The 240,000-nt window shown below is 41.8% G+C and overlaps 2 protein-coding genes and 1 long non-coding RNA gene across 4 annotated transcripts in view; 1 reads left to right on the top strand and 2 right to left on the bottom strand.

Moving 5' to 3' along the window:
• LOC138702114 (cathepsin L-like peptidase) overlaps nt 1–53,175 on the top strand; it is a 161,625-nt gene extending 108,450 nt beyond the window's left edge. The window contains exon 10 of the mRNA XM_069829703.1: nt 50,193–53,175. The gene's annotated coding sequence lies outside the window, so the exon portion shown is untranslated. The remainder of the gene's footprint in view (nt 1–50,192) is intronic.
• Nucleotides 53,176–66,274: 13,099 nt separating this feature from the next.
• LOC138702115 (uncharacterized) lies at nt 66,275–182,232 on the bottom strand. Its single transcript, XR_011332788.1, has 6 exons — nt 181,632–182,232; nt 180,965–181,155; nt 178,433–178,554; nt 174,593–174,655; nt 170,136–170,269; nt 66,275–67,461 (listed from the first exon to the last, which is right to left on the bottom strand). It is a non-coding gene; the product is annotated as an uncharacterized lncRNA (long non-coding RNA).
• Nucleotides 182,233–196,170: 13,938 nt separating this feature from the next.
• The window catches only part of LOC138702116 (titin homolog), a 539,259-nt gene continuing 495,429 nt past the window's right edge, over nt 196,171–240,000 (bottom strand). For both annotated transcript variants that reach the window (XM_069829704.1, XM_069829705.1), the window contains exons 6-7: nt 237,843–238,007; nt 196,171–201,606 (exon numbers count right to left, since the gene is read on the bottom strand). In XM_069829704.1, coding sequence (XP_069685805.1) covers nt 199,183–201,606; nt 237,843–238,007 — 2,589 coding nt within the window. In that variant the 3' untranslated portion in view covers nt 196,171–199,182. The remainder of the gene's footprint in view (nt 201,607–237,842; nt 238,008–240,000) is intronic.

The following is a 240,000-nucleotide window of genomic DNA, read 5'->3' on the forward strand; positions in this document are numbered from 1 at the left end:
CCGTTCCTCGGTATGGCCATTATTTCCGGAATTAGAGACTCAAATATTTTAGGTACCCAAAAATTGGGGCTAGAAAAAAGTGCGCCGGATTTGCTGGATTTTTGCGGTGATTACTAGGGATGATGTGGGGATGCTACAGTTAAAAGGGCGGGCCTCTGAGTCGCTTCGTTCTCCTTGTGTAGAAAAAAGTCTGTTTTGGAAGGTCAAAATGACCATTTTTTGAAATTTTGCCGGCCTCTCCCGTCCACACGCGCGGGCATAGAGAGTTGTCCTTTATACTGAAGATAGAATTCGAGGAGCTGTATTCAACGCACTCATCGTCATTTTTGTAACTACACGTGCAGCGGAGTTATGGCGGCTAGAATGTCGGCGGAATAGTGGTTTAAACCCTTCCCCTTTTTTTTCTCGAAAATCGGAAAGTGTTCGCGATTGCCATTTTGATGCTATCGTGTAAGAATTAGGTCAGTGGGGAATACAGGCCGCATCCCGTTCCTCGGTATGGCCATTATTTCCGGAATTAGAGACTCAAATATTTTAGGTACCCAAAAATTGGGGCTAGAAAAAAGTGCGCCGGATTTGCTGGATTTTTGCGGTGATTACTAGGGATGATGTGGGGATGCTACAGTTAAAAGGGCGGGCCTCTGAGTCGCTTCGTTCTCCTTGTGTAGAAAAAAGTCTGTTTTTGGAAGGTCAAAATGACCATTTTTTGAAATTTTGCCGGCCTCTCCCGTCCACACGCGCGGGCATAGAGAGTTGTCCTTTATACTGAAGATAGAATTCGAGGAGCTGTATTCAACGCACTCATCGTCATTTTTGTAACTACACGTGCAGCGGAGTTATGGCGGCTAGAATGTCGGCGGAATAGTGGTTTAAACCCTTCCCCTTTTTTTCTCGAAAATCGGAAAGTGTTCGCGATTGCCATTTTGATGCTATCGTGTAAGAATTAGGTCAAGTGGGGAATACAGGGCCGCATCCCGTTCCTCGGTATGGCCATTATTTCCGGAATTAGAGACTCAAATATTTTAGGTACCCAAAAATTGGGGCTAGAAAAAAGTGCGCCGGATTTGCTGGATTTTTGCGGTGATTACTAGGGATGATGTGGGGATGCTACAGTTAAAAGGGCGGGCCTCTGAGTCGCTTCGTTCTCCTTGTGTAGAAAAAAGTCTGTTTTGGAAGGTCAAAATGACCATTTTTGAAATTTTGCCGGCCTCTCCCGTCCACACGCGCGGGCATAGAGAGTTGTCCTTTATACTGAAGATAGAATTCGAGGAGCTGTATTCAACGCACTCATCGTCATTTTTGTAACTACACGTGCAGCGGAGTTATGGCGGCTAGAATGTCGGCGGAATAGTGGTTTAAACCCTTCCCCCTTTTTTTCTCGAAAATCGGAAAGTGTTCGCGATTGCCATTTTGATGCTATCGTGTAAGAATTAGGTCAGTGGGGAATACAGGGCCGCATCCCGTTCCTCGGTATGGCCATTATTTCCGGAATTAGAGACTCAAATATTTTAGGTACCCAAAAATTGGGGCTAGAAAAAAGTGCGCCGGATTTGCTGGATTTTTGCGGTGATTACTAGGGATGATGTGGGGATGCTACAGTTAAAAGGGCGGGCCTCTGAGTCGCTTCGTTCTCCTTGTGTAGAAAAAAGTCTGTTTTGGAAGGTCAAAATGACCATTTTTTGAAATTTTGCCGGCCTCTCCCGTCCACACGCGCGGGCATAGAGAGTTGTCCTTTATACTGAAGATAGAATTCGAGGAGCTGTATTCAACGCACTCATCGTCATTTTTGTAACTACACGTGCAGCGGAGTTATGGCGGCTAGAATGTCGGCGGAATAGTGGTTTAAACCCTTCCCCTTTTTTTCTCGAAAATCGGAAAGTGTTCGCGATTGCCATTTTGATGCTATCGTGTAAGAATTAGGTCAGTGGGGAATACAGGGCCGCATCCCGTTCCTCGGTATGGCCATTATTTCCGGAATTAGAGACTCAAATATTTTAGGTACCCAAAAATTGGGGCTAGAAAAAAGTGCGCCGGATTTGCTGGATTTTTGCGGTGATTACTAGGGATGATGTGGGGATGCTACAGTTAAAAGGGCGGGCCTCTGAGTCGCTTCGTTCTCCTTGTGTAGAAAAAAGTCTGTTTTGGAAGGTCAAAATGACCATTTTTTGAAATTTTGCCGGCCTCTCCCGTCCACACGCGCGGGCATAGAGAGTTGTCCTTTATACTGAAGATAGAATTCGAGGAGCTGTATTCAACGCACTCATCGTCATTTTTGTAACTACACGTGCAGCGGAGTTATGGCGGCTAGAATGTCGGCGGAATAGTGGTTTAAACCCTTCCCCTTTTTTTCTCGAAAATCGGAAAGTGTTCGCGATTGCCATTTTGATGCTATCGTGTAAGAATTAGGTCAGTGGGGAATACAGGGCCGCATCCCGTTCTTCGGTATGGCCATTATTTCCGGAATTAGAGACTCAAATATTTTAGGTACCCAAAAATTGGGGCTAGAAAAAAGTGCGCCGGATTTGCTGGATTTTTGCGGTGATTACTAGGGATGATGTGGGGATGCTACAGTTAAAAGGGCGGGCCTCTGAGTCGCTTCGTTCTCCTTGTGTAGAAAAAAGTCTGTTTTGGAAGGTCAAAATGACCATTTTTTGAAATTTTGCCGGCCTCTCCCGTCCACACGCGCGGGCATAGAGAGTTGTCCTTTATACTGAAGATAGAATTCGAGGAGCTGTATTCAACGCACTCATCGTCATTTTTGTAACTACACGTGCAGCGGAGTTATGGCGGCTAGAATGTCGGCGGAATAGTGGTTTAAACCCTTCCCCTTTTTTTCTCGAAAATCGGAAAGTGTTCGCGATTGCCATTTTGATGCTATCGTGTAAGAATTAGGTCAGTGGGGAATACAGGGCCGCATCCCGTTCCTCGGTATGGCCATTATTTCCGGAATTAGAGACTCAAATATTTTAGGTACCCAAAAATTGGGGGCTAGAAAAAAGTGCGCCGGATTTGCTGGATTTTTGCGGTGATTACTAGGGATGATGTGGGGATGCTACAGTTAAAAGGGCGGCCTCTGAGTCGCTTCGTTCTCCTTGTGTAGAAAAAAGTCTGTTTTGGAAGGTCAAAATGACCATTTTTTGAAATTTTGCCGGCCTCTCCCGTCCACACGCGCGGGCATAGAGAGTTGTCCTTTATACTGAAGATAGAATTCGAGGAGCTGTATTCAACGCACTCATCGTCATTTTTGTAACTACACGTGCAGCGGAGTTATGGCGGCTAGAATGTCGGCGGAATAGTGGTTTAAACCCTTCCCCTTTTTTTCTCGAAAATCGGAAAGTGTTCGCGATTGCCATTTTGATGCTATCGTGTAAGAATTAGGTCAGTGGGGAATACAGGGCCGCATCCCGTTCCTCGGTATGGCCATTATTTCCGGAATTAGAGACTCAAATATTTTAGGTACCCAAAAATTGGGGCTAGAAAAAAGTGCGCCGGATTTGCTGGATTTTTGCGGTGATTACTAGGGATGATGTGGGGATGCTACAGTTAAAAGGGCGGGCCTCTGAGTCGCTTCGTTCTCCTTGTGTAGAAAAAAGTCTGTTTTGGAAGGTCAAAATGACCATTTTTTTGAAATTTTGCCGGCCTCTCCCGTCCACACGCGCGGGCATAGAGAGTTGTCCTTTATACTGAAGATAGAATTCGAGGAGCTGTATTCAACGCACTCATCGTCATTTTTGTAACTACACGTGCAGCGGAGTTATGGCGGCTAGAATGTCGGCGGAATAGTGGTTTAAACCCTTCCCCTTTTTTTCTCGAAAATCGGAAAGTGTTCGCGATTGCCATTTTGATGCTATCGTGTAAGAATTAGGTCAGTGGGGAATACAGGGCCGCATCCCGTTCCTCGGTATGGCCATTATTTCCGGAATTAGAGACTCAAATATTTTAGGGTACCCAAAAATTGGGGCTAGAAAAAAGTGCGCCGGATTTGCTGGATTTTTGCGGTGATTACTAGGGATGATGTGGGGATGCTACAGTTAAAAGGGCGGGCCTCTGAGTCGCTTCGTTCTCCTTGTGTAGAAAAAAGTCTGTTTTGGAAGGTCAAAATGACCATTTTTTGAAATTTTGCCGGCCTCTCCCGTCCACACGCGCGGGCATAGAGAGTTGTCCTTTATACTGAAGATAGAATTCGAGGAGCTGTATTCAACGCACTCATCGTCATTTTTGTAACTACACGTGCAGCGGAGTTATGGCGGCTAGAATGTCGGCGGAATAGTGGTTTAAACCCTTCCCCTTTTTTTCTCGAAAATCGGAAAGTGTTCGCGATTGCCATTTTGATGCTATCGTGTAAGAATTAGGTCAGTGGGGAATACAGGGCCGCATCCCGTTCCTCGGTATGGCCATTATTTCCGGAATTAGAGACTCAAATATTTTAGGTACCCAAAAATTGGGGCTAGAAAAAAGTGCGCCGGATTTGCTGGATTTTTGCGGTGATTACTAGGGATGATGTGGGGATGCTACAGTTAAAAGGGCGGGCCTCTGAGTCGCTTCGTTCTCCTTGTGTAGAAAAAAGTCTGTTTTGGAAGGTCAAAATGACCATTTTTTGAAATTTTGCCGGCCTCTCCCGTCCACACGCGCGGGCATAGAGAGTTGTCCTTTATACTGAAGATAGAATTCGAGGAGCTGTATTCAACGCACTCATCGTCATTTTTGTAACTACACGTGCAGCGGAGTTATGGCGGCTAGAATGTCGGCGGAATAGTGGTTTAAACCCTTCCCCTTTTTTTCTCGAAAATCGGAAAGTGTTCGCGATTGCCATTTTGATGCTATCGTGTAAGAATTAGGTCAGTGGGGAATACAGGGCCGCATCCCGTTCCTCGGTATGGCCATTATTTCCGGAATTAGAGACTCAAATATTTTAGGTACCCAAAAATTGGGGCTAGAAAAAAGTGCGCCGGATTTGCTGGATTTTTGCGGTGATTACTAGGGATGATGTGGGGATGCTACAGTTAAAAGGGCGGGCCTCTGAGTCGCTTCGTTCTCCTTGTGTAGAAAAAAGTCTGTTTTGGAAGGTCAAAATGACCATTTTTTGAAATTTTGCCGGCCTCTCCCGTCCACACGCGCGGGCATAGAGAGTTGTCCTTTATACTGAAGATAGAATTCGAGGAGCTGTATTCAACGCACTCATCGTCATTTTTGTAACTACACGTGCAGCGGAGTTATGGCGGCTAGAATGTCGGCGGAATAGTGGTTTAAACCCTTCCCCTTTTTTTCTCGAAAATCGGAAAGTGTTCGCGATTGCCATTTTGATGCTATCGTGTAAGAATTAGGTCAGTGGGGAATACAGGGCCGCATCCCGTTCCTCGGTATGGCCATTATTTCCGGAATTAGAGACTCAAATATTTTAGGTACCCAAAAATTGGGGCTAGAAAAAAGTGCGCCGGATTTGCTGGATTTTTGCGGTGATTACTAGGGATGATGTGGGGATGCTACAGTTAAAAGGGCGGGCCTCTGAGTCGCTTCGTTCTCCTTGTGTAGAAAAAAGTCTGTTTTGGAAGGTCAAAATGACCATTTTTTGAAATTTTGCCGGCCTCTCCCGTCCACACGCGCGGGCATAGAGAGTTGTCCTTTATACTGAAGATAGAATTCGAGGAGCTGTATTCAACGCACTCATCGTCATTTTTGTAACTACACGTGCAGCGGAGTTATGGCGGCTAGAATGTCGGCGGAATAGTGGTTTAAACCCTTCCCCTTTTTTTTCTCGAAAATCGGAAAGTGTTCGCGATTGCCATTTTGATGCTATCGTGTAAGAATTAGGTCAGTGGGGAATACAGGGCCGCATCCCGTTCCTCGGTATGGCCATTATTTCCGGAATTAGAGACTCAAATATTTTAGGTACCCAAAAATTGGGGCTAGAAAAAAGTGCGCCGGATTTGCTGGATTTTTGCGGTGATTACTAGGGATGATGTGGGGATGCTACAGTTAAAAGGGCGGGCCTCTGAGTCGCTTCGTTCTCCTTGTGTAGAAAAAAGTCTGTTTTGGAAGGTCAAAATGACCATTTTTTGAAATTTTGCCGGCCTCTCCCGTCCACTACGCGCGGGCATAGAGAGTTGTCCTTTATACTGAAGATAGAATTCGAGGAGCTGTATTCAACGCACTCATCGTCATTTTTGTAACTACACGTGCAGCGGAGTTATGGCGGCTAGAATGTCGGCGGAATAGTGGTTTAAACCCTTCCCCTTTTTTTCTCGAAAATCGGAAAGTGTTCGCGATTGCCATTTTGATGCTATCGTGTAAGAATTAGGTCAGTGGGGAATACAGGGCCGCATCCCGTTCCTCGGTATGGCCATTATTTCCGGAATTAGAGACTCAAATATTTTAGGTACCCAAAAATTGGGGCTAGAAAAAAGTGCGCCCGGATTTGCTGGATTTTTGCGGTGATTACTAGGGATGATGTGGGGATGCTACAGTTAAAAGGGCGGCCTCTGAGTCGCTTCGTTCTCCTTGTGTAGAAAAAAGTCTGTTTTGGAAGGTCAAAATGACCATTTTTTGAAATTTTGCCGGCCTCTCCCGTCCACACGCGCGGGCATAGAGAGTTGTCCTTTATACTGAAGATAGAATTCGAGGAGCTGTATTCAACGCACTCATCGTCATTTTTGTAACTACACGTGCAGCGGAGTTATGGCGGCTAGAATGTCGGCGGAATAGTGGTTTAAACCCTTCCCCTTTTTTTCTCGAAAATCGGAAAGTGTTCGCGATTGCCATTTTGATGCTATCGTGTAAGAATTAGGTCAGTGGGGAATACAGGGCCGCATCCCGTTCCTCGGTATGGCCATTATTTCCGGAATTAGAGACTCAAATATTTTAGGTACCCAAAAATTGGGGCTAGAAAAAAGTGCGCCGGATTTGCTGGATTTTTGCGGTGATTACTAGGGATGATGTGGGGATGCTACAGTTAAAAGGGCGGGCCTCTGAGTCGCTTCGTTCTCCTTGTGTAGAAAAAAGTCTGTTTTGGAAGGTCAAAATGACCATTTTTTGAAATTTTGCCGGCCTCTCCCGTCCACACGCGCGGGCATAGAGAGTTGTCCTTTATACTGAAGATAGAATTCGAGGAGCTGTATTCAACGCACTCATCGTCATTTTTGTAACTACACGTGCAGCGGAGTTATGGCGGCTAGAATGTCGGCGGAATAGTGGTTTAAACCCTTCCCCTTTTTTTCTCGAAAATCGGAAAGTGTCGCGATTGCCATTTTGATGCTATCGTGTAAGAATTAGGTCAGTGGGGAATACAGGGCCGCATCCCGTTCCTCGGTATGGCCATTATTTCCGGAATTAGAGACTCAAATATTTTAGGTACCCAAAAATTGGGGCTAGAAAAAAGTGCGCCGGATTTGCTGGATTTTTGCGGTGATTACTAGGGATGATGTGGGGATGCTACAGTTAAAAGGGGCGGCCTCTGAGTCGCTTCGTTCTCCTTGTGTAGAAAAAAGTCTGTTTTGGAAGGTCAAAATGACCATTTTTTGAAATTTTGCCGGCCTCTCCCGTCCACACGCGCGGGCATAGAGAGTTGTCCTTTATACTGAAGATAGAATTCGAGGAGCTGTATTCAACGCACTCATCGTCATTTTTGTAACTACACGTGCAGCGGAGTTATGGCGGCTAGAATGTCGGCGGAATAGTGGTTTAAACCCTTCCCCTTTTTTTCTCGAAAATCGGAAAGTGTTCGCGATTGCCATTTTGATGCTATCGTGTAAGAATTAGGTCAGTGGGGAATACAGGGCCGCATCCCGTTCTCGGTATGGCCATTATTTCCGGAATTAGAGACTCAAATATTTTAGGTACCCAAAAATTGGGGCTAGAAAAAAGTGCGCCGGATTTGCTGGATTTTTGCGGTGATTACTAGGGATGATGTGGGGATGCTACAGTTAAAAGGGCGGGCCTCTGAGTCGCTTCGTTCTCCTTGTGTAGAAAAAAGTCTGTTTTGGAAGGTCAAAATGACCATTTTTTGAAATTTTGCCGGCCTCTCCCGTCCACACGCGCGGGCATAGAGAGTTGTCCTTTATACTGAAGATAGAATTCGAGGAGCTGTATTCAACGCACTCATCGTCATTTTTGTAACTACACGTGCAGCGGAGTTATGGCGGCTAGAATGTCGGCGGAATAGTGGTTTAAACCCTTCCCCTTTTTTTCTCGAAAATCGGAAAGTGTTCGCGATTGCCATTTTGATGCTATCGTGTAAGAATTAGGTCAGTGGGGAATACAGGGCCGCATCCCGTTCTTCGGTATGGCCATTATTTCCGGAATTAGAGACTCAAATATTTTAGGTACCCAAAAATTGGGGCTAGAAAAAAGTGCGCCGGATTTGCTGATTTTTGCGGTGATTACTAGGGATGATGTGGGGATGCTACAGTTAAAAGGGCGGGCCTCTGAGTCGCTTCGTTCTCCTTGTGTAGAAAAAAGTCTGTTTTGGAAGGTCAAAATGACCATTTTTTGAAATTTTGCCGGCCTCTCCCGTCCACACGCGCGGGCATAGAGAGTTGTCCTTTATACTGAAGATAGAATTCGAGGAGCTGTATTCAACGCACTCATCGTCATTTTTGTAACTACACGTGCAGCGGAGTTATGGCGGCTAGAATGTCGGCGGAATAGTGGTTTAAACACCTTCCCCTTTTTTCTCGAAAATCGGAAAGTGTTCGCGATTGCCATTTTGATGCTATCGTGTAAGAATTAGGTCAGTGGGGAATACAGGGCCGCATCCCGTTCCTCGGTATGGCCATTATTTCCGGAATTAGAGACTCAAATATTTTAGGTACCCAAAAATTGGGGCTAGAAAAAAGTGCGCCGGATTTGCTGGATTTTTGCGGTGATTACTAGGGATGATGTGGGGATGCTACAGTTAAAAGGGCGGGCCTCTGAGTCGCTTCGTTCTCCTTGTGTAGAAAAAAGTCTGTTTTGGAAGGTCAAAATGACCATTTTTTGAAATTTTGCCGGCCTCTCCCGTCCACACGCGCGGGCATAGAGAGTTGTCCTTTATACTGAAGATAGAATTCGAGGAGCTGTATTCAACGCACTCATCGTCATTTTTGTAACTACACGTGCAGCGGAGTTATGGCGGCTAGAATGTCGGCGGAATAGTGGTTTAAACCCTTCCCCTTTTTTTCTCGAAAATCGGAAAGTGTTCGCGATTGCCATTTTGATGCTATCGTGTAAGAATTAGGTCAGTGGGGAATACAGGGCCGCATCCCGTTCCTCGGTATGGCCATTATTTCCGGAATTAGAGACTCAAATATTTTAGGTACCCAAAAATTGGGGCTAGAAAAAAGTGCGCCGGATTTGCTGGATTTTTGCGGTGATTACTAGGGATGATGTGGGGATGCTACAGTTAAAAGGGCGGGCCTCTGAGTCGCTTCGTTCTCCTTGTGTAGAAAAAAGTCTGTTTTGGAAGGTCAAAATGACCATTTTTTGAAATTTTGCCGGCCTCTCCCGTCCACACGCGCGGGCATAGAGAGTTGTCCTTTATACTGAAGATAGAATTCGAGGAGCTGTATTCAACGCACTCATCGTCATTTTTGTAACTACACGTGCAGCGGAGTTATGGCGGCTAGAATGTCGGCGGAATAGTGGTTTAAACCCTTCCCCTTTTTTTCTCGAAAATCGGAAAGTGTTCGCGATTGCCATTTTGATGCTATCGTGTAAGAATTAGGTCAGTGGGGAATACAGGGCCGCATCCCGTTCCTCGGTATGGCCATTATTTCCGGAATTAGAGACTCAAATATTTTAGGTACCCAAAAATTGGGGCTAGAAAAAAGTGCGCCGGATTTGCTGGATTTTTGCGGTGATTACTAGGGATGATGTGGGGATGCTACAGTTAAAAGGGCGGGCCTCTGAGTCGCTTCGTTCTCCTTGTGTAGAAAAAAGTCTGTTTTGGAAGGTCAAAATGACCATTTTTTGAAATTTTGCCGGCCTCTCCCGTCCACACGCGCGGGCATAGAGAGTTGTCCTTTATACTGAAGATAGAATTCGAGGAGCTGTATTCAACGCACTCATCGTCATTTTTGTAACTACACGTGCAGCGGAGTTATGGCGGCTAGAATGTCGGCGGAATAGTGGTTTAAACCCTTCCCCTTTTTTTCTCGAAAATCGGAAAGTGTTCGCGATTGCCATTTTGATGCTATCGTGTAAGAATTAGGTCAGTGGGGAATACAGGGCCGCATCCCGTTCCTCGGTATGGCCATTATTTCCGGAATTAGAGACTCAAATATTTTAGGTACCCAAAAATTGGGGCTAGAAAAAAGTGCGCCGGATTTGCTGGATTTTTGCGGTGATTACTAGGGATGATGTGGGGATGCTACAGTTAAAAGGGCGGGCCTCTGAGTCGCTTCGTTCTCCTTGTGTAGAAAAAAGTCTGTTTTGGAAGGTCAAAATGACCATTTTTTGAAATTTTGCCGGCCTCTCCCGTCCACACGCGCGGGCATAGAGAGTTGTCCTTTATACTGAAGATAGAATTCGAGGAGCTGTATTCAACGCACTCATCGTCATTTTTGTAACTACACGTGCAGCGGAGTTATGGCGGCTAGAATGTCGGCGGAATAGTGGTTTAAACCCTTCCCCTTTTTTTCTCGAAAATCGGAAAGTGTTCGCGATTGCCATTTTGATGCTATCGTGTAAGAATTAGGTCAGTGGGGAATACAGGGCCGCATCCCGTTCCTCGGTATGGCCATTATTTCCGGAATTAGAGACTCAAATATTTTAGGTACCCAAAAATTGGGGCTAGAAAAAAGTGCGCCGGATTTGCTGGATTTTTGCGGTGATTACTAGGGATGATGTGGGGATGCTACAGTTAAAAGGGCGGGCCTCTGAGTCGCTTCGTTCTCCTTGTGTAGAAAAAAGTCTGTTTTGGAAGGTCAAAATGACCATTTTTTGAAATTTTGCCGGCCTCTCCCGTCCACACGCGCGGGCATAGAGAGTTGTCCTTTATACTGAAGATAGAATTCGAGGAGCTGTATTCAACGCACTCATCGTCATTTTTGTAACTACACGTGCAGCGGAGTTATGGCGGCTAGAATGTCGGCGGAATAGTGGTTTAAACCCTTCCCCTTTTTTTCTCGAAAATCGGAAAGTGTTCGCGATTGCCATTTTGATGCTATCGTGTAAGAATTAGGTCAGTGGGGAATACAGGGCCGCATCCCGTTCCTCGGTATGGCCATTATTTCCGGAATTAGAGACTCAAATATTTTAGGTACCCAAAAATTGGGGCTAGAAAAAAGTGCGCCGGATTTGCTGGATTTTTGCGGTGATTACTAGGGATGATGTGGGGATGCTACAGTTAAAAGGGCGGGCCTCTGAGTCGCTTCGTTCTCCTTGTGTAGAAAAAAGTCTGTTTTGGAAGGTCAAAATGACCATTTTTTGAAATTTTGCCGGCCTCTCCCGTCCACACGCGCGGGCATAGAGAGTTGTCCTTTATACTGAAGATAGAATTCGAGGAGCTGTATTCAACGCACTCATCGTCATTTTTGTAACTACACGTGCAGCGGAGTTATGGCGGCTAGAATGTCGGCGGAATAGTGGTTTAAACCCTTCCCCTTTTTTTCTCGAAAATCGGAAAGTGTTCGCGATTGCCATTTTGATGCTATCGTGTAAGAATTAGGTCAGTGGGGAATACAGGGCCGCATCCCGTTCCTCGGTATGGCCATTATTTCCGGAATTAGAGACTCAAATATTTTAGGTACCCAAAAATTGGGGCTAGAAAAAAGTGCGCCGGATTTGCTGGATTTTTGCGGTGATTACTAGGGATGATGTGGGGATGCTACAGTTAAAAGGGCGGGCCTCTGAGTCGCTTCGTTCTCCTTGTGTAGAAAAAAGTCTGTTTTGGAAGGTCAAAATGACCATTTTTTGAAATTTTGCCGGCCTCTCCCGTCCACACGCGCGGGCATAGAGAGTTGTCCTTTATACTGAAGATAGAATTCGAGGAGCTGTATTCAACGCACTCATCGTCATTTTTGTAACTACACGTGCAGCGGAGTTATGGCGGCTAGAATGTCGGCGGAATAGTGGTTTAAACCCTTCCCCTTTTTTTCTCGAAAATCGGAAAGTGTTCGCGATTGCCATTTTGATGCTATCGTGTAAGAATTAGGTCAGTGGGGAATACAGGGCCGCATCCCGTTCCTCGGTATGGCCATTATTTCCGGAATTAGAGACTCAAATATTTTAGGTACCCAAAAATTGGGGCTAGAAAAAAGTGCGCCGGATTTGCTGGATTTTTGCGGTGATTACTAGGGATGATGTGGGGATGCTACAGTTAAAAGGGCGGGCCTCTGAGTCGCTTCGTTCTCCTTGTGTAGAAAAAAGTCTGTTTTGGAAGGTCAAAATGACCATTTTTTGAAATTTTGCCGGCCTCTCCCGTCCACACGCGCGGGCATAGAGAGTTGTCCTTTATACTGAAGATAGAATTCGAGGAGCTGTATTCAACGCACTCATCGTCATTTTTGTAACTACACGTGCAGCGGAGTTATGGCGGCTAGAATGTCGGCGGAATAGTGGTTTAAACCCTTCCCCTTTTTTTCTCGAAAATCGGAAAGTGTTCGCGATTGCCATTTTGATGCTATCGTGTAAGAATTAGGTCAGTGGGGAATACAGGGCCGCATCCCGTTCTTCGGTATGGCCATTATTTCCGGAATTAGAGACTCAAATATTTTAGGTACCCAAAAATTGGGGCTAGAAAAAAGTGCGCCGGATTTGCTGGATTTTTGCGGTGATTACTAGGGATGATGTGGGGATGCTACAGTTAAAAGGGCGGGCCTCTGAGTCGCTTCGTTCTCCTTGTGTAGAAAAAAGTCTGTTTTGGAAGGTCAAAATGACCATTTTTTGAAATTTTGCCGGCCTCTCCCGTCCACACGCGCGGGCATAGAGAGTTGTCCTTTATACTGAAGATAGAATTCGAGGAGCTGTATTCAACGCACTCATCGTCATTTTTGTAACTACACGTGCAGCGGAGTTATGGCGGCTAGAATGTCGGCGGAATAGTGGTTTAAACCCTTCCCCTTTTTTTCTCGAAAATCGGAAAGTGTTCGCGATTGCCATTTTGATGCTATCGTGTAAGAATTAGGTCAGTGGGGAATACAGGGCCGCATCCCGTTCCTCGGTATGGCCATTATTTCCGGAATTAGAGACTCAAATATTTTAGGTACCCAAAAATTGGGGCTAGAAAAAAGTGCGCCGGATTTGCTGGATTTTTGCGGTGATTACTAGGGATGATGTGGGGATGCTACAGTTAAAAGGGCGGGCCTCTGAGTCGCTTCGTTCTCCTTGTGTAGAAAAAAGTCTGTTTTGGAAGGTCAAAATGACCATTTTTTGAAATTTTGCCGGCCTCTCCCGTCCACACGCGCGGGCATAGAGAGTTGTCCTTTATACTGAAGATAGAATTCGAGGAGCTGTATTCAACGCACTCATCGTCATTTTTGTAACTACACGTGCAGCGGAGTTATGGCGGCTAGAATGTCGGCGGAATAGTGGTTTAAACCCTTCCCCTTTTTTTCTCGAAAATCGGAAAGTGTTCGCGATTGCCATTTTGATGCTATCGTGTAAGAATTAGGTCAGTGGGGAATACAGGGCCGCATCCCGTTCCTCGGTATGGCCATTATTTCCGGAATTAGAGACTCAAATATTTTAGGTACCCAAAAATTGGGGCTAGAAAAAAGTGCGCCGGATTTGTTGGATTTTTGCGGTGATTACTAGGGATGATGTGGGGATGCTACAGTTAAAAGGGCGGGCCTCTGAGTCGCTTCGTTCTCCTTGTGTAGAAAAAAGTCTGTTTTGGAAGGTCAAAATGACCATTTTTTGAAATTTTGCCGGCCTCTCCCGTCCACACGCGCGGGCATAGAGAGTTGTCCTTTATACTGAAGATAGAATTCGAGGAGCTGTATTCAACGCACTCATCGTCATTTTTGTAACTACACGTGCAGCGGAGTTATGGCGGCTAGAATGTCGGCGGAATAGTGGTTTTTTCTTTTCCCTTTTTTTCTCGAAAATCGGAAAGTGTTCGCGATTGCCATTTTGATGCTATCGTGTAAGAATTAGGTCAGTGGGGAATACAGGGCCGCATCCCGTTCTTCGGTATGGCCATTATTTCCGGAATTAGAGACTCAAATATTTTAGGTACCCAAAAATTGGGGCTAGAAAAAAGTGCGCCGGATTTGCTGGATTTTTGCGGTGATTACTAGGGATGATGTGGGGATGCTACAGTTAAAAGGGCGGGCCTCTGAGTAGCTTCGTTCTCCTTGTGTAGAAAAAAGTCTGTTTTGGAAGGTCAAAATGACCATTTTTTGAAATTTTGCCGGCCTCTCCCGTCCACACGCGCGGGCATAGAGAGTTGTCCTTTATACTGAAGATAGAATTCGAGGAGCTGTATTCAACGCACTCATCGTCATTTTTGTAACTACACGTGCAGCGGAGTTATGGCGGCTAGAATGTCGGCGGAATAGTGGTTTAAACCCTTCCCCTTTTTTTCTCGAAAATCGGAAAGTGTTCGCGATTGCCATTTTGATGCTATCGTGTAAGAATTAGGTCAGTGGGGAATACAGGGCCGCATCCCGTTCCTCGGTATGGCCATTATTTCCGGAATTAGAGACTCAAATATTTTAGGTACCCAAAAATTGGGGCTAGAAAAAAGTGCGCCGGATTTGCTGGATTTTTGCGGTGATTACTAGGGATGATGTGGGGATGCTACAGTTAAAAGGGCGGGCCTCTGAGTCGCTTCGTTCTCCTTGTGTAGAAAAAAGTCTGTTTTGGAAGGTCAAAATGACCATTTTTTGAAATTTTGCCGGCCTCTCCCGTCCACACGCGCGGGCATAGAGAGTTGTCCTTTATACTGAAGATAGAATTCGAGGAGCTGTATTCAACGCACTCATCGTCATTTTTGTAACTACACGTGCAGCGGAGTTATGGCGGCTAGAATGTCGGCGGAATAGTGGTTTAAACCCTTCCCCTTTTTTTCTCGAAAATCGGAAAGTGTTCGCGATTGCCATTTTGATGCTATCGTGTAAGAATTAGGTCAGTGGGGAATACAGGGCCGCATCCCGCTCCTCGGTATGGCCATTATTTCCGGAATTAGAGACTCAAATATTTTAGGTACCCAAAAATTGGGGCTAGAAAAAAGTGCGCCGGATTTGCTGGATTTTTGCGGTGATTACTAGGGATGATGTGGGGATGCTACAGTTAAAAGGGCGGGCCTCTGAGTCGCTTCGTTCTCCTTGTGTAGAAAAAAGTCTGTTTTGGAAGGTCAAAATGACCATTTTTTGAAATTTTGCCGGCCTCTCCCGTCCACACGCGCGGGCATAGAGAGTTGTCCTTTATACTGAAGATAGAATTCGAGGAGCTGTATTCAACGCACTCATCGTCATTTTTGTAACTACACGTGCAGCGGAGTTATGGCGGCTAGAATGTCGGCGGAATAGTGGTTTAAACCCTTCCCCTTTTTTTCTCGAAAATCGGAAAGTGTTCGCGATTGCCATTTTGATGCTATCGTGTAAGAATTAGGTCAGTGGGGAATACAGGGCCGCATCCCGTTCCTCGGTATGGCCATTATTTCCGGAATTAGAGACTCAAATATTTTAGGTACCCAAAAATTGGGGCTAGAAAAAAGTGCGCCGGATTTGCTGGATTTTTGCGGTGATTACTAGGGATGATGTGGGGATGCTACAGTTAAAAGGGCGGGCCTCTGAGTCGCTTCGTTCTCCTTGTGTAGAAAAAAGTCTGTTTTGGAAGGTCAAAATGACCATTTTTTGAAATTTTGCCGGCCTCTCCCGTCCACACGCGCGGGCATAGAGAGTTGTCCTTTATACTGAAGATAGAATTCGAGGAGCTGTATTCAACGCACTCATCGTCATTTTTGTAACTACACGTGCAGCGGAGTTATGGCGGCTAGAATGTCGGCGGAATAGTGGTTTAAACCCTTCCCCTTTTTTTCTCGAAAATCGGAAAGTGTTCGCGATTGCCATTTTGATGCTATCGTGTAAGAATTAGGTCAGTGGGGAATACAGGGCCGCATCCCGTTCCTCGGTATGGCCATTATTTCCGGAATTAGAGACTCAAATATTTTAGGTACCCAAAAATTGGGGCTAGAAAAAAGTGCGCCGGATTTGCTGGATTTTTGCGGTGATTACTAGGGATGATGTGGGGATGCTACAGTTAAAAGGGCGGGCCTCTGAGTCGCTTCGTTCTCCTTGTGTAGAAAAAAGTCTGTTTTGGAAGGTCAAAATGACCATTTTTTGAAATTTTGCCGGCCTCTCCCGTCCACACGCGCGGGCATAGAGAGTTGTCCTTTATACTGAAGATAGAATTCGAGGAGCTGTATTCAACGCACTCATCGTCATTTTTGTAACTACACGTGCAGCGGAGTTATGGCGGCTAGAATGTCGGCGGAATAGTGGTTTAAACCCTTCCCCTTTTTTTCTCGAAAATCGGAAAGTGTTCGCGATTGCCATTTTGATGCTATCGTGTAAGAATTAGGTCAGTGGGGAATACAGGGCCGCATCCCGTTCCTCGGTATGGCCATTATTTCCGGAATTAGAGACTCAAATATTTTAGGTACCCAAAAATTGGGGCTAGAAAAAAGTGCGCCGGATTTGCTGGATTTTTGCGGTGATTACTAGGGATGATGTGGGGATGCTACAGTTAAAAGGGCGGGCCTCTGAGTCGCTTCGTTCTCCTTGTGTAGAAAAAAGTCTGTTTTGGAAGGTCAAAATGACCATTTTTTGAAATTTTGCCGGCCTCTCCCGTCCACACGCGCGGGCATAGAGAGTTGTCCTTTATACTGAAGATAGAATTCGAGGAGCTGTATTCAACGCACTCATCGTCATTTTTGTAACTACACGTGCAGCGGAGTTATGGCGGCTAGAATGTCGGCGGAATAGTGGTTTAAACCCTTCCCCTTTTTTTCTCGAAAATCGGAAAGTGTTCGCGATTGCCATTTTGATGCTATCGTGTAAGAATTAGGTCAGTGGGGAATACAGGGCCGCATCCCGTTCCTCGGTATGGCCATTATTTCCGGAATTAGAGACTCAAATATTTTAGGTACCCAAAAATTGGGGCTAGAAAAAAGTGCGCCGGATTTGCTGGATTTTTGCGGTGATTACTAGGGATGATGTGGGGATGCTACAGTTAAAAGGGCGGGCCTCTGAGTCGCTTCGTTCTCCTTGTGTAGAAAAAAGTCTGTTTTGGAAGGTCAAAATGACCATTTTTTGAAATTTTGCCGGCCTCTCCCGTCCACACGCGCGGGCATAGAGAGTTGTCCTTTATACTGAAGATAGAATTCGAGGAGCTGTATTCAACGCACTCATCGTCATTTTTGTAACTACACGTGCAGCGGAGTTATGGCGGCTAGAATGTCGGCGGAATAGTGGTTTAAACCCTTCCCCTTTTTTTCTCGAAAATCGGAAAGTGTTCGCGATTGCCATTTTGATGCTATCGTGTAAGAATTAGGTCAGTGGGGAATACAGGGCCGCATCCCGTTCTTCGGTATGGCCATTATTTCCGGAATTAGAGACTCAAATATTTTAGGTACCCAAAAATTGGGGCTAGAAAAAAGTGCGCCGGATTTGCTGGATTTTTGCGGTGATTACTAGGGATGATGTGGGGATGCTACAGTTAAAAGGGCGGGCCTCTGAGTCGCTTCGTTCTCCTTGTGTAGAAAAAAGTCTGTTTTGGAAGGTCAAAATGACCATTTTTTGAAATTTTGCCGGCCTCTCCCGTCCACACGCGCGGGCATAGAGAGTTGTCCTTTATACTGAAGATAGAATTCGAGGAGCTGTATTCAACGCACTCATCGTCATTTTTGTAACTACACGTGCAGCGGAGTTATGGCGGCTAGAATGTCGGCGGAATAGTGGTTTAAACCCTTCCCCTTTTTTTCTCGAAAATCGGAAAGTGTTCGCGATTGCCATTTTGATGCTATCGTGTAAGAATTAGGTCAGTGGGGAATACAGGGCCGCATCCCGTTCCTCGGTATGGCCATTATTTCCGGAATTAGAGACTCAAATATTTTAGGTACCCAAAAATTGGGGCTAGAAAAAAGTGCGCCGGATTTGCTGGATTTTTGCGGTGATTACTAGGGATGATGTGGGGATGCTACAGTTAAAAGGGCGGGCCTCTGAGTCGCTTCGTTCTCCTTGTGTAGAAAAAAGTCTGTTTTGGAAGGTCAAAATGACCATTTTTTGAAATTTTGCCGGCCTCTCCCGTCCACACGCGCGGGCATAGAGAGTTGTCCTTTATACTGAAGATAGAATTCGAGGAGCTGTATTCAACGCACTCATCGTCATTTTTGTAACTACACGTGCAGCGGAGTTATGGCGGCTAGAATGTCGGCGGAATAGTGGTTTAAACCCTTCCCCTTTTTTTCTCGAAAATCGGAAAGTGTTCGCGATTGCCATTTTGATGCTATCGTGTAAGAATTAGGTCAGTGGGGAATACAGGGCCGCATCCCGTTCCTCGGTATGGCCATTATTTCCGGAATTAGAGACTCAAATATTTTAGGTACCCAAAAATTGGGGCTAGAAAAAAGTGCGCCGGATTTGCTGGATTTTTGCGGTGATTACTAGGGATGATGTGGGGATGCTACAGTTAAAAGGGCGGGCCTCTGAGTCGCTTCGTTCTCCTTGTGTAGAAAAAAGTCTGTTTTGGAAGGTCAAAATGACCATTTTTTGAAATTTTGACGGCCTCTCCCGTCCACACGCGCGGGCATAGAGAGTTGTCCTTTATACTGAAGATAGAATTCGAGGAGCTGTATTCAACGCACTCATCGTCATTTTTGTAACTACACGTGCAGCGGAGTTATGGCGGCTAGAATGTCGGCGGAATAGTGGTTTAAACCCTTCCCCTTTTTTTCTCGAAAATCGGAAAGTGTTCGCGATTGCCATTTTGATGCTATCGTGTAAGAATTAGGTCAGTGGGGAATACAGGGCCGCATCCCGTTCCTCGGTATGGCCATTATTTCCGGAATTAGAGACTCAAATATTTTAGGTACCCAAAAATTGGGGCTAGAAAAAAGTGCGCCGGATTTGCTGGATTTTTGCGGTGATTACTAGGGATGATGTGGGGATGCTACAGTTAAAAGGGCGGGCCTCTGAGTCGCTTCGTTCTCCTTGTGTAGAAAAAAGTCTGTTTTGGAAGGTCAAAATGACCATTTTTTGAAATTTTGCCGGCCTCTCCCGTCCACACGCGCGGGCATAGAGAGTTGTCCTTTATACTGAAGATAGAATTCGAGGAGCTGTATTCAACGCACTCATCGTCATTTTTGTAACTACACGTGCAGCGGAGTTATGGCGGCTAGAATGTCGGCGGAATAGTGGTTTAAACCCTTCCCCTTTTTTTCTCGAAAATCGGAAAGTGTTCGCGATTGCCATTTTGATGCTATCGTGTAAGAATTAGGTCAGTGGGGAATACAGGGCCGCATCCCGTTCCTCGGTATGGCCATTATTTCCGGAATTAGAGACTCAAATATTTTAGGTACCCAAAAATTGGGGCTAGAAAAAAGTGCGCCGGATTTGCTGGATTTTTGCGGTGATTACTAGGGATGATGTGGGGATGCTACAGTTAAAAGGGCGGGCCTCTGAGTCGCTTCGTTCTCCTTGTGTAGAAAAAAGTCTGTTTTGGAAGGTCAAAATGACCATTTTTTGAAATTTTGCCGGCCTCTCCCGTCCACACGCGCGGGCATAGAGAGTTGTCCTTTATACTGAAGATAGAATTCGAGGAGCTGTATTCTACGCACTCATCGTCATTTTTGTAACTACACGTGCAGCGGAGTTATGGCGGCTAGAATGTCGGCGGAATAGTGGTTTAAACCCTTCCCCTTTTTTTCTCGAAAATCGGAAAGTGTTCGCGATTGCCATTTTGATGCTATCGTGTAAGAATTAGGTCAGTGGGGAATACAGGGCCGCATCCCGTTCCTCGGTATGGCCATTATTTCCGGAATTAGAGACTCAAATATTTTAGGTACCCAAAAATTGGGGCTAGAAAAAAGTGCGCCGGATTTGCTGGATTTTTGCGGTGATTACTAGGGATGATGTGGGGATGCTACAGTTAAAAGGGCGGGCCTCTGAGTCGCTTCGTTCTCCTTGTGTAGAAAAAAGTCTGTTTTGGAAGGTCAAAATGACCATTTTTTGAAATTTTGCCGGCCTCTCCCGTCCACACGCGCGGGCATAGAGAGTTGTCCTTTATACTGAAGATAGAATTCGAGGAGCTGTATTCAACGCACTCATCGTCATTTTTGTAACTACACGTGCAGCGGAGTTATGGCGGCTAGAATGTCGGCGGAATAGTGGTTTAAACCCTTCCCCTTTTTTTCTCGAAAATCGGAAAGTGTTCGCGATTGCCATTTTGATGCTATCGTGTAAGAATTAGGTCAGTGGGGAATACAGGGCCGCATCCCGTTCCTCGGTATGGCCATTATTTCCGGAATTAGAGACTCAAATATTTTAGGTACCCAAAAATTGGGGCTAGAAAAAAGTGCGCCGGATTTGCTGGATTTTTGCGGTGATTACTAGGGATGATGTGGGGATGCTACAGTTAAAAGGGCGGGCCTCTGAGTCGCTTCGTTCTCCTTGTGTAGAAAAAAGTCTGTTTTGGAAGGTCAAAATGACCATTTTTTGAAATTTTGCCGGCCTCTCCCGTCCACACGCGCGGGCATAGAGAGTTGTCCTTTATACTGAAGATAGAATTCGAGGAGCTGTATTCAACGCACTCATCGTCATTTTTGTAACTACACGTGCAGCGGAGTTATGGCGGCTAGAATGTCGGCGGAATAGTGGTTTAAACCCTTCCCCTTTTTTTCTCGAAAATCGGAAAGTGTTCGCGATTGCCATTTTGATGCTATCGTGTAAGAATTAGGTCAGTGGGGAATACAGGGCCGCATCCCGTTCCTCGGTATGGCCATTATTTCCGGAATTAGAGACTCAAATATTTTAGGTACCCAAAAATTGGGGCTAGAAAAAAGTGCGCCGGATTTGCTGGATTTTTGCGGTGATTACTAGGGATGATGTGGGGATGCTACAGTTAAAAGGGCGGGCCTCTGAGTCGCTTCGTTCTCCTTGTGTAGAAAAAAGTCTGTTTTGGAAGGTCAAAATGACCATTTTTTGAAATTTTGCCGGCCTCTCCCGTCCACACGCGCGGGCATAGAGAGTTGTCCTTTATACTGAAGATAGAATTCGAGGAGCTGTATTCAACGCACTCATCGTCATTTTTGTAACTACACGTGCAGCGGAGTTATGGCGGCTAGAATGTCGGCGGAATAGTGGTTTAAACCCTTCCCCTTTTTTTCTCGAAAATCGGAAAGTGTTCGCGATTGCCATTTTGATGCTATCGTGTAAGAATTAGGTCAGTGGGGAATACAGGGCCGCATCCCGTTCTTCGGTATGGCCATTATTTCCGGAATTAGAGACTCAAATATTTTAGGTACCCAAAAATTGGGGCTAGAAAAAAGTGCGCCGGATTTGCTGGATTTTTGCGGTGATTACTAGGGATGATGTGGGGATGCTACAGTTAAAAGGGCGGGCCTCTGAGTCGCTTCGTTCTCCTTGTGTAGAAAAAAGTCTGTTTTGGAAGGTCAAAATGACCATTTTTTGAAATTTTGCCGGCCTCTCCCGTCCACACGCGCGGGCATAGAGAGTTGTCCTTTATACTGAAGATAGAATTCGAGGAGCTGTATTCAACGCACTCATCGTCATTTTTGTAACTACACGTGCAGCGGAGTTATGGCGGCTAGAATGTCGGCGGAATAGTGGTTTAAACCCTTCCCCTTTTTTTCTCGAAAATCGGAAAGTGTTCGCGATTGCCATTTTGATGCTATCGTGTAAGAATTAGGTCAGTGGGGAATACAGGGCCGCATCCCGTTCCTCGGTATGGCCATTATTTCCGGAATTAGAGACTCAAATATTTTAGGTACCCAAAAATTGGGGCTAGAAAAAAGTGCGCCGGATTTGCTGGATTTTTGCGGTGATTACTAGGGATGATGTGGGGATGCTACAGTTAAAAGGGCGGGCCTCTGAGTCGCTTCGTTCTCCTTGTGTAGAAAAAAGTCTGTTTTGGAAGGTCAAAATGACCATTTTTTGAAATTTTGCCGGCCTCTCCCGTCCACACGCGCGGGCATAGAGAGTTGTCCTTTATACTGAAGATAGAATTCGAGGAGCTGTATTCAACGCACTCATCGTCATTTTTGTAACTACACGTGCAGCGGAGTTATGGCGGCTAGAATGTCGGCGGAATAGTGGTTTAAACCCTTCCCCTTTTTTTCTCGAAAATCGGAAAGTGTTCGCGATTGCCATTTTGATGCTATCGTGTAAGAATTAGGTCAGTGGGGAATACAGGGCCGCATCCCGTTCTTCGGTATGGCCATTATTTCCGGAATTAGAGACTCAAATATTTTAGGTACCCAAAAATTGGGGCTAGAAAAAAGTGCGCCGGATTTGCTGGATTTTTGCGGTGATTACTAGGGATGATGTGGGGATGCTACAGTTAAAAGGGCGGGCCTCTGAGTCGCTTCGTTCTCCTTGTGTAGAAAAAAGTCTGTTTTGGAAGGTCAAAATGACCATTTTTTGAAATTTTGCCGGCCTCTCCCGTCCACACGCGCGGGCATAGAGAGTTGTCCTTTATACTGAAGATAGAATTCGAGGAGCTGTATTCAACGCACTCATCGTCATTTTTGTAACTACACGTGCAGCGGAGTTATGGCGGCTAGAATGTCGGCGGAATAGTGGTTTAAACCCTTCCCCTTTTTTTCTCGAAAATCGGAAAGTGTTCGCGATTGCCATTTTGATGCTATCGTGTAAGAATTAGGTCAGTGGGGAATACAGGGCCGCATCCCGTTCTTCGGTATGGCCATTATTTCCGGAATTAGAGACTCAAATATTTTAGGTACCCAAAAATTGGGGCTAGAAAAAAGTGCGCCGGATTTGCTGGATTTTTGCGGTGATTACTAGGGATGATGTGGGGATGCTACAGTTAAAAGGGCGGGCCTCTGAGTCGCTTCGTTCTCCTAGTGTAGAAAAAAGTCTGTTTTGGAAGGTCAAAATGACCATTTTTTGAAATTTTGCCGGCCTCTCCCGTCCACACGCGCGGGCATAGAGAGTTGTCCTTTATACTGAAGATAGAATTCGAGGAGCTGTATTCAACGCACTCATCGTCATTTTTGTAACTACACGTGCAGCGGAGTTATGGCGGCTAGAATGTCGGCGGAATAGTGGTTTAAACCCTTCCCCTTTTTTTCTCGAAAATCGGAAAGTGTTCGCGATTGCCATTTTGATGCTATCGTGTAAGAATTAGGTCAGTGGGGAATACAGGGCCGCATCCCGTTCTTCGGTATGGCCATTATTTCCGGAATTAGAGACTCAAATATTTTAGGTACCCAAAAATTGGGGCTAGAAAAAAGTGCGCCGGATTTGCTGGATTTTTGCGGTGATTACTAGGGATGATGTGGGGATGCTACAGTTAAAAGGGCGGGCCTCTGAGTCGCTTCGTTTTCCTTGTGTAGAAAAAAGTCTGTTTTGGAAGGTCAAAATGACCATTTTTTGAAATTTTGCCGGCCTCTCCCGTCCACACGCGCGGGCATAGAGAGTTGTCCTTTATACTGAAGATAGAATTCGAGGAGCTGTATTCAACGCACTCATCGTCATTTTTGTAACTACACGTGCAGCGGAGTTATGGCGGCTAGAATGTCGGCGGAATAGTGGTTTTTTCTTTTTCTTTTTTTTCTCGAAAATCGGAAAGTGTTCGCGATTGCCATTTTGATGCTATCGTGTAAGAATTAGGTCAGTGGGGAATACAGGGCCGCATCCCGTTCTTCGGTATGGCCATTATTTCCGGAATTAGAGACTCAAATATTTTAGGTACCCAAAAATTGGGGCTAGAAAAAAGTGCGCCGGATTTGCTGGATTTTTGCGGTGATTACTAGGGATGATGTGGGGATGCTACAGTTAAAAGGGCGGGCCTCTGAGTCGCTTCGTTCTCCTTGTGTAGAAAAAAGTCTGTTTTGGAAGGTCAAAATGACCATTTTTTGAAATTTTGCCGGCCTCTCCCGTCCACACGCGCGGGCATAGAGAGTTGTCCTTTATACTGAAGATAGAATTCGAGGAGCTGTATTCAACGCACTCATCGTCATTTTTGTAACTACACGTGCAGCGGAGTTATGGCGGCTAGAATGTCGGCGGAATAGTGGTTTAAACCCTTCCCCTTTTTTTCTCGAAAATCGGAAAGTGTTCGCGATTGCCATTTTGATGCTATCGTGTAAGAATTAGGTCAGTGGGGAATACAGGGCCGCATCCCGTTCCTCGGTATGGCCATTATTTCCGGAATTAGAGACTCAAATATTTTAGGTACCCAAAAATTGGGGCTAGAAAAAAGTGCGCCGGATTTGCTGGATTTTTGCGGTGATTACTAGGGATGATGTGGGGATGCTACAGTTAAAAGGGCGGGCCTCTGAGTCGCTTCGTTCTCCTTGTGTAGAAAAAAGTCTGTTTTGGAAGGTCAAAATGACCATTTTTTTAAATTTTGCCGGCCTCTCCCGTCCACACGCGCGGGCATAGAGAGTTGTCCTTTATACTGAAGATAGAATTCGAGGAGCTGTATTCAACGCACTCATCGTCATTTTTGTAACTACACGTGCAGCGGAGTTATGGCGGCTAGAATGTCGGCGGAATAGTGGTTTAAACCCTTCCCCTTTTTTTCTCGAAAATCGGAAAGTGTTCGCGATTGCCATTTTGATGCTATCGTGTAAGAATTAGGTCAGTGGGGAATACAGGGCCGCATCCCGTTCCTCGGTATGGCCATTATTTCCGGAATTAGAGACTCAAATATTTTAGGTACCCAAAAATTGGGGCTAGAAAAAAGTGCGCCGGATTTGCTGGATTTTTGCGGTGATTACTAGGGATGATGTGGGGATGCTACAGTTAAAAGGGCGGGCCTCTGAGTCGCTTCGTTCTCCTTGTGTAGAAAAAAGTCTGTTTTGGAAGGTCAAAATGACCATTTTTTGAAATTTTGCCGGCCTCTCCCGTCCACACGCGCGGGCATAGAGAGTTGTCCTTTATACTGAAGATAGAATTCGAGGAGCTGTATTCAACGCACTCATCGTCATTTTTGTAACTACACGTGCAGCGGAGTTATGGCGGCTAGAATGTCGGCGGAATAGTGGTTTAAACCCTTCCCCTTTTTTTCTCGAAAATCGGAAAGTGTTCGCGATTGCCATTTTGATGCTATCGTGTAAGAATTAGGTCAGTGGGGAATACAGGGCCGCATCCCGTTCTTCGGTATGGCCATTATTTCCGGAATTAGAGACTCAAATATTTTAGGTACCCAAAAATTGGGGCTAGAAAAAAGTGCGCCGGATTTGTTGGATTTTTGCGGTGATTACTAGGGATGATGTGGGGATGCTACAGTTAAAAGGGCGGGCCTCTGAGTCGCTTCGTTCTCCTTGTGTAGAAAAAAGTCTGTTTTGGAAGGTCAAAATGACCATTTTTTGAAATTTTGCCGGCCTCTCCCGTCCACACGCGCGGGCATAGAGAGTTGTCCTTTATACTGAAGATAGAATTCGAGGAGCTGTATTCAACGCACTCATCGTCATTTTTGTAACTACACGTGCAGCGGAGTTATGGCGGCTAGAATGTCGGCGGAATAGTGGTTTTTTCTTTTTCTTTTTTTTCTCGAAAATCGGAAAGTGTTCGCGATTGCCATTTTGATGCTATCGTGTAAGAATTAGGTCAGTGGGGAATACAGGGCCGCATCCCGTTCTTCGGTATGGCCATTATTTCCGGAATTAGAGACTCAAATATTTTAGGTACCCAAAAATTGGGGCTAGAAAAAAGTGCGCCGGATTTGCTGGATTTTTGCGGTGATTACTAGGGATGATGTGGGGATGCTACAGTTAAAAGGGCGGGCCTCTGAGTAGCTTCGTTCTCCTTGTGTAGAAAAAAGTCTGTTTTGGAAGGTCAAAATGACCATTTTTTGAAATTTTGCCGGCCTCTCCCGTCCACACGCGCGGGCATAGAGAGTTGTCCTTTATACTGAAGATAGAATTCGAGGAGCTGTATTCAACGCACTCATCGTCATTTTTGTAACTACACGTGCAGCGGAGTTATGGCGGCTAGAATGTCGGCGGAATAGTGGTTTTTTCTTTTTCTTTTTTTTCTCGAAAATCGGAAAGTGTTCGCGATTGCCATTTTGATGCTATCGTGTAAGAATTAGGTCAGTGGGGAATACAGGGCCGCATCCCGTTCCTCGGTATGGCCATTATTTCCGGAATTAGAGACTCAAATATTTTAGGTACCCAAAAATTGGGGCTAGAAAAAAGTGCGCCGGATTTGCTGGATTTTTGCGGTGATTACTAGGGATGATGTGGGGATGCTACAGTTAAAAGGGCGGGCCTCTGAGTCGCTTCGTTCTCCTTGTGTAGAAAAAAGTCTGTTTTGGAAGGTCAAAATGACCATTTTTTGAAATCTTGCCGGCCTCTCCCGTCCACACGCGCGGGCATAGAGAGTTGTCCTTTATACTGAAGATAGAATTCGAGGAGCTGTATTCAACGCACTCATCGTCATTTTTGTAACTACACGTGCAGCGGAGTTATGGCGGCTAGAATGTCGGCGGAATAGTGGTTTAAACCCTTCCCCTTTTTTTCTCGAAAATCGGAAAGTGTTCGCGATTGCCATTTTGATGCTATCGTGTAAGAATTAGGTCAGTGGGGAATACAGGGCCGCATCCCGTTCCTCGGTATGGCCATTATTTCCGGAATTAGAGACTCAAATATTTTAGGTACCCAAAAATTGGGGCTAGAAAAAAGTGCGCCGGATTTGCTGGATTTTTGCGGTGATTACTAGGGATGATGTGGGGATGCTACAGTTAAAAGGGCGGGCCTCTGAGTCGCTTCGTTCTCCTTGTGTAGAAAAAAGTCTGTTTTGGAAGGTCAAAATGACCATTTTTTGAAATTTTGCCGGCCTCTCCCGTCCACACGCGCGGGCATAGAGAGTTGTCCTTTATACTGAAGATAGAATTCGAGGAGCTGTATTCAACGCACTCATCGTCATTTTTGTAACTACACGTGCAGCGGAGTTATGGCGGCTAGAATGTCGGCGGAATAGTGGTTTAAACCCTTCCCCTTTTTTTCTCGAAAATCGGAAAGTGTTCGCGATTGCCATTTTGATGCTATCGTGTAAGAATTAGGTCAGTGGGGAATACAGGGCCGCATCCCGTTCTTCGGTATGGCCATTATTTCCGGAATTAGAGACTCAAATATTTTAGGTACCCAAAAATTGGGGCTAGAAAAAAGTGCGCCGGATTTGCTGGATTTTTGCGGTGATTACTAGGGATGATGTGGGGATGCTACAGTTAAAAGGGCGGGCCTCTGAGTCGCTTCGTTCTCCTTGTGTAGAAAAAAGTCTGTTTTGGAAGGTCAAAATGACCATTTTTTGAAATTTTGCCGGCCTCTCCCGTCCACACGCGCGGGCATAGAGAGTTGTCCTTTATACTGAAGATAGAATTCGAGGAGCTGTATTCAACGCACTCATCGTCATTTTTGTAACTACACGTGCAGCGGAGTTATGGCGGCTAGAATGTCGGCGGAATAGTGGTTTAAACCCTTCCCCTTTTTTTCTCGAAAATCGGAAAGTGTTCGCGATTGCCATTTTGATGCTATCGTGTAAGAATTAGGTCAGTGGGGAATACAGGGCCGCATCCCGTTCCTCGGTATGGCCATTATTTCCGGAATTAGAGACTCAAATATTTTAGGTACCCAAAAATTGGGGCTAGAAAAAAGTGCGCCGGATTTGCTGGATTTTTGCGGTGATTACTAGGGATGATGTGGGGATGCTACAGTTAAAAGGGCGGGCCTCTGAGTCGCTTCGTTCTCCTTGTGTAGAAAAAAGTCTGTTTTGGAAGGTCAAAATGACCATTTTTTGAAATTTTGCCGGCCTCTCCCGTCCACACGCGCGGGCATAGAGAGTTGTCCTTTATACTGAAGATAGAATTCGAGGAGCTGTATTCAACGCACTCATCGTCATTTTTGTAACTACACGTGCAGCGGAGTTATGGCGGCTAGAATGTCGGCGGAATAGTGGTTTAAACCCTTCCCCTTTTTTTCTCGAAAATCGGAAAGTGTTCGCGATTGCCATTTTGATGCTATCGTGTAAGAATTAGGTCAGTGGGGAATACAGGGCCGCATCCCGTTCTTCGGTATGGCCATTATTTCCGGAATTAGAGACTCAAATATTTTAGGTACCCAAAAATTGGGGCTAGAAAAAAGTGCGCCGGATTTGCTGGATTTTTGCGGTGATTACTAGGGATGATGTGGGGATGCTACAGTTAAAAGGGCGGGCCTCTGAGTCGCTTCGTTCTCCTTGTGTAGAAAAAAGTCTGTTTTGGAAGGTCAAAATGACCATTTTTTGAAATTTTGCCGGCCTCTCCCGTCCACACGCGCGGGCATAGAGAGTTGTCCTTTATACTGAAGATAGAATTCGAGGAGCTGTATTCAACGCACTCATCGTCATTTTTGTAACTACACGTGCAGCGGAGTTATGGCGGCTAGAATGTCGGCGGAATAGTGGTTTTTTCTTTTTCTTTTTTTTCTCGAAAATCGGAAAGTGTTCGCGATTGCCATTTTGATGCTATCGTGTAAGAATTAGGTCAGTGGGGAATACAGGGCCGCATCCCGTTCTTCGGTATGGCCATTATTTCCGGAATTAGAGACTCAAATATTTTAGGTACCCAAAAATTGGGGCTAGAAAAAAGTGCGCCGGATTTGCTGGATTTTTGCGGTGATTACTAGGGATGATGTGGGGATGCTACAGTTAAAAGGGCGGGCCTCTGAGTAGCTTCGTTCTCCTTGTGTAGAAAAAAGTCTGTTTTGGAAGGTCAAAATGACCATTTTTTGAAATTTTGCCGGCCTCTCCCGTCCACACGCGCGGGCATAGAGAGTTGTCCTTTATACTGAAGATAGAATTCGAGGAGCTGTATTCAACGCACTCATCGTCATTTTTGTAACTACACGTGCAGCGGAGTTATGGCGGCTAGAATGTCGGCGGAATAGTGGTTTAAACCCTTCCCCTTTTTTTCTCGAAAATCGGAAAGTGTTCGCGATTGCCATTTTGATGCTATCGTGTAAGAATTAGGTCAGTGGGGAATACAGGGCCGCATCCCGTTCCTCGGTATGGCCATTATTTCCGGAATTAGAGACTCAAATATTTTAGGTACCCAAAAATTGGGGCTAGAAAAAAGTGCGCCGGATTTGCTGGATTTTTGCGGTGATTACTAGGGATGATGTGGGGATGCTACAGTTAAAAGGGCGGGCCTCTGAGTCGCTTCGTTCTCCTTGTGTAGAAAAAAGTCTGTTTTGGAAGGTCAAAATGACCATTTTTTGAAATTTTGCCGGCCTCTCCCGTCCACACGCGCGGGCATAGAGAGTTGTCCTTTATACTGAAGATAGAATTCGAGGAGCTGTATTCAACGCACTCATCGTCATTTTTGTAACTACACGTGCAGCGGAGTTATGGCGGCTAGAATGTCGGCGGAATAGTGGTTTAAACCCTTCCCCTTTTTTTCTCGAAAATCGGAAAGTGTTCGCGATTGCCATTTTGATGCTATCGTGTAAGAATTAGGTCAGTGGGGAATACAGGGCCGCATCCCGCTCCTCGGTATGGCCATTATTTCCGGAATTAGAGACTCAAATATTTTAGGTACCCAAAAATTGGGGCTAGAAAAAAGTGCGCCGGATTTGCTGGATTTTTGCGGTGATTACTAGGGATGATGTGGGGATGCTACAGTTAAAAGGGCGGGCCTCTGAGTCGCTTCGTTCTCCTTGTGTAGAAAAAAGTCTGTTTTGGAAGGTCAAAATGACCATTTTTTGAAATTTTGCCGGCCTCTCCCGTCCACACGCGCGGGCATAGAGAGTTGTCCTTTATACTGAAGATAGAATTCGAGGAGCTGTATTCAACGCACTCATCGTCATTTTTGTAACTACACGTGCAGCGGAGTTATGGCGGCTAGAATGTCGGCGGAATAGTGGTTTAAACCCTTCCCCTTTTTTTCTCGAAAATCGGAAAGTGTTCGCGATTGCCATTTTGATGCTATCGTGTAAGAATTAGGTCAGTGGGGAATACAGGGCCGCATCCCGTTCCTCGGTATGGCCATTATTTCCGGAATTAGAGACTCAAATATTTTAGGTACCCAAAAATTGGGGCTAGAAAAAAGTGCGCCGGATTTGCTGGATTTTTGCGGTGATTACTAGGGATGATGTGGGGATGCTACAGTTAAAAGGGCGGGCCTCTGAGTCGCTTCGTTCTCCTTGTGTAGAAAAAAGTCTGTTTTGGAAGGTCAAAATGACCATTTTTTGAAATTTTGCCGGCCTCTCCCGTCCACACGCGCGGGCATAGAGAGTTGTCCTTTATACTGAAGATAGAATTCGAGGAGCTGTATTCAACGCACTCATCGTCATTTTTGTAACTACACGTGCAGCGGAGTTATGGCGGCTAGAATGTCGGCGGAATAGTGGTTTAAACCCTTCCCCTTTTTTTCTCGAAAATCGGAAAGTGTTCGCGATTGCCATTTTGATGCTATCGTGTAAGAATTAGGTCAGTGGGGAATACAGGGCCGCATCCCGTTCCTCGGTATGGCCATTATTTCCGGAATTAGAGACTCAAATATTTTAGGTACCCAAAAATTGGGGCTAGAAAAAAGTGCGCCGGATTTGCTGGATTTTTGCGGTGATTACTAGGGATGATGTGGGGATGCTACAGTTAAAAGGGCGGGCCTCTGAGTCGCTTCGTTCTCCTTGTGTAGAAAAAAGTCTGTTTTGGAAGGTCAAAATGACCATTTTTTGAAATTTTGCCGGCCTCTCCCGTCCACACGCGCGGGCATAGAGAGTTGTCCTTTATACTGAAGATAGAATTCGAGGAGCTGTATTCAACGCACTCATCGTCATTTTTGTAACTACACGTGCAGCGGAGTTATGGCGGCTAGAATGTCGGCGGAATAGTGGTTTAAACCCTTCCCCTTTTTTTCTCGAAAATCGGAAAGTGTTCGCGATTGCCATTTTGATGCTATCGTGTAAGAATTAGGTCAGTGGGGAATACAGGGCCGCATCCCGTTCCTCGGTATGGCCATTATTTCCGGAATTAGAGACTCAAATATTTTAGGTACCCAAAAATTGGGGCTAGAAAAAAGTGCGCCGGATTTGCTGGATTTTTGCGGTGATTACTAGGGATGATGTGGGGATGCTACAGTTAAAAGGGCGGGCCTCTGAGTCGCTTCGTTCTCCTTGTGTAGAAAAAAGTCTGTTTTGGAAGGTCAAAATGACCATTTTTTGAAATTTTGCCGGCCTCTCCCGTCCACACGCGCGGGCATAGAGAGTTGTCCTTTATACTGAAGATAGAATTCGAGGAGCTGTATTCAACGCACTCATCGTCATTTTTGTAACTACACGTGCAGCGGAGTTATGGCGGCTAGAATGTCGGCGGAATAGTGGTTTAAACCCTTCCCCTTTTTTTCTCGAAAATCGGAAAGTGTTCGCGATTGCCATTTTGATGCTATCGTGTAAGAATTAGGTCAGTGGGGAATACAGATCCGCATCCCGCTCCTCGGTATGGCCATTATTTCCGGAATTAGAGACTCAAATATTTTAGGTACCCAAAAATTGGGGCTAGAAAAAAGTGCGCCGGATTTGCTGGATTTTTGCGGTGATTACTAGGGATGATGTGGGGATGCTACAGTTAAAAGGGCGGGCCTCTGAGTCGCTTCGTTCTCCTTGTGTAGAAAAAAGTCTGTTTTGGAAGGTCAAAATGACCATTTTTTGAAATTTTGCCGGCCTCTCCCGTCCACACGCGCGGGCATAGAGAGTTGTCCTTTATACTGAAGATAGAATTCGAGGAGCTGTATTCAACGCACTCATCGTCATTTTTGTAACTACACGTGCAGCGGAGTTATGGCGGCTAGAATGTCGGCGGAATAGTGGTTTAAACCCTTCCCCTTTTTTTCTCGAAAATCGGAAAGTGTTCGCGATTGCCATTTTGATGCTATCGTGTAAGAATTAGGTCAGTGGGGAATACAGGGCCGCATCCCGTTCCTCGGTATGGCCATTATTTCCGGAATTAGAGACTCAAATATTTTAGGTACCCAAAAATTGGGGCTAGAAAAAAGTGCGCCGGATTTGCTGGATTTTTGCGGTGATTACTAGGGATGATGTGGGGATGCTACAGTTAAAAGGGCGGGCCTCTGAGTCGCTTCGTTCTCCTTGTGTAGAAAAAAGTCTGTTTTGGAAGGTCAAAATGACCATTTTTTGAAATTTTGCCGGCCTCTCCCGTCCACACGCGCGGGCATAGAGAGTTGTCCTTTATACTGAAGATAGAATTCGAGGAGCTGTATTCAACGCACTCATCGTCATTTTTGTAACTACACGTGCAGCGGAGTTATGGCGGCTAGAATGTCGGCGGAATTTTCTCGAAAATCGGAAAGTGTTCGCGATTGCCATTTTGATGCTATCGTGTAAGAATTAGGTCAGTGGGGAATACAGGGCCGCATCCCGTTCCTCGGTATGGCCATTATTTCCGGAATTAGAGACTCAAATATTTTAGGTACCCAAAAATTGGGGCTAGAAAAAAGTGCGCCGGATTTGCTGGATTTTTGCGGTGATTACTAGGGATGATGTGGGGATGCTACAGTTAAAAGGGCGGGCCTCTGAGTCGCTTCGTTCTCCTTGTGTAGAAAAAAGTCTGTTTTGGAAGGTCAAAATGACCATTTTTTGAAATTTTGCCGGCCTCTCCCGTCCACACGCGCGGGCATAGAGAGTTGTCCTTTATACTGAAGATAGAATTCGAGGAGCTGTATTCAACGCACTCATCGTCATTTTTGTAACTACACGTGCAGCGGAGTTATGGCGGCTAGAATGTCGGCGGAATAGTGGTTTAAACCCTTCCCCTTTTTTTCTCGAAAATCGGAAAGTGTTCGCGATTGCCATTTTGATGCTATCGTGTAAGAATTAGGTCAGTGGGGAATACAGGGCCGCATCCCGTTCTTCGGTATGGCCATTATTTCCGGAATTAGAGACTCAAATATTTTAGGTACCCAAAAATTGGGGCTAGAAAAAAGTGCGCCGGATTTGCTGGATTTTTGCGGTGATTACTAGGGATGATGTGGGGATGCTACAGTTAAAAGGGCGGGCCTCTGAGTCGCTTCGTTCTCCTTGTGTAGAAAAAAGTCTGTTTTGGAAGGTCAAAATGACCATTTTTTGAAATTTTGCCGGCCTCTCCCGTCCACACGCGCGGGCATAGAGAGTTGTCCTTTATACTGAAGATAGAATTCGAGGAGCTGTATTCAACGCACTCATCGTCATTTTTGTAACTACACGTGCAGCGGAGTTATGGCGGCTAGAATGTCGGCGGAATAGTGGTTTAAACCCTTCCCCTTTTTTTCTCGAAAATCGGAAAGTGTTCGCGATTGCCATTTTGATGCTATCGTGTAAGAATTAGGTCAGTGGGGAATACAGGGCCGCATCCCGTTCCTCGGTATGGCCATTATTTCCGGAATTAGAGACTCAAATATTTTAGGTACCCAAAAATTGGGGCTAGAAAAAAGTGCGCCGGATTTGCTGGATTTTTGCGGTGATTACTAGGGATGATGTGGGGATGCTACAGTTAAAAGGGCGGGCCTCTGAGTCGCTTCGTTCTCCTTGTGTAGAAAAAAGTCTGTTTTGGAAGGTCAAAATGACCATTTTTTGAAATTTTGCCGGCCTCTCCCGTCCACACGCGCGGGCATAGAGAGTTGTCCTTTATACTGAAGATAGAATTCGAGGAGCTGTATTCAACGCACTCATCGTCATTTTTGTAACTACACGTGCAGCGGAGTTATGGCGGCTAGAATGTCGGCGGAATAGTGGTTTAAACCCTTCCCCTTTTTTTCTCGAAAATCGGAAAGTGTTCGCGATTGCCATTTTGATGCTATCGTGTAAGAATTAGGTCAGTGGGGAAAACAGGGCCGCATCCCGTTCTTCGGTATGGCCATTATTTCCGGAATTAGAGACTCAAATATTTTAGGTACCCAAAAATTGGGGCTAGAAAAAAGTGCGCCGGATTTGTTGGATTTTTGCGGTGATTACTAGGGATGATGTGGGGATGCTACAGTTAAAAGGGCGGGCCTCTGAGTCGCTTCGTTCTCCTTGTGTAGAAAAAAGTCTGTTTTGGAAGGTCAAAATGACCATTTTTTGAAATTTTGCCGGCCTCTCCCGTCCACACGCGCGGGCATAGAGAGTTGTCCTTTATACTGAAGATAGAATTCGAGGAGCTGTATTCAACGCACTCATCGTAATTTTTGTAACTACACGTGCAGCGGAGTTATGGCGGCTAGAATGTCGGCGGAATAGTGGTTTAAACCCTTCCCCTTTTTTTCTCGAAAATCAGAAAGTGTTCGCGATTGCCATTTTGATGCTATCGTGTAAGAATTAGGTCAGTGGGGAATACAGGGCCGCATCCCGTTCCTCGGTATGGCCATTATTTCCGGAATTAGAGACTCAAATATTTTAGGTACCCAAAAATTGGGGCTAGAAAAAAGTGCGCCGGATTTGCTGGATTTTTGCGGTGATTACTAGGGATGATGTGGGGATGCTACAGTTAAAAGGGCGGGCCTCTGAGTCGCTTCGTTCTCCTTGTGTAGAAAAAAGTCTGTTTTGGAAGGTCAAAATGACCATTTTTTGAAATTTTGCCGGCCTCTCCCGTCCACACGCGCGGGCATAGAGAGTTGTCCTTTATACTGAAGATAGAATTCGAGGAGCTGTATTCAACGCACTCATCGTCATTTTTGTAACTACACGTGCAGCGGAGTTATGGCGGCTAGAATGTCGGCGGAATAGTGGTTTAAACCCTTCCCCTTTTTTTCTCGAAAATCGGAAAGTGTTCGCGATTGCCATTTTGATGCTATCGTGTAAGAATTAGGTCAGTGGGGAATACAGGGCCGCATCCCGCTCCTCGGTATGGCCATTATTTCCGGAATTAGAGACTCAAATATTTTAGGTACCCAAAAATTGGGGCTAGAAAAAAGTGCGCCGGATTTGCTGGATTTTTGCGGTGATTACTAGGGATGATGTGGGGATGCTACAGTTAAAAGGGCGGGCCTCTGAGTCGCTTCGTTCTCCTTGTGTAGAAAAAAGTCTGTTTTGGAAGGTCAAAATGACCATTTTTTGAAATTTTGCCGGCCTCTCCCGTCCACACGCGCGGGCATAGAGAGTTGTCCTTTATACTGAAGATAGAATTCGAGGAGCTGTATTCAACGCACTCATCGTCATTTTTGTAACTACACGTGCAGCGGAGTTATGGCGGCTAGAATGTCGGCGGAATAGTGGTTTAAACCCTTCCCCTTTTTTTCTCGAAAATCGGAAAGTGTTCGCGATTGCCATTTTGATGCTATCGTGTAAGAATTAGGTCAGTGGGGAATACAGGGCCGCATCCCGTTCCTCGGTATGGCCATTATTTCCGGAATTAGAGACTCAAATATTTTAGGTACCCAAAAATTGGGGCTAGAAAAAAGTGCGCCGGATTTGCTGGATTTTTGCGGTGATTACTAGGGATGATGTGGGGATGCTACAGTTAAAAGGGCGGGCCTCTGAGTCGCTTCGTTCTCCTTGTGTAGAAAAAAGTCTGTTTTGGAAGGTCAAAATGACCATTTTTTGAAATTTTGCCGGCCTCTCCCGTCCACACGCGCGGGCATAGAGAGTTGTCCTTTATACTGAAGATAGAATTCGAGGAGCTGTATTCAACGCACTCATCGTCATTTTTGTAACTACACGTGCAGCGGAGTTATGGCGGCTAGAATGTCGGCGGAATAGTGGTTTAAACCCTTCCCCTTTTTTTCTCGAAAATCAGAAAGTGTTCGCGATTGCCATTTTGATGCTATCGTGTAAGAATTAGGTCAGTGGGGAATACAGGGCCGCATCCCGTTCCTCGGTATGGCCATTATTTCCGGAATTAGAGACTCAAATATTTTAGGTACCCAAAAATTGGGGCTAGAAAAAAGTGCGCCGGATTTGCTGGATTTTTGCGGTGATTACTAGGGATGATGTGGGGATGCTACAGTTAAAAGGGCGGGCCTCTGAGTCGCTTCGTTCTCCTTGTGTAGAAAAAAGTCTGTTTTGGAAGGTCAAAATGACCATTTTTTGAAATTTTGCCGGCCTCTCCCGTCCACACGCGCGGGCATAGAGAGTTGTCCTTTATACTGAAGATAGAATTCGAGGAGCTGTATTCAACGCACTCATCGTCATTTTTGTAACTACACGTGCAGCGGAGTTATGGCGGCTAGAATGTCGGCGGAATAGTGGTTTAAACCCTTCCCCTTTTTTTCTCGAAAATCGGAAAGTGTTCGCGATTGCCATTTTGATGCTATCGTGTAAGAATTAGGTCAGTGGGGAATACAGGGCCGCATCCCGTTCCTCGGTATGGCCATTATTTCCGGAATTAGAGACTCAAATATTTTAGGTACCCAAAAATTGGGGCTAGAAAAAAGTGCGCCGGATTTGCTGGATTTTTGCGGTGATTACTAGGGATGATGTGGGGATGCTACAGTTAAAAGGGCGGGCCTCTGAGTCGCTTCGTTCTCCTTGTGTAGAAAAAAGTCTGTTTTGGAAGGTCAAAATGACCATTTTTTGAAATTTTGCCGGCCTCTCCCGTCCACACGCGCGGGCATAGAGAGTTGTCCTTTATACTGAAGATAGAATTCGAGGAGCTGTATTCAACGCACTCATCGTCATTTTTGTAACTACACGTGCAGCGGAGTTATGGCGGCTAGAATGTCGGCGGAATAGTGGTTTAAACCCTTCCCCTTTTTTTCTCGAAAATCGGAAAGTGTTCGCGATTGCCATTTTGATGCTATCGTGTAAGAATTAGGTCAGTGGGGAATACAGGGCCGCATCCCGCTCCTCGGTATGGCCATTATTTCCGGAATTAGAGACTCAAATATTTTAGGTACCCAAAAATTGGGGCTAGAAAAAAGTGCGCCGGATTTGCTGGATTTTTGCGGTGATTACTAGGGATGATGTGGGGATGCTACAGTTAAAAGGGCGGGCCTCTGAGTCGCTTCGTTCTCCTTGTGTAGAAAAAAGTCTGTTTTGGAAGGTCAAAATGACCATTTTTTGAAATTTTGCCGGCCTCTCCCGTCCACACGCGCGGGCATAGAGAGTTGTCCTTTATACTGAAGATAGAATTCGAGGAGCTGTATTCAACGCACTCATCGTCATTTTTGTAACTACACGTGCAGCGGAGTTATGGCGGCTAGAATGTCGGCGGAATAGTGGTTTAAACCCTTCCCCTTTTTTTCTCGAAAATCGGAAAGTGTTCGCGATTGCCATTTTGATGCTATCGTGTAAGAATTAGGTCAGTGGGGAATACAGGGCCGCATCCCGTTCCTCGGTATGGCCATTATTTCCGGAATTAGAGACTCAAATATTTTAGGTACCCAAAAATTGGGGCTAGAAAAAAGTGCGCCGGATTTGCTGGATTTTTGCGGTGATTACTAGGGATGATGTGGGGATGCTACAGTTAAAAGGGCGGGCCTCTGAGTCGCTTCGTTCTCCTTGTGTAGAAAAAAGTCTGTTTTGGAAGGTCAAAATGACCATTTTTTGAAATTTTGCCGGCCTCTCCCGTCCACACGCGCGGGCATAGAGAGTTGTCCTTTATACTGAAGATAGAATTCGAGGAGCTGTATTCAACGCACTCATCGTAATTTTTGTAACTACACGTGCAGCGGAGTTATGGCGGCTAGAATGTCGGCGGAATAGTGGTTTAAACCCTTCCCCTTTTTTTCTCGAAAATCAGAAAGTGTTCGCGATTGCCATTTTGATGCTATCGTGTAAGAATTAGGTCAGTGGGGAATACAGGGCCGCATCCCGTTCCTCGGTATGGCCATTATTTCCGGAATTAGAGACTCAAATATTTTAGGTACCCAAAAATTGGGGCTAGAAAAAAGTGCGCCGGATTTGCTGGATTTTTGCGGTGATTACTAGGGATGATGTGGGGATGCTACAGTTAAAAGGGCGGGCCTCTGAGTCGCTTCGTTCTCCTTGTGTAGAAAAAAGTCTGTTTTGGAAGGTCAAAATGACCATTTTTTGAAATTTTGCCGGCCTCTCCCGTCCACACGCGCGGGCATAGAGAGTTGTCCTTTATACTGAAGATAGAATTCGAGGAGCTGTATTCAACGCACTCATCGTCATTTTTGTAACTACACGTGCAGCGGAGTTATGGCGGCTAGAATGTCGGCGGAATAGTGGTTTAAACCCTTCCCCTTTTTTTCTCGAAAATCGGAAAGTGTTCGCGATTGCCATTTTGATGCTATCGTGTAAGAATTAGGTCAGTGGGGAATACAGGGCCGCATCCCGCTCCTCGGTATGGCCATTATTTCCGGAATTAGAGACTCAAATATTTTAGGTACCCAAAAATTGGGGCTAGAAAAAAGTGCGCCGGATTTGCTGGATTTTTGCGGTGATTACTAGGGATGATGTGGGGATGCTACAGTTAAAAGGGCGGGCCTCTGAGTCGCTTCGTTCTCCTTGTGTAGAAAAAAGTCTGTTTTGGAAGGTCAAAATGACCATTTTTTGAAATTTTGCCGGCCTCTCCCGTCCACACGCGCGGGCATAGAGAGTTGTCCTTTATACTGAAGATAGAATTCGAGGAGCTGTATTCAACGCACTCATCGTCATTTTTGTAACTACACGTGCAGCGGAGTTATGGCGGCTAGAATGTCGGCGGAATAGTGGTTTAAACCCTTCCCCTTTTTTTCTCGAAAATCGGAAAGTGTTCGCGATTGCCATTTTGATGCTATCGTGTAAGAATTAGGTCAGTGGGGAATACAGGGCCGCATCCCGTTCCTCGGTATGGCCATTATTTCCGGAATTAGAGACTCAAATATTTTAGGTACCCAAAAATTGGGGCTAGAAAAAAGTGCGCCGGATTTGCTGGATTTTTGCGGTGATTACTAGGGATGATGTGGGGATGCTACAGTTAAAAGGGCGGGCCTCTGAGTCGCTTCGTTCTCCTTGTGTAGAAAAAAGTCTGTTTTGGAAGGTCAAAATGACCATTTTTTGAAATTTTGCCGGCCTCTCCCGTCCACACGCGCGGGCATAGAGAGTTGTCCTTTATACTGAAGATAGAATTCGAGGAGCTGTATTCAACGCACTCATCGTCATTTTTGTAACTACACGTGCAGCGGAGTTATGGCGGCTAGAATGTCGGCGGAATAGTGGTTTAAACCCTTCCCCTTTTTTTCTCGAAAATCGGAAAGTGTTCGCGATTGCCATTTTGATGCTATCGTGTAAGAATTAGGTCAGTGGGGAATACAGGGCCGCATCCCGTTCCTCGGTATGGCCATTATTTCCGGAATTAGAGACTCAAATATTTTAGGTACCCAAAAATTGGGGCTAGGAAAAAGTGCGCCGGATTTGCTGGATTTTTGCGGTGATTACTAGGGATGATGTGGGGATGCTACAGTTAAAAGGGCGGGCCTCTGAGTCGCTTCGTTCTCCTTGTGTAGAAAAAAGTCTGTTTTGGAAGGTCAAAATGACCATTTTTTGAAATTTTGCCGGCCTCTCCCGTCCACACGCGCGGGCATAGAGAGTTGTCCTTTATACTGAAGATAGAATTCGAGGAGCTGTATTCAACGCACTCATCGTCATTTTTGTAACTACACGTGCAGCGGAGTTATGGCGGCTAGAATGTCGGCGGAATAGTGGTTTAAACCCTTCCCCTTTTTTTCTCGAAAATCGGAAAGTGTTCGCGATTGCCATTTTGATGCTATCGTGTAAGAATTAGGTCAGTGGGGAATACAGGGCCGCATCCCGTTCTTCGGTATGGCCATTATTTCCGGAATTAGAGACTCAAATATTTTAGGTACCCAAAAATTGGGGCTAGAAAAAAGTGCGCCGGATTTGCTGGATTTTTGCGGTGATTACTAGGGATGATGTGGGGATGCTACAGTTAAAAGGGCGGGCCTCTGAGTCGCTTCGTTCTCCTTGTGTAGAAAAAAGTCTGTTTTGGAAGGTCAAAATGACCATTTTTTGAAATTTTGCCGGCCTCTCCCGTCCACACGCGCGGGCATAGAGAGTTGTCCTTTATACTGAAGATAGAATTCGAGGAGCTGTATTCAACGCACTCATCGTCATTTTTGTAACTACACGTGCAGCGGAGTTATGGCGGCTAGAATGTCGGCGGAATAGTGGTTTAAACCCTTCCCCTTTTTTTCTCGAAAATCGGAAAGTGTTCGCGATTGCCATTTTGATGCTATCGTGTAAGAATTAGGTCAGTGGGGAATACAGGGCCGCATCCCGTTCCTCGGTATGGCCATTATTTCCGGAATTAGAGACTCAAATATTTTAGGTACCCAAAAATTGGGGCTAGAAAAAAGTGCGCCGGATTTGCTGGATTTTTGCGGTGATTACTAGGGATGATGTGGGGATGCTACAGTTAAAAGGGCGGGCCTCTGAGTCGCTTCGTTCTCCTTGTGTAGAAAAAAGTCTGTTTTGGAAGGTCAAAATGACCATTTTTTGAAATTTTGCCGGCCTCTCCCGTCCACACGCGCGGGCATAGAGAGTTGTCCTTTATACTGAAGATAGAATTCGAGGAGCTGTATTCAACGCACTCATCGTCATTTTTGTAACTACACGTGCAGCGGAGTTATGGCGGCTAGAATGTCGGCGGAATAGTGGTTTAAACCCTTCCCCTTTTTTTCTCGAAAATCGGAAAGTGTTCGCGATTGCCATTTTGATGCTATCGTGTAAGAATTAGGTCAGTGGGGAATACAGGGCCGCATCCCGTTCCTCGGTATGGCCATTATTTCCGGAATTAGAGACTCAAATATTTTAGGTACCCAAAAATTGGGGCTAGAAAAAAGTGCGCCGGATTTGCTGGATTTTTGCGGTGATTACTAGGGATGATGTGGGGATGCTACAGTTAAAAGGGCGGGCCTCTGAGTCGCTTCGTTCTCCTTGTGTAGAAAAAAGTCTGTTTTGGAAGGTCAAAATGACCATTTTTTGAAATTTTGCCGGCCTCTCCCGTCCACACGCGCGGGCATAGAGAGTTGTCCTTTATACTGAAGATAGAATTCGAGGAGCTGTATTCAACGCACTCATCGTCATTTTTGTAACTACACGTGCAGCGGAGTTATGGCGGCTAGAATGTCGGCGGAATAGTGGTTTAAACCCTTCCCCTTTTTTTCTCGAAAATCGGAAAGTGTTCGCGATTGCCATTTTGATGCTATCGTGTAAGAATTAGGTCAGTGGGGAATACAGGGCCGCATCCCGTTCCTCGGTATGGCCATTATTTCCGGAATTAGAGACTCAAATATTTTAGGTACCCAAAAATTGGGGCTAGAAAAAAGTGCGCCGGATTTGCTGGATTTTTGCGGTGATTACTAGGGATGATGTGGGGATGCTACAGTTAAAAGGGCGGGCCTCTGAGTCGCTTCGTTCTCCTTGTGTAGAAAAAAGTCTGTTTTGGAAGGTCAAAATGACCATTTTTTGAAATTTTGCCGGCCTCTCCCGTCCACACGCGCGGGCATAGAGAGTTGTCCTTTATACTGAAGATAGAATTCGAGGAGCTGTATTCAACGCACTCATCGTCATTTTTGTAACTACACGTGCAGCGGAGTTATGGCGGCTAGAATGTCGGCGGAATAGTGGTTTAAACCCTTCCCCTTTTTTTCTCGAAAATCGGAAAGTGTTCGCGATTGCCATTTTGATGCTATCGTGTAAGAATTAGGTCAGTGGGGAAAACAGGGCCGCATCCCGTTCTTCGGTATGGCCATTATTTCCGGAATTAGAGACTCAAATATTTTAGGTACCCAAAAATTGGGGCTAGAAAAAAGTGCGCCGGATTTGTTGGATTTTTGCGGTGATTACTAGGGATGATGTGGGGATGCTACAGTTAAAAGGGCGGGCCTCTGAGTCGCTTCGTTCTCCTTGTGTAGAAAAAAGTCTGTTTTGGAAGGTCAAAATGACCATTTTTTGAAATTTTGCCGGCCTCTCCCGTCCACACGCGCGGGCATAGAGAGTTGTCCTTTATACTGAAGATAGAATTCGAGGAGCTGTATTCAACGCACTCATCGTCATTTTTGTAACTACACGTGCAGCGGAGTTATGGCGGCTAGAATGTCGGCGGAATAGTGGTTTTTTCTTTTTCTTTTTTTTCTCGAAAATCGGAAAGTGTTCGCGATTGCCATTTTGATGCTATCGTGTAAGAATTAGGTCAGTGGGGAAAACAGGGCCGCATCCCGTTCTTCGGTATGGCCATTATTTCCGGAATTAGAGACTCAAATATTTTAGGTACCCAAAAATTGGGGCTAGAAAAAAGTGCGCCGGATTTGTTGGATTTTTGCGGTGATTACTAGGGATGATGTGGGGATGCTACAGTTAAAAGGGCGGGCCTCTGAGTCGCTTCGTTCTCCTTGTGTAGAAAAAAGTCTGTTTTGGAAGGTCAAAATGACCATTTTTTGAAATTTTGCCGGCCTCTCCCGTCCACACGCGCGGGCATAGAGAGTTGTCCTTTATACTGAAGATAGAATTCGAGGAGCTGTATTCAACGCACTCATCGTAATTTTTGTAACTACACGTGCAGCGGAGTTATGGCGGCTAGAATGTCGGCGGAATAGTGGTTTAAACCCTTCCCCTTTTTTTCTCGAAAATCAGAAAGTGTTCGCGATTGCCATTTTGATGCTATCGTGTAAGAATTAGGTCAGTGGGGAATACAGGGCCGCATCCCGTTCCTCGGTATGGCCATTATTTCCGGAATTAGAGACTCAAATATTTTAGGTACCCAAAAATTGGGGCTAGAAAAAAGTGCGCCGGATTTGCTGGATTTTTGCGGTGATTACTAGGGATGATGTGGGGATGCTACAGTTAAAAGGGCGGGCCTCTGAGTCGCTTCGTTCTCCTTGTGTAGAAAAAAGTCTGTTTTGGAAGGTCAAAATGACCATTTTTTGAAATTTTGCCGGCCTCTCCCGTCCACACGCGCGGGCATAGAGAGTTGTCCTTTATACTGAAGATAGAATTCGAGGAGCTGTATTCAACGCACTCATCGTCATTTTTGTAACTACACGTGCAGCGGAGTTATGGCGGCTAGAATGTCGGCGGAATAGTGGTTTAAACCCTTCCCCTTTTTTTCTCGAAAATCGGAAAGTGTTCGCGATTGCCATTTTGATGCTATCGTGTAAGAATTAGGTCAGTGGGGAATACAGGGCCGCATCCCGCTCCTCGGTATGGCCATTATTTCCGGAATTAGAGACTCAAATATTTTAGGTACCCAAAAATTGGGGCTAGAAAAAAGTGCGCCGGATTTGCTGGATTTTTGCGGTGATTACTAGGGATGATGTGGGGATGCTACAGTTAAAAGGGCGGGCCTCTGAGTCGCTTCGTTCTCCTTGTGTAGAAAAAAGTCTGTTTTGGAAGGTCAAAATGACCATTTTTTGAAATTTTGCCGGCCTCTCCCGTCCACACGCGCGGGCATAGAGAGTTGTCCTTTATACTGAAGATAGAATTCGAGGAGCTGTATTCAACGCACTCATCGTCATTTTTGTAACTACACGTGCAGCGGAGTTATGGCGGCTAGAATGTCGGCGGAATAGTGGTTTAAACCCTTCCCCTTTTTTTCTCGAAAATCGGAAAGTGTTCGCGATTGCCATTTTGATGCTATCGTGTAAGAATTAGGTCAGTGGGGAATACAGGGCCGCATCCCGTTCCTCGGTATGGCCATTATTTCCGGAATTAGAGACTCAAATATTTTAGGTACCCAAAAATTGGGGCTAGAAAAAAGTGCGCCGGATTTGCTGGATTTTTGCGGTGATTACTAGGGATGATGTGGGGATGCTACAGTTAAAAGGGCGGGCCTCTGAGTCGCTTCGTTCTCCTTGTGTAGAAAAAAGTCTGTTTTGGAAGGTCAAAATGACCATTTTTTGAAATTTTGCCGGCCTCTCCCGTCCACACGCGCGGGCATAGAGAGTTGTCCTTTATACTGAAGATAGAATTCGAGGAGCTGTATTCAACGCACTCATCGTCATTTTTGTAACTACACGTGCAGCGGAGTTATGGCGGCTAGAATGTCGGCGGAATAGTGGTTTAAACCCTTCCCCTTTTTTTCTCGAAAATCGGAAAGTGTTCGCGATTGCCATTTTGATGCTATCGTGTAAGAATTAGGTCAGTGGGGAAAACAGGGCCGCATCCCGTTCTTCGGTATGGCCATTATTTCCGGAATTAGAGACTCAAATATTTTAGGTACCCAAAAATTGGGGCTAGAAAAAAGTGCGCCGGATTTGTTGGATTTTTGCGGTGATTACTAGGGATGATGTGGGGATGCTACAGTTAAAAGGGCGGGCCTCTGAGTCGCTTCGTTCTCCTTGTGTAGAAAAAAGTCTGTTTTGGAAGGTCAAAATGACCATTTTTTGAAATTTTGCCGGCCTCTCCCGTCCACACGCGCGGGCATAGAGAGTTGTCCTTTATACTGAAGATAGAATTCGAGGAGCTGTATTCAACGCACTCATCGTCATTTTTGTAACTACACGTGCAGCGGAGTTATGGCGGCTAGAATGTCGGCGGAATAGTGGTTTTTTCTTTTTCTTTTTTTTCTCGAAAATCGGAAAGTGTTCGCGATTGCCATTTTGATGCTATCGTGTAAGAATTAGGTCAGTGGGGAATACAGGGCCGCATCCCGTTCTTCGGTATGGCCATTATTTCCGGAATTAGAGACTCAAATATTTTAGGTACCCAAAAATTGGGGCTAGAAAAAAGTGCGCCGGATTTGCTGGATTTTTGCGGTGATTACTAGGGATGATGTGGGGATGCTACAGTTAAAAGGGCGGGCCTCTGAGTAGCTTCGTTCTCCTTGTGTAGAAAAAAGTCTGTTTTGGAAGGTCAAAATGACCATTTTTTGAAATTTTGCCGGCCTCTCCCGTCCACACGCGCGGGCATAGAGAGTTGTCCTTTATACTGAAGATAGAATTCGAGGAGCTGTATTCAACGCACTCATCGTCATTTTTGTAACTACACGTGCAGCGGAGTTATGGCGGCTAGAATGTCGGCGGAATAGTGGTTTAAACCCTTCCCCTTTTTTTCTCGAAAATCGGAAAGTGTTCGCGATTGCCATTTTGATGCTATCGTGTAAGAATTAGGTCAGTGGGGAATACAGGGCCGCATCCCGTTCCTCGGTATGGCCATTATTTCCGGAATTAGAGACTCAAATATTTTAGGTACCCAAAAATTGGGGCTAGAAAAAAGTGCGCCGGATTTGCTGGATTTTTGCGGTGATTACTAGGGATGATGTGGGGATGCTACAGTTAAAAGGGCGGGCCTCTGAGTCGCTTCGTTCTCCTTGTGTAGAAAAAAGTCTGTTTTGGAAGGTCAAAATGACCATTTTTTGAAATTTTGCCGGCCTCTCCCGTCCACACGCGCGGGCATAGAGAGTTGTCCTTTATACTGAAGATAGAATTCGAGGAGCTGTATTCAACGCACTCATCGTCATTTTTGTAACTACACGTGCAGCGGAGTTATGGCGGCTAGAATGTCGGCGGAATAGTGGTTTAAACCCTTCCCCTTTTTTTCTCGAAAATCGGAAAGTGTTCGCGATTGCCATTTTGATGCTATCGTGTAAGAATTAGGTCAGTGGGGAATACAGGGCCGCATCCCGTTCTTCGGTATGGCCATTATTTCCGGAATTAGAGACTCAAATATTTTAGGTACCCAAAAATTGGGGCTAGAAAAAAGTGCGCCGGATTTGCTGGATTTTTGCGGTGATTACTAGGGATGATGTGGGGATGCTACAGTTAAAAGGGCGGGCCTCTGAGTCGCTTCGTTCTCCTTGTGTAGAAAAAAGTCTGTTTTGGAAGGTCAAAATGACCATTTTTTGAAATTTTGCCGGCCTCTCCCGTCCACACGCGCGGGCATAGAGAGTTGTCCTTTATACTGAAGATAGAATTCGAGGAGCTGTATTCAACGCACTCATCGTCATTTTTGTAACTACACGTGCAGCGGAGTTATGGCGGCTAGAATGTCGGCGGAATAGTGGTTTAAACCCTTCCCCTTTTTTTCTCGAAAATCGGAAAGTGTTCGCGATTGCCATTTTGATGCTATCGTGTAAGAATTAGGTCAGTGGGGAATACAGGGCCGCATCCCGTTCCTCGGTATGGCCATTATTTCCGGAATTAGAGACTCAAATATTTTAGGTACCCAAAAATTGGGGCTAGAAAAAAGTGCGCCGGATTTGCTGGATTTTTGCGGTGATTACTAGGGATGATGTGGGGATGCTACAGTTAAAAGGGCGGGCCTCTGAGTCGCTTCGTTCTCCTTGTGTAGAAAAAAGTCTGTTTTGGAAGGTCAAAATGACCATTTTTTGAAATTTTGCCGGCCTCTCCCGTCCACACGCGCGGGCATAGAGAGTTGTCCTTTATACTGAAGATAGAATTCGAGGAGCTGTATTCAACGCACTCATCGTCATTTTTGTAACTACACGTGCAGCGGAGTTATGGCGGCTAGAATGTCGGCGGAATAGTGGTTTAAACCCTTCCCCTTTTTTTCTCGAAAATCGGAAAGTGTTCGCGATTGCCATTTTGATGCTATCGTGTAAGAATTAGGTCAGTGGGGAAAACAGGGCCGCATCCCGTTCTTCGGTATGGCCATTATTTCCGGAATTAGAGACTCAAATATTTTAGGTACCCAAAAATTGGGGCTAGAAAAAAGTGCGCCGGATTTGTTGGATTTTTGCGGTGATTACTAGGGATGATGTGGGGATGCTACAGTTAAAAGGGCGGGCCTCTGAGTCGCTTCGTTCTCCTTGTGTAGAAAAAAGTCTGTTTTGGAAGGTCAAAATGACCATTTTTTGAAATTTTGCCGGCCTCTCCCGTCCACACGCGCGGGCATAGAGAGTTGTCCTTTATACTGAAGATAGAATTCGAGGAGCTGTATTCAACGCACTCATCGTAATTTTTGTAACTACACGTGCAGCGGAGTTATGGCGGCTAGAATGTCGGCGGAATAGTGGTTTAAACCCTTCCCCTTTTTTTCTCGAAAATCAGAAAGTGTTCGCGATTGCCATTTTGATGCTATCGTGTAAGAATTAGGTCAGTGGGGAATACAGGGCCGCATCCCGTTCCTCGGTATGGCCATTATTTCCGGAATTAGAGACTCAAATATTTTAGGTACCCAAAAATTGGGGCTAGAAAAAAGTGCGCCGGATTTGCTGGATTTTTGCGGTGATTACTAGGGATGATGTGGGGATGCTACAGTTAAAAGGGCGGGCCTCTGAGTCGCTTCGTTCTCCTTGTGTAGAAAAAAGTCTGTTTTGGAAGGTCAAAATGACCATTTTTTGAAATTTTGCCGGCCTCTCCCGTCCACACGCGCGGGCATAGAGAGTTGTCCTTTATACTGAAGATAGAATTCGAGGAGCTGTATTCAACGCACTCATCGTCATTTTTGTAACTACACGTGCAGCGGAGTTATGGCGGCTAGAATGTCGGCGGAATAGTGGTTTAAACCCTTCCCCTTTTTTTCTCGAAAATCGGAAAGTGTTCGCGATTGCCATTTTGATGCTATCGTGTAAGAATTAGGTCAGTGGGGAATACAGGGCCGCATCCCGCTCCTCGGTATGGCCATTATTTCCGGAATTAGAGACTCAAATATTTTAGGTACCCAAAAATTGGGGCTAGAAAAAAGTGCGCCGGATTTGCTGGATTTTTGCGGTGATTACTAGGGATGATGTGGGGATGCTACAGTTAAAAGGGCGGGCCTCTGAGTCGCTTCGTTCTCCTTGTGTAGAAAAAAGTCTGTTTTGGAAGGTCAAAATGACCATTTTTTGAAATTTTGCCGGCCTCTCCCGTCCACACGCGCGGGCATAGAGAGTTGTCCTTTATACTGAAGATAGAATTCGAGGAGCTGTATTCAACGCACTCATCGTCATTTTTGTAACTACACGTGCAGCGGAGTTATGGCGGCTAGAATGTCGGCGGAATAGTGGTTTAAACCCTTCCCCTTTTTTTCTCGAAAATCGGAAAGTGTTCGCGATTGCCATTTTGATGCTATCGTGTAAGAATTAGGTCAGTGGGGAATACAGGGCCGCATCCCGTTCCTCGGTATGGCCATTATTTCCGGAATTAGAGACTCAAATATTTTAGGTACCCAAAAATTGGGGCTAGAAAAAAGTGCGCCGGATTTGCTGGATTTTTGCGGTGATTACTAGGGATGATGTGGGGATGCTACAGTTAAAAGGGCGGGCCTCTGAGTCGCTTCGTTCTCCTTGTGTAGAAAAAAGTCTGTTTTGGAAGGTCAAAATGACCATTTTTTGAAATTTTGCCGGCCTCTCCCGTCCACACGCGCGGGCATAGAGAGTTGTCCTTTATACTGAAGATAGAATTCGAGGAGCTGTATTCAACGCACTCATCGTCATTTTTGTAACTACACGTGCAGCGGAGTTATGGCGGCTAGAATGTCGGCGGAATAGTGGTTTAAACCCTTCCCCTTTTTTTCTCGAAAATCGGAAAGTGTTCGCGATTGCCATTTTGATGCTATCGTGTAAGAATTAGGTCAGTGGGGAATACAGGGCCGCATCCCGTTCCTCGGTATGGCCATTATTTCCGGAATTAGAGACTCAAATATTTTAGGTACCCAAAAATTGGGGCTAGAAAAAAGTGCGCCGGATTTGCTGGATTTTTGCGGTGATTACTAGGGATGATGTGGGGATGCTACAGTTAAAAGGGCGGGCCTCTGAGTCGCTTCGTTCTCCTTGTGTAGAAAAAAGTCTGTTTTGGAAGGTCAAAATGACCATATTTTAGGTACCCAAAAATAGTGGTTTAAACTCTTCTCCCTCCGGAAATAATGGCCATATCGTCGAACGGGATGTATTATTTTATTCCCCCTTGACTTACTTCGGACACTATATCATGAAGATGGGAATCTTGAACACAAACTGATTATAGAGAAAAAATACCAAGGCTTTTAAACTTCTATTGCGCCTACATTCTCGTCGTCATATCTCCGTCGTATGTGTATTGACAACAAAGCTGGTAAATGAGGCAAATAGATCTCCACGAACTCTATATGTAGTATAAATGACTACTCTCTGTCCCCAGGCATATGGACGGTATCGGCCGATATATTAAAAAAGAATGGTCATTTTGACCTTCCAAAAGAGAATTTTCGATACACAAGTAGAACGAACGGTCTCAAAGACTCGCCCTTTTCACTGTAGCATGCCTATATGTTTGTTTACTAATATTCACGAATAAAATCGAGCACAACCGTTGCAGTTTTTGTAGGCCTGTGCTCTTCTTTGTGCGTTTTTTATCCTTTGCAGTGAGAGAATTCTTCTTGAGACTGATTGTTTTTTGGCAATTAGCGTTTTTTTGTCTCATCTGGAAGCTCCTTTCTTTTAGTCTTTAAAAGATATATAAATTTTAATCATTATCTAAATAGTTTCATATTTATGTGGACATTTATTGTGGTAATAAGCGAATTGTCTGTTTCTCCTATTTCACATTCTCTGACATTTATTATCCTTGCAACTTACAAAATGTAGATTTCAAATTGGGCAAAAGATTTCTTTGAGATATGAAGCTGAAGTTCAAAATTGTGGCTATGTTGCATAGTGAAGTTATTATTTTGAATTGAATGTAATTATTTAATTCCATGATTATAGTGATACTAGTGGCTTGTGCTGCAAATGCTGCAAACTAAGTCCATAAGTAATTCAAATTAAAAGTTCAGATTTTCAATGAAGAATACCAGACATTTTGGAAGTTATTTGCTTCCATAATAGTGAAACATAACTCCCTCTGAATGTATTTTATGCCAAATACTTTTCCTTGAACCTATCCATGTTCATTTCTAGAATTTCATTGCGAAAACGGAAGTAACAATGGCAGAACGATCAGCGAATTTTTCATGTGGGATTAATGCAGTTGCTATTTCAGGTCATTGCTGATTGTAGATGAAAGTAAAGAAAATGTAAGGTTTATCATGCTTTGAACAAAAGACATAGCTTCTTGGTATAGCTGCTGCATGTTTCGTGAACTACCCTGAAATGTAGAAGGCAGAATCACTTTTTCCCACTAAGAGATCTTGCTGAGGTACCCAAAAATTGCTTTTTCTTGTTTATGTGTTTCATGTCTTTGTTGCATTGTTGACTTCAAACATAGAGATATTGCAGCTATAACATCGCTTATGTTTGCAGGCTGATTCCTTGGGTAGATGGTAGTAGCTGCTGGATTGCCTCACAGTGATGTTTCGTTCTTGTCGCAGACTGGTGTCATCATATTTGCAGCACAGTCCTCGTGACATGATACAGCTGGACACGTTAAGAGTTGCAATGTGAGGAGAAGTCAAGGTTGAAAGAGTGAGTGGTTTAGTTAAATAATACAAGCTTATTTCATGAAATGTATTAAACACTTTAATTGCACTGCAAATACTTGTGTATATGTACGTATGTATGTATGTATGTATGTATGTATGTATGTATGTATGTATGTATGTATGTATGTATGTATGTTTGTATGTATATGTATAAAGGAATAGAGGAGAAATAATTCTTAACAATATGAGACATACTGTATACGGTATAAAAGCTAATTTCATTGTCAATGATTTTCAGTACGGTATCCAATATCTTACAAGTGTTAATAGGAAGCTCATAATATAAAATGTTTGTCGTCATTAGGTCTAGTATTTCGTAAAGAGAAGGTGTTGAAGGAACTGATGATGGAGATCCAATGTGTAATGAATAACCTTCAGTATAGCGACTATAACATTAGATGAGTGGTGTTATAATTTTATTAAGGGATGTAGAAGCAGGATATATTTATTTGGGAAGGGAATCATTACCAGACAAAATGAAGATTAGGATTTACGTTTACAAATGACACTCAGTTTTGGAAAACATAGTCGATTTATTTTCTTTGTTACAAAGTGCCAGGTCACACAATCCAAGCAAGGGTGCAGCTGCCATTGTGGAGGAATTTTCTTGAGGTCCCTGTTGTGTAAATGACATGAATTTAGAATCAGGTGTAATTTTAGGAGTGGACACGTGTTTACAAATTGAAACATGTTCGGCCATATAAAAGCTGTTTGTAGCACTGTGAGTATGTCTGCTCTTTTCAAGACCGTAGAGTTGGTGAAGTGAGAAAACAAAACACAGGCATATGGTGCTCGTTACATTGCACGGACACTTATGTGCACGACTAGCAAGAATATTGCAATGAACTAAAACTGACCAAAATGCAATATATGCATTCTACAGAGACATTATGGTGTGATGCGAGAAAATATTTGGTGGCCCGTGCTAACGTGGTTTCCTGTGAGTGCGTAACCTTTTCAGCTGCACTTCTATAATACATAACAGTACTACAACATATGTTCAATGGTTTGGATTCTCATGCTCACAGTCGTTGGAAATAGCCCCCCCCAGCCTTACACACACCTGACATCTTCTGATCAACAACACTCTGAAGTTCTAATCTTTCACAAGTCTCATCTAATTTCTATTGTTTAAAAATACTACGTTTTTGTTTGATTTTTGTTTGTTCACTGAGGCTGTTTCTCTCAGTGCGTTTTGAAATTGTTTGGGCAGAAGGGACAGATGTGTTTGGAAACTTTGTTCGGAGTTTACGTCTAGTTTTCGTGGTGGTCATTAAAATACATAATCGCTACACTTTAGGAATGAAGACTTTTGTAAATCGATTTGTGACTACAGTGAATGGCATATGGTGACTGAGGATCTACCCGCACCTCTAACAGCCTGTGCATTGTAGACTGTCAGTAACCCGCCATTTTCTCGCTTCATGTCATAATGTCTCTGTATAATATTTTTTGTATTGGCAAAGAAAGTTGATAGGTAATATGAAGGAAAGGAAATGTTGATTTAATGATTTATGAAATGTTTACTTCAAGTACACTATGCATAGTTACAGAGTTTAATTTGTTATGGTGTCCCGTTATGGAGCAATAGTTCATATTGTGATGAAATGCTTTAATTACAAAGGAAAGCTCTTAAGCCGTGTTTCCACTTTTACAACTGTGCAGGAACAACGAGAGGGAAACCAGCGTTGCCAGTTAGGTACACACAAGGCGAGAGGCAGGAATAAAATGTGTTCGCACAAATCTGGGGCAAGTATGGGGCAACTACCTGCTTCTTAGCAGCTGAGTTCAGGTGTTGGATAGGAGCTGCTGTGTTCATTGTGAATATTTGGATAGTTCCGGTGCAGTTCGATTAGTTTATGGAATATTTTTATAGGTTATCTGTGTGTGAGAGAATGATGAACTGGTCTAATGAGAAAAGTGTAGAGTTCATTGAAGAACACAGGAATTATTCTTGTCTTTACCGAGCCTCAGAACTGAATTACAATGACCGTCAGAAAAGGGGGGAGGGATGCCAATCAATTTTTAGCAGAAAAGTATGACTTGGGAAGTAGAAAAGCAGCAACAACAAAATTAAAATTTTAACATCCTATTTTCATAGGCCTGACGTAGGAGTGAAGAAAACAGAATTAATTACTTAATTTACTTATTTATCCACTTATTACTCGACCAACCTTTGAGGAGGCCGAGACGTAAATGGGAGGATAATATTAAAATGGATTTGAGGGAGGTGGGATATGATGACAGAGACTGGATTAATCTTGCAAAGGATAGGGACAATGGGAGGGCAGCAATGAACATCGGGTTCCTTAAAAGCCATTGGTAAGTAAGTATTACTCGACCAAGGCGAGTGCAGCCGCGGGCTTAATGTGAACTATCGTGTTGCAGTATTACGAACGCAGGACTCCACTGGCCTCGGTCGAGTAATATTTATTTATTAATTTATTTACTTCCGGTATTCATTTATTAATTCATTTTTATTGACTTATTAATTTATTGATTTATTCACTTATTTACTTATTCACCTATTTATTTATTCATTCATTCATTAATTTGCTTATAGATATTTATTTATATTGATAAAATAGTGACAAAATAGAGACTAACAAAATTAAAATAATGCCATAATTTGGTGAGCTTCCCATCTTCCCATCATGATTCTGACTTCATCCCTTCCTGTATGATATTTGCTCATCCAAAATGGATGTCTTTTTCTTCGCTTCCGTTGTGATTGATCAGCAACAATAAAAAAAAAACAACTGCAGTGGTAACTACATACATTGTCAAGTGTTGATATTGCTCTTCGGACTGGATCCAAAATCGCAAAAACATGTGCACAAGAGAAACTGGAGTTTTAAGAGGCAACTGTTGTTGGCTCCCATTATTCCTACGCAGTTGCAAAAGTGGAAACGTAGTTTTAGAATTATCTGTCAGGAATGTTATCAAGGTCACTGCAAACCATTGTTTTTAAAATTAGGAATATTTTATTTACCTTTAATTGTAAGGAAAGGCAAAGATAAATGTTTAATAAATAATACTTATCATAGTTATTATACCAGGATAAATGAAGACATAACAAATATATTTTATATGTGAAAAGAGTTGATATTGTATGTCACTTAAATTTTGTAACAGATTACCTCTTAATATGGGATGTTTGCCTGATAATGTGTTTAAAAGTAAAATTAAGTCTATTTTAACAAAGCAATATTTGTATAATGTTGATATTTTTTAATATACATTTGAATATAAATGTTTGACTATGCCTGTATACTTTGTGTTTTATGACAATAAAACAAAATGACATGAAGGAGAAATGCTTTGTGTGAACTCTTTGCTTGGAAGCGATCAGCACTTTGTACTTAACAAGTGAGCAAACATAACATGCATTTACGTCATTGAGTTCATACCTTAGATTCACTCTTGTCACAACCTATTCACTCCCGAGACACCCAATGAACTCGTGTCACTCCCCATTCACTCCTGAAACACCCGATTCACTCTTGTCACTCCCTATTCACTCCCGAAACATCCAATTCACTCTTTTTTATGAAAAATATATAAAAAAATATAAATCAAAATTGAAAAAAGGCAAAAATAATATATATATTAAATATTATATAATATATTATAAATATTATAATTCATCCATGACATCGCCGAGACCCAAAGTGGACTATGAAAATATTCCCGTCGTCGTCGTCTTTGTCTCGTCGTCATCGAATTCATCTCGTTGTCGATTTCGTCTAGTCGTTGCCGTCCACTTTGCCTCTTCGCCGACGTCGACATCGTCTCGTCGTAGTTGACATCGTCCCGTACTTGCCGTCGACTTCTCGTTGTCATTGTCGTGTGCCTCGTCGTCGTCGACTTCGTCCCGCCTAATTTCGTCTAGGTGGCATTATCGACTTCCTCTCTTCGTAGTTCAAAAGTCATCTAGGTCTCGTCCTCTTCCACTTCATCTCGTCATCGTCGCCTACTTCGTCTCGTCTTCGCCGTCGTCATGTACTTCCTTTTCGTCGTCGACTTCGGCCAGGTTCCCTGTCCAGGACGCCGAGATCTATGTACAGGCCTCCGCTTTCAGGATTCCAGGTTGCGGGAAAACTACTTTGCGTTCCGGGTCCAAGACTCGCAAACCAGGATAAAGAACAACCGGTTCCGGTTAGGGTTCTGGGACAATACAGTCTTCCGGGTCCAGGACGAGTTCCGGGTTCAGGACTCAAATTTACGGGTGGACACCCAAAATCCCGGTTCCGGTTCCCAAAGTACGGGTTCCAAACTCCGGGTTCCGGCTCCAGAACAAGGGGTCCCAAACTCCGGGTCCCGGTCCCAAACTCCGGGTTATGGGTCCCAAACTCTGGGTTACGGGTCCCAAAATCCGGCTTCCGTTCCCAAACCCCGGGTTCCAAACTCCGGACCCAAACAACGGACCACAAACTCCGGATTCCGGTTTCCAAACTCGTATCTATTCTATCCATAATTGGATTACGTATCTAATCCACACAGATTTGGATTACATATGTAATCCATATATAAATGGATTAAGTATGTAATCCATCCATAATTGTATAACACATGTAATCCATCCATAATTGGATTACATATGTAATCCACACACATTAGGATTACGTATGTAATCCATCTATACTTGGATTACACATGTATTCCATCCATAATTGGGTTACATATGTAATCCACACGTATGTAATCCATCTATACTTGGATTACACATGTATTCAATCCATAATTGGATTACATATGTAATCCACACATATAAGGATTACGTATGTAATCCATCTCTACTTGGATTACACATGTATTCCATCCATAATTGGATTACATATGTAATCCACACAGATTAGGATTACGTATGTAATCCATCTATACTTGGATTACACATGTATTCCATCCATAATTGGATTACATATGTAATCCACACAGATTGGGATTACGTATGTAATCCATCTCTACTTGGATTACACATGTATTCCATCCATAATTGGATTACATATGCAATCCACACAGATTAGGATTACGTATGTAATCCATATATACTTGGATTACACATGTATTCCATCCATAATTGGATTACATATGTAATCCACACAGATTAGGATTACGTATGTAATCCATCTATACTTAGATTACACATGTCATCCATACATAATTCTATTACATATGTAATTCATCCATAATTGGATTACATATGTAATCCACACAGATTAGGATTACGTATGTAATCCATCTCTACTTGGATTACACATGTATTCCATCCATAATTGGATTACATATGTAATCCACACAGATTAGGATTACGGATGTATCCATCTATCCTTGGATTACACATGTCATCCATTCATAATTGTATTACACATGTAATCCATCCATAATTGGATTACATATGTAATCCACACAGATTAGGATTACGTATGTAATCCATCCATACTTGGATCACATATGTAATCCACGTATTTGGATCACATATGTAATCCATACATAATTGGATTACGTATGTAATCCACGAAGATTTGGGGTTTCGGTTCCTAAACTCCGGGTATGGTTCTAAAACTCCGGGTTCCGTTCCCAAACTCCGGGCGGGATTCCAAAACTCCGGGTTCCGGGGTCCCAAACTCCGGGTTCCGGGTCCCATACTCCGGTAGCCATCCAAACTCCGGGTTCCTGTTCTCAAACTCCGGGAAGAGTTACAAAACTTCGGCTTCCGGTTCCCAAACTCCGGGTAGGGATTCCAAAACTCCGGGTTCCATGTCCCCAAACTCCGGCTCCCGGATTCCACACTCCGGGTTCCAGTTCCCAAACTCCGTGTTCATGTTCCCAAACTCCAGGTTCATGTTCCCAAATTCCGGGTTTCGGTTCCCAAACTCCGGGTTCCGGTCCCCCAAAAATTTCTGGGTTACAGTTCCCAAAACTCCGGGTTACAGTTCCCAAACTCTGGGCAGGGTTCCAAAACTCCGGGTTCCGTGTCCCAAGCTCGGGGTTCCAGTTCCCAAACTCTGGGTTCCGGTTCCCAAACCCAGTGCAGGGTTCCGGGAACAAACTCCGGAGTCTGGATCCCAAACTCCGGGTTCCAGGTCACAAACTCCGGGTTCCGGTTTCAAAACTCCGGGTCCCGAATTTAAAACTCCGGGTTCCGGTTCCCAAACTCGGGGCTCCAGTTCCCAAACTCCGGGTTCCGGTCCCAAAACTCCTGGTTCCGGTCCCCAAAACTCCGGGTTACAGTTCCCAAACTCTGGGCAGGGTTCCAAAACTCCGGGTTCCGTGTCCCAAACTCCGGGTTCCAGCTCCCAAACTCCGGGTACCGGTTCCCAAACCCCGTGCAGGGTTCCAAAAATCCGGGTTCCGAGGCCAAACTCCGGACTCTGGATCCCAAACTCCGGGTTCCGGATTTAAAACTCCGGGTTCCGGTTCCCAAACTCCGGGATCCAGTTCACAAACTCCTGTTTCTGGTTCCGAAACTCCGGGTTACGGATTTAAACTCCGGGTTCCGGATTTAAAACTCCGGGTTCCGGATTTAAAACTCCGGGTTCCAATTCCCAAACTCCGTGTTCCTGTTCCCAAACTCCGGGTTCCGGTTCCCAAACTCCGGGTTCCGGGTCCCAAACTCCGGGTTCCGGATTCCAAATTCCGGGTTCCTTATTCCAAATTCCGGGTTCCAGCACCCAAACTCCACATAGGAATCCAAACTCCGGGTACCCGTTCCCTAACCCCGGGTTCCGGATTCAAAACTCCGGGTTCTGGTTCCCAAACTCCGGGTGCTGGTTCTCAAACTCCGGGATCAGATTCAGAAACTCCGGGTTCCGAATTTAAAACTCCGGGTTCCTGTTCCCAAACTCCGGGCTCCGGTTCCAAACTCCGGCTCCAGTTCCCAAAATCCGGGTTCCAGTTCCCAAACTCCGGGTTCCGGATTCGAAACTCAGGGTTCCAGTTACCAAACTCCGGGTTCCGGTTCAGAAAATCCGGGTTCCGAATTCAAAACTCCGGGTTCCGGATTTAAAACTCCGGGTTCCGGATTTAAAATTCCGAGTTCAGTTCTCAAACTCCGGGTTCAGTTCTCAAACTCCGGGTTCCTGTTCCCAAAATCAGGGTTCCGGTTCACAAACTCCGGGTTCCGGATTCGAAACTCCGGGTTCCAGCTGCCAAACTCAGCATAGGGATACAAACTCCGCGTTCCGTGTCCCAAACTCCGGATTCCGGTGCCAAAACTCCGGGTTCCGGTCCCAAAAACTCCGAGTTACAGTTCCAGAACTCTGGGCAGGGTTCCAAAACTCCGGGTTCCGGGTCCCAAACTCGGGGTTCCGGTACCCAAACTCCGGGTTCCGGTACCCAAACCGCGTGCAGGGTTCCAAAAATCCGGGTTCCGAGGCCAAACTCCGGACTCTGGATCCCAAACTCCGGGTTCCAGTTCCCAAACTCCGGGTTCCGGATTTAAAACTCCGGGTTCCGGTTCCCAAACTCCGGGATCCAGTTCACAAACTCCGGTTTATGGTTCAGAAACTCCGAGTTACGGATTTAAACTCCGGGTTCCGGATTTAAACCTCCGGGTTCCGGATTTAAAACTCCGGGTTCCAGTTCCCAAACTCCGTGTTCCTGTTCCCAAACTCCGGGTTCCGGTTACCAAACTCCGGGTTTCGGGTCCCAAACTCCGGGTTCCGGGTCCCAAACTCCGGATTCCGGTTCCCAAACTTCGGGTTCCGGTCCCCAAACTCCGGGTTCCGGTCCCCAAAACTCCGGGTTACAGTTCCCAAACTCTGGGCAGGGTTCCAAAACTCCGGGTTCCGGGTCCCAAACTCCGGGTTCCGGTACCCAAACTCCGGGTACCGGTTCTCAAGCCCCGTGCAGGGTTCCAAAAATCCGGGTTCCGGGGCCAAACTCCAGACTCCGGGTTCCCGTTACCAAACTCCGGGTTCCCGTTACCAAACTCCGGGTTCCAGGTCCAAAAGTCCGGGTTCCGGGTCCAAATCTCCGGTTACGGTTTAAAAAATCCGGGTCCCTGGTCCCAAACTGCGGGTTCAGGTTAAAAAAACTCTGGTTTCCGGTACGCAAACTCCGGGATCCGGGTCCAAAACTCCGTGTAGGGTTCCAAAACTCCGGGTTCTGGGTCAGCAACTCCGGATGGGTTTTACAAATTCCGCATCCCGCTTACCAAACTCCGGTTCCCGTTTCCCAAACTCCGGTTCCCGCTTCCCAAACTCCTGTACCTGGTTTCAGACCACCGGGTCCAAAACTCCAGGTTCCGTTTCCCAATCTCCGGGTCCTGTTCCCAAAATCAGGGTTCCAATCACCGGGTTTCGGGTCCTAAACGTTGGGTTCGTAACCCAAAGTGCGGGTTCCTGTCATAAACTCAGGCTTGCGGGTCGTAAACAAATAAAATAAAAAAAAAACAAAAATCAAAACCATTTCCAAGAAGCAATTTTCAAAAAAATAATTTAAAACATTAATTAAAAGAATATTTTCAAAAAAAAGTTTTCAAAATTATTGTTCAAAAAATATAAAAAAATAGTCAAAAAAATTTTCAAAAAATTTTGAATAAAAAATTTCGAAGAGAAACTAAAAAAATTAAACAAAAATATAAAATAATTAAAAAAAAAGGATTTTGGAAAATTAAAAAAATGTATATCCCATCTTCAAGAAAATTTAAAAAACGAAATTTAAAAGAAAAAATGAAAACAATTTTAAAAAATTCGAAAATATATTTGAAAAAAAATTTGAGAATACATTTTCAAAGTTGAAATTATTTTTAAAATTTGTTTCAAATTTTTTTTGAAATTTTGTTTTTTTAAATGTTTTGAAAAAATTTTTTTTTGAAAATATTTTTTTGAAAATTTTAGTATTTAAGAGTTCTTGAAAATTTCGCGATTTTTCATAAATTATTTTTTCAAATAAATTTTACAAAAATAGTAAATAAAAAAATTGTCAACAATTTTCAAAAAATTTAAAAAAGTATGAAATTTTCAAAATATTTTATTTTAAAAATAAACTTGGAAAAATGATTTTAAAAAAATTTTATAACAATTTTAAAATAATTATTTAAAAATTTACAAAAAAATTTCGAAAACGAATTAAAAAAATGCTTTCAAAAATGTTAGCAAAAAAAAGAATTTTAATTTTCAAATTTTTTTCTGAAAAATTTTTTTTTAACTTTATTTTTTTTTCTAAAATTTTTAAACTTATTTTTTTAAATATTTTTTTTATTTTTTTTAATTTCTCTTCTTATTTTTTTTAAATTTTGTTATGAATTTTTTTTGAAAATATTTAATTTTTTTTTATTTTTATGATTTTGAAAAAGAATGTTTTCAAAAACAAAAAAGAAGAAAACAAATTTTCAAAAAAATTTTGAAAATTATAATTCTTATTTGAAAATATTTTTGAAAGTTTTATTGGCTAACAATTTTATTTTCCTTCTTTGCTTATCTTTATGTTATTAGTTTACATTAACGTTTTCGATACTTTTATTGTATCATCTTCAGATGTTAGGATTTTATGTCAACATGTGTGATGAAAAACCTAGCCTCGTGGTGTATTGTGGGTTGTTCAAATGCATAGAACTTATCATGATTTCCTATTTCTGAAAGTATCTTTATTCCAGTTTTTTCGAATTTTTCTTTATTTTTAAAAAATCTTTTTAAAATTGTCATTAAATTTTCTTTTAACTTTTTTTTTCAAAATTTATTTTTAAAATAAAATATATTGAAAATTCAATTATTTCTTTAAACAATGTTTCAAAAAAATTGTCAAATTTTCAAAAAAAAATCTTATTATTAAAATTTTCAAAAAAATTTTTGAAAATACATTTCAAATAAAATTTCAAAAAAATTTGAAAGAAATTTTAACAAGAATTTCAATTTTAAAATTTTTTCTTAATTTTTTTTTTTTTACTTTTTTAAATTTATTTTTGAATATTTTTAATTTTTTAAATTTTTTTCGTATTTATTTTCGAAACATTTATTTCGTGAAATTCATTTGAAATTGTTTTTTACTTTTCTTGAAAAAATATTTTTTTTCATATTTTCCAAAATTCTTTTTTTTTTATATTATTTTATGAATTTTTGTGTCATGTTTTTTTTCGTTTCGTTTCGAAATTCTTTTCATTTAAAATTTTTTGATAATTCGACAATCGTTTTATATTATTTTTGTAAACATTTTTTTGCGAATTTTTTTTAAACTTTTTAAAAAATATTTTATTAAAACTTGTTTTGAATTATTTTTTGAAAATTGCTTTTTTTTAATCTTTTTTGATTTTTTCAAATTTCTTTTGAATTTTTTTTTAGTTTAGGACCAGCAACCCTGAGTTTATGACAGGAACCTACCGAACGTTTGGGACCCGAAACCCGATGTTTGGTACCCTGATTTAGGGAACAGGACCCGGAGATTGGGAAACGGAACCTGGAGTTTTGGACCCAGAGTTTGGAAATAGGAACCCGGAGTTTTGGGACCGGAACCCGGAGTTTTGGGAACGGATCCCGGAGTTTGGGAACCGGAACCCGGAGTTTGGGAACAGTCACCCGGAGTTTGGGAACCGGAACCCGGAGTTTGGGGACATGAACCCGGAGTTTGGGCCGTAACCCGGAGTTTGGGAGCTGGAAACCGGAGTTTTGGGACCGGAACCCGGAGTTTTGGGACCGGAACCCGGAGTTTTGGGATCCGCAACCCGGAGTTTTGGGACCCTGAACCCGGAGTTTTGGGACCGGAAACCGGAGTTTTGGGACCCGGAACCCGGAGTTTTGGGACTCGGAACCCGGAATTTTGGGGACCGGAACCCGGAGTTTGGGAACAGGAACCCGGAGTTTCGGGACCCGGAACCCGGAGTTTCGGGACCCAGAACCCGGAGTTTGGGAACAGGAAGCCGGAGTTTAGGGGCTGCAACCCGGAGTTTGATGGCTGGAACCCGGAGTTTTGGGACCCGAAACCCGGAGTTTGGGAGACCGGAACCCGGAGTTTGGATCCATATACGGAGTTTGGAACTGTAGCCAGAGTTTGGAATCCGGAAACCGGAGTTTAGGGAGCGGAACCCGGAGTTTTGGGACCCGGAACTCGGAGTTTTGGTTCCCGGAACCCGGAGTTTTGGAATCCATACACGGAGTTTGGGAAACAGATACCTGTGTTTGCGAACAGGAACCCGGGGTTTTGGGAACTGGAACACGGAGTTTGGGGACCGGAACCAGGAGTTTTGACCTTGATCCCGGAAACTTGGAAACCCTACCCGGAATTTGGGAACCGGAACCCGGAGTTTGGGACCCAGAGCCCGAAGTTTGGGACCCGGGACCCGGAGTTTTGGAACCCTGCGCAGTTTGGTAACTGTAACCCGGAGTTTAGGAACAGGAACCCGGAGTTTGGGGACAGGAACCCGGAGTTTGGGAACTGGAAACCGGAGTTTGGAATCAGGAACCCGGAGTTTTGGGACCCGGAACTCGGAGTTTTGGGACCCGGAACCCGGAGTTTCGGTACCCAGAACACGGAGTTTCGGGATTCGCAACCCGGAGTTTGGGGGACCGGAAACGAGAGTTTGGTAACAGGAACCCGGAGTTTGGGGCCCGGAACCCGGAGTTTTGGGACCGGAACCCGGAGTTTGGGGACCGGAACCCGGAGTTTGGGAACAGGAACCCGGAGTTTGGGGATTTAACCCGGAACCCGGAGTTTTGGGACCCGGAACCCGGAGTTTTGGAGACCGGAACCCGGAGTTTGGATCCATATATGGAGTTTGGAACTGTAGACCGAGTTTGGAATCCGGAAACCGGAGTTTGGGAAGCGGAACCCGGAGTTTTGGGACAGGAACCCGGAGTTTTGGAACCCGGATTTTGGTACCCGGAACCCGGAGTTTTGGAATCCATACACGGAGTTTGGGAACCGGATACCTGTGTTTGCGGACAGGAACCCGGAGTTTGGGGACCAGAACCCGGAGTTTTGTGACCTGGGTCCATGAAACTTGGAAACCCTACCCGGAGTTTGGGAACCGGAACCCGGAGTTTGGGACCCAGAGCCCGAAGTTTGGGACCCGGAGTTTTGGAACCCTGCGCATGAACCCGGAGTTTGGATTCCTATCCGGAGTTTAGGAACTGGAACCCGAAGTTTTGTATCCGGAACCCGGAGTTTGGGAACAAGAACTCGGAATTTGGGGACCGGAACCCGGGGTTTGGATTTATATCCGGAGTTTGGGAACTGGAAACCGGAGTTTGGAATCCGGAACCCGGAGTTTGGGTACCGGAACTCGGAGTTTTGGTACCGGAACCCGGAGTTTGGGAACTGGAGCCTGGAATCCGGATCCCGGAGTTTGGGAAGCTGAACCCGGAGTTTTGGGACCCGAAACCCGGAGTTTTGTAATCCATACCCGGTGTTTGGGAACAGGAACCCGGAGTTTGGGAACTGGAACCCGGAGTTTGGAATCCGGAAGCGAGAGAGTTTGGGGACCGGAACCCGGAGTTTTGGGACCTGGAACCCGGAAACTTGGAAACCCTACCAGGAGTTTGTGAACCGGGACCCGAAATTTGGGGACCATTTGGTTCCGGAGTTTGGGACCCTGAACCCGGAGTTTTGGAACCCTGCCCGGAGTTTGAGAACATGAACCCGGAGTTTGGAACCCTACCGGAGTAAGAGACCCAGAACCCGGATTTTGGGACCGGAATCCGGAGCTTGGGATCCCGGAGTTTTGGAATTATTCCCGGAGTTTGGGAACTGGACCCCGGAGTTTGGAATCCTGCCAGGAGTTTGGAAACCGGAACCCGGGTTTTAGAACCATACCCTGAGTTTTGGGTACCCAAAACCCGGAGTTTAGGAACCGGAACCCAGAGTTTGGGATCTGAACCTGGAGTTTGCGAACCGGAATCCGGAGTTTGGGATCTGGAACCCGGAGTTTTGAAACGCTGCCCCGAGTTTGGGAACCGCAACCCGGAGTTTAGATCCCTACCCGGAGATTGGGATTACATACGTAATCCGAATCTGTGTAGATTACATACGTAATCCGATTATGGATGGATTACATATGTGATCCAAATACGTGGATTAAATATGTGATCCAATTATGGATGGATTACGTATGTAATTCAAATCTGTATGGAATACTTGTGTAATCCAATTATGGATGGATTACATATGTGATCCAATTATGGATGGATTACGTATGTAATCCAAATCTGTGTGAAAACATGTGTAATCCAATTATGGATGGATTACATATGACATCCAAATCTGTGTGGATTACATATGTAATCCAAATATGGATGGATTACATATGTGATCCAAATACGTGGATTACATATGTGATCCAATTATGGATGGATTACATACGTAATCCAAATCTTAGTGGATTTAATATGTAATCCAATTATGGATGGATTACATGTGCAATCCAAGTATAGATGGATTACATACGTAATCCTAATCTTTATGGATTACATATGTAATCCAATTATGGATGGATTACATGTGTAATTCAATTATGGATTCATTACATGTGTAATCCAAGTATAGATGGATTACATACGTAATCCTAACCTGTGTGGATTACATATGCCATCCAATTATGGATGGATTATATGTGCATTCCAAGTATAGATGGATTACAAACGTAATCCTAATCTGTGTGGATTACATATGTAATCCAATTATGGATGGATTACATGTGCATTACAATGTGTAATCCAATTATGGCTGGATTGCATATGACATCCAAATCTGTGTGGATTACATATGTAATCCAAATATGGATGGGTTACATATGTATTCCAATTATTAATGGATTACATGCATAATCCAAATATGGATGGGTTACATATGTGATCCAAGTATAGACGGATTACATACGTAATCCTAATCTGTGTGGATTGCATGTGTAATTCAATTATGGATGGATTACATGTGTAATCCAATTATGGATGGATTACATGTGTAATCCAATTATGGATGGATTACATGTGCACTCGAAGTATAGATGGATTACATATGTAATCCAATAATGGATGGATTACATATGTAATCCAATTATGGATGGATTACATACGGTGTAATCCAATTATGGATGGATTACATATGTAATCCAAATATGGATGGGTTACATATGTGATCCAAGTATAGATGGATTACATACGTAATCCTAATCTGTGTGGATTACATATATAATCCAATTATGGATGGATTACATGTGTAATCCAATTATAGATGAATTACATACGTAATCCAAATCTGTGTGGATTACATACGTAATCCAATTATGGATGGATTACATATGTGATCCAAATACGTGGATTACATATGTGATCCAATTATGGATGGAATACTTACGAGTTTGGAAACCGGAACCCGGAGTTTGGGAACCGGAACCCGGGGTTTGGGACCTTTTTCAATTTATATTTATGTTTTTATATATTTTTTCATAAAAAAGAGTGAATTGAATGTTTCGGGAGTGAATAGAGTGACAAGAGTGATTCGGGTGTTCAGGAGTGAATGGGGTGTGACAAGAGTTCATTGGGTGTCTCGGGAGTGAATAGGTTGCGACAAGAGTGAATTGGTGTCTCGGGAATGAATAGGGCGCGCCACGAGAGTGAATAGGTAGTGATACAAGATTGAATTGGGAGTGACACAAGACTGAATTGGGAGTGACACAAGACTGAATTGGGAATGACACAAGACTGAATTGGGAGTGACACAAGACTGAATTGGGAGTGACACAAGACTGAATTGGGAATGACACAAGACTGAATTGGGAGTGACACAAGACTGAATTGGGAATGACACAAGACTGAATTGGGAGTGACACATGACTGAATTGGGAATGACACAAGACTGAATTGGGATTGACACAAGAACGAATTGGTTGTCTCGGGAGTGAATAGGAAGTGACTAGAGTTAATTGGGTGTCTCGGGAGTGAATAGCTTGTGACAAGAATGAATTGGGTGTCTCGGGAGTGAATAGGGATTGACAAGAGTGAATTGGGTGGCTCGGGAGTGAATAGGGTGTCACAAGAGTGAATATGGAGTGACGCAAGAGTGAATTGTGAGTGACACAAGATTGAATTTGGAGTGACACAATACTGAATTGGGTGTCTTGGGAGTGAATAGGGAGTGACAAGAGTGAATCGGTTGTCTTAGGAGTGAATGGCGAGTGATATAAGAGTGAATTAGGTGTCTTGGGAATGACTAGGATGTAAATCGAGGTTTATCGAATAATGACTCTTGAGTAAGTGATGAGTGATTTTTTGAGTGACTTGGGAGTGTTTAACATTGACTTAGGGCTGGCAAGAGTGATTTGAGACTGATTTGAGTGTGATTCGAGAGTGATTTAAGAGTGAATCAAGACTGACTTGAGTGATTAGAGTGTGACTTGAGAGTGTTGTAAGATTCATTTGGAAATGATTTCTGAGTGAATCGAATTGACTTTGGAGTGAATGAAGAGTGACTCGGGAGCAAATCGAGTGACTTAATAGTGACTTAGGTGTGAATTGAGAGAGAATCGAGAGTCATGTGTTTGATGATAGTGATTTATGAGAGTTTTAAAATTGGCTTAGTACTGACTCGAGAGTGACTTCAGAATGACTCGGGTATGACTTGGGAGTGTTTTAAGATTGATTTGAGAGTGACTTATAAAGATTTGGGAGTGACTAGGCACTGACTTCGGAGTGAATCGAGATTGACTATGAAGTATATCGAGAGTGACTCTTGTGAAAATCGAGAATGACTTGGTAGTAACTTTTGAGGGAGCCGAGAGTGATTGGGAGTGACTTAAGACTGAAGCGGGAAAAACTTAGGTGTGACTTAAGATCGACTCGATAGTGAATCGAAAGTGACTTAAGAGTGATTTTTGAGTGACTTGCAAGTGTTTAGGATTAACATGAGAGTGAGTTAAGAGTGACCTGGGTGTGACTAGAGTGTATTGAGAGCAAATATTTTTCAAACAGGTTTCAGTACTGTATTTTGTTATATTATTTGTCAAACAAAATCTAATGTGAATTACACTCTTTCAAACAAGGTTCTATAATGTAATTTTTCTGTAAATTAAAAACTGCATTTAGAATATTTTCAAGCAAGAGAGTACGATGCAATGTTCATTCATCAATATCAATGTTACTGTAAGTTCATTAAAATGATCACAATAAAATGTCGTATTTTTAGTGATATGCATCTTATTATGCTTAGTTTTATGATGCTATAATAAACCCCATCCAAAAAACCAGTTATAGAAAAGGGTCACAGCGGTCTGATCCAACACAAAGTATACAGGCATAGTCAAACATTTATATTCAAATGTGTATTTAAAAAATATCAACATTATACAAACATTGCTTTGTTAAAATAGACTTAATTTTAATTTTAAACACATTATCAGGCAAACATCCCATATTAAGAGGTAAACTGTTACAAAATTTAAGTGATCAATTCTTTTCACATATACTAATATGATAAAATATATTTCTTATGTCTTCATTTATCCTGGTATTATAACTATGAGTATTATTTATTAAATATTTATCTTTTCCATTCCTTACAATTAAAAGTAAATAAAATATACCTAATTTTAAAAACAATGGTTTGCAGTGACCTTGATAACATTCCCGACAGATTATTCTAAAGCCACGTTTCCACTTTTCCAAATACTGAAGGTTATTCATTACACATTGGATCTCCATAATCTATTCCTTAAACACCTTCTCTTTACGAAATACTAGACCTAATGACGTCAAACATTTTATATTATGAGCCTCATATTAACACTTGTAAGATATTGGATACCGTACTGAAAATCATTGACAATGAAATTAGCATTTATACAGTATACAGTATGTCTCATATTGTTAAGAATTATTTCTCCTGTATTCCTTTATACATATACATACATACACACACATACAAAGTATTTACAGTGCAATTAAAGTGTTTAATACATTTCATGAAATAAGCTTGTATTATTTAACTAAACCACTCACTCTTTCAACCTTGACTTCTCCTCACATTGCAACTCTTAACGTGTCCAGCTGTATCATGTCACGAGGACAGTGCTGCAAATATGATCACACCAGTCTGCGACAAGAACGAAACATCACTGTGAGGCAATCCAGCAGCTACTACCATCTACCCGAGGAATCAGCCTGCAAACATAAGCGATGTTATAGCTGCAATATCTCTATGTTTGAAGTCAACAATGCAACAAAGACATGAAACACATAAACAAGAAAAAGCAATTTTTGGGTACCTCAGCAAGATCTCTTAGTGGGAAAAAGTGATTCTGCCTTCTACATTTCAGGGTAGTTCACGAAACATGCAGCAGCTATACCAAGATGCTATGTCTTTTGTTCAAAGCATGATAAACCTTACATTTTCTTTACTTTCATCTACAATCAGCAATGACCTGAAATAGCAACTGCATTACTCCCACATGAAAAATTCGCTGATCGTTCTGCCATTGTTACTTCCGTTTTCGCAATGAAATTCTAGAAATGAACATGGATAGGTTCAAGGAAAACTATTTGGCATAAAATACATTCAGAGGGAGTCATGTTTCACTATTACGGAAGCAAATAACTTCCAAAATCTCTGGTATTCATCATTGAAAATCTGAACTTTTTTATGTGAAATTCTTGTGGACTTATTTTGTATCACTATAATCATGGAATTAAATAATTACATTCAATTCAAAATAATAATTTCACTTTGCAACATAGCCACAATTCTGAACTTCGACTTCGTATCTCAATGAAGTCTTTTGCCCAATTTGAAATCTACATTTTGTAGGTTGCAAGGATGATAATTAATGTCAGAAAATGTGAAATAGGAGAAACAGACAATGCGTTTATTACCACAATAAATGTCCAAATAATTATGAAACTATTTACATAATGATTAAAATTTATATATCTTTTAAAGACTAAAAGAAAGGAGCTTCCAGATGAGACAAAAAAAACGCTAATTGCCAAAAAACAATCAGTCTCAAGAAGAATTCTCTCACTGCAAAGGATAAAAAACGCACAAAGAAGAGCACAGGCCTACAAAAACTGCAACGGTTGTGCTCGATTTTATTCGTGAATATTAGTAAACAAACATATAGGCATGCTACAGTGAAAAGGGCGAGTCTTTGAGACCGTTCGTTCTAATTGTGTATCGAAAATTCTCTTTTGGTAGGTCAAAATGACCATTCTTTTATAATATATCGGCCGCTACCGTCCATATGCCTGGTGACAGAGAGTTGTCATTTATACTACATATAGAGATCGTGGAGATCTATTCGCCTCATTTATCAGCTTTCTTCTCAATACACATACAACGGAGATATGACGACGAGAATGTAGGCGCAATAGAAGTTTAAAGGCCTTGGTATTTTTTCTCTATAATCAGTTTGTGTTCAAGATTCCCATCTTCATGATATCGTGTCCGAAGTAAGTCAAGGGAGAATAAAATAATACATCCCGTTCCACTATATGGCCATTATTTCCGGAGGGAGAAGAGTTTAAACCACTATTTTTGGGTACCTAAAATATTTGAGTCTCTAATTCCGGAAATAATGGCCATACCGAGGAACGGGATGCGGCCCTGTATTCCCCACTGACCTAATTCTTACACGATAGCATCAAAATGGCAATCGCGAACACTTTCTGATTTTCGAGAAAAAAAGGGGAAGGGTTTAAACCACTATTCCGCCGACATTCTAGCCGCCATAACTCCGCTGCACGTGTAGTTACAAAAATGACGATGAGTGCGTTGAATACAGCTCCTCGAATTCTATCTTCAGTATAAAGGACAACTCTCTATGCCCTCGCGTGTGGACGGGAGAGGCCGGCAAAATTTCAAAAAATGTCATTTTGACCTTCCAAAACAGACTTTTTTCTACACAAGGAGAACGAAGCGACTCAGAGGCCCGCCCTTTTAACTGTAGCATCCCCACATCATCCCTAGTAATCACCGCAAAAATCCAGCAAATCCGGCGCACTTTTTTCTAGCCCCAATTTTTGGGTACCTAAAATATTTGAGTCTCTAATTCCGGAAAAAATGGCCATACCGAGGAACGGGATGCGGCCCTGTATTCCCCACTGACCTAATTCTTACACGATAGCATCAAAATGGCAATCGCGAACACTTTCTGATTTTCGAGAAAAAAAGGGGAAGGGTTTATTTAAACCACTATTCCGCCGACATTCTAGCCGCCATAACTCCGCTGCACGTGTAGTTACAAAAATGACGATGAGTGCGTTGAATACAGCTCCTCGAATTCTATCTTCAGTATAAAGGACAACTCTCTATGCCCGCGCGTGTGGACGGGAGAGAACGGCAAAATTTCAAAAAATGGTCATTTTGACCTTCCAAAACAGACTTTTTTCTACACAAGGAGAACGAAGCGACTCAGAGGCCCGCCCTTTTAACTGTAGCATCCCCACATCATCCCTAGTAATCACCGCAAAAATCCACCAAATCCGGCGCACTTTTTTCTAGCCCCAATTTTTGGGTACCTAAAATAAACCACTATTCCGCCGACATTCTAGCCGCCATAACTCCGCTGCACGTGTAGTTACAAAAATGACGATGAGTGCGTTGAATACAGCTCCTCGAATTCTATCTTCAGTATAAAGGACAACTCTCTCTGCCTTCGCGTGTGGACGGGAGAGGCCGGCAAAATTTCAAAAAATGGTCATTTTGACCTTCCAAAACAGACTTTTTTCTACACAAGGAGAACGAAGCGACTCAGAGGCCCGCCCTTTTAACTGTAGCATCCCCACATCATCCCTAGTAATCACCGCAAAAATCCAGCAAATCCGGCGCACTTTTTTCTAGCCCCAATTTTTGGGTACCTAAAATATTTGAGTCTCTAATTCCGGAAATAATGGCCATACCGAGGAACGGGATGCGGCCCTGTATTCCCCACTGACCTAATTCTTACACGATAGCATCAAAATGGCAATCGCGAACACTTTCTGATTTTCGAGAAAATCTAGCCGACATTCTAGCCGCCATAACTCCGCTGCACGTGTAGTTACAAAAATGACGATGAGTGCGTTGAATACAGCTCCTCGAATTCTATTTTCAGTATAAAGGACAACTCTCTATGCCCGCGCGTGTGGACGGGAGAGGCCGGCAAAATTTCAAAAAATGGTCATTTTGACCTTCCAAAACAGACTTTTTTCTACACAAGGAGAACGAAGCGACTCAGAGGCCCGCCCTTTTAACTGTAGCATCCCCACATCATCCCTAGTAATCACCGCAAAAATCCAGCAAATCCGGCGCACTTTTTTCTAGCCCCAATTTTTGGGTACCTAAAATATTTGAGTCTCTAATTCCGGAAATAATGGCCATACCGAGGAACGGGATGCGGCCCTGTATTCCCCACTGACCTAATTCTTACACGATAGCATCAAAATGGCAATCGCGAACACTTTCTGATTTTCGAGAAAAAAAGGGGAAGGGTTTAAACCACTATTCCGCCGACATTCTAGCCGCCATAACTCCGCTGCACGTGTAGTTACAAAAATGACGATGAGTGCGTTGAATACAGCTCCTCGAATTCTATCTTCAGTATAAAGGACAACTCTCTATGCCCGCGCGTGTGGACGGGAGAGGCCGGCAAAATTTCAAAAAATGGTCATTTTGACCTTCCAAAACAGACTTTTTTCTACACAAGGAGAACGAAGCGACTCAGAGGCCCGCCCTTTTAACTGTAGCATCCCCACATCATCCCTAGTAATCACCGCAAAAATCCAGCAAATCCGGCGCACTTTTTTCTAGCTCCAATTTTTGGGTACCTAAAATATTTGAGTCTCTAATTCCGGAAATAATGGCCATACCGAGGAACGGGATGCGGCCCTGTATTCCCCACTGACCTAATTCTTACACGATAGCATCAAAATGGCAATCGCGAACACTTTCTGATTTTCGAGAAAAAAAAGGGGAACCACTATTCCGCCGACATTCTAGCCGCCATAACTCCGCTGCACGTGTAGTTACAAAAATGACGATGAGTGCGTTGAATACAGCTCCTCGAATTCTATCTTCAGTATAAAGGACAACTCTCTATGCCCGCGCGTGTGGACGGGAGAGGCCGGCAAAATTTCAAAAAATGGTCATTTTGACCTTCCAAAACAGACTTTTTTCTACACAAGGAGAACGAAGCGACTCAGAGGCCCGCCCTTTTAACTGTAGCATCCCCACATCATCCCTAGTAATCACCGCAAAAATCCAGCAAATCCGGCGCACTTTTTTCTAGCCCCAATTTTTGGGTACCTAAAATATTTGAGTCTCTAATTCCGGAAATAATGGCCATACCGAGGAACGGGATGCGGCCCTGTGTTCCCCACTGACCTAATTCTTACACGATAGCATCAATATGGCAATCGCGAACACTTTCTGATTTTCGAGAAAAAAAGGGGAAGGGTTTAAACCACTATTCCGCCGACATTCTAGCCGCCATAACTCCGCTGCACGTGTAGTTACAAAAATGACGATGAGTGCGTTGAATACAGCTCCTCGAATTCTATCTTCAATATAAAGGACAACTCTCTATGCCCTCGCGTGTGGACGGGAGAGGCCGGCAAAATTTCAAAAAATGGTCATTTTGACCTTCCAAAACAGACTTTTTTCTACACAAGGAGAACGAAGCGACTCAGAGGCCCGCCCTTTTAACTGTAGCATCCCCACATCATCCCTAGTAATCACCGCAAAAATCCAGCAAATCCGGCGCACTTTTTTCTAGCCCCAATTTTTGGGTACCTAAAATATTTGAGTCTCTAATTCCGGAAATAATGGCCATACCGAGGAACGGGATGCGGCCCTGTATTCCCCACTGACCTAATTCTTACACGATAGTATCAAAATGGCAATCGCGAACACTTTCTGATTTTCGAGAAAAAAAGGGGAAGGGTTTAAAACCACTATTCCGCCGACATTCTAGCCGCCATAACTCCGCTGCACGTGTAGTTACAAAAATGACGATGAGTGCGTTGAATACAGCTCCTCGAATTCTATCTTCAGTATAAAGGACAACTCTCTATGCCCGCGCGTGTGGACGGGAGAGGCCGGCAAAATTTCAAAAAATGGTCATTTTGACCTTCCAAAACAGACTTTTTTCTACACAAGGAGAACGAAGCGACTCAGAGGCCCGCCCTTTTAACTGTAGCATCCCCCCATCATCCCTAGTAATCACCGCAAAAATCCAGCAAATCCGGCGCACTTTTTTCTAGCCCCAATTTTTGGGTACCTAAAATATTTGAGTCCCTAATTCCGGAAATAATGGCCATAACGAGGAACGGGATGCGGCCCTGTATTCCTCACTGACCTAATTCTTACACGATAGCATCAAAATGGCAATCGCGAACACTTTCTGATTTTCGAGAAAAAAAGGGGAAGGGTTTAAACCACTATTCCGCCGACATTCTAGCCGCCATAACTCCGCTGCACGTGTAGTTACAAAAATGACGATGAGTGCGTTGAATACAGCTCCTCGAATTCTATCTTCAGTATAAAGGACAACTCTCTATGCCCGCGCGTGTGGACGGGAGAGGCCGGCAAAATTTCAAAAAATGGTCATTTTGACCTTCCAAAACAGACTTTTTTCTACACAAGGAGAACGAAGCGACTCAGAGGCCCGCCCTTTTAACTGTAGCATCCCCACATCATCCCTAGTAATCACCGCAAAAATCCAGCAAATCCGGCGCACTTTTTTCTAGCCCCAATTTTTGGGTACCTAAAATATTTGAGTCTCTAATTCCGGAAATAATGGCCATACCGAGGAACGGGATGCGGCCCTGTATTCCCCACTGACCTAATTCTTACACGATAGCATCAAAATGGCAATCGCGAACACTTTCTGATTTTCGAGAAAAAAAGGGGAAGGGTTTAAACCACTATTCCGCCGACATTCTAGCCGCCATAACTCCGCTGCACGTATAGTTACAAAAATGACGATGAGTGCGTTGAATACAGCTCCTCGAATTCTATCTTCAGTATAAAGGACAACTCTCTATGCCCGCGCGTGTGGACGGGAGAGGCCGGCAAAATTTCAAAAAATGGTCATTTTGACCTTCCAAAACAGACTTTTTTCTACACAAGGAGAACGAAGCGACTCAGAGGCCCGCCCTTTTAACTGTAGCATCCCCACATCATCCCTAGTAATCACCGCAAAAATCCAGCAAATCCGGCGCACTTTTTTCTAGCCCCAATTTTTGGGTACCTAAAATATTTGAGTCTCTAATTCCGGAAATAATGGCCATACCGAGGAACGGGATGCGGCCCTGTATTCCCCACTGACCTAATTCTTACACGATAGCATCAAAATGGCAATCGCGAACACTTTCTGATTTTCGAGAAAAAAAGGGGAAGGGTTTAAACCACTATTCCGCCGACATTCTAGCCGCCATAACTCCGCTGCACGTGTAGTTACAAAAATTACGATGAGTGCGTTGAATACAGCTCCTCGAATTCTATCTTCAGTATAAAGGACAACTCTCTATGCCCGCGCGTGTGGACGGGAGAGGCCGGCAAAATTTCAAAAAATGGTCATTTTGACCTTCCAAAACAGACTTTTTTCTACACAAGGAGAACGAAGCGACTCAGAGGCCCGCCCTTTTAACTGTAGCATCCCCACATCATCCCTAGTAATCACCGCAAAAATCCAGCAAATCCGGCGCACTTTTTTCTAGCCCCAATTTTTGGGTACCTAAAATATTTGAGTCTCTAATTCCGGAAATAATGGCCATACCGAGGAACGGGATGCGGCCCTGTATTCCCCACTGACCTAATTCTTACACGATAGCATCAAAATGGCAATCGCGAACACTTTCTGATTTTCGAGAAAAAAAAGGGGAACCACTATTCCGCCGACATTCTAGCCGCCATTACTCCGCTGCACGTGTAGTTACAAAAATGACGATGAGTGCGTTGAATACAGCTCCTCGAATTCTATCTTCAATATAAAGGACAACTCTCTATGCCCGCGCGTGTGGACGGGAGAGGCCGGCAAAATTTAAAAAAATGGTCATTTTGACCTTCCAAAACAGACTTTTTTCTACACAAGGAGAACGAAGCGACTCAGAGGCCCGCCCTTTTAACTGTAGCATCCCCACATCATCCCTAGTAATCACCGCAAAAATCCAGCAAATCCGGCGCACTTTTTTCTAGCCCCAATTTTTGGGTACCTAAAATATTTGAGTCTCTAATTCCGGAAATAATGGCCATACCGAGGAACGGGATGCGGCCCTGTATTCCCCACTGACCTAATTCTTACACGATAGTATCAAAATGGCAATCGCGAACACTTTCTGATTTTCGAGAAAAAAAGGGGAAGGGTTTAAAACCACTATTCCGCCGACATTCTAGCCGCCATAACTCCGCTGCACGTGTAGTTACAAAAATGACGATGAGTGCGTTGAATACAGCTCCTCGAATTCTATCTTCAGTATAAAGGACAACTCTCTATGCCCGCGCGTGTGGACGGGAGAGGCCGGCAAAATTTCAAAAAATGGTCATTTTGACCTTCCAAAACAGACTTTTTTCTACACAAGGAGAACGAAGCGACTCAGAGGCCCGCCCTTTTAACTGTAGCATCCCCACATCATCCCTAGTAATCACCGCAAAAATCCAGCAAATCCGGCGCACTTTTTTCTAGCCCCAATTTTTGGGTACCTAAAATATTTGAGTCCCTAATTCCGGAAATAATGGCCATAACGAGGAACGGGATGCGGCCCTGTATTCCCCACTGACCTAATTCTTACACGATAGCATCAAAATGGCAATCGCGAACACTTTCTGATTTTCGAGAAAAAAAGGGGAAGGGTTTAAACCACTATTCCGCCGACATTCTAGCCGCCATAACTCCGCTGCACGTGTAGTTACAAAAATGACGATGAGTGCGTTGAATACAGCTCCTCGAATTCTATCTTCAGTATAAAGGACAACTCTCTATGCCCGCGCGTGTGGACGGGAGAGGCCGGCAAAATTTCAAAAAATGGTCATTTTGACCTTCCAAAACAGACTTTTTTCTACACAAGGAGAACGAAGCGACTCAGAGGCCCGCCCTTTTAACTGTAGCATCCCCACATCATCCCTAGTAATCACCGCAAAAATCCAGCAAATCCGGCGCACTTTTTTCTAGCCCCAATTTTTGGGTACCTAAAATATTTGAGTCTCTAATTCCGGAAATAATGGCCATACCGAGGAACGGGATGCGGCCCTGTATTCCCCACTGACCTAATTCTTACACGATAGCATCAAAATGGCAATCGCGAACACTTTCTGATTTTCGAGAAAAAAAGGGGAAGGGTTTAAACCACTATTCCGCCGACATTCTAGCCGCCATAACTCCGCTGCACGTGTAGTTACAAAAATAACGATGAGTGCGTTGAATACAGCTCCTCGAATTCTATCTTCAGTATAAAGGACAACTCTCTATGCCCGCGCGTGTGGACGGGAGAGGCCGGCAAAATTTCAAAAAATGGTCATTTTGACCTTCCAAAACAGACTTTTTTCTACACAAGGAGAACGAAGCGACTCAGAGGCCCGCCCTTTTAACTGTAGCATCCCCACATCATCCCTAGTAATCACCGCAAAAATCCAGCAAATCCGGCGCACTTTTTTCTAGCCCCAATTTTTGGGTACCTAAAATATTTGAGTCTCTAATTCCGGAAATAATGGCCATACCGAGGAACGGGATGCGGCCCTGTATTCCCCACTGACCTAATAATTACACGATAGCATCAAAATGGCAATCGCGAACACTTTCTGATTTTCGAGAAAAAAAAGGGGAACCACTATTCCGCCGACATTCTAGCCGCCATAACTCCGCTGCACGTGTAGTTACAAAAATGACGATGAGTGCGTTGAATACAGCTCCTCGAATTCTATCTTCAGTATAAAGGACAACTCTCTATGCCCGCGCGTGTGGACGGGAGAGGCCGGCAAAATTTCAAAAAATGGTCATTTTGACCTTCCAAAACAGACTTTTTTCTACACAAGGAGAACGAAGCGACTCAGAGGCCCGCCCTTTTAACTGTAGCATCCCCACATCATCCCTAGTAATCACCGCAAAAATCCAGCAAATCCGGCGCACTTTTTTCTAGCCCCAATTTTTGGGTACCTAAATTATTTGAGTCTCTAATTCCGGAAATAATGGCCATACCGAGGAACGGGATGCGGCCCTGTGTTCCCCACTGACCTAATTCTTACACGATAGCATCAAAATGGCAATCGCGAACACTTTCTGATTTTCGAGAAAAAAAGGGGAAGGGTTTAAACCACTATTCCGCCGACATTCTAGCCGCCATAACTCCGCTGCACGTGTAGTTACAAAAATGACGATGAGTGCGTTGAATACAGCTCCTCGAATTCTATCTTCAGTATAAAGGACAACTCTCTATGCCCGCGCGTGTGGACGGGAGAGGCCGGCAAAATTTCAAAAAATGGTCATTTTGACCTTCCAAAACAGACTTTTTTCTACACAAGGAGAACGAAGCGACTCAGAGGCCCGCCCTTTTAACTGTAGCATCCCCACATCATCCCTAGTAATCACCGCAAAAATCCAGCAAATCCGGCGCACTTTTTTCTAGCCCCAATTTTTGGGTACCTAAAATATTTGAGTCTCTAATTCCGGAAATAATGGCCATACCGAGGAACGGGATGCGGCCCTGTATTCCCCACTGACCTAATTCTTACACGATAGCATCAAAATGGCAATCGCGAACACTTTCTGATTTTCGAGAAAAAAAGGGGAAGGGTTTAAACCACTATTCCACCGACATTCTAGCCGCCATAACTCCGCTGCACGTGTAGTTACAAAAATGACGATGAGTGCGTTGAATACAGCTCCTCGAATTCTATCTTCAGTATAAAGGACAACTCTCTATGCCCGCGCGTGTGGACGGGAGAGGCCGGCAAAATTTCAAAAAATGGTCATTTTGACCTTCCAAAACAGACTTTTTTCTACACAAGGAGAACGAAGCGACTCAGAGGCCCGCCCTTTTAACTGTAGCATCCCCACATCATCCCTAGTAATCACCGCAAAAATCCAGCAAATCCGGCGCACTTTTTTCTAGCCCCAATTTTTGGGTACCTAAAATATTTGAGTCTCTAATTCCGGAAATAATGGCCATACCGAGGAACGGGATGCGGCCCTGTATTCCCCACTGACCTAATTCTTACACGATAGCATCAAAATGGCAATCGCGAACACTTTCTGATTTTCGAGAAAAAAAAGGGGAACCACTATTCCGCCGACATTCTAGCCGCCATTACTCCGCTGCACGTGTAGTTACAAAAATGACGATGAGTGCGTTGAATACAGCTCCTCGAATTCTATCTTCAGTATAAAGGACAACTCTCTATGCCCGCGCGTGTGGACGGGAGAGGCCGGCAAAATTTCAAAAAATGGTCATTTTGACCTTCCAAAACAGACTTTTTTCTACACAAGGAGAACGAAGCGACTCAGAGGCCCGCCCTTTTAACTGTAGCATCCCCACATCATCCCTAGTAATCACCGCAAAAATCCAGCAAATCCGGCGCACTTTTTTCTAGCCCCAATTTTTGGGTACCTAAAATATTTGAGTCCCTAATTCCGGAAATAATGGCCATAACGAGGAACGGGATGCGGCCCTGTATTCCCCACTGACCTAATTCTTACACGATAGCATCAAAATGGCAATCGCGAACACTTTCTGATTTTCGAGAAAAAAAGGGGAAGGGTTTAAAACCACTATTCCGCCGACATTCTAGCCGCCATAACTCCGCTGCACGTGTAGTTACAAAAATGACGATGAGTGCGTTGAATACAGCTCCTCGAATTCTATCTTCAGTATAAAGGACAACTCTCTATGCCCGCGCGTGTGGACGGGAGAGGCCGGCAAAATTTCAAAAAATGGTCATTTTGACCTTCCAAAACAGACTTTTTTCTACACAAGGAGAACGAAGCGACTCAGAGGCCCGCCCTTTTAACTGTAGCATCCCCACATCATCCCTAGTAATCACCGCAAAAATCCAGCAAATCCGGCGCACTTTTTTCTAGCCCCAATTTTTGGGTACCTAAAATATTTGAGTCTCTAATTCCGGAAATAATGGCCATACCGAGGAACGGGATGCGGCCCTGTATTCCCCACTGACCTAATTCTTACACGATAGCATCAAAATGGCAATCGCGAACACACCACTATTCCGCCGACATTCTAGCCGCCATAACTCCGCTGCACGTGTAGTTACAAAAATGACGATGAGTGCGTTGAATACAGCTCCTCGAATTCTATCTTCAGTATAAAGGACAACTCTCTATGCCCGCGCGTGTGGACGGGAGAGGCCGGCAAAATTTCAAAAAATGGTCATTTTGACCTTCCAAAACAGACTTTTTTCTACACAAGGAGAACGAAGCGATTCAGAGGCCCGCCCTTTTAACTGTAGCATCCCCACATCATCCCTAGTAATCACCGCAAAAATCCAGCAAATCCGGCGCACTTTTTTCTAGCCCCAATTTTTGGGTACCTAAAATATTTGAGTCCCTAATTCCGGAAATAATGGCCATAACGAGGAACGGGATGCGGCCCTGTATTCCCCACTGACCTAATTCTTACACGATAGCATCAAAATGGCAATCGCGAACACTTTCTGATTTTCGAGAAAAAAAGGGGAAGGGTTTAAACCACTATTCCGCCGACATTCTAGCCGCCATAACTCCGCTGCACGTGTAGTTACAAAAATGACGATGAGTGCGTTGAATACAGCTCCTCGAATTCTATCTTCAGTATAAGGACAACTCTCTATGCCCGCGCGTGTGGACGGGAGAGGCCGGCAAAATTTCAAAAAATGGTCATTTTGACCTTCCAAAACAGACTTTTTTCTACACAAGGAGAACGAAGCGACTCAGAGGCCCGCCCTTTTAACTGTAGCATCCCCACATCATCCCTAGTAATCACCGCAAAAATCCAGCAAATCCGGCGCACTTTTTTCTAGCCCCAATTTTTGGGTACCTAAAATATTTGAGTCTCTAATTCCGGAAATAATGGCCATACCGAGGAACGGGATGCGGCCCTGTATTCCCCACTGACCTAATTCTTACACGATAGCATCAAAATGGCAATCGCGAACACTTTCTGATTTTCGAGAAAAAAAGGGGAAGGGTTTAAACCACTATTCCGCCGACATTCTAGCCGCCATAACTCCGCTGCACGTGTAGTTACAAAAATGACGATGAGTGCGTTGAATACAGCTCCTCGAATTCTATCTTCAGTATAAGGACAACTCTCTATGCCCGCGCGTGTGGACGGGAGAGGCCGGCAAAATTTCAAAAAATGGTCATTTTGACCTTCCAAAACAGACTTTTTTCTACACAAGGAGAACGAAGCGACTCAGAGGCCCGCCCTTTTAACTGTAGCATCCCCACATCATCCCTAGTAATCACCGCAAAAATCCAGCAAATCCGGCGCACTTTTTTCTAGCCCCAATTTTTGGGTACCTAAAATATTTGAGTCTCTAATTCCGGAAATAATGGCCATACCGAGGAACGGGATGCGGCCCTGTATTCCCCACTGACCTAATTCTTACACGATAGCATCAAAATGGCAATCGCGAACACTTTCTGATTTTCGAGAAAAAAAAGGGGAACCACTATTCCGCCGACATTCTAGCCGCCATTACTCCGCTGCACGTGTAGTTACAAAAATGACGATGAGTGCGTTGAATACAGCTCCTCGAATTCTATCTTCAGTATAAAGGACAACTCTCTATGCCCGCGCGTGTGGACGGGAGAGGCCGGCAAAATTTCAAAAAATGGTCATTTTGACCTTCCAAAACAGACTTTTTTCTACACAAGGAGAACGAAGCGACTCAGAGGCCCGCCCTTTTAACTGTAGCATCCCCACATCATCCCTAGTAATCACCGCAAAAATCCAGCAAATCCGGCGCACTTTTTTCTAGCCCCAATTTTTGGGTACCTAAAATATTTGAGTCCCTAATTCCGGAAATAATGGCCATAACGAGGAACGGGATGCGGCCCTGTATTCCCCACTGACCTAATTCTTACACGATAGCATCAAAATGGCAATCGCGAACACTTTCTGATTTTCGAGAAAAAAAGGGGAAGGGTTTAAAACCACTATTCCGCCGACATTCTAGCCGCCATAACTCCGCTGCACGTGTAGTTACAAAAATGACGATGAGTGCGTTGAATACAGCTCCTCGAATTCTATCTTCAGTATAAAGGACAACTCTCTATGCCCGCGCGTGTGGACGGGAGAGGCCGGCAAAATTTCAAAAAATGGTCATTTTGACCTTCCAAAACAGACTTTTTTCTACACAAGGAGAACGAAGCGACTCAGAGGCCCGCCCTTTTAACTGTAGCATCCCCACATCATCCCTAGTAATCACCGCAAAAATCCAGCAAATCCGGCGCACTTTTTTCTAGCCCCAATTTTTGGGTACCTAAAATATTTGAGTCTCTAATTCCGGAAATAATGGCCATACCGAGGAACGGGATGCGGCCCTGTATTCCCCACTGACCTAATTCTTACACGATAGCATCAAAATGGCAATCGCGAACACTTTCTGATTTTCGAGAAAAAAAGGGGAAGGGTTTAAACCACTATTCCGCCGACATTCTAGCCGCCATAACTCCGCTGCACGTGTAGTTACAAAAATGACGATGAGTGCGTTGAATACAGCTCCTCGAATTCTATCTTCAGTATAAAGGACAACTCTCTATGCCCGCGCGTGTGGACGGGAGAGGCCGGCAAAATTTCAAAAAATGGTCATTTTGACCTTCCAAAACAGACTTTTTTCTACACAAGGAGAACGAAGCGACTCAGAGGCCCGCCCTTTTAACTGTAGCATCCCCACATCATCCCTAGTAATCACCGCAAAAATCCAGCAAATCCGGCGCACTTTTTTCTAGCCCCAATTTTTGGGTACCTAAAATATTTGAGTCTCTAATTCCGGAAATAATGGCCATACCGAGGAACGGGATGCGGCCCTGTATTCCCCACTGGCCTAATTCTTACACGATAGCATCAAAATGGCAATCGCGAACACTTTCTGATTTTCGAGAAAAAAAGGGGAAGGGTTTAAACCACTATTCCGCCGACATTCTAGCCGCCATAACTCCGCTGCACGTGTAGTTACAAAAATGACGATGAGTGCGTTGAATACAGCTCCTCGAATTCTATCTTCAGTATAAAGGACAACTCTCTATGCCCGCGCGTGTGGACGGGAGAGGCCGGCAAAATTTCAAAAAATGGTCATTTTGACCTTCCAAAACAGACTTTTTTCTACACAAGGAGAATGAAGCGACTCAGAGGCCCGCCCTTTTAACTGTAGCATCCCCACATCATCCCTAGTAATCACCGCAAAAATCCAGCAAATCCGGCGCACTTTTTTCTAGCCCCAATTTTTGGGTACCTAAAATATTTGAGTCTCTAATTCCGGAAATAATGGCCATACCGAGGAACGGGATGCGGCCCTGTATTCCCCACTGACCTAATTCTTACACGATAGCATCAAAATGGCAATCGCGAACACTTTCTGATTTTCGAGAAAAAAAGGGGAAGGGTTTAAACCACTATTCCGCCGACATTCTAGCCGCCATAACTCCGCTGCACGTGTAGTTACAAAAATGACGATGAGTGCGTTGAATACAGCTCCTCGAATTCTATCTTCAGTATAAAGGACAACTCTCTATGCCCGCGCGTGTGGACGGGAGAGGCCGGCAAAATTTCAAAAAATGGTCATTTTGACCTTCCAAAATAGACTTTTTTTCTACACAAGGAGAACGAAGCGACTCAGAGGCCCGCCCTTTTAACTGTAGCATCCCCACATCATCCCTAGTAGTCACCGCAAAAATCCAGCAAATCCGGCGCACTTTTTTCTAGCCCCAATTTTTGGGTACCTAAAATATTTGAGTCTCTAATTCCGGAAATAATGGCCATACCGAGGAACGGGATGCGGCCCTGTATTCCCCAATGACCTAATTCTTACACGATAGCATCAAAATGGCAATCGCGAACACTTTCTGATTTTCGAGAAAAAAAGGGGAAGGGTTTAAACCACTATTCCGCCGACATTCTAGCCGCCATAACTCCGCTGCACGTGTAGTTACAAAAATGACGATGAGTGCGTTGAATACAGCTCCTCGAATTCTATCTTCAGTATAAAGGACAACTCTCTATGCCCGCGCGTGTGGACGGGAGAGGCCGGCAAAATTTCAAAAAATGGTCATTTTGACCTTCCAAAACAGACTTTTTTCTACACAAGGAGAACGAAGCGACTCAGAGGCCCGCCCTTTTAACTGTAGCATCCCCACATCATCCCTAGTAATCACCGCAAAAATCCAGCAAATCCGGCGCACTTTTTTCTAGCCCCAATTTTTGGGTACCTAAAATATTTGAGTCTCTAATTCCGGAAATAATGGCCATACCGAGGAACGGGATGCGGCCCTGTATTCCCCACTGACCTAATTCTTACACGATAGCATCAAAATGGCAATCGCGAACACTTTCTGATTTTCGAGAAAAAAAGGGGAAGGGTTTAAACCACTATTCCGCCGACATTCTAGCCGCCATAACTCCGCTGCACGTGTAGTTACAAAAATGACGATGAGTGCGTTGAATACAGCTCCTCGAATTCTATCTTCAGTATAAAGGACAACTCTCTATGCCCGCGCGTGTGGACGGGAGAGGCCGGCAAAATTTCAAAAAATGGTCATTTTGACCTTCCAAAACAGACTTTTTTCTACACAAGGAGAACGAAGCGACTCAGAGGCCCGCCCTTTTAACTGTAGCATCCCCACATCATCCCTAGTAATCACCGCAAAAATCCAGCAAATCCGGCGCACTTTTTTCTAGCTCCAATTTTTGGGTACCTAAAATATTTGAGTCTCTAATTCCGGAAATAATGGCCATACCGAGGAACGGGATGCGGCCCTGTATTCCCCACTGACCTAATTCTTACACGATAGCATCAAAATGGCAATCGCGAACACTTTCTGATTTTCGAGAAAAAAAAGGGGAACCACTATTCCGCCGACATTCTAGCCGCCATAACTCCGCTGCACGTGTAGTTACAAAAATGACGATGAGTGCGTTGAATACAGCTCCTCGAATTCTATCTTCAGTATAAAGGACAACTCTCTATGCCCGCGCGTGTGGACGGGAGAGGCCGGCAAAATTTCAAAAAATGGTCATTTTGACCTTCCAAAACAGACTTTTTTCTACACAAGGAGAACGAAGCGACTCAGAGGCCCGCCCTTTTAACTGTAGCATCCCCACATCATCCCTAGTAATCACCGCAAAAATCCAGCAAATCCGGCGCACTTTTTTCTAGCCCCAATTTTTGGGTACCTAAAATATTTGAGTCTCTAATTCCGGAAATAATGGCCATACCGAGGAACGGGATGCGGCCCTGTGTTCCCCACTGACCTAATTCTTACACGATAGCATCAATATGGCAATCGCGAACACTTTCTGATTTTCGAGAAAAAAAGGGGAAGGGTTTAAACCACTATTCCGCCGACATTCTAGCCGCCATAACTCCGCTGCACGTGTAGTTACAAAAATGACGATGAGTGCGTTGAATACAGCTCCTCGAATTCTATCTTCAATATAAAGGACAACTCTCTATGCCCTCGCGTGTGGACGGGAGAGGCCGGCAAAATTTCAAAAAATGGTCATTTTGACCTTCCAAAACAGACTTTTTTCTACACAAGGAGAACGAAGCGACTCAGAGGCCCGCCCTTTTAACTGTAGCATCCCCACATCATCCCTAGTAATCACCGCAAAAATCCAGCAAATCCGGCGCACTTTTTTCTAGCCCCAATTTTTGGGTACCTAAAATATTTGAGTCTCTAATTCCGGAAATAATGGCCATACCGAGGAACGGGATGCGGCCCTGTATTCCCCACTGACCTAATTCTTACACGATAGTATCAAAATGGCAATCGCGAACACTTTCTGATTTTCGAGAAAAAAAGGGGAAGGGTTTAAAACCACTATTCCGCCGACATTCTAGCCGCCATAACTCCGCTGCACGTGTAGTTACAAAAATGACGATGAGTGCGTTGAATACAGCTCCTCGAATTCTATCTTCAGTATAAAGGACAACTCTCTATGCCCGCGCGTGTGGACGGGAGAGGCCGGCAAAATTTCAAAAAATGGTCATTTTGACCTTCCAAAACAGACTTTTTTCTACACAAGGAGAACGAAGCGACTCAGAGGCCCGCCCTTTTAACTGTAGCATCCCCCCATCATCCCTAGTAATCACCGCAAAAATCCAGCAAATCCGGCGCACTTTTTTCTAGCCCCAATTTTTGGGTACCTAAAATATTTGAGTCCCTAATTCCGGAAATAATGGCCATAACGAGGAACGGGATGCGGCCCTGTATTCCTCACTGACCTAATTCTTACACGATAGCATCAAAATGGCAATCGCGAACACTTTCTGATTTTCGAGAAAAAAAGGGGAAGGGTTTAAACCACTATTCCGCCGACATTCTAGCCGCCATAACTCCGCTGCACGTGTAGTTACAAAAATGACGATGAGTGCGTTGAATACAGCTCCTCGAATTCTATCTTCAGTATAAAGGACAACTCTCTATGCCCGCGCGTGTGGACGGGAGAGGCCGGCAAAATTTCAAAAAATGGTCATTTTGACCTTCCAAAACAGACTTTTTTCTACACAAGGAGAACGAAGCGACTCAGAGGCCCGCCCTTTTAACTGTAGCATCCCCACATCATCCCTAGTAATCACCGCAAAAATCCAGCAAATCCGGCGCACTTTTTTCTAGCCCCAATTTTTGGGTACCTAAAATATTTGAGTCTCTAATTCCGGAAATAATGGCCATACCGAGGAACGGGATGCGGCCCTGTATTCCCCACTGACCTAATTCTTACACGATAGCATCAAAATGGCAATCGCGAACACTTTCTGATTTTCGAGAAAAAAAGGGGAAGGGTTAAACCACTATTCCGCCGACATTCTAGCCGCCATAACTCCGCTGCACGTATAGTTACAAAAATGACGATGAGTGCGTTGAATACAGCTCCTCGAATTCTATCTTCAGTATAAAGGACAACTCTCTATGCCCGCGCGTGTGGACGGGAGAGGCCGGCAAAATTTCAAAAAATGGTCATTTTGACCTTCCAAAACAGACTTTTTTCTACACAAGGAGAACGAAGCGACTCAGAGGCCCGCCCTTTTAACTGTAGCATCCCCACATCATCCCTAGTAATCACCGCAAAAATCCAGCAAATCCGGCGCACTTTTTTCTAGCCCCAATTTTTGGGTACCTAAAATATTTGAGTCTCTAATTCCGGAAATAATGGCCATACCGAGGAACGGGATGCGGCCCTGTATTCCCCACTGACCTAATTCTTACACGATAGCATCAAAATGGCAATCGCGAACACTTTCTGATTTTCGAGAAAAAAAAGGGGAACCACTATTCCGCCGACATTCTAGCCGCCATTACTCCGCTGCACGTGTAGTTACAAAAATGACGATGAGTGCGTTGAATACAGCTCCTCGAATTCTATCTTCAATATAAAGGACAACTCTCTATGCCCGCGCGTGTGGACGGGAGAGGCCGGCAAAATTTAAAAAAATGGTCATTTTGACCTTCCAAAACAGACTTTTTTCTACACAAGGAGAACGAAGCGACTCAGAGGCCCGCCCTTTTAACTGTAGCATCCCCACATCATCCCTAGTAATCACCGCAAAAATCCAGCAAATCCGGCGCACTTTTTTCTAGCCCCAATTTTTGGGTACCTAAAATATTTGAGTCTCTAATTCCGGAAATAATGGCCATACCGAGGAACGGGATGCGGCCCTGTATTCCCCACTGACCTAATTCTTACACGATAGTATCAAAATGGCAATCGCGAACACTTTCTGATTTTCGAGAAAAAAAGGGGAAGGGTTTAAAACCACTATTCCGCCGACATTCTAGCCGCCATAACTCCGCTGCACGTGTAGTTACAAAAATGACGATGAGTGCGTTGAATACAGCTCCTCGAATTCTATCTTCAGTATAAAGGACAACTCTCTATGCCCGCGCGTGTGGACGGGAGAGGCCGGCTAAATTTCAAAAAATGGTCATTTTGACCTTCCAAAACAGACTTTTTTCTACACAAGGAGAACGAAGCGACTCAGAGGCCCGCCCTTTTAACTGTAGCATCCCCACATCATCCCTAGTAATCACCGCAAAAATCCAGCAAATCCGGCGCACTTTTTTCTAGCCCCAATTTTTGGGTACCTAAAATATTTGAGTCCCTAATTCCGGAAATAATGGCCATAACGAGGAACGGGATGCGGCCCTGTATTCCCCACTGACCTAATTCTTACACGATAGCATCAAAATGGCAATCGCGAACACTTTCTGATTTTCGAGAAAAAAAGGGGAAGGGTTTAAACCACTATTCCGCCGACATTCTAGCCGCCATAACTCCGCTGCACGTGTAGTTACAAAAATGACGATGAGTGCGTTGAATACAGCTCCTCGAATTCTATCTTCAGTATAAAGGACAACTCTCTATGCCCGCGCGTGTGGACGGGAGAGGCCGGCAAAATTTCAAAAAATGGTCATTTTGACCTTCCAAAACAGACTTTTTTCTACACAAGGAGAACGAAGCGACTCAGAGGCCCGCCCTTTTAACTGTAGCATCCCCACATCATCCCTAGTAATCACCGCAAAAATCCAGCAAATCCGGCGCACTTTTTTCTAGCCCCAATTTTTGGGTACCTAAAATATTTGAGTCTCTAATTCCGGAAATAATGGCCATACCGAGGAACGGGATGCGGCCCTGTATTCCCCACTGACCTAATTCTTACACGATAGCATCAAAATGGCAATCGCGAACACTTTCTGATTTTCGAGAAAAAAAGGGGAAGGGTTTAAACCACTATTCCGCCGACATTCTAGCCGCCATAACTCCGCTGCACGTGTAGTTACAAAAATAACGATGAGTGCGTTGAATACAGCTCCTCGAATTCTATCTTCAGTATAAAGGACAACTCTCTATGCCCGCGCGTGTGGACGGGAGAGGCCGGCAAAATTTCAAAAAATGGTCATTTTGACCTTCCAAAACAGACTTTTTTCTACACAAGGAGAACGAAGCGACTCAGAGGCCCGCCCTTTTAACTGTAGCATCCCCACATCATCCCTAGTAATCACCGCAAAAATCCAGCAAATCCGGCGCACTTTTTTCTAGCCCCAATTTTTGGGTACCTAAAATATTTGAGTCTCTAATTCCGGAAATAATGGCCATACCGAGGAACGGGATGCGGCCCTGTATTCCCCACTGACCTAATAATTACACGATAGCATCAAAATGGCAATCGCGAACACTTTCTGATTTTCGAGAAAAAAAAGGGGAACCACTATTCCGCCGACATTCTAGCCGCCATAACTCCGCTGCACGTGTAGTTACAAAAATGACGATGAGTGCGTTGAATACAGCTCCTCGAATTCTATCTTCAGTATAAAGGACAACTCTCTATGCCCGCGCGTGTGGACGGGAGAGGCCGGCAAAATTTCAAAAAATGGTCATTTTGACCTTCCAAAACAGACTTTTTTCTACACAAGGAGAACGAAGCGACTCAGAGGCCCGCCCTTTTAACTGTAGCATCCCCACATCATCCCTAGTAATCACCGCAAAAATCCAGCAAATCCGGCGCACTTTTTTCTAGCCCCAATTTTTGGGTACCTAAAATATTTGAGTCTCTAATTCCGGAAATAATGGCCATACCGAGGAACGGGATGCGGCCCTGTATTCCCCACTGACCTAATTCTTACACGATAGCATCAAAATGGCAATCGCGAACACTTTCTGATTTTCGAGAAAAAAAAGGGGAACCACTATTCCGCCGACATTCTAGCCGCCATTACTCCGCTGCACGTGTAGTTACAAAAATGACGATGAGTGCGTTGAATACAGCTCCTCGAATTCTATCTTCAGTATAAAGGACAACTCTCTATGCCCGCGCGTGTGGACGGGAGAGGCCGGCAAAATTTCAAAAAATGGTCATTTTGACCTTCCAAAACAGACTTTTTTCTACACAAGGAGAACGAAGCGACTCAGAGGCCCGCCCTTTTAACTGTAGCATCCCCACATCATCCCTAGTAATCACCGCAAAAATCCAGCAAATCCGGCGCACTTTTTTCTAGCCCCAATTTTTGGGTACCTAAAATATTTGAGTCCCTAATTCCGGAAATAATGGCCATAACGAGGAACGGGATGCGGCCCTGTATTCCCCACTGACCTAATTCTTACACGATAGCATCAAAATGGCAATCGCGAACACTTTCTGATTTTCGAGAAAAAAAGGGGAAGGGTTTAAAACCACTATTCCGCCGACATTCTAGCCGCCATAACTCCGCTGCACGTGTAGTTACAAAAATGACGATGAGTGCGTTGAATACAGCTCCTCGAATTCTATCTTCAGTATAAAGGACAACTCTCTATGCCCGCGCGTGTGGACGGGAGAGGCCGGCAAAATTTCAAAAAATGGTCATTTTGACCTTCCAAAACAGACTTTTTTCTACACAAGGAGAACGAAGCGACTCAGAGGCCCGCCCTTTTAACTGTAGCATCCCCACATCATCCCTAGTAATCACCGCAAAAATCCAGCAAATCCGGCGCACTTTTTTCTAGCCCCAATTTTTGGGTACCTAAAATATTTGAGTCTCTAATTCCGGAAATAATGGCCATACCGAGGAACGGGATGCGGCCCTGTATTCCCCACTGACATAATTCTTACACGATAGCATCAAAATGGCAATCGCGAACACTTTCTGATTTTCGAGAAAAAAAGGGGAAGGGTTTAAACCACTATTCCGCCGACATTCTAGCCGCCATAACTCCGCTGCACGTGTAGTTACAAAAATGACGATGAGTGCGTTGAATACAGCTCCTCGAATTCTATCTTCAATATAAAGGACAACTCTCTATGCCCGCGCGTGTGGACGGGAGAGGCCGGCAAAATTTCAAAAAATGGTCATTTTGACCTTCCAAAACAGACTTTTTTCTACACAAGGAGAACGAAGCGACTCAGAGGCCCGCCCTTTTAACTGTAGCATCCCCACATCATCCCTAGTAATCACCGCAAAAATCCAGCAAATCCGGCGCACTTTTTTCTAGCCCCAATTTTTGGGTACCTAAAATATTTGAGTCTCTAATTCCGGAAATAATGGCCATACCGAGGAACGGGATGCGGCCCTGTATTCCCCACTGACCTAATTCTTACACGATAGCATCAAAATTGCAATCGCGAACACTTTCTGATTTTCGAGAAAAAAAGGGGAAGGGTTTAAAACCACTATTCCGCCGACATTCTAGCCGCCATAACTCCGCTGCACGTGTAGTTACAAAAATGACGATGAGTGCGTTGAATACAGCTCCTCGAATTCTATCTTCAGTATAAAGGACAACTCTCTATGCCCGCGCGTGTGGACGGGAGAGGCCGGCAAAATTTCAAAAAATGGTCATTTTGACCTTCCAAAACAGACTTTTTTCTACACAAGGAGAACGAAGCGACTCAGAGGCCCGCCCTTTTAACTGTAGCATCCCCACATCATCCCTAGTAATCACCGCAAAAATCCAGCAAATCCGGCGCACTTTTTTCTAGCCCCAATTTTTGGGTACCTAAAATATTTGAGTCCCTAATTCCGGAAATAATGGCCATAACGAGGAACGGGATGCGGCCCTGTATTCCCCACTGACCTAATTCTTACACGATAGCATCAAAATGGCAATCGCGAACACTTTCTGATTTTCGAGAAAAAAAGGGGAAGGGTTTAAACCACTATTCCGCCGACATTCTAGCCGCCATAACTCCGCTGCACGTGTAGTTACAAAAATGACGATGAGTGCGTTGAATACAGCTCCTCGAATTCTATCTTCAGTATAAGGACAACTCTCTATGCCCGCGCGTGTGGACGGGAGAGGCCGGCAAAATTTCAAAAAATGGTCATTTTGACCTTCCAAAACAGACTTTTTTCTACACAAGGAGAACGAAGCGACTCAGAGGCCCGCCCTTTTAACTGTAGCATCCCCACATCATCCCTAGTAATCACCGCAAAAATCCAGCAAATCCGGCGCACTTTTTTCTAGCCCCAATTTTTGGGTACCTAAAATATTTGAGTCTCTAATTCCGGAAATAATGGCCATACCGAGGAACGGGATGCGGCCCTGTATTCCCCACTGACCTAATTCTTACACGATAGCATCAAAATGGCAATCGCGAACACTTTCTGATTTTCGAGAAAAAAAGGGGAAGGGTTTAAACCACTATTCCGCCGACATTCTAGCCGCCATAACTCCGCTGCACGTGTAGTTACAAAAATGACGATGAGTGCGTTGAATACAGCTCCTCGAATTCTATCTTCAGTATAAGGACAACTCTCTATGCCCGCGCGTGTGGACGGGAGAGGCCGGCAAAATTTCAAAAAATGGTCATTTTGACCTTCCAAAACAGACTTTTTTCTACACAAGGAGAACGAAGCGACTCAGAGGCCCGCCCTTTTAACTGTAGCATCCCCACATCATCCCTAGTAATCACCGCAAAAATCCAGCAAATCCGGCGCACTTTTTTCTAGCCCCAATTTTTGGGTACCTAAAATATTTGAGTCTCTAATTCCGGAAATAATGGCCATACCGAGGAACGGGATGCGGCCCTGTATTCCCCACTGACCTAATTCTTACACGATAGCATCAAAATGGCAATCGCGAACACTTTCTGATTTTCGAGAAAAAAAAGGGGAACCACTATTCCGCCGACATTCTAGCCGCCATTACTCCGCTGCACGTGTAGTTACAAAAATGACGATGAGTGCGTTGAATACAGCTCCTCGAATTCTATCTTCAGTATAAAGGACAACTCTCTATGCCCGCGCGTGTGGACGGGAGAGGCCGGCAAAATTTCAAAAAATGGTCATTTTGACCTTCCAAAACAGACTTTTTTCTACACAAGGAGAACGAAGCGACTCAGAGGCCCGCCCTTTTAACTGTAGCATCCCCACATCATCCCTAGTAATCACCGCAAAAATCCAGCAAATCCGGCGCACTTTTTTCTAGCCCCAATTTTTGGGTACCTAAAATATTTGAGTCCCTAATTCCGGAAATAATGGCCATAACGAGGAACGGGATGCGGCCCTGTATTCCCCACTGACCTAATTCTTACACGATAGCATCAAAATGGCAATCGCGAACACTTTCTGATTTTCGAGAAAAAAAGGGGAAGGGTTTAAAACCACTATTCCGCCGACATTCTAGCCGCCATAACTCCGCTGCACGTGTAGTTACAAAAATGACGATGAGTGCGTTGAATACAGCTCCTCGAATTCTATCTTCAGTATAAAGGACAACTCTCTATGCCCGCGCGTGTGGACGGGAGAGGCCGGCAAAATTTCAAAAAATGGTCATTTTGACCTTCCAAAACAGACTTTTTTCTACACAAGGAGAATGAAGCGACTCAGAGGCCCGCCCTTTTAACTGTAGCATCCCCACATCATCCCTAGTAATCACCGCAAAAATCCAGCAAATCCGGCGCACTTTTTTCTAGCCCCAATTTTTGGGTACCTAAAATATTTGAGTCTCTAATTCCGGAAATAATGGCCATACCGAGGAACGGGATGCGGCCCTGTATTCCCCACTGACCTAATTCTTACACGATAGCATCAAAATGGCAATCGCGAACACTTTCTGATTTTCGAGAAAAAAAGGGGAAGGGTTTTAAACCACTATTCCGCCGACATTCTAGCCGCCATAACTCCGCTGCACGTGTAGTTACAAAAATGACGATGAGTGCGTTGAATACAGCTCCTCGAATTCTATCTTCAGTATAAAGGACAACTCTCTATGCCCGCGCGTGTGGACGGGAGAGGCCGGCAAAATTTCAAAAAATGGTCATTTTGACCTTCCAAAATAGACTTTTTTTCTACACAAGGAGAACGAAGCGACTCAGAGGCCCGCCCTTTTAACTGTAGCATCCCCACATCATCCCTAGTAGTCACCGCAAAAATCCAGCAAATCCGGCGCACTTTTTTCTAGCCCCAATTTTTGGGTACCTAAAATATTTGAGTCTCTAATTCCGGAAATAATGGCCATACCGAGGAACGGGATGCGGCCCTGTATTCCCCAATGACCTAATTCTTACACGATAGCATCAAAATGGCAATCGCGAACACTTTCTGATTTTCGAGAAAAAAAGGGGAAGGGTTTAAACCACTATTCCGCCGACATTCTAGCCGCCATAACTCCGCTGCACGTGTAGTTACAAAAATGACGATGAGTGCGTTGAATACAGCTCCTCGAATTCTATCTTCAGTATAAAGGACAACTCTCTATGCCCGCGCGTGTGGACGGGAGAGGCCGGCAAAATTTCAAAAAATGGTCATTTTGACCTTCCAAAACAGACTTTTTTCTACACAAGGAGAACGAAGCGACTCAGAGGCCCGCCCTTTTAACTGTAGCATCCCCACATCATCCCTAGTAATCACCGCAAAAATCCAGCAAATCCGGCGCACTTTTTTCTAGCCCCAATTTTTGGGTACCTAAAATATTTGAGTCTCTAATTCCGGAAATAATGGCCATACCGAGGAACGGGATGCGGCCCTGTATTCCCCACTGACCTAATTCTTACACGATAGCATCAAAATGGCAATCGCGAACACTTTCTGATTTTCGAGAAAAAAAGGGGAAGGGTTTAAACCACTATTCCGCCGACATTCTAGCCGCCATAACTCCGCTGCACGTGTAGTTACAAAAATGACGATGAGTGCGTTGAATACAGCTCCTCGAATTCTATCTTCAGTATAAAGGACAACTCTCTATGCCCGCGCGTGTGGACGGGAGAGGCCGGCAAAATTTCAAAAAATGGTCATTTTGACCTTCCAAAACAGACATTTTTCTACACAAGGAGAACGAAGCGACTCAGAGGCCCGCCCTTTTAACTGTAGCATCCCCACATCATCCCTAGTAATCACCGCAAAAATCCAGCAAATCCGGCGCACTTTTTTCTAGCCCCAATTTTTGGGTACCTAAATTATTTGAGTCTCTAATTCCGGAAATAATCGCCATACCGAGGAACGGGATGCGGCCCTGTGTTCCCCACTGACCTAATTCTTACACGATAGCATCAAAATGGCAATCGCGAACACTTTCTGATTTTCGAGAAAAAAAGGGGAAGGGTTTAAACCACTATTCCGCCGACATTCTAGCCGCCATAACTCCGCTGCACGTGTAGTTACAAAAATGACGATGAGTGCGTTGAATACAGCTCCTCGAATTCTATCTTCAGTATAAAGGACAACTCTCTATGCCCGCGCGTGTGGACGGGAGAGGCCGGCAAAATTTCAAAAAATGGTCATTTTGACCTTCCAAAATAGACTTTTTTCTACACAAGGAGAACGAAGCGACTCAGAGGCCCGCCCTTTTAACTGTAGCATCCCCACATCATCCCTAGTAATCACCGCAAAAATCCAGCAAATCCGGCGCACTTTTTTCTAGCCCCAATTTTTGGGTACCTAAAATATTTGAGTCCCTAATTCCGGAAATAATGGCCATAACGAGGAACGGGATGCGGCCCTGTATTCCCCACTGACCTAATTCTTACACGATAGCATCAAAATGGCAATCGCGAACACTTTCTGATTTTCGAGAAAAAAAGGGGAAGGGTTTAAAACCACTATTCCGCCGACATTCTAGCCGCCATAACTCCGCTGCACGTGTAGTTACAAAAATGACGATGAGTGCGTTGAATACAGCTCCTCGAATTCTATCTTCAGTATAAAGGACAACTCTCTATGCCCGCGCGTGTGGACGGGAGAGGCCGGCAAAATTTCAAAAAATGGTCATTTTGACCTTCCAAAACAGACTTTTTTCTACACAAGGAGAACGAAGCGACTCAGAGGCCCGCCCTTTTAACTGTAGCATCCCCACATCATCCCTAGTAATCACCGCAAAAATCCAGCAAATCCGGCGCACTTTTTTCTAGCCCCAATTTTTGGGTACCTAAAATATTTGAGTCTCTAATTCCGGAAATAATGGCCATACCGAGGAACGGGATGCGGCCCTGTATTCCCCACTGACCTAATTCTTACACGATAGCATCAAAATGGCAATCGCGAACACTTTCTGATTTTCGAGAAAAAAAGGGGAAGGGTTTAAACCACTATTCCGCCGACATTCTAGCCGCCATAACTCCGCTGCACGTGTAGTTACAAAAATGACGATGAGTGCGTTGAATACAGCTCCTCGAATTCTATCTTCAGTATAAAGGACAACTCTCTATGCCCGCGCGTGTGGACGGGAGAGGCCGGCAAAATTTCAAAAAATGGTCATTTTGACCTTCCAAAACAGACTTTTTTCTACACAAGGAGAACGAAGCGACTCAGAGGCCCGCCCTTTTAACTGTAGCATCCCCACATCATCCCTAGTAATCACCGCAAAAATCCAGCAAATCCGGCGCACTTTTTTCTAGCCCCAATTTTTGGGTACCTAAAATATTTGAGTCTCTAATTCCGGAAATAATGGCCATACCGAGGAACGGGATGCGGCCCTGTATTCCCCACTGGCCTAATTCTTACACGATAGCATCAAAATGGCAATCGCGAACACTTTCTGATTTTCGAGAAAAAAAGGGGAAGGGTTTAAACCACTATTCCGCCGACATTCTAGCCGCCATAACTCCGCTGCACGTGTAGTTACAAAAATGACGATGAGTGCGTTGAATACAGCTCCTCGAATTCTATCTTCAGTATAAAGGACAACTCTCTATGCCCGCGCGTGTGGACGATTCTAGCCGCCATAACTCCGCTGCACGTGTAGTTACAAAAATGACGATGAGTGCGTTGAATACAGCTCCTCGAATTCTATCTTCAGTATAAAGGACAACTCTCTATGCCCGCGCGTGTGGACGGGAGAGGCCGGCAAAATTTCAAAAAATGGTCATTTTGACCTTCCAAAACAGACATTTTTCTACACAAGGAGAACGAAGCGACTCAGAGGCCCGCCCTTTTAACTGTAGCATCCCCACATCATCCCTAGTAATCACCGCAAAAATCCAGCAAATCCGGCGCACTTTTTTCTAGCCCCAATTTTTGGGTACCTAAATTATTTGAGTCTCTAATTCCGGAAATAATCGCCATACCGAGGAACGGGATGCGGCCCTGTGTTCCCCACTGACCTAATTCTTACACGATAGCATCAAAATGGCAATCGCGAACACTTTCTGATTTTCGAGAAAAAAAGGGGAAGGGTTTAAACCACTATTCCGCCGACATTCTAGCCGCCATAACTCCGCTGCACGTGTAGTTACAAAAATGACGATGAGTGCGTTGAATACAGCTCCTCGAATTCTATCTTCAGTATAAAGGACAACTCTCTATGCCCGCGCGTGTGGACGGGAGAGACCGGCAAAATTTCAAAAAATGGTCATTTTGACCTTCCAAAACAGACTTTTTTCTACACAAGGAGAACGAAGCGACTCAGAGGCCCGCCCTTTTAACTGTAGCATCCCCACATCATCCCTAGTAATCACCGCAAAAATCCAGCAAATCCGGCGCACTTTTTTCTAGCCCCAATTTTTGGGTACCTAAAATATTTGAGTCTCTAATTCCGGAAATAATGGCCATACCGAGGAACGGGATGCGGCCCTGTATTCCCCACTGACCTAATTCTTACACGATAGCATCAAAATGGCAATCGCGAACACTTTCTGATTTTCGAGAAAAAAAGGGGAAGGGTTTAAACCACTATTCCACCGACATTCTAGCCGCCATAACTCCGCTGCACGTGTAGTTACAAAAATGACGATGAGTGCGTTGAATACAGCTCCTCGAATTCTATCTTCAGTATAAAGGACAACTCTCTATGCCCGCGCGTGTGGACGGGAGAGGCCGGCAAAATTTCAAAAAATGGTCATTTTGACCTTCCAAAACAGACTTTTTTCTACACAAGGAGAACGAAGCGACTCAGAGGCCCGCCCTTTTAACTGTAGCATCCCCACATCATCCCTAGTAATCACCGCAAAAATCCAGCAAATCCGGCGCACTTTTTTCTAGCCCCAATTTTTGGGTACCTAAAATATTTGAGTCTCTAATTCCGGAAATAATGGCCATACCGAGGAACGGGATGCGGCCCTGTATTCCCCACTGACCTAATTCTTACACGATAGCATCAAAATGGCAATCGCGAACACTTTCCGATTTTCGAGAAAAAAAGGGGAAGGGTTTAAACCACTATTCCGCCGACATTCTAGCCGCCATAACTCCGCTGCACGTGTAGTTACAAAAATGACGATGAGTGCGTTGAATACAGCTCCTCGAATTCTATCTTCAGTATAAAGGACAACTCTCTATGCCCGCGCGTGTGGACGGGAGAGGCCGGCAAAATTTCAAAAAATGGTCATTTTGACCTTCCAAAACAGACTTTTTTCTACACAAGGAGAACGAAGCGACTCAGAGGCCCGCCCTTTTAACTGTAGCATCCCCACATCATCCCTAGTAATCACCGCAAAAATCCAGCAAATCCGGCGCACTTTTTTCTAGCCCAAATTTTTGGGTACCTAAAATATTTGAGTCTCTAATTCCGAAATAATGGCCATACCGAGGAACGGGATGCGGCCCTGTATTCCCCACTGACCTAATTCTTACACGATAGCATCAAAATGGCAATCGCGAACACTTTCTGATTTTCGAGAAAAAAAAGGGGAAGGGTTTAAACCACTATTCCGCCGACATTCTAGCCGCCATAACTCCGCTGCACGTGTAGTTACAAAAATGACGATGAGTGCGTTGAATACAGCTCCTCGAATTCTATCTTCAGTATAAAGGACAACTCTCTATGCCCGCGCGTGTGGACGGGAGAGGCCGGCAAAATTTCAAAAAATGGTCATTTTGACCTTCCAAAACAGACTTTTTTTCTACACAAGGAGAACGAAGCGACTCAGAGGCCCGCCCTTTTAACTGTAGCATCCCCACATCATCCCTAGTAGTCACCGCAAAAATCCAGCAAATCCGGCGCACTTTTTTCTAGCCCCAATTTTTGGGTACCTAAAATATTTGAGTCTCTAATTCCGGAAATAATGGCCATACCGAGGAACGGGATGCGGCCCTGTATTCCCCAATGACCTAATTCTTACACGATAGCATCAAAATGGCAATCGCGAACACTTTCTGATTTTCGAGAAAAAAAGGGGAAGGGTTTAAACCACTATTCCGCCGACATTCTAGCCGCCATAACTCCGCTGCACGTGTAGTTACAAAAATGACGATGAGTGCGTTGAATACAGCTCCTCGAATTCTATCTTCAGTATAAAGGACAACTCTCTATGCCCGCGCGTGTGGACGGGAGAGGCCGGCAAAATTTCAAAAAATGGTCATTTTGATCTTCCAAAACAGACTTTTTTCTACACAAGGAGAACGAAGCGACTCAGAGGCCCGCCCTTTTAACTGTAGCATCCCCACATCATCCCTATTAATCACCGCAAAAATCCAGCAAATCCGGCGCACTTTTTTCTAGCCCCAATTTTTGGGTACCTAAAATATTTGAGTCTCTAATTCCGGAAATAATGGCCATACCGAGGAACGGGATGCGGCCCTGTATTCCCCAATGACCTAATTCTTACACGATAGCATCAAAATGGCAATCGCGAACACTTTCTGATTTTCGAGAAAAAAAGGGGAAGGGTTTAAACCACTATTCCGCCGACATTCTAGCCGCCATAACTCCGCTGCACGTGTAGTTACAAAAATGACGATGAGTGCGTTGAATACAGCTCCTCGAATTCTATCTTCAGTATAAAGGACAACTCTCTATGCCCGCGCGTGTGGACGGGAGAGGCCGGCAAAATTTCAAAAAATGGTCATTTTGACCTTCCAAAACAGACTTTTTTCTACACAAGGAGAACGAAGCGACTCAGAGGCCCGCCCTTTTAACTGTAGCATCCCCACATCATCCCTAGTAATCACCGCAAAAATCCAGCAAATCCGGCGCACTTTTTTCTAGCCCCAATTTTTGGGTACCTAAAATATTTGAGTCTCTAATTCCGGAAATAATGGCCATACCGAGGAACGGGATGCGGCCCTGTATTCCCCACTGACCTAATTCTTACACGATAGCATCAAAATGGCAATCGCGAACACTTTCTGATTTTCGAGAAAAAAAGGGGAAGGGTTTTAAACCACTATTCCGCCGACATTCTAGCCGCCATAACTCCGCTGCACGTGTAGTTAAAAAAATTACGATGAGTGCGTTGAATACAGCTCCTCGAATTCTATCTTCAGTATAAAGGACAACTCTCTATGCCCGCGCGTGTGGACAGGAGAGGCCGGCAAAATTTCAAAAAATGGTCATTTTGACCTTCCAAAACAGACTTTTTTCTACACAAGGAGAACGAAGCGACTCAGAGGCCCGCCCTTATAACTGTAGCATCCCCACATCATCCCTAGTAATCACCGCAAAAATCCAGCAAATCCGGCGCACTTTTTTCTAGCCCCAATTTTTGGGTACCTAAAATATTTGAGTCTCTAATTCCGGAAATAATGGCCATACCGAGGAACGGGATGCGGCCCTGTATTCCCCACTGACCTAATTCTTACACGATAGCATCAAAATGGCAATCGCGAACACTTTCTGATTTTCGAGAAAAAAAGGGGAAGGGTTTAAACCACTATTCCGCCGACATTCTAGCCGCCATAACTCCGCTGCACGTGTAGTTACAAAAATGACGATGAGTGCGTTGAATACAGCTCCTCGAATTCTATCTTCAGTATAAAGGACAACTCTCTATGCCCGCGCGTGTGGACGGGAGAGGCCGGCAAAATTTCAAAAAATGGTCATTTTGACCTTCCAAAACAGACTTTTTTCTACACAAGGAGAACGAAGCGACTCAGAGGCCCGCCCTTTTAACTGTAGCATCCCCACATCATCCCTAGTAATCACCGCAAAAATCCAGCAAATCCGGCGCACTTTTTTCTAGCCCCAATTTTTGGGTACCTAAATTATTTGAGTCTCTAATTCCGGAAATAATGGCCATACCGAGGAACGGGATGCGGCCCTGTGTTCCCCACTGACCTAATTCTTACACGATAGCATCAAAATGGCAATCGCGAACACTTTCTGATTTTCGAGAAAAAAAGGGGAAGGGTTTAAACCACTATTCCGCCGACATTCTAGCCGCCATAACTCCGCTGCACGTGTCGTTACAAAAATGACGATGAGTGCGTTGAATACAGCTCCTCGAATTCTATCTTCAGTATAAAGGACAACTCTCTATGCCCGCGCGTGTGGACGGGAGAGGCCGGCAAAATTTCAAAAAATGGTCATTTTGACCTTCCAAAACAGACTTTTTTCTACACAAGGAGAACGAAGCGACTCAGAGGCCCGCCCTTTTAACTGTAGCATCCCCACATCATCCCTAGTAATCACCGCAAAAATCCAGCAAATCCGGCGCACTTTTTTCTAGCCCCAATTTTTGGGTACCTAAAATATTTGAGTCTCTAATTCCGGAAATAATGGCCATACCGAGGAACGGGATGCGGCCCTGTATTCCCCACTGACCTAATTCTTACACGATAGCATCAAAATGGCAATCGCGAACACTTTCTGATTTTCGAGAAAAAAAGGGGAAGGGTTTAAACCACTATTCCGCCGACATTCTAGCCGCCATAACTCCGCTGCACGTGTAGTTACAAAAATGACGATGAGTGCGTTGAATACAGCTCCTCGAATTCTATCTTCAGTATAAAGGACAACTCTCTATGCCCGCGCGTGTGGACGGGAGAGGCCGGCAAAATTTCAAAAAATGGTCATTTTGACCTTCCAAAACAGACTTTTTTCTACACAAGGAGAACGAAGCGACTCAGAGGCCCGCCCTTTTAACTGTAGCATCCCCACATCATCCCTAGTAATCACCGCAAAAATCCAGCAAATCCGGCGCACTTTTTTCTAGCCCCAATTTTTGGGTACCTAAAATATTTGAGTCTCTAATTCCGGAAATAATGGCCATACCGAGGAACGGGATGCGGCCCTGTATTCCCCACTGACCTAATTCTTACACGATAGCATCAAAATGACAATCGCGAACACTTTCTGATTTTCCGCCGACATTCTAGCCGCCATAACTCCGCTGCACGTGTAGTTACAAAAATGACGATGAGTGCGTTGAATACAGCTCCTCGAATTCTATCTTCAGTATAAAGGACAACTCTCTATGCCCGCGCGTGTGGACGGGAGAGGCCGGCAAAATTTCAAAAAATGGTCATTTTGACCTTCCAAAACAGACTTTTTTCTACACAAGGAGAACGAAGCGACTCAGAGGCCCGCCCTTTTAACTGTAGCATCCCCACATCATCCCTAGTAATCACCGCAAAAATCCAGCAAATCCGGCGCACTTTTTTCTAGCCCCAATTTTTGGGTACCTAAAATATTTGAGTCTCTAATTCCGGAAAAAATGGCCATACCGAGGAACGGGATGCGGCCCTGTATTCCCCACTGACCTAATTCTTACACGATAGCATCAAAATGGCAATCGCGAACACTTTCTGATTTTCGAGAAAAAAAGGGGACCTATTCCGCCGACATTCTAGCCGCCATAACTCCGCTGCACGTGTAGTTACAAAAATGACGATGAGTGCGTTGAATACAGCTCCTCGAATTCTATCTTCAGTATAAAGGACAACTCTCTATGCCCGCGCGTGTGGACGGGAGAGGCCGGCAAAATTTCAAAAAATGGTCATTTTGACCTTCCAAAACAGACTTTTTTCTACACAAGGAGAACGAAGCGACTCAGAAGCCCGCCCTTTTAACTGTAGCATCCCCACATCATCCCTAGTAATCACCGCAAAAATCCAGCAAATCCGGCGCACTATTTTCTAGCCCCAATTTTTGGGTGCCTAAAATATTTGAGTCTCTAATTCCAGAAATAATGGCCATACCGAGGAACGGGATGCGGCCCTGTATTCCCCACTGACCTAATTCTTACACGATAGCATCAAAATGGCAATCGCGAACACTTTCTGATTTTCGAGAAAATCTAGCCGACATTCTAGCCGCCATAACTCCGCTGCACGTGTAGTTACAAAAATGACGATGAGTGCGTTGAATACAGCTCCTCGAATTCTATCTTCAGTATAAAGGACAACTCTCTATGCCCGCGCGTGTGGACGGGAGAGGCCGGCAAAATTTCAAAAAATGGTCATTTTGACCTTCCAAAACAGACTTTTTTCTACACTAGGAGAACGAAGCGACTCAGAGGCCCGCCCTTTTAACTGTAGCATCCCCACATCATCCCTAGTAATCACCGCAAAAATCCACCAAATCCGGCGCACTTTTTTCTAGCCCCAATTTTTGGGTACCTAAAATATTTGAGTCTCTAATTCCGGAAATAATGGCCATACCGAGGAACGGGATGCGGCCCTGTATTCCCCACTGACCTAATTCTTACACGATAGCATCAAAATGGCAATCGCGAACACTTTCTGATTTTCGAGAAAAAAAGGGGAAGGGTTTAAACCACTATTCCGCCGACATTCTAGCCGCCATAACTCCGCTGCACGTGTAGTTACAAAAATGACGATGAGTGCGTTCAATACAGCTCCTCGAATTCTATCTTCAGTATAAAGGACAACTCTCTATGCCCGCGCGTGTGGACGGGAGAGGCCGGCAAAATTTCAAAAAATGGTCATTTTGACCTTCCAAAACAGACTTTTTTCTACACAAGGAGAACGAAGCGACTCAGAGGCCCGCCCTTTTAACTGTAGCATCCCCACATCATCCCTAGTAATCACCGCAAAAATCCAGCAAATCCGGCGCACTTTTTTCTAGCCCCAATTTTTGGGTACCTAAAATATTTGAGTCTCTAATTCCGGAAATAATGCCCATACCGAGGAACGGGATGCGGCCCTGTATTCCCCACTGACCTAATTCTTACACGATAGCATCAAAATGGCAATCGCGAACACTTTCTGATTATCGAGAAAATCTAGCCGACATTCTAGCCGCCATAACTCCGCTGCACGTGTAGTTACAAAAATGACGATGAGTGCGTTGAATACAGCTCCTCGAATTCTATCTTCAGTATAAAGGACAACTCTCTATGCCCTCGCGTGTGGACGGGAGAGGCCGGCAAATTTTCAAAAAATGGTCATTTTGACCTTCCAAAACAGACTTTTTTCTACACAAGGAGAACGAAGCGACTCAGAGGCCCGCCCTTTTAACTGTAGCATCCCCACATCATCCCTAGTAATCACCCCAAAAATCCACCAAATCCGGCGCACTTTTTTCTAGCCCCAATTTTTGGGTACCTAAAATATTTGAGTCTCTAATTCCGGAAATAATGGCCATACCGAGGAACGGGATGCGGCCCTGTATTCCCCACTGACCTAATTCTTACACGATAGCATCAAAATGGCAATCGCGAACACTTTCTGATTTTCGAGAAAAAAAGGGGAAGGGTTTAAACCACTATTCCGCCGACATTCTAGCCGCCATAACTCCGCTGCACGTGTAGTTACAAAAATGACGATGAGTGAGTTGAATACAGCTCCTCGAATTCTATCTTCAGTATAAAGGACAACTCTCTATGCCCGCGCGTGTGGACGGGAGAGGCCGGCAAAATTTCAAAAAATGGTCATTTTGACCTTCCAAAACAGACTTTTTTCTACACAAGGAGAACGAAGCGACTCAGAGGCCCGCCCTTTTAACTGTAGCATCCCCACATCATCCCTAGTAATCACCGCAAAAATCCAGCAAATCCGGCGCACTTTTTTCTAGCCCCAATTTTTGGGTACCTAAAATATTTGAGTCTCTAATTCCGGAAATAATGGCCATACCGAGGAACGGGATGCGGCCCTGTATTCCCCACTGACCTAATTCTTACACGATAGCATCAAAATGGCAATCGCGAACACTTTCTGATTTTCGAGAAAAAAAGGGGAAGGGTTTAAACCACTATTCCGCCGACATTCTAGCCGCCATAACTCCGCTGCACGTGTAGTTACAAAAATGACGATGAGTGCGTTGAATACAGCTCCTCGAATTCTATCTTCAGTATAAAGGACAACTCTCTATGCCCGCGCGTGTGGACGGGAGAGGCCGGCAAAATTTCAAAAAATGGTCATTTTGACCTTCCAAAACAGACTTTTTTCTACACTAGGAGAACGAAGCGACTCAGAGGCCCGCCCTTTTAACTGTAGCATCCCCACATCATCCCTAGTAATCACCGCAAAAATCCAGCAAATCCGGCGCACTTTTTTCTAGCCCCAATTTTTGGGTACCTAAAATATTTGAGTCTCTAATTCCGGAAATAATGGCCATACCGAGGAACGGGATGCGGCCCTGTATTCCCCACTGACCTAATTCTTACACGATAGCATCAAAATGGCAATCGCGAACACTTTCTGATTTTCGAGAAAAAAAGGGGAAGGGTTTAAACCACTATTCCGCCGACATTCTAGCCGCCATAACTCCGCTGCACGTGTAGTTACAAAAATGACGATGAGTGCGTTCAATACAGCTCCTCGAATTCTATCTTCAGTATAAAGGACAACTCTCTATGCCCGCGCGTGTGGACGGGAGAGGCCGGCAAAATTTCAAAAAATGGTCATTTTGACCTTCCAAAACAGACTTTTTTCTACACAAGGAGAACGAAGCGACTCAGAGGCCCGCCCTTTTAACTGTAGCATCCCCACATCATCCCTAGTAATCACCGCAAAAATCCAGCAAATCCGGCGCACTTTTTTCTAGCCCCAATTTTTGGGTACCTAAAATATTTGAGTCTCTAATTCCGGAAATAATGGCCATACCGAGGAACGGGATGCGGCCCTGTATTCCCCACTGACCTAATTCTTACACGATAGCATCAAAATGGCAATCGCGAACACTTTCTGATTTTCGAGAAAATCTAGCCGACATTCTAGCCGCCATAACTCCGCTGCACGTGTAGTTACAAAAATGACGATGAGTGCGTTGAATACAGCTACTCGAATTCTATCTTCAGTATAAAGGACAACTCTCTATGCCCTCGCGTGTGGACGGGAGAGGCCGGCAAAATTTCAAAAAATGGTCATTTTGACCTTCCAAAACAGACTTTTTTCTACACAAGGAGAACGAAGCGACTCAGAGGCCCGCCCTTTTAACTGTAGCATCCCCACATCATCCCTAGTAATCACCGCAAAAATCCACCAAATCCGGCGCACTTTTTTCTAGCCCCAATTTTTGGGTACCTAAAATATTTGAGTCTCTAATTCCGGAAATAATGGCCATACCGAGGAACGGGATGCGGCCCTGTATTCCCCACTGACCTAATTCTTACACGATAGCATCAAAATGGCAATCGCGAACACTTTCTGATTTTCGAGAAAAAAAGGGGAAGGGTTTAAACCACTATTCCGCCGACATTCTAGCCGCCATAACTCCGCTGCACGTGTAGTTACAAAAATGACGATGAGTGCGTTCAATACAGCTCCTCGAATTCTATCTTCAGTATAAAGGACAACTCTCTATGCCCGCGCGTGTGGACGGGAGAGGCCGGTAAAATTTCAAAAAATGGTCATTTTGACCTTCCAAAACAGACTTTTTTCTACACAAGGAGAACGAAGCGACTCAGAGGCCCGCCCTTTTAACTGTAGCATCCCCACATCATCCCTAGTAATCACCGCAAAAATCCAGCAAATCCGGCGCACTTTTTTCTAGCCCCAATTTTTGGGTACCTAAAATATTTGAGTCTCTAATTCCGGAAATAATGGCCATACCTAGGAACGGGATGCGGCCCTGTATTCCCCACTGACCTAATTCTTACACGATAGCATCAAAATGGCAATCGCGAACACTTTCTGATTTTCGAGAAAAAAAGGGGAAGGGTTTAAACCACTATTCCGCCGACATTCTAGCCGCCATAACTCCGCTGCACGTGTAGTTACAAAAATGACGATGAGTGCGTTGAATACAGCTCCTCGAATTCTATCTTCAGTATAAAGGACAACTCTCTATGCCCGCGCGTGTGGACGGGAGAGGCCGGCAAAATTTCAAAAAATGGTCATTTTGACCTTCCAAAACAGACTTTTTTCTACACAAGGAGAACGAAGCGACTCAGAGGCCCGCCCTTTTAACTGTAGCATCCCCACATCATCCCAAGTAATCACCGCAAAAATCCAGCAAATCCGGCGCACTTTTTTCTAGCCCCAATTTTTGGGTACCTAAAATATTTGAGTCTCTAATTCCGGAAATAATGGCCATACCGAGGAACGGGATGCGGCCCTCTATTCCCCACTGACCTAATTCTTACACGATAGCATCAAAATGGCAATCGCGAACACTTTCTGATTTTCGAGATAAAAAAGGGGAAGGGTTTAAACCACTATTCCGCCGACATTCTAGCCGCCATAACTCCGCTGCACGTGTAGTTACAAAAATGACGATGAGTGCGTTGAATACAGCTCCTCGAATTCTATCTTCAATATAAAGGACAACTCTCTATGCCCGCGCGTGTGGACGGGAGAGGCCGGCAAAATTTCAAAAAATGGTCATTTTGACCTTCCAAAACAGACTTTTTTCTACACAAGGAGAACGAAGCGACTCAGAGGCCCGCCCTTTTAACTGTAGCATCCCCACATCATCCCTAGTAATCACCGCAAAAATCCAGCAAATCCGGCGCAATTTTTTTCTAGCCCCAATTTTTGGGTACCTAAAATATTTGAGTCTCTAATTCCGGAAATAATGGCCATACCGAGGAACGGGATGCGGCCCTGTATTCCCCACTGACCTAATTCTTACACGATAGCATCAAAATGGCAATCGAGAACACTTTCTGATTTTCGAGAAAAAAACTCCGCCATAACTCCGCTGCACGTGTAGTTACAAAAATGACGATGACTGCGTTGAATACAGCTCCTCGAATTCTATCTTCAGTATAAAGGACAACTCTCTATGCCCGCGCGTGTGGACGGGAGAGGCCGGCAAAATTTCAAAAAATGGTCATTTTGACCTTCCAAAACAGACTTTTTTCTACACAAGGAGAACGAAGCGACTCAGAGGCCCGCCCTTTTAACTGTAGCATCCCCACATCATCCCTAGTAATCACCGCAAAAATCCAGCAAATCCGGCGCACTTTTTTCTAGCCCCAATTTTTGGGTACCTAAAATATTTGAGTCTCTAATTCCGGAAATAATGGCCATACCGAGGAACGGGATGCGGCCCTGTATTCCCCACTGACCTAATTCTTACACGATAGCATCAAAATGGCAATCGCGAACACTTTCTGATTTTCGAGAAAAAAATATTCCGCCGACATTCTAGCCGCCATCACTCCGCTGCACGTGTAGTTACAAAAATGACGATGAGTGCGTTGAATACAGCTCCTCGAATTCTATCTTCAGTATAAAGGACAACTCTCTATGCCCGCGCGTGTGGACGGGAGAGGCCGGCAAAATTTAAAAAAATGGTCATTTTGACCTTCCAAAACAGACTTTTTTCTACACAAGGAGAACGAAGCGACTCAGAGGCCCGCCCTTTTAACTGTAGCATCCCCACATCATCCCTAGTAATCACCGCAAAAATCCAGCAAATCCGGCGCACTTTTTTCTAGCCCCAATTTTTGGGTACCTAAAATATTTGAGTCTCTAATTCCGGAAATAATGGCCATACCGAGGAACGGGATGCGGCCCTGTATTCCCCACTGACCTAATTCTTACACGATAGCATCAAAATGGCAATCGCGAACACTTTCTGATTTTCGAGAAACCACTATTCCGCCGACATTCTAGCCGCCATAACTCCGCTGCACGTGTAGTTACAAAAATGACGATGAGTGCGTTGAATACAGCTCCTCGAATTCTATCTTCAGTATAAAGGACAACTCTCTATGCCCGCGCGTGTGGACGGGAGAGGCCGGCAAAATTTCAAAAAATGGTCATTTTGACCTTCCAAAACAGACATTTTTCTACACAAGGAGAACGAAGCGACTCAGAGGCCCGCCCTTTTAACTGTAGCATCCCCACATCATCCCTAGTAATCACCGCAAAAATCCAGCAAATCCGGCGCACTTTTTTCTAGCCCCAATTTTTGGGTACCTAAAATATTTGAGTCTCTAATTCCGGAAATAATGGCCATACCGAGGAACGGGATGCGGCCCTGTATTCCCCACTGACCTAATTCTTACACGATAGCATCAAAATGGCAATCGCGAACACTTTCTGATTTTCGAGAAAAAAAAGGGGAACCACTATTCCGCCGACATTCTAGCCGCCATTACTCCGCTGCACGTGTAGTTACAAAAATGACGATGAGTGCGTTGAATACAGCTCCTCGAATTCTATCTTCAGTATAAAGGACAACTCTCTATGCCCGCGCGTGTGGACGGGAGAGGCCGTCAAATTTCAAAAAATGGTCATTTTGACCTTCCAAAACAGACTTTTTTCTACACAAGGAGAACGAAGCGACTCAGAGGCCCGCCCTTTTAACTGTAGCATCCCCACATCATCCCTAGTAATCACCGCAAAAATCCAGCAAATCCGGCGCACTTTTTTCTAGCCCCAATTTTTGGGTACCTAAAATATTTGAGTCTCTAATTCCGGAAATAAAGGCCATACCGAGGAACGGGATGCGGCCCTGTATTCCCCACTGACCTAATTCTTACACGATAGCATCAAAATGGCAATCGCGAACACTTTCTGATTTTCGAGAAAAAAAAGGGGAACCACTATTCCGCCGACATTCTAGCCGCCATTACTCCGCTGCACGTGTAGTTACAAAAATGACGATGAGTGCGTTGAATACAGCTCCTCGAATTCTATCTTCAATATAAAGGACAACTCTCTATGCCCGCGCGTGTGGACGGGAGAGGCCGGCAAAATTTCAAAAAATGGTCATTTTGACCTCCCAAAACAGACTTTTTTCTACACAAGGAGAACGAAGCGACTCAGAGGCCCGCCCTTTTTTACTGTAGCATCCCCACATCATCCCTAGTAATCACCGCAAAAATCCAGCAAATCCGGCACACTTTTTTCTAGCCCCAATTTTTGGGTACCTAAAATATTTGAGTCTCTAATTCCGGAAATAATGGCCATACCGAGGAACGGGATGCGGCCCTCTATTCCCCACTGACCTAATTCTTACACGATAGCATCAAAATGGCAATCGCGAACACTTTCTGATTTTCGAGAAAAAAAGGGGAAGGGTTTAAAACCACTATTCCGCCGACATTCTAGCCGCCATAACTCCGCTGCACGTGTAGTTACAAAAATGACGATGAGTGCGTTGAATACAGCTCCTCGAATTCTATCTTCAGTATAAAGGACAACTCTCTATGCCCGCGCGTGTGGACGGGAGAGGCCGGCAAAATTTCAAAAAATGGTCATTTTGACCTTCCAAAACAGACTTTTTTCTACACAAGGAGAACGAAGCGACTCAGAGGCCCGCCCTTTTAACTGTAGCATCCCCACATCATCCCTAGTAATCACCGCAAAAATCCAGCAAATCCGGCGCACTTTTTTCTAGCCCCAATTTTTGGGTACCTAAAATATTTGAGTCTCTAATTCCGGAAATAATGGCCATACCGAGGAACGGGATGCGGCCCTGTATTCCCCACTGACCTAATTCTTACACGATAGCATCAAAATGGCAATCGAGAACACTTTCTGATTTTCGAGAAAAAAACTCCGCCATAACTCCGCTGCACGTGTAGTTACAAAAATGACGATGAGTGCGTTGAATACAGCTCCTCGAATTCTATCTTCAGTATAAAGGACAACTCTCTATGCCCGCGCGTGTGGACAGGAGAGGCCGGCAAAATTTCAAAAAATGGTCATTTTGACCTTCCAAAACAGACTTTTTTCTACACAAGGAGAACGAAGCGACTCAGAGGCCCGCCCTTTTAACTGTAGCATCCCCACATCATCCCTAGTAATCACCGCAAAAATCCAGCAAATCCGGCGCACTTTTTTCTAGCCCCAATTTTTGGGTACCTAAAATATTTGAGTCTCTAATTCCGGAAATAATGGCCATACCGAGGAACGGGATGCGGCCCTGTATTCCCCAGTGACCTAAATCTTACACGATAGCATCAAAATGGCAATCGCGAACACTTTCTGATTTTCCAGAAAAAAAGGGGAACCACTATTCCGCCGACATTCTAGCCGCCATAACTCCGCTGCACGTGTAGTTACAAAAATGACGATGAGTGCGTTGAATACAGCTCCTCGAATTCTATCTTCAGTATAAAGGACAACTCTCTATGACCTCGCGTGTGGACGGGAGCGGCCGGCAAAATTTCAAAAAATGGTCATTTTGACCTTCCAAAACAGACTTTTTTCTACACAAGGAGAACGAAGCGACTCAGAGGCCCGCCCTTTTAACTGTAGCATCCCCACATCATCCCTAGTAATCACCGCAAAAATCCAGCAAATCCGGCGCACTTTTTTCTAGCCCCAATTTTTGGGTACCTAAAATATTTGAGTCTCTAATTCCGGAAATAATGGCCATACCGAGGAACGGGATGCGGCCCTGTATTCCCCACTGACCTAATTCTTACACGATAGCATCAAAATGGCAATCGCGAACACTTTCTGATTTTCGAGAAACCACTATTCCGCCGACATTCTAGCCGCCATAACTCCGCTGCACGTGTAGTTACAAAAATGACGATGAGTGCGTTGAATACAGCTCCTCGAATTCTATCTTCAGTATAAAGGACAACTCTCTATGCCCGCGCGTGTGGACGGGAGAGGCCGGCAAAATTTCAAAAAATGGTCATTTTGACCTTCCAAAACAGACATTTTTCTACACAAGGAGAACGAAGCGACTCAGAGGCCCGCCCTTTTAACTGTAGCATCCCCACATCATCCCTAGTAATCACCGCAAAAAATCCAGCAAATCCGGCGCACTTTTTTCTAGCCCCAATTTTTGGGTACCTAAAATATTTGAGTCTCTAATTCCGGAAATAATGGCCATACCGAGGAACGGGATGCGGCCCTGTATTCCCCACTGACCTAATTCTTACACGATAGCATCAAAATGGCAATCGCGAACACTTTCTGATTTTCGAGAAAAAAAGGGGAAGGGTTTAAACCACTATTCCGCCGACATTCTAGCCGCCATAACTCCGCTGCACGTGTAGTTACAAAAATGACGATGAGTGCGTTGAATACAGCTCCTCGAATTCTATCTTCAGTATAAAGGACAACTCTCTATGCCCGCGCGTGTGGACGGGAGAGGCCGGCAAAATTTCAAAAAATGGTCATTTTGACCTTCCAAAACAGACTTTTTTCTACACAAGGAGAACGAAGCGACTCAGAGGCCCGCCCTTTTAACTGTAGCATCCCCACATCATCCCTAGTAATCACCGCAAAAATCCAGCAAATCCGGCGCACTTTTTTCTAGCCCCAATTTTTGGGTACCTAAAATATTTGAGTCTCTAATTCCGGAAATAATGGCCATACCGAGGAACGGGATGCGGCCCTGTATTCCCCACTGACCTAATTCTTACACGATAGCATCAAAATGGCAATCGCGAACACTTTCTGATTTTCGAGAAAAAAAAGGGGAACCACTATTCCGCCGACATTCTAGCCGCCATTACTCCGCTGCACGTGTAGTTACAAAAATGACGATGAGTGCGTTGAATACAGCTCCTCGAATTCTATCTTCAGTATAAAGGACAACTCTCTATGCCCGCGCGTGTGGACGGGAGAGGCCGGCAAAATTTCAAAAAATGGTCATTTTGACCTTCCAAAACAGACTTTTTTCTACACAAGGAGAACGAAGCGACTCAGAGGCCCGCCCTTTTAACTGTAGCATCCCCACATCATCCCTAGTAATCACCGCAAAAATCCAGCAAATCCGGCGCACTTTTTTCTAGCTCCAATTTTTGGGTACCTAAAATATTTGAGTCTCTAATACCGGAAATAATGGCCATACCGAGGAACGGGATGCGGCCCTGTATTCCCCACTGACCTAATTCTTACACGATAGCATCAAAATGGCAATCGCGAACACTTTCTGATTTTCGAGAAAAAAAGGGGAAGGGTTTAAACCACTATTCCGCCGACATTCTAGCCGCCATAACTCCGCTGCACGTGTAGTTACAAAAATGACGATGAGTGCGTTGAATACAGCTCCTCGAATTCTATCTTCAGTATAAAGGACAACTCTCTATGCCCGCGCGTGTGGACGGGAGAGGCCGGCAAAATTTCAAAAAATGGTCATTTTGACCTTCCAAAACAGACTTTTTTCTACACAAGGAGAACGAAGCGACTCAGAGGCCCGCCCTTTTAACTGTAGCATCCCCACATCATCCCTAGTAATCACCGCAAAAATCCAGCAAATCCGGCGCACTTTTTTCTAGCCCCAATTTTTGGGTACCTAAAATATTTGAGTCTCTAATTCCGGAAATAATGGCCATACCGAGGAACGGGATGCGGCCCTGTATTCCCCACTGACCTAATTCTTACACGATAGCATCAAAATGGCAATCGCGAACACTTTCTGATTTTCGAGAAAAAAAGGGGAAGGGTTTAAACCACTATTCCGCCGACATTCTAGCCGCCATAACTCCGCTGCACGTGTAGTTACAAAAATGACGATGAGTGCGTTGAATACAGCTCCTCGAATTCTATCTTCAGTATAAAGGACAACTCTCTATGCCCGCGCGTGTGGACGGGAGAGGCCTGCAAAATTTCAAAAAATGGTCATTTTGACCTTCCAAAACAGACTTTTTTCTACACAAGGAGAACGAAGCGACTCAGAGGCCCGCCCTTTTAACTGTAGCATCCCCACATCATCCCTAGTAATCACCGCAAAAATCCAGCAAATCCGGCGCACTTTTTTCTAGCCCCAATTTTTGGGTACCTAAAATATTTGAGTCTCTAATTCCGGAAATAATGGCCATACCGAGGAACGGGATGCGGCCCTGTATTCCCCAGTGACCTAATTCTTACACGATAGCATCAAAATGGCAATCGCGAACACTTTCTGATTTTCCAGAAAAAAAGGGGAACCACTATTCCGCCGACATTCTAGCCGCCATAACTCCGCTGCACGTGTAGTTACAAAAATGACGATGAGTGCGTTGAATACAGCTCCTCGAATTCTATCTTCAGTATAAAGGACAACTCTCTATGCCCTCGCGTGTGGACGGGAGAGGCCGGCAAAATTTCAAAAAATGGTCATTTTGACCTTCCAAAACAGACTTTTTTCTACACAAGGAGAACGAAGCGACTCAGAGGCCCGCCCTTTTAACTGTAGCATCCCCACATCATCCCTAGTAATCACCGCAAAAATCCAGCAAATCCGGCGCACTTTTTTCTAGCCCCAATTTTTGGGTACCTAAAATATTTGAGTCTCTAATTCCGGAAATAATGGCCATACCGAGGAACGGGATGCGGCCCTGTATTCCCCACTGACCTAATTCGTACACGATAGCATCAAAATGGCAATCGCGAACACTTTCTGATTTTCCGCCGACATTCTAGCCGCCACAACTCCGCTGCACGTGTAGTTACAAAAATGACGAAGAGTGCGTTGAATACAGCTCCTCGAATTCTATCTTCAGTATAAAGGACAACTCTCTATGCCCGCGCGTGTGGACGGGAGAGGCCGGCAAAATTTCAAAAAATGGTCATTTTGACCTTCCAAAACAGACTTTTTTCTACACAAGGAGAACGAAGCGACTCAGAGGCCCGCCCTTTTAACTGTAGCATCTCCACATCATCCCTAGTAATCACCGCAAAAATCCAGCAAATCCGGCGCACTTTTTTCTAGCTCCAATTTCTGGGTACCTAAAATATTTGAGTCTCTAATACCGGAAATAATGGCCATACCGAGGAACGGGATGCGGCCCTGTATTCCCCACTGACCTAATTCTTACACGATAGCATCAAAATTGCAATCGCGAACACTTTCTGATTTTCGAGAAAAAAAGGGGAAGGGTTTAAACCACTATTCCGCCGACATTCTAGCCGCCATAATTCCGCTGCACGTGTAGTTACAAAAATGACGATGAGTGCGTTGAATACAGCTCCTCGAATTCTATCTTCAGTATAAAGGACAACTCTCTATGCCCTCGCGTGTGGACGGGAGAGGCCGGCAAAATTTCAAAAAATGGTCATTTTGACCTTCCAAAACAGACTTTTTTCTACACAAGGAGAACGAAGCGACTCAGAGGCCCGCCCTTTTAACTGTAGCATCCCCACATCATCCCTAGTAATCACCGCAAAAATCCAGCAAATCCGGCGCACTTTTTTCTAGCCCCAATTTTTGGGTACCTAAAATATTTGAGTCTCTAATTCCGGAAATAATGGCCATACCGAGGAACGGGATGCGGCCCTGTATTCCCCACTGACCTAATTCTTACACGATAGCATCAAAATGGCAATCGCGAACACTTTCTGATTTTCGAGAAAAAAACCACTATTCCGCCGACATTCTAGCCGCCATAACTCCGCTGCACGTGTAGTTACAAAAATGACGATGAGTGCGTTGAATACAGCTCCTCGAATTCTATCTTCAGTATAAAGGACAACTCTCTATGCCCGCGCGTGTGGACAGGAGAGGCCGGCAAAATTTCAAAAAATGGTCATTTTGACCTTCCAAAACAGACTTTTTTCTACACAAGGAGAACGAAGCGACTCAGAGGCCCGCCCTTTTAACTGTAGCATCCCCACATCATCCCTAGTAATCACCGCAAAAATCCAGCAAATCCGGCGCACTTTTTTCTAGCCCCAATTTTTGGGTACCTAAAATATTTGAGTCTCTAATTCCGGAAATAATGGCCATACCGAGGAACGGGATGCGGCCCTGTATTCCCCACTGACCTAATTCGTACACGATAGCATCAAAATGGCAATCGCGAACACTTTCTGATTTTCCGCCGACATTCTAGCCGCCACAACCCCGCTGCACGTGTAGTTACAAAAATGACGATGAGTGCGTTGAATACAGCTCCTCGAATTCTATCTTCAGTATAAAGGACAACTCTCTATGCCCGCGCGTGTGGACGGGAGAGGCCGGCAAAATTTCAAAAAATGGTCATTTTGACCTTCCAAAACAGACTTTTTTCTACACAAGGAGAACGAAGCGACTCAGAGGCCCGCCCTTTTAACTGTAGCATCCCCACATCATCCCTAGTAATCACCGCAAAAATCCAGCAAATCCGGCGCACTTTTTTCTAGCTCCAATTTTTGGGTACCTAAAATATTTGAGTCTCTAATACCGGAAATAATGGCCATACCGAGGAACGGGATGCGGCCCTGTATTCCCCACTGACCTAATTCTTACACGATAGCATCAAAATGGCAATCGCGCACACTTTCTGATTTTCGAGAAAAAAAGGGGAACCACTATTCCGCCGACATTCTAGCCGCCATAACTCCGCTGCACGTGTAGTTACAAAAATGACGATGAGTGCGTTGAATACAGCTCCTCGAATTCTATCTTCAGTATAAAGGACAACTCTCTATGCCCGCGCGTGTGGACGGGAGAGGCCGGCAAAATTTCAAAAAATGGTCATTTTGACCTTCCAAAACAGACTTTTTTCTACACAAGGAGAACGAAGCGACTCAGAGGCCCGCCCTTTTAACTGTAGCATCCCCACATCATCCCTAGTAATCACCGCAAAAATCCAGCAAATCCGGCGCACTTTTTTCTAGCCCCAATTTTTGGGTACCTAAAATATTTGAGTCTCTAATTCCGGAAATAATGGCCATACCGAGGAACGGGATGCGGCCCTGTATTCCCCACTGACCTAATTCTTACACGATAGCATCAAAATGGCAATCGCGAACACTTTCTGATTTTCGAGAAAAAAAGGGGAAGGGTTTAAACCAGTATTCCGCCGACATTCTAGCCGCCATAACTCCGCTGCACGTGTAGTTACAAAAATGACGATGAGTGCGTTGAATACAGCTCCTCGAATTCTATCTTCAGTATAAAGGACAACTCTCTATGCCCGCGCGTGTGGACGGGAGAGGCCGGCAAAATTTCAAAAAATGGTCGTTTTGACCTTCCAAAACAGACTTTTTTCTACACAAGGAGAACGAAGCGACTCAGAGGCCCGCCCTTTTAACTGTAGCATCCCCACATCATCCCTAGTAATCACCGCAAAAATCCAGCAAATCCGGCGCACTTTTTTCTAGCCCCAATTTTTGGGTACCTAAAATATTTGAGTCTCTAATTCCGGAAATAATGGCCATACCGAGGAACGGGATGCGGCCCTGTATTCCCCACTGACCTAATTCTTACACGATAGCATCAAAATGGCAATCGCGAACACTTTCTGATTTTCGAGAAAAAAAGGGGAAGGGTCCGCCGACATTCTAGCCGCCATAACTCCGCTGCACGTGTAGTTACAAAAATGACGATGAGTGCGTTGAATACAGCTCCTCGAATTCTATCTTCAGTATAAAGGACAACTCTCTATGCCCGCGCGTGTGGATGGGAGAGGCCGGCAAAATTTAAAAAAATGGTCATTTTGACCTTCCAAAACAGACTTTTTTCTACACAAGGAGAACGAAGCGACTCAGAGGCCCGCCCTTTTAACTGTAGCATCCCCACATCATCCCTAGTAATCACCGCAAAAATCCAGCAAATCCGGCGTACTTTTTTCTAGCCCCAATTTTTGGGTACCTAAAATATTTGAGTCTCTAATTCCGGAAATAATGGCCATACCGAGGAACGGGATGCGGCCCTGTATTCCCCACTGACCTAATTCGTACACGATAGCATCAAAATGGCAATCGCGAACACTTTCTGATTTTCGAGAAAAAAAGGGGAAGGGTTTAAACCACTATTCCGCCGACATTCTAGCCGCCATAACTGCGCTGCACGTGTAGTTACAAAAATGACGATGAGTGCGTTGAATACAGCTCCTCGAATTCTATCTTCAGTATAAAGGACAACTCTCTATGCCCGCGCGTGTGGACGGGAGAGGCCGGCAAAATTTCAAAAAATGGTGTTTTTGACCTTCCAAAACAGACTTTTTTCTACACAAGGAGAACGAAGCGACTCAGAGGCCCGCCCTTTTAACTGTAGCATCCCCACATCATCCCTAGTAATCACCGCAAAAATCCAGCAAATCCGGCGCACTTTTTTCTAGCTCCAATTTTTGGGTACCTAAAATATTTGAGTCTCTAATTCCGGAAATAATGGCCATACCGAGGAACGGGATGCGGCCCTGTATTCCCCACTGACCTAATTCTTACACGATAGCATCAAAATGGCAATCGCGAACACTTTCAGATTTTCGAGAAAAAAAGGGGAACCACTATTCCGCCGACATTCTAGCCGCCATAACTCCGCTGCACGTTTAGTTACAAAAATGACGATGAGTGCGTTGAATACAGCTCCTCGAATTCTATCTTCAGTATAAAGGACAACTCTCTATGCCCGCGCGTGTGGACGGGAGAGGCCGGCAAAATTTCAAAAAATGGTCATTTTGACCTTCCAAAACAGACTTTTTTCTACACAAGGAGAACGAAGCGACTCAGAGGCCCGCCCTTTTAACTGTAGCATCCCCACATCATCCCTAGTGATCACCGCAAAAATCCAGCAAATCCGGCGCACTTTTTTCTAGCCCCAATTTTTGGGTACCTAAAATATTTGAGTCTCTAATTCCGGAAATAATGGCCATACCGAGGAACGGGATGCGGCCCTGTATTCCCCACTGACCTAATTCTTACACGATAGCATCAAAATGGCAATCGCGAACACTTTCTGATTTTCGAGAAAAAAAGGGGAAGGAACCACTATTCCGCCGACATTCTAGCCGCCATAACTCCGCTGCACGTGTAGTTACAAAAATGACGATGAGTGCGTTGAATACAGCTCCTCGAATTCTATCTTCAGTATAAAGGACGACTCTCTATGCCCGCGAGTGTGGACGGGAGAGGCCGGCAAAATTTCAAAAAATGGTCATTTTGACCTTCCAAAACAGACTTTTTTCTACACAAGGAGAACGAAGCGACTCAGAGGCCCGCCCTTTTAACTGTAGCATCCCCACATCATCCCTAGTAATCACCGCAAAAATCCAGCAAATCCGGCGCACTTTTTTCTAGCCCCAATTTTTGGGTACCTAAAATATTTGAGTCTCTAATTCCGGAAATAATGGCCATACCGAGGAACGGGATGCGGCGCTGTATTGCCCACTGACCTAATTCTTACACGATAGCATCAAAATGGCAATCGCGAACACTTTCTGATTTTCGAGAAAAAAAGGGGACGGGTTTAAACCACTATTCCGCCGACATTCTAGCCGCCATAACTCCGCTGCACGTGTAGTTACAAAAATGACGATGAGTGCGTTGAATACAGCTCCTCGAATTCTATCTTCAGTATAAAGGACAACTCTCTATGCCCGCGCGTGTGGACGGGAGAGGCCGGCAAAATTTCAAAAAATGGTCATTTTGATCTTCCAAAACAGACTTTTTTCTACACAAGGAGAACGAAGCGACTCAGAGGCCCGCCCTTTTAACTGTAGCATCCCCACATCATCCCTAGTAATCACCGCAAAAATCCAGCAAATCCGGCGCACTTTTTTCTAGCTCCAATTTTTGGGTACCTAAAATATTTGAGTCTCTAATTCCGGAAATAATGGCCATACCGAGGAACGGGATGCGGCCCTGTATTCCCCACTGACCTAATTCTTACACGATAGCATCAAAATGGCAATCGCGAACACTTTCTGATTTTCGAAAAAAAAGGGGAAGGGTTTTAAACCACTATTCCGCCGACATTCTAGCCGCCATAACTCCGCTGCACGTGTAGTTACAAAAATGACGATGAGTGCGTTGAATACAGCTCCTTGAATTCTATCTTCAGTATAAAGGACAACTCTCTATGCCCGCGCGTGTGGACGGGAGAGGCCGGCAAAATTTCAAAAAATGGTCATTTTGACCTTCCAAAACAGACTTTTTTATACACAAGGAGAACGAAGCGACTCAGAGGCCCGCCCTTTTAACTGTAGCATCCCCACATCATCCCTAGTAATCACCGCAAAAATCCAGCAAATCCGGCGCAATTTTTCTAGCCCCAATTTTTGGGTACCTAAAATATTTGAGTCTCTAATTCCGGAAATAATAGCCATACCGAGGAACGGGATGCGGCCCTGTATTCCCCACTGACCTAATTCTTACACGATAGCATCAAAATGGCAATCGCGAACACTTTCTGATTTTCGACATTCTAGCCGCCATAACTCCGCTGCACGTGTAGTTACAAAAATGACGATGAGTGCGTTGAATACAGCTCCTCGAATTCTATCTTCAGTATAAAGGACAACTCTCTATGCCCGCGCGTGTGGACGGGAGAGGCCGGCAAAATTTCAAAAAATGGTCATTTTGACCTTCCAAAACAGACTTTTTTCTACACAAGGAGAACGAAGCGACTCAGAGGCCCGCCCTTTTAACTGTAGCATCCCCACATCATCCCTAGTAATCACCGCAAAAATCCAGCAAATCCGGCGCACTTTTTTCTAGCCCCAATTTTTGGGTACCTAAAATATTTGAGTCTCTAATTCCGGAAATAATGGCCATACCGAGGAACGGGATGCGGCCCTGTATTCCCCAGTGACCTAATTCTTACACGATAGCATCAAAATGGCAATCGCGAACACTTTCTGATTTTCCAGAAAAAAAGGGGAACCACTATTCCGCCGACATTCTAGCCGCCATAACTCCGCTGCACGTGTAGTTACAAAAATGACGATGAGTGCGTTGAATACAGCTCCTCGAATTCTATCTTCAGTATAAAGGACAACTCTCTATGCCCTCGCGTGTGGACGGGAGAGGCCGGCAAAATTTCAAAAAATGGTCATTTTGACCTTCCAAAACAGACTTTTTTCTACACAAGGAGAACGAAGCGACTCAGAGGCCCGCCCTTTTAACTGTAGCATCCCCACATCATCCCTAGTAATCACCGCAAAAATCCAGCAAATCCGGCGCACTTTTTTCTAGCCCCAATTTTTGGGTACCTAAAATATTTGAGTCTCTAATTCCGGAAATAATGGCCATACCGAGGAACGGGATGCGGCCCTGTATTCCCCACTGACCTAATTCGTACACGATAGCATCAAAATGGCAATCGCGAACACTTTCTGATTTTCCGCCGACATTCTAGCCGCCACAACTCCGCTGCACGTGTAGTTACAAAAATGACGAAGAGTGCGTTGAATACAGCTCCTCGAATTCTATCTTCAGTATAAAGGACAACTCTCTATGCCCGCGCGTGTGGACGGGAGAGGCCGGCAAAATTTCAAAAAATGGTCATTTTGACCTTCCAAAACAGACTTTTTTCTACACAAGGAGAACGAAGCGACTCAGAGGCCCGCCCTTTTAACTGTAGCATCTCCACATCATCCCTAGTAATCACCGCAAAAATCCAGCAAATCCGGCGCACTTTTTTCTAGCTCCAATTTCTGGGTACCTAAAATATTTGAGTCTCTAATACCGGAAATAATGGCCATACCGAGGAACGGGATGCGGCCCTGTATTCCCCACTGACCTAATTCTTACACGATAGCATCAAAATTGCAATCGCGAACACTTTCTGATTTTCGAGAAAAAAAGGGGAAGGGTTTAAACCACTATTCCGCCGACATTCTAGCCGCCATAATTCCGCTGCACGTGTAGTTACAAAAATGACGATGAGTGCGTTGAATACAGCTCCTCGAATTCTATCTTCAGTATAAAGGACAACTCTCTATGCCCGCGCGTGTGGACGGGAGAGGCCGGCAAAATTTCAAAAAATGGTCATTTTGACCTTCCAAAACAGACTTTTTTCTACACAAGGAGAACGAAGCGACTCAGAGGCCCGCCCTTTTAACTGTAGCATCCCCACATCATCCCTAGTAATCACCGCAAAAATCCAGCAAATCCGGCGCACTTTTTTCTAGCCCCAATTTTTGGGTACCTAAAATATTTGAGTCTCTAATTCCGGAAATAATGGCCATACCGAAGAACGGGATGCGGCCCTGTATTCCCCACTGACCTAATTCTTACACGATAGCATCAAAATGGCAATCGCGAACACTTTCCGATTTTCGAGAAAAAAAGGGGAAGGGTTTAAACCACTATTCCGCCGACATTCTAGCCGCCATAACTCCGCTGCACGTGTAGTTACAAAAATGACGATGAGTGCGTTGAATACAGCTCCTCGAATTCTATCTTCAGTATAAAGGACAACTCTCTATGCCCGCGCGTGTGGACGGGAGAGGCCGGCAAAATTTCAAAAAATGGTCATTTTGACCTTCCAAAACAGACTTTTTTCTACACAAGGAGAACGAAGCGACTCAGAGGCCCGCCCTTTTAACTGTAGCATCCCCACATCATCCCTAGTAATCACCGCAAAAATCCAGCAAATCCGGCGCACTTTTTTCTAGCCCCAATTTTTGGGTACCTAAAATATTTGAGTCTCTAATTCCGGAAATAATGGCCATACCGAGGAACGGGATGCGGCCCTGTATTCCCCACTGACCTAATTCTTACACGATAGCATCAAAATGGCAATCGCGAACACTTTCTGATTTTCGAGAAAAAAACCACTATTCCGCCGACATTCTAGCCGCCATAACTCCGCTGCACGTGTAGTTACAAAAATGACGATGAGTGCGTTGAATACAGCTCCTCGAATTCTATCTTCAGTATAAAGGACAACTCTCTATGCCCGCGCGTGTGGACGGGAGAGGCCGGCAAAATTTCAAAAAATGGTCATTTTGACCTTCCAAAACAGACTTTTTTCTACACAAGGAGAACGAAGCGACTCAGAGGCCCGCCCTTTTAACTGTAGCATCCCCACATCATCCCTAGTAATCACCGCAAAAATCCAGCAAATCCGGCGCACTTTTTTCTAGCCCCAATTTTTGGGTACCTAAAATATTTGAGTCTCTAATTCCGGAAATAATGGCCATACCGAGGAACGGGATGCGGCCCTGTATTCCCCACTGACCTAATTCGTACACGATAGCATCAAAATGGCAATCGCGAACACTTTCTGATTTTCCGCCGACATTCTAGCCGCCACAACTCCGCTGCACGTGTAGTTACAAAAATGACGATGAGTGCGTTGAATACTGCTCCTCGAATTCTATCTTCAGTATAAAGGACAACTCTCTATGCCCGCGCGTGTGGACGGGAGAGGCCGGCAAAATTTCAAAAAATGGTCATTTTGACCTTCCAAAACAGACTTTTTTCTACACAAGGAGAACGAAGCGACTCAGAGGCCCGCCCTTTTAACTGTAGCATCCCCACATCATCCCTAGTAATCACCGCAAAAATCCAGCAAATCCGGCGCACTTTTTTCTAGCTCCAATTTTTGGGTACCTAAAATATTTGAGTCTCTAATACCGGAAATAATGGCCATACCGAGGAACGGGATGCGGCCCTGTATTCCCCACTGACCTAATTCTTACACGATAGCATCAAAATGGCAATCGCGCACACTTTCTGATTTTCGAGAAAAAAAAGGGGAACCACTATTCCGCCGACATTCTAGCCGCCATAACTCCGCTGCACGTGTAGTTACAAAAATGACGATGAGTGCGTTGAATACAGCTCCTCGAATTCTATCTTCAGTATAAAGGACAACTCTCTATGCCCGCGCGTGTGGACGGGAGAGGCCGGCAAAATTTCAAAAAATGGTCATTTTGACCTTCCAAAACAGACTTTTTTCTACACAAGGAGAACGAAGCGACTCAGAGGCCCGCCCTTTTAACTGTAGCATCCCCACATCATCCCTAGTAATCACCGCAAAAATCCAGCAAATCCGGCGCACTTTTTTCTAGCCCCAATTTTTGGGTACCTAAAATATTTGAGTCTCTAATTCCGGAAATAATGGCCATACCGAGGAACGGGATGCGGCCCTGTATTCCCCACTGACCTAATTCTTACACGATAGCATCAAAATGGCAATCGCGAACACTTTCTGATTTTCGAGAAAAAAAGGGGAAGGGTTTAAACCAGTATTCCGCCGACATTCTAGCCGCCATAACTCCGCTGCACGTGTAGTTACAAAAATGACGATGAGTGCGTTGAATACAGCTCCTCGAATTCTATCTTCAGTATAAAGGACAACTCTCTATGCCCGCGCGTGTGGACGGGAGAGGCCGGCAAAATTTCAAAAAATGGTCGTTTTGACCTTCCAAAACAGACTTTTTTCTACACAAGGAGAACGAAGCGACTCAGAGGCCCGCCCTTTTAACTGTAGCATCCCCACATCATCCCTAGTAATCACCGCAAAAATCCAGCAAATCCGGCGCACTTTTTTCTAGCCCCAATTTTTGGGTACCTAAAATATTTGAGTCTCTAATTCCGGAAATAATGGCCATACCGAGGAACGGGATGCGGCCCTGTATTCCCCACTGACCTAATTCTTACACGATAGCATCAAAATGGCAATCGCGAACACTTTCTGATTTTCGAGAAAAAAAGGGGAAGGGTCCGCCGACATTCTAGCCGCCATAACTCCGCTGCACGTGTAGTTACAAAAATGACGATGAGTGCGTTGAATACAGCTCCTCGAATTCTATCTTCAGTATAAAGGACAACTCTCTATGCCCGCGCGTGTGGATGGGAGAGGCCGGCAAAATTTAAAAAAATGGTCATTTTGACCTTCCAAAACAGACTTTTTTCTACACAAGGAGAACGAAGCGACTCAGAGGCCCGCCCTTTTAACTGTAGCATCCCCACATCATCCCTAGTAATCACCGCAAAAATCCAGCAAATCCGGCGTACTTTTTTCTAGCCCCAATTTTTGGGTACCTAAAATATTTGAGTCTCTAATTCCGGAAATAATGGCCATACCGAGGAACGGGATGCGGCCCTGTATTCCCCACTGACCTAATTCGTACACGATAGCATCAAAATGGCAATCGCGAACACTTTCTGATTTTCGAGAAAAAAAGGGGAAGGGTTTAAACCACTATTCCGCCGACATTCTAGCCGCCATAACTGCGCTGCACGTGTAGTTACAAAAATGACGATGAGTGCGTTGAATACAGCTCCTCGAATTCTATCTTCAGTATAAAGGACAACTCTCTATGCCCGCGCGTGTGGACGGGAGAGGCCGGCAAAATTTCAAAAAATGGTGTTTTTGACCTTCCAAAACAGACTTTTTTCTACACAAGGAGAACGAAGCGACTCAGAGGCCCGCCCTTTTAACTGTAGCATCCCCACATCATCCCTAGTAATCACCGCAAAAATCCAGCAAATCCGGCGCACTTTTTTCTAGCTCCAATTTTTGGGTACCTAAAATATTTGAGTCTCTAATTCCGGAAATAATGGCCATACCGAGGAACGGGATGCGGCCCTGTATTCCCCACTGACCTAATTCTTACACGATAGCATCAAAATGGCAATCGCGAACACTTTCAGATTTTCGAGAAAAAAAGGGGAACCACTATTCCGCCGACATTCTAGCCGCCATAACTCCGCTGCACGTTTAGTTACAAAAATGACGATGAGTGCGTTGAATACAGCTCCTCGAATTCTATCTTCAGTATAAAGGACAACTCTCTATGCCCGCGCGTGTGGACGGGAGAGGCCGGCAAAATTTCAAAAAATGGTCATTTTGACCTTCCAAAACAGACTTTTTTCTACACAAGGAGAACGAAGCGACTCAGAGGCCCGCCCTTTTAACTGTAGCATCCCCACATCATCCCTAGTGATCACCGCAAAAATCCAGCAAATCCGGCGCACTTTTTTCTAGCCCCAATTTTTGGGTACCTAAAATATTTGAGTCTCTAATTCCGGAAATAATGGCCATACCGAGGAACGGGATGCGGCCCTGTATTCCCCACTGACCTAATTCTTACACGATAGCATCAAAATGGCAATCGCGAACACTTTCTGATTTTCGAGAAAAAAAGGGGAAGGAACCACTATTCCGCCGACATTCTAGCCGCCATAACTCCGCTGCACGTGTAGTTACAAAAATGACGATGAGTGCGTTGAATACAGCTCCTCGAATTCTATCTTCAGTATAAAGGACGACTCTCTATGCCCGCGAGTGTGGACGGGAGAGGCCGGCAAAATTTCAAAAAATGGTCATTTTGACCTTCCAAAACAGACTTTTTTCTACACAAGGAGAACGAAGCGACTCAGAGGCCCGCCCTTTTAACTGTAGCATCCCCACATCATCCCTAGTAATCACCGCAAAAATCCAGCAAATCCGGCGCACTTTTTTCTAGCCCCAATTTTTGGGTACCTAAAATATTTGAGTCTCTAATTCCGGAAATAATGGCCATACCGAGGAACGGGATGCGGCGCTGTATTGCCCACTGACCTAATTCTTACACGATAGCATCAAAATGGCAATCGCGAACACTTTCTGATTTTCGAGAAAAAAAGGGGACGGGTTTAAACCACTATTCCGCCGACATTCTAGCCGCCATAACTCCGCTGCACGTGTAGTTACAAAAATGACGATGAGTGCGTTGAATACAGCTCCTCGAATTCTATCTTCAGTATAAAGGACAACTCTCTATGCCCGCGCGTGTGGACGGGAGAGGCCGGCAAAATTTCAAAAAATGGTCATTTTGATCTTCCAAAACAGACTTTTTTCTACACAAGGAGAACGAAGCGACTCAGAGGCCCGCCCTTTTAACTGTAGCATCCCCACATCATCCCTAGTAATCACCGCAAAAATCCAGCAAATCCGGCGCACTTTTTTCTAGCTCCAATTTTTGGGTACCTAAAATATTTGAGTCTCTAATTCCGGAAATAATGGCCATACCGAGGAACGGGATGCGGCCCTGTATTCCCCACTGACCTAATTCTTACACGATAGCATCAAAATGGCAATCGCGAACACTTTCTGATTTTCGAAAAAAAAGGGGAAGGGTTTAAACCACTATTCCGCCGACATTCTAGCCGCCATAACTCCGCTGCACGTGTAGTTACAAAAATGACGATGAGTGCGTTGAATACAGCTCCTTGAATTCTATCTTCAGTATAAAGGACAACTCTCTATGCCCGCGCGTGTGGACGGGAGAGGCCGGCAAAATTTCAAAAAATGGTCATTTTGACCTTCCAAAACAGACTTTTTTATACACAAGGAGAACGAAGCGACTCAGAGGCCCGCCCTTTTAACTGTAGCATCCCCACATCATCCCTAGTAATCACCGCAAAAATGCAGCAAATCCGGCGCACTTTTTTCTAGCCCCAATTTTTGGGTACCTAAAATATTTGAGTCTCTAATTCCGGAAATAATAGCCATACCGAGGAACGGGATGCGGCCCTGTATTCCCCACTGACCTAATTCTTACACGATAGCATCAAAATGGCAATCGCGAACACTTTCTGATTTTCGACATTCTAGCCGCCATAACTCCGCTGCACGTGTAGTTACAAAAATGACGATGAGTGCGTTGAATACAGCTCCTCGAATTCTATCTTCAGTATAAAGGACAACTCTCTATGCCCGCGCGTGTGGACGGGAGAGGCCGGCAAAATTTCAAAAAATGGTCATTTTGACCTTCCAAAACAGACTTTTTTCTACACAAGGAGAACGAAGCGACTCAGAGGCCCGCCCTTTTAACTGTAGCATCCCCACAACATCCCTAGTAATCACCGCAAAAATCCAGCAAATCCGGCGCACTTTTTTCTAGCTCCTATTTTTGGGTACCTAAAATATTTGAGTCTCTAATTCCGGAAATAATGGCCATACCGAGGAACGGGATGCGGCCCTGTATTCCCCACTGACCTAATTCTTACACGATAGCATCAAAATGGCAATCGCGAACACTTTCTGATTTTCGAGAAAAAAAGGGGAAGGGTTTAAACCACTATTCCGCCGACATTCTAGCCGCCATAACTCCGCTGCACGTGTAGTTACAAAAATGACGATGAGTGCGTTGAATACAGCTCCTCGAATTCTATCTTCAGTATAAAGGACAACTCTCTATGCCCGCGCGTGTGGACGGGAGAGGCCGGCAAAATTTCAAAAAATGGTCATTTTGACCTTCCAAAACAGACTTTTTTCTACACAAGGAGAACGAAGCGACTCAGAGGCCCGCCCTTTTAACTGTAGCATCCCCACATCATCCCTAGTAATCACCGCAAAAAATCCACCAAATCCGGCGCACTTTTTTCTACCCCCAATTTTTGGGTACCTAAAATAATTGAGTGTCTAATTCCGGAAATAATGGCCATACCGAGGAACGGGATGCGGCCCTGTATTCCCCACTGACCTAATTCTTACACGATAGCATCAAAATGGCAATAGCGAACACTTTCTGATTTTCGAGAAAAAAAGGGGAAGGGTTTAAACCACTATTCCGCCGACATTCTAGCCCCCATAACTCCGCTGCACGTGTAGTTACAAAAATGACGATGAGTGCGTTGAATGCGCTCCTCGAATTCTATCTTCAGTATAAAGGACAACTCTCTATGCCCTCGCGTGTGGACGGGAGAGGCCGGCAAAATTTCAAAAAATGGTCATTTTGACCTTCCAAAACAGACTTTTTTCTACACAACGAGAACGAAGCGACTCAGAGGCCCGCCCTTTTAACTGTAGCATCCCCACATCATCCCTAGTAATCACCGCAAAAATCCAGCAAATCCGGCGCACTTTTTTCTAGCCCCAATTTTTGGGTACCTAAAATATTTGAGTCTCTAATTCCGGAAATAATGGCCATACCGAGGAACGGGATTCGGCCCTGTATTCCCCACAGACCTAATTCTTACACGATAGCATCAAAATGGCAATCGCGAACACTTTCTGATTTTCGAGAAAAAAAGGGGAAGGGTTTAAACCACTATTCCGCCGACATTCTAGCCGCCATAACTCCGCTGCACGTGTAGTTACAAAAATGACGATGAGTGCGTTGAATACAGCTCCTCGAATTCTATCTTCAGTATAAAGGACAACTCTCTATGCCCGCGCGTGTGGACGGGAGAGGCCGGCAAAATTTCAAAAAATGGTCATTTTGACCTTCCAAAACAGACTTTTTTCTACACAAGGAGAACGAAGCGACTCAGAGGCCCGCCCTTTTAACTGTAGCATCCCCACATCATCCCTAGTAATCACCGCAAAAATCCAGCAAATCCGGCGCACTTTTTTCTAGCCCCAATTTTTGGGTACCTAAAATATTTGAGTCTCTAATTCCGGAAATAATGGCCATACCGAGGAACGGGATGCGGCCCTGTATTCCCCACTGACCTAATTCTTACACGATAGCATCAAAATGGCAATCGCGAACACTTTCTGATTTTCGAGAAAAAAAGGGGAAGGGTTAAACCACTATTCCGCCGACATTCTAGCCGCCATAACTCCGCTGCACGTGTAGTTACAAAAATGACGATGAGTGCGTTGAATACAGCTCCTCGAATTCTATCTTCAGTATAAAGGACAACTCTCTATGCCCGCGCGTGTGGACGGGAGAGGCCGGCAAAATTTCAAAAAATGGTCATTTTGACCTTCCAAAACAGACTTTTTTCTACACAAGGAGAACGAAGCGACTCAGAGGCCCGCCCTTTTAACTGTAGCATCCCCACATCATCCCTAGTAATCACCGCAAAAATCCAGCAAATCCGGCGCACTTTTTTCTAGCCCCAATTTTTGGGTACCTAAAATATTTGAGTCTCTAATTCCGGAAATAATGGCCATACCGAGGAACGGGATGCGGCCCTGTATTCCCCACTGACCTAATTCTTACACGATAGCATCAAAATGGCAATCGCGAACACTTTCTGATTTTCGAGAAAGAAAGGGGAAGGGTTTAAACCACTATTCCGCCGACATTCTAGCCGCCATAACTCCGCTGCACGTGTAGTTACAAAAATGACGATGAGTGCGTTGAATACAGCTCCTCGAATTCTATCTTCAGTATAAAGGACAACTCTCTATGCCCTCGCGTGTGGACGGGAGAGGCCGGCAAAATTTCAAAAAATGGTCATTTTGACCTTCCAAAACAGACTTTTTTCTACACAAGGAGAACGAAGCGACTCAGAGGCCCGCCCTTTTAACTCTAGCATCCCCACATCATCCCTAGTAATCACCGCAAAAATCCAGCAAATCCGGCGCACTTTTTTCTAGCCCCAATTTTTGGGTACCTAAAATATTTGAGTCTCTAATTCCGGAAATAATGGCCATACCGAGGAACGGGATGCGGCCCTGTATTCCCCACTGACCTAATTCTTACACGATAGCGTCAAAATGGCAATCGCGAACACTTTCTGATTTTCGAGAAAAAAAGGGGTATGGCCTCGGGGCCTCGGTATGGCCACTATTCCGCCGACATTCTAGCCGCCATAACTCCGCTGCACGTGTAGTTACAAAAATGACGATGAGTGCGTTGAATACAGCTCCTCGAATTCTATCTTCAGTATAAAGGACAACTCTCTATGCCCGCGCGTGTGGACGGGAGAGGCCGGCAAAATTTAAAAAAATGGTCATTTTGACCTTCCAAAACAGACTTTTTTCTACACAACGAGAACGAAGCGACTCAGAGGCCCGCCCTTTTAACTGTAGCATCCCCACATCATCCCTAGTAATCACCGCAAAAATCCAGCAAATCCGGCGCACTTTTTTCTAGCCCCAATTTTTGGGTACCTAAAATATTTGAGTCTCTAATTCCGAAAATAATGGCCATACCGAGGAACGGGATGCGGCCCTGTATTCCCCACTGACCTAATTCTTACACGATAGCATCAAAATGGCAATCGCGAACACTTTCTGATTTTCGAGAAAAAAAGGGGTATGGCCTCGGGGCCTCGGTATGGCCACTATTCCGCCGACATTCTAGCCGCCATAACTCCGCTGCACGTGTAGTTACAAAAATGACGATGAGTGCGTTGAATACAGCTCCTCGAATTCTATCTTCAGTATAAAGGACAACTCTCTATGCCCGCGCGTGTGGACGGGAGAGGCCGGCAAAATTTCAAAAAATGGTCATTTTGACCTTCCAAAACAGACTTTTTTCTACACAAGGAGAACGAAGCGACTCAGAGGCCCGCCCTTTTAACTGTAGCATCCCCACATCATCCCTAGTAATCACCGCAAAAATCCAGCAAATCCGGCGCACTTTTTTCTAGCCCCAATTTTTGGGTACCTAAAATATTTGAGTCTCAAATTCCGGAAATAATGGCCATACCGAGGAACGGGATGCGGCCCTGTATTCCCCACTGACCTAATTCTTACACGATTGCATTAAAATGGCAATCGCGAACACTTTCTGATTTTCGAGAAAAAAAGGGGAAGGGTTTAAACCACTATTCCGCCGACATTCTAGCCGCCATAACTCCGCTGCACGTGTAGTTACAAAAATCACGATGAGTGCGTTGAATACAGCTCCTCGAATTCTATCTTCAGTATAAAGGACAACTCTCTATGCCCGCGCGTGTGGACGGGAGAGGCCGGCAAAATTTCAAAAAATGATCATTTTGACCTTCCAAAACAGACTTTTTTCTACACAAGGAGAACGAAGCGACTCAGAGGCCCGCCCTTTTAACTGTAGCATCCCCACATCATCCCTAGTAATCACCGCAAAAATCCAGCAAATCCGGCGCACTTTTTTCTAGCCCCAATTTTTGGGTACCTAAAATATTTGAGTCTCTAATTCCGGAAATAATGGCCATACCGAGGAACGGGATGCGGCCCTGTATTCCCCACTGACCTAATTCTTACACGTTAGCATCAAAATGGCAATCGCGAACACTTTCTGATTTTCACTATTCCGCCGACATTCTAGCCGCCATAACTCCGCTGCACGTGTAGTTACAAAAATGACGATGAGTGCGTTGAATACAGCTCCTCGAATTCTATCTTCAGTATAAAGGACAACTCTCTATGCCCGCGCGTGTGGACGGGAGAGGCCGGCAAAATTTCAAAAAATGGTCATTTTGACCTTCCAAAACAGACTTTTTTCTACACAAGGAGAACGAAGCGACTCAGAGGCCCGCCCTTTTAACTGTAGCATCCCCACATCATCCCTAGTAATCACCGCAAAAATCCAGCAAATCCGGCGCACTTTTTTCTAGCCCCAATTTTTGGGTACCTAAAATATTTGAGTCTCTAATTCCGGAAATAATGGCCATACCGAGGAACGGGATGCGGCCCTGTATTCCCCACTGACCTAATTCTTACACGATAGCATCAAAATGGCAATCGCGAACACTTTCTGATTTTCGAGAAAAAAAGGGGTATGGCCTCGGGGCCTCGGTATGGCCACTATTCCGCCGACATTCTAGCCGCCATAACTCCGCTGCACGTGTAGTTACAAAAATGACGATGAGTGCGTTGAATACAGCTCCTCGAATTCTATCTTCAGTATAAAGGACAACTCTCTATGCCCGCGCGTGTGGACGGGAGAGGCCGGCAAAATTTAAAAAAATGGTCATTTTGACCTTCCAAAACAGACTTTTTTCTACACAAGGAGAACGAAGCGACTCTAAGGCCCGCCCTTTTAACTGTAGCATCCCCACATCATCCCTAGTAATCACCGCAAAAATCCAGCAAATCCGGCGCACTGTTTTCTAGCCCCAATTTTTGGGTACCTAAAATATTTGAGTCTCTAATTCCGGAAATAATGGCCATACCGAGGAACGGGATACGGCCCTGTATTCCCCACAGACCTAATTCTTACACGATAGCATCAAAATGGCAATCGCGAACACTTTCTGATTTTCGAGAAAATCGCCGACATTCTAGCCGCCATAACTCCGCTGCACGTGTAGTTACAAAAATGACGATGAGTGCGTTGAATACAGCTCCTCGAATTCTATCTTCAGTATAAAGGACAACTCTCTATGCCCGCGCGTGTGGACGGGAGAGGCCGGCAAAATTTCAAAAAATGGTCATTTTGACCTTCCAAAACAGACTTTTTTCTACACAAGGAGAACGAAGCGACTCTAAGGCCCGCCCTTTTAACTGTAGCATCCCCACATCATCCCTAGTAATCACCGCAAAAATCCAGCAAATCCGGCGCACTGTTTTCTAGCCCCAATTTTTGGGTACCTAAAATATTTGAGTCTCTAATTCCGGAAATAATGGCCATACCGAGGAACGGGATGCGGCCCTGTATTCCCCACAGACCTAATTCTTACACGATAGCATCAAAATGGCAATCGCGAACACTTTCTGATTTTCGAGAAAAAAAGGGGTATGGCCTCGGGGCCTCGGTATGGCCACTATTCCGCCGACATTCTAGCCGCCATAACTCCGCTGCACGTGTAGTTACAAAAATGACGATGAGTGCGTTGAATACAGCTCCTCGAATTCTATCTTCAGTATAAAGGACAACTCTCTATGCCCGCGCGTGTGGACGGGAGAGGCCGGCAAAATTTCAAAAAATGGTCATTTTGACCTTCCAAAACAGACTTTTTTCTACACAAGGAGAACGAAGCGACTCAGAGGCCCGCCCTTTTAACTGTAGCATCCCCACATCATCCCTAGTAATCACCGCAAAAATCCAGCAAATCCGGCGCACTTTTTTCTAGCCCCAATTTTTGGGTACCTAAAATATTTGAGTCTCTAATTCCGGAAATAATGGCCATACCGAGGAACGGGATGCGGCCCTGTATTCCCCACTGACCTAATTCTTACACGATAGCATCAAAATGGCAATCGCGAACACTTTCTGATTTTCGAGAAAAAAAGGGGAATGGTTTAAACCACTATTCCGCCGACATTCTAGCCGCCATAACTCCGCTGCACGTGTAGTTACAAAAATGACGATGAGTGCGTTGAATACAGCTCCTCGAATTCTATCTTCAGTATAAAGGACAACCCTCTATGCCCGCGCGTGTGGACGGGAGAGGCCGGCAAAATTTCAAAAAATGGTCATTTTGACCTTCCAAAACAGACTTTTTTCTACACAAGGAGAACGAAGCGACTCAGAGGCCCGCCCTTTTAACTGTAGCATCCCCACATCATCCCTAGTAATCACCGCAAAAATCCAGCAAATCCGGCGCACTTTTTTCTAGCCCCAATTTTTGGGTACCTAAAATATTTGAGTCTCTAATTCCGGAAATAATGGCCATACCGAGGGACGGGATGCGGCCCTGTATTCCCCACTGACGTAATTCTTACACGATAGCATCAAAATGGCAATCGCGAACACTTTCTGATTTTCGAGAAAAAAAGGGGAAGGGTTTAAACCACTATTCCGCCGACATTCTAGCCGCCATAACTCCGCTGCACGTGTAGTTACAAAAATGACGATGAGTGCGTTGAATACAGCTCCTCGAATTCTATCTTCAGTATAAAGGACAACTCTCTATGCCCGCGCGTGTGGACGGGAGAGGCCGGCAAAATTTCAAAAAATGGTCATTTTGACCTTCCAAAACAGACTTTTTTCTACACAAGGAGAACGAAGCGACTCTAAGGCCCGCCCTTTTAACTGTAGCATCCGCACATCATGCCTAGTAATCACCGAAAAAATCCAGCAAATCCGGCGCACTTTTTTCTAGCCCCAATTTTTGGGTACCTAAAATATTTGAGTCTCTAATTCCGGAAATAATGGCCATACCGAGGAACGGGATGCGGCCCTGTATTCCCCACTGACCTAATTCTTACACGATAGCATCAAAATGGCAATCGCGAACACTTTCTGATTTTCGAGAAAAAAAGGGGAAGGGTTTAAACCACTATTCCGCCGACATTCTAGCCGCCATAACTCCGCTGGACGTGTAGTTACAAAAATGACGATGAGTGCGTTGAATACAGCTCCTCGAATTCTATCTTCAGTATAAAAGACAACTCTCTATGCCCGCGCGTGTGGACGGGAGAGGCCGGCAAAATTTCAAAAAATGGTCATTTTGACCTTCCAAAACAGACTTTTTTCTACACAAGGAGAACGAAGCGACTCAGAGGCCCGGCCTTTTAACTGTAGCATCCCCCCATCATCCCTAGTAATCACCGCAAAAATCCAGCAAATCCGGCGCACTTTTTTCTAGCCCCAATTTTTGGGTACCTAAAATATTTGAGTCTCTAATTCCGGAAATAATGGCCATACCGAGGATCGGGATGCGGCCCTGTATTCCCCACTGACCTAATTCTTACACGATAGCATCAAAATGGCAATCGCGAACACTTTCTGATTTTCGAGAAAAAAAGGGGAAGGGTTTAAACCACTATTCCGCCGACATTCTAGCCGCCATAACTCCGCTGCACGTGTAGTTACAAAAATGACGATGAGTGCGTTGAATACAGCTCCTCGAATTCTATCTTCAGTATAAAGGACAACTCTCTATGCCCGCGCGTGTGGACGGGAGAGGCCGGCAAAATTTCAAAAAATGGTCATTTTGACCTTCCAAAACAGACTTTTTTCTACACAAGGAGAACGAAGCGACTCTAAGGCCCGCCCTTTTAACTGTAGCATCCCCACATCATCCCTAGTAATCACCGCAAAAATCCAGCAAATCCGGCGCACTGTTTTCTAGCCCCAATTTTTGGGTACCTAAAATATTTGAGTCTCTAATTCCGGAAATAATGGCCATACCGAGGAACGGGATACGGCCCTGTAAACCCCACAGACCTAATTCTTACACGATAGCATCAAAATGGCAATCGCGAACACTTTCTGATTTTCGAGAAAATCGCCGACATTCTAGCCGCCATAACTCCGCTGCACGTGTAGTTACAAAAATGACGATGAGTGCGTTGAATACAGCTCCTCGAATTCTATCTTCAGTATAAAGGACAACTCTCTATGCCCGCGCGTGTGGACGGGAGAGGCCGGCAAAATTTCAAAAAATGGTCATTTTGACCTTCCAAAACAGACTTTTTTCTACACAAGGAGAACGAAGCGACTCAGAGGCCCGCCCTTTTAACTGTAGCATCCCCACATCATCCCTAGTAATCACCGCAAAAATCCAGCAAATCCGGCGCACTTTTTTCTAGCCCCAATTTTTGGGTACCTAAAATATTTGAGTCTCTAATTCCGAAAATAATGGCCATACCGAGGAACGGGATGCGGCCCTGTATTCCCCACTGACCTAATTCTTACACGATAGCATCAAAATGGCAATCGCGAACACTTTCTGATTTTCGAGAAAAAAAGGGGTATGGCCTCGGGGCCTCGGTATGGCCACTATTCCGCCGACATTCTAGCCGCCATAACTCCGCTGCACGTGTAGTTACAAAAATGACGATGAGTGCGTTGAATACAGCTCTTCGAATTCTATCTTCAGTATAAAGGACAACTCTCTATGCCCTCGCGTGTGGACGGGAGAGGCCGGCAAAATTTCAAAAAATGGTCATTTTGACCTTCCAAAACAGACTTTTTTCTACACAAGGAGAACGAAGCGACTCAGAGGCCCGCCCTTTTAACTGTAGCATCCCCACATCATCCCTAGTAATCACCGCAAAAATCCAGCAAATCCGGCGCACTTTTTTCTAGCCCCAATTTTTGGGTACCTAAAATATTTGAGTCTCTAATTCCGGAAATAATGGCCATACCGAGGAACGGGATGCGGCCCTGTATTCCCCACTGACCTAATTCTTACACGATAGCATCAAAATGGCAATCGCGAACACTTTCTGATTTTCGAGAAAAAAAGGGGAATGGTTTAAACCACTATTCCGCCGACATTCTAGCCGCCATAACTCCGCTGCACGTGTAGTTACAAAAATGACGATGAGTGCGTTGAATACAGCTCCTCGAATTCTATCTTCAGTATAAAGGACAACCCTCTATGCCCGCGCGTGTGGACGGGAGAGGCCGGCAAAATTTCAAAAAATGGTCATTTTGACCTTCCAAAACAGACTTTTTTCTACACAAGGAGAACGAAGCGACTCAGAGGCCCGCCCTTTTAACTGTAGCATCCCCACATCATCCCTAGTAATCACCGCAAAAATCCAGCAAATCCGGCGCACTTTTTTCTAGCCCCAATTTTTGGGTACCTAAAATATTTGAGTCTCTAATTCCGGAAATAATGGCCATACCGAGGGACGGGATGCGGCCCTGTATTCCCCACTGACGTAATTCTTACACGATAGCATCAAAATGGCAATCGCGAACACTTTCTGATTTTCGAGAAAAAAAGGGGAAGGGTTTAAACCACTATTCCGCCGACATTCTAGCCGCCATAACTCCGCTGCACGTGTAGTTACAAAAATGACGATGAGTGCGTTGAATACAGCTCCTCGAATTCTATCTTCAGTATAAAGGACAACTCTCTATGCCCGCGCGTGTGGACGGGAGAGGCCGGCAAAATTTCAAAAAATGGTCATTTTGACCTTCCAAAACAGACTTTTTTCTACACAAGGAGAACGAAGCGACTCTAAGGCCCGCCCTTTTAACTGTAGCATCCGCACATCATGCCTAGTAATCACCGAAAAAATCCAGCAAATCCGGCGCACTTTTTTCTAGCCCCAATTTTTGGGTACCTAAAATATTTGAGTCTCTAATTCCGGAAATAATGGCCATACCGAGGAACGGGATGCGGCCCTGTATTCCCCACTGACCTAATTCTTACACGATAGCATCAAAATGGCAATCGCGAACACTTTCTGATTTTCGAGAAAAAAAGGGGAAGGGTTTAAACCACTATTCCGCCGACATTCTAGCCGCCATAACTCCGCTGGACGTGTAGTTACAAAAATGACGATGAGTGCGTTGAATACAGCTCCTCGAATTCTATCTTCAGTATAAAAGACAACTCTCTATGCCCGCGCGTGTGGACGGGAGAGGCCGGCAAAATTTCAAAAAATGGTCATTTTGACCTTCCAAAACAGACTTTTTTCTACACAAGGAGAACGAAGCGACTCAGAGGCCCGGCCTTTTAACTGTAGCATCCCCCCATCATCCCTAGTAATCACCGCAAAAATCCAGCAAATCCGGCGCACTTTTTTCTAGCCCCAATTTTTGGGTACCTAAAATATTTGAGTCTCTAATTCCGGAAATAATGGCCATACCGAGGATCGGGATGCGGCCCTGTATTCCCCACTGACCTAATTCTTACACGATAGCATCAAAATGGCAATCGCGAACACTTTCTGATTTTCGAGAAAAAAAGGGGAAGGGTTTAAACCACTATTCCGCCGACATTCTAGCCGCCATAACTCCGCTGCACGTGTAGTTACAAAAATGACGATGAGTGCGTTGAATACAGCTCCTCGAATTCTATCTTCAGTATAAAGGACAACTCTCTATGCCCGCGCGTGTGGACGGGAGAGGCCGGCAAAATTTCAAAAAATGGTCATTTTGACCTTCCAAAACAGACTTTTTTCTACACAAGGAGAACGAAGCGACTCTAAGGCCCGCCCTTTTAACTGTAGCATCCCCACATCATCCCTAGTAATCACCGCAAAAATCCAGCAAATCCGGCGCACTGTTTTCTAGCCCCAATTTTTGGGTACCTAAAATATTTGAGTCTCTAATTCCGGAAATAATGGCCATACCGAGGAACGGGATACGGCCCTGTATACCCCACAGACCTAATTCTTACACGATAGCATCAAAATGGCAATCGCGAACACTTTCTGATTTTCGAGAAAATCGCCGACATTCTAGCCGCCATAACTCCGCTGCACGTGTAGTTACAAAAATGACGATGAGTGCGTTGAATACAGCTCCTCGAATTCTATCTTCAGTATAAAGGACAACTCTCTATGCCCGCGCGTGTGGACGGGAGAGGCCGGCAAAATTTCAAAAAATGGTCATTTTGACCTTCCAAAACAGACTTTTTTCTACACAAGGAGAACGAAGCGACTCAGAGGCCCGCCCTTTTAACTGTAGCATCCCCACATCATCCCTAGTAATCACCGCAAAAATCCAGCAAATCCGGCGCACTTTTTTCTAGCCCCAATTTTTGGGTACCTAAAATATTTGAGTCTCTAATTCCGAAAATAATGGCCATACCGAGGAACGGGATGCGGCCCTGTATTCCCCACTGACCTAATTCTTACACGATAGCATCAAAATGGCAATCGCGAACACTTTCTGATTTTCGAGAAAAAAAGGGGTATGGCCTCGGGGCCTCGGTATGGCCACTATTCCGCCGACATTCTAGCCGCCATAACTCCGCTGCACGTGTAGTTACAAAAATGACGATGAGTGCGTTGAATACAGCTCCTCGAATTCTATCTTCAGTATAAAGGACAACTCTCTATGCCCGCGCGTGTGGACGGGAGAGGCCGGCAAAATTTCAAAAAATGGTCATTTTGACCTTCCAAAACAGACTTTTTTCTACACAAGGAGAACGAAGCGACTCAGAGGCCCGCCCTTTTAACTGTAGCATCCCCACATCATCCCTAGTAATCACCGCAAAAATCCAGCAAATCCGGCGCACTTTTTTCTAGCCCCAATTTTTGGGTACCTAAAATATTTGAGTCTCTAATTCCGGAAATAATGGCCATACCGAGGAACGGGATGCGGCCCTGTATTCCCCACTGACCTAATTCTTACACGATTGCATTAAAATGGCAATCGCGAACACTTTCTGATTTTCGAGAAAAAAAGGGGTAGGGTTTAAACCACTATTCCGCCGACATTCTAGCCGCCATAACTCCGCTGCACGTGTAGTTACAAAAATGACGATGAGTGCGTTGAATACAGCTCCTCGAATTCTATCTTCAGTATAAAGGACAACTCTCTATGCCCGCGCGTGTGGACGGGAGAGGCCGGCAAAATTTCAAAAAATGATCATTTTGACCTTCCAAAACAGACTTTTTTCTACACAAGGAGAACGAAGCGACTCAGAGGCCCGCCCTTTTAACTGTAGCATCCCCACATCATCCCTAGTAATCACCGCAAAAATCCAGCAAATCCGGCGCACTTTTTTCTAGCCCCAATTTTTGGGTACCTAAAATATTTGAGTCTCTAATTCCGGAAATAATGGCCATACCGAGGAACGGGATGCGGCCCTGTATTCCCCACTGACCTAATTCTTACACGATAGCATCAAAATGGCAATCGCGAACACTTTCTGATTTTCGAGACATTCTAGCCGCCATAACTCCGCTGCACGTGTAGTTACAAAAATGACGATGAGTGCGTTGAATACAGCTCTTCGAATTCTATCTTCAGTATAAAGGACAACTCTCTATGCCCTCGCGTGTGGACGGGAGAGGCCGGCAAAATTTCAAAAAATGGTCATTTTGACCTTCCAAAACAGACTTTTTCTACACAAGGAGAACGAAGCGAGTCAGAGGCCCGCCCTTTTAACTGTAGCATCCCCACATCATCCCTAGTAATCACCGCAAAAATCCAGCAAATCCGGCGCACTTTTTTCTAGCCCCAATTTTTGGGTACCTAAAATATTTGAGTGTCTAATTCCGGAAATAATGGCCATACCGAGGAACGGGATGCGGCCCTGTATTCCCCACTGACCTAATTCTTACACGATAGCATCAAAATGGCAATCGCGAACACTTTCTGATTTTCGAGAAAAAAAGGGGAATGGTTTAAACCACTATTCCGCCGACATTCTAGCCGCCATAACTCCGCTGCACGTGTAGTTACAAAAATGACGATGAGTGCGTTGAATACAGCTCCTCGAATTCTATCTTCAGTATAAAGGACAACTCTCTATGCCCGCGCGTGTGGACGGGAGAGGCCGGCAAAATTTCAAAAAATGGTCATTTTGACCTTCCAAAACAGACTTTTTTCTACACAACGAGAACGAAGCGACTCAGAGGCCCGCCCTTTTAACTGAAGCATCCCCACATCATCCCTAGTAATCACCGCAAAAATCCAGCAAATCCGGCGCACTTTTTTCTAGCCCCAATTTTTGGGTACCTAAAATATTTGAGTCTCTAATTCCGAAAATAATGGCCATACCGAGGAACGGGATGCGGCCCTGTATTCCCCACTGACCTAATTCTTACACGATAGCATCAAAATGGCAATCGCGAACACTTTCTGATTTTCGAGAAAAAAAGGGGTATGGCCTCGGGGCCTCGGTATGGCCACTATTCCGCCGACATTCTAGCCGCCATAACTCCGCTGCACGTGTAGTTACAAAAATGACGATGAGTGCGTTGAATACAGCTCCTCGAATTCTATCTTCAGTATAAAGGACAACTCTCTATGCCCGCGCGTGTGGACGGGAGAGGCCGGCAAAATTTCAAAAAATGGTCATTTTGACCTTCCAAAACAGACTTTTTTCTACACAAGGAGAACGAAGCGACTCAGAGGCCCGCCCTTTTAACTGTAGCATCCCCACATCATCCCTAGTAATCACCGCAAAAATCCAGCAAATCCGGCGCACTTTTTTCTAGCCCCAATTTTTGGGTACCTAAAATATTTGAGTCTCTAATTCCGGAAATAATGGCCATACCGAGGAACGGGATGCGGCCCTGTATTCCCCACTGACCTAATTCTTACACGATTGCATTAAAATGGCAATCGCGAACACTTTCTGATTTTCGAGAAAAAAAGGGGAAGGGTTTAAACCACTATTCCGCCGACATTCTAGCCGCCATAACTCCGCTGCACGTGTAGTTACAAAAATGACGATGAGTGCGTTGAATACAGCTCCTCGAATTCTATCTTCAGTATAAAGGACAACTCTCTATGCCCGCGCGTGTGGACGGGAGAGGCCGGCAAAATTTCAAAAAATGATCATTTTGACCTTCCAAAACAGACTTTTTTCTACACAAGGAGAACGAAGCGACTCAGAGGCCCGCCCTTTTAACTGTAGCATCCCCACATCATCCCTAGTAATCACCGCAAAAATCCAGCAAATCCGGCGCACTTTTTTCTAGCCCCAATTTTTGGGTACCTAAAATATTTGAGTCTATAATTCCGGAAATAATGGCCATACCGAGGAACGGGATGCGGCCCTGTATTCCCCACTGACCTAATTCTTACACGATAGCATCAAAATGGCAATCGCGAACACTTTCTGATTTTCGAGACATTCTAGCCGCCATAACTCCGCTGCACGTGTAGTTACAAAAATGACGATGAGTGCGTTGAATACAGCTCTTCGAATTCTATCTTCAGTATAAAGGACAACTCTCTATGCCCTCGCGTGTGGACGGGAGAGGCCGGCAAAATTTCAAAAAATGGTCATTTTGACCTTCCAAAACAGACTTTTTTCTACACAAGGAGAACGAAGCGACTCAGAGGCCCGCCCTTTTAACTGTAGCATCCCCACATCATCCCTAGTAATCACCGCAAAAATCCAGCAAATCCGGCGCACTTTTTTCTAGCCCCAATTTTTGGGTACCTAAAATATTTGAGTCTCTAATTCCGGAAATAATGGCCATACCGAGGAACGGGATGCGGCCCTGTATTCCCCACTGACCTAATTCTTACACGATAGCATCAAAATGGCAATCGCGAACACTTTCTGATTTTCGAGAAAAAAAGGGGAATGTAAACCACTATTCCGCCGACATTCTAGCCGCCATAACTCCGCTGCACGTGTAGTTACAAAAATGACGATGAGTGCGTTGAATACAGCTCCTCGAATTCTATCTTCAGTATAAAGGACAACCCTCTATGCCCGCGCGTGTGGACGGGAGAGGCCGGCAAAATTTCAAAAAATGGTCATTTTGACCTTCCAAAACAGACTTTTTTCTACACAAGGAGAACGAAGCGACTCAGAGGCCCGCCCTTTTAACTGTAGCATCCCCACATCATCCCTAGTAATCACCGCAAAAATCCAGCAAATCCGGCGCACTTTTTTCTAGCCCCAATTTTTGGGTACCTAAAATATTTGAGTCTCTAATTCCGGAAATAATGGCCATACCGAGGGACGGGATGCGGCCCTGTATTCCCCACTGACGTAATTCTTACACGATAGCATCAAAATGGCAATCGCGAACACTTTCTGATTTTCGAGAAAAAAAGGGGAAGGGTTTAAACCACTATTCCGCCGACATTCTAGCCGCCATAACTCCGCTGCACGTGTAGTTACAAAAATGACGATGAGTGCGTTGAATACAGCTCCTCGAATTCTATCTTCAGTATAAAGGACAACTCTCTATGCCCGCGCGTGTGGACGGGAGAGGCCGGCAAAATTTCAAAAAATGGTCATTTTGACCTTCCAAAACAGACTTTTTTCTACACAAGGAGAACGAAGCGACTCTAAGGCCCGCCCTTTTAACTGTAGCATCCGCACATCATGCCTAGTAATCACCGAAAAAATCCAGCAAATCCGGCGCACTTTTTTCTAGCCCCAATTTTTGGGTACCTAAAATATTTGAGTCTCTAATTCCGGAAATAATGGCCATACCGAGGAACGGGATGCGGCCCTGTATTCCCCACTGACCTAATTCTTACACGATAGCATCAAAATGGCAATCGCGAACACTTTCTGATTTTCGAGAAAAAAAGGGGAAGGGTTTAAACCACTATTCCGCCGACATTCTAGCCGCCATAACTCCGCTGGACGTGTAGTTACAAAAATGACGATGAGTGCGTTGAATACAGCTCCTCGAATTCTATCTTCAGTATAAAGGACAACTCTCTATGCCCGCGCGTGTGGACGGGAGAGGCCGGCAAAATTTCAAAAAATGGTCATTTTGACCTTCCAAAACAGACTTTTTTCTACACAAGGAGAACGAAGCGACTCAGAGGCCCGGCCTTTTAACTGTAGCATCCCCCCATCATCCCTAGTAATCACCGCAAAAATCCAGCAAATCCGGCGCACTTTTTTCTAGCCCCAATTTTTGGGTACCTAAAATATTTGAGTCTCTAATTCCGGAAATAATGGCCATACCGAGGATCGGGATGCGGCCCTGTATTCCCCACTGACCTAATTCTTACACGATAGCATCAAAATGGCAATCGCGAACACTTTCTGATTTTCGAGAAAAAAAGGGGAAGGGTTTAAACCACTATTCCGCCGACATTCTAGCCGCCATAACTCCGCTGCACGTGTAGTTACAAAAATGACGATGAGTGCGTTGAATACAGCTCCTCGAATTCTATCTTCAGTATAAAGGACAACTCTCTATGCCCGCGCGTGTGGACGGGAGAGGCCGGCAAAATTTCAAAAAATGGTCATTTTGACCTTCCAAAACAGACTTTTTTCTACACAAGGAGAACGAAGCGACTCAGAGGCCCGCCCTTTTAACTGTAGCATCCCCACATCATCCCTAGTAATCACCGCAAAAATCCAGCAAATCCGGCGCACTTTTTTCTAGCCCCAATTTTTGGGTACCTAAAATATTTGAGTGTCTAATTCCGGAAATAATGGCCATACCGAGGAACGGGATGCGGCCCTGTATTCCCCACTGACCTAATTCTTACACGATAGCATCAAAATGGCAATCGCGAACACTTTCTGATTTTCGAGAAAAAAAGGGGAATGGTTTAAACCACTATTCCGCCGACATTCTAGCCGCCATAACTCCGCTGCACGTGTAGTTACAAAAATGACGATGAGTGCGTTGAATACAGCTCCTCGAATTCTATCTTCAGTATAAAGGACAACTCTCTATGCCCGCGCGTGTGGACGGGAGAGGCCGGCAAAATTTAAAAAAATGGTCATTTTGACCTTCCAAAACAGATTTTTTCTACACAACGAGAACGAAGCGACTCAGAGGCCCGCCCTTTTAACTGTAGCATCCCCACATCATCCCTAGTAATCACCGCAAAAATCCAGCAAATCCGGCGCACTTTTTTCTAGCCCCAATTTTTGGGTACCTAAAATATTTGAGTCTCTAATTCCGAAAATAATGGCCATACCGAGGAACGGGATGCGGCCCTGTATTCCCCACTGACCTAATTCTTACACGATAGCATCAAAATGGCAATCGCGAACACTTTCTGATTTTCGAGAAAAAAAGGGGTATGGCCTCGGGGCCTCGGTATGGCCACTATTCCGCCGACATTCTAGCCGCCATAACTCCGCTGCACGTGTAGTTACAAAAATGACGATGAGTGCGTTGAATACAGCTCCTCGAATTCTATCTTCAGTATAAAGGACAACTCTCTATGCCCGCGCGTGTGGACGGGAGAGGCCGGCAAATTTTCAAAAAATGGTCATTTTGACCTTCCAAAACAGACTTTTTTCTACACAAGGAGAACGAAGCGACTCAGAGGCCCGCCCTTTTAACTGTAGCATCCCCACATCATCCCTAGTAATCACCGCAAAAATCCAGCAAATCCGGCGCACTTTTTTCTAGCCCCAATTTTTGGGTACCTAAAATATTTGAGTCTCTAATTCCGGAAATAATGGCCATACCGAGGAACGGGATGCGGCCCTGTATTCCCCACTGACCTAATTCTTACACGATTGCATTAAAGTGGCAATCGCGAACACTTTCTGATTTTCGAGAAAAAAAGGGGTAGGGTTTAAACCACTATTCCGCCGACATTCTAGCCGCCATAACTCCGCTGCACGTGTAGTTACAAAAATGACGATGAGTGCGTTGAATACAGCTCCTCGAATTCTATCTTCAGTATAAAGGACAACTCTCTATGCCCGCGCGTGTGGACGGGAGAGGCCGGCAAAATTTCAAAAAATGATCATTTTGACCTTCCAAAACAGACTTTTTTCTACACAAGGAGAACGAAGCGACTCAGAGGCCCACCCTTTTAACTGTAGCATCCCCACATCATCCCTAGTAATCACCGCAAAAATCCAGCAAATCCGGCGCACTTTTTTCTAGCCCCAATTTTTGGGTACCTAAAATATTTGAGTCTCTAATTCCGGAAATAATGGCCATACCGAGGAACGGGATGCGGCCCTGTATTCCCCACTGACCTAATTCTTACACGATAGCATCAAAATGGCAATCGCGAACACTTTCTGATTTTCGAGACATTCTAGCCGCCATAACTCCGCTGCACGTGTAGTTACAAAAATGACGATGAGTGCGTTGAATACAGCTCTTCGAATTCTATCTTCAGTATAAAGGACAACTCTCTATGCCCTCGCGTGTGGACGGGAGAGGCCGGCAAAATTTCAAAAAATGGTCATTTTGACCTTCCAAAACAGACTTTTTTCTACACAAGGAGAACGAAGCGAGTCAGAGGCCCGCCCTTTTAACTGTAGCATCCCCACATCATCCCTAGTAATCACCGCAAAAATCCAGCAAATCCGGCGCACTTTTTTCTAGCCCCAATTTTTGGGTACCTAAAATATTTGATTCTCTAATTCCGGAAATAATGGCCATACCGAGGGACGGGATGCGGCCCTGTTTTCCCCACTGACGTAATTCTTACACGATAGCATCAAAATGGCAATCGCGAACACTTTCTGATTTTCGAGAAAAAAAGGGGAAGGGTTTAAACCACTATTCCGCCGACATTCTAGCCGCCATAACTCCGCTGCACGTGTAGTTACAAAAATGACGATGAGTGCGTTGAATACAGCTCCTCGAATTCTATCTTCTGTATAAAGGACAACTCTCTATGCCCGCGCGTGTGGACGGGAGAGGCCGGCAAAATTTAAAAAAATGGTCATTTTGACCTTCCAAAACAGACTTTTTTCTACACAACGAGAACGAAGCGACTCAGAGGCCCGCCCTTTTAACTGTAGCATCCCCACATCATCCCTAGTAATCACCGCAAAAATCCAGCAAATCCGGCGCACTTTTTTCTAGCCCCAATTTTTGGGTACCTAAAATATTTGAGTCTCTAATTCCGAAAATAATGGCCATACCGAGGAACGGGATGCGGCCCTGTATTCCCCACTGACCTAATTCTTACACGATAGCATCAAAATGGCAATCGCGAACACTTTCTGATTTTCGAGAAAAAAAGGGGTATGGCCTCGGGGCCTCGGTATGGCCACTATTCCGCCGACATTCTAGCCGCCATAACTCCGCTGCACGTGTAGTTACAAAAATGACGATGAGTGCGTTGAATACAGCTCCTCGAATTCTATCTTCAGTATAAAGGACAACTCTCTATGCCCGCGCGTGTGGACGGGAGAGGCCGGCAAAATTTAAAAAAATGGTCATTTTGACCTTCCAAAACAGACTTTTTTCTACACAAGGAGAACGAAGCGACTCAGAGGCCCACCCTTTTAACTGTAGCATCCCCACATCATCCCTAGTAATCACCGCAAAAATCCAGCAAATCCGGCGCACTTTTTTCTAGCCCCAATTTTTGGGTACCTAAAATATTTGAGTCTCTAATTCCGGAAATAATGGCCATACCGAGGGACGGGATGCGGCCCTGTATTCCCCACTGACGTAATTCTTACACGATAGCATCAAAATGGCAATCGCGAACACTTTCTGATTTTCGAGAAAAAAAGGGGAAGGGTTTAAACCACTATTCCGCCGACATTCTAGCCGCCATAACTCCGCTGCACGTGTAGTTACAAAAATGACGATGAGTGCGTTGAATACAGCTCCTCGAATTCTATCTTCAGTATAAAGGACAACTCTCTATGCCCTCGCGTGTGGACGGGAGAGGCCGGCAAAATTTCAAAAAATGGTCATTTTGACCTTCCAAAACAGACTTTTTTCTACACAAGGAGAACGAAGCGACTCAGAGACCCGCCCTTTTAACTGTAGCATCCCCACATCATCCCTAGTAATCACCGTAAAAATCCAGCAAATCCGGTGCACTTTTTTCTAGCCCCAATTTTTGGGTACCTAAAATATTTGAGTCTCTAATTCCGGAAATAATGGCCATACCGAGGAACGGGATGCGGCCCTGTATTCCCCACTGACCTAATTCTTACACGATAGCATCAAAATGGCAATCGCGAACACTTTATGATTTTCGAGAAAAAAAGCTAAAGGGTTTAAACCACTATTCCGCCGACATTCTAGCCGCCATAACTCCGCTGCACGTGTAGTTACAAAAATGACGATGAGTGCGTTGAATACAGCTCCTCGAATTCTATGTTCAGTATAAAGGACAACTCTCTATGCCCGCGCGTGTGGACGGGAGAGGCCGGCAAACTTTCAAAAATTGGTCATTTTGACCTTCCAAATCAGACTTTTTTCTACACAAGGAGAACGAAGCGACTCAGAGACCCACCCTTTTAACTTAGCATCCCCACATCATCCCTAGTAATCACCGCAAAACTCCAGCAAATCCGGCGCACTTTTTTCTAGCCCCAATTTTTGGGTTTCCCCAAAATATTTGAGTCTCTAATTCCGGAAATAATGGCCATACCGAGGAACGGGATGCGGCCCTGTATTCCCCACTGACCTAATTCTTACACGATAGCATCAAAATGGCAATCGCGAACACTTTCTGATTTTCGAGAAAAAAAGGGGAAGTGTTAAACCACTATTCCGCCGACATTCTAGCCGCCATAACTCCGCTGCACGTGTAGTTACAAAAATGACGATGAGTGCGTTGCATACAGCTCCTCGAATTCTATCTTCAGTATAAAGGACAACTCTCTATGCCCGCGCGTGTGGACGGGAGAGGCCGGCAAAATTTCAAAAAATGGTCATTTTGACCTTCCAAATCAGACTTTTTTCTACACAAGGAGAACGAAGCGACTCAGAGACCCGCCCTTTTAACTGTAGCATCCCCACATCATCCCTAGTAATCACCGCAAAAATCCAGCAAATCCGGCGCACTTTTTTCTAGCCCCAATTTTTGGGTACCTAAAATATTTGAGTCTCTAATTCCGGAAATAATGGCCATAACGAGGAACGGGATGCGGCCCTGTATTCCCCACTGACCTAATTCTTACACGATAGCATCAAAACTCCTCGAATTCTATCTTCAGTATAAAGGACAACTCTCTATGCCCGCGCGTGTGGACGGGAGAGGCCGGCAAAATTTCAAAAAATGGTCATTTTAACCTTCCAAAACAGACTTTTTTCTACACAAGGAGAACGAAGCGACTCAGAGGCCCGCCCTTTTAACTGTAGCTTCCCCACATCATCCCTAGTAATCACCGCAAAAATCCAGCAAATCCGGCGAACTTTTTTCTAGCCCCAATTTTTGGGTACATAAAATATTTGAGTCTCTAATTCCGGGAATAATGGCCATACCGAGGAACGGGATGCGGCACTGTATTCCCAACTGACCTAATTCTTACACGATAGCATCAACGTGGCAATCGCGAACACCTTCTGATTTTCGAGAAAAAAAGGGGAAGGGTTTAAACCACTATTCCGCCGATATTCTAGCCGCCATAACTCCGCTGCACATGTAGTTACAAAAATGACGATGAGTGCGTTGAATACAGCTCCTGGAATTCTATCTTCAGTATAAAGGACAACTCTCTATGCCCGCGCGTCTGGACGGGACAGGCCGGCAAAATTTCAAAAAATGGTCATTTTGACCTTCCAAAACAGACTTTTTTCTACACAAGGAGAACCAAGCGACTCAGAGGCCCGCCCTTTTAACTGTAGCATCCCCACATCATCCCTAGTAATCACCGCAAAAATCCAGCAAATCCGGCGCACTTTTTTCTAGCCCCAATTTTTGGGTACCTAAAATATTTGAGTCTCTAATTCCGGAAATAATGGCCATACCGAGGAACAGGATGCGGCCCTGTATTCCCCAATGACCTAATTCTTACACGATAGCATCAAAATGGCAATCGCGAACACTTTCTGATTTTCGAGAAAAAAAGGGGAAGGGTTTAAACCACTATTCCGCCGACATTCTAGCCGCCATAACTCCGCTGCACGTGTAGTTACAAAAATGACGATGAGTGCGTTGAATACAGCTCCTCGAATTCTATCTTCAGTATAAAGGACAACTCTCTATGCCCGCGCGTGTGGACGGGAGAAGCCGGCAAAATTTCAAAAAATGGTCATTTTGACCTTCCAAAACAGACTTTTTTCTACACAAGGAGAACGAAGCGACTCAGAGGCCCGCCCTTTTAACTGTAGCTTCCCCACATCATCCCTAGTAATCACCGCAAAAATCCAGCAAATCCGGCGAACTTTTTTCTAGCCCCAATTTTTGGGTACATAAAATATTTGAGTCTCTAATTCCGGGAATAATGGCCATACCGAGGAACGGGATGCGGCACTGTATTCCCAACTGACCTAATTCTTACACGATAGCATCAAAGTGGCAATCGCGAACACTTTCTGATTTTCGAGAAAAAAAGGGGAAGGGTTTAAACCACTATTCCGACGATATTCTAGCCGCCATAACTCCGCTGCACGTGTAGTTACAAAAATGACGATGAGTGCGTTGAATACAGCTCCTGGAATTCTATCTTCAGTATAAAGGACAACTCTCTATGCCCGCGCGTGTGGACGGGAGAGGCCGGCAAAATTTCAAAAAATGGTCATTTTGACCTTCCAAAACAGACTTTTTTCTACACAAGGAGAACGAAGCGACTTAGAGGCCCGCCCTTTTAACTGTAGCATCCCCACATCATCCCTAGTAATCACCGCAAAAATCCAGCAAATCCGGCGCACTTTTTTCTAGCCCCAATTTTTGGGTACCTAAAATATTTGAGTCTCTAATTCCGGAAATAATGGCCATACCGAGGAACGGGATGCGGCCCTGTATTCCCCACTGACTTAAGTCTTACACGATAGCATCAAAATGGCAATCGCGAACACTTTCTGATTTTCGAGAAAAAAAGGGGAAGGGCGCGGAACCACTATTCCGCCGACATTTTAGCCGCCATAACTCCGCTGCACGTGTAGTTACAAAAATGACGGTGAGTGCGTTGAATACAGCTCCTCGAATTCTATCTTCAGTATAAAGGACAACTCCCTATCCCCGCGCGTGTGGACGGGAGGGGCCGGCAAAATTTCAAAAAATGGTCATTTTGACCTTCCAAAACAGACTTTTTTCTACACACGGAGAACGAATCGACTCTGAGGCCCGGCCTTTAAACTGTAGCATCCCCACATCATCCCTAGTAATCACCGCAAAAATCCAGCAAATCCGGCGCACTTTTTTCTAGCCCCAATTTTGGGGTACCTAAAATATTTGAGTCTCTAATTCCGGAAATAATGGCCATACCGAGGAACGGGATGCGGCCCTGTATTCCCCACTGACCTAATTCTTACACGATAGCATCAAAATGGCAATCGCGAACACTTTCTGATTTTCGAGAAAAAAAGGGCAATCGCGAACACTTTCTGATTTCCGAGAAAAAAAGGGGAAGGGTTTAAACCACTATTCCGCCGACATTCTAGCCCCCATATCTCCGCTACACGTGTAGTTACAAATATGACGATGAGTGCGTTGAATACAGCTCCTCGAATTCTATCTTCAGTATAAAGGACAACTCTCTATGCCCGCGCGTGTGGCCGGGAGAGGCCGGCAAAATTTTAAAAAATGGTCATTTTGATCTTCCAAAACAGACTTTTTTCTACACATGGAGAACGAATCGACTCTGAGGCCCGGCCTTTAAACTGCAGCATCCCCACATCATCCCTAGTAATCACCGCAAAAATCCAGCAAATCCGGCGCACTTTTTTCTAGCCCCAATTTTTGGGTACCTAAAATATTTTTGTCTCTAATTCCGGAAATAATGGCCATACCGAGGAAAGGGATGCGGCCCTGTATTCCCCACTGACCTATTTCTTACACGATAGCATCAAAATGGCAATCGCGAACACTTTCTGATTTTCGAGAAAAAAAGGGGAAGGGTTTAAACCACTATTCCGCCGACATTCTAGCCGCCATAACTCCGCTGCACGTGTAGTTACAAAAATGACGATGAGTGCGTTGAATACAACTCCTCGAATTCTATCTTCAGTATAAAGGACAACTCTCTATGCCCGCGCGTGTGGACGGGAGAGGCCGGGAAAATTTCAAAAAATGGTCATTTTGACCTTCCAAAACAGACTTTTTTCTACACAAGGAGAACGAAGCGACTCAGAGGCCCGCCCTTTTAACTGTAGCATCCCCACATCATCCCTAGTAATCACCGCAAAAATCCAGCAAATCCGGCGCACTTTTTTCTAGCCCCAATTTTTGGGTACCTAAAATATTTGAGTCTCTAATTCCGGAAATAATGGCCATACCGAGGAACAGGATGCGGCCATGTATTCCCCAATGACCTAATTCTTACACGATAGCATCAAAATGGCAATCGCGAACACTTTCTGATTTTCCAGAAAAAAAGGGGAAGGGTTTAAACCACTATTCCGCCGACATTCTAGCCGCCATAACTCCGCTGCACGTGTAGTTACAAAAATGACGATGAGTGCGTTGAATACAGCTCCTCGAATTCTATTTTCAGTATAAAGGACAACTCTCTATGCCCGAGCGTGTGGACGGGAGAGGCCGGCAAAATTTCAAAAAATGGTCATTTTGACCTTCCAAAACAGACTTTTTTCTACACAAGGAGAACGAAGCGACTCAGAGGCCCGCCCTTTAAATGTAGCATCCCCACATCATCCCTAGTAATCACCGCAAATATCCAGCAAATCCGGCGCACTTTTTTCTAGCCCCAATTTTTGGGTACCTAAAATATTTGAGTCTCTTGTTCCGGAAATAATGGCCATACCGAGGAAAGGGATGCGGCCCTGTATTCCCCACTGACCTATTTCTTACACGATAGCATCAAAATGGCAATCGCGAACACTTTCTGATTTTCGAGAAAAAAAGGGGAAGGGTTTAAACCACTATTCCGCCGACATTCTAGCCGCCATAACTCCGCTGCACGTGTAGTTACAAAAATGACGGTGAGTGCGTTGAATACAGCTCCTAGAATGCTATCTTCAGTATAAAGGACAACTCCCTATCCCCGCGCGTGTGGACGGGAGGGGCCGGCAAAATTTCAAAAAATGATCATTTTGACCTTCCAAAACAGACTTTTTTCTACACACGGAGAACGAATCGACTCTGAGGACCGGCCTTTAAACTGTAGCATCCCCACATGTTCCCTAGTAATCACCGCAAAAATCCATGACTCCGCTGCACGTGTAGTTACAAAAATGACGATGAGTGCGTTGAATACAGCTCCTCGAATTCTATCTTCAGTATAAGGACAACTCATCCCTAGTAATCACCGCAAAAATCCAGCAAATCCGGCGCACTTTTTTCTAGCCCCAATTTTGGGGTACCTAAAATATTTGAGTCTCTAATTCCGGAAATAATGGCCATACCGAGGAACGGGATGCGGCCCTGTTTTCCCCACTGACCTAATTCTTACACGATAGCATCAAAATGGCAATCGCGAACACTTTCTAATTTTCGAGAAAAAAAGGGGAAGGGTTTAAACCACTATTCCGCCGACATTCTAGCCGCCATAACTCCGCTGCACGTGTAGTTACAAAAATGACGATGAGTGCGTTGAATACAGCTCCTCGAATTCTATCTTCAGTATAAGGACAACTCTCTATGCCCGCGCGTGTGGACGGGAGAGGCCGGCAAAATTTCAAAAAATGGTCATTTTGACCTTCCGAAACAGACTTTTTTTTCTACACAAGGAGAACGAAGCGACTCAGAGGCCCGCCCTTTTAACTGTAGCATCCCCACATCATCCCTAGTAATCACCGCAAAAATCCAGCAAATCCGGCGAACTTTTTTCTAGCCCCAATTTTTGGGTACATAAAATATTTGAGTCTCTAATTCCGGGAATAATGGCCATACCGAGGAACGGGATGCGGCACTGTATTCCCCAATGACCTAATTCTTACACGATAGCATCAAAGTGGCAATCGCGAACACTTTCTGATTTTCGAGAAAAAAAGGGGAAGGGTTTAAACCACTATTCCGCCGATATTCTAGCCGCCATAACTCCGCTGCACGTGTAGTTACAAAAATGACGATGAGTGCGTTGAATACAGCTCCTGGAATTCTATCTTCAGTATAAAGGACAACTCTCTATGCCCGCGCGTCTGGACGGGACAGGCCGGCAAAATTTCAAAAAATGGTCATTTTGACCTTACAAAACAGACTTTTTTGTACACAAGGAGAACGAAGCGACTCAGAGGCCCGCCCTTTTAACTGTAGCATCCCCACATCATCCCTAGTAATCACCGCAAAAATCCAGCAAATCCGGCGCACTTTTTTCTAGCCCCAATTTTTGGGTACCTAAAATATTTGAGTCTCTAATTCCGGAAATAATGGCCATACCGAGGAACGGGATGCGTCCCTGTATTCCCCACTGACCTAATTCTTACACGATAGCATCAATATGGCAATCGCGAACACTTTCTGATATTCGAGGAAAAAAGGGGACGGGTTTAAAACCACTATTCCGCCGACATTCTAGCCGCCATAACTCCGCTGCACGTGTAGTTACAAAAATGACGATGAGTGCGTTGAATACAGCTCCTCGAATTCTATCTTCAGTATAAAGGACAACTCTCTATGCCCGCGCGTGTGGACGGGAGAGGCCGGCAAAATTTCAAAAAATGGTCATTTTGACCTTCCAAAACAGACTTTTTTCTACACAAGGAGAACGAAGCGACTCAGAGGCCCGCCCTTTTAACTGTAGCATCCCCACATCATCCCTAGTAATCACCGCAAAAATCCAGCAAATCCGGCGCACTTTTTTCTAGCCCCAATTTTTGGGTACCTAAAATATTTGAGTCTCTAATTCCGGAAATAATGGCCATACCGAGGAACGGGATGCGGCCCTGTATTCCCCACTGACCTAAGTCTTACACGATAGCATCAAAATGGCAATCGCGAACACTTTCTGATTTTCGAGAAAAAAAGGGCAATCGCGAACACTTTCTGATTTCCGAGAAAAAAAGGGGAAGGGTTTAAACCACTATTCCGCCGACATTCTAGCCGCCATAACTCCGCTGCACGTGTAGTTACAAAAATGACGATGAGTGCGTTGAATACAGCTCCTCGAATTCTATTTTCAGTATAAAGGACAACTCTCTATGCCCGAGCGTGTGGACGGGAGAGGCCGGCAAAATTTCAAAAAATGGTCATTTTGACCTTCCAAAACAGACTTTTTTCTACACAAGGAGAACGAAGCGACTCAGAGGCCCGCCCTTTAAATGTAGCATCCCCACATCATCCCTAGTAATCACCGCAAAAATCCAGCAAATCCGGCGCACTTTTTTCTAGCCCCAATTTTTGGGTACCTAAAATATTTGAGTCTCTAGTTCCGGAAATAATGGCCATACCGAGGAAAGGGATGCGGCCCTGTATTCCCCACTGACCTATTTCTTACACGATAGCATCAAAATGGCAATCGCGAACACTTTCTGATTTTCGAGAAAAAAAGGGGAAGGGTTTAAACCACTATTCCGCCGATATTCTAGCCGCCATAACTCCGCTGCACGTGTAGTTACAAAAATGACGATGAGTGCGTTGAATACAGCTCCTGGAATTCTATCTTCAGTATAAAGGACAACTCTCTATGCCCGCGCGTCTGGACGGGACAGGCCGGCAAAATTTCAAAAAATGGTCATTTTGACCTTACAAAACAGACTTTTTTGTACACAAGGAGAACGAAGCGACTCAGAGGCCCGCCCTTTTAACTGTAGCATCCCCACATCATCCCTAGTAATCACCGCAAAAATCCAGCAAATCCGGCGCACTTTTTTCTAGCCCCAATTTTTGGGTACCTAAAATATTTGAGTCTCTAATTCCGGAAATAATGGCCATACCGAGGAACGGGATGCGTCCCTGTATTCCCCACTGACCTAATTCTTACACGATAGCATCAATATGGCAATCGCGAACACTTTCTGATATTCGAGGAAAAAAGGGGACGGGTTTAAAACCACTATTCCGCCGACATTCTAGCCGCCATAACTCCGCTGCACGTGTAGTTACAAAAATGACGATGAGTGCGTTGAATACAGCTCCTCGAATTCTATCTTCAGTATAAAGGACAACTCTCTATGCCCGCGCGTGTGGACGGGAGAGGCCGGCAAAATTTCAAAAAATGGTCATTTTGACCTTCCAAAACAGACTTTTTTCTACACAAGGAGAACGAAGCGACTCAGAGGCCCGCCCTTTTAACTGTAGCATCCCCACATCATCCCTAGTAATCACCGCAAAAATCCAGCAAATCCGGCGCACTTTTTTCTAGCCCCAATTTTTGGGTACCTAAAATATTTGAGTCTCTAATTCCGGAAATAATGGCCATACCGAGGAACAGGATGCGGCCCTGTATTCCCCACTGACCTAAGTCTTACACGATAGCATCAAAATGGCAATCGCGAACACTTTCTGATTTTCGAGAAAAAAAGGGCAATCGCGAACACTTTCTGATTTCCGAGAAAAAAAGGGGAAGGGTTTAAACCACTATTCCGCCGACATTCTAGCCGCCATAACTCCGCTGCACGTGTAGTTACAAAAATGACGATGAGTGCGTTGAATACAGCTCCTCGAATTCTATCTTCAGTATAAAGGACAACTCTCTATGCCCGCGCGTGTGGACGGGAGAAGCCGGCAAAATTTCAAAAAATGGTCATTTTGACCTTCCAAAACAGACTTTTTTCTACACAAGAAGAACGAAGCGACTCAGAGGCCCGCCCTTTTAACTGTAGCTTCCCCACATCATCCCTAGTAATCACCGCAAAAATCCAGCAAATCCGGCGAACTTTTTTCTAGCCCCAATTTTTGGGTACATAAAATATTTGAGTCTCTAATTCCGGGAATAATGGCCATACCGAGGAACGGGATGCGGCTCTGTATTCCCAACTGACCTAATTCTTACACGATAGCATCAAAGTGGCAATCGCGAACACTTTCTGATTTTCGAGAAAAAAAGGGCAATCGCGAACACTTTCTGATTTCCGAGAAAAAAAGGGGAAGGGTTTAAACCACTATTCCGCCGACATTCTAGCCGCCATATCTCCGCTGCACGTGTAGTTACAAAAATGACGGTGAGTGCGTTGAATACAGCTCCTAGAATGCTATCTTCAGTATAAAGGACAACTCCCTATCCCCGCGCGTGTGGACGGGAGGGGCCGGCAATATTTCAAAAAATGGTCATTTTGACCTTCCAAAACAGACTTTTTTCTACACATGGAGAACGAATCGACTCTGAGGCCCGGCCTTTAAACTGTAGAATCCCCACATGTTCCCAAGTAATCACCGCAAAAATCCAGCAAATCCGGCGCACTTTTTTCTAGCCCCAATTTTTGGGTACCTAAAATATTTGAGTCTCTAATTCCGGAAATAATGGCCATACCGAGGAACGGGATGCGGCCCTGTATTCCCCACTGACCTAATTCTTACACGATAGCATCAAAATGGCAATCGCGAACACTTTCTGATTATCGAGAAAAAAAGGGGAAGGGTTTAAACCACTATTCCGCCGACATTCTAGCCGCCATAACTCCGCTGCACGTGTAGTTACAAAAATGACGGTGAGTGCGTTGAATACAGCTCCTAGAATGCTATCTTCAGTATAAAGGAGAACTCCCTATCCCCGCGCGTGTGGACGGGAGGAGCCGGCAAAATTTCAAAAAATGTTCATTTTGACCTTCCAAAACAGACTTTTTTTTACACACGTAGAACGAATCGACTCTGAGGCCCGGCCTTTAAACTGTAGCATCCCCACATGTTCCCAAGTAATCACCGCAAAAATCCAGCAAATCCGGCGCACTTTTCTCTAGCCCCAATTTTTGGGTACCTAAAATATTTGAGTCTCTAATTCCGGAAATAATGGCCATACCGAGGAACGGGATGCGGCCCTGTATTCCCCACTGACCTAATTCTTACACGATAGCATCAAAATGGCAATCGCGAACACTTTCTGATTTTCGAGAAAAAAAGGGGAAGGGTTTAAACCACTATTCCGCCGACATTCTAGCCGCCATAACTCCGCTGCACGTGTAGTTACAAAAATGACGATGAGTGCGTTGAATACAGCTCCTCGAATGCTAACTTCAGTATAAAGGACAACTCTTATCCCCGCGCGTGCGGACGGGAGAGGCCGCCAAATTAAAAAAAATGGTCATTTTGACCTTCCAAAACAGACTTTTTTCTACACAAGGAGAACGAAGCGATTCAGAGGCCCGCCCTTTTAAATGTAGCATCCCCACATCTTCCCTAGTAATCACCGCAAAAATCCAGCAAATCCGGCGCACTTATTTCTAGCCCCAATTTTTGGGTACCTAAAATATTTGAGTCTCTAATTCCGGAAATAATGGCCATACCGAGGAACGGGATGCGGCCCTGTATTCCCCACTGACCTAATTCTTACACGATAGCATCAAAATGGCAATCGCGAACACTTTCTGATTTTCCGCCGACATTCTAGCCGCCATAACTCCGCTGCACTTGTAGTTACTAAAATGACGATGAGTGCGTTGAATACAGCTCCTCGAATTCTATCTTCAGTATGAAGGACAACTCTCTATCCCCGCGCGTGTGGACGGGAGAGGCCGGCAAAATTTAAAAAAAATGGTCATTTTCACCTTCCAAAACAGACCTTTTTCTACACAAGGAGAACGAAGCGACTCAGAGGCCCGCTTTAACTGTAGCATCGCCACATCTTCCCTAGTAATCACCGGAAAAATCCAGCAAATCCGGCGCACTTTTTTCTAGCCCCAATTTTTGGGTACCTAAAATATTTGAGCCTCTAATTCCGGAAATATTGGCCATACCGAGGAACGGGATGCGGCCCTGAATTCCCCACTGACCTAATTCTTAGACGATAGCATCTAAAATGGCAATCGCGAACACTTTCTGATTTTCGAGAAAAAAAGGGGAACCACTATTCCGCCGACATTCTAGCCGCCATAACTCCTCTGCACGTGTAGTTACAAAAATGACGATGAGTGCGTTGAATACAGCTCCTCGAATGCTATCGTCAGTATAAAGGACAACTGTCTATCCCCGGGCGTGTGGACGGGAGAGGCCGGCAAAATTTCAAAAAATGGTCATTTTGACCTTCCTAAACAGACTTTTTTCTACACAAGGAGAACGAAGCGACTCAGAGGACCGCCCTTTTAACTGTAGCTTCCCCACATCATCCCTAGTAATCACCGCAAAAATCCAGCAAATCCGGCGCACTTTTTTCTTGCCCCAATTTTTGGGTACCTAAAATATTTGAGTCTCTAATTCCGGAAATAATGGCCATACCGAGGAACGGGATGCGGCCCTGTATTCCCCACTGAACTAATTCTTACACGATAGCATCAAAGTGGCAATCGCGAACACTTTCTGATTTTCCACTATTCCGCCGACATTCTAGCCGCCATAACTCCGCTACACGTGTAGCTACAAAAATGACGATGAGTGCGTTGAATACAGCTCCTCGAATTCTATCTTCAGTATAAAGGACAACTCTCTATGCCCGCGCGTGTGGACGGGAGACGCCGGCAAAATTTCAAAAAATGGTTATTTTGACCTTCCAAAACAGACTTTTTTCTACACAAGGAGAACGAAGCGACTCAGAGGCCCGCCCTTTTAAGTGTAGCATCCCAACATCATCCCTAGTAATCACCGCAAAAATCCAGCAAATCCGGCGCACTTTTTCTAGCCCCAATTTTTGGTACCTAAAATATTTGAGTCTCTAATTCCGGAAATAATGGCCACAGCGAGGAACGGGATGCGGCCCTGTATTCCCCAATGACCTAATTCTTACACGATAGCATCAAAATGGCAATCGCGAACACTTTCTGATTTTCGAGAAAAAAAGGGGAAGGGTTTAAACCACTATTCCGCCGACATTCTAGCCGCCATAACTCCGCTGCACGTGTAGTTACAAAAATGACGATGAGTGAGTTGAATACAGCTCCTCGAATGCTATTTTCAGTATAAAGGACAACTCTCTATCCCCGCGCGTGTGGACGGGAGAGGCCGGCAAATTTTCAAAAAATGATCATTTTGACCTTCCAAAACCCAAAACAGACGTTTTTCTACACAAGGAGAACGAAGCGACTCAGAGGCCCACCCTTTTAACTGTAGCATCCCCACATCTTCCCTAGTAAACACCGCAAAAATCCAGCAATTTCGGCGCACTTTTTTCTAGCCCCAATTTTTGGGTACCTAAAGTATTTGAGTCTCTAATTCCGGAAATAATGGCCATACCGAGGAACGGGATGCGGCCCTGTATTCCCCATGACCTAATTCTTAGACGATAGCATCAAAATGGCAATCGCGAACACTTTCTGATTTTCGAGAAGAAAAGGGGAAGGGTTTAAACCACTATTCCGCCGACATTCTAGCCGCCATAACTCCGCTGAACTTGTAGTTACTAAAATGACGATGAGTGCGTTGAATACAGCTCCTCGAATGCTATCTTCAGTATGAAGGACAACTCTGTATCCCCGCGCGTGTGGACGGGAGAGGCCGGCAAAATTTCAAAAAATGGTCATTTTGACTTTCCAAAACAGACTCTTTTCTACACAAGGAGAACGAAGCGACTCAGAGGCCCGCCCTTTAACTGTAGCATCGCCACATCTTCCCTAGTAATCACCGGAAAAATCCAGCAAATCCGGCGCACTTTTTTCTAGCCCCAATTTTTGGGTACCTAAAATATTTGAGTCTCTAATTACGGAAATATTGGCCATACCGAGGAACGGGATGCGGCCCTGAATTCCCCACTGACCTAATTCTTAGACGATAGCATCTAAAATGGCAATCGCGAACACTTTCTGATTTTCGAGAAAAAAAGGGGAACCACTATTCCGCCGACATTCTAGCCGCCATAACTCCTCTGCACGTGTAGTTACGAAAATGACGATGAGTGCGTTGAATACAGCTCCTCGAATGCTATCGTCAGTATAAAGGACAACTCTCTATCCCCGGGCGTGTGGACGGGAGAGGCCGGCAACATTTCAAAAAATGGTCATTTTGACCTTCCAAAACAGACTTTTCTCTACACAAGGAGAACGAAGCGACTCAGAGGCCCGCCCTTTTAACTGTAGCATCCCCACATCATCCCTAGTAATCACCACAAAAATCCAGCAAATCCGGCGCACTTTTTTCTAGTCCCAATTTTTGGGTACCTAAAATATTTGAGTCTCTAATTCCGGAAATAATGGCCATACCGAGGAACGGGATGCGGCCTGTATTCCCCACTGACCTAATTCTTACACGATAGCATCAAAATGGCAATCGCGAACACTTTCTGATTTTCGAGAAAAAAAGGGGAAGGGTTTAAACCACTATTCCGCCGACATTCTAGCCTCCATAACTCCGCTGCACGTGTAGTTACAAAAATGACGATGAGTGCGTTGAATACAGCTCCTCGAATGCTAACTTCAGTATAAAGGACAACTCTTATCCCCGCGCGTGTGGACGGGACAAGCCGGCAAAGTTTCAAAAAATGGTCATTTTGACCTTCCAAAACAGACGTTTTTCTACACATAGAGAACGATACGACTCAGAGGCCCACCCTTTTAACTGTAGCATCCCCACATCTTCCCTAGTAATCACCGCAAAAATCCAACAAATTCGGCGCACTTTTTTCTAGCCCCAATTTTTGGGTACCAAAATATTTGAGTCTCTAATTCCGGAAATAATGGCCATAGCGAGGAACGGGATGCGGTCCTGTATTCCCCACTGACCTAATTCTTACACGATAGCATCAAAATGGCAATCGCGAACACTGTCTGATTTTCGAGACATTCTAGCCGCCATAACTCCGCTGCACGTGTAGTTAGAATAATTTCAAAAAATGGTCATTTTGACCTTCCGAAACAGATTTTTTTGCTACACAAGGAGAACGAGGCGACTCAGAGGCCGCCCTTTTAACTGTAGCATCCCCACATCTTCCCTTGTAATCACCGCAAAAATCCAGCAAATCCGGCGCACTTTTTTTTAGCCCCGATTTTTGGGCACCTAAAATATTTGAGTCCCTAATTCCGGAAATAATGGTCATACCGAGGAACGGGATGCGGCCCTGTATTCCCCAGTGACCTAATTCTTACACGATAGCATCAAAATGGCAATCGCGAAGACTTTCTGATTTTCCAGATATACTAGGCGCCATAACTCCGCTGCACGTGTAGATAGAATGATTTCAAAAAATGGTCATTTTGACCTTCCAAAACAGACTTTTTTCTACACAAGGAGAACGAAGCGACTCAGGGGCCCGCTCTTTTAACTGTAGAATCCCCACATCTTCACTAGTAATCACCGCAAAAATCCAGCAAATCCGGCGCACTTTTTTCTAGCCTCAATTTTTGGGTACCTAAAATATTTGAGTCTCTAATTCTGGAAATAATGGCCATACCGAGGAACGGGATGCGGCCCTGTATTCCTCACTGACCTAATTCTTACACGATACCATCATAATGGCAATCGCGATCACTTCTGATTTTCGATAAAAAAAAAAAAGGTGGGAAGGGTTTAAACCACTATTCCGCCGACATTCTAGCCGCCATAACTCCGCTGTACGTGTAGTTAGAATAATGCCGATGAGTGCGTTGAATACAGCTCCACGAACTCAATCTTCTGTATAAAGGAAAACTCTCTATCCCCGCGCGTGTGGACGGGAGAGGCCGGCAAAATTTAAAAAAAAATCGTCATCTTGACCTTCCAAAACAGACTTTTTTCTACACAAGGAGAACGAAGCGACTCAGAGTCCCGTCCTTTTAACTGTAGCATCGCCACATCTTCCCTAGTAATCACCGGAAAAATCCAGCAAATCCGGCGCACTTTTTTCTAGCCCCTATTTTTGGGTACCTAAAATATTTGAGTCTCTATTTCTGGAAATAATGGCCATACTGAGGAACGGGATGCGGCCCCGTATTCCCCACTGACCTAATTCTTAGACGATAGCATCAAAATGGCAATCGCGAAAAATTTCTGATTTTCGAGAAAAAAAGGGGAAGGGTTTAAAACCACTATTCCGCCGACATTCCAGCCGCCATAACTCCGCTGCACGTGTAGTTAGAACAATGCCGATGAGTGCGTTGAATACAGCTCCTCGAACTCTTATCTTCAGTATAAACGACAACTCTCTATCCCCGCGTGTTTGGACGGGAGAGGCCTGCAGTATTTCAAAAATTGGTCATTTTGACCTTCCAAAACAGACTTTTTTCTACACAAGGAGAACGAAGCGATTCAGAGGCCCGCCCTTTTAACTGAAGCATCCCCACATCTTCCCTAGTAATCACCGCAAAAATCCAGCAAATCCAGCGCACTTTTTACTAGCCGCAATATTTGGGTATCTAAATTATTTGCCTCTCTAATTCCGGAAATAATGGCCATAGCGAGGAACGGGATGCGGCTCTGTATTCCGCACCGACCTAATTCTTACACGATAGCATCAAAATGGCAATCGCGAACACTTTCTGATTTTCGAGACATTCTAGCCTCCATAACTCCGCTGCACGTGTAGTTAGAATAATTTCAAAAAATGGTCATTTTGACCTTCCGAAACAGATTTTTTTCTACACAAGGAGAACGAAGCGACTCAAAGGCCGCCCTTTTAACTGTAGCATCTCTACATCTTCCCTAGTAATCACCGCAAAAATCCAGCAAATCCGGCGCACTTTTTTCTAGCCCCAATTTTTGGGTACCTAAAATATTTGAGTCTCTAATTCCGGAAATAATTGCCAAACCGAGGAACGGGATGCGGCCCTATATTCCCCACTGATCTAATTCTTACACGATAGCATCAAAATGGCAATCGCGAACACTTTTTTGATTTTCGAGACATTCTAGCCGCCATAACTCCGCTGCACGTGTAGTTAGAATAATTTCAAAAAATGGTCATTTTGACCTTCCAAAACAGACTTTTTTCTACACAAGGAGAACGAAGCGACTCAGAGGCCCGCCCTTTTAACCGTAGCATCCCCACATCTTCCCTAGTAATCACCGCAAGAATCCAGCAAATCCGGCGCACTTTTTTCTAGCCCCAATTTTTGGGTTCCTAAAATATTTGAGTCTCTAATTCCGGAAATAATGCCCATACCGAGGAACGGGATGCGGCCCTGTATTCCCCACTGACCTAATTCTTACACGATAGCATCAAAATGGCAATCGCGAACACTTTCTGATTTTCGAGAAAAAAAGGGGAAGGTTCCGCCGACATTCTAGCCGCTATAACTCCGCTGCACGTATAGTTAGAATAATGCCGATGAGTGCTTTGAATACAGATCCTCGAGCTCTATCTTCAGTATAAAGGACAACTCTCTGTCCCCGCGCGTTTGGAAGGGATAGGCCGGCATAATTTCAAAAAATGGTCATTTTGACCTTCCAAAACAGACTTTTTTCTACACAAGGAAAACGAAGCGACTCAGAGGCCCGCCCTTTTAACTGTAGCATCCCCACATCTTCCCTAGTAATCACCGCAAAAGTCCAGCAAATCCGGCGCACTTTTTTCTAGCCCCAATTTTTGGGTACCTCAAGTATTTGAGTCTCTAATTCCGGAAATAATGGCAATACCGAGGAACGGGATGCGGCCCTGTATTCCCCACTGACCTAATTCTTACACGATAGCATCAAAATGGCAAACGCGAACACTTTCTGATTTTCGAGAAAAAAAAGGGGTATGTTCCGCCGAAATTTTAGCCGCCATAACTCCGCTGCACCTGTAGTTAGAATAATGCCGATGAGTGCGTTGAATACAGTTCCTCGAACTCTATCTTCAGTATAAAGGACAACTCTCTATCCCCGCGCGTTTGGACGGGAGAGACCGGCAAATTTTCAAAAAATGGTCATTTTGACCTTCTAAAACAGAATTTTTCTACACAAGGAGAACGAAGCGACTCAGAGGCCCGCCCTTTTAACTGTAGCATCCCCACATCTTCCCTAGTAATCACCGCAAAAATCCAGCAAATCCGGCGCACTTTTTTCTAGCCCGAATTTTTGGGTACCTAAAATATTTGAGTCTCTAATTCCGGAAATAATGGCCATACCGAGGAACGGGATGCGGCCCTATATTCGCCACTGATCTAATTCTTACACGATAGCATCAAAATGGCAATCGCGAACACTTTTTTGATTTTCGAGACATTCTAGCCGCCATAACTCCGCTGCACGTGTAGTTATAATAATTTCAAAAAATGGTCATTTTGACCTTCCAAAACAGACTTTTTTCTACACAAGGAGAACGAAGCGATTCAGATGCCCGCCCTTTTAACTGTAGCATCGCCACATCTTCCCTAGTAATCACCGCAAAAATCCAGCAAATCCGGCGCACTTTTTTCTAGCCCCAATTTTTGGGTACCTAAAATATTTGAGTCTCTTATTCCGGAAATAATGGCCATACCGAGGAACGGGATGCGGCCCTGTATTCCCCACTGACCTAATTCTTACAGGATAGCATAAAAATGTCAATCGCGAACACTTTCTGATTTTCGAGAAAAAAAGGGGAAGGGTTTAAACCACTATTCCGCCGACATTTTAGTCGCCATAATTCTGCAGTACTTATAGTTACAACAAAGTTTCTAATTCGGGAAATAATGGCCGGCTAATTCGGCAATGGGAAGAAAAAAAGAAACTTGTAACATGATTCGAGGCTATGCAGGGGTTGCCGCTCCGCTTGTACTCGCAGCAACGTGAAAAATGACAAAAGTGAAATACCCGTCAGGGCTGCTTGGAGCCCGCCCCAACCCCGGAAAACGCTCCAACGGGAATAAAAGGAAACTTGAAACATGCCTCGGGGTTTGAGCGATGAGGCCGCAGCGCCGGAATATGCACCAAACGGAAAAAAGACAAACTTGAAATAAGATTTCGGGCTCCGCGGGGACCACCCCTTAGCTGGAAAACGCGGCAACGGGAAGAAAAAGACTGAAACATGATTGGGGCTATGCGGTGTTTGTCCCATCGCCGGAAAAAGTGGCAATGAGAAGAAAAACAAACTGGGAACATGCCTTGGGGCCCTGCGGGAGCTACCCCTGAGCCGGAAAAGGAAGCAACAGGAAACATGAGAAAGTTGACACATGACTCGGGGCTCAGAGACCCGTCCTCCTAACTGTAGCATCCCCGCATGTTTCCCACAAATCACCGGTAAATTCGAGCAAATCCATTGCACTTTTTCCTAGCCATATTTTTTTGCTTCCCTAAATCTGCGGAAATAATGGCGATATCGAGGAACGGGCTGCGGCCCTGTATTCCCCCTTGACTTACTTCGGACACGATAGCATCAAATTGCGAATCCCGAACATAGGCTGATTTTAGAGAAAAAAATACCAAGACCTCTATTCCGCCAACTTCTAGTACGACATATCCTACAACATATCTTTCTGTCTGCCCCTTTAACCGAAAATTGATCCCACTTTAATTCCATAGTCTGTTTAATAAAGTAAGGTATTAGACATAATCCAATCTACGCTTATACCCTGTCACTCTCAAACTCCCACTGGCGGTTAATAAAAATAATAAAAAAGACATTAAAATCAATTAAATACACGAAGACAAGTTAGCGGAAAAGCGACATATTATACAAAAAGTAGACTTCTATCCAATTACCGAAATTTGTATACTTTACATATTTCTATACATGTCTTAATTACTGCTAATATTTTGAAAAATAATTTAAAGTATTTTTTTGTATTCTTCAGCATAGATCGTAGCATCTTAAACATGGCGTCAATAAGATGTCGTTTGGCTTTGTACACAGTACACCGTTTCCAGAGCGTTTAAATAGAAAGTGTGGTAACTCGGCAAGGGTCTAATGGGACTTTTAAACCCCGTAGTGTTGCCACGGCAACTGAGCAAAACATTGGCATGGCGATCATTCTAAGACTCCAGTTTTCCTCTTAATTTTACAAAACACAAAATAACCTAGATATTTCAAAAGATCAAAACTTACATTAGCATAGATACAGGGACATCATTTTATTTTTACTTCAATTTTTATTGTACCTGAGTTTTTTAATGTACTTCACTCCCACCCCCCCCCCTACTAGTAAACTTCCAACCATTCTCCACACAGAACCAAGGCCACGTATGCGGTCATAGTAAGCAGTACTGAGTTAGTGAGTATAGTATGTTCCAGAAATATATTCGCGTTTTCCAGTGACGAAAGAACTTTCAATATTGAATCATATTTTCGCATAGGTACTGTCATCCGTTTCTCTGTAAAGGCTAGTGGCTAGGCTGTCTTAGCTCTTTTCCGAAAACATTAATTTCTGTTAGAAATTGGACGTTTACGTAATATTATACAACTGTTTAAAATAATTTAAATAAAAGAGCCTCGTTAAGTAATTAACTGTCACGTGATTTCCCCTGCTATTAAACATTTGTACGGACAGTAGATAGCACGTCTGAGTAATTTTATCTTTTCGGATCGGGCAGAAGTGAAGACTGAATTTACAGTACGTAAGTTACTCTTTTATAGAGTAGGTACAGAATTATTTCAACATGAGTTACTAGTACGAAGGACGAAACTGGTAATTGGAATTAGGTGCAATAGTCTATAGTGCGATAATATGCACAAAAGAACTGAAGCCTGTATCGAAATGAACGGTCACCATTTTCAAAAATGTGTTTAAATAACCATATTATGATTATTTTTCAATTTAACTTCATTCTCTATATTGTACGCTAATGTGCTGTAGACAGTATAATATACACTGCATAATGAATACGTTCACATGGACAGCTCAATTCGTGAGTAAAACACTTATTGTTAATACTGTACTGTATTTTGATTAAACAAAAACCTAATGAAAATTATCAAACTCAAAATCGCGATATTTCCTAGTTTATGTAAATGGATGAAATACTTTCCTTCCCTCCTATACCTAGTAAACTGATTTGTTTGTATTTTACGCCAGTATCATCGAACTCCAGTCGTGGAAGGGGGTGCAAACAGTGTTTCCGGTTCACAACCTTTAAGCCAAAGGTATAGCCAGGTTAATATTAGAAATGTTAGTAAAAATAAAATGATGTCCCTGTACAAGGTGAACAGTAAGAATTGTCACTAATTTCATGGGGTTATTCTTATAAGTGTTTTACTCGCATTTTATGTTACTATTTTAACTGATAATGGGTATATATTACATATTTTGTGCATACATAATATTCATGGCGATGTCACATGTATCCATTTGGCAAGGTTAACATGCAGTATCACTCAATCATCTGATGATGGCACACACAAGTGCCGAAAACGTTCATGTAACTAATTAATAAAATAAAATATAAAGTATATAAAGGGAAAAGTTGAGACGGTGTCGGGTGGAGTTCCCAGGTAGCTCAGTGGTAGAACGCTGGTACATTCAACCAGCAGTCCCGGGATTGATGCCCGGCCCCGGAACAATTTTTCCCTTGAAATTATTCAAATCTGCTTTACAGGAAGCTTTACCTGAAAGACTAGATTTGTATTTTTTTAGTTTGTTTTGCATACTGACTTTATAACTAGTTCTATGAGCTGTGTCAATATTTTCTCTTTTTGAAGAAATTATTTAGTTTATTCGAAATATAATTATTGTATGTTATAGTAAACCAGATCTTTGGTTCATTCCTATAACGATTGTATTGTTTAAAGTTGTTTTGTTTTTTTTGTTTCACGAGCTTCTCGTTTTTTTTGTGAATTAATTTTTTATGGTATTTCTATTATACCAGTCCTCGGAAACCATTTAAAAAATATTGTTGTATTTGTTTCTGTAGTTATTAATATTACTTACTGGCTTTTAAGGAACCCAGAGGTTCATTGCCACCCTCACATAAGCCCGCCATTGGTCCCTATCCTGAGCAAGATTAATCCAGTCTCTACCATCATATCCCACCTCCCTCAAATCCATTTTAATATTATCTTCCCATCTACGTCTCGGACTCCCCAAAGGTCTTTTTCCCTCCGGCCTCCCAACTAACACTCTATATGCATTTCTAGAATTGCCCATACGTGCTACATGTCCTGCCCATCTCAAACGTCTGGATTTTATGTTCCTAATCATGTCAGGTGAAGAATACAATGCGTGCAGCTCTGCGTTGTGTAACTTTCTCCATTCTCCTGTAACTTCATCCCTCTTAGCCCCAAATATTTTCCTAAGAACCTTATTCTCAAACACCTTTAACCTATGTTCATCTCTCAAAGTGAGAGTCCAAGTTTCATAACCATACAGAACAACCGGTAATATAACTGTTTTATAAATTCTGACTTCCAGATTTTTTGACGGCAGACTGGATGATAAAAGCTTCTCAACCGAATAATAACACGCATTTCCCATATTTATTCTGCATTTAATTTGCTCTCGAGTGACATTTACATTTGTTACTGTTGCTCCCAGGTATTTGAACTTTTCCACCTCTTCGAAGGATAAATCTCCAATTTTTATAGTTCCATTTCGTAGAATATTCTGGTCACGAGACATAATCATATACTTTGTCTTTTCGGGATTTACTTCCAACCCTATCGCTTTAATTGCTTCAACTAGAATTTCCGCGTTTTCCCTAATCGTTTGTGAATTTTCTCCTAACATATTCACGTCATCCGCATAGACAAAAAGCTGATGTAACCCGTTCAATTCCAAACCCTGTCTGTTATCCTGGACTTTCCTAATGGCATATTCTAGAGCGAAGTTAAAAAGTAAAGGTGATAGTGCATCTCCCTGCTTTAGCCCGCAGTGAATTGGAAAAGCATCAGATAGAAACTGGCCTATACGGACCTGCTGTAAGTTTCACTAAGACACATTTCAATTAATCGAACTAGTTTCTTGGGAATACCAAATTCAATAAGAATATCATATAAAACTTCTCTCTTAACCGAGTCATACGCCTTTTTGAAATCTATGAATAACAGATGTACTGTACCCTTATACTCCCATTCTTTCTCCAATATCTGTCGAATACAAAAAATCTGATCAATAGTCGATCTACTACGCCTAAACCACACTGATGATCCCCAATAATTTCATCTACATATGGAGTTAATCTTCTCAAAGGGATATTCGACGAAATTTTGTACGACGTCAACAAAAGTGATATTCCTCGATAGTTATTAATTAATCTATTAATTAGAAAATTACACATATTTAGTTTGTGTGCGTAGGGATTATGGAATTAGCTGGTATGCAGTGATTTGTGTGGACTGGTTTCCTGAATATCGATGGTGTTGAACAGCAACCTCATACCTACAGTAGGCCTATGTCAAAAAATTCAATTTCACAGGAAAGCTAAGAAACATTTTAATGTCTTGAAAATGAACAAATACCTGACATCAGAGTGTATTTAAATCTCTTCTTGTCAAGTTTGTATCCACGCCTTGACATAAGATGTGTTCGTAGGAGATTCGGGAAAATTTCTTTGATGGGAATTAAGTGAAATCGTATTTTGTTCATTTTTTTATATATATGAGGTTGCTGTTGAACACCATCAATATGTTAAATCCAAATGTTGTTTCCTCTTTGTATTTGCAACGTCTCAGAAATGTATTGAATTATTTATTTCATTTTCTTGTGTAAATTATAAATTTTGATGTACGTTGTTTGCTAAATGGATCCCTAAATGCCTGAACGCTGATCAGAAAAAACTCAGAGTAACACTTTTAAGTCGCTTTTCCGCTATTAAAAAAAATCATTGCAACTTTTTTGATCGTATTGTAACTATAACAAGATACAGAGCAACCGCTGGCATTTACAAACAAAATAACAAACAATCAAAAGAGTAGAAAAACTCTAGTTATTCCCAACAAAATAAATTTCCCATTAAAAATTAGCAGGAAATGTTTTGGTATCTCCTCTCTTTCATTCTAGTAATACCTTAATTACATAGTAGTTGGCATATGAGACGGTGAACTCACCACTTGTCCCTCTGCCCCTATCAGCAAATAAGTATAACTAAATTTCGTTAGGTATTTAAACCTCCAACTCAGAAACTACGAGTTCGATTAATGATGAATCCGGCAACAAAAAATAAATAACCTTACTTACTTACTTACAAATGGCTTTTAAGGAATCCGAAGGTTCATTGCCGCCCTCACATAAGCCCGCCATCGGTCCCTATCCTGTGCAAGATTAATCCAGTCCCTATCATCATATCCCACCTCCCTCAAATCCGTTTTAATATTATCCTCCCATCTACGTCTCGGACTCCCCAAAGGTCTTTTTCCCTCCGGTCTCCCAACTAACACTCTATATGCATTCCTGGATTCGCCCATATGTGCTACATGCCCTGCCCATCTCAAACGTCTGGATTTAATGTTCCTAATTATGTCAGGTGAAGAATACAATGCGTGCAGTTCTGCGTTGTGTAACTTTCTCCATTCTCCTGTAACTTCATCCCTCTTAGCCCCAAATATTTTCCTAAGGACCTTATTCTCAAACACCCTTAACCTATGTTCCTCTCTCAGAGTGAGAGTCCAAGTTTCACAACCATATAGAACAACCGGTAATATAACTGTTTTATAAATCCTTTCAGATTTTTTGACAGCAGACTAGATGATAAAAGGTTCTCAACCGAATAATAACACGCATTTCCCATATTTATTCTGCGTTTAATTTCCTCCCGAGTATCATTTATATTTGTTACTGTTGTTCCAAGATATTTGAATTTTTCCACCCCTTCGAAGGATAAATCTCCAATTTTTATATTTCCATTTCGTACAATATTCTGGTCACGAGACATAATCATATACTTTGTCTTTTCGGGATTTACTTCCAAACCTATCTCTTTACTTGCTTCAAGTAAAATTTCCGTGTTTTCCCTAATCGTTTGTGGATTTTCTCCTAACATATTCACGTCATCCGCATAGACAAGAAGCTGATGTAACCCGTTCAATTCCAAACCTGAACTTTCCTAATGGCATATTCTAAAGCGAAGTTAAAAAGTAAAAAAAATAAATAAATAAATAAATAAATAAATAACCTGTCTTATAAAGCAGCAAAACCCTTCATGGAAGAAAAAAACACATCCTTATAGTATCACTAAACAACAATGTGAAAATAACAAACTGAAAACACTAGTAGTGTCCAATGTACAGTAATACTAACAGCCCTCAATCTGATGCAGTTGCCTCATTCAGCTTGGAAACTGACCACAACTGTCCAGCAGCATATCTGCATCGAATAAACTTGTTACACTCATCACAGTGTGTAGCATGCAACAACACAAATATAACAATGAACTAGCACTCTTACTACTCTGCACCAAACTCCAGAAAATTATTGGCACAGGAATTCCAAGTTCCTATATACTGCTGGGAAGCTCACCAAGGAAGTGAAGTAAACAAGAACTTCAGAAGATTTCACTACTACTGCCACCACCACCATTACTACTACTACATCTCTAAATTTTTCATTTGCTCCCAGTAATTGTTAACTTTCTTTACCTTTAATAATATTCTGCTTTCTGCAATTGATGAAACTCCTCATCACGTTTCATCTGGACTTCGTTGTTTTCCTTTTGGAGGAAGGACACATCTTCTTCATAATTTGTCATTCTCGATGATCTTGCAGCAGAATCCTATGGAAAGACGAAAAAAATGTTAACCTTCAGCATACCATTGTATCCAAAAGACACTACTACTTATCGAAACTGGTTGCAAAACGGTATCTGTCGGATACAGGCGGGAGAGCCATTAATCCTTCCCATTGAAGGCTTTAAGGAACCGACCTGGACAAATACCCATCCCTACCTTCCAGTGGTGCAGCTGTTAGTAAGCATAATTTTACAAGCTGAACTAAAGGGAGGGGCTACTCATCCATTAGCACTGGTCAGCTTGATGAGTTAATGACCGAATTTGGTATAATTTTCCTCTATTCAATACCTAATTCCCTCTTTACCCTTTCCTATCCAGTCCTCTGACTGAACTCTTACTTCCTTCGACCCCGACAGTATTAGAGCATTCGAGGCCTAGGGATTCATTTCCCTTTCCTTCCTCCTCTTTCTACTTTTCTGTTCCTAGTGCTGACCTGCTATGGCACTAAAATCGTCCTCCAGTGGCTTCAGGAGGGAAAGTTGGTGATCAACAAGATCTCCCATCTAGGTCCAATGGACCCGTCAACCAACAGCAGGTGTGGTCCTCCAGACATTCTGGGGGTTGTGTGTGAATGAAGTAGCCACCAAAACATTAAAATATGGTGTTCACTTAAATCGGCTACAACTTGCCACTTAACCACTCCAATATGAAATGAGTATCATTAAGGTAATGCGGATGCTTTAGCAAAGAAGGGCAGCACTGCTACTTACAGACCTGTTACTAAATCTACGTATTACTCTGTGAAGAGATTTATTAAATCTACATACTTAGACTTCAACAAACAAAATTTGATAACACAATCCCAAGGGAAAAAATGGAACTCTCTGCATCATAATCCACAGTTGATTCCCGATTTACCACGAAAATCGTCTGTAGCTGCATTTAGATTGGCAACAGGCCATGACTGTTTGGCCAAGCATCTGCACAGAATTGGAATATATCAGTCTCCTAACTGTCTATTGTGCAACTCAAATCAAGAAATGGATTCAGAACATCTCAAAATCTGTGCGTCAGTGGCTAAACATGACAATATCTTTGAAAAATATTGGAGTGCAAGAGGTCACATGACTTTATTGTCAAATGCCTGGCATTAGAAAACAACAACAACTTATCGAAACTGTGATTTTTTTTAATTGTCTAAGTTTGAACGTTTATTACATTGTTTGAAATTCTCCATTTGATCCAAACATGCAAGAAAATTTAATATTTCAAGTTACGTTACGTGAACTGGCTGCAAAATGTACTATGGTTTAAATCCATCCCACTCAATATTCCAGGACATCAATTTTAATTACGCTATTACTAGCCATACCCGCATGCTTCGCTGCACTTCTTAGAATTAAATATTGACAAATCTAAATACAGTTTTGCAATTACTTAGCGAATAGTAGCTTTTTGTATGTTGTAATTCGTTTGCTTCTGAGTCATTTTGAAAGTTGTATTTAAAACTATGAATTGAACTGTTCATCCAATACTTCCTGGAGTTGTGCAGTCAACTTTACTTTAAAGATTGATACTATCCCAGTCGAGGCACGTTATCTGGGTGAGATTTTTTCCGGGGTTTTCCCTCAACCCAATACGAGCAAATGCTGGGTAACTTTTGGTGCTGGAACCCGGACTCATTTCACCGGCATTATCACCTTCATCTCATTCAGACGCTAAATAACCTAAGATGTTGATAAAGCATTGTAAAATAACCTACTAAAAAAATTAAAAAAAAATTGATCTGAAATGAAATATACTTGTAAGAATTGAAGGCTCTTACTCTCAGCTGGAAGAAAACTTCCAATTAAATGACAAGCCTATGCTTGAACTTTAAATGATGGAGTAGAATTGACTTTATGCATTTATTGCATAGTTTATTCATTTTATCTATTTAACACAATTCAATTGAGCATAGTTAAAATAATGGAATGCTAAGTTAACGTACTATTACTACATACTGAATCAATACACTCTCGTTGTTCGTTAATTCTCTGAGATGAAAATGAATGTGGTAGGCCTACATAGACATTATTTTAAGAAATACAGGAAACGAATAATGTACAGAATAGCCTATCAAGTTTTCTGTGCATAAGAAGCTATTTTAATCTTACCTGTCCTCGATTCACTCAGAAGTTACTGTAATAGCATTATAGCATTATGTCCATCTAGAGAAACTACACTTTCCAATGATGAATTAATAATTACACAAATCGGTTAATTAGCTTCTGAGATTACTACATACAAACACAGAAACATGTTAATGAATAGCTTTCGTTTGTTGTTGTCCAAGGCCCCTTATAGACGAAGTCATTTGTTTTCGTTTCATTACAGCCCATTAGTTGGCCAAAATAAAATGCATTGTTATTTTAAAACTCGTTTATCTCATTAAATATCAGTCCTATCAGAATTTTGCAAAGAATAAAACTTATCGGAAATCATTTTTAAATAAACTTTTGTTATGTAACACATTTCACAAAAATCAATAATAAGCGAGATATTTCGATTTATTTAATTCAGGCCCCCTTATAACCCTCCTTTTAAATAACGTATTTTGAATGTCATATAGCCTAAAATCTAAGTTACAACGAACTTAATTTATATTCCAATTTTCATCGAAATCCGTTCAGCCATTATTGCGTGAAAAGGTAACAAACATCCAGACAGACAGACAGGCATACATACAAACAAAAATGTCAAAAAAGCGATTTTCTGTTTCAGGATGATTAATTATACATGTTAACACCAATTATTTTTGGAAAATCGAAAATTACCAGAAAAATTTTGGCTACAGATTTATTATTAGTATAGATGAAGCATCTATACTTTAATTGTTGCTTGGGTTATGGGTTGGAGTAACTGTCATGCAATTTCTACTATTCAAATTAATGTTGCATTGTTGTAACAGTTCCCTATTAGTGACACATGGTAATATTAGTCCAGTAACTGTTTATATCATTTCCAGTTTGGCTTGTGCTGTTGAATAGTTTATATTTCAAGTATTATGTCTAACAAAATAGACTTCGGAGAATTTAAATTTAGGAAGTGGAGAGCACTCTCTTTAGCATCAGATATCAGCACACTTTGAGAGATGCAGTTATGTCCAAGAAATAGATCAAGATGGAGTTAGTTTTCGTCACTTGTGTGCAATGACCATTCGGACATTGAGACAGTACAAGTGTGCGTCAATTGTTTTAAAAATAACGATTTAGAAAGAAAACGAAAAAGAAAGGAAATATTAATAATTATTAGTATTATTAGTATTTATTTATTTAACCTGGTAGAGATAAGGCCGTCAGGCCTTCTCTGTCCCTCTACCAGGGGATTACAACTATAACATGAACAATAAAATTACAATTAATATTAAATTTGCAATTACAATTACAATAAAAATTAAAGTACGACAAGATTACCTGATTAATGAAAGCTAGACATTTTATCATAGAAGTTAAGAACAAAGAATATTTTTGTATTTACTGAATTACAAATTAAACCTAGAATAACAAAATTCTATACTGATGAAATTACCGGATATTGAAATATTTTGTGATAGATTAAGAGAACTATTTACAAGAAACCATGTCTGAACGAGTCTCAATTACTGACCAAGTGCCTAGTAAGTTTGCGTTTGAATTCAATTTCATTTCGACAGTCCCTGATGCTAACAGGTAACGAATTCCAGAGTTTTGGCAGGGCTATTGTGAAAGAGGATGAGTATGAGGAGGTGCGATGGGATGGTATTGTTAGTATTGTTTCATGGCGAGAGCATGTGTTCAGATTGTGGTGGGAAGAAAGGTAAGTGAAGCGAGACGACAGGTACGAAGGAATAGAAGAGTTCAAGATTTCGAAGAGAAGGTGAAGTGAATGTAAATTTCTTTTCTTATCTAGTTTAAGCCAACCTATTGCTTCCAGGGATGGGGTGATATGATCATATGCTTACAAAACGTACGCACAAATTATGAGCACGTTGAAGTTTCGTTTTGTTGTCGCTGGAGAGGTCAGTCAGTAAAATGTCCGCATAGTCGAAATAGGGAAATGCAAGTGTCTGCACAAGGGACTTTTTTAAGCAAGAGGGGAGATGAACATTTATCCTTTTTAGCACATGGATAATAGAATATACTTTTCTGCAGGTTTCTGTGATTTGCATGTCCCAGTTGAGATTATTATCCATGTGAATGCCAAGACTTTTTACCAAAGAACTGAAAGGGATATGCACTGTACTTACTTTAACGGGGGAAATGTCAATACTACTAAAATGTCCTTCATTTAAATACATATATATCTAACAAATTGCTTTTTACTAATGAAGTTTTATCATTGCAAACCTTTCTATGAAGTCTACTGGTAGACCGGTCCTTGTGAAGTCTCCTTCTGACCCAACGGACTGCCTGAAATAGTACACAGTACCTACATTGTATGAATGTTATATACAGAGGGTGACAAAAAAAATGTATACACACTTCAAGCAAAGAAAAAACTATGTTAACATAACAAAGCTGAATTCACACAAACAGAAAATGATGAGCACTAATCATCTTAGACTTTTACAGCTACAACAGTTGCTCAAAATGCCCACCACGGGCGTCGACACACTTCTGAGTACGTTGAACTACTGTTCGAGCAACGTTTGTGAAAGTGTCCTCCGCGATTGCAGCACATGCCGTTTCACTTTCTTCCCGAAGTGCTGTCAGTGTAGCTGGTTTTCTACAGTAGACAACATTCTTAAAAGTCCCCCATAGGTAAAAGTCCAACAGAGTTAGATCTGGAGAACGCGGTGGAAACTCAATCGGACCTCTTCATCCTATCCAGTGCCCTGGAAGATTGTCATCAAGGTACGCATGTACATCTCGGTGGTAATGTGGTGGTGCACCATCCTGTTGAAAGTAAAATTCCTCATTTCCCTAGAGTGTACAAATGGCGGGTAAGGTGGATGTGTGTAACGTGTTCAGGTACACTTGGCCAGTTACTGTTTCATCAAAAAAGAATGGTCCAATTAGACCCCTAGATGACAACCCATACCAAATATTAATTCCAGTCCACACCTGTGAAGTAACGGTTAGCGCGTCTAGCCGCGAAACTGGGTGGCCCGGGTTCGATTCCCGGTCGGGACAAGTTACCTGGTTGAGGTTTTTTCCGGGGTTTTCCCTCAACCCAATATGAGCAAATGCTACGTAACTTTCGGTGTTGGACCCCGGACTCATTTCACCGGCATTATCACCTTCATCTCATTCAGACGCTAAATAACCTAAGCTGTTGATAAAGCGTCGTAAAATAACCAACTAAAATAAAAAAAAATAGAAAAAAACAAATATTAATTCCAGATAAATTAACAGCCTTTTCCACAAAAACATGTGGATTGTTTGTACACCAGTAGACACAGTTATGCCGGTTAACAGTTCCATTCAACTTAAATTGTGCCTCATCGGATCAAACAACTTTCCCTATGAAGGCCTCATCCTCTTGCACCATGTATGTATGTATGTATGTATGTATGTATGTATTTATTCACACTTCAATGGGTATATACCCGGTGGCAGTGGTAACTAATTACACTCAATAATGACAATAATAAACTTATTAATTAAAAATACAATTAATAATAATACTAATAATTAATAGTAACAATAATTAATAATAATAATACTATTAATAATAATAACAACAACAACAACAACAACAACAGGGAATATCCTAAATTAAATTAAACAATCACTTAAAATAACATTTAAAGTAAATCTAATTTGTACTTTAAACCTAAGTTCGAACTAAAACCCACGAGTATGATATGTTCATATCTGCACAAGTACCTTTCAACACTACACTCATTTCGCTGTCAACTCACTCACTGCACTGGAACTACGACACATTTCACTGATTCTATCCTGATTTCACTAACACTTCAAAAACATTTCACTGTTCAAATACTTTGCACTGCCACTATAAACTATAAAGCTTCACTGGCAGGAACACGTTTCACTTACACAACACACTTCACTGACACAACATAATTCTTCACTGATACAACACTTCAATAGCAACATATCATTTACATCCTTTAAATACTGTGTATAATTACCGTCTATTAGTAAAGTCCTTAAGCCTATTTTTAAATACATTTTTGGTAAAGCCTTTAGTAAGTCTGCAGGTAAAGCATTCCAGTCCCTGATAGTACGATTGAGAAAAGAAAACTTTCCAGTGTCCGTCCTCTGTCTTCTTTCCCTCAATTTATATGAGTGGTCGTTCCTTGAAGAGTAATTTGGCAGTTGCAACCTATTTTTTATTTCTCTCCAGGCAGGCTCACCTCTGTATGTTTTGAACAGTGCGCATAATCGAATTCGCGTTCTCCTGTCCGTGAGTGTGTCCCATTTTAATGGTGAATTTTTCCGACAACACTTGAGAGCCCATTTTTGAATCTTTTCCAGTGTCTTAATATGTTCTAATCTGTTGTTCTGAAACCACTCCACAGTACTGCACTCTCCGATCAGGGTCATCTTCATTTAATGCATGCAAAAGTCTTGGGATGAAAACTTTCAACTTTGCTGTTTTAATAATACGATGTACGCTGGTTCTGCTAATCCTAGTCTCACGTGCACATTGCTTTGTAGATTTCTCCAGTGAGTGCTCAAAACGTTCCAAAACCATAGCCGAGGACACGGGGCTTCTTGATGTGCGAGGTCTCCCAGATTTGCCCTTGTAAACATCGCATACGATACCATGAGTCTCAAATTTGTCATGAATGGTGCAATTGTTAATCGCGTTGGTGGTTCTGTTCTGCACTCACGTCTCCATTGCTGTTGAACTTCAACAGCATTCTCGGTTCTGCAATATCACTTCAAAATTGCTTTCCACTGTTCAAACGATAATCTTGGCTCCATTTTGTTGTTGTTGTTGATTAACCTGTCGTGCATCAATGCTAGCATAATGTATGAGAGTCTCATCTGTTTACAGGACATCATACTACACATTACTGTTGTTTTTCGGTCCAACTTTGAAATATATTACATAGAAATCAAAGTGCGTATACATTTTTCGGCACCCTCTGTATAATATAATAATCATTAATAGGCCTAGCAATATTCTTAAGTATTATTCTCATTCATACAGTCCTCTCTGTAGATTGAAAACTCAAAAAAGTTTCATATCCATGGTTCAAGAATTAAAAATCACTATCCTGAATTTAAAAGAAAACTTACAAATTAAACCAAACCCTTTAACTCTATTAAATATAGAATATAATCTAAATTTAACAGAAGAAATACTGAAATTAGAAGTAAACACTGAAATACTAAAACAATTGTCTTTAAAGACAATTAATATTAGGTACCCTCCACAAAACTGGCTTCATTTATGCACTGACGGATCCTTGATCTCCAGAGAACAAGGTGCCGGTGCAGGTGTTACGTGCTGTCTCTTCTCACTTTATAGATCTCTTGCATATGGAACAACAAGTTTTGATGGAGAAATCATTGCAAATAAGTGAAAGTCTCAGGAATCTTCTATTTCACATCAATAAATTTAAGAATGCAGTTATATTGTCAGACTCCAAAGCAGCTATTCTATCAATAGTCTCTAAACACACACCTTCATCTCAAACAGCAGAAATAACTCAAATGCTCCCTCAATTAATATCACTCAATAAAAGAATTGTATTCCAATGGATACCATCCCATTGTGGAATCCTGAGAAACGAGAATGCGGATGCTTTAGCAAAGAAGGGCAGCACTGCTACTTACAGACCTGTTACTAAATCTACGTATTACTCTGTGAAGAGATTTATTAAATCTACATACTTAGACTTCAACAAACAAAATTTGATAACACAATCTCAAGGGGAAAAAATGGAACTCTCTGCATCAAAATCCACAGTTAATTCCCGATTTACCACGAAAATCGTCTGTAGCTGCATTTAGATTGGCAACAGGCCACGATTGTTTGGCCAAATACCTGCATAGAATTGGAATATATCAGTCCCCTAACTGCCCATTGTGCAACTCAAACCAAGAAATGGATTCGGAACACCTCAAAATCTGTGCTTCAATGGCTGACCATGTTAACATCTTTGGAAAATATTGGAGTGCAAGAGGTCAATGACTTTATTGTCAAACGCTTGGCATTAGAAAACAACAACAACATATTCTTAAGTATGAATGAGATCTTAAACTTACCTGTTGTCGATTACCGGTACTGTAGAGACTGTTAACGCCCATTCACCTGGGGGTGTGGAGGCAGGATTTATTGCAGACATACGTGGGAATGATGTTCATGATGATGGTGCGTTACTGACATCCTGAAACAAGCATGTATCAATATTAGGCCTAAATGAAAACGTAAACATAACACTTACTGTATTGTATAGACCCTACATCAGCGCTGCAGCTTTGAGATGTGGGACAAGGAAATCAAACAGATAAATATAATATATAATCATTAATACATAGTGAGTATTTAAAACATTAAACAGGTCATCATTTTGTGGAAATGAAGATAAATAAATTTTGTTAATTCTGTTCTAAACTTTTCCTCTTGGCCCATCAAAGCTTTAAGATAATTCGGCCATGCATCGAAGACTGTAATACATAAATAGAGAACTTTTTATAACAGCTGAGCCTAACAGAGATTAAATGGAAATCTAATTTGTGTCTTGTATTATATTACACACACAGTGTGTTTAATAAATCATATTATGAATGTGATTAGTACGTTTACACAACGCAGAGCTGCACGCATTGTATTCTTCACCTGACATAATTAGGAACATTAAATCCAGACGTTAGAGATGGGCAGGGCATGTAGTACGTATGGGCGAATCCAGAAATGCATATAGAGTGTTAGTTGGGAGGCCGGAGTGAAAAAGACCTTTAGGGAGGCCGAGATGTAGATGGGAAGATAATATTAAAATGGATTTGAGGGAGGTGGGATATGATGGTAGAGACTGGATTAAGCGTTCTCAGGATAGGGACCAATGGCGGGCTTATGTGAGGGCGCCAGTGAACCTCCGGGTTCCTTAAAAGCCAGTAAGTAAGTAAGGTGAGCAGATGTCGACATACTGTAAGTCATGAGCCTGAAATAGCTGAATCGGTACATTCCATATCTAGGTCAATCTTTATTTCTTGCAATATTTTGTCAGCAGAAACATTTGCTTAACTTCTATGAAGACTACCGCATACCTGTTTAAACTTGACAAGTTGCTTACATAATCAACCTCAATTTAGTTTCATTGTTGTATTGCATGCACTCATTTTCGATTCTTTGCTATTATGATGACTACTACATTTATTATAAATGCATTCTTACTGAAATTAAAATATAGTAGTTAACCAATTTATAAAGTCAAATTATCTTCTGAACCTTTACTAATTAATATAGCTATCGGAATACATTTATAACTTCATTCATTCTCTCTTTTTCAATTTTTTTATTATTTTAAAACCTTGACGTTATTCTAAATAAATTCTTCTAAGTCTGTATATTCTCCTTCTATTCTTTTCTTAATGACTTTTGCATATAATTTTGCCATGGTGCAGATTACACTAATACTACAATATTGTGGATGTAGTAGTGTTGTAAAGGTAGGAAGCCACTTATCAGAAGACTTCGCAGTTACAAAAGGCCTACGCCAAGGATGCTCACTTGCTCCAACTCTTTTCAAGATTTATCTCCAAGCAATTTTGGAACAGTGGAGGAAGAAATGTGGTCAGATGGGTGTACCAGTCAGGGAAGATACGTTATATAGCCTACATTTCGCTGATGATCAAGTGCTGATAGCGGCAGATGAAGAAGATTCCAGCTATATGTTTCGTAAATTGAATGAGGCTTATAAGGAAAGGGGCCTATCAAGAAAATAAAATACATGGTTGTGGGTAGTCGCAGCAAGGTAAATTTAGATACTGGGGATACACAAATAGAAAATTCTGAGTCATTCAAATATTTGGGTGTTACCCTCAACAGTCAGGCCAAAAGTGATGAAGATATTAATAATAAGATTGGTCAAGGAAAGCGGGCCATAAAACAATTAAATACACTCCTGTGGAATGACAAGGTAACAAGGAAAACTAAGACAAGAGTATATAAAACTATAATAGAAAGTATATGTGCCTATGGATCCGAAACTTGGGAAATGAGAGACAGGATCAAGAAGAAATTGTTGGCTTTAGAAATGGATTACTGGCACCGTAGTTGTCAAATTTCGAGGATGGACCACATTAGGAATCAGGATGTCCGAAATATAATGCAGGTATCAGGAGATATCTTACAATCAGTGGAAACTAAACGCCTGATATGGTTGGGCATCTGCAGAGAATGTCAGCCGACCGCTGGCCTAATAAGGTCTTCAACTGGACTCCCCCGGAAAAAAAGAGAAGAGGAAGGCCAATGAAAAAATGGAGCAAGGAGGTTCAGGAGGATATGGTCTGCAGGGGTCTACAAATGGGCGATTGGCAAAACTGGAGTACCTGGAAGTTGAGAAGCGGGAGACGACGACAGCCATAAAATTACTCGCAAAATATACATACATACGTTAATCTATCTTATTTTCAAAATCTGCCTTCTTATCTTATTTAGTTAATAATACGTTTTTCTAATTTTAGGAAAATTTAATCTTTGTTGACGCCTATCTCTTAGTAGGTAGTTTCGTTCAGTATCTATATCCTTGATTGAATTTACTTTATTTCTGTTAAAGTTTCTATTTGTCCTTTTACCTCTTATTAACTGTTCGCCACCTGCTTCTACTTCATCGGTCGGTATCGCACAGCTCCTCCATATTGTAGCACTTCCTCTCGAGCACCTCAGACTACCAACGGCCCGTGGCATTCTTATTAACTGATCTTCACTTGCGCTGACCTTGCTGGTTGATCCACAATCGCTCTTCCTTGTTGTATTTTCACTTGCGCTGTAATAAATATATGAGTTTGATATATTTTTTTTCTAAATCACTTACTGGCGTTCTATAAACACACAAGATAATGAAATTGTACAGCTGACCATCTTATGCTTAAGTAGATAATGCTAATCTGAAATAATGCTTTTTTTTTATGACGAAGTAGAGAACAGGGTACCTCAGAAACCTGTAGGCGTACTGCCCTTTAAAATAATGTCTCAGTTCAGATAATTCTTGTGCTAGAGATATTACGTTATGGTATGATTGATAAATGTGTGGGTTGACATCAGATGTTTGTGGCTCGGTCCCCTATTGGGTATTTACAAAGACATATTAACTATTCATCCAAACTGCATATGGTAGTTGAGTGTAGGCCTAGTTTGCACTTTCACAAAACTTGTGAATTACATTTAATTTATGTAGGCCTACTACTAGCATTATCAACTACATTCCTACACGATATATTATTTATGTTACATTATAATTACCGTCAGCCTCGGTATAGTGCTGGCCTTCAATGCTAGAGATTGCGGGTTCGATTCCGGCCTAGGTCAATGGCATTATTCCTTTTGTCCTTAAATAAGTCTTAACATGCATCATACTCTGTTTATTTCTCAGTGTTTGTTTATTTGCTTATAATTATTTGTTTGTCTATATTTATTTGTGCTAAGTTTGTTTGTGAATGTGTATATTACAAAACCTGACGATGTCATATCCAGGCCTTGTACACTGGTTTCTGACAAATATTATTTATTATTATTATTATTATTATTATTATTATTATTATTATTATTATTATTATGTGTGTGTGTGTGTTTAAATGCGACAGGTTCATGTCTGTAGATTTACTGGCATGTAAAAAAAACTCCTACGGGACAAAATTCCGGCACACCGGCGACGCTGTTATAACCTCTGCAGTTGTGAGCGTCCTTACATAAATCATATTTTTTTTTTATAATTATCATGTGTTCAGTGTAGCCTTGGGTGACATAAACATGCCAGAGTCACATTTAAATAAAAACATTCATTATTCTTCGTCTTCTTCCACCATACGATTATGGAAGCTAAGAGACATGAAGAAGTCGTCTGTTTACGTAACCAAATGAGAAGCGACAGAGCAGTGCTGGTAACATTCACCATACACATTTCCTTTCATAGTCTAAGCACAGAAAATAAAGACAAGTATTTTCCCGAACCAAAAGCATAATGAAATGTTCATGTAAATAAAGACTATTATATTCCCTGGACCAAAAGGATAGCAGGCGAGTACTGTGACAAGGTTAGGTTGAATTAGTTGAGCCAGTTGAAGTGATAATTAAGTGACAGGAGGCGAAATTCCCCTTCATAATCCTACAACTTTTCAAATGTTGGCAATATTACTTTTACGAATTCCGCTAGAGACCGCTTTAATAGAATACGTTCCACGCAGCCAATCAGAACACATCTAATGGATGTTCGTTCTAATTTCTAATTCTATATGAATTCTATGCTCGGATATTGGCTTCCCTAATTATGATCTAAGAAAACGAAGTACAGCAAAATAAACAAATAAAAAATTAAATACATAACAATTATGGCCAGAGGACAATTATGTACCGGTAATTGTACATTGCCGTTCAAAGATATTTGCCTTTGCCTTACGAGATTTTTGTATCGTATTGTATTGTATTTATTAACATTCCATGGTATTTATACATTGCTTACAGCTAGGATATGGAACAAGTCAAAAAACTTAATACTATTATAAAATCTTAATTTATAGTCACAGTCTAGATGAAATATATACAGACGAGATTTACAATATAGTCTAATAGTACAACACAAAGTTTTGGTATCAATTTCATGAAGCGTTATTGAATGTCATGAATTCACCTACAGAATGGAAGGCGTGAGAAATTAGGTACTTCTTTAATTTGGCCCTAAATAATTTTATGTTTTGATTGTGTAAGCGAACTTTCTAACTACGGGATAAATCAGAGCCAAAGATATAAAAAATTGACAAACTTTGAAAGGGTTCTGCTAGTTCTCAATAGGTGGCACAATTATTGGGGCGGTTAAAAAGTGTCGAGGAAATGATTATGTAGATTGAACATAAATTATTCCTACAATTGACAATATCAGCGGTTTCCAGCTAAACCCAGTGTTGTTTTACAATCAACAGAGGGAGATGAAATATTGAATTCTATAATATGGGTATATTTATGTACAATTGGCTACACTGACTATTATCTTCGCCATCTATTCATAAAAGTAATAACTACAGAAGCCACACTTACACCAACAAATTATCTATTGCTATCGATTAGTAGTGTCTTGACGTTATCACGTCAAAAAGCCTGCGACCTTACCAGTGATTGATCTTATTGATTTTCCTAACATTTATAATTTTATTGATAGGATTACAAAATTTCCTTCTCAGTAAGTAACTTTTTGTTAGCTCACTGATTTTGCTATGCTTTATAATTGCACTGACATAATTATAACTATTTCTGATAATTTTACTTAACATACTAAATCAATATATTTCAATCGCCCGGCTTGAAAATCACGTGAAGTCCATGAAAAACGTAAAAGCAGTTTTACGCGGCAGTATGTTCTTTTTTGGTGATGCACATCGTAATGAGAATGGAAACAAAGGTAGTCCATCTAAGCACTGACAATGTCGCTCTAAAAATGAAAACGTGGTTGTCCTGAACTTGCTAGATTTTCAAACCTGGTTTTTAATCAAGAATGAAAAGTATGTATGTCCTGGTCGTTTTTCTTAATGCTGCTAGTTTATTTTATTAATATTTTTCTTAAGAAAAATATTAATAAAATAAACTAGCAGCATTTCTCACAAAATAAATGCATAGGAACATGCAGCTACCTCATAAATACTTGCAGTAAAAATTTCATCCAGATTGATTAATATTTGGCATAAGAAAGTTGGTGTTGAATCAACAAAAATGAACACAGAAAAATAGATTTGAAAATAAAATGAATATTTATGTAAATTAATATTCTCCTCCGCTACATTCATCTAGTAACTTCAGGGAGCCAACAAAAAGTTACTAGATTTGTAATCAAAAATTTTAAAAAAGAATTCTTCGATGAAAAACAATTTTGACAGCTCTTTAAATTCCACGCCCCCTTCCAGCCTTAATTTAAAAAGTGTAAACATACGAGTATTTGTAATCAGAATTGAGCTGAATCCATTTGGGGTATGAAAATATAAATTCTGAATAAGTGAAATAGCTAAAAAAAAAATTTTGGAAAAATTTTCATGATTTCCAGTGGAGCCTTCCCTTAAAAAAAAGTGTAACCAACGGTCGCAGTCACAGTATAAGATACTGACTTACGGAAGTGCACACAAGTTTCAGGTCAAAACATCAGAGAACATGAATGGTGAGCCGTGTGTAAATTTGTAAACCTAGAACAGGTGTGATCGTTACCAAACACTCTATTGTACACAAACAGGCAGCATGTCAAATCTTGAAAACTGGATGATTTAAAGAAGTTGTGTAAATAGTTAAGCAAAGATGCACAGAACTTGTACAACTCTTCACCATCACAGGAAGACTCCAGCAATGGCAGTAATGCCTAACTTACTGATGTAGTGAGCTAATCTGAATTCAACCATTCACTTTCTAGTAATAAAATACTTCTTTAGACATCAGGTGCACATATAAACTTCCCATGACACCCACAGCTCTCACTAATCATGTCCAAGAATCGAAAAGACGCTAGTCCAGGTCATTTAAACCTTCATAAATACATCCTGATTGCACATATTTGCAATAATGTTTGTGGTGCATGTGTAGGTATAAAAATTCCATAAAATGAATCCACAGTCATTACTTTTTCACAGAAAGTAATGCAGTTACAACGTTTTTTGTCTCTCCTGTAAAATTTGCTTCTTTTGACTTAATGCATTTTCAATTCTGGCTATTCCTTTCGCCTAGTATGATATATCCTTTGTAATATGCTCCGCTGCCCAATTGAAACAGAAATTTTTGGAAAATATAGTGATGAATCAATAAAAAGTGCTGTGAAAGAGATCATTGGACTCCCTATAGACACTCCTGATTCTATGTTGTATGCTTTGAGGAAATTTCGAGGTCTCTTGTTCTCCTTTTCCAAGTCCTTCACACCTCTGCACCTACCTACCTTGCCTCCCGTTTCAGTTACCTGTCATCATATCATAATCTCTTCACACGCACGCAAAATAGCCGCATACTAGCCATACCAACACATAAGACATCATCGTATTCATCATCATACACAATCTCGCTCTCGCGCTAGTGGAATACCCTACCCAGTGACATCAGAGACTGTCGGAATTTAGTAGCGTTCAAAAGCAAACTTATTAAGCATTTTCTTACTGCATAGAGTAGGTTTAATTTTTACTTAATCAATAAAAGAAATGCTTCTCTCTTCTTAACTTTTACAATAAACTGTCTAGCTTTTATTAATCAGTTAATCTTTTAGTACTTTGATTTTTATTGTATCTGTAAATTTAATATTAATTGTAATTATGATTGTAATTGTAGGCCTATTCTTAGTATTGTAGTTGTAATCCCCTGGTAGAGGGGAAGAGAAGGCCTGATGGCCTTATCTCTACCAGGTTAAATAAATAAATAAATAAATAATAAATAAATAAATAAGGACAATTTGGGAAGCAACATATCAACAGTTGTAATAGATTAGCCTCTTCCTCTGATCCACTCTTACACCATGTCAGGAATTTTGATAATGAAGCAACAGAAAGTTTTTAGCACTTGAAATTACCCCTTGAAGATCGTCCAAATGTTCGGAAATTAAGGAAAATATTACGTGATAAACGATTTGAAATTTGGAAAAATTTACCTCATGTTGGTCGTGGTGTGTCTCACTTCTCAGACCGGCACAAAACTTACACGTGGGTTATCACGAAGAAGGGTTTATCATCTTCCCAAAGGACCAATGCACTGAAGATGAACTGCAGTGTTATTCTCGCCCGTAGCATCCCAGGCACAAGCCAAGAAATCCGTTGTCACCACTGCAACGAGATTGAAGTCTTATCTCATATTCTTGGTTCCTGCAACAAAGATGATTTGCTGCGGAATAATCTTTACTATGAAGTGATGAACAGCACTGCTGAATCACTCAGGAAATTAAACATCTTTGAAGTATTTGAAGAGACAGATTGCATATCATTGGACAGCTCCATGAAGAGCAGATATTGTTGCACTCAATAGAAAGAAGATGTTTAGATACATTTTGGGCCCAACTGTGAGATTCAAAAAGGATGCCGGTCAAGCAGAAGAAGTAAATAAGGAAAAACAAAGACATTCAGGAGCTACTGATTGGCTGCCGCATCCACCAATCAGAATGCGCCTGGTGGTCGGGACTAGGAACTAGCTCCTGATTGGCCCGCAGCGGGAAGTCCTATTTTTGCATATATACCGGCTAGACATGGTCCCATATCAGTTCATTCCCTGAAGAAGACAGAGCTAGCCGTCGAAAGCTTGGAAGCTAATCTCCAACTCACCTGGCTGAGAACCCGAGAAGAGTTATTCTACATCAAACGCCGGGAAAGCCTCAAGTCATACAAATGCTATTGAGTTTAGAAATTGAACTTGTGCAATGGGGTCTCCAAGACAAACAATCATCAAATGTAACGCCCAAGAATTTAGTAGTTTCCCATTTACATAAGTATTGATCTTGAATAGAAATATTAATGTCCTTCAAATTTTTCGTTTGAGAATTGTGAAAGTGAATATATCCGGTCTTATTAACATTTGAGTGAAGCAGATTGCTATCAAACCGTGTTTTGAGATCTTTTAACAGGTCACAACAGGTTGTCTCTAAATCCAGTTCCTCTCCATCTTTTAGAATAACAGAAGTAGTTTTATATCATTCAACTTGTTTATCATACATATTTGTAGATCTTGATACGACAAATATAATATTTTAAAACGGACTTTTTAAAACTATTCTATACAGTGATGGGCACAGTGCACATTACTAGTTCAATGATATAAAACTGATAGTCATTGACACCTAGTCCTTCATGTTTAGTCTATTATTTATTTAGGATTTTGGGAACTTTAATATAAACAAAAAATAATTACTGATTGTCATTTCAATGTTATATGGACACATTACCATCACATCTATGGCAACACAATGCTAATAAAATCTTTTTTTTTTTTAATATGAGCAACACAGAACAGTTTTTTCAAGTTTTCTGAAATTTACTATTTTTAGACTATAGTCCTTGTAGAAAGGAGAGATTCAAATAGTAATAAATGTTTTGAGAGATTCACTGAATATAATAAATTATCATTTGTACAATCATATAAATGAATAATAAAAAATGACCCGGTTTAGAGATAGCTGCTCTTTTAATTTACAGCCAACTGAATTAAATATATAAATTATAAATAATATAAATTAATATTCAGAGAAAGAAAAAATCTTTAATTAAGAGATGAAATTGTTTTTTTTTTATTCACTGATCATTAGGCTGAACCATTTGAAAAAGAGCAGCTACCCAACATTTTGGGATCTCTTTTTAAAGAAATTTTTAGTCTATTGGTTTTGTAATTTTCTTGATATAATTATAAATTAGAACGTAATCTTACCTTATTAGAAGTGGAATTCCACACGGCTGTTTTTCTTACAGAACTTGTCAATCACTAGTTTGCTGAAGTCAATAATTTCAGCGACCATTGTGTTTTCTGTTGTCAACACTCCAGGCAGATTGATGTCCTCCGTCCATGAGGTTCCTTGAATTTAATAATGTATTTTAAGGTCGAGAAACACCTCTCAGTTTATGATTTGGTCGTTGACAATGAACTAGTCCATAAGTGTTTTTTCTTCAGCAGTGTTGCCAAGTTGAAGCAGTTGAAATTACATGGAAGATACGAGTGGTAATATTCATGATTTTGTGGCTTTGGTGTCCTCTATGTTTTATGAACTTACATATTACAGATATATTCGATTTAGGATCATCATTAATAATTAACAATCATTAATACAATTTGGTATAATAAATTTGGGTGGAGTAGCATCATCTGTACTTAATCCATTAATTTTATTACACAGATTAATAAAAATTTATCTGACCAAAAATATGGATTACCCAACAAATTTAATTTATACAGATTTTTAAGTATTAACTATTGAAGAAATTTATAATATAGTTTACTAACTTACTACCACAGAAATCAAACAAAACATAAATCTAATCGACATGAATATCGTACTCGAAGACAAAAGTCTACTTTCCCATTAATTGAGCCTAAATGTCATACAAGTGCAGCTCTTAAACATGGTGCTAGTTTCGGCCCAAGACTTTATAATAAAATTACAAACCATTTTCCAAATTTGAAGTATTTTAAAACTGAAGCTTCTAAAAAAAGAAATTTATAAAATTATTCATGATATATAATATTAACAAATGTAGTTTTTACCTTTTATTTCTCTGGACTATATTCATTTTTTTATTGAATATCACTGGCTTCTGTCTGATTGTCAATTTATATTAAATGTGTATTTCTCTCTCTCTTTCTTTTTTTTTTTTTTGCTCTTGTGTTGTATTTATTGGTTTGAATTAAGTTACTTACTGTATTTAGTAAACTGTCCTTGTAAATTTTATGTTATATCATTCACTAAGACCACACCGTACACGAGCCTGGCTCTTACAGTAGTGGCTAGAAACATTTTTGTTTTATAAATTTAATTTGTACTCACTAGCTAGCTAGTCAAACAAATAAAAATATTAAACAAATAACATTTTTCTCTCTTTAAGATGTACAGAACATTCAATATTTTACTGTCTGGACTAAAGAAATTTGGACAAAATATACACAAATAACTTCCTTAAAGAATGAAGCCATAATTTTATACTACCACTCCAAAATATTCGTCATGACGGACTCATTCGAGTTGAGTCAGTTCACTAGCGTGGTGGCAGGACAGTGTTGCACTCGTTGTCAAGGCAATGTGACGTCATAAGTCGAAAAATGTTTGGACGACAAGTCAGTGGGTCTAAGTGTTACAGCGTTACTGTCTAATCGATGTATGCTGAACATGTGGAAATGTAACGTGGCTACTGAAATGATGAAATTGGAGCTGCAAATAGAAAGTGTTTGCTTATTTTACAGAGAGGCAATGCCGCCGCCACTGATCTGAGGTATGGCCAATGAATCAATGCAATGAAAGCTGTTATCATCGACAGAAATGGATTACTGGAGAAGATTCGCAGGCATATCACGAAAATAAAAGGAACGAAGTTTTAAGAGAGATTATAGGAGTGAAACTAACATAAGAAATATATAAGTTCCGTTTTCTTGGCCTGAGATAATGCTCCTGCATTCCACTGAAGGATCTTAAGTTGTTCAGAGTAATCCTTAAAAGGACAATTGGTTGGCTTTCTCATTTCTTTTGCCTTATTATAGACCATTTTGCCACAAAGCGTTGTCCAGGGTGGACCACGTGGAGGTAGGTCTATGTCGCAGCCATTTTGTCCATAAATAAAACTGACCACCCCTACACATAACGAATCAATAATTGTCAAAAAATACTTGCAACTTTAAAAGAACGTGGCAAAACAGTTGTGTTACAATGGATCCCAGGACATTGTAATCTACATGGGAATGAACAGGCTGACACATTAGCTAAGAAGGGTGCCAATCTCAAAATAAACCCACGGAAACCTTTGTCATTTAGCTCAGTAAAACAATATATCAAGCAACTACAAAAAAATAATCACCAACAAGAACTGGAGATTAACATTTCGCAACAACGTAGGAAATTGCTGAAGGATATACCTCCTGAACCCAGAAGACTGGCAGTTGCAAGCTTTCGTCTTAACACTGAACATGACATCCTGGGTAAACACCTCAATCGTCTTGGCATCCTGCCATCAGCATCCTGCATTTTGTGCCATCAACAGGAAGACATGGACAGACAACATCTTTCAAAATGCCCTGCTCTGAAATCCTCCAAGGAAGTCGACCGCTACTGGGAAGCTAGAGCCCGAATGTTTTTAATTACTTAATCCGTAGTTTTGTTCACCACTTTCTTGTTTTTCCCTCAGTCAATGATAGTAAATATCATGTACTAGCCACTAGACAAATAAATAAATGTCTCATCTACCATGTCTGACATTGCCCGAAGGGGTAATGAATTGGACACCCATTAAGAGGGGAAGCAGTGTAAACTGGCATTATAAAGGGAAATAATATTAGGACAGAGGAATTGTGGGATAGAATATCATGGAAATTTGCAACTGGAAGGCGAAGAAAGCAGCTTGTATCTTTCTTCTGGATCTTATTTCACCTATGATAAGAGTTTCACAAGTCTTTCTGAAGCTGCTTGTACGCGATCAAATTTTAGTCAAATTCAACTCTTTCACAATACTTCTCAAGACTTGCCAATTCCTTACCGGTACAAGTTGTATTGCCAAACTCTTACAATACTTTAAAAGTCTTTGATTGTCTTGAAAATAAATAGGAACAATGTTCTAACTGATCAAAAATTTGACAATTCTTTGGAGAAATGGGAAAATATGGCGCCAAGAACCGCAAAAAGAACATGGCATCCTAGCTGAGACAAGTTGTTATCGAGTTAAGCCTAATTCAATTATTGCATGAATTAAACCTATGACTACGCCACGAGTTCTGTGGAATACCACAAGAAAAAGAGGAAAAATGATACATTCTGAGAAAGATATCTCGAGTTAAATGCCAATACATGTATTTTTTTTAATGAAGAAGATTCTAACATACATCCTAGGAAAGTACTAATCGTAAATATTTTGCTTTAAAATTCTCCTAAGAAGTTACACAATATTATACAGGATGTCTCATAAGTATATTAACAACATTTTCTTAAATGTTCTTTAACTAAAAAAATACACACAAGCAAAAGGTCTTAATGTTTCAACTCAAATAGTTCTTGAGATATCAAATAAACATGATTTGTGACCAGGCAGTATGTTAGCGTACATAGTAACGAAATTTGTTTACTACCTGGCATCGAACTGTAGACTTCTAACTTACAGCAGAATCAGGGAACAGCTCTCCATACACTGCTTAATCACTCTGAGTTAGATTGAACTTGCATAATTTTAATTATTAAAAAGACGAAATCATTTGAGCGAAGAGAAACAAAACATCCGGAATATCTTTCCCACAAATATAACACACACCCTTTCTCTTCCTTAGGTCTTTCCGAGATTGTCTAACTTTCATTATTCAGATTGGGCTTTAATAAATTCACAGAATGATAACGTGAAATATATTTAAAACAGAGCGGTGGGGTTTACACTGGCATATTTCTCTACTCAGTAGCTAGTAATTCGTCAGTCTATACTTGAGACACCCTGTATTATAATATTTGGTAGGCAAGAAGGACTACATAGACTACAATGAAGTTGAAGCACATGTTTCAAAGTCTTGTCAAATCTTTAACAATATGAAAACGTCTTTGACAATTCATGTTCAATACTGATCAATCTTTGACAAGTTTTCTTGTAAAGTATTCAATTAGAACAAAAATTTGACCGCGTACAAAAAACTTCGTTATTCTATTAGCATAGTTCGTGTGAATAGATATAAATTCAGTAGACATAATGTTACAAAAGTTTTTCATCCATATTATTTATCAGTTACAATAAAACACAAAATCAATACAGATTGAAGAGCACTTTTTAGTTCACTTTCAAGAAGAGCGAAAGTTGTAATGCAGCTTTCAAAATTCACATTTGACATAACTATTGCACTTTCGTGTGACACACTTAAGGAATGACACCACATTCCCTTATGAGATCGTTCTACTTGCTGTCTATGTACATCATAATTTAATGTTCACCACAGCTTCTTGTATTCCTCACCAACTCCCTGACATGTAGCAGCTCCTCTAAGATTCACTTCACACTCGGGCTGTGTCGTTCACGAAGCTCTGAACTTTTGGACGTAATTGTGGTGCAAACTGAACAATATTGCATTTACACAAATGTCTGTACAAAAGAATACATGACAGATGTAACAGACTGCATCTGCGGTGACAAATATTAGCTGTTGTGAAAGAAGTTTGCTCTATATCGCTTCATTAAAATCATGTCAAAAATTGTCCTTAGTGTTTTGTACCTAAGAGAAAATTCTAAGTTTGGATTCTACCAACATAACAAAATAAACTATTTATTTTCACGCTATATTAATCTAATTAATAATAAAATGTGTACACTGGCGTTCAAAGATATCTGATCTGCAATTGTACGGAGTTACGCAACAACAGACCAACCGACAATTTGAAAAAATTGAGATATTTGCACAGATCTGTTGTTGGCTGCATTATTTAACTTGGAGAAAATCAAGAATGGGAGATCTGAATTTTGCTGCTATTTATAAGCAATTTTTTTTTTGCATAAAATTTATTTATTTACTCTGCCTTGCAATATTACATCAAGTGTCGGTCTGTTATTAAAAATCGGTTAGCCTTTTCCTATTATTATTTATGCTATTTTTTTTGTAATAGTATGATTGTTACAATACTTCTCGCTTACAATTTTTAATAAAAACCACATTTATTTCAATGATCAGTATCTCGAAAACAATGTTGGCGGTTGGTCTCTTATTGCTAACTCCGTCCAATTCTCTGATCGTGTAAGGGAACTTTATAACCGTGGGACAAGTCAGAAACAAAGATATAACAAATTCAGGAACTTTGAAATAATTCCGCTAGTTCTCAATAGGTAACACTATTATTGAGACGAGTAAAAAAATATTGGGGAAAATTATTATGTTGATTAAATATAAAATAATGATTCTCATAACAGTATCAGCTGCTTCCTGCTGAACCTAGTGATTTTTACAATCATTAGAAGGGGATGAAATTTCGAATTCTATAATGCACGTATATTTATAGGCGTTATTATAGCATAGTTTTTATTTGTAGTCCTAGGTTTATTGCATCTATTTAATTATAGTTAGAATTAGATTTAAGTTTACTTTATATTTTATTTTTTTATTCCTGCAATTATTGTAAATTTTATTATTATTTATTGTAATGTTATTATTGTATATTATATATCACTGCCACCGAGTGTATACCCAATTATAGTGTTCAATACATACATACAAACACACACAATTGACGACACTGACTGTCATCTTCGCCATCTATTCATAGAAGTAATAACTAAAGAAGCCACACTTACACGAACAAATTATTCATCGACACTATCGATTAACAGTGGCCAGGTATCTCAGAACGCCAGTGCTTGGAAGTATATCAGAGTGCGCAACTATCGAGCACGTATGGTTTCCCAAAATGGAGATTGGTGCTCAAATCTCAGTAAATTCTAGGTGGAATTTTTATTTTACAAACAACAGTATTCAGCGGATATCTATGTGAACTGACTTTGTTTTTAATAGTATTAAAATAATGAAAAAGTATAAATATGAACAAAATATTTTTATTAAATAATGTATAAAATTAACAATTATTATTTCTGTCCGAAAACAAATGCCGTACTTTTTTTTTCTGCTGAAAGATAGCCTATATTTTGTAGAGAGCGAGAGATAGACCAAGAAATGAAACTGATATGAAATAAGACATAGAATTTTATAATGACAATACATCGACTGTTACGGCGCTTCTTTAAATAATTTCATCTCCATTCATATAAATTAATAATTAATAAAAATGTTCACTCGAAGATGCTATATGTATACATCAATTACAAAATATAATGACGTGGTATATCAGTAATTTCATTAACAATAATAACAGCCAAGTTACAAGTTCTTTGATTACTATTTTCTTTCAGTGTACCAACTACGGTGCTTCTTTGTAAAATAATAATAATTTCTTATCCAAGTATGATCGCCATCTGTATAGCGTTCTGCTGCAACAGAACATTACCAGTGGGATTTAACTCTTTGTCAAACGAAAGGAGTTCCAGGCGTGGGTATGAAAAGCTCCCTCCCACCTTCAATCTAAGATAAAGAAGGGAATAGACATTTCACGAGGAGATAAATTTTCAATCCCTTGAATCTGGACCTTTTCACTCTAAATCACAGAAGTTAACAATAAAGTCACAGTCGAGTACTGGTACACTGAAGTTCAAAAGATATCTGATCTACGATTTTATGATCGTGTAAGCGAACTTTCTAACCACGGGATAGTCAGAATAAAATATATATAAAAAAAACTGACAAACTCTGAAAGTGTTCCGCTAGTTCTCAATAGGTGGCACCATTATTGGGAGTCAGAAAAAAGACGACGCAGATTAAGCATAAATTCTCATAACTGATAATATCAGCGGTTTCCAACTAAACCCATTGTTGTTTTACAATCAGTAGATTGGTATGAAAAATTGAATTCTATAATGCAGATATATTTATGTACGATTGGCAACATTATTATCTTCGCAGCTGTTCATAGAAGTAATAACTGAAGAAGGCACACTTACACCAACAAATTATTGGTCACTGTCGATTAGTAGTTAATATCTTTGAACGTCAGTGTACAAAGTTAATTTCTCTTATTAGCTGGTTTTTTCTGTCTTAAAATTGAAGGTTAGCGATGACGAGAGACTTGTCTTCTTTAGAATTACATAATAAACAGTTTAATAACAGTGGTTAGTTAGAAAATTGCTTCAAACAGTCGTAAATCAGAAAAAAAATTAACGTTTTTATTTTTACAAATACTAAAGATAATTAAAATTAACTTAACCAAAATATAAGGCAATTATTTAAGAATCATTTAATGCATACAGTAAGCAATACAGTTTTTTTTTCAGGGGCTGAATTCTGATTAACATATTTAGGCGCACTTTTATCAAATAATGTTTAATGCATGACTGTAATTTTTTATACATCTAAAATTTGATCAAACGGACATAGATTAGTTGAAAGGAAAAAAAATAATTATAATATCTCGTTCAGGAATCGTAAACTTTTTGTAATAAAATTAATTTAAAATAAAGAAACTAAATTGTATTGATTTATAATTTTAGCTATGAATTGTAGAATTTACCCTTAAGAATTTATAATAAAAGAGTCATTAAGGGGGAGACGAGTAAAATTTTGATAATTTTCAGTAAAAGAATCGCATTTTCGTTTTCTTGTGAAAAATGAATCGGCAATCTCTTATTCATTTGTTGAGCAAGTTTCAATACTCTACCGCGCTCGAAAGCATAAAAATTACGCAATATATAAATGGCTGCACCCTTGAACTTCAATTCCTTGCAAATTTTACAAGCTGTTTTCTCACACTTTTTTCAGCACATTTCATCAGATTCGAAGTATAAAGGCTCTTACAATTTTGAAGATAGGAACATGAAATTTTTAGTGCACATTCTATAAACTGTAGTTAATAAAATAGAGCACATGTTTTATAATATTAAATGAATAATTTAAAAAAAAAAAAAAAAAAATGAAATATTTATAGTAGCAATTGAAAATTTATATTTTTAGGTGTACAGTGGTTATAAAAATGTTTTCCCCCTTTTGTACTAAAGATAAAGGAAAAGTAAAGCGTAATAATTTTCTAAATATGCTACTGGTCTTGCAAGAAAAGAAAAAATTCAGATTTTTACTGAAAAATTGAGCGAGATATTTTATTTTGCAGTAAGCAAAATTTTTAAAATAATTATATTAATAACTTAGAAACTAATTGACTCTCACAAATCAAACGTCACCACATCATTGACTCTCACAAATCAAACGTCACCATATCATTATGTATCACACCGTGATTATGTCTACAAAAAATCAAGAACATAGCTTAAAAAATGCAGAAAATAGAAATTTCATCCATCACCTCCCTTAACGTACCTAAAATAGTTTCTGAGAAAAGTGTACCTAATATGTGCAAGAAACTCATAATACACTCCCTGAAAAAAAAAAATGTTTTCATAAATAAACTTGTGACAATTATTGCTTACTGCATGCATTAAAATATTCTTAAATTGCTTTGTGTTGTGGCAAAGTTGTATGTAATTAGGATTAGTAATACTGAAAATACAAATATTATTATTTACAAGCTCTCGAAGCAACCAGAGTTCTTAAATGAAATGGAACTATTTAAATATTTTATTAAGAATGCATTTTTCATAGATTGTCTGGAACTAGATTGATTCGACGCATTTGTTACATTCTTGTGGTAAAAATGTTTTCACGTTCAGGAAAGAGCATGAGAAAATCTTAAGTGTTCGTTATCATCGTGTACAACTCTTCTATTTTCGAGGCATGGTGTAAGTTTATTTCGAAAAATTATTACACAAGTACCCACCTCAAAATGTTCTGTAGAACATCCCTTATTTCCTGTGTAATTTTTGGACGCTTTTATTGAATCATCCTGTATAATATGATTAAATCATTACAGTGCGTCTCCTTCACTTTATCTACGATAACACTGACTCCCTAACACCAAAACTCGTTTCTATACGCGGAATAATTTTTAGTATGTTATGTCTGGGGAAATACTTTATAGATCCTAACGGTCTCTTTTCGAATCTGCTTCCATAAGGAAGTCAGAGTTGAGACTCATTGTTCTCAGAAACCATAAAATATTAATTAAATATATTTAACCTTAAACTTCATTCTTAACACAATACTCTTAAGCACCGACTTGTTTTAAAATATCAAAGACTTTTGGTCATTGTTTATCAAGTAAAAAATTACCGCTGTCACATGTCAGTACCCAACAAAGCTCTGAGGCGGCCATCTTGATATGTTCAACAATCACCATCTTCTTGAAACATTAAGCCCAATCATCTGTGAGCGTGTATATCTTAAAAACTACAAATATTGCACTTGGACATATATTTCGGAAGCAGTAGAAATATACGTTTTGTGTTAGTAACTTTGTACACAAATTTCATATGTTAAACATCTATGATTGTCTTACTAATAATTAAAATAAAAAGGCATTTACAATAAGTTTGCTCGTACTTTTAAGTGCAATAATAATAAATGCACGTCCATCTTAACAACCTGACATAATTTACAGAATGGAAAATTCAATTTTACATTTGATTTCATTTTATTGTGTTATAAGAGCCACTAAAAGGGGATTATGAACTTGTTCATAATTATTGTCAATTTGAAACAATTTGCAGAAGATATACAGTAAAATACCAGTATAACGAAATCCTTGGATAACTTCGTTATAATTAAATTTCTTTATATCGAAATGTGGGAAAAGGGGAGGGGACAGAAAATAATTTCGTAATACTGAATATTTCGTTATATTGGTGTTCGTTGTAACGAAATGTTACTATATATATCTCTCTGCGATTTTTCAAGGTTATACAAAAGACTGGATCATAATATAACAGGGTCGGTTTCTGAATTGGTAAATGTAACATTACAATCTTGTAGTTTATAATGGTTCAAAGTCATTTTTGTCTGAATTCAATTTCTTACATTAATAAATTTAAGCTCCTTAATGACAATCTTATCTTACATATCGGGTGATCCAAAAGGTATTTGTGAAATGCTAAGTGATGAAAAATAACATTACATGGAATAAAAATGTAATTAAACAAATCCGTTACTTGGAATAGTTTCCTAAATAATCACAGTTGAAATATTCTAACATACGACGTCAATTTTATTATCGTGTATAGCAGCCTTTCTTTACCTGTTCAAACGTCATGTACTGACATGCGTCACAACAGCTGTTCGAGAAAACTACCAATGCGTCGCTATGGATGGAGGACACTTTGAACAGCTCTTGTAAAAAAAAAAAAGGTAAGGCTATATAGTATGATAATGTTCATATAATAATACTGCCGTACGAACGTGTATCTTATAAGTAACAACAATAAAATATTTAAATATATTTGAACGTTGTTTTGATGTTGTTACAATAAAATTCTAATTAAGTAATAATAACTCCATGTTATAAAAATCGCATCATAATATCACTGTTTCAAATTACACTTCAAAATAACGTATTTCTGAAACGTTGTATTAAAAGAAAGTTTTTTATATGTTGTGTTCCAAATGGCTGTATTTTTTACCACTTAGCATTTCATAAAAACTTTCTGAATCACCCTGTATAATTAATATGTATTTAATGTATTTTTCTTAAGTAGCAGTACTGTCACATACAGAAGAAACATGCGTGTGATATTTAATTTCTGTTTTATTCTAAAAGTATATTATTCAAGAATAAATCCTGCAGATGATTTTAGGGCGTAACTGAAGAAAAACGTGATTCTGTTACATATATTACATCGCGTGTTCCAAAGGCATATCATTTTAAAAAATGCACTTAAATGCGGAATCAATTCATTAACCGCCCTCATTTTTTTAATCTGCAACTTATTACTAAAATTTGTACAGGGCGTGCACAAAGTCCCGCACCATAGGCAAAATGATAAAATACCTGTGTTATTCATATTTTGTCGCAGTGAAAGATGATTTCGTAGGAGGAACGTGGGGAAATCATGACGTTGTGTGGGTGTGAAGGTTACTGACACCAAGACGTTAGCAACGAGTTTAATCGACGTCATTTCGAACGACAACCAGTATCCCACAGCACTGAAAGAGAGCGCCAATCAAAAGGAGTTAATACGGTAATTCAGCCAGGAACTGAATGTTTCCCGGTTCATTGTCCACGAAATCTTGGAGAAGGAAAAATTGCACTCATTAAAGTTGTAATTCACCCACTCTTTGGGCTGGCGTAGAATTTGTCAATCACCGTTTCCAGAACCTCTTCTTCAGGGCGTGGCCATTCCGACCGGGGAAAATCTGCAACAGAACACGCTCACTTCAATTTTTGAAGTAATCTTTGCACAGTGGAATACTGGTTGCCGTTCGGGATGCCGTCGATTAAACTCGATGTTGGGTGTGAGTAACCTTTTTGCCCACACAACAGGCTGATTTCGACATGTTTCTTCTGAGAAAGCGTTATTCACTGCAACAAATCATGACAAACAAGATATTTCAACATTTGGCGTTTGGTGCAGGCCTTTTCAGTCACTTCGTGTATTAGATTTAAATGTATTTTACAACTTTCAGTTAATAATGGAAACATGTGTAGAACATGCCAAGCTCAATACAGCCCAGAGGGTAAGTCTGTAACTTTCCCCGCCAGCAAATGACCCGAATTCCGGGAACTCACAGGCGACAGCGAAGACCTGTTACAGTATTCTGAAGCCGGAGTCAACATCTGGGGTTTCATGAGCATGTGTCCAGGGGAGTCTCTGATGATGTGATGTCCCGAGTACAATCCCGCGTTGGTATGTCCTCTCTTGATGACAAACGATTTACTGCTGGTGATTCCAGTTTTGTTATGGGTATTCGTCGGGGAATGGTGGTTCATTTGGGGAATAGACTCGAAAGAACTGCCCTTACTAGGCGTCGACGGTAAGAAGAGAGGGTGACTGGATCCATCCGGAGGGTATCTTCTGTTGTTCGTCACTGGAGGGGTTTCGTCATCAGGACGTCTCGGAAAGCGGGTGCTTTGATAATCTTTGTAAGACTGCAGAGATGACGGCTGCGACGAGTGGTGATGGTGGTGGGCCGAAGACGCTGATCTGGGCACGATGACTACGGGCGGGGGGGTGCTGTAGGCCAGAGCTGCGTCCGCCAGACTCCTCCTGGACCTCGACTCCAGGTAACTCTTCCCCCATTCCAAGCTCCAGTCCTCGGTGGAGCCTCTTCCGCTGCTCCGTCCGCGGTCAGAAGGGGTCATGACGATGTCCACAAGCGAGTCCAAACCTTCGTCGATACGATCCAGACTCTTGGACTTCAGCTTCTTCGCAGCGAGCGGTGGATTCACTAACTCTTCCTTACGCATACCGGAATAATTCGTTTCAGACGACGATTTGTGTTGTTTCTGTTTTGGAATTATTTCAGGTGAATTTGTGAAGTCTGTCACATAAAATAAACCGTCAAAACTCCCACACCTTTGCCTTGAAATCGGTCTTCTATTGTCCGTATCTTCATCCTTCGATTTTGACTTTCTACCATCTGTGACGTCATCTCTCGACTTCACTCTTTTGTTGTCTGTGATGTCATCCTTTGACTTTATTCTTCGAATCTGTTTATCTTCTTCTCTTGGCATTAGCCTTCTACTCTCCACGACTTCGTCTTTTGAAACGACTCGCCTGTTATCCAAGAGATCTTCTTTCGAGGCCGATCTCCGATCTTTGAGCTCATCCTTCGTTTTCAGAGAGGTCTTCTGTTGAGATTCCTGCCTTCGATTGCTTTTGCTTTTGTGATTGTTTTCTTGAAGGTTGATATGATGGAAAGATTCACTTCGTTTGATAACAACAGTTGTTGATGTTTTGTTGTTGCCCCTGAATTTTGGGTTCTGCGCCTTATTACAATTGTTCTTCTTATTATTGTCCTTGTCGCTGTGGTTACTCAGCCTGCTGCTACATTGTTTACTGCTCGCCACCTTGTATTTAAAACTGTCGTTCCCACACGACTGCTGGAAAAGCTCCACCAACTGATTAGTGCCGCTGGTCCTCTGACTCTCCTTCTGGAGGCAGGTGCTTCCTGTTGTGGTGGAAGTCGTGCTCCTCTCTCTAGCTGCACTAAGTAAAGAATCGGAATCTTCTTCACTGGTGTGACTCGGAGTCTCGTCGTCAAAGAAAGGACTCTGCCCATTTCTGTCGTCAACATAATTGTTCCTTCCTGGATTCAGGAGCAGATGAACCAAGCTTCGAGCCCTTCTGGGTGGCTGCGGCAGCAGACGTGTCGGTACGATCTCCACCTCTGCTTCAGACGACGGGTGGTGGATCTCTATGGACGTCACCTGTCTGCTCTGCTTCCCAGAGGTGTGTTTCTTGGAGTCAGCCTGGTGGTGATGGTGGTGGTGATACGGCGACACTTTACGGTGTTGCTTGTTCCTCTCAGACTCCGAATCTGTCTTTCTAGACTTTTTCTTCCCTTCATCTCGCTTTTCTTCCATCTCCTTCTGCTTCTTTCTCGCCGCTTCAGCCGCTTTTTCAGCCGCTTCAGCTGCATACGCCTCCGTCTCAGCATCGTTTATGATGTTCCGCAGCTCTTCTATAACTTCGTCTATTGTCGTTTCGTCCTCGTCGTCATCGTCGTCGCCCTTCGTCACATCTTCGTCGTCAATTTGATCCACGCTCGTTTCCTTCATGACAATGTCGTTGCTCATGTTTTTCCTCAGTCCGCTCCTCTCGACGAGGATGGTGTCGTTCTGCACCGCGAACAGCTCGTACACCATCGGCTCCCTCTCCACGTCCCCGGAGTCCTCGTCTTGAGACAGGGACTGGTCCTGGTCAGAAGAACTGATGCCTTCGTCCTCGGCGGGAGTGGAGCCTGATCCCTGCTTGGAGGAGTCAGTGCCCGTGTTCTTGTTTCCTACGTGCTGACGTTTGCCCGACTTCACATGGTTGATCTGCGTGGAGCGCAGCGTTGCCACTTCCTCTTCCAGTTCACAGCATCTCTCCTTCAGACACTGCTCCAGAGACAACAGGATGCCTTTTTCTTCCTGGAGAATCTGAAATGTAAACAGAAATAATCAGTTTAATGATAAAGAAAAATAAGTATTATTATTTATTTATTTATTTACTTATTTATTTATTTATTTATTTATTTATTTCACCTGCTAGATATAAGGCCATGAGCCTTCTCTTCCCCTCTACCAGGGGATTACAACTACAATATTAAGAATACAATAACAATTATAATTACAATTAATATTAAATTTACAAATACAACAAAAATAAAAGTACTAAAAGATTAACTGATTAATAAAAGCTACACAGTTTATTGTAAAACTTAAGAAGAGAGAAACATTTTTTTTATTAATTAAGTAAAAATTAAACCTACTCTACGCAGTAAGAAAATGCTTAATAAGCTTGCTTTTGAACGCTACTAAATTCCGACAGTCTCTGATGTCACTGGGTAGGGTATTCCACAAGCGCGAGAGCGAGATTGTGTATGATGATGAATACGATGATGTCTTATGTGTTGGTATGGCTAGTATGCGGCTATTTTGCGTGCGTGTGAAGAGATTATGATATGATGACAGGTAACTGAAACGGGAGGCAAGGTAGGTAGGTGTAGAAGTGTGAAGGACTTGGAAAAGAAGAACAAGAGAATGAAAATTTCTACGTTCGTTAAGCCAGTTTAGAGTTCGGAAGGATGGGGTAATGTGGTCAGCGCGACGGACATCGCAGACGAAGCGAACACAAGAATTATGAACACGTTGTAATCTTTGCGACTGGTTGACATTGAGGTCAGTCAGTAGAGAATCACAATAATCGAAGTGGGGCATTACTAGTGTTTCCACTAGTATTTTCTTGAGTAATAGCGGAAGGAATTTTCGAATGCTGTTTAAGGAATGTAGTATGGAAAGCACTTTTTGGTGATATGAGTTACTTGGTTATTCCAGTTTAAATGCGTATCAAAGTAAACTCCAAGGTTTTTAACACAGGAAGCAAAAGGGATTATTGTGTCGTTTAACTTGACTGGAAGAGCAGGAGTAATGTTGCATAATAGACGTTGGTGTCCCACTAGGATTGCTTGTGATTTTCTTGCATTGAGAGTCAAACCAAACTTTCTGGCCCATGCAGATATAGATTCAAGGTCCTCGTTAAGATTTTGTATTGCGTCATTGAGTGAGTCAGGGGTTGTATGGATATAGATTTGTAAATCGTTTGCGTAAAGGTGATGACTTTCTTGTGTTAAATTCTATCGTACCTGGTTTACATGTTTCGACCTATTATGGGTCATCCTCAGAACTGGTCGTTGTTGGTCTTGGCGCCTCTTGTTCTGTTTCCTGTGAGGGTGTGTTTGTGTGGTGTAATGTGGAGTCAAAGACTTTGTGACTTTTTGGTTGGATGTGTAATATTTCCATGTCTGTGTTGGTGTCTCTGTAGGTGTAGTTACCACATATGCAGAACATCACAAATGCTAACCACACATACAGAGACATCAACACAGACATGGAAATACTACAGATCCAACCAAAAAGCCAGAAACTAAACACACTAGAACAATACGTAATATGCAGACACACAAAAACACATCTAAATGAAATTCTCAACACACGACTCAACTTCAGAACACACACACTCTTTGACTCTACACTATACCACACGAACGCAACCTCACAGGACACAGAACAAGAGGCGCCAAGACCAACAACGACCAGTTCTGAGGATAACCCATAAATAGGTCGAAACATGTAAGCAAGATACGTTAGAATTTAACACAAGAAAGTCTTATCATACATATTCCGAAGTGATTCAGTGTTAAAAGTTGTGTAATCAAGATGTAAATACATTATTTGCAAAATTTTTCTACAGAAACCGGTAATATTCTATAATATTTAACTCCTTTCTAAAATAATTTAATTGTATTGTTTGTTGTAATTAAACATTGCAATGCATGTTCTCCACTTATTGTCACAGTTATATTGTTGATTTGTATCATTGTTGTTCATTTTACTGTTGTATTAATTTATTGTATCGCTGTACTGCACTTTTATTGGTCAATAAGTGTTGTCCAGCACATAAATAAATAAATAAATAAATAAATAAATTAATTAATTAATAAGTAAATAAATATATAAATTATGACCATTATTATTATTATTATTATTATTATTATTATTATTATTAATACTATCGCGTGATCGCGTAATGTGAACGAACTTCAATTGTTCCGTTGATCTGTGACCCAAAAGATGGCTGTTTGTGGCAATGCCTATTCTATTTCAACTATCCATTAATTTAATTCCTTTAGAAGACAGTGATTGTGATTGCCAACAATAGAGCAAGATCGTCAAATCTCGATTTATCTCAGAAGTATTCTCTATGAGAAAGACTTACAGACGAAGTTATCTTCTATAGCATTGGAAATTGTAATTAAAATCATTGGATTATAACGTTTATATATATATATATATATATATATATATATATATATATATATATATGTTACGAAAAGCCTATTGCTCGACGTGTAACTTTCCTTCTAAATGTTATATTTATCGCCGACGCACTCCGCTATCTGATGCTTTAATGAATATACTCCATCTGAATCTAGGTTTATTTAACACACTGTTACCAATTTCCTTCTTGGAATTCCCTTCCCATAAAATCGAACGGACATGGAGATGCCTCAGCAAGATTGCTGGCTTTTATTAATATATATAATCTGTGGTCTTCATATATAAGCTCATGTCATTCCAGAAGACTGGCCGCACAGGGAAGTAATGATAAACGGCCACTTTCATTCTCATCCCCACCAGTCAACGATTTATCACCGTTCGGGAAATGACTAGTGAGCAGTGGCGTAACGTGTGCACGAAACAATGCAGAATCACAGGAAACTTGTGTTGAACAAAATAAATTACAATGCAGAAAAGAAGGCTGATAACCAGGGAACGGATTTATATGGACTAAAAATATATGAAATATGTAAATATATATGTAGTTATTTTTACCAAAATATGGAATTAAATATGGATTTTTACCAAAATATGGAATTAAATATGGACTTAAAATTATAAAAAAATGACTATGTACGTTAAATATTGGTACATTTTAATCAAACTAAACAAAAAATATAATGGACGTACCTTATCTTCCAATGTAGTTTCAACAAAACACAATTTTTATTGTCTGTTACCATAACAATAGGTTACAAACATTTCTTTCAAGTGCTGAAAAGTGAATCTTCTTCTATTGTCTCTGAGGATAGATTTATACTGACTAAAAGAGCGTTCGACGTCACAAGAAGTAACTGGTACATAATTCAATTTCACAATGTCTGCTGGGGATAAGTCCAAGTTAATCTTCACTGTTGATTCACCACTCATCACAGCAACAACCTTTTGTAGTTCTTCATATCCAGGGTTTTTTGAAAGTACAGTGTCCACCTTAGCTCTTACTGCATCTGCAACTTTACCTCTACCACGATTCAGTTGTTCCACAGTACTATTTATAATTTCAAAACTTTCAGATAGTGAAAGGTGCCTATTTTGGAGACTTTTGAGCGTTTTTATGATGCATGAAAATGTATGCTGAATGTGAGCTAAGTCATTCTTCACACTTATGTCACAGGTACTGTTTTCGCAGTATCAATTGAGACTGCATCTTCAGAGTCCAATGCAAGGAGAACATTGTTAATAGAGTCTATATGTTCGGCATAATATTCAACTGCTTCTAGCCATGTACCCCATCTAGTTAAAATTGGCTTTGGTGGCAATGGAATTTCAGGGTACATTTCTTTCAACACGTTAACTCTACTGGGAGCTTTGAGAAATACTTTTTTCACTGATGAAATCAACAAATCTACTTTAGGGAAATTGTCTCTGACCACTTCAGCCACACGATGAAATGCATGCGCCACACAAGTAAAATGAGTCAATTTAGGATATACAACAGATAATGCTTGTCCAGCTTTGACCATATAAGGGGCAGCATCGCTAATAAAGAATAACACATTATCGTACATAATACCCTTTGGCCACAGGATACCCATAGCTTCGTTGAACAGTTTAACTATAGTTTTGTTATTGCACTTTTCTAGAACATCACAATGTAAAAGAATTCGTTCAGAATATTGTTCACTTAACAAACCGATAACTACATTACCAACAAGTCTACCTTCTTTGTCGGGAGTCTCATCAATGGAAACCCAAATTGAACTATCTTTAATTTCATCTCTTATCTTCTGTATTGTCTCATCGTAGATGGATGGAGCATACGTCTTCCTAAGTGTTGACTCATCCGGGATTGTATGTTGAGTATATTTTTCAAGGAATTCCCTGAAGACCTTATTCTTTAGTTTGTAGAGAGGAATATCAGCAGAGATGAGAGAACGGCACAGGTCGATGTTAAACTCAGATCTTACATTCGATGTTGTTGGTTGTGTTAAAAACAATTGTCTCTGCTTGGAATTTAGTTGTTTGTTGGCCTGATGTTTACTAGTTGTAATGTGTTGTTGCACCAGGAACTTTTGTGTAGATGATACTGCACACTGACACAAATTACAAAATAATATTTTATTGTCAGTTGATAAACCATCTTCTTTAAATTCTGAAATGTAACTTGTTAGTTTTGATTTTAAATTGACTGAATGACGTACTTTTGGCATATTTACCGTCTTTATAGTATGATTTACAAAACTGAACCTATGTGTACTCTGACTGACATTTAACTGTTGAGCTGCACAACTGAAGTCTGTTAAAAATTTTAAATTAAATTAATACAGTTTTGTAACTTACTTTCCCATTGTTGATAGGACTGCTAATTTTCAAATAACTCTGATGTTAAAGGGATTACTGAACATGTGTTTAAATCTCTATTGTTGAAATGTATTTTTAAAAGTTAATGGAATTTTGTTTTGTTTTATTGTTAAACCTAATATAATATGGACTGTTTTATATGAAATATGGAAAATATATGGAAATTAACGAAAATATGTACTAAACTCTAAAATATGGAAAATAAAAGTAGGATTTTTCAACCCTACACATTGTGAAACATAAAGATAATGCAAAATATAAATTATATTAGCTTTATAAGTAAATATGTATTTACATATAAATCCTTTCCCTGCTGATAACTATGCCTGAACTGCCCTACAGCTTCTGAGCCCGTGACCCCTTGAAGTATACAGGGTGTCTCTGAAATTCTCCAACAAACATTGCGAGGTGCTTATACATATATATATATATATATATATATATATATATATATATATATATATATATATATATATATATACTCGTACATATGTCCGCAATCGAAGCATTTCAGAGCTAGAGACCTTTTCTTATACAGAATCCTTCAGATTAGATGGTCGAAATGTGACTGTCGTACACAAAACGACATCTCAGATGTTCGAGAAATGGTTGCACATGCTTAAAATCACGCTGTTGTTAAGTTTATACATCATCCACTAGGGTAACATAAACTAAACATTTCAAATGTCTCCACAAGAAGTCAGAAGGATTAAGATCCGGTGAACAAGACGTCATAAATAGGCCCATAACTACCTATCCATTGTCCAGGAAAAACATTATCAAGATGGTGGCGAATATCTCGTTTCAAATGTGCCGGATTGCCTTAATTTTCCTTGTCAATGTACTGCGGGAACTCCTTTAAGATGTACCCTTCCACATAGAGCAGAAAATGTGACTTATGCATGACCGACAGAATGTTCCTCATTATAAGTATAAATATCAACTATTGTGGCGCTAGATAATAGAATACGAGCTTTCGTAAAAGTACACATCTTCGATAAAAAAAAAAGAACAGTTTTAGCACGTCTTCTGTCTGTCTACCTGTGTAAAAATTTCTCTTAAACTACTGGATGTATTCCTTTATATTCAATGCCTACGAGCCAATTTATTCAGGAATTATACATAGACAGTGTTACTAATAAATCGTGTATAGTTTTTATACGAGACTTATGCAAAGTTGAGACAGAAAACTTTACTAATAAACCATGCATAAGCAATGGATGTATAAACAGGCTGTAACTATACAATGGGAATTGCTTTGCAGTAGTTATATACACGAAACCCCTTGTTTAAGAGTTGAGAAAAAAATGGCCGCCTCTCTAACAGCTGTTCGTATCGACTGTCATATTATGATGATGGCTGCCTTGTAACCGCAGAAGAACAAACCAAAGATCATAGAATTATTAGAATAATATTGCTGTAGCTTGTACTCTTTGACCAAAATATAGTGTGGTAATCGATTAGAGCCAGTTGTACTATCGATACTTAACACGCCACACTAGAGCGCTCTACCGGATGCAATAGAGAACCTCAGATATTCTATTATCTTTCGTAACGAAGTAATGACGAAACTATGACGTAGTTCTGTAACAGTCATACTGTTATACACGACGTATGCAGTGATTATTAGTAAGGAATTTACACACGACTTATAAACGAGCTACTCATTGTATAAGTGTAAGAGAGTTAAACGTCTGTATGTAGAGTTTTTATTTGTAAGACCGAACAATTTTCACTAGAGATTTAATGCGTTTTTATTTGAAATTAACGACATAAAATAGTGGTTTATTTTATTCTGGCTGTGACGATTTTTTAATTTCGTTTCTCACACAAGATGAAGAGCTAATGAAGTGCCCATAGCATTTCTCCGATATTGGTTTTCTGCCTAAGGGTTTCCTCACGCAAACCCAGCATTCTCCAATCTTTCATATTATCCATCTTTCTTTTACTCTCGTCATATGATCCACATATCTTAATGTTTATCTTCTTCTGTCCCGAGCTTTTCTCCCGCTCACCATTCCTTTGTAGCGCATCCTTCAACACAGCCAGTGACCAAGCCAATTCCTTTTTCTCCTCCTGATCAGTTTCAGCATCATTTTTTCTTCATCCACTCTTTCCAACACAGTTTCATTTCTTATTCTGTTTATCCATTTCACACGTTCCATTCTTCTTTATATCCATATTTCAAATGCTTCCAGTCGTTTTTCTTCACTTCGTCGTAATGTCCATGTTTCTGCAATGGCACGCTCCACAGAAAGCACTTCACTAGTCTCTTCCTTAGTCATTTTTCAATTTCTCCGATATGAATTCGACAAAAAAAAATCCGAAAGTTCGCTGTAACATTATTAAATTTATTAACAAAGTACAGCGAAATAACTTCCCGGTCTTGGTCATAAATGTTGACTTAATTCGATTTCATGACTTGTTCTATCGATAAGTCGCGACGAGAGAGAAAGACTGGATTAGTACATTATGCAACGAGCCTATAATGGTAGTAATTAAGACGCGAGTATGTTTGTTTATTAAACGAGCGCAAGCGAGTTTCATAATTTTCATACGAGCGTCTTAATTACCATTATAGGCAAGTTTCATACGACTTTTTATGCTCGACCATATTTCTAACTTGAAATTATTCATAAATATTCATGTTATGGTTATGTAAGTGAGGAGTGAAACTGACCTGAATTGTGAGATGTGCGCAGACGCGAAAGTATTGATTTTTTCCGAAACAGGAATGTCACTGACCTTAATATAATCTAGAGAATAACACGAAGATTAGGCTTGATATAACGTGGAAATTGATTTAGAACTGAAAAACGAGATGACAAATTGAATTTTTTTAAATATTATTCACAATTAACGCTAATTATTATAGTAACAGAACATAACCTTCTGCGACAGTATTGGATTTCCAGCCTCCGTGACTTTTCGCTAATTGTCTTTCGATTGCATATATCCGAGAATAATCGATACTTGCGGTTTTATATGGTACAATGGTGATTTCTCATTCGCTGAATAACTGAATTATAATGAATAGGTGTACTTTAATGAGGTGCATTAAAGGGCTGCTACCAGGTGTATAATTACTAGTCTACATTTCGGCATGGTCGAGCATAATAGTACATTATGCAACGAGCCTATAATGAAGGTAATTAAGAAGTAAGTATGGATATTTATGAAACGAGCGCAAGCGAGTTTCATAATTTTCATACGAGCTTCTTAATTACCATTATAGGCGAGTTTCATACGACTTTTTATGCTCGACCATATTTCTAACTTGATATTATTAATTTTATTGTATCTGACCTGGAGCAATGTTCCGTATGTTGTGAGATGTGCGCAGACGCGAAAGTATTGATTTTTTCCGAGGAACAGATGTTCACATTGACCTTGCTAGGCCATAAGAACCTACAGAGATAACATTGAAATTAAATTAGACATTGAAAAACGAGATGACAAATTGAATTTATTTGAATATTATTTACAATTAACGCTAATTATTATAGTAACAGAACATAACCTTCTGCGACAGTATTGGATTTCCAGCCTCCGTGACTTTTCGCTAATTCTCTTTCGATTGCATATCCGAGAATAATCGATACTTGCGGTTTTATAACGGTAGAAAGCTGACCTGTCATTGGCTGAACAGTTGTAACCTGAGTCGTCATTGGCTGAAAGATCTGACCTTTAATGAGTAGGTGTACTTTAATGAGGTGCATTAAAGGTCTGCTACCAGGTGTATAATTACTACAGTTCGGCATGGTCGAGCATAAAGTATTAAAGGAAGCCTCGCGTTCACGCCACTGAGCGGCTAGATGGGGAAAACCAGATACGAGTCGAACATGAATCTTAGTTCTGTGTTTGGAGAATATGCATCATTCTGGACGTCTGAGCGTGTGAAATCGGGGAGAAATAATAAGATATTAATGGAAAAGGAGGTATATTTTCTTTTTATAGCACATGGTCTGTGTTTGTAGCCTGGGGCCAGGGGCTCTTAACCTTCGGAATCACGAGCGTTGTGAGCTTCGCGCACGAACGAAGATTTAAGCGAGAGCGCGTCACACCCAGGGACCAGATACGTCACCTACCAGGCGTTTTAATTACAGATCTGCTGGCCAAGAATAAGAGGCGTGCACAAATTCCACTACGTTTGTGAAGCTAATGCGAAAAACTTACATTCATACGTTTTGACAGGAAATGAAGTAACTAAAGTCTGGTTCACAATAAACCGGGAACGGAACCGAGAACGAGAACGGAAAAAATGTTAAAATAAATGTATTTAAATGTGAGCATTCACAATAGTTTATTGCGAATGCCCATATTTAAATACATTTATTTTAACAATATTTCAGTTCTCGTTCTCGTTGTCGTTTCCGTTCCCGGTTTATTGTGAACCAGCCTTAATTCTTGTGGCGATGCTTGAACGTCTTTGTTAAATATGCAACAGATCTACATAGCTAAGAGGACCGGCAAGCAAACAACACAGATGCAAAACACACGTCATCTCTCTTCACTTACGAGCTCTTCATTCAATTCTACAGTTCAGTCAAGGCAGAAAGCGACGTCGCCTCTGATGTGAACATCGAGCTGCCTTGTGCTGCGGAGTTCTTAAGTCGTGCACACTTGGTAGTCGAGGCGAAAACCCAACTCAGCGGGCGTACTAAGGTGCAAAGAGGAGAAATGAGAGCTCTAGGAAGAAGAGCATACGATAGAGAAGAGAAAAATATGTAGTAGAGAAGAGAGAAGGATTAGAAAAGGGAAGATATAGAAGTAACGAAGAAAGGAGAGTAGGTGAACGAGTTATGCAATAGAAACAAGACGTAGATGAGAACAAGAAGTAAATGAGAAGGAAAAAGATAAGAGAAATTAATAAATGAGAAGAAAGAAGAGGTATAAGAGAAATTAGTAAATGAGAAGAAAGAAGAGGTATAAGAGAAATTAGTAAATGAGAAGAAAGAAGAGGTATAAGAGAAATTAGTAAATGAGAAGAAAGAAGAGGTATAAGAGAAATTACTAATGAGAAGAAAGAAGAGGTATAAGAGAAATTAGTAAATGAGAAGAAAGAAGAGGTATAAGAGAAATTAGTAAATGAGAAGAAAGAAGAGCTATAAGAAATATTAGTAAATGAGAAGAAAGAAGAGTTATAAGAGAAATTAGTAAATAAAAAGAAAAAAGAGGTATAAGAGAAATTAATAAATGAGAAGAAAGAAGAGGTATAAGAGAAATTGGTAAATGAGAAGAAGAAAGAAGAGGTATAAGATAAATTAGTAAATGAGAAGAAGAATGTAGAGGTATGAAATAAATTAGTCAATTAGAAGAAAGAAGAGGTATAAGAGAAATTAGTAAATGAGAAGAAAGAAGAGTTATAAGAGAAATTAGTAAATGAGAAGAAAGAAGAGTTATAAGAGAAATTAGTAAATGAGAAGAAAGAAGAGGTATAAGAGAAATTAGTAAATGAGAAGAAAGAAGAGCTATAAGTAATATTAGTAAATGAGAAGAAGAGTTATAAGAGAAATTAGTAAATGAGAAGAAAAAAGAGGTATAAGAGAAAATAATAAATGAGAAGAAAGAAGAGGTATAAGAGAAATTGGTAAATGAGAAGAAGAAAGAAGAGGTATAAGAGACATTAGTAAATGAGGAGAAGAATGTAGAGGTATGAAAGAAATTAGTCAATTAGAAGAAAGAAGAGTTATAAGAGAAATTAGTAAATGAGAAGAAAGAAGAGGCAAAAGAAATATTAGTAAATGAGACGAAAGAAGAGGTATGAGAGAAATTAGCAAACGAGAAGAAAGAACAGGTATAAGAGAAATTAGTAAATGAGAAGAAAGAAGAGGTATAAGAGAAATTAGTAAACGAGAAGAAAGAAGAGGTATAAGAGAAATTAGTAAATGAGAAGAAAGAAGAGGTATAAGAGAAATTAGTAAATGAGAAGATAGAAGAGGTATACGAAATATTAGTAAATGAGAAGAAAGAAGAGGTATAAGAAATATTAGTACATGAGAAGAAAGAAGAGGTATGAGGGAAATTAGTAAATGAGAAGATAGAAGAGGTATAAGAGAAATTAGTAAATGAGAAGAAAGAAGAGGTATAAGAGAAATTAATAAATGAAAAGGAAGAAGAGGTAAAAGAAATATTAGTAAATGAGAAGAAAGAAGAGGTGTAAGAGAAATTAGTAAATGAGAAGAAAGAAGAGCTATAAGTAATATTAGTAAATGAGAAGAAAGAAGAGTTATAAGAGAAATTAGTAAATGAGAAGAAAAAAGAGGTATAAGAGAAATTAATAAATGAGAAGAAAGAAGAGGCATAAGAGAAATTGGTAAATGAGAAGAAGAAAGAAGAGGTATAAGAGAAATTAGTAAATGAGAAGAAGAATGTAGAGGTATGAAAGAAATTAGTCAATTAGAAGAAAGAAGAGTTATAAGAGAAATTAGTAAATGAGAAGAAAGAAGGGTATAAGAGAAATTAGTAAATAAGAAGAAAGACGAGGTATAAGAGAAATTAGTAAATGAGAAGAAAGAAGAGGTAAAAGAAATATTAGTAAATGAGACGAAAGAAGAGGTATGAGAGAAATTAGCAAACGAGAAGAAAGAAGAGGCATAAGAGAAATTAGTAAATGAGAAGAAAGAAGAGGTATAAGAGAAATTAGTAAACGAGAAGAAAGAAGAGGTATAAGAGAAATTAGTAAACGAGAAGAAAGAAGAGGTATAAGAGAAATTAGTAAACGAGAAGAAAGAAGAGGTATAAGAGAAATTAGTAAACGAGAAGAAAGAAGAGGTATAAGAGAAATTAGTAAACGAGAAGAAAGAAGAGGTATGAGAGAAATTAGTAAACGAGAAGAAAGAAGAGGTATAAGAGAAATTAGTAAACGAGAAGAAAGAAGAGGTATGAGAGAAATTAGTAAACGAGAAGAAAGAACAGGTATAAGAGAAATTAGTAAATTAGAAGAAAGAAGAGCTGTAAGAGAAATTAGTAAATGAGAAGAAGAAAGTAGAGGTATGAGAAAAATAAGTACCATAAATGAGAAGAAGAATGAAAAGGTATAAAAAGAACAAGTAAATGATAAGAAGGAAGAGAAGAGGAGAAGCAACAGGTAAATGAGAAGGAGAAGAAGAAGAAGAAGAAGAAGAAGAAGAAGCAAAGGAAAAAGTGTAATGGGAGGAAGAAAGGCGAGTGGAAAGAAGAAAATGAAAAATATAGTATTGATGAAGAGTTAGAAATTTCTTGTCAATCCAATATTGTGGACTTGTTTCCACCCTTGTCATAACGATGTACAATTGAATTGTCTACATAGGACCCTCAGTCTGACAGCAGATAATTATTATCTTCGTCTTATAAAGCATTCGAACTCTAGACCGTCGACGAAACGCAAGAAACGAACCCTCAAATGAAGTACAAGTAACTACCATCACACAGCCTCAGATCTGGCACCGAACAGTTGCTTCCCTAACGAGGGCTGAAATAGTATTTAAATAAGATCAAGTAAGCGCTACTGGATTGGGTGCAGTTCAGAAGAATATTTATTTACGAGCTCTGCTAACCAAACTGAGAAGCAGACAACCTGCTGACACACTCGCCTCGCAACTGTTCCCATTTCTACAGGTTTCCAAGGAAACGTGTTGCATTAATTTGTAACCAAATAACTACACATGTCCGTTCATTTAACAAGTACGTCTTCGCTGTCATTAACATTCTTCATCTCACAATGACATCTTTCGGGGTGAAATTTTACTACAGGCAACAATTAAGATGTAAAGGAGTCTTGTCATTGGGGAATCCTAACCTCATCAAATTAAATGTCCGTCTGCATGTACTGGGAACAGTATTTTGTTTAACAAACCTTTCCAACAGCACAGGCTGCTCGGCATCGAAATTCAACATAGGTGACAAATTTTACCTCGCATCCTGGATGAAATACAGGATTTCTTCACGAGCAGTAAATCTACAACAATATTAGCAGAAGCTATTTTAAGGCCGTGTCTCAAAGCTCAAGTCCACACTACACACTAGTGACTAGCAACTAGATGTCTTGTAAACTACACACTAGGGGGCTTTGGAAATGTATGCTGGAAACATGGCCTTCTTGATTGACTATTTTTCTAAAAGCATGACATCACGATCCAGCACTGAATAAAGAGGGCAGTGTCCTAATGCATTTTAATTACGAGTTATGTGGAAAAGATAAGAGCTTAATAATTTACAATAATGTTTAAAACATTGTAAAGAATGTACTAACAATGTCAGTGTTCAAAGTTAACATGTTATTCTACATTATATTTACATTATTTCACTTCCAAAGCATCTTCAGATTTCATAACCCCAATTGCTGATGAGGTATCCATGTTTGTTTAGTGAACAAGTCAACAATCAAGCAAGCATTTTCGTTTACTAGCTACTACAGACTTGATTGCTATGTACTATGTAGCTTTGGATCATAACTTCTGGCGTCACATCCGGCTATTTAGTCAAAAATCTAGTTCAGTTCAACTGAAAATGTAGCTTTGAGACACGGCATAATAATATCAGCATGTTTACTAGAAAGTATAGTACTAATAGAAACACTATTACCAGAAGACATAGTGATAATACTAGCAACATTAATGGAAACAGGAATTGCAGTAGCATCAATGTTAGCAAGGATGTGTATTATTACCAGTAATATTAGCTGAAGATACAGTAGTAACAGAACAAATTTAAGATAAGTTTAGTAAAAATAGTATGAGTATTAACAGCAGATGTAGTAAGAGTAGCACCAGTATTATTAGGCGTTTTAGTAGCAGTAGTAACACTAGCAGCAGCATTAACAGAAGATACACTAATGTAGCAGTATTTGTACAAGATAATAGTAGCATCAGCAATTGAGGGCTTTGCCGGAAGGAAGGCGGATAGACGTATACGCCCTTCTTCGGGAAAACGGTTTAAAATGTAGTGAATAATTATAGTAGCAAAATTTTGTTTTGATTGTACTGTACATACCTGCAGGACAGGGCTGCGTGCGTGCATAAAATTTTATTCAAGTGCGTTTTAAAATGTTAGATTGCATGTATCCCAATTCGCAATATTGAAGTATACGCCCTTTTTCCGGAAAACCCCTCAATTATTAGAGAAATATAGTAGTGGTCATAACAGAAACATAGGCAGACATATACTGGGTGTTCATTTCAAAGTGTGTCATGACGTCACTGTTGTGAGTCAGCGATTTGAAGCGAGTTTCAGATTTTATGTCAGAGAAGTTGCCTATTAATCAAGGCGTTCAATCTGAACTTGAGAACGTGTACGGTATAACTTGAATGTCGTAGCAACAGATGGCGGTCTGTAAAGTCTGTGTGCTACCATAACCTCTTTCGAACTGTGTTTTGCGCGGGCAAGTCGTACGCAGGGTATTTGTTATCATCGGTTGCGTACGGCAACATTCCACAACACAAATCAAAATGCTCCGTGTCCATGTTGACCGTCCAAGTTAATGTCAACAAATACGTAAGTAATCGTCTTAACCCTCTCCCCATATCCCGACAGTAAGGAAAAAAACTCACTTCAGTACGTGTTTCCAAACAGTTCACATTCTTGCCACTACTGGCGTTACCGTACGTATCGGTAAGTAATCTTCAGAATGAACGCCGTACTTGCTAGGCAACTTCTCTCGCATTTAGGTAATACGCGTCTGGGGAAGTGTAGGAAGATTGAATTCTCTAGGCTCATCGGCTAGCCACATGACGACATACAGCGAGCCATGACACACTTTGAACTGAACACCCAGTAGTAGTAGCTACAGCAGCAATATAACGGAAATATAGTAATAGTTTCAACCGCAATATTAGAAGGAATTACTGCCGCAGTGTTAATATAAGTATAGTAGAGTTAGAACAGCAATATATGCAGTGATGTTGTAGTATATGAGTTTTTAGGCTTTCACGGTGGATTACTCAAAATCCGAATTCCAATAATATCGCAGTGCTTACAACTGCAATATTTGTACAAATTTTGTAGTTACAATTGAAATATTAGCAGAAATATTGTTGTAGTTAGAAGAGCAACAATAACAGAAATAATGTAGTCATAACAGCTGTATTACCAGATATATTTTAGTAGATACGTCAACTGTATTAGCACAAATATTACAGCAGCTACTGCAGTAACATTAGCAGAAATGTAGTAGTCATAGCAGCGATATTTGCAAAGTTACAACAGCAATATTATAAAAATATTGTAGTCATATTAGGAGCAATATTAACAGAATGTATAATACAGTAGTAGCAGTATTATGAGACATAGCAGTAGCTGCAATATTAGTCGAATTAGCAATATAGCAATAGAGGGAGAGGCGCTGTAAACATAATAGTAATATAATAGTAATATGCGTTACAAGAGCTGTATGTTGACGTTTGAAAAAGCGAAACGTAGTTGAGCTTTTTTAATTTCCGAGAACATGAAAACAAACATAGCGCTCGTGTATTACATACCTGAAAGAGGAATTTCTAATTAGTTGCAATGAAATCTCCATCTTGGTTTCTGTTCAATGACGGCAACTTTGGAAAACAAATATATCTATCTTCAACATTGTTCCTATAAAATGTTTTCTGTGTTTACTATACTCCAGCAGGCCGTGATATACGTCTGTTTTTTTCCCCCAGTCTATAAATGCGAACTTAAAACAAACGGTAAGGTTATGTAATGATTTATTTTGCATTTTAATATTTTAACAATATTATTTATATAACATATTGCAGTAATAACACCGGCATCTGGAATCTTGTTGATTTTTTTCACGGCTTCCTTAATGTTACTTGTATCAGGAATGCAATAAGTTTCGTGGAGTAGTAGACTTTACTTAATTTTTGCAAATATTTAAAAACATTAATTAACAGCAAATCAAGATTTCGGGTACAACTCCCTGTAAAGTTGATTTGAATAATTTCGAGGGAAAAATTGTTCCGGAGCCGGGTATCGAACCCGGGACCTTTGGTTTAACGTACCAACGCTCTACCACTGAGCTACTCGGGAACTCTAACCGACACCGATACGTTAAACCAAAGGTCCCGGGTTCGATACCCGGCTCCGGAACAATTTTTCCCTCGAAATTATTCAAATCAACTTTACAGGGAGTTGTACCTGAAATCTTGATTTGCATAATACACGTTACTGTTCGTTAACAGGAAACCACAATTTAAGTCACACGGAGTTAGTGTGCACTCGAAGTTGGTTGCTTGACGGTTGTCAGCCCACTTTGAGGTCTGTGGATATAGAGGGAAGAATTGGATCGGTGTCGGTTAGAGTTCCCGAGTAGCTCAGTGGTAGAGCGTTGGTACGTTAAACCAAAGGTCCCGGGTTCGATACCCGGCTCCGGAACAATTTTTCCCTCGAAATTATTAATTAACAGTGCAATTTAGGTGAAATTGCAGTGGTAAGTTTCCAATTTATAATTATTACTATGTTAAACGTCTCTAAAAATAATATGTTAAAAGCCTAAAGCAGTAAAATGAATATGGCGCTTAAGCGGTAAGAAGAGGGAAATTATGTGTGTTACGTTGGGAATACTGAATGTGGTATTTCACACTTACCGCGTATTGGTTTTGTGCGAAAAGCAAGCAAATACGCACGATCTCGCACAAATAATATATCTAGCAAGTTTAATGTCAGTAGTAGTATTAGTAGCAGTAAAAATAATGCAGGTAAAGACAAATTTATCTCTTTTGCTAGCAATGACATTATATTAGCTGAAGGTTTTACTCGCAGCTTGACAGACTACTGACATTGTTGACAGTAGGAATGCCATGTCTGCGTGCTTGCCTCATTTATCCTAAGGAGAACTACGTTGCGTTAGTAATAGTGCTGTCAGCAGTAGTAAGTTCAATAGTAGCAATAAGAGAATTCATCATGAGAAGCCAATCTCCGTGTGCGGTCACGCATGTTTGTTTATATGTCTGTTAGTAATCGAGGACACTTTGCCTTGACTCACGTACAGCTCGCTCCAGAATCTCAAGGCTGTGATGGATATTATGGATCAGTTTGATGCCAAAAAAAGTTGTAAGTCCCGTTTTTCATACCTCGGCCACAAGATAAAAAAAACCTGAAGGCTAAATTTGGAGAAGTAGAATCCCCTGACACACTGCGAAGGCCTCTACTTCGTTAATTACCCAGAGATGCGTGAACTGAATGAGTGAGGAGTTTGCAGTGATCTCGGGAAGTTTATTTCCTGCATAGTAAATTTAGTATAATATACGAAATAAAGTACTACATGTATGTATTTATTTACACTGCAAGTGGGCAAGCACCCGGTGCCAGTGGTATATACAATATTAACAATACACAGTTAAAATGATAAGCAATACACAATAAAATTTACAATACACAGTACAATTTACAACACATATACAATTTTATACACAATACAATAAGAATACACAATACAATTTAACACAATAATAAAACATAAAATAAAACACCTAATTTTACAACACAACCTACATAATTATCTACAGGTCCTACATAAGTTTCAATAGTCTTTCACTTTGCTCTCATCTCATTCCCTGTAGTGGCACTATGACGCATTTCACTGACACTTTAGCACATTTCACTGACACTCTGTAACACATTTCACTGACACTATAGAACACATTTCATTGACGCTATAAATTATCACTGATCGGAACTGTTCACTGCACTGTAAAACCATAACTTCACTGACTCACCTCGCTTCACTGATACAACAGTTCAAATAAGTCAAATAATTACATCCTTATGCATACTTATAAACAGAACTACATTTAAACTAAACATTTCTAGTCTAAGGCCCTCTTACACGCTAGTTTTAAATAATTTACAATTCAAACCAAGAAAGTAAACTCGTCAGCCTAGATAAATACATGTCACCTTAAAAAATTAAATGTTGAATGTCACCTTAATTTTAATTTTCACTTTATACACAACTCTTTAAATTATTCTTGAATCTCCTTAAGGAAGGACAGCCCTCAAAGACCGCTGCAGGTAGGTCATTCCAATCATTTATAGTTCTATTTAAAAATGAGAATTTACCTACATCCTTTTTCTGTTTCCTACATTTGATTTTAAAATCATGATCGTTCCTACCATAGTACGTTGGCTTTTCTAACCGAGCCGTTATGTCTACCCATGCTTTCTGAGCTAGATGTGCTCTATACAATGATGTTATTCTAGTTTTCCTACGTCTGTTTTCCAAAGTTTCCCATTTAAGTTCTTTTATCGTATCGTTCCCATCTTCTCTTTTACCTTTACATGATTAACATGATAGTGTATACATACCATAATGCAATATATTTCATAATATGTACAAGAAAAAGTTATGTAAAGCATTACTTGAAACACATGTTCTGTGTTGGTGAGTTTTTTGAATAAATGAATCGAGCCTATTGGGCCTGCTGCGTAGTGCTGTATATTGAATTTATTAACATGGTGTTGTATTTGCTCTGCAATTTGCCAATTATAGCTACGCCTACATTTTGCATTTTTGGCTGTGATGTCTGTACTTGGCTCTTTTTGATTTGTTTTTATTTGGTGTTTTTCATTTATATCCGTATCTTTCTTTTTTATTTAGGTGGTATCTATTTTTTTAATTCGTAATTACACTTGTATCTGTTTCACCTCTTTTTTCGTGTTATATGCAATTCTATGTTTTTTTTATCTGTACTGTCTATTGTAATTGGGGCTTTGCCCTGTTATGGACATAAATAGATAAATAAATAAGAAATTATATATCGATGTAAATGTGATAAATGTACATTCTTTGACTTGAAACTTCAATCATATTTTGAACAGGAGGAAAAAAAGGGATAATGAAAATATTTCAAGTGTAAAAATAAATTAAGAGATTAAGTAACTAAGTAAGAAAAAAAATAAACAAATAAAATACAGACATGAAAACACTTACTTTCACCGACACTTTACCTTATGTTCCAGTCCATAAATAGCTAAAAAAATTAGAAAATTCAACAAATAAATTTGTATGTTTACAAAAATCAATATTATAGTCTTCACATATTACAAATTTTGCTTTAGATGTGGATAATAAATTTAAAAAATTATAAATCATCTCAAAAATACTTTAACATTATCTGAAGGTGATCGATAACATTCTAAAATAATGAATACGGAATTATTTACTTTCAATTTCAGTCTGCAAATTTGAGCACAAAATTCACTTAAATCTATTTTACATACAGGGTGTTTCCGAGGTGGTGTTACAAAACTTTCAGGGATGATGGCGAAGGACACATGCATCAATTTGAGATCAGGAACCCTGGTCCGGAAATGACTGAGTCGAAAGTTATAAGCAAAACTAGTTGTGAGGAAATGGAATTGTAATTTGGCACCACGTGCCCTCTTTGCCTTAACTTTTGAAACAGTCATGGAAAAATGGTAGGGGCCGGATGTCTCCTACGTGGGTACTTGCCCCGATATAATCTGTGAGTTTGTCTACTGTTCCCATTGGCTCATCCGTATTCGAAAATCAAGTCTGCTTATTCCGCTCTCGTGTACTCCTCCATTTCACTAGTACTGATCGACTGGACACTGCAACTTGTACACATACACTGCTGTCTACAGACGTGCATATCAGGACCGACCATGTCCGTTACACATTACGCTATCTGCATTGCTTTAGTGTAGTTTCCTGTCCCCATCCCTCAGACAGCGCACTAAATGGAATACTGTAAGTAGACAACTAAAATTCTTTCAGTCATTTATCATCATAATACACTGTTCTCTTAAACTGACTAAGCATATTATGAATTAAATCAATGGCTTTCCCAAAACACGCTATGAAATGTTTCATGTAATTCTATCTCGGAAAATGCATAAAAAGGAGCAAAATTATGTTAATTTTTTTGTTTGAAATATCTCAAGTCCACACCTGTGGAGTAACGGTCAGCGCGTCTGGCTGCGAAACCAGGTGGCCCGGGTTCGAATCCCGGTCGGGGCAAGTTATCTGATTGAGGTTTTTTCCGGGGTTTTCCCTCAACCCAATACGAGCAAATGCTGGGTAACTTTCGGTGCTGGACCCCGGACTCATTTTTCCGGCATTATCACCTTCATATCATTCAGACGCTAAATAACCTAGATGTTGATACAGCGTCGTAAAATGACCCCCCAAAAAATATCTCAAAGAATAACCCTCTGAAATTAATGACATTACTTAATCCTGTATATTCCCCTTTTATTATCTTATGTAACTTATGTTGATTATATGTATTGTCTACTTTATTTTATGTACTCTTATATGTCTACTTTTGTGTTGTATTATTCTGTTTATGTATTTCATGTATATGATTCAAACATGGTTGAGTGGAAGAGAAGGCCTTAACTATGCCAGGCAAAATAAAGCTATTACTCCCACTACCACTACTACACCTTATTCTCAATGCGTCTAACAAGCATAAAATGAAAGAAATCGGATGGAAATTGTAGAAATTTCTAAATTCAGTCCTACTGTCCTTTAAGTACGATTATTAAACAATAAATACATAATATCAAAATTAACTATAATATAGAACTTAAATGAAACTAGTGGTTTGTGCAGCAAATGCTGCAAACTAAGTTTATTAGATGTTCAAAGAAACATTTTTCAGATTTATTTTCAATGAAGAATACCAGACATTCGGAAAGTTATTTGCTCCCATAATAATGAAACATACTCCCTCTGAATGGTTTTTTATGTCAATACTTTTTCTTGAACGTAGACACCTTCAGCGAAAACGCAATTAACAATGTCAGGACGATCAGTGGGTTTTTCATGTGGGAGTAAAGCAATAGCTATTTCAGGTCACTGCGGATTGTAGGTGAAAGTTAAAAAAAATGTCAGGTTTGCTATGTTTTCGAACAATTAAATAGACATAGCATCTTGGAATAGCTGCTGCATGTTTCGTAACTACATTGAAATGTAAAGGGTAAAGTCATTTTATCCTGCTAAGAAATCTTGCTGAAATGATCGGGAGACTACAGAATCTTGTAGACCTCTTATTTTATCAGTAAGTAATACCTTTTGGTCTTTCCTTAGGAATTCTAATTTTTGCACTCTCGAGCCGATACTGAAGAGAATGACGCATATAAATATCTACACCACACAGCCATTAAATATACGGAAAAGACCCAACCCCACTTGATTAATAACTATAAAAATATTTTATTTTTAATAACAATATTATTATCTTACGTAAGTTTTATAGCTTTCAGTAACATTATACTATATCGCCGCCACTCAGTAAGTTATAGAAATCGAGATCTAATTTAAGATATTCTCTACATCTACTTATATAACCTCAAAACGTTTCACTTCCATATCATCAATATAGCATTAATATGTATAATTAATGAAAAAAGTCATAGCATGGCATTAACTATAATATTATTTCATTTCTAATGGTAATAATGTCATCAAACCACCTCAAGTTTTGTAGATTTTAATATCCAATACACAGCTGTACTCAGAAAATTACACATCACAGAATCAGACCTGTAAATTATTTTTAGTAAGTCTTGAAGTTTTTAATAACCAATTGAATTTGAACTCTAAATATGTCAGCATTCTTGCAGATCATGGCCTTCGTGTAATATTGTTTACTGTAGTGTGTGTTTTGTTTTATTCTAAAATGCAATTAGCGACGACAGATGGATTTTAGAAAATAGGAAAATTATGTTGAAAAATTTACATTTCACCGAAAACTACTATTTTTCTGAAAAACTTTGGGTTCTAAGCTTCAAAATGAGGGGTCATTTATTAAAATCCGTGAAGCCGTTTTCCCGTAATTTCCATTACCAGTTCATATATAGATATAGATGTCCATTTGATAAGTTAATAAATAATGTTACAAACGAGGTCTTAATGAACAGAAAAACTCACATAACAGATTTCCCTTGAGCCTCTGCGCGAACCAGAAGACCGAAGCCCTATCTCAATCTTGCTGTAACAGATCCGTACATAACAACCACTAATTCCTTGAACCGATTACATAGAAGAGAAGAGACAGCAATGCAACCAGTTTAAAGGCTGAAATTTGGTCTCCTACCCGCTCATCAAACACTATAACCGAATTTAATGTCTCTCTCACCCTCTTGCATATTCGATCGTGATTGCAGATTGCGGAATTGCCGTGCACCTGCATGTAACTGTAGCAGGATTCCTGAGGGTCGAACAGACCTGTTCTGAGTACAGGAATCTCAGAATAGCGTTTGAGTTCTTGAAATCCGTCTTCTTTTCAGCTAACATCACGGATTCAGGTCAACGGGTCCAATAGTAAGGAAACGTTTCAAAAAAATAAACTGCATCATTGTAAAGTAGGGCCCTGCTAGGAACCTGCTAAGGCGCTACTTCTGTATTATACTTGAATAGCGAGTTTTTTGTTCTTTCGCTCATCTCGCCTGCAATAAAGCAAGTGTCCGCCTGGGCAGCTTCGTTTATACGTTGTACAAAAAAAGAATAAACTAGTAATTCCTACATTTTATAATCGTTTGCGTGTTTATAAATTATCGACAAGAAACAGTGGAACCAGCTTTCATAGTCTTGGATCAAAAAACTAGCAGCAAGCAACAAACACATCACTTGCTTTATATGCGTTATAAAACTTAAAGAACCAAAGGAATATGAATATAGAAAATAATTTATAAATTACTAGCCGTAACCGTGCGCTCCGCTGCACCCGTTAGAAATAAATATAAAGTAATTACATAATTAAAATAGGACGTTTGATCCAGGGAACATTCGTGTTTGATAGAAGGATAAATCGTTTAATATGTTATTTAATTTAAATTGTATTTAAATAATTAAAATGCGGTCATTTTGGTCCAGAGACACTCATTTGGTGCAATGACAATTCCTTTAACATGTTTCTTAATTGTTATTACATGCAACCATAGTTTAATGAAGATTGACATATCATTTAGTTTTAATGTGTATACTTTATATTACTTGCTGTATGTTTCAGAAGTTACTGTAATAACATTGTAGAATTATGTCCATCTAGAGAAACTACACTTTCCAATGGTGAAATAATAATTAAACAATTAATTAGCTTCCGATATTACTTCAAACAAACACAGAAACATTCTCTTAGGCTATGTTTAATAACTTTCGATTGCTGTTGTCCAAGGCCCCTTATAGACGAAGTCATTTGTTTTTATTTCAGTACAGCGCCTTAGATGGCGTTGTTATTGTAATTTTAAAACTCATTTATCTCATTAAATATCAGTCCTATCAAAATTTTGTATAGGATAAAACGTATCGGAAATTATTTTTAAAGAAACTTTTGTTATGTAATATTTTTCATGAAAGTTAATAATAAGCGAGATATTTTGATTTATTTAATTCAGGCCCCCTTATAACCCCCCTTTTAAATGAAGTATTTTGAATGCCATATAGCCTAAAATCTAAGTTACAACGAACTTAATTTATATTCCAATTTTTATAGAAATCGGTTCAGCCATTATCGCGTGAAAAGGTAACAAACATCCAGACAGACAGACAGACAGACAGACAGACAGACATACAAACAAAAATGTCAAAAAAGCGATTTTCGGTTTCAGGATGGTTAATTATACATGTTAACACCAATTATTTTTGGAAAATCGAAAATTACCAGAAAAATTTTGGCTACAGATTTATTATTAGCATAGATTCGCAATGTATCAAACGGTATTGCAAAAGATTCTCGGAAATAAATAATTAGTCAAGATTTTCGTTATCATCATCTTCAAAAACTATTGACAAGAAGTTACCTATATGATTTTATATTTCGCATTACTTTTCTGTTCGTCTTCGCCATCTCTATATTCTTCAAAGACCTTAGTGAAAAATATATTCTTGTATAACCTCTTTGCAATATATAGAGTGGTCACAAATTAAACCGACAAACTGTTTTGACTCATAGGAAACATAATTTAAAGATTTTCAAGTAGTGCCGGAAACGAAGGATCGTTTCTTAGCAACAGGGCGTGAAAGTGTCCAGAAAAGAATCCGATAATATAACTACTTCCCATAGAACGTATTCGCTTACTCTGTATCTCAACTCTAGCCACTACACAAACAGTGCGGAACATTTTTAGGCTGATGTACCTTGGTGCTATTCGACAGGAGTAGGCTACGTGCCGTCACCGGGTTTCCCCTTCTCCCTTCCTCATTTTCATCAACATCACTCATCTCCAGACACTGCACTTACACTAACACTTACACATACACTCACCCTAGGACACGACATAACTCTCCACAGATACAAATCATGTATAGCGTGACCCCCGAAGTGGTGTACAACTAGAAAATAGGTCACAGTTCTGCCATCTATCCGCAATATGCGGAACCCGAATCACGCAAGTGAAGTAGGTGGGCATTGGATACACACACACACACACTTCGACAATACTTTTCGTGATAGATGGATTGGACGTGGTGGTTCAGTATCCTGGCCTGCTAGGTCACCTGATCTAAGCCGGTTAGACTTTTTTTGTGTGGAGTCATATGAAGACAAAGTTTATCGCACTCGAGTTGCTTCAGCCCAAGATCTTCTAATACGGGTCATTGCTGCAGTCCACGAGTCATGAGAAATTCCGGATATGTCTGCGATGATCAGGCGGAAATGATTATGAGGTGCAAAGTTTGTATCAAATCAGAAGGATCACACTTCTAAAAAATCTGCAGTAGTTTCTTTTTGCTAGATGACTAGTGCAATTACAGCTATGGGTTAATTTTTTGCTTTTTGTACGTATAATTTATTTATTTATTTATTTATTTATTTATTTATTATTTTGCTAATAATTGTAACATAAAATATAAAATATACAGAGAAACTTTAGCTCGCCCCTGAAAGAGTAAAACTCGTGCTCAGGGGCGGATTCCTGAATTGAAATTAATAATTATACAATACAATTATACAATAATTGAAGGGTTCAGAGCCATAGTGGGCCAAGCGCCATTTATTAAAAACGGAGAAAGCAAGGGTTGAAATTAAGTGAATCCCATAGTTTAATGAAGATTGACATAATATCATTTAGTTTTAATGTGTATACATTATTTTACTTGAATTATGGTAATAACTTCATTTTAACCCTTGTTTTCTACGGTTTTAGTAAATGGCGCTTGACCCACTATGGTTCTGAACCCTTCAATTTCTATAGTAGTAAAGGCCCATTCACAATGAAAATTAAACATAACCGTAACATAAACACAGAAGTTTGCGCCCAGGCTACCAAATGGGATCATTCACAATGATTCACATAAGCATTAACATAAACATTACCGTAAGACGTTAACATGGAAGTTTGCAAACTCCAAACTTTCATGCTTATGCTTACGTGATTTGCAAACAGAACACAATCGAGGAGCGCTGAAGTATACGACAGAATATGAGGAAATGGCGTCGTTGTTATGTTTCCATGGTTACCAAGTATGTTTGCTGTTATGTTCATGTTCCCATCGTGAATGATGGTATGACTTCTTGATTTTACCGTAACGTTAAGTTAACGCTTACGTTATGTTTAATTTTCATTGTGAATGAGCGTTTACTTTATTTATTGTTAACTAATTATTGTCACTGATACGAGAAAAAATGCTAAAAAAAATTCTGCAGATTACAGTTAGGACACAAATGCAGGTATATTACACTATACTTCTGGTCTCTGCACATATATCTTATATCATAATCATGTATGAAGTATAGTATACTATACTCTCAGAACTCAGGTGGTTAAGGTCTATGTGGAAATCTTAAATTATACACTACACATAATTTGTAAAGAATTACAGATGAATTTACTTGTAATGTATTATGCTATACTTTTGTTGAATAGGGCGTAAACATGATGCCTTAGACCACAATGCTACGGCGCGGGATTTATAAACCTTTGTGTTGAAATTTAAATATGACGGACCAATCGGTAACTCTCGTTACGCAATACAACTTCAAAGTCTACGATTAGGCCTACTTGCCGTTACATTTCGTTAAACACGTCATTAAAATTCACTACGGACATCAAGTTGTGGCCAGAAAAGCAATGATCGCTCGATTCGTAACCTGAAGACGCAGTGCAGATTCAATAATGCAGATATTCGTAATAATCATGATCAGCATATAACTGTTGTTGGTGCAGACCGTCGTTTAGTGATTTAAAGCAGTTGATCCAGTCCCTGCAGGCAATCAGGTTGAGGTTCTCCACAAACTGTTTCAGCGGCTGCGATCTTCACATTTTTTTCATCTCCATAGTAACGGGCAATCCACGGATTGGAAGCGATATCATTCGAACCTGTCCTATTGCTATACCGTAACATCACAGTACCCTACATAAAGGTTCCACATTTTCAGAGTTGTTTGTGTCCAAATGCTTAGTCTTCAATTTTAATTAACGGTCAGACATTTAAACAGCTCAGTGGAATGTTTTAGAAACAGTTACAGTTAAATATTTAACACGCAGAGCGAATGCTATGACGTAAAGAAGGCAGAATTTGGGACTGGTGTACGGGATCGGTAGTTGAAATGAGACGTCAAGTTACAAAATCCTTCTTATCCAGTTTCTATGATTTTCCATAAACAACAAAAAACATTTTAGTGATGTATTTTTTCATAATCCATTTATTACCATTACCACTAATATTACTACTTTTGTTATTGTTTCAATCAATCCTGAACAGATGGAAAAAGTATTTGGACAACTACTAAATGTACATAGGCCAAATAGAAATGATCGGGACGAAATTGAAATACAAACTGCTGAGCCATTTATACCCGAACCCACACTTTCTGAAGTCGAAATTGCGATAGAAAATCTGAAAAATTATGTCTCCAGGTATCGATCAAATTCCAGCAGAATTAATACAAGAGAGTGGAAGCGCATTATCTAACGAAATTTATAAGCTTGTACTTGCTATTTCGGAAAAGGAAATTGTACCAGCACAATGGAAGGAGTCCATAATAGTACCGTACCTATCTTTAAGAAGGGGGACAAGATTAACTATAGTAACTTTCGAGGAATATCACTTTTGTTGACGTCGTACAAAATTTTGTCCAATATTCTTTTGAGGAGATTAACTCCATATGTAGATGAAATTATTGGGGATCATCAATGTGGTTTTAGGCGTAATAGATCAACTATTGACCAGATATTTTGTATTCGACAGATAATGGAGAAAAAATGGGAGTATAAGGGTACAGTGCATCAGTTATTCATAGATTTCAAAAAGGCATATGACTCGGTTAAGAGAGAAGTTTTATATGATATTCTTATTGATTTGGTATTCCCAAGAAACTAGTTCGATTAATTAAAATGTGTCTCAGTGAAACGTACAGCAGAGTCCGTATAGGTCAGTTTCTGTCAGATGCGTTTCCAATTCACTGCGGGCTAAAGCAAGGAGATGCACTATCACCTTTACTTTTCAACTTCGCTCTAGAGTATGCCATTAGGAAAGTTCAGGATAACAGAGAGGGTTTGGAATTGAACGGGTTACATCAGCTGCTTGTCTATGCGGATGAGGCCGGAGGGAAAAAGACCTTTAGGGAGGCCGAGACGTAGATGGGAAAATAATATTAAAATGGATTTGAGGGAGGTGGGATATGATGATAGAGAATTGATTAATCTTGCTCAGGATAGGGACCAATGGCGGGCTTATGCAAGGGCGGCAATGAACCTCCGGGTTCCTTAAAAGCCAGTAAGTAAGTAAGTTATTGTTTCAATGCATGTTACTGTATTTCACTTCTGGTAGTGTGAAAGAGAAGGCCTTAACTCTACCAGAATAAAATAAAATAAAATAAAATAAATCAATTAATTAATAAACCTTGGTGATGTTGTTCCGATTTGAACAACGTAAATTCGAATCTTTTGGACTGAAAATTGGGTCAGAGGGAAATTGCTGAGCTTTGCTTTCAACACCGAATTCCTTGAAGGAAACCTACTCCATAATCGTCTTGTTGAGCATAAATCTGACAGCGTCTTTGGTGAGAATTGATCACGTGACTTAGTGTACTGGATTCACGGCTGGGCCAGCGAATTTCAAGCTCGGATTATGACAGCAAAAAACTGTGACCTTGATTGTGTGCCCATAGAAATTAAGACACTGCCCATTATCCTGTCAAAAGGCCAGTCAACGGTAATATTGTGCAAGCCAATTACACCGCCTTGTTAACCTAAATTATACTGAGAGAAAGATGCGAATTCAGCTCACAACACGAGGCTGTGATTTAATATCTTAAATAAGATAGAAAGGGACTATTAACAACCACCTCACCACTACTTAGAAATTAGAGTACTCATGATCTTTTAGATTTAGAAGTCATGTCCGACACAAATACTCAAGATTTTTTATCATCTGTATTGTAATAAATTGTGGTAAATTAGTTCACACATGAGTGTAATGCACTGTTGTGAATTTAAACGTCACATATACAACATGTAGGCTTACTACAATTCACAAACATGGGAAGATGTTTCCCTTCCCTGACTCATTAACCCATTTCTACTCCGCGGAAGTTTATAAATATGCATATTTTTATTATGACTATATTATAGCTAAGAACTTCGTATATTTTTACTGATGTACAGTTCCAATAAAGCCAGATTTATTTAATATATTTTGAGTTTTACCGCAAGTGCATACTTTATTTTGTGCGAGATCGTGCGTATTTGCTTGTTTTCCGCACAGAACTAATACGCGGTAAGTGTGAAATACCACATTCAGTATTCCCAACGTAACACACATAACAATTTCCCTCTTCTTACCGCTTAAGTGCGACATTCATTTTACTGCTTTAGGCTTTTAACATATTATTTTTAGAGACGTTTAACATAGTAATAATTATAAATTGGAAACTTACCACTGCAATTTCACCTAAATTTCAATGTTAATTATTGTTTTTAAATATTTGCAAAAATTAAGTAAAGTCTACTACTCCACGAAACTTATTGCATTCCTGATACAAGTAACATTAAGAAAGCCGTGAAAAAATCAATAAGATTCCAGATGCCGATGTTATTACTGCAATATGTTATATAAATAATATTGTTAAAATATTAAAATGAAAAATAAATCATTACATAACCTTACCGTTTGTTTTAAGTTCGCATTTATAGACTGGGGGGGAAAAAAAAGACATGTATATCACGGCCTGCTGGAGTATAGTAAACACAGAAAACATTTTATAGCAACAATGTTGAAGAAAGATATTTTGGTTTTCCGAAGTTGCCGTCATTAAACAGAAACCAACATGGAGATTTCATTGCAACTAATTAGAAATTCGTCTTTCAGGTATGTAATAAACGATCTTCGCACAAAATAATGTACGATACACGAGCGGTATGTTTGTTTTCATGTTCTCGGAAATTAAAAAAGCTCAACTACGTTCTGCTTTTTCAATCTTTTCCTCGACCATGAAAACGTCAACATACCGCTCTTGTAACGCATATTACTATTAATTATCATATTTAAGATCACATACTGAGAATTTTTGTTGTTTTATAAATGTTTACCTTCTCCAAATCCTTATCAGGAACGAATTATTAAAAAGTTCTCTGGAAAAAGAACTTAACTACAACATCTTGAATTTGAGATACAGAGCTTCAAACATTTTAAATCTGGTACAACAGTATTGCGCAACTATGACGAATCATTTCCTGAAAGAAGCAACTGCGAAGTTGACATTTTTTGTCGTTTCTTACTCAAGACAGGAGATATGGGGCAGTTGAATTGATTTTTTGAAATCTTATTTGGACGAAGCTGTTAATGATGTCTAAAATGTACAGCATACAAGTAAAGATAAATACGTATTGCAAGAGAATGCAAGAACTTGTATTGCAGTTTGGCTGTATAGCTGAGTGAATCACGAAATTTATCGAAGATTTTTCTTCAGATAGTCCAAATGATGACGTAACAAGAAAATAAAAAAAAATGTGAAGATTAAAAAATAGTTTCCTCTCTCCTAAGGCAAAATTGTGTTATCATGTTTTTTAAATTAATGTTCTTTGTAAAACTATAAATGGTGTAAAAACAAACAGCTATTTAAAATGGTAGTGTCCTCTGTTAACATTTCCGTTTGCAGTGACTGAACCAATATTTTCATTGATGAATATTTCAATGTGCTAATAAAATGTTACATCAAAAATAAAATGGACAACATCTGTAGTTAGGAAACGAAATGCCGGTAAGCGATGTATCAAAGCTGCTAAGTCATGTACAACTAAATCATATATAGCTACATTTGAAAATACGAGAATTGTGACGATTCATTTCTATTCTAATAACTTTGTAACGTGTTATTAATTTAAAATGTTATGAAAAAAGCGACTCCAAATTATACTATTGCTTTGCATTTTCTTATTGACATCAAATGCACACCTCTCCGCTTTCCTGACGTAACCCAATACGTCGGCCGCAAGGAGTATATCAACAAATCAAGCGCTAGATGGCAGCACAGTCTCTTTTCGTCGTTGCTTGCAATGCAAAACAGGAAAAATTTATAGAATTATACGTGGTACAGTCATTAAGTTCTGACACTGACGCCTGAAGGGTAGGCACCCACAAGAATCTGGATGTCTCAGAAGATGCCGCGTGATACGGCGTACACTTAAACAGATCGACATCCTCCCTCAATATAGTCGCCGTTGGCCGCTATGCACGTCTGCCAACGTTGGTGTAGCTGCTGGAAGCACCGCTGAAAGATGTTGGCAGGAAGATGCCGTACGGCTTCTCTTGTGGCAGTCATGACCTTTTCGGGCGCATAAAAATTACGCCCACGTAGGATTGATTTCATGAGGGGAAAGAGAAAAAAAATCGCATGGTGCGAGATCAGGTGAGTACGGAGGGTGTGGCAAAACAGCGACCTGTTGCCTTGCAAGTTCCTCTTGGATAAGGATGGAGCGATGTGCAGGGGCGTTGTCGTGTAGCAACAGCCAATTCTTCCTATGCCAAAGCTCAGGACGCTTACGACGAATTGAATTGCTTAAACGGCCAAGAATCTCTTTGTAGAGGATCTTGTCTACAGTTGCACCTTGTGGGATGAATTCTATGTGAACAATTCCATTTGAATAAAAAAAACTGTTAAAGCATCACCTTGCCTTTTGACCTGTCTTGTTGCGGATTTTTCTGTCGTAGAAATAATGGCGTTTTCCAGGTGGCGGATTGTCGCTTCAGTTGCGGATCGTAAAGGAAACACCATGTTTCGTCTCCAGTTATGATCGGTTATAGCAGTTTCGCCTAATTTCTGACAGGACGTGACGTTTGCCCGTTGCTCAAACTGCAACATACTCGAGTTCCGACGCGCGCATTCAAATCACCGTCACAACAAAGACCGTAGTTCTGCTTACAGTGCATGCACTCAACTGTCTCTTGTTGGGTCGAGAGACTAACTGACAAGGTATCATACCATGGCGCCACCTATGCGCTATAGTGCACCTTAACGCCACTATGCGCTCAGTATTAGAACTTAATGACTGTACCACGTATTGTTAGAGTGTATTTATAGGGAATTAACACTGCCATAACAAATCCCTGTATAAAAAATTGAAAGTGGAATTTCATGTAATACTTTAGTAGGCCCTGTAGAAAAGAAGACTATCTACTGATTATGCCAACTTAACATACATGATCCTGTGACAACATATTATCAGTTTTAGGTTAAGTTATTCAAAATAATTATATCATGCTGTTACTATTATAATTTCAGTTGTTTATTTCATTTTAAAGATTTTTTGCCATTAGGTTACGTAATTTTTTTTTCCTTAAAGAATTGTTTTCATACAGTTCAATAAATAAAATCTTTTCTTGTGTAGTACAATAATCCATTGTTTCAAGATTAATGCTATCAAACAAAATTTTAGTTGGCAATAATCAGTAGATAGTCTTCTTTTCTACAAGCCTACAGATTTATTACACATGGCCAGCTACATGAAATACAACTTTCAATTTTTATACAGGTATTTTTATGGCAATGTTAATTCACTACGTACTATAGTTTGAAATAAACATGGTATATATTATAGTCTACTTGCTTTAGCTATCCGTTTTAGAATTCTGAAAAGGTAAATCGCATTTTTGGATTTTATTATACAATTAAAGAGAATTATAGAACACAAAAAGCAATATAAAACAAACATAGTTTTACAATGGTAATAAATTCAGTTGAATTAACATGAGAGAATAAGAGCAGCCAAAGACACAAACCTGTCTCATGCAGAGGAATTGGAACTGATTGTCTATTTAAATGACTCCGACAGGTTGTTTTGGCAAAGCTTCACGTATTTCCTGTATGGTAATGAGATCCATTCATCGACTTGTAGCGTGGAAAATATCCGAGGGCCATGCACCTCATCCGTCTCGACTGTCGGATGTAAGGGTGATCAACCCAGAGGAAAGGAAGCCATGTTGTTATGATTTGGACACTGCATTGTAATTAATAGTTCGGTGACGTGAGAAAGCGGCGTTAATACGGGCAAACAGCTGTCTGGAGCAAGTTTCTCGTAAAGTTTATCGATTACATGGTAGAATATTAGATTAAATGATATATAAAACGTTTATAAAAGTGAATAGGCTGTAATTTACTAAATTAAATTAAAAATGAAACATTCACAAACAAAATAAGTTTTTTTTTTTATAGATGGGTAGATAGAACTTTATTATCGAAGGCATAATATATGCATAGACATGGTCAAATATATACAATTACAATTTAATTTAAAATAAGTCAAACATTATTCATTTCGAGGGTCGATGCGTGCATCCTCAAGATTGTAGGCACACAATTTTATTAATTTCGTTTTTATATAATTCCTAAATTTGAGAGAATTTTTTGTATATTTGATGTCATCAGGCAAACTATTGTAGATTTTGATACCAAAGACCATATAGGTTCTACTAGTGTTTGTAAGGTGGTGAGCTGGAATAGTTAAACTATTTTTGTTACGAGTATCGTAGGTATGGAAGTCACAATTTTGGTGAAAATCAGACAGATTTTTATAAATTAGTTGTAAAACATTAAAAATATATAAACCATAAACAGTAAGAATATTATATTGTAAAAAATGTTCCCTACAAGAGGTCCTACTGTCAACGCCCGCTATGCATCTAACAATACGCTCTTAAGCCATAAATATCATTCAGCATGGTTCCAGATCCCCAAAAACAAATACCATATGAAAGCCTTGACTCGACGTGTGCGAAATAATAAGACATTAATACATCGTGATTTATTATCGTCCTCAAAATTCTGACTTGATAACAAATGCTATTGAGCTTAGAAATTAAACTTGTGCAATGGGGTCTCCAAGACAAACAATCATCAAATGTAACGCCCAAGAATTTAGTAGTTTCCCATTTGCATTCTATTATTATAGTTACTATAATTATATTCTTATAAGTCTGAGGAATATTTAATATGAAGTGTATGAAAATTATACGTACTTTCTCATATGTGTTTCGCAACAATTCAGTTCCCTTATAGTGTAGCAAATGCTACTATTGTTTATACACTTTTACTCAACTATCATCTAAATTTTATTACGTTCAAAATCGTTAACTATGCGACAAAACTAGAAGATAAACTTTCGGCTCTTCGATTGCACGTGAAAGACATTCTTTATAACCAAAAAGTAAGATATTAACAATCAACAACAACAAACGGCCATTATTTCACAATCTTTACAATCCCCAAAATTTAAGATACTTGTCATTCTTTAGACCCCAAAAAATAAGATATACACGCACGCACGCAAGTACGCACGTACAGGGTGGAAGTGAAATAGCCTTGCAGATTTTCAGAGCTAATAGTTCATGTTGTACAGTAGTGCGAAAAAAACCAGACCGACCCTTGTAGCTGATTTCAGAGCCTTGTTCACTCCAGAGCACGATAGACTGGTAACTAAGACTTTCGTGGTTCGAATCCTGCCTGGGAAGGAAACTTTTTTTCTGTTTCTTATTCAAATTTATTCCGAATACTTTTCGATTGCTGGTAAAATTCATGTTCTGGGAATAATAAGTTAAGTAAGTAGTAAAATATCGCTGCAATCGAAAAGTATTGGGAATCAATTTGAATAAGGAACAAAAAAACGTTTCCTTCCCAGGCAGGATTCGAACCACGAAAGTCTTAGTTACCAGTCTATCGTGCTCTGAGTGAACAAGGCTCTGAAATCAGCTACAAGGGTCGGTCCGGTTTTTTTTGCAACTACTGTACGTAACAAAAAACTATAATATATTGGTAGAAATTTCATAGTTTCTTTTTAGAAAAAAAAAATGTTGTTCCCAAATGTTTACCAACCTCTTATTCGGTAACTATTGCGAGTAGGATCGTGATTTTCGTCCATATCGATAGGAAATCTAATAAAGAATAATATACCCCTCTGGCATATTTCAATAGCGTGACAGTTTCGTGTAAATTTATTTTTAAAGACCTCGACAACGTCAAGACAGAGATCAGCTCACCTACTGAGACACACCGAGTTCGTTGACCTCTTTTTTATTTTTATTGCTAGTAAGTTTGAAATGAATACAAGTTAATGAATACAATGAAAGATAAACTAGCCCACTCCTGAATGAGTAAGACTCGTGCTCAGGAGGGGATTCCAATACAGACAAAAATAAAATTAAAACTGAGAGTGAATACAGATTAAATAGTGTTTAATATGTTTAAACCCAAACTATAAATCCAATACAATTTTTTTTCTTACATCTGTATCACGAGTAGAGTGTGTTAGCGGCGATGTTGCCGGAATGCTGAAACTTCAATTAGGCCTAACCGTGCATTTAATCGCAAAACGTAATATAGGTTTCCTATTCATTTAAGTGTACCCTATCGTTCCTCTCAATCTGCAAGATTATATAAGTAAATAACTAAGGCCCGGTTGCAGAAACACCGATCAAAATATGATTGGCAATCAAGGAGGGTTTGATTGGCCATCAGTTCTATTTCTGTTGCAGAAAGAACAATCAGTGTTTGATCGGAGATCAGTCTTCCATCAGATTTGATCAACAGATTTTTGCTGGTTAAGTGACTGATCATCGATCAAGTAGGCTATTTATGTTGTTCTGTTTATAATGCAGTTACTGTAATGTATATAGTAAATAGTTACAGCGTAACAATATTGTTTCCGATATAATGGATTCTTCTGATGAAGAAATTTTGGAATGAAAAAAATATTATTAAGAAGAAGGCATTCCCGTGATAGACATGAATTGTTTTTATGTATAATGACAGAGAATTTGAGCAAAGATTTAGGTTAAGTAAGGATTCGTGTGTTTTGTTACTTTCAAAAATTGAAACAAATATATGCAGACAGACAAATCGAAACCTTCCACTTTCTCCTATGAACCAAGATCTAATAATGCTGAGATTTTATGCTGTTGGAATTTTTCAGGCGGTCTTGGGTTATCTTGTTAGGGTCCACAAATCAACTATTTGTCGAGTAGTTAGGAATGTTACGTATGAAATTGCTTTGTTATGGCAGGTTCTGATAAATCCACAAACTTCAAACAGGGAACGGTTTGAAATCCAGAGAGAATTTTCAGCCATGTCAGGATTTCCTAGAGTAGCCTAATATTGGTTGTATAGACTGCTCACATCCCCATCCATTCACCTGGTTGAAATGATGCCGAACTTTATTGAAATAGAAAACGTTTCTTTTCTGTGAATATACAGGCAATATGTAGTCTACACCATCATTGAAATTCTGGAATGTTGTAGCCCGTTGGCATGACAACACAATATTTTTAATGAGTAGGTTACGAGCTCCATTTGTAAACAGAGAGATGGGAAATGGAATTATTTTGGGTTATGGAGGCTATGCATATTCCAATTTCTTGTCGACTCCCCTAGCAAATCCCACAACAGAACCCCCTCACGTTTTTTTTTTTGTTTGCTTCTTTTTTTTTCACTATTTTGTAGCCCATATACAAATAGAATCCGCCTGTTTCCTTTCTTAAAAAAAAAAAAAAACAGCAAAACATTCACTTGTTTTCCTAGTCACCGCCCACTTGATGCATTCGTTTCGCGACTTTTAAAGAGCATCAAATTGGCTGTGGTTGCTAAATAGCGTTGTTGTCAAATGTATTTGAAGAGTTCGCGGGAAAAACGATGAATGTCACATTTCTGTTAAGGATTAGATAATGATCTAATTGAGTCTATAACTGCAAGATGTAGTGCTGTTTCCTATAGCAAATAAAGGAAAGGATTACTGTATTCGTGGTGATAATTCTCCCTTTTACCATTTTTCATTAGAACAACATTAAATTTCGTGGTGATCCATTCAATTAGATAATGACATCAACCTTAAGAAAACTGTGACATTCATCGTTTTTCCCGCGAACTCTTCATTTCTTTCTCAAATCGGCAATTAGTAAATTGAGACAAGTTGATTGGAGATTCACTTTTGTGCAACGCAATGAACAATCAAATAAATCAGACATCAACTGATTGGCGATCAGGGACTGATTTGATTTGCGTTTCTGCAACCGGGACTAAGCAGATGAATAGCTTGATATCTGCACTGACCTGTACCCGCCGCTCCAGCAGGGCCACCTTGTCCGCCAGCGCCTCCTGGTCGCGCTCAGCCAGCTCCGCGCGGCTCCTGAGGGCGGCCACGTCCACGTAGTTGCTCTCCCAGCGGGACAGCTCCGTCCGCACCTGCTCCGCCGCGGTCAGGTTCGAAGGCAGGATCTGCGGGCCACCAAGATTGCTCGTGCGTCACTCTGCTACATAGTGAGAGCCTCCAACTTACTTCCAAGCCCGCAAGAAAAAACATGACAAACGTCAGCGAAATACTGCAACTACAGGGTGGTCTTGAACTGAGTTGCGTCTTTCTAAGGAAAGCGGGAAAACAGTGTGGATAACTCATAAAGAGAGAAGAATCCAAAAAGGATAGCTGCCCTTGAAAAAGGGGTAGCGAGCGGTAACAGCATCTAAATTAATTGTAAATCAACAATATTCTATTTTGAATTTAAATTTTATTTTTGTTTTATCTTATTTTGATTTATTTTTTGAGGGGGAGCAGCTATCCTCAACAGGAATTATTTATTTTTCATATATAGAGCTGTACAGATGGTTATTTACAATTAACAAGGAATGTCTTAAAACATTAATGGCTATATCTTGAAGTTCCAAAAGATCGATATGGAAACGATAAAAGAAATTGATACAAAATCTTGAGATACTGACCCTTGCACCAAAGAGCAAGCCAATTACTTCCCAGCGACAAACTTGTATGTGGATGCAAAATAAATGCCGATACGAAATTATATCGTTTTCCGAGGACTTCAGCAAACATGGCGAGATGAAAACTATTTTCCTGTGATTAGTTTTTTTAAAAACATGTAAATACGACTTTTATAACATGTTAACGTTATTTTTTAATATGAATTGATTTTAAATTATTCATATACTTTTATTTTACAACATTAATAAGAATACTACGCGAAAATACTAAAACAGCAGTTTATATGGTATTCCAAAGCCTTCCTTATTATCCATGGATATGCTGACATTGTTACAATCGATATATACGGCCAGTTACGTTTCATATTGTATTAACAAAAAAAAAATGTATAGTTTATTGAAGACCTACACAAACAAGCTGAATGATGTAATGATAACAGAGCAATCCTTCTGTGTATCTCTATTTCTATTGTTTCCATTGATCCCTATCCTCAGCAAGATTAATCCAGTCTCTATCATCATATCCCACCTCCCTCAAAGCCATTTTAATATTATCCTCCCATCTATGTCTTGGTCTCCCCAAAGGTATTTTTCCTTCCGGCCTCCCAACTAACACTCTATATGCATTTCTGAATTCGCCCATACGTGCTACATGCCCTGCCCATCTCAATCGTCTAGATTTAATGTTCCTAATTATGTCAGGTGAAGAATACAATGCGTGGAGTTCTGCGTTGTGTAACTTTCTCCATTCTCCTGTAATTTCATCCCTCTTAGCCCCAAACATTTTCCTAAGCACCTTATTCTCGAACACTCTTAACATCTGTTCCTCTTTCAAAGTGAGAGTCCAAGTTTCACAACCATACAGAACAACCGGTAATATAACTGTTTTATAAATTCTAACTTTCAGATTTTTTTGAGAGCAGACTGGATGACAAAAGCTTCTCAACCGAATAATAAGAGGCATTTCCCATATTTATTCTGCGTTTAATTTCCTCCTAAGTTTTTACGGATCAGCGATATGAGGAAGCAGTACCTGAAGGTTTGTTCACTTTTTTCGTTACATCCTGTATACAAAGAAATTAATTACGTGTTTCTCGCTCATGGACAATTATTCAGACGGGATTCGATCTCACTTCTGTATGCATACGCAATGTCACTGTAACACCAGGACAGACTACAATGTCATACAACAAAAGTCAGTTACACGTTCAAAGATTGTAAGTTTACAAGCTAGGAATTTATGGCCGTGAAGTGCTGTAGTGAAGAACAGGATGTTAAAACTGTTCTTCGAGAAATGTTTGCTGTCAGCCTAGGTAGACTTATGGTGGAAGATGAAGAAATTCCATTCACTGCCGGACAACCATCTTCAGCGCAGCATCATGAATGACTGCAGTTTTTCCAAACCACTATCAAGGTCTCGAAGACAGCTATGATCTTCCTTTTCTGTGAAGTCAGGTGGCGTGCAGGTCCCAGAGTCTGATCGCGGTTGGTTCTCAGG

The sequence above is a fragment of the Periplaneta americana genome, chromosome 6 (assembly GCF_040183065.1).
Source record: "Periplaneta americana isolate PAMFEO1 chromosome 6, P.americana_PAMFEO1_priV1, whole genome shotgun sequence".
Taxonomy (NCBI): Eukaryota; Metazoa; Arthropoda; class Insecta; order Blattodea; family Blattidae; genus Periplaneta; species Periplaneta americana.